General features: G+C 41.9%; 15 protein-coding genes across 33 annotated transcripts in view; 7 read left to right on the top strand and 8 right to left on the bottom strand.

The window, feature by feature from the left end:
• Window positions 1–27,430: 27,430 nt before the first annotated feature.
• Window positions 27,431–28,917, top strand: LOC124412124 (protein sprouty homolog 2-like). Its single transcript, XM_046891751.1, has one exon. It carries the CDS (start codon window positions 27,431–27,433, stop codon window positions 28,889–28,891), a length of 1,461 nt encoding a protein of 486 aa, XP_046747707.1. The 3' UTR covers window positions 28,892–28,917.
• Window positions 28,918–41,049: 12,132 nt separating this feature from the next.
• LOC124412358 (hyaluronan mediated motility receptor-like) lies at window positions 41,050–46,084 on the bottom strand. Its single transcript, XM_046892163.1, has 13 exons — window positions 45,835–46,084; window positions 45,263–45,441; window positions 44,901–45,173; window positions 44,350–44,826; window positions 44,045–44,227; window positions 43,737–43,952; window positions 43,506–43,639; window positions 43,046–43,418; window positions 42,687–42,896; window positions 42,527–42,592; window positions 42,333–42,436; window positions 42,054–42,228; window positions 41,050–41,849 (listed from the first exon to the last, which is right to left on the bottom strand). The coding sequence occupies exons 1-13, from the start codon at window positions 45,878–45,880 to the stop codon at window positions 41,682–41,684; spliced, it is 2,604 nt and encodes an 867-aa protein (XP_046748119.1). The 5' UTR covers window positions 45,881–46,084; the 3' UTR covers window positions 41,050–41,681.
• Window positions 46,085–46,613: 529 nt separating this feature from the next.
• Window positions 46,614–49,309, top strand: LOC124412274 (tumor suppressor candidate 3). Its single transcript, XM_046892018.1, has 8 exons — window positions 46,614–46,779; window positions 47,143–47,321; window positions 47,408–47,525; window positions 47,604–47,744; window positions 47,841–47,981; window positions 48,076–48,226; window positions 48,317–48,482; window positions 48,564–49,309. The coding sequence occupies exons 1-8, from the start codon at window positions 46,696–46,698 to the stop codon at window positions 48,577–48,579; spliced, it is 996 nt and encodes a 331-aa protein (XP_046747974.1). The 5' UTR covers window positions 46,614–46,695; the 3' UTR covers window positions 48,580–49,309.
• On the bottom strand, window positions 48,497–50,665 carry LOC124412275 (polyprenol reductase). The gene is made up of 5 exons (XM_046892019.1): window positions 50,260–50,665; window positions 49,974–50,122; window positions 49,707–49,895; window positions 49,332–49,627; window positions 48,497–49,247 (listed from the first exon to the last, which is right to left on the bottom strand). The coding sequence occupies exons 1-5, from the start codon at window positions 50,439–50,441 to the stop codon at window positions 49,155–49,157; spliced, it is 909 nt and encodes a 302-aa protein (XP_046747975.1). The 5' UTR covers window positions 50,442–50,665; the 3' UTR covers window positions 48,497–49,154.
• Window positions 50,666–80,285: 29,620 nt separating this feature from the next.
• Window positions 80,286–86,117, top strand: LOC124412246 (putative WEB family protein At1g65010, chloroplastic). 3 transcript variants are annotated; one of them, XM_046891972.1, is made up of 6 exons: window positions 80,286–80,975; window positions 81,582–81,836; window positions 82,012–82,164; window positions 82,242–83,366; window positions 83,520–84,745; window positions 85,401–86,117. In XM_046891972.1, the coding sequence occupies exons 1-6, from the start codon at window positions 80,844–80,846 to the stop codon at window positions 85,420–85,422; spliced, it is 2,913 nt and encodes a 970-aa protein (XP_046747928.1). In that variant the 5' UTR covers window positions 80,286–80,843; the 3' UTR covers window positions 85,423–86,117. The 3 variants fall into 3 exon arrangements, with proteins under 3 accessions (XP_046747928.1, XP_046747927.1, XP_046747929.1); XM_046891973.1 differs by having other exon boundaries at window positions 80,287–80,975; window positions 82,242–83,147; XM_046891971.1 differs by having other exon boundaries at window positions 82,242–84,745.
• Window positions 86,118–86,481: 364 nt separating this feature from the next.
• Window positions 86,482–88,954, bottom strand: LOC124412169. Its single transcript, XM_046891835.1, has 8 exons — window positions 88,695–88,954; window positions 88,132–88,355; window positions 87,846–88,037; window positions 87,520–87,750; window positions 87,286–87,461; window positions 87,063–87,188; window positions 86,885–86,996; window positions 86,482–86,759 (listed from the first exon to the last, which is right to left on the bottom strand). The coding sequence occupies exons 1-8, from the start codon at window positions 88,952–88,954 to the stop codon at window positions 86,578–86,580; spliced, it is 1,503 nt and encodes a 500-aa protein (XP_046747791.1). The 3' UTR covers window positions 86,482–86,577.
• Window positions 88,955–89,054: 100 nt separating this feature from the next.
• LOC124412168 (cytochrome P450 4g15) lies at window positions 89,055–91,779 on the bottom strand. The gene is made up of 8 exons (XM_046891834.1): window positions 91,672–91,779; window positions 91,344–91,591; window positions 91,065–91,262; window positions 90,579–90,831; window positions 90,275–90,488; window positions 90,019–90,210; window positions 89,701–89,938; window positions 89,055–89,603 (listed from the first exon to the last, which is right to left on the bottom strand). Exons 2-8 carry the CDS (start codon window positions 91,570–91,572, stop codon window positions 89,242–89,244), a joined length of 1,686 nt encoding a protein of 561 aa, XP_046747790.1. The 5' UTR covers window positions 91,573–91,591; window positions 91,672–91,779; the 3' UTR covers window positions 89,055–89,241.
• Window positions 91,780–94,243: 2,464 nt separating this feature from the next.
• Window positions 94,244–108,288, top strand: LOC124412673 (glutamine-dependent NAD(+) synthetase). 6 transcript variants are annotated; one of them, XM_046892740.1, is made up of 14 exons: window positions 95,640–95,822; window positions 96,001–96,089; window positions 103,987–104,175; window positions 104,249–104,504; window positions 104,589–104,781; window positions 104,847–105,087; window positions 105,181–105,417; window positions 105,488–105,603; window positions 105,699–106,003; window positions 106,112–106,320; window positions 106,438–106,663; window positions 106,752–106,928; window positions 107,604–107,706; window positions 107,903–108,288. In XM_046892740.1, exons 2-14 carry the CDS (start codon window positions 96,001–96,003, stop codon window positions 107,929–107,931), a joined length of 2,370 nt encoding a protein of 789 aa, XP_046748696.1. In that variant the 5' UTR covers window positions 95,640–95,822; the 3' UTR covers window positions 107,932–108,288. The 6 variants fall into 6 exon arrangements, with proteins under 6 accessions (XP_046748702.1, XP_046748696.1, XP_046748697.1 ...); XM_046892746.1 differs by lacking the exons at window positions 95,640–95,822; window positions 96,001–96,089 and adding an exon at window positions 94,244–94,408; XM_046892741.1 differs by lacking the exon at window positions 95,640–95,822 and having other exon boundaries at window positions 95,860–96,089.
• Window positions 96,438–102,447, bottom strand: LOC124412670 (cytosolic carboxypeptidase 2). Its single transcript, XM_046892735.1, has 16 exons — window positions 102,087–102,447; window positions 100,888–101,078; window positions 100,671–100,823; window positions 100,288–100,571; window positions 100,045–100,191; window positions 99,864–99,972; window positions 99,468–99,713; window positions 99,218–99,387; window positions 98,938–99,100; window positions 98,646–98,873; window positions 98,310–98,401; window positions 98,011–98,224; window positions 97,808–97,928; window positions 97,551–97,743; window positions 97,254–97,460; window positions 96,438–97,191 (listed from the first exon to the last, which is right to left on the bottom strand). Exons 1-16 carry the CDS (start codon window positions 102,154–102,156, stop codon window positions 96,657–96,659), a joined length of 3,123 nt encoding a protein of 1,040 aa, XP_046748691.1. The 5' UTR covers window positions 102,157–102,447; the 3' UTR covers window positions 96,438–96,656.
• A 1,261-nt stretch (window positions 108,289–109,549) lies between the features above and the next one.
• On the bottom strand, window positions 109,550–172,169 carry LOC124412671 (transcriptional regulator ovo). 4 transcript variants are annotated; one of them, XM_046892738.1, is made up of 8 exons: window positions 171,962–172,169; window positions 113,455–114,378; window positions 112,826–113,372; window positions 112,464–112,747; window positions 112,139–112,386; window positions 111,276–111,413; window positions 110,886–111,185; window positions 109,550–110,662 (listed from the first exon to the last, which is right to left on the bottom strand). In XM_046892738.1, exons 1-8 carry the CDS (start codon window positions 172,041–172,043, stop codon window positions 110,492–110,494), a joined length of 2,694 nt encoding a protein of 897 aa, XP_046748694.1. In that variant the 5' UTR covers window positions 172,044–172,169; the 3' UTR covers window positions 109,550–110,491. The 4 variants fall into 4 exon arrangements, with proteins under 4 accessions (XP_046748694.1, XP_046748692.1, XP_046748695.1 ...); XM_046892736.1 differs by lacking the exon at window positions 171,962–172,169 and adding an exon at window positions 123,303–123,579; XM_046892739.1 differs by lacking the exon at window positions 171,962–172,169 and adding an exon at window positions 123,303–123,579 and having other exon boundaries at window positions 112,232–112,386.
• Window positions 172,170–172,186: 17 nt separating this feature from the next.
• LOC124412674 lies at window positions 172,187–173,922 on the top strand. The gene is made up of 3 exons (XM_046892747.1): window positions 172,187–172,377; window positions 172,822–172,972; window positions 173,084–173,922. Exons 1-3 carry the CDS (start codon window positions 172,331–172,333, stop codon window positions 173,690–173,692), a joined length of 807 nt encoding a protein of 268 aa, XP_046748703.1. The 5' UTR covers window positions 172,187–172,330; the 3' UTR covers window positions 173,693–173,922.
• A 5,980-nt stretch (window positions 173,923–179,902) lies between these two features.
• Window positions 179,903–224,837, top strand: LOC124412126 (tyrosine-protein phosphatase 10D-like). 7 transcript variants are annotated; one of them, XM_046891753.1, is made up of 20 exons: window positions 179,903–180,532; window positions 191,029–191,275; window positions 191,420–191,695; window positions 192,042–192,248; window positions 192,331–192,681; window positions 192,769–192,938; window positions 193,062–193,425; window positions 193,519–193,788; window positions 193,879–194,190; window positions 194,630–194,908; window positions 195,189–195,610; window positions 195,766–196,143; window positions 196,750–196,942; window positions 197,030–197,044; window positions 197,143–197,311; window positions 197,384–197,636; window positions 197,719–197,976; window positions 198,051–198,435; window positions 198,909–199,001; window positions 199,345–199,482. In XM_046891753.1, exons 1-19 carry the CDS (start codon window positions 180,473–180,475, stop codon window positions 198,968–198,970), a joined length of 4,671 nt encoding a protein of 1,556 aa, XP_046747709.1. In that variant the 5' UTR covers window positions 179,903–180,472; the 3' UTR covers window positions 198,971–199,001; window positions 199,345–199,482. The 7 variants fall into 7 exon arrangements, with proteins under 7 accessions (XP_046747709.1, XP_046747708.1, XP_046747714.1 ...); XM_046891752.1 differs by having other exon boundaries at window positions 192,769–192,944; XM_046891758.1 differs by lacking the exons at window positions 198,909–199,001; window positions 199,345–199,482 and adding an exon at window positions 224,695–224,837 and having other exon boundaries at window positions 192,769–192,944.
• Window positions 224,838–224,973: 136 nt separating this feature from the next.
• On the top strand, window positions 224,974–255,985 carry LOC124412128 (cholecystokinin receptor type A-like). 3 transcript variants are annotated; one of them, XM_046891761.1, is made up of 10 exons: window positions 224,974–225,331; window positions 243,186–243,300; window positions 249,401–249,598; window positions 250,474–250,650; window positions 251,719–251,972; window positions 252,267–252,497; window positions 252,581–252,819; window positions 253,074–253,216; window positions 254,231–254,779; window positions 255,533–255,985. In XM_046891761.1, exons 1-9 carry the CDS (start codon window positions 225,023–225,025, stop codon window positions 254,260–254,262), a joined length of 1,698 nt encoding a protein of 565 aa, XP_046747717.1. In that variant the 5' UTR covers window positions 224,974–225,022; the 3' UTR covers window positions 254,263–254,779; window positions 255,533–255,985. The 3 variants fall into 3 exon arrangements, with proteins under 3 accessions (XP_046747717.1, XP_046747716.1, XP_046747718.1); XM_046891760.1 differs by having other exon boundaries at window positions 254,228–254,779; XM_046891762.1 differs by lacking the exon at window positions 249,401–249,598 and having other exon boundaries at window positions 254,228–254,779.
• A 2,958-nt stretch (window positions 255,986–258,943) lies between these two features.
• On the bottom strand, window positions 258,944–281,173 carry LOC124412207 (cholecystokinin receptor-like). The gene is made up of 4 exons (XM_046891897.1): window positions 280,801–281,173; window positions 264,681–264,878; window positions 261,021–261,194; window positions 258,944–259,590 (listed from the first exon to the last, which is right to left on the bottom strand). The coding sequence occupies exons 1-4, from the start codon at window positions 281,099–281,101 to the stop codon at window positions 259,070–259,072; spliced, it is 1,194 nt and encodes a 397-aa protein (XP_046747853.1). The 5' UTR covers window positions 281,102–281,173; the 3' UTR covers window positions 258,944–259,069.
• A 3,686-nt stretch (window positions 281,174–284,859) lies between these two features.
• LOC124412740 (protein yellow-like) overlaps window positions 284,860–288,358 on the bottom strand; it is a 21,012-nt gene continuing 17,513 nt past the window's right edge. The window contains exon 8 of the mRNA XM_046892862.1: window positions 284,860–284,870. The gene's annotated coding sequence lies outside the window, so the exon portion shown is untranslated. The remainder of the gene's footprint in view (window positions 284,871–288,358) is intronic.

Genomic DNA, 288,358 nt, shown 5'->3' with positions numbered 1-288,358 from the left:
GTGTATACGTGTGCGTGACGTAGGACTTAAGTATGTCACTTATGCATTTGTACATACATATTATATACACGTACATGTGCGTATGCGAGTGTATGTTTTATATAAATATATAAGCCTCTTTATACATGTATAAAATTGCCCATACGGAATGGTAGAATCAAAAGTTGGAGGAAAGTGGAAAATTAGGGAAAAAGTAAAGCGCTACAAAAATAAAAATAAAAAGAAAAAGAAAAAAAAAACCACGTACGAGAAAACAAAAACTTAGAAACGAAGTAAGGCGGCGATAAGAATAGAAAGAAAGAAAAAAATTTGCCAAGATAATAATCGAACCTTAAATCTTTTTAATCTTTGACGTAATATATAATATACATATAAGTATAAAATAAATCCGAAGAAATAAGAAGAAAAAATACACTAAATATTAACGTACGCTGTTTAATCAGGAATTATAGAAAATTTTCGCGTACCTACGCATCGAGCGGGAAGTGCGTTTATTTTTTGCTCGATATTTTTGAAAATTTATACCATTTTTCTTACACCTCCAATTAATTTTTCTATAGTAATAAGTTATACAGATAGAAAAAAAAAAAATTAACGACTCTCGCGGTCTTACTCGATATTGTAAAATACATCGTAATTCGAAAATTCATATACCTGTCATTTTTTAACATTTCTTTTTCCAGTATCTATGCGATCTTTAGGTTACGACGACTACTTTTACTTTGATCTCACCTGTCTATAATGATAATAGCGCAACTGTGAGACGGAAAGATTACCGAATTCCAAACTCTTGACTTAAAATTATACGTTTTAAACAAAAAAAAAAAAAAAAGAAAAAAAAAATAGGTTACAAAAAATTCACAGCATTTTGACAACTAAACTGATTCGATGAATGTAAAAATTTTACTTATATCTAATTATTTACATTATTGTACATATTCCATCGATTTTAGTTATATCCGGAGTCTCCATCCCTTCATCAACAACAACAACACTTTGTATAACATAAGCGACGGCGCGGCACGGTTCAATCACCTGAACATAAAAATTTGGAATATATCCGCAGAACTGAATCAGTGAGCTTCAATGCAATTGCAGCCTTTATTTCCTCCATTTTATCGATGGAAGCATCGAACCTCTATATCTACACAGCATCCTGCATAACTACATCCTGTATGTATATACTCACATTGTTATATGGGTACGTGCGAGAATCGGCTATATACATACATACATACATACGTATGTCCCGACGACATTATCTGCGTGTAATATCGGACTCTTTTATTGTAGGTGGGGAGGGGAAGGGGATGCTCAAATCCTAGACTAACTTGTAGTTATATTCATGAATATATATATATATATATATATATATATATATATATATCCTGAACAATATTTTCAGTATATTTAAAAAAAAAAAAATAGTCAGTTTTTTTGATACAGTCTAATATATATATATTAGATTCTTTCAAAAGTTATTTGAGGTCAAACATCAACAAAGGACCTCAAATAACTTTTGAAGGAGTAGACTTATCGTAAAATGACAAGGGACCTTTTTTGTAGAACGTTCAATTTCCTACAAAAACATGTTTATGAATTTTCTGTACGACGCGTCGTTATCTAGTTATAAAAATCACAAGGAGCAAGAACCATTTTTGCCATGTTATTCTTATGGAAAGTAGAAAATTGCGATGAGGCACTTCTTAGTATTAAAATTAAGAGCTCCCATTTTAACAGGCACCTTTTTTCGGTATCCTGAACAATATTTTCAGTATATTTTTCAGAAAAAAATAGTCCATTTTTTTTGATACAGTCTAATATATATATATTGTAGGTACACTTATGACCGGGGATTATCATATTGCGCGAGTTAAACATCTTAACGCGTATCGCGTGACTTTGGCAAACGAGTGTGCGGTGTGTGTGTGTGTGTGTGTGTGTATACGTACGAGTATATATATATATGGGATCGTGGAAGTCGCGACGTTTCTGAAGGGGGCACGATTCTTTCTTATGTACATGGACACAGAAATACATAGATAGGTTCCGTGATGTATACATGACGATAGTTTGGCATGAATGAAATTTGCAAGGCATCGATCTCGCCTTGGTGCTATACACGCCAGGCTCTCCTTATGGTTCTCTGTTCAATGGACAATAAAACTCCGCTTGACGCCGCGTGTCTTGACCGATTCCAGCAGCAGCTCGACACTTACGTAATAACCAACAGCGCGTAATCTGTTTACCAATACCACTCGTACATAACGAACTTGTCCTTGTATAACGGTAATAACGAACGAGAAGGCCTCGCTTTGTAGCGGAAGATTAGAACGAACATCGAACACAACCAATGACCAATATCCGGATGAAATTTAGGCCGCTTCTCCCGCGAGAACCTGGAAAACGGGAACTTACGCAGCTGCTCCTTCCATTTACCGGTAAAATTTTGACGGCACGAGACCGCTTGAGGAATTTCTTTATAGGGTGCATGGTCTTTGGAATCCCGGAACCCCTCTACCATTCTACGATTCGCATATTCATTCGCGTGCGATTCGCGAGTTTCTCTCCACTCACACGGTCTTACATACGTACGTGTTGGAAACGCCCGTCGCGATTCTTTCGTATATCTTCGTTCACGTGGTGTGTGCAGTGCTTCGGGTCTGGTTAGAAACCGGACGCTCACTTATCATTTATACCTTATACCTTATACCTTATATCTCGTACCTCGCAGCCCACCTTTGCGGCAGCTTAACAGCGTTACGTGCCGCATGACATACGCTGATTACCTCTGCTGCCTCACTTTACACATTCATGCCTCTCTTTAATTCAGAGACACTTCCTCCTCCTCCTCCTCTTCCTTCATTCCCCTCTTTACGTGTGTCGCTATTAATTCGCTCTCCTACCTTCTGTCTATCTCCCTCTCTATGGACGTGTAACACCCGTATACATATATACACATATGCACGATGCATGCACAAGTGTTCCACAGTCCCACTGGCCGAGACTACGGTCTCGATTCAACGAGATCTTTTGACCGATATATGCATTTACACATATTCCTATAACGTGTATGCATACATCTTTGCTGACCAGTGATACCAGCGTGCGTACGTAATGCGGACAGTCTTGTATACGTGTAATACCCACTCTCTGACTTACTTCCGGTGAAATGATACATATCGGCTTATACCTATGTGTAAAGGTTGATATTATATACCGCGGGTCGTATCGCCGTCGTCGAAGGTGATATTTATAATACCGACAAGCATACCTATACTGTGCGTAATCGGTGTACGAAAAATACAATTTCACCAATTCATTAGGCAATTGGTATCCTGGAATGGAGAAAACACCCGCAGACTGTTATTTGTCAAACGATGACAGCTTATGGTCTGCAAATCGATTCTCGAGAACTCACGATTACTGTAAGGTTATATAATTATATTATACGGGTATGACGGCACCGTTCGAATCATCCGATTTTTGTCCTACCCTATCGCGTCGCCATAGGTATCTATACAGTGTCGTGTATTGCTACTTACGTAGACCCGTAATACTGGAATTGTGAATGGTACGGATGTGTACAGGTATAATACGCATGCCTCACTGCCAGGTGCCTAATTAGTCTGTACATCTCCGTCGCATGTCGTTCGGGTCCGGTTTTACTGATATATAGGTATAAATGTCATCGTGTGTATAATGCATACGTGTATATGTGGACCCACCATTATACCTACCGCAGTGTTTTGGAAAATATTTAATACCCTGTTGCATGACTGAGTACGACTTGAGTACGTAGTGTTAGACACATCGGTGTTAGGCACAATATCGTTCCGTGGAACACCAATCGTTTGCACAAAGTCCAACGACAATGCGATATTGTAGGTATGCATCTATGTATGTGTGTGTACAATGTACGTATGTATAGGTACGTGTTTGCTTGGCGTAGATAATTTATACCGAGAAATAATCACGGATATCCGGACTGTGATGTGTGGTTCGTTGATACTCTCTTATGGAACATCTGAATCCCGGCATAGATTTCGGAGTATGTCGAGTAACCAAATACTACAGCTCCGATTCACTGGTAATGGATGTACCTACAGATATAAGATGTAATACGTATAACCTGTGTTCGAGTGAACGACGGAAGTTGTGCTATCGTTGCGCAAATATTTACCTACCGCAGATATTGTATTACGTAGGTATACGAGTCGCGCTGCTGCCTTCTCGATACAATCCTTTTCGTCGTAATATTTAAATTCGAAATTGTTGCTCGCGATAAAATTCTTACTCGGCCTTGAATCGTCATTCACGAGCATCAAGCCGAGATTTTATATAAAAAATGATACTCCGATTTAAAATACAATTAAGGTAACGAAGAACGATCACAGGAACATTCTATCGTGTAATATGTAGTTTCAACATCATGAATGAATCTGGGCCTTAACAATGAGAGAGAAAAGTAGGTGTAGGTAATCGAGTTTCGTCTAGCGCTCGATGATGTCTCAAGGCTGCGTTAAAAACTATACGATCCGGCGATATAGGAAAGGACTGCGAGTTGAATTATACATTCATCGGTATAATAAGGATATATATAGTATGTAGGTACATATGTGTACGAGAGCAAGAGGCCACGCTGATACCGTTCAGCATGTGTCTGTACCGTACGTTTATCCCATATAACAGTCTTACCTACAGGGGTTCCTACGTATTATACGTATCGCCGGCAAACTTCCCTCCGTTGGTCAGAGGTGAGATTTTTACGCCTAGATTTTACGTTTGCAATTTGTACACCGCACACGTGCGAACCAATAATCGCGCTTGCCTGGGGAGAATATCCGGAACGGAAACACTTCCCGTCGGGCGGCAGCCCGTTGAGACAACCAACCCTCCGAACCTCCCTGCACATAGCAAACCCAAATCATTTCAGCTGACAATGCCGACCAAGCGTTTTCGGCACTTCCGTTTCACGATTAGTGACTCGTCTATTCCAAGATTCAGTGGAACTCCGGTACCTACCTACCTACCTACCTACCTACCTACCTACCTACGAATTCCTTACATACATTATACCTATGCCTATACGGTTGGACCTTTTGGTACAGCATCAACGTAAAGATATGGGAAGGAGCGACGGCGTGACCTTGAGAAGGTTGACGAAAATCCGGGATAATTTATGGGCAGATACATCGAATACTTAGCCGCTGCAAGCTGCTGGTCATCGGCCGTTCGAACTCGCGTGCGTGATCCAGGGTCGTTACCGAGGTTGTGATTAATAAATAGGCACTTTTACCTGCAGGATATACAAATCTTTCCTCGTACGTGAATGCGTGAGTGCTGTGTGCTGTTGAGATGGTGTATTCTTGAGTTTATGTATCATATACGGTTGATATATATTTAGTTTTACTGTACAGGCCTGTAGTATGTGGAATGCCGTTGATAGCCATGCGGCTTCCTTGGACCTAGATCGTCAGAGTTCTCGGCGCACTTCTTCCCTCTTATAGTCATTACAGGGTTAATTGATTAATTAACTTACATTTACAAGAATATATATATAACACGCCATCGCGCCCGAACGGTGCTGGGAGTTTATTACTTGCAGGCTGTTGTCCGTTTCTTGGATGCACGATGTAACGAATTGGACCGCACGATCTGGCATATAATGTATAATTCACGTCCTATGCCTATAATTTTATTCGTTCTTTGATTTGTAAGGGTAAACGCGGTGGGTGCAAGTTTTTCATTCACAAACAATGAGGAATCAAAGTATAACATCGGTCGATTTTCTTTCTGAAATATCTACATTTCATGTGTAACATAAATCCGCGAATTCTTACTTAACTGCACACGTGCGGAGGAAGTTGAATTGTTAACGAAGAAGGGAAGGGAAATGAAAGACTCGAGCCTTGAACTACTTCCCACGCGGAAGCTGTCGTTTTATGCTAAGTATAGTCCTAAGTGTCGCCTCAGTCAACCTTATTAGTTCATTCTTTAAATAGATGCATTATACATATATCCCGTTACGCGCAAGCGCGCCACATATTTAAACTAGAATCAACGCGCGCTGTAATCATGCACGGAGCTTCGTCAAAGAAACAATGACAAAAATAACTCCGTAGTTTATCTTCTACTTCCTTAATTCCATGTTGGTTGGTTAGTTGGTCGTTGTTGTTGTTTTTTTTCTTTTCTCTCTCTCTTTTTATGTGACCCTGTAATTTCTCACGCTGTGCAGTGCTGTACTTAAACGCCCTCGCTGCAAGTATACGTAACAACAACATCTAATCATTGGCTTCACAGGATCTTGGCATTGCAGCCGTAATAAAACATTGACCTGGGAAGTCTCCGGCCTCGTAATGTTGCAAGAGCGGAAAGCAACTCTCAATGAATTTCAGAGCGAGGTGAAAGGGGGAGAGAGGTGTGCGAAATAATGGAAGAAAGTATTTTATTTGCATACTGTGGATTGTCTTTTTATTGTTATTATCACAAGCAGTACCATCATTATCGAATAGATCTCCTTTTCTTTTTTTCCTTCTTCTTTGGCAGAGTCTCAGAGCGCAGCGACGACGGTTCGCCTCTTCCTGACTTGCCTCGCCTCGCTGTGCTTCGTTTCGTGTTCTCTCTCTCTCTCTCTCTCTCCAAGCAAGTGAGTGAGTGAGTAAAACAGAAAAAGAGATCGAGAAGCACTGACGATCAGGCGACTCCGCGTAAGTCCCTTATTGCGTGTGACGATGTAGAGGACCTATCCACACGCTCGTAGGGCCCACAGGTATATATAGCTCCACAAACGTGACCGAGGCGGTGGATACTACGAACGAGCCCCAACACAAGGTAGACCTATAGAGAAGCTACGGGCAGGCGAGGGAAAAGGACGGGCGAATGTACGCCGATGCCCATTTCCGACGATCGTGTAAATGTAAAAGAAGGAAAGAGAGAGAAAGCCGTGTCTTTCGCCTCCCAGGGGAGAAGGGACACCCACGGACTTTTACGGAGGTTGCCGAACGCCTCCGAAGCCCCGAGACGCCCCGTAAACGCGCAACACGAGCATGAATGAAGTATCACGGTACCCAACCATCGCAAACGCGCCTCGTCGTCGCCGCGTTCCCCGTTCGAGGTGAGGGGCGTCGGGGCGCATGCGCGCTGCGTGCCTCTTCACCTTCCCCTCACCGCCCTCGCCGGTCCGTTGGCGCAACTTCTCCCCCCACTCTCCGCTTCCCCTCGCCCTGACACGCAGCCACCGAGAGAGAGAAACAAGCGAGCGAGCGACGGGGTCGCGGCGACTCGAAGAACCCGGCTTCAGAAACGAGCAGGGAACCGAGTCGCGAGTGTGTGACGTTGGCGCGCCGCCGAGTGTGATGTTAGGAGAAAAGAGGGAAAAAAGGAAGTCCTGCCGCAGTTTTTAGAGCGATAATTAATATACCGCCCTGTGCGAGCCCGGTGTGAACGGTCCTTGCGAATCGTGTTACTAGATATTGTAATATATCTAAGACGAGTGTTCGTTCAGCCGTCCGGAGTGGAGTAGCCGAGAGAGTCTTGTATTTTTCTTCACTCCCTCTCGCTACTACACTGCTCCGCGGTTATCCGATAATAACAATAGTGCGTCAATCACGTGTCCGGAAACCAGTGGCCCCTCCAACCTCCCCCTCCGATCACCGAGAACGTTTGCTGAATAAACGGGGAATAAGCTGTGCGCGTATGCGGCGTAAGAAGAATTGAGAGAGGGAGAGAAGAGGAGGAAAGAAGAGAGCGATAGACAGAGAGAGAGGTATACGCTCTGTGGATGCGGAGAGAGACGGAGAACGAGAGAAAGAGCTGGGGCAAAGCAGAGCAGAGTGTGCACTACCAACTAGCAGTGAAGTGAGTGTCCCGAAGCAGCAGCAGCAGCAGCATCGAGCTGCCGCCACGAGATCCACGCCTCGGTTACACCGACATGGCCGCCGAGGCCAGCTGAAATTATCAAGCGATACGTACCGTCGTCGTTCCCGTTCGTTGGCTCGCCGCAACGTCCTCTCCTCTCCTTGTTGTTATGCTTCTTCTTCTACTCACGGGCGAACTTATTGTTGGTCGCTTATTTCCAGATACGCCACTGATTCACGGACGTGAACGGGACACGTGCCCTTTGTAGAAAACTCGCCAGAGAAAACTGTTTCCACCTTTGACAATCCTACGTTGTCTTGTTTTTTTTTTTTTTTTATTTTGGTTTATCTCTGATTCCCACTTCAAGTCCACCTCCTCGTTCTATCATATTCGTTATTATTGTTATCATTATTGGTATTACGAAGGAGAGTTGCGCAGCGCTCTTTTTTTTATCGGCTCTCGATCGACCCACCATACTTACGAACGAGTGTTGTTCGCGTTTTCTTATTGTCAACTGTTTATCGTACACCGTGTTCGAAGGGAAGAAACAACGGACAACGGTTACGTTTATTAATACAGAAGATTAAACGTATGTGTTGTAACGATACGACGAACGAAAGGGGTCGTCGAGTGTGTTACAACGAATTTCTCTATCTCGTACAAATGCGCGAGTGTTGGATCCGGCGTGAGGATCGTGTGTGCAGTACCCGTGTGTGTTTAATATTGCTCGGTTGATTATTTAAACTATTTCAACATAATACCACGGTTCAGCCGGACACATGTAGACGTCAAAAACTACGTCGTCTAACATCTCTCTCGCTCTCCTGTACATCTGAACAATGCAAGAGAGTTGAAACAAGGTGGTTCAATCGTATACCCGGTTACAAACGTTATACACGGTGTGTAATAACAACACGGGTCAATCAAGAGAGAGAGAGAGAAAGAGAGAGGAGTAATAAAACAGGGACTAGGAGAAGAAGAAGAAGAAGAAGAAGTAGCAGTAAAAGATAGTAGTTGTAGTAGTAGTAAATGTAGGAGAAGAATTTATTCTCGCATTCGCTACGGGAAAGAAAAAGGTCACTGCCATCCAGACGTCTCTCAGCCAACGGTGCGTGAAAAGTTTCGAGATACGAAACGAGTACCTAGTATATATACATATAGCTGCTCTCCGGTCTTTGAGAGGAGGGAAAACAGAAAGAACAGAAAAAGGAAAAATTCAATGAAAAAAACTAAAAAACAAACAAGAACGAGAAAGGAAAGGAAATAACCAAAAATATGGTAAATATCGGAAAAAACGCGACGGAAAACGCGTCGAGTATCGAAGAATAATAAAAAGGTTCGCGGAACCTTCGTGTGGACCCCTGTGAGTCCCCTCCGCTCCTCCTTCGACCGACTGGGTCCTTCCCCCCCTCCCCCCTTCCCCAAACCATCGTTGCCCCCCCCCCTCCCGCCCTCCCTCGATATCGTGAAGGTAGTGGCAGTGGATGTGTGGTTGTGGTGTGACGGTGGCGGTGGCGGTGGCAGTTGGCAGTGTGCTGGTGGTGGTGTCGGTCGGTTCGGTTCTCTCTCTACGCACTTGGGGGAACGAGCCCAGAGTCGAGTCGAGTCGAGCCGAGCTGCTGCCGAGTCTTCGATGCCGCGAGAGTTTTTGGCGTGTGTAAATGTGCGCGCGTGACACGAATGTAATATACGGTGGTGTGGGAAAGAGAAGGAAGCTACGAGGAGACAGACGAAGACCGACGTATGTACGCCCGGTTATTTCTGTTACTTGTGGGGCCGGCGTCGTGTTAAAATAAGCAGTGAATGAAGCGGCCTGTTGACTGTCGGCGGCGCGGCTTACGCGACGAATCGAGCGACGAAACTACGTCGACGAGGGCGCGGAAACGGACGCGGAAACACCATCGCGGGATCGTGAACGAGAGTAGCCTGATGCCGACGGAACGATTCCACTAACTTGACGAGGGGATCGAGGAGACTTTTTATAGTCTGCTCTGATACGTACGTCGGACTATCATCGATATACGCTTTGTGTTACTTTTGGCATTCGAGCGATTATCGCGACGATCTTGAAATAACGGCATAAAACTGACACGGACCAATTATTCTTTGTATATAATTTTTCACGGATAAGAGCGTGCTTTTATGTTATATGGTATTCGAGCAGAGTTTTTTTTTTCTTTCTTCCATTTATATGTGACGCGGTGAGGCGGGACAAGTGAAGTTGATTCAAGTGTTATCGATCTATCGATCCTCGTTGGGGGATTGAAAATTGATGTTATTACGCGAGTGAACGAAGCCGATCTCGTTTTCGTTACGGAATACGGAATTAACGGAAGGTGCGGTACAAGAAGCTACCCCAAGTGCGTTGAAAAGAAATATAATCATTATTTGATTTCGTTCGACGTTACGGAACAAATCCGCGGCTGAGTATATAACAGCGGCGTACGCGTGTAAAACAAGAGTGTGTTTTGCTTTTTTTTTTTTTTTTTTGTTTTTTACTTTGTATATGATACAAGGGGCTCGTACAGCCTGTATTGTTGTACACGTCGTACAAGGAAAAGTTGAGAGAAAAAAAGGAGAAGCGAAAGCGAAGTAAAAAAGGCGACAAAGTGCGGGGTAAAAAGTGGAAGGGAAGAAGGAAGGTAATTCGGTGCGGTCGGTGGATTAAAAGTGTAGAAGTGTGGATACCTTGGACTGCCCCCCGCCCCCGGCGCTGCCCCCGCGGCGCCCCCCCTGGCCCCCCAACAACCTAAGTGCCGCGACCCTAAGGAGCCTCAGTTTGGCGGGAAACAGTCTAGCCACCGGGAACACGCGCTGCTCCAGCTCCAGTTCAACATCCAGTTCCGGTTCCTGCAGTTCGAGTCATTCCTCGAGCGAGCAGCCCTTGCTCATTCAACAACACCGGAACACCTCATCGGCCCCTAACCAACTTCTGCACCAGCTGACACCGCCCAAGTATCCAGCGCCGCCGCGACCCCCCAGTCGAAACGGTTGGTAATCGTTTAATCTTCCTCATTTTACTTGGTCGGTATTTTAATGACGCACCCACACCCACACCCCCACACACACACGAAAGTGGAAATTTTTAAATAGGATCGCATTGTTCGTGGTATTGTTGGCAAACACCTGCCGGAAAGTGGAGGAAAAGATTTTACCAGTATTGATTATGAAATTTATTCATTAGCTCGCTATCGTTCATAGGTATTGTATAGTCTAAGAGTATCTTGAATACTGCGAATTATTCAATCTTGCGGTATGGCGATAGGATGTATAGTTCGATTTATCCGATAATTCGATTGTGCGTTGCAATTAGGAGCCAATCCAATTGCCGTTTACCTATTTTCGATTAATTCTATGCTTCTAGGAATTTTTATTACCTAATTTGACGAATGACGATTAAAACTGGTCCGATAAACGCTATATTGCGTAATATTTAATGTCTTATAATTTGTGTGTGTGTGTGTATGTGTATATATATATATATATATATATATTGTATGTACACGAAAAGTCCTGCGTGTACACAACTGTTGCTTATTGGCAGCGTGACCGTTATTCACATTCGCGTTTTCATTCATTCTTTATACACGTTGGAAGGCTGGCTTATTCCTTGTACCTACGTTGCTTTTATATTTCTCTTTTATCGCTACCAACACGCGGGCGGGCGGGCGAAACTCTTGTTGTTCGCCTATCCGTATACTATGATAATATCGCGCATTTAACAGTGTGTTGGTACGTTTACGTTACTAGGCTCGCCATGAAGGTTGATACCGACCCCGTTACCGCAACACCAGTGGTATGCAGTACAGGCAATTCTCTACGAGCTGGCTCTATCTATGTACGTTCGAGGTTACGGTGCCCATTCGTTTGCCCATACGTGTGTATAACACGCGTGTAGTTTATACGGTGAAGGTAACGACCCCCCCCCCCCCCCCCCCCCCCTTTCAGCCACTCTCGAGGTGAATAACTAATTGTAAGTCGTCGTCCGAGATGGAACCTCAGAAGGAACGGTGAATGAACGAATCGTCGCGGCTAGAAAGTTTCGCGAGAAAGTCTTCTTCTACACAACAAGTATAATGATAATGATAATATTACACGGTGGTATTATACGTGACATGCCTCAGTGAGTATGCGGGAACGCGAACGGGGCCTGGAATGAATGTAATCGTTTCATCGAACACTGAGCGCGCGCAGATGTTTGTAACGTGTGTGTGTGTGTGTGTGTGTGTGTGTGTGTGTGTGTGTGTGTGTGTGTGTGTGTGTGTGTGTGTGTGTGTGTGTGTGTGTGTGTGTGTGTGCAAGTATGCAAAACCTCATCGGCGGTAAGACTGTCTCTTTTCAATTGATATATATATATATACATATATATATACACACAGCGTGTGGCCGATTGCACGCATGTTATACGATTCTACAACTGGTGATATGCGGCACGGGTGTATAATATAATGTGTAGACAGGTGGAAAGAAGTAAGGAAGTAGGGAAGGAAGGAAGGAAGGAAGGAAGGCGGCATCGTCGCATCTCGTCGCGTAACGCGCGGCGAGCTCTGCAGCAGTATAAACCGAGGTGCAGAGGAGCCATTCATGAAATAAACTCGCAAGTTTGCCGACGGCACATGCGCGGATATGCCAGGTACACACGTGTCCTCGCTTAACTTGTATCTCACGGGTTACCGTACGTGTGCGTGCGTGTGTGTGTAAAACTGCTCTCTACCTTGGAGTGAATGGTGGTTGGTGGCCTAGCTGACTTTACCTCGACTCTTCTCTGCGCGTTGCATGCCGTTCGCAAAGATAGATGCCCGCGATTTTAGTCGATTTATATACGACTTACCGGATCACTGTGAACGAACGAACGAACGAACGAACAAACGAATGAATGAAGGAAGGAAGAAACGAATGAATGAACGAACGAATGAATGAGGTTTATTGTGTTAATAAAAAGAAGAAGAAATCATCGTGTGTAATTATTTTTGTAGACTACAAACGCCACGCGATCAGATTAACGATATAATATTATATTATATTATATGTATACGTGATAAAGACTGCGGAATTTTTACTATACATGATCGATTTTATCGACGAATTTTCACGTTTTTAATTTCATGTATCATAGCTAAGTCTGTCCGTGGTGTTTATTGTTGTACTCTTTAGGTTCGTGTCACAGATTTATTTCTCACCGTGGCAATGTTTTTTGATTTCAATACGCTTGTACTCTCCGCATAATGCTCAAGGAAAAAGAGCCTCTTTATCAAGACCGTGAATAAAAACAATCTTGTATCAAGGCGAATTCTGAATTCGTTTTATAAATACAAATCGATAACTACCGAATGACGTGAAGCCCTTTTATTTTCCTTGCTGTTGCTGTTGCTGCAGAATCGAGTGTTGTCTACGTAATATCGACTGCTCGATCAACTCTCTCGCGGTTTATTATCTTCGCTTCTTTAATTCTCTATTCGTAAGTATTTTGCTGCTCAGCTCGATGGCTGGCTGGTTGGCTGGTGGCTTGCTGGCTTGTCGGCCTTGCTGTGTGTGTGTGTGTGTTTGTGTGTGTGTAGCTAGCTCATCGTCAGCTCCTCTCCTCCTCGTTCGATCGTCCGCCGTGTATATCGGAGCCTCCGTCGCCGGGCGCCGCGTTACACGCCTGCACGTCACATCCGGTCAGCAATAGCTAGCCTACGTCCTCGTCGTCTAGTTTATCTCACGAAAAGAAGATATTACTCTGTTCGTGTGGGTTTGTGTGTGTGTGCGTGTGTGCGTGGAAGTACGCGTTTCGTGCTCTTTCGATCATCGAGCCACCAGCAGCAGCATGCAACAGAGTCAGGCTGTACACGCTTGCGTCTTTCTTTCCGTCGTCGTCGTCGTCGTTGAATACTCAAAAAGCATGCATGCGTCACACCTGCACAGGTGTGTAGTGTGTAAGTTAACCCGTCGGCGAAATCGTGTTCGTATAAATATAGACCGTATATATCTAGTAACTACAGTAACTATCGTCATCGACGTTTTACAAACGTACATACGAAAATTGTGTGTAACACCAGGTTTAAAGTATAAAGGGGTAGAGAAGTAATTAAACCCATACGGGATCGTTAAATTCTTCCTATTATAATACACCATCAAGGCGCGTCGTCGGGTGCGCCGGATGCTGCGCTTCGATCTTTTAGAGTAGTGAATGCGGTGCATGGATTCCTGCATACTTTCTTAGTATGGTATACGTGTTGAAGTATCGGCGGTGTGTGCTGGACGCGTTGCGTTTGGCGAGGTTGTGTTCGTGCAGCGGACGACGACGACGGCCACGACGACGGCTCTCTACTGCAGCATCATGTGGGTGGGCAAAGGCTTCGCGCCATATGGTGTCCACATTCCATCTCCTCCCGTCAGCCAACGATCTTGTCGACTTGCCTGTGTATATATACATGTATATAGATACCTAATACATACATATATTGACTGCAGCATGCATGCGGCGTGTACGAGGATACGATGAGGACTCTAGGGCGGCGACCCGAGCTTATAATGTCTTGTAACATCACGCGTCGTCATTTTTCTACACCTATATATATATATATATATGTATCTATATATATATATATATATACGGTCAGGAAATAGTAGATTTGAATTTGTATGTACAATAAAGATCGATATTGATTATTATATACGTAACCTGCGGTAGAATGAGAAAAATTGTGAGTAATTGAAAAGGAACTTTATGTAAAAAAGAAAAAGAAAAAACGAAAAACAACGACAAGGGTTAGAAATTTTTTGTTATTTCTTTTTTCTTTCTCGTTTTTCGACACTATTTTATTCATACAATTATCCGTCTTGGTTGAAGTAATTTTTGTTTTCCGTCCGCTAGCTCGGACGATTTATGAAGCAGGATAAGTGTAGGTATAGTTCAATTTGTTACACGGATGTCGTTTTTCTCTGCAGGTCATTTATTATATGTATATTACGTATAACGTCTAATATTATCACGTTGGATACACACGTATAATTATTATACAACGGTTTTCCGGTTCTGTGTTGACGATCAGGAAACCTAAGACCTTCGTCGCTTTATAACGTATTCTCTGATTTGTTGTTACTCTTTTATTTCGTTCAATTAAGAACGTCCGTATATAACACATATCCCGGATGTCTGTTCGACGACGTCAAGATGCTTCAACAGCTATATGTATGTACATACACGATCGCGATGTCGTTCGAATTGCTGCTCATGCAGCTAGCTCTCGTCTTATATTATACTGTTTCATCATTTTCGTTTTATTTATAACGGACGATGAGAGGCGGAATTATTCATGGCGCTGAGAAGTTTTTACATCATTTATCGGGATGTCATATCACTGTGCACGCACAATGTTAGATTTTTTGTTTATTATTATTTAATCATGTGTGTATATATATATATATATATATATATATATATATATATATATATATATATATATATATATATAATACACAAGAAAATCTATTTCTCCCCTTGAAACTTAATTTGATTATCTGTCTGATATAATCGTCTAGAAGACATTGAAAAAAAAAATATACATATACATAAATTATATATTTAGAGAAAATAACAGTCCTACTTTTAAATTTTCGACAACAAAAAACAACGAAATCGAAAAAAAAGAAAAACAGTTCAGACATTAAGACACACATTTTGCACATATTATTTGTGATGTAACAATTTTTCATGAAGTTGCATCGTCAACACCAACTTGGCGAAGCCCAATCTCACATAATATGACTCTTTTCGTTTTCGCGTATCCCTGTACAAATAATAATTTATCTAACGACGCGAGCAAGCGAATTAATTCGCTGGATTTGCTTGTGTGGGTTCAGTTCATACCGTGTGTAAATAAATATTATTCCTATGTACCCTAAGAGACATGTGTATGGCATACGGGTGTAATACACATGTATTCACTACACGCGATACCCGGTAGTAGTAGGTGAATATGCACGTACGTACATACGTACATACGTACATACGTATAAAAGTTGCCAGTGTAGCTCCGTTCGTTCGTTCGTTCGTTCGTTCGTTCGTTCGTTCGTTCGCTCGCGTCGGACGTACGCACGTGATGTCATACGTGGCGTTCATTGATAAACCGGCTAAACGCGCGAGTCCCGAGCTCTGTAGTACGGACCTATATAGATGTGTATGTATGGCGCCGTTTCGCTGCCGTGCTGCTTGAAACCCGGTAATTTCAATAACGGGAACAGATAAAATCACTTTATCCTTGTATAATATATGCATACCTATAACCCACATCATACGTTATATTCCTGTATAATAACGCGTCATTTGTTGGTTTTTATTTTGCTGTTTTCTTATTTGTTTGCATTATTTATTTATTTTTTATTTTTTATTTTTTTTCTTGCCGCATGCGTCGCTATTGCGGATATATGTGTGCGTTTTTGCATGCGTGTAAACGGATAAATTGCAAAATTCCGGTGTACCTACATGAATCTACTGAGAAATTGTATTTTTTCTCTTATGTGTGTATATTATAGACACACGTTAGACAACATCTGTATATTATGTGGTGTAGGTATGCACCTGTGTGTAGAGAATTTTAGATCCCGGATATCATAATTTAACATCATATTATACAAGCAGAAAATAGCGAAGCGATGGTCTGTATAGTAACTATACTTGACGTAGTGTGTTTTGCTGCGAAAATATACAGTAGGACGAAATATTATACCTTTATAAAAAATGATAAACTTGCGTTTGCAAATTGTTTTCATAATTTTCACAATCGGTTAAATCCTTTATATTATACCTACCTACTATATTTATTGATTTTCAGTATTATTCGATATGACTTTTTGCTTTTTCTTTTTTCAACTACCAGCTACTCGATCACGATGATATTTAGCGAAAAATAAAATTCCTTAGCCGGTTTATTAATATCCGGATTTTAAACTCAATAATCCATCTCCTCGATTATATATCCTGCATTGAACATCGCGTGCAGCAGGGATATATATATATATATATATATGCTCTGTATGTATATTACATATCTACAGTATGTATCTCTATGACAATGCGGCATGGATCGGAAGAACAAGGACGGTTAAAATACGCGTGCGTGGGTGATGATGTGGGCAGCGTGGGCAACGTCTGGAGGATATCCGGTGCCTCCAGGTTTTTGTCCCGTTCTCACATAGCTCTCTTCAAAATTTCTCTCCGCGTCCCTGTTATATATATATATATATACATACACACACACACACACACACACACGAACTCGCTTTCTTCTCCCCAAATGTCAAACTTCTTTCCTTCTCTCTCTGTTTCCTAGCCGTAGAAACCGAAGATTTCATATCATGGTATAACATTTATTTATTTATTCGTTATTTTACTTTCTTATTACATTGACAACGATTCAAATCACGTCTTATTTACTGCGTATAACGTATACAACCGTTTTATCAGAACCCTCTAATTCAATTTGATTTCTTGCATATTATTACCTACGTATACGTATACATATATATATACATATATAAAATAATTATATGGCAGTGATCATGAAGGGGATATAGTATAGGTCTTCTTAATAATGGAACGTCAATTTTCGTGGTATAATTCTAATCGTGCAGTAGTATAAGTATTTTTTAATACTTGCAGTGAGTATCGATATACAAGAGCGAAAGCAGAAAAGAGAGGGCCGTGGATATTGCTGTGAGTGAAGAGCGCGCATATGCATCTGAGAGGATATATCTTCGAGGGGAATGAGATCTGAAGTGAGAGAGAGCGATCGAGTAAGAGGGGAATAGGGCGGATGTTATTTTAGAGGCTTGAGAGAAGGACGGAGAGTTTAGTAGAGTTGCGAAGTTTTTGCGCCCGGAGTGAAGGCCGCCCCACGCGGCGAATCCCTACCAGATGTTTTAAAGATAGCACTTCGATGTGTGTAATATGCTCGCAATTCTCCTCCTCCTCCTCCTTCTCCTCCTCCTCCTTCACCACTTCCTCGCTAGCTGGCTAGTTTGCCGTAACGTTATAGTAGATCCGAAACGCATGCGTTTCAATACCTAGATCCATACCTACGCAATATCAGGTATTGAACGATCGAGAAACTCGCGAAACTTTTGCACGTATATGCATATGCAGGCGGCAAAATGTCTCGGTTAATTAAAAAGTAGGTAACGTAGAATGGAAAAATGGTGGAGTTTTTTTTATTTTTTTTATTTAGAAAGTCGCGATACACGACATTAGAAAAAACGTGTAGAAGTATGAAGAAAAATACATATATGTATATTGTATATGAATTCTGATTACCCGATGATTTGTATTTTGATGTATATTTTTACCATTTTTTTTTTTTTTTTTTTTTTTCTTCTTGCGAAAAGTTTTTTTTTTTTTTTCTCAATTCCATAAAACGAATTTATAGATTTTTACCTCTTAAAATTCGATGGTGTAAAAACCGTATGTATTGTTATATATTGCTTGACCGTTTTCAAATAATCGTACGTTTTATACTCGGTGAAAATTTCTCCCCCGAAACAACGAAGCACCGGGTTTAAAAATATATACCGCGCGAATCGTGTATCCGTAAATTTCTCGCTGTCGAAATTCTGTGTAAATAGTATCGTTGATAGGAAAAAAAGATTACGATGAAAAAGAAAATTGTGGAAAATTTGCGGTGAATATCGACGAAACGGATTGCAGGCTTTGACAAACGGCGTTGTTGTTACGTTATACTTACTTGCAGCTACCAGTTTAACGCATTCCCAAATCTCCTTCACCTCCACCTCCCACTTCTCCATCGGCTTCATCTCGTCACGTCATACGCATACGGTTATCTCTCGTAGGTATTTATATTAAACTTGCATACGACGACGACGACGACGACGACGACGATTTGGGGGAGGAGAGGATATCAAGCTCGGTCAGAAGCGGCGTTCGCTTTTACACAGAGAGGTCCGAAAATAGAAGCACGTCGACGACGCGACGGTCCGGGTCCCGTTCGTCGAACGGGGCGCATTTTGGCACGATTTTCGTCGAGGCATTGCCGAGTTGTTTACATCGTAACGAATTAAGACTGGTTAACGTTTTTGCAACGGACCGTATCCGGGGTATGTATATAATGATATTATGGGTGCAGGGGATCTCCGGTATTAGAGAGAAATTTTTCTTATGACTTCCTCCTCTTTCGCTTCTTCTTTTTTTAATTCCTTTTATTCTCGCCCCCTCCCCCTCCCCTCCCTTTCCCACCAAAACAGCGCTACCGATTTTACGATGAAATAGCTGGTGAGTCATTTTGTTTACTCTCAAATCTAGACTTTGAGGAAGTTTTTATTCCTGCGGCCAAATCACCTGCAACGATGATCGCGATTATCTAATACTGCGCTGTCTACGATCAACTGACGTAGATTGAAATTCATAAATGTACTTTACACCAGGCGGGTATACTCTCTGCAATCAGACTTATTGTGGTTTAAGATTTTTATTGTAAAATATGATAGTCGGGAAGCAGAAGTTGATTACAATTGTTGGACTGTTTATAAATTTTCATAAGATATCGAAGAATCTATAAAAGCAGGATATAATTAGTCGAACGAGGCGCACTTTTTACACTACGATGTAGCTGAGAATATATATATATATATATTTTTTTTTCATGTTGTTTTTTTTTCGGGTCTAATAACGCGTTTGTTTTAAACAAGTATATTATTATCCGTATAATGTTATAATTCTTATAAAACTTTTCGAATCATTTGATTAATCAATGTTACAGTCGTAAGTGCCCCGTATACTTTTCTGCCTATCTGTACACAGTAATTTCGTAAGTATATTGCAAGTTTCGTTTCGTTTCGTTTCGTTTTTTTTTCTTCTTCTTTTTTCCTTATATTATACGAATAATCAAATCCTGGAGAGGAGGAAATAATCTTCGGGATGCGGTTTAAACACGGCGTGTACCGTGGAAATCGAGACTGATCGTGAGGTGTGCGAGTGCACGAGCCGAACAGCCGGCGATTAAACACTGGGTGCTGCGCATGGCTGCCGGATGCACATCGTGGCTTTAGTGCAACACGTACAACGTGTTTGTATGCATATATATATATATATATATATATATATATATATATATATATATATGTATAATGCACACACTGTGCATGCATGCGTGCGTGAGTTTGTTCATTTGTTCGGTTTTCGGTTCGATCAACGATGTCCATATGTAGAGCCTGCCTACTTATGGCAACAGCAGCAGCAGAAACAGCAGAAGCAGAAGAAGCAAACAACGCTGTGTGCGAAAGAGATGGGATGAATGAACGTGCGTATACGGTAGAGCGCGAGCGCAGTGACGTGAACGAACAGAGAGAGAGAGAGAGAGAGAGAGAGATATTTTTTAATAGAATTTTTTAATAGAGAGAGAGAGAGGTGGGGGGCAGATAGATAATGGTGAATGAACGATGTACTCCTGTGAAAGAAAGAGAGATGGCGAGAGGGTGGGAGCTCATGGAAAGATAAAGAGCGAGGATATTATATGCGGAGTCACAGTCGGTTCTGAGACTCCTGCCTGCTTGCCTGCGTCGATACGTTTCTATGTATGTACTTAGGTATGAATACATAGCTTTAGAATGAATATGGAATAGACGAACGAACGAACGAACGAACGACGGAACAAAATGGAGAAGGTAACAGAGACAGAGAGAGAGACGACGGAAATCGTTCGTATAATGTAACGTTACACGTAACGCTCACGAGATGTTTATTATTCCGCGATGTTCACAAATATTTTTCACACGTGAAGAATGTTTTTTTACTGCACGTTCAGTTTTAGCCGTGTTGTTGTCGTTTCGTTTTTTTTTTTTTTTTTGTTTTTTTGGGGGGGGGGGGGTTAAATAAAAAAAATATTTTTCACAATATTGTTTACGTTGATATCCTCGTTTTTAGAAGATCCCTGTTGTTGTACGGAGGATATCGTTATTAACTTTGCACTAACGTAGGTATACGGTTAAATACAGGATTCCGAATAAAAATGAATAACTAATAAAACGTTCTTATTTAATCTTTATTATAGAAACAATTTTAATTTCCTGCAAGTGTAATGGATTGTAAGGAAATTGTCGAATAATTCCGGGGAGCAGTTTTAAGTTTGACGAAGTTACTATCATTTTAAATTTATACGTACATCTCAAAGAATGCATTTTAGATGTATATATACTAAATTTCTTTGTACATAATGTAACGTATAAGGGTTCTTGGATATCGATTCGGTACCACTACTTATATATATATAGGCTATATCCGGTGTTGCTTTTTATGTACAATCGCGTGTCGAAATCTACCAGCAAACTCTGTAGGGCGTCCTTAAACCAGTGGCTGTATAAGCCGAGTACAGGATACAGGTTGACTCGATCTCCGTTCAAGTTTCGGGTTTCGATTTCCGTCACTCTTTTTTGTTTTCGCTTATATTCTACCATACAGATATCCGTCTTCAGCTTTTATAGCTATGTATATTACACATCAGCCTTACCTGCACTCGTTCCAATCGTATTTGAGAAACCACGAGATTTTTTTAATTCTAATTTCGTTGAAGCTTTTTTTCTTCCCCCCCCCCCCCCCCCCCCCCCTCTCTATTCGATATTCCGAAACCATCTAGCATTGCCGGAAACCACAGTGATCTTACGCACGTACATGCGCACATACACATACGTTGATGCATCGGTATGTTACATATATATATATATATAGAAAACAAGAAGGAAGAATGAAATTATATGGAATAAAAATCTGGTATTACAGTATTTTATAGTTTGCCTTGACTTTCTTTGGATGTGTTACAATAATAGTATTTTATACATATATGTAGTGTACGATGTAGACGTGAAACTCCACCGTTATTCATGAATGAAACTTTGCGGGCGCTAAACCGAAACTGGTGTATGTAGAAAAAAATAACGTGTGTATGTATATATATATATATATATATACATATATATATATATATATGTACATGTATACAACAACGTAAACCGACAGCCTTGTAACGCAGCTGAATAATCAGGTCGGCTCGTGCGATTCGCTATTCATAATTATAATTGCAAGTAGCTACACAAACACACGGTATATTATTCAGAAAATTTTACTCACTTGACATTTATTATTATATCCATGATATATGTTTAAATAATGCAATATTGGGTAATACACGTGTATATATATCTTATATTATCCATATACCACGCATCGTTTATTACAAATATATATATATATATATACTTATAACAAATCCGCGGTTTGAAAAAATTTCCCGACTATTCGTTTCATGTATGTATATTGGTATATGTATAATGAAAAAAAAATTATATACATACATACATATACATAGACAATATATCGTAAAAACATGCTAACCTTTACCAAGAAGTATACCTACTAACAGCGTGTACAAACCAAGCTGGTCCTCGGAATGGCGGTGAGGATGACGGGAGTCGCGGCGAAAGGAGGGTGGGAGGGGGGGGGGGGTCGACGTCGTCGTCGTGAGGCCCGCTGGGTGACCTTCCTTGGGGCCTTGCTACACGATGCGGACCTGAAAACATTGACCCAGGCGCGCCGAGGGCTCGTCGTCGCCGGCAGACGACGCACGCTGCATGGATATCGGGCCCAACGAAAAGTCGAAATATATACATACTCTATAGTCTATACGGTACGTTTGGTGCATATGTCACAGAGAGTTATCGAACCTCGAGGCCCTCGTTGAACGGGGCCCTTCCTCCGACGGCACAACCCCCGGGGACCCGCGAAGAAGAGGTCTTCACCCTCGGAGGAACGTATATAAAGACCTCATCACAATGGGGCAACGTGACGAGTCACATTTATTCGGTGCCGTGCGAGAAGCACTTCTTGGAATACAAATGCTCTCTCTCTCTCTCTCTCTACTTCTTTCTCTTTCTCCTTCTCCTTATCCTTCTCCTTCTCCAAAGATGGTTCTATGCACAGGTATATAGGTAGGCTCTTGCACGTATAACTGCTGCTGCCGTTGCTGTTACTGATAATGTTTGCTCTGACGACGATAGAAAAGTTTGTGCGGTTTTATATACCGCGATCGGCTTTAGTATCGAAGTATTTCTTAGTATTTTTCTTTGTATTGTCTACGATCGCGAGAGTTCAAGGTGGTTGTCAAAAATGGTAAAGAATATTATCGACAATCGATTCGAGATGATGATTCACACTTTTAAAACACCCTGTATATCGTACGCGTGGTCAGGCAGGTTCCTCACTTGTAATCTGATGCAGAGGCCCGTGCACACTTGCAGTAAACCGCACGTGTCAGTATTTTTCGTTACATATCATCTCGAATCTCCCTGGTAAACCGTCGATGATCTCGAATTTACGCTTATATTAATATCTTTTTATATATGTATGTATAATACGATATAATACGTGCAGTATGGCATATACATATATATATACGCTTTATTATTTATTATATACGTTGGAAAATATTGTTTGTATTGTACAGCAATTTTTCTATATTCACTATATTTATAGCAATTATTTGCACGTCGAATTTTTTCATACCTTTATAATATATAATTATTCTTAAAAAATATTTCGCATTCGCGTTCGGATCGGAGTGGGGAGAAAATGGTAAAATTCTTCCAGCGTTATAGTTTTTCAAGCGCAAAGCGGCTTCGGGCATGCCTCGAGATACCGAGGAGAAAATATTTCTAAAGTGACCCATGGCTTATGGGGGGAGGGGGGAGGGGGGAGGACATCGCCTCCTGCCCTCTTCGCCGCCCTTGTCCCTCCGGGACTTTGCTGGCGGTATTATAGCCGTATTGTCGTTGCTCGTTGTACCGCACGCGGTAACCGGATCCAGCAGGAATATACTTCATTCCTTTAGGACGGGTACCTGGTGCCAGGTATATATACATATATACATATATACATGCATGCATACATACAGATCTGTAATATACGTCGTAAGCAGGATCGTCGATTTGACGTTCAGGCTATATCATACATATTTGGAATTTCGATATTTCACTTGACGCGTACTTTTAACGGTTCTATATGTAATAACCCTAAAAAGCCAGACGAAGGGGAAACTTGAAAACTTAGATTTTCGTGGATTTTAATAATTTGGTTTGTCTTCGAATGAATTTTTCACCAATTAAACTAAAAAAATTAAAAGATTCGTCTACTTATATACGAGTACCATTATTGTTCTGGGAACGATTTTACGAACAAGAAACGCGTGGGGTGAATATTCATCCCAGTCTCTAGTTTATAGGTGAAAAAAAAAAAAAAAATAAGTCTTGCGTTTAAGGGATAATTACAACAAAGATAAAGATAAACGTGGAAAGTTTTTAAAGTTTTACTCATTCATTCGCCACACCATCGTTTTTTCTCTTCGTCTTATCTGCACTCGATGATGATCGAAACTCTCCTCCCTTGCTAGATGTAGGTATATATATATATATACACCCTGCGACTAGAAGGGGAGAAACTTTCTCTCGAAAGTTATAAGCTGCAGTCCGCGATGCCCATCGTCGTCATCGCCACGCTACGATGATGATGACAATGACGACGATGATTACGATAATGATAATGATGATGATGATGAAGATGGTGATTGTAGCGGTAGCGGAAGCACTAGCACTAATACCAGCAGCAGTAGCAGCAGTAGCAGCAGCAGCAGCAGTGCTGGGACAGTGGTAATGTTTTCATTCAACTCGAAACTTCAATGATAGCTTCCATCCATTCATAAAAAGCTTCCAGGCACAGGCATAGTACCGACAACGACCGTCAGATGGTGGGAGGTTGCAGCTCCGCCCCTCCACCCCGCCGATCCCCGCCGCTGCTCAGCCACTCAGTCAGCGGCCGGCGCTCGGTTTGCGCGTATCGCAGGAATCGTTGTCGCAACACCGACGACCGACGACTAGGGCTTACAAATAGATCCGCCTTCGTAGAAGTGGTCAATTCGCGCCTATCCTTGTCTTCTATACACGTTGCGTTGCGACAGAGCGTGAAACCGGCCCCCGTTCATTCATTATTTAACCCTCTAGACGCGAGGACACGCTTATATCTCTACTACACTGTCGGCATCCCCTCGTCACGAGGTAATTTATCGTATACGTACTTGATTTTTTATTACTATATATATATGTGTGTGTGTGTGTGTGTATTTGCATAGAGGGTAATTAATTTTGTTTCGTACCTTTGTATAATCGAAGTCGTAAGAATTTGATGTGAGAGGTGGAAAATCGCAGGATTTGCTCTGATTTCAATGTCATTTCGTTTATCGATATTTGAGACGAATTTTGAGACGAAAGACGAGGGAATTTATTATGTTGAAATATTTAGGAAGACGTAGCTATTACTGTTACTGTTTTATTAAGGCTTTTGAGGACATTTGATGTACCGTATTTTGAACCGATTTAAATCGTGGAAACCGCAGGTGAATTCCTTCAAGTTCGTTTCGTTTCGCTTCGCTTCGATTAGTTTAGTTTGTTTTTGTATTTCTTCTTGTCTTTCTTTTTTTTTTTTTTTCCAATTATTTCATAGTCATTCTTAGTTAGTCACCGGAAGTACGCGCTCGTCAAGGTTGAACGATCGTAGAATTTTGTTACCGTTGGTGTAGAATTAAAAAGAAGTCGAATGGAGAGGAAAGGAAGTGAGTTAGTTAGTGAGTGAGTGAGTGAGTGAGAGAAAAATGGTGAATTCAATGAAGCGATAATTAAAACAATTATGTATCGTAACTACTATATAAAAACTATAGGTATATATACATGTGTTAATATACTACGACGTGTCAAACCCACGTTTTACGCTTTAAGGCTTGAGCTTAATGTCCGTTCACCGAGTTAGTCGATAGTTATTTCCTCGATTATCACCCTGGCAACGATTTCGTGTTATCTGATGATCGGTCTATACGATGCACGGACACGTGTGGAGAAAGGTTACGGTGTGTTCATCATCGTCGCATCTACCTACCACCACGCTAATATACCCAGGTGGTAATAAAATTTCCGATGGAAAATTCTGTAACCGAATAATAATTATTTGTACGAATTAAGTGAATATTCGACCTATACCCATAACGTTAATAGATCACACACCCACACACACACACCATACGGTTTGTAGTGCGAAAGACTTTTAATTCATCTAAAATATGATGTCAACTCTTTCTTTCGCAGTTTTCGAAAATTTATTTTTCACACCACCGCTCTTTGTTTTCCATAAGGTTTTTTTTTTTCTTCTTTTTTTTTCTCTCTTCTGTTCTACGACTTTACAGAGAACAGTGGTGTCGCGGTTGAAAGCTTTGACCCGTGGCAATCACCCGTTGATATAGCCAACATTCCTTCGAACTTCTATTCCGCCCCCCTGGTATATTCTTGTATACTATATATCCCTTCATACCGTTGGTCTGGAGCCAAACGCTTTACCGCGTATACATATATGTATAATGTATAATGTACACACGCACACTCACATACACACGCGCACAAACCCTATAGGTATATATACTCAAGCGAAGAAGAAAAAAAAAGATTGTATACAGGAGCATGATATACATGGCGTATCGTTAGAGGTGTTTGCCAATCGTATGACTAACGGACTTGTACTATAACTATCGTTTTGCGTATAAATATTTCTCTATCGAAACTGGATTTTCAGCTGGCTTCTTAGAGGCGCGCGCCCGGGGAATTAGATTGGAATTCTGCGAAACTTGAAAGACGGTGTTTAGGTTTGTTGAAGAAGAGAAAAGAAAAAAATGGTTTTCTTTCTTTCTTTTTAATCATATTTTTTTTTTTTTCCCACGAGTTCTGCGACACTGATGAAAATTCTCAGATTTCTATTGAATTGTTTGTTTTTGCAAACAAAAATTAAAAAAAAAAAATCGCAGTGAATGAAGTTCAAACTGGAACGGATCGTTGTTAGATTTGTAACAATCACCCACCCGCGTACACGTAAGAATCAGACGGCGGTGTATAATCGCACGTCATCGCCTGGAAATAAAGATATATATATATATATATATATGTATGTGTGTGTGTGTGTGTGTGTGTGTGTGTGTGTATACACATGCCGCCGACAGAGATCCCCAGAAAGTCCCGTGTCTGACAGGAAGTCTATTGTGATGTTTCAGGTGGGGATGAAGGGCGCGTCGCGAGGACGGGAAGCGGCCGCTTCGGAGCCTCGCCGAGGGGGGGGCCGCAGCAACGAGTCGGTTCTGGGGCAGGACGAGCAGTGCGAACGAGCTGCAGCGGTGACAAGACGACGAGCATCGCCGGAAACCCGGTCCCGCAGCATTACAATCCAGGATCACCCCCGGCATCGGTGTTTGAAAATCGCAGCGCGTCGAGCGATTTGCAATGGAGTAGAAACGGCGGGGCGTCTGGATCACCGGGAAGGAGTCCAAGAACGATCGGACGGCAATCCGCAGCATCATCATCATCATCATCTTCGTCGCCGGTACCAGCAGCGACGCGAAACAGTTACAGGCACCACCCGCCGACGTCGGATATCGTCGTACAACCGGATATCTGCAGGTGGTCAGATCGCCTCGAACTGAGAGGCGGCGTCGTCCCGATGTCACGGCCGCCCTCCTCATCCTCCTCGTCGTCGTCATTCTCCTCCATCGCCCCCGCACCCTCCCCAGCGGTATCCGCTTCCGCCCTGGCCAGGGTACACGGCCACGACCACAACCGGCCCCTCCCGCCCCCCAGACTGCCCGAACCGGCGACGGGCCCCGCGGGTCATCCGTCCCTCCACCAGGCGCCCCTAACCGCGCCTCTCACTCCGCTCTCTTCCTCCTCGCCGCCCTCCTCGCTCACCGCGATCGGGACGTTGAGGACGAGTTCACGGGCACCCGCGCCTGCGCCCGCGCCGATTCACGACACGGTCAGGATACTCCCGGCATCCGATCAGGATCTGAACCTGCAGAACAGGAACGCGACGCCGACGCCGACGTCGAGGAGTCCGACGGTGCAGCAGGCTGTGAGCGAGGTTACGCTGACGGTGCCGAGACCGGACGGGGAAAGGGCGGTGAACGAGTACGTCGAGACGCCGTTCAGGCCTACGAGCAACATCGTAAGCAATCAAAAGTCATGCCTGAAATCGGAGGGGAGGACGAAGCGTCACCTCCATCATCACCTGCATCATCATCATCATCATCATCTCCACCATCATCATCAGCATCAAGGACTGCACGGTCGGAACGCGGCGACGATACCGGTTACCCCGCCGACGTCGTCGTCGCCTGTCAAGAAGAATTCATCATCCGCGGCCGTAACGAAGCAACCGGTATCGTTTACCAAGGAACCGACGAACCCACCCGGCGCCTTGGCACAACAGATACAACTTCAGCAGCAACAGCAAACGCAACAACAAAGGTCGACGTTGTTCCCGGGTGGCATAGGCTTCGGGGCTGGAGGTGGAGGTGGAGGTGGCCTAGGAGGCGGAGGCGGAGGCGGTGGAAGCGGGGGTGGAAACGGAGGCGTTATTATACCCCTGGACGAGGGACTCTCGATAATGTGCGAATACTGCGGCAGGTGTCGTTGCGAATCGTGCAGGGAACCACCGCCGTTGCCGAGCCGTTGGCTCTGCGACAACGCGTGTTTTTGCTCGGCCGAAACGGCGCTGGACTACGCCTCGTGTCTGTGCTGCGTTAAGGGTTTGTTTTATCACTGCGGGGACGCCGGTAGCGGTGTCGAAAACGAGGGCGAGGGCGCCGGAAGCTGCGCCGACGAACCCTGCTCGTGCAACGGATCGAGCCGTTTGGCGCGATGGACTTGCCTCGGTGCCTTGGCCCTCGCTTTACCTTGTCTATTGTGCTACTGGCCGTTGAAGGGTTGCGTCGCACTATGCGAGGCTTGTTACGCCCGTCACGCCTCACACGGATGCAGATGCGATCCCTCCGCCGCTGCTGTCGCTGCCGCTACCGCAGCCGCGAACGCGGCCGCTGCCGCGAGGCATTTGGCACCTTCGAATTTAAGGGACTCGAGGGATCCCGAAAAGAGATTACTCGATCCCGTCACACCCGAGCTATGAAACACCGCGACGAGTGGATTTTCATACATTCTCTTGTAGAGTACAGGTGGAACCACCAAACCATCGACACTCGAAGCTGTGCAACCCCCGCCCCCCTCTCCCGCACCACGAACGATTCGTCATGTACATATTATATTATATTATATATTATATATATATATTATATATTATGCATTACAGGTATACTATATTATTATTATCATTATTATTATTATTATTATTATTATTATTATTGTATTAATTGTAAATCGTTGCGTGTTACACAAAACTTATCGTTGCATATAATTTACTGCACGGACGGACGGACGGACATAGCACCGGTTATCCTCATTTTGTGTATATAATACACCCCCCCCCCCCCCCCCCTATCCCCCGTACGCACAATCATAGATGGTGAGGGGGGCGGGAGCGGGGGAGAATTGGTCGCACGGGGGTTTGGAGAAATGACATGTTAAACACGTTCTCTATGTTCAATGAAGGGCGTGAGAGAGAGAGACTAATATGATATATATTCACAATTATTATACAATAAAGAAATAAGCGATCTGTGCGAGGTGGTCTTTTTTGGTATACGTGTAAAGAGATTCGTGATTCGTGGTTGAGATAACGGACATGTAAAATCGAACGGGAGAAAAGCAAACAACTGAGAAAGTAAATGCGAGAGAGAAGAATGTGAAACGAGAAAAATAAAACGAAAAACAAACAAACAAACAAACAAACAAACAAACAACAAAGAATGAGAACTGACTGAAATCAGTAAGAGTGTAATAAACAAGTGTATTGGTTGCGTTTAGTACAACAGTTGCATTTAAGGTGAAAATTTGATGAAAAAGTAAAAAAAATCTAAAATTAAGAATGATGATAATATAATAATAATAATAATAATAATAGTAATAGTCACAACAATAACAATAATAACAATAATAATAATAATTAGAGACGAGAGTGGCTTGCATCCAGGGCACAGAACGAGTCGATCCTATGTATAAACTTGTAATTTCAGATAGCTTCGTGTTTATTTATTATTCTCCTTTAATATACCATACATGCATATATATAGATATATATATATATAGAGTCATATTAATATAAAAATATGTTTATTGTCTATGTATATATATGTATGCGTGTGTGTGTGCGTGCGTGCGTGTATGTATGTATGTATGTATGTATGTATGTATGTGTACGTATGCATATGCATATACTTGTACGTATATAAAATTCATAGTATAGTATACGCAAAAATGCATACAGACTTTTACGTACACGCATATGTGTATCTATATGTTATAATAATACAAGTATAAACGTATAAGCGGGCGCCGAACTACGATGCGTTATACGCATCATGCCTGCAATTTGTAACACATGTTATCGGTGTGAATAATAGAAAGAAAAAAATTCAATTTCATTAGCTGTACGTATATACTATAGGTATTTAGTTATACCTATAATTATGTGCGATGAATAATCTTCTATAACGATTTCCTGTGCAAAGTTCAATGAGCTATATTATTATTATACGATTGAACTTGGAGTTTGAAATTTTCTTTTGGACATTTTATTTTATTTTATTATGCATATTATGCAAAAGGTCGAAATTTTTTTTTTTTTTTTTTTTTTTCTTTCATCATTTTGACGCTCACCTTCATTCTCGCGCGTACAAATAATCCTTCCTATTTACGTTCTTCACACATCGTACGTAGTACACAAACGTTGGGCTGAACATTATAATTATCATTGCGGCGCACGGTTATGCGTAGGTGTACGTGTCACAAATATATAAATATTATTATTACTATTACTGTTATTACTATTATTATTACTATTGTCATTATTATTACTTTTACAACTACTACTACGATTATTATTATTATTATTATTATTATCACTATTATTATTATTATTATATAGCAAAGGAAAACTAAAATATATTGTATATTACATGTGTATAAAGCAAAAAAACAACTTTTTCTACGTTTAATTTATTTGTCCGCGTATATATATCGAGCAAGCGTAAAAGTATAGTAGTATGTATAATAGGAAGGCTGACAATGAGAGGTAGGGAGAGCGCAGGAGAGAGATTAGAAAGGAAACGAGATGAAAACACGAAAACGTTGGCAGAAAAAAAAAAACTTGTAATGATAATAATTTACAAAACGAAGCGGAGAGATGGAGGCAGAAAAAGAACCAAGTAAATAGACGAGTTGAGAGTAGCGTGAAAATGAAAAAAAAAAAAAAAAATTTGAAATTCTATGACAAACAAATTGATGAATTGAATGGAAAGATAAAAAAAGAAAAGTATATTCGATTCAGCAGACGACGAAACCGATTAAAAATGGCTGGCGATCTGGGACGTGTCGCGATTTCCTCATTTCATTTCTGCGTTTTGAAAATGTGAAGGAAATACCGCGAAAGAAAAAACCCTACAGGCGTTATGCGACGGTAAAATCTTGAATCACGTCTTGAGGGAAGTTTGAAAAATCAGCCATCAATTATTCAAATTCAAATCTGGTTATCATCAGGATGGTATCTTTTTTTTTTTTTAATTTTTTTTTTTTCTTTTGTATTTTGCCTATCTTTTCTCGTCTTTCTCTAATTTATTCTCGTTGCAATAGCGTATCTCTGCAACGCTGGTAAATATACGTATGGCTGGAAGGTTTGGCCGATTATCTAACTCCATCCTCAACGGCGTTGTCCTCGGTTTTTCGTATACCGTGCAGTCCCCCGTGAAATTCATGACTATGATCAGATTCCAAATGCCGGATAAAGGTCGTTTGTATTCATACTCATTGTTGATTGATAAAGATTATTATAACAATGTCAATCATAATAATATTAATAATGATGATGATGATACGACCGTACCGAAAGAACGACTCATATAAAATTTATGGTTGTTATATAATATACATGTAATATATCATAGTCTGTTGAGATTCATACATACAAGCAACGACATACACGAGTGTTGTTCTCATATAAATATTCGATATTCCAGTGCATTTATAAAAGTTTTATTTCTTTTGTTTAATTTGACTCGCTCGCATCATCATTCTGTCATCGTCAAATGAATTTTGAATTGGTTTTTTTTTTTTTTTTTTTTTTTTCTGTTCCGGGGATTGCAAGTGCGAGAACCCAATCGGACGAATGAATGGGAAAAACTGTACGTAAAGAGAAAAAAAACGACAAAGATAAAACGAAAGAAAGAAAAATAGAGGGAGAGAGGGATGTGGCGTTTTTGATTTTAATCATTTTTTTTCCAGTATTATCTAGTCTCGCGAAAGTTTCGGAAACGCGAAAGGAACGAATACAGTTGGTGTTCTTTTTTCCTGTATATAGATATATGTATATGTATATATACCTATATATACATATATGTATACAGACATCATATATAAGTGTATATACAACGAACATTAGACACGGTAAAACGTTTCGCGAATATACATAAATAAATATTATAGTAGTAGTAGACGTAAGTGCAAGTGTCGAGAAAATATTTTAATTATCTGACGTGTATTATGTACTGTCTATATCTACATCAGCGATAGATGAGAGACGAAGAGGATGATGCGTGGCTATGTGTTGTATGCGCGTTACATCGGTAAGCAGAAGTCATAATTCAAATTTAAGAAAATTTTGCCAAAGTTAAAAAAAAAAAAAAAAAAATTAAAAAACAGAAAGAAAGAAAAATATTCCTTCACCGTGTATAATTGTCATTGATCATATATACAGATATTGTATGAATATTGTTGAGAATTATAATTTAGATCTACAATATGTTGTTTATAAGAAACAAAAGTATATATACATATATACATGTATGTATGTATATACTTTATTAGTGAACAGTCACTAATTGATATCGTCAATTGTTCTATATCTATTTGAAAATCAGAGAATTGATGGGAATTTTTCGTCAAATCTCTGTAAAGCACGTTCAACTTTAATTACACAAAGTCACGCGGCACCCTTTTCACGATGCCTGTTTAGAGTCTAATCGATGTACGTAACACGTACTCAAATTCGAAATTATTAATTGTAAAATGAGTGAATAATTTAATATATGTTATACAATAATAGTAATAATTATAATAATACGAAAGGAACAACGATAATCGTATATACTGAAATGAACTGAAAGTAAAATCATGCTTCACCTGCAGGTCAAGTTGATCGACTTGTACACCTAAAAGTTGATAATAATACTTGAAATACGTAGGTGTAGTCACATAGAGGTAGGTAGGTAGTGTCCAATAAATGAATCAAATTTATTATACGGAGGTTCCACTTTTCTCGGTCAAATTTCTTTTCTTACATTGAGAATACATTCTTACCGCCTTTGCTTGGCTTTCATTAAATTTTTCTTTCCCCCTTTAGTCATGAGATTCATTTCTCTAATCGTCTTCGTCTCTCGCTCGCCTTGGCCCCCTTGTATAGATGACAACAGCCGATCCGTTTTCGAACGGTGGTCGATAGATGGATACAATTATACATACATATATAGTTATGATATGACATACATAATCGCGGAAAATTAACGAAACTAGAAGAGAGGCTCGCCTGTGCCGAACAGCCTGCACGCGATTCGCTCTTCTCTTTCACTTCACTTATTGTTATTATTAATATTATTATTATTATTATTATTATTATTGTTGTTGTTGTTGTTATATTTGTCGACACGTCTCATACACTCGTCAGTGTGACATTTTTACTGCACATATGTATATGTATACGTATATATCTTTCTCAATATCGCTTCGCGAAAAAGCGTTCGCGTATTTACTATTTTTTAATAGACACAATACAGAAAAAGAAAAAAGAACACCTTCATACTTCGCGTAAAGACTTACCTATACACACGCTCTGTACATGTCTCTTGTAAATACACCTAGGTAGGCATTACGTATTTGAAAAATCGAAAATTGTAATTATTATTATTGATATCTATTATTATCGCTGTACTGCTACTACCACTACTACTATTACCACTCTACTACTTCTACTACCACTACTGCTACTATTATTATTATTATTATTATTATTATTATTATTAAAATTATTATCGCTATTGTCATTACTATAACTATTATTATTGTAATCGTTATTATTATAATTATAATTGTAACTATTATTAATTATTACTATTAATTATTATTATTATTATTATTATTATTATTATTACTAATATGAATAACATGAGACCAACATAAACTATAAAACATTAAACTGTTTTTGATACTTCTTTTTAAAGATATTCCATCATCCTTTAACCCCCGTATATCCTGTTCTGTCAAAGGAGACGCAGCCTACACACGCACCTTGAGTGATAAAGAAAGGCGCTTCTGAGGCGTCTATGTAGAGCTATCCAAGATAAAAATGGAAAGATTCAGGTATCTATATTTATGTACGCAATGCGTAAATTATTATTATTATTATTCGTGATACGATTATAATAACGGAGATTTTCTACAAGAATATACATATACCTATACGGATCGTGCAGCAAGTTCATCGAGAGTCTTGTATCGCTGCAGTTTCAAGATATCGGAGGAATCGTCATATGTGTAACGGTAAGTTATCAGAAACGAAATAGTTTACCCGCATGGTGTATAAGGCGTAATATATTGCAAGTAGAGACAAAAAATTGATTGAAAAATAAATAGGACTAGCTTAACGACAGGCAACTGACAATTATATAATATTATCGCAAGTTATAGACTGGTTTGCATATTATGCACAGTTATTAAGTTATTTTATTACCAGTATATATACATATATAACAGTACGTATATCATACGCGTATATACTACGTATAATAATATCAGCCCAACGAAAAGTCCTGCAACAAGTCCCGGCGTATAACGTGCGCGACGGGCTGCAGGAAGAGGCATGGATGCAGAAGAAGGGAACACGCCGCACGACCTGGACCCTCCTCCCCGTGTATATCGTCGCTCGCCGCATGAGAGCGGATGTGACGTAGAAAGCGACACGGACGGAGGGCTTAGGGCCGAGATAGCGCTATGCATGAGAGGGCTGGAGCCGGAGAAGAAGAAGGTGCGGGGAGGGGAGAAGAGGAGAAGGAGGAGGAGGGGGAGGAGGGGGAAGAGGAGTGTATGGTACAGGACCACCGGAAACGCCAGTTAGGCGAGCAAGCGGGCCGCATCCGGCTGTAAGGCCACAGCTTCCCTTTTATAGAACGAGCTGCAAACCTATAGAGCCAACCAGTAGGCACTATAATTCACGCACGCAACGCGCACACACATGCACGCATATCCGTGATCTTGCAGAGGCTGCGCGTTATATTGATGTGTGTGTGTGTGTGTATCTGGATGTGGATGGAAGTGTGGGTAAACGACTTCCCACTGGCACGAGGTGGGTAGGTGGGTTTCATGATATACCTGATGAAAACGAACTGCCCCAATAGTCGTCGCAACTCCTGCAGATCAACGAATCTTGCAATCTGGTTTATCGTGTGTCATATACCCGCCTGACTTTACGCGAAATTATTGCAAAGTCCGACAATTTAATCTGATGCAGAGATGGTTATATATATATATATATATATATATATATATATATATATATATATATGTAAATTTGTTACACCTTTGAGATGCCTCTGCGTCTGGATGCTGGTATTTTACATGTCTCCCCAGGATCATCTCCCGCGTTCTTTCATGCTCGCCAGACCTCGTTGAATTACGTTCGTAAGTAATGTACGTACGTCCCAGGTTCCACCACCTCCCTCCAGTATCTCTCTCTCTCTCTCTCTCTATCTCCCCCCTCTCTCATCCGTTCCGGGAGGCCAGGAACAGCCGGGTTATTAAGTAGCGGATGCTACGGACGGGCTAAGAATAAGAAGAAAGAAAAATAAGCGCGGCCGTGCGGCGTCACGTGACCGGAAGTAGTCTCCCCCGGGCGGCGCTCCCCCTCTTATCCCCTACCCAGTGCTCCTCCTATCCGCCCGACGAGGCTCTCCACCTCGGGACGGAGGACGGATGGCCTTGCCGTGCCGGCTATCGTACCGTTATCGAGACTTGTATCAAAACCACTATAAAACTGGCGTTTGACCGCGCCAACGCGCCAGAGCCGGCTATACGAAGATGTCGCATGTCGGTGTGATGTCATACGGCGAGTCGCGGCCCTCCTTCAGTCCTACCTGCTTGCCTACGCCCGCAGGACCTATAACCCGGGCTGACGCATCTACCTGAGAGCCAAAAAATTCCCGCTTCTTCCACTTCCCGACGACGCGCGACGGTCCTAAGTCTCGCCGAGACGACAGCGTGGCGTTGAGATTCGGACGAAGAAGGAAAATAAAAGTAGAGAAAGAAAGAGAGTGTAAAAAGGTGGGCATATGTATAATCCAATGGACATGAAATTCGATGAAATTCGTTGTATACCTATCAACGTATTATGTGACTATTGAACAACAATTCTGGGAAATACAAGTCTACGAAGTACACGACGAAGAAGACGATGAAGAATGATTATCTCGGTTATTGGGATTCGCTATCTCCTCTCCGAGCTTTGGCGCTCGCCGATGATCGTTCCGGGTTACTTGACGCGTTGAAAAACTCTCTTGGCTTTCATGATTATTGCGTGTCCGCTGTACAAGCTGCGGCCGGCAAAGGTCGTCGCTCACCATCAGTTGGTGCATCACGCCGTTGTCTTTACTCGCATGGCTCGGCTGGGCCTCCTCGAGACTCTTGGCACGTTTCGAAAGCGACGAGACCGGTAGACACGAGGTACGAGGATCGCGCAGCACGTACGGCACAGCCATCGGACAAGGACTTGCCGATGTAAGGCGGGGGCGTTTCCGGTCTTTGCCGGTCGAACCAACCGGAAGCAGTTACTCGTTGTCAACGGCACGAAAACATCAGCGCGGAACCGGGAAAACGCATTTTGCTTGTCTGATAATGGGAACCCGGGGAAAACAGGCTGACGGACAACCGAATCTTGGATCCGGATCGGCTCTCTTCTACTGTACTATACTCTCTTCGACTTGTTGGAATGTCAGAAATAATGTAGAAACGAAGTAGAGAAAAGACCCTCCAAGAATCAACGACAGCTTCGCGTAGATCATATAAGTATATAGACAAGAAACTGAGAAAACGAGACACCTATAATAAAGTTGTCATATCAAAGTAAGTTTACTACTTTCTTTTCACGCTTTAACTATCTGAAAGTTTTTAAATGTCTGGGATAAACTCTTCGTTAGCCAAACTTTTCTGCATAAGTTTTTACGAGGTAAGAAGCATATTGTCGCGTTATAGGATACAGGTATACCTATATATGTATACATATCTACGTATATACGTTTATTGCCGTTGTATACAAAGTTACGAGTGTAATAACAATACAATTAAAGTTCTGCCTTTCCGCGCTCGTTAAGGGCGGGGGGCAGGGAATTATCATCTCCGACTGGCTAAAGTCGCAGCCGTTTTTGCGCACCGATGTGTCTTGCGTGGGTCCGAAATTGACTGCCAGGGCTATCGTAACGAGAGGATAGCTACACAGAGGAGGCGTCGATAGTCAGGTTTATCCCAGGAGTACGGGCGATTGCGAGAAGAGTTTCGTTAGCTTCCAGGGATCGGGGAGGGCTGTGGGCTGTGCACGCGGTGTACGGTACGCCGTCGGGTTTGTGAAGAGGACGGGGACGGAGCGGACGCGGGAGGGCATTGCACCTACGTACGTAGTATGCCGCGAGTCCCCGAGGGCGAGCGTCCTTCCCTTCCTTCCTTCGACTTCCTTCCCCTCCCCTCCGCGCCTCGCCGTTCTCCTCCTCCTGCTCCGCAGGCTCCGGTTCCTTCGTGTAGTCGTTTATCGGTCGCCTTCGCCTCGCGACTCGGTATTATTACACGGCTATAGTGCACATAGCGCACCTCTGCGACTGCGACACGTTTGTATATAAACCCACCCAAAGTACTGGATGTGGAGGATGTGGAGGATGTGGAGGATGTCGTCGAGAAATGCACCTCCTCTCACGGACGAGATGATACGTCCGCAGGTAGGTATGTAACACGCGGCACCTACCGCAGCCCGCACCTTATATATCACCTTCGTGAAATACGCGAACCGAGCAGCGAGGGGGAGCGTAAACGAAGGAAAGGGACGGCGTCGCGACGCGAGGCTGCAATGGGCGTTGGACGCGGGGCACCGTTTGTGTGGGACGGGTCACCGCGCTGGGTCGCGTGGGCGCGTGGCTCCCCACGTGCACACCTGGTCGGCTTAACGCAATCTCCTCTTCACTGCTCGCCGTGCCGTTGCGTTGGGCCCTACGGGAGTAAACTGTGAAGGAAAGAAATAGAAATTAATACAAGCTGTAAATAAAATAAGCCGTAGGTACTGCGGAATACCTGCAGCGAGGTGGGGGAAAATAAAGAATTGAATAGAAATTCTCAATTGTTGAAGGCGTTATATTGAGGTCGTTGGATTTTCGCTCGCGCTTCTCACTCTCTCTCTCTCTCTCTCTCTCTCTCTCTCTCTCTCTCTCTCTCGTAGGTATAACGTAAACCCGAGGAACGCGTGGGCGAGACTCTGCACCAGTGACGGGGGATGACGGGGGGAGGGAGAGGAAGGGATGGAGGTGGTAGGTATTCAACGAGCGTACGAAGGAAAGAAGCAACGACGAACGCCACCGCGATACTCGCGACTGGCGTCACGGCACGGCAGCGCGATGCGTGTACGCGACGCGTGACCTTGCCAAGGACACGCGCTGTAGAGAACAATGCTCAGGTGCAACAAACTCCGCAGAGGTTGGTGGTTGGTAGGTTGGTAGGTACGCCGGCGTGCGACGAGGGCAGGAAGGAATCTCTCTCTCTCTATCTCTATAGCATATCTACCTTTCTATCTTTCTTCTCTCTTTCACCTCGGTGGGCCGTGCCGCTTGTGCGGAACCGAGAGGACTGACGACTCTTTTCTCTCTGCATTTAAAACACACCTTCACCGCGTACGTGTACGATATACCCCCAATGTAATCGGTGTACGTAATGTAATTTATATTACGGATACAAGCGACAGGCTTCGCACTGCCAGCTGCGCTTTCGTATGTCCCTGCGTAACTAGCGTATAATATATTGCCGTGTTAACTTATAACACTAACGTGCAGAGGTGCGCGTGACGATCGATGCGGGATGTAATGCGGTATCGAAGATGTAGCATACATCCCAATAAACGGAGACTCTAGTTAATCTCTTATAAATTGTAACACTTTTTCAATCGTTTCGAATTCGAAACGTCCAAGAAATGTAATGTATAATATCATGCATACGAGGTACGTAACAATAAATAAACCCTTTCGTTTATCGTTATACGTTTCAAGTGAACTTTTAATTTATTCGTAAGTTCGTATCAGTAAATCGTAAAAATTAAAACCGGATAATCTCGGTTGTATTCGAAGAAAAAAATTAAAAATAAATAAATCGTGAAGTACCAGCAGCAACTTAACAAAATACGTCATACGTTCTATCGATACTGCATATTTTGTATTTAAGCGTAGACGAGTATTGCGTTCTTTATACCTACCGTAAAATTTTTCAGGACGCGATGCAGTTAAGTAGATATTTCTACGCACGGTAGATGCATCACAATATAGAGCATTACGTCCTGCTCTTGCCTCTCAATGATGCATACATGCTGCATGCATACGCATACGAGATACGTACACGCACACGTGTACGCCCGATACACCAGCGCAGGCGACGCTGCGAGTTACGTAATGTATTTTGACGACCCTAGCGCGATAGCCCAGGCCGGAAGTACTCCCCTCCCTCCTCCCAAACCCCGTCACCCTTTTCTATCTCTCTCTCCCCCTATCTTTCTCTCTCTGAGAAAGACGCACACAAGAATAGACGCGTACGAATGAAAGAAAACTTCGCCGACTCCTCGTTGTAACTCTTTCATACGCGCGTCCACCGCCTTTAAGGACCGTTCACATCGTCCGCGTTCCGCCACTCCGAGCTATGAATACTCGAGAGTAATTAACCACGCGATTCGTCATACGCGAGCCTATGACCCGGGCGTGACCTTGGGCTGGGTATAATCTACATGCAGGCATCGCGATGTACGTGTGTACATAGTATGTATGTTACTCGTGAAACGAACGGTCCCCATTCTCGCGAACACCCGCAGGGCATTCGACTCTCGCGTCTCTCGAATGGGCGGCGGGGTGACCTAGCCGCGTGGGCGCACCTTCATCTTCGCTACGTCTATATGCGAACGAACATACGCGCGGGCATATACCTGATGTGTGGATGTACGTACATACATAGGCGTATATAAGGCCGCCGAGGAGGTCGTCTCCCTCCGCCTATCCCCCTCGCCGCACGGCGTAACGTTACACAAAGCGCGCCATTGACGCGCCTCTCGCCAGCTACCAATCTACCCGCCTATAGTATCGACGAAGATGTATGCGTGCAGCGCGCGTGTATACACGCGTATAACACGCCGTTGCACGACGGGAACGGAGATTGGAGGAGTTTATGAAGCGGGCTGCTGCTGCTGCGAGCGTTCCCCCTTATGTCTCGACGACGTTGCAGCGATCAACGCGCGCGGGTGAAAGCAATTCCCTCTGTACACACAACATTATAATATATGAGTGGATACGTTGTGTATCGGCGGAGAGCAAGTGCGTGCGTATGGCGTATATGCATCGACGCAATCGCCAATTCGCGCCGAGGAAAATTCTCTCCGGAGTCCAAATTGGCACGCTGGGCAAAGTTGAGCGCAGTTTTGAACGATCGATTATAATCTAACGGTGATGTATCGATGTTTGGACGAGAAACCCGGTTCTGTACTCGCGCTACCGAAAATAGATTGGACCGTCTGCTAATTCCGAATCATCCTACAGCCGGAGTATAGATATAAGCTGTTTTGATACACGCCGGATGTTACCATTTCGGGGTGGCTTCCGCCCGGCTAGAATTACTTCCGGTCCATGCGGCTATCAAACCTCGAAGGTATACAAACTTTGACGCGAAACGCGAGGGATGCTAATTAGGTTTTCATCGTTCCTGAAATTAATATCAGAGACAATTCTTTTTTAACAACGGATATCCGAATCGCCGAATACTCAATGGTTAGATTTATTCTTGGGCATTGATAAACTTTCAAGGACTAGGGGCGCTTTAAATCAGAGTTTTAAACAATTTTAATAAAATACGTTTACACTTTATTAAAGTACATCAGTTGACAGTAAAACAATATCTATGTACGCAAGGGTAGTCACGAACATGCGCTTACAACAGGCCATACAGAAGCATAATATGTCGGTTTGGCATAAACCGATAAATAAAAAAGATACATATAGGATTTATAAAAACACAGTTAAAAGTAAGTACTGCGTAAGATGTACACTTTGGTTGTGAGGAAAAAAAACATCTGCATTTACAACTAAACTTGACGAAGAAATCAAACAAAAAAACGAATTTCAGGAGTGGTCAGAAAAAGAAAACTGCAATCAAAACTATCAGTTGTCTTTTCGTTGCAATTCGTACGATTTTTTAGGCCACTGGATTCAAGATCATATAGAAAGAAGACGGTTCTCTCATCTTTACTGCACAGTTACCTGCCGAGCACCATCAATAAAAAGTAAAACAAGAGGAATTTTCATTCGTTCCTTTGCTTTAATGATGCAAGTGACTGATAACGAATTTTGTGCATGAATAAATAATATAATGGTAATAACGATAACGATAATGATCGGAATGGTGGGATAATAATGGAATAAATATTGAACTCCACAAATTGAGGGAGATCCACCGTTTTGAGATGCAGACAATTAAATTCAAATATTTCTGTCCTTTAACGGTGTCGTCGGCTTGTGTGGTGATGCCACGACGGAGGATGGCAGATTTTCTTTCTCTTTTAAAAGCTGCCGGTTACGCTCCTCAGAGCGCAGCTTCTCGATTGTGCGCTGTTGCTGCGCTATTATTCTTCTCGCTGCATCTACGTCCTAAGACAAAATTTAGCGTCGAATTAGTTTAGCCTGAATAACACGGCCGAGACCTTGCCATCAAATCTCTTTTACTTTTCCTTGAACGATTAAACATGCCAAATATGACCTAGTAATGATGGTCAGTATTAATTACGATAGATCCAGATGACAGAATAAAACGTACGATACAACGAAAAGTAACACTGCGAAAAGTATACTAACCTCCTTTAATTGCAGTTTTTCTTTCTTCATTTGTATCATATGTTGAATTTTTTGCTTATGATTATTATGGCCAATAACTGCGGCATATTTGTCTGCAAGGTCCTTGTACTCGGCCTCGGTTTTTCGCAAGTTAGATTCGAGGAGCTCCCGATCTTCAAGGAACTTTGAAAGGTCGCTGTAAAACATTTGAAACGTCAACGAATGCAAATCAAAATTTCCAATTTGCAACATTATTAATAGATGTATTCAACTGTTGCGGATATAGTATTGTCAACTTACACCGCCGATTTGAACCCTGTTCCAAGCTCCGATTTTGGTTCAGCTTCAACCTTATCTACCTTATCGACCTTGCCCTTTTCCTTTTCTGTTTTCACGGAGTTTTCCTAGAACATGTAGTTAATTAATAAGTATGTTAATTAATAATTTCACGAAATACCTTCAATAATTGATTGGCGAAAATGATGATTATGTACCTTGCAACTTCTCCTTTCTTGCATCATGTCGAGCTTGTCAGTAAATTCGGCGATGTAGCTCTTTGCCTGAAATATCGGTAATTCATGTGTTAAATATAGACGATAGATAACGCGAAAAGCAGATTAAATCTGCCTAGTAATGAATAAATCAGGCTCTTACCTTGTCAATAGCAACTTGCTGCTCCATCAACTGTGTTGTGCTTTCTTCATACTTTTTATTTGTCTCCTTATACAATTTCTCCAGCTTGTGACAGGTCAGTTCCAGTTGCGCCAACTCAATGCTTTGGCTATCGTACTGCTCTTCAACTCTAAGTAACATGTCTCGAGCTTCGCCCAGTTTTCCAGTCATTTCGGTCAGCTGCTGCTTCAGCTGCAGAAATGCGAGATGATGCATTCAAATCAAACATTTTTCGATACCAAATACCAAGCTAAGCTATTTTGAATTAGTTATTTCAGCCATTTTCAATATGAATTTCATACATCTGATTTCTCTTTAAGTAAATATTTTTGTAGACATACCTCTCTGTTATAGCCATTCGTCTTATCACACTCTGCTTGGAGTCTTGTAATTTCGGCAGCCGCAATGTCATTCAATTCTTTTATCTTAGCATCAAATAAGGACTTCATTGTGTCAAACTTTACTACATTGTCGACGACCAACTGATCTATGTCCTCTTTCTTTCCATCCAACTGCTGGAGTAAGTTCCGCAATTGATCGTGAGCATGGGTAGAATTAGTTCGCATAGTATTTAATAAATCTTTATGTTCCCGTAGTCGGATTCTCTCCCATTCTAATTCACTCTGCAGTCGCTCAACCTCAGTATCACTTTTTGCCAATCTTTCGCTGATAGCAGAAACAGTCAATTGATTTTCCGCCATGACGAGATCCAGTCTGGCAAGTATAAAATTTATTATATTATAATATTTTTCCCACTTTTACTTGGTACACAGTGTTTATTCTCATCTGACTAAATCTAACCTTCGTCGTCGCATAACCATCTCAGCTGCTTCGTTACGAAGTTGGTCTTTTAAAGCTTTTACTTCTTCTCTCTTTTCAGCTAATTCAGCTTCTGCCCGATCAAGTTCGGACTGTAAACTTTGATTAGAACTCTCCTGAACAATGGGAACCAAATAGCGTATTATTATGTTTTTAATGTGAAACAGAAAAAATTCAGATTTATCAAAGAAAAATTCACAACTAAAATTTCACCTTTGTGGCAGAAGAATTTTTCAGTTCCTCAACTTGAATCGATAGCTCCATGGCTTCTGTTTCCTTTTGCGCTAAATTTTCTTGTGCAGTTTCGAGTTTGGATTCCATCAATAACACAGATGCAGCATACTTTTCAACAGCTTTGCGCACCTCCTCATCAACTGAGTTTTTCGCCTCCTGTATTTTGCTCTTTGCCTTTTCCTCAATTACTCTACCCTTAAAGAAAATTAAAAATCATGGGTATTAATGATTTGGGTTAAGTCAAGTATTGTTATTCATGCCTCAAGTTACAAGAAATGTGCAATTACCTTTTCACGTGCCGTTGCGCATTCCTGCTGAAATTCCTCCGATCTCTGTACAAGCCGAGCAATTTCTTCTGCATGACGGTTCATCAAAGCTTCAATTTCCTGTGAATGATTCTTTAAAACTTGCGTGTGATGATCTTTGATCTCTTGAAGTTCATCTTCGGCTTCTTTTAAACGACTTTGAACCTGTGAATTGTTACTTTTAATGGAATGAGAATTTACGTGAATCACTGTAGTAATACTTCAACATTCGTGGTAGATATCAATTATGAATATGGAAACAGTCTGATAAGCTTCACAATACTCACATCTGAATACAAGCACTGAAGTTTTGCCAATTTTTCTTGTGAACATTTCTTAGATGTAGCTTCAAAAAGAAGGCTATCCTGCAATTGTGCTATTTCATGTCTTCCATTCTGACATTGACTCAGTAAGTCATCCTTCTGTTGTTGAAAGTCTTCTCTCAAATTTTTTACTTCAGTCTCATGGTTAATGATAAGGGTGGTCTCCCGTTTTTCAGACTCTGCAGCTAGATTTTCATTTTCAGCCTTACATTCATCTAGTTCACATTCAAGCATTGATAATTGCGATTGTAATTGAATAACCAAGTGTTGACGTTGCTGCAATTTAGATTCAAGATCATTTCGAATCTCTGCTAGATTTGCCAATTCGGTTTTAAGCTTGCACTCTTCATCTTTCATCTTGCCTATCTCTATCTGAAAATCTTCATGCATTTTTTGCATCTTTGTTTTCATCTCTATGTCTGCCAGATGGCGGTCTTGTGTCTAAAAAGAAATTATCAATGAACTAAATGTTGTACTACTACAAATCAACTTGCAAATTCCTAATTGATTAATACCGTTTCATCTAGATCCTTTTTATACCGCGTCTCGATTTCTATTTGTTTATCTTTGAGTTCCATCAATTGCTTTTCGAGCCTTTGAATGTCGTCCTTCATTTCTTCCATCTGTTTCTCGTACTCCTCTATAGTTCTGTCTTTGTTGATGCATTCGACCTTCAAGTCGGCCAATTCCTTGTTTGGATCGTATTTCGAGTCCCATTTTTTATTAGTTTTTACAGATGGTGAACTGTGTGCAGACTTTGCGGTGGTTTTCTTCTTTGGTAATTGCGGCTAAGAAATTCATTGAAAGATAATTTATTACAATTAGAATACCACCATATTCTTGGTAATTCAATGATTATCTATCATACCGAACTTACTACTTTGAACGCAGGAGCGCTTGTGAGACTGGCAGACTTGCTTGATGTCGATGTGTTACAATCGGCGCAGCTGCTTGATATACTTTTGCTGTCCAGGAATCTATCTGTTTTCTCAATTACTAACCCCTTCACTTTATTTTTAATCTTCGGGTCGTAAGAACCTGGAGGTGGTGCGTCATCTATTATGAATAACAAGAGAGCAATTTGGCCATTAGCTTAAGATTAATTAAATGAAATAAAGACAATAGAAATCTTTGACAGGTTAGCATAAAAAAATGAGAAAAAATCAAAAAGACGCTCAATGAAACGCGAGTTTAGCCACTTCAACTGCGATTGCGTACTATGCACATCATCAACTCAACGAAACAATGTACCTGATTGGTAGATACGACCGTCGAAAATTGTTAATGAAAACCTGCGCTGATTGTGTACTGAAATACGCAACTATATGAATGAATATGTATCCGCAAACGGCCTTCAGGCGCGAAACGATCTTTTATGAACTCATGAAAATTGTCACAGGTCGGTATGCTGAAAAATAAATTTGTATTTAGGTTTAAAATACTACTTACTGGAAAATTCGTTGAAACGTTGTATTCTTGCTCTTGGAAAGGACATGTCTGAGCTTTTACGATTAACAAAGTCTCGAAAAAGCGATGTTGTTGCAGATTACGTGCCCCCGAGATCACCGTGACGCAACCGTTGCATGTAGAATACAACGAACTTTTGCGAGGGAAAATTACGGCCGCCGTTTATACCGATTTTCTGGCTCCGCGGTGTGCTACAACGGTGGAGGGTGGAAACTATTCAAATGCTTGAAAGGAACGGTTACGTGACACAATAGATGACCAATTGTAGGATGGCTTTCGTTGCAGCGGCACTGGATCGTCCAATCACGAAGAAAGTATTTAACAGACAGCAGGGACGTACTTAGTACTGTTCAAAGAATAATTCTACACCCTCCAACTTTATTATGGTAGAAAACAAATGCCACGTAATTTCGTATTTTTTAATGAACCATTCCTACACCTTGAACCATCATTTTTCATTAAATTGAACGTTTGCCTGGAGTGTGAGGTGCAGGTTAATCTTGTCCAGATTTATGAATTTTGTCCAGTTGTATTTGACACATCGGAAGATAGCAAAATATTCCATGACAATACGACTTATTTCTTCCCAGTTGGATGTAATTGACAACATTTTTTTACTCAATATTTTCTTTCAATTCCTTTCTTTGCCATTATCTATTAACGAATATTTAATCCTCGACCTTTTTGGATCTCCCATTGGGGGTTGACACGTTTTTAGTCATTGGGCCAATCCTGTGTCGGGTTGCTTCGTTTCGTCTGCTTATAGCTGATTGTAGAGTGTCGACCGTAGACGTGTCATGAAAGGTTGAAGCTGTTGGGTATTTTCGTTAAAAACGTTTCAATATGCGGTGTGGATTTTATTTAACCCTTTTGAGTGTCGCCATTTTATATTTAAATCATGCCAGTGGTCAGTACAGGGCTAAAGGCGTAAGTATTATTCTAGTAGACGCAATACAAACGTTAATCTTAAGTATATTATCCGGCTGACGTATCAGCGCAGTTCGCCTTCTGCGGTTGTTGCATTAAAGTATAAAATATTTGTAACTTTTTTCAGTTTTCTTCAATTTGATAATCGGCTTTCTATATTTACACATAATTTTTTTTCTTCTTAGCAATGTTCAGTATATTGCAACAACATAACCTCAATTCTGCCACTATATTGTCCGTCCGGAAAACAAGAAATTTCTACATGTTTTTGTAACTATTCAATTGCAGTGGTTTACTAACTAAATTTAGTCATTGTTCTTTTTGGTTCATTGATCACTTTTAATAGAGTTTGCTTTATTCTAGAACCAGGGTCCTTCTCTCGGAGAACGGGTTCAACAGCTGAGTGAAATGGCTATGAAGAGACCAGTGCTTAGATTCAATGGGGGAAAATTCAAAGAATTTGTCAAGACTACACCACGGAATTATTCAGTTATTGTAATGTTTACAGCCATGGCACCACAGAGGCAATGTCAAATTTGCAGGTAAGTTATTCCAGCAGCAATATATCTGTGCATATGTGCACTTACTACCATCGATTGCAGTAGCAATATTATTATTTTTGTTTCAGGCACGCGAGTGATGAATTCACCATAGTGGCAAACTCGTTCCGATATTCCCAGTCGTATTCAAACAAGTTGTTCTTTGCAGTTGTAGACTTTGACGAGGGTGCCGATGTTTTCCAAATGGTAAATTCTTGCCTTATTTGTTACTATTAACAGATTTAACATAATATTTATAAAAAAAAAAAACTAAACTTGTTACAGTTAAGGTTGAATACAGCACCTGTATACATACACTTCCCACCAAAAGGGAAACCAAAATCTACTGATACTATGGACATTCAAAGAGTTGGATTTGCCGCTGAAGCTATTGCCAAATGGATTTCTGAGCGCACTGATATTCAGGTATTTTAAATATATTGGAAGTTAAATTATATGTACATACACAGCTTTAATATCTCCTTACTACCTTAATTTTATTTACCATCATGTTTTCTACAGATCAGGGTGTTCAGACCGCCAAATTACTCTGGTACGGTGGCTGTAGTGATGCTACTAGTATTGATCGGTGGTTTCTTGTACCTCAGGCGAAATAATTTGGATTTCATATACAACAAGACGATTTGGGGCCTCAATGCTTTGGTGCGGCCCTCAAATTCAATAAAATATTTACCTCAACTTCACATCACTTATCTAGAAATCGTTTCATATTATATTATTATTCGCACGATTTCAGTTCTTCACGTTTGCGATGGTCTCTGGACAGATGTGGAATCATATCAGAGGCCCCCCATTTATCCACAAATCGCAAAACGGTGCTGTTGCCTATATCCATGGGTCGTCCCAGGGTCAATTTGTTCTTGAAACTTACATAGTCATGGTCCTGAGTATCCTTTTAGTGTAAATGCATGTATGATTTTTGTACATTCATGTTAACTAGTTTCCAAATGCATAGTTTTCTTAGCACATTGATATAGATGGTGCTGTGGTACTGGGGATGATTATGATGACCGAAGCTGCGGCTCGGAAAGGAGACGTCAGAAAACGAAGAATTTTTGCTGTTATTGGATTGGGGCTTGTAGCAGTTTTTTTCAGCTTAATTCTCTCTATATTTAGGAACAAGGCTCAAGGATACCCGTATAGGTATATAAATTTTCTAATACAATTTTGAACAATTTGGAGTTTCATTACAAAATAATAACATTTGTTTCTTGCATTTTACAGTCTTCTCTTCAAATAGGAAACTCAGACGTGACACAGAAGAAATACATAACTCCTTCGAGACCAACATCTAGCGACGATTTATTATCTTCAATGGCATAATTTATTTACAATACAATTCTCTGCAAATGTGACAGTTTGATATTTATTGTAGAGATGGAAAGATCTAAGTTGAATGTCAATTTACACTAACATATTATATTCACTATGTCCGAAACAGCATTCCTGTTCTAATTTGTCCACATAATTACCATTTGTGTGGCAGGAGTAAAGATTCTAAATCTTTGCATAGGGTGAATTAATGGAAAGTGTTTCCATTTTTTTTTTTTAACAGTGATAACAATAACATAGTTGGATTATTCACTGTTTTCAGATAGTTAAACGTAGTTAAGATATTTTAAGACTTTTTCTTTTGTACGGATTGAGTGCTCTGCTGCTATATTTACATTATACACGTATATTACAGCTCAAAATAACATCGCACCACATAAACCATCAGGTACTTTTAATAATATTAAAAAATTTTAATATCAAAAATACATTTGATTATTAAATAAAAACCGTAGTATTAATCAACAATCAACGCTGCAACAGTTACAATATCCAAGGTATCACAGCTCTTCTCTGTTTTGGATATTCTTTAAATGACTCGACATACCACCAATGACCAAGCAGACCAGTTGCTACCTATAAATGAAAGTTTTATTTGTAACGTAAGCTTGAAAGAAAGGAAAAGCACTTGGTTCTGACGACAGTTTGATAAATTCTTACCTGGTTTGAAAGCACCCAGAAGAATACATAATAGAATGTTCGGCTATTTCTTAGTATAATTGTCAGCATCAAGTACACGAGAATTTCTGACAATTGGAGCGGAGAAGAGATGTATTCGAAAAGATCACCATTCGGAATTTTGTGTTGCAAAGTGACCATTTCGCCTTTTTTATTTTTGCGTAAATTCGCTAGAATTTTGTTACAGACAAGCTGTTTATAAGTCGCCCACAAGAATATAATAGAGCAACTATAATCTATGTATGTCAACCCATTCCAATTTACAATAGGTCTGGATCCTGGAAAAAAATTTGCATAATTTTAATGAGTAATTCAAATAATTCCTAAGCTTCCGTTTTTGGAGAATTGGTAAAATACCTTCAACAAATCCATCTGACTCTCCTATCAGACACGATATAGTTCCCACGTAATGAAGAAACCCCACAATATAATGTGCTAGATTTATTTTTACATTACTGAAAATATTGACGTAATGTGTTTCATAGAAACGTTTCCAACAGTGAATTGTCACCAGCACTAGAGCCAGTGTAGTGTGCTCCGGGGATACTGAAAATGAGAGCTTAGGTTGGAACTACTATCAAAATGATTTACTAATTATTCGCATACTTATACAACAAAATTTACCGAGTGATTTCCTATTTACTCCGAATAGAATGTCGAGGATTTGAAGTATGTTCACTGGTACATTGCCAACTCCCAGATAAAATCTTAATGTAATTAACAAGGTACAGGTTGATAGGGGAGCAGCAAATTCATAAAAATGTTTGAACCATCTGAAAATTCGATGTAAGATAATTAGTGATTAATTTTTGCCATCTCAAAAACATGGTAGCTCCAAAGACTTAGTATATTTTGCTCCTCAAAGTTTTCCGAGTTATTATACAGTACTGAAAATATTTTTTTTTTTTACCTTTTTGGAACTTGTATCGGTGCAATCAGTGCTGACTTTCCTTCTGCAGCATACCTTCCATACCGATAAGTGTTCGTAATTGCTATTGGAAGGTAAGGTTCTGCGAATGAGACTAACAGTCCCAATATAGTTAGCGTTATTGAATTAAATATGAATATAGTTTGCACTAAATTCAGCTCCATTGTACACTGTGAACGTCTCTACCTTCTCACCAATACTACCTGTCTTCCTGAATTTGCTAGCCTCTTAGAAAGTCGTATCGTTGACCCAAATGGAATCGTTTAAATTAACGGTACTCTGTGCTGGAGAAAATAACTTTGGACGTAGGTTTCATATTACGACAATACTTGATAATGTCGATGGACACGCTGTATCAGGTGCACTCAAATAGTTTTGGAAAGGAGAATCATCTCTATCACCAGTAATACTGACCATGTACTAGAATTTCCGTAAACCTATGGATAATATCCACTAATTGTTAAACTGGAACAAAATTAACAAATTAAAGGTGCCTCATACCCGGCTTTAGGTTAGGTTATTGTGCGGCGCATGCAAGCGCTTTTACTTTGCCACGAAATACATTGGCTGCATTTACTACTGGCATACATTTCGCGGCATTTCAGAGAGATTGTAGCACCATGTGTGCACAAGGGTCCAGTATCGATGGAGCAATATTTTTATATTCAGCTTGCATGCATGCACGGACGAAAGAAATATCCGTGCATGCATGTGATGCACAAAAGTCAGTCGGGATCGCGGTGTAGGAATGTCGGAATGTACCGACCGTAAATCATAAATGCTACACAATTCTACAGAGCTGGGGGCGAACTCACAGTTTTGAAGCTTACCTGTTCGGACCCAATTTTTTCAATTCAGTTGAGCCAATTTTTTTTTTAATTCAATTGACTTTGTATTAGACTTGAATATTTGAATAGGAGTCGATTGCGTTTCGACCTGTGTGCTGCTTGGAATATATATGTATACTTATCAGCTTATGCATGTAATTTGTGTAGACATTATCAGTCACAGAAACATAGGGGGGAAGGTCAGCAAAACTCTGACACGCGGTGATGGAATATACGTTATGCCATAGTAGATATAATTACGACACTGCAAGTCGCGAATGATGTTACACGGTATCTAAGACGACGATTCCATTCCTGTGGTAAAACGGATAGTTAAGGAGATCAATGTAGGATTTGCACAGTGAACAAGTCATTATGTAAAATTAACACATAATCCCATGTACAGTTTGAATGTTAGTATTTTACAAATAATGAAGATATTTTATATCCTAGCGCAAATATTGAAAACAGAGAAATGGATAAGTAAAGGATGTATTTTGAGAAATTGTATATTCATAAATATGCCGTTGACGTGATACATTATCAATTCTGATAGCTGGGACATTGATCATTCGACATGTAGTGATAAAATAAGACTCAGTCCATACTCGCGGCAAAGACCGCAGTAGTAAGACGACCGTAGAGCGATTTCTTCGTTTGTCCATCGTCATTCCTCTGCGGATTTTGCTACGGACTTTTTTGCGTGTTTTCTGAGTTCCTGAGATTCAAAGTAGTCGTAAATGACCCACGCAAATCGATTCTGTAACCAAAAATATTTTACTCAAAAAAAAGGGGAGGCTAGCCCCTTTGCATTTGTACTGTAATTTTCGACCGCTTTGAGAAGTGCTGCAAACTATTCTTTGATGCTATATTCCGACGTAATTTTGCGAGAGAAATCAATTAAGCGCAGTCCCAATGCGCTGCGAGCAACGGATCAAAAGTTACAGCCAAAAAACTGCAGATTTTCATCGTCATTTCTCCGCTGTTGCTTCTACGCTATTTTTAATGTTTTTTTTGAGTTCCTGGGGTTCCAATTAGCCAGGAAACGGTCATACAGATCAATTCGGAGACCAGAAATTTTCGACTCTAAAAATCGCAAAAAAAGTAAGGCTAACCCCTTTGGATTTTTGGCGAAAATTTCGACAACTTTGGAAAGTGCTGCAATTAATTCTTGAGGGCACTATTCCGACGTAATTTTGCGAGAGAAATCGATTGAGCGCAGTCCCAATGCGCTGCGAGCAACGGATCAAAAGTTACAGCCAAAAAACTGAAGAATTTCATCGTCATTTCTCTGCTGTTGCTTCTACGCTATTTTTAATGTGTTTTTTGAGTTCCTGGGGTTCCAATTAGCCAAGAAACGGTCATACAAATCAATTCGGAGACCAGAAATTTTCGACTCTAAAAATCGCAAAAAAAGTAAGGCTAACCCCTTTGGATTTTTGGCGAAAATTTCGACGACTTTGGAAAGTGCTGCGATTAATTCTTTAGGGCACTATTCCGACGTAATTTTGCGAGAGAAATCGATTAAACGCAGTCCCCATACGCTGCGAGCAACACCTGTAAAGATACAGCCGAAAAACTCATGATTTTCGTCGTCATTTCTCCGCTGCTGGTCCTACGCTATTTTTGATGTGTTTTCTGAGTTCCTGGGCGTCGAATTAGTCTAGAAAACGTCATACGAATCGATTCCCAGACAAAAGATTTTTCGGCCAAAAAAAATCCAAGGCTAACCCCTTTGCATTTTTGGCGAAAATTTCGACGACTTTGAAAAGTGCTGCAATTAATTCTTTAGGGTACTATTCCGACGTGATTTTGCGAGAGGAATCGATTAATCGCAGTCCCGATACGCTGCGAGCAACACCTGCAAAGTTACAGCCGAAAAACTGCAGATTTTCATCGTCATTTCTCCGCTGCTGGTCCTAGGCTATTTTTCATGTGTTTTCTGAGTTCCTGGGCGTCGAATTAGTCTAAAAAGCGTCATACGGATCGATTCCCAGACAAAAGATTTTTCGGCCAAAAAAAATCCAAGGCTAACCCCTTTGCATTTTTGGCGAAAATTTCGACGACTTTGAAAAGTGCTGCAATTAATTCTTTAGGGTACTATTCCGACGTGATTTTGCGAGAGGAATCGATTAATCGCAGTCCCGATACGCTGCGAGCAACACCTGCAAAGTTACAGCCGAAAAACTGCAGATTTTCATCGTCATTTCTCCGCTGCTGGTCCTAGGCTATTTTTCATGTGTTTTCTGAGTTCCTGGGCGTCGAATTAGTCTAAAAAGCATCATACGGATCGATTCCCAGACAAAAGATTTTTCGGCCAAAAAAAATCCAAGGCTAACCCCTTTGCATTTTTGGCGAAAATTTCGACGACTTTGAAAAGTGCTGCAATTAATTCTTTAGGGTACTATTCCGAAGTGATTTTGCGAGAGGAATCGATTAATCGCAGTCCCGATACACTGCGAGCAACACCTGCAAAGTTACAGCCGAAAAACTGCAGATTTTCATCGTCATTTCTCCGCTGCTGGTCCTAGGCTATTTTTCATGTGTTTTCTGAGTTCCTGGGCGTCGAATTAGTCTAAAAAGCATCATACGGATCGATTCCCAGACAAAAGATTTTTCGGCCAAAAAAAATCCAAGGCTAACCCATTTGCATTTTTGGCGAAAATTTCGACGACTTTCAAAAGTGCTGCAATTAATTCTTTAGGGTACTATTCCGACGTGATTTTGCGAGAGGAATCGATTAATCGCAGTCCCGATACGCTGCGAGCAACACCTGCAAAGTTACAGCCGAAAAACTGCAGATTTTCATCGTCATTTCTCCGCTGCTGGTCCTAGGCTATTTTTCATGTGTTTTCTGAGTTCCTGGGCGTCGAATTAGTCTAAAAAGCGTCATACGGATCGATTCCCAGACAAAAGATTTTTCGGCCAAAAAAAATCCAAGGCTAACCCCTTTGCATTTTTGGCGAAAATTTCGACGACTTTGAAAAGTGCTGCAATTAATTCTTTAGGGTACTATTCCGACGTGATTTTGCGAGAGGAATCGATTAATCGCAGTCCCGATACGCTGCGAGCAACACCTGCAAAGTTACAGCCGAAAAACTGCAGATTTTCATCGTCATTTCTCCGCTGCTGGTCCTAGGCTATTTTTCATGTGTTTTCTGAGTTCCTGGGCGTCGAATTAGTCTAAAAAGCATCATACGGATCGATTCCCAGACAAAAGATTTTTCGGCCAAAAAAAATCCAAGGCTAACCCCTTTGCATTTTTGGCGAAAATTTCGACGACTTTCAAAAGTGCTGCAATTAATTCTTTAGGGTACTATTCCGACGTGATTTTGCGAGAGGAATCGATTAATCGCAGTCCCGATACGCTGCGAGCAACACCTGCAAAGTTACAGCCGAAAAACTGCAGATTTTCATCGTCATTTCTCCGCTGCTGGTCCTAGGCTATTTTTCATGTGTTTTCTGAGTTCCTGGGCGTCGAATTAGTCTAAAAAGCGTCATACGGATCGATTCCCAGACAAAAGATTTTTCGGCCAAAAAAAATCCAAGGCTAACCCCTTTGCATTTTTGGCGAAAATTTCGACGACTTTGAAAAGTGCTGCAATTAATTCTTTAGGGTACTATTCCGACGTGATTTTGCGAGAGGAATCGATTAATCGCAGTCCCGATACGCTGCGAGCAACACCTGCAAAGTTACAGCCGAAAAACTGCAGATTTTCATCGTCATTTCTCCGCTGCTGGTCCTAGGCTATTTTTCATGTGTTTTCTGAGTTCCTGGGCGTCGAATTAGTCTAAAAAGCATCATACGGATCGATTCCCAGACAAAAGATTTTTCGGCCAAAAAAAATCCAAGGCTAACCCCTTTGCATTTTTGGCGAAAATTTCGACGACTTTGAAAAGTGCTGCAATTAATTCTTTAGGGTACTATTCCGACGTGATTTTGCGAGAGGAATCGATTAATCGCAGTCCCGATACGCTGCGAGCAACACCTGCAAAGTTACAGCCGAAAAACTGCAGATTTTCATCGTCATTTCTCCGCTGCTGGTCCTAGGCTATTTTTCATGTGTTTTCTGAGTTCCTGGGCGTCGAATTAGTCTAAAAAGCGTCATACGGATCGATTCCCAGACAAAAGATTTTTCGGCCAAAAAAAATCCAAGGCTAACCCCTTTGCATTTTTGGCGAAAATTTCGACGACTTTGAAAAGTGCTGCAATTAATTCTTTAGGGTACTATTCCGACGTGATTTTGCGAGAGGAATCGATTAATCGCAGTCCCGATACGCTGCGAGCAACACCTGCAAAGTTACAGCCGAAAAACTGCAGATTTTAATCGTCATTTCTCCGCTGCTGGTCCTAGGCTATTTTTCATGTGTTTTCTGAGTTCCTGGGCGTCGAATTAGTCTAAAAAGCGTCATACGGATCGATTCCCAGACAAAAGATTTTTCGGCCAAAAAAAATCCAAGGCTAACCCCTTTGCATTTTTGGCGAAAATTTCGACGACTTTGAAAAGTGCTGCAATTAATTCTTTGGGGTACTATTCCGACGTGATTTTGCGAGAGGAATCGATTAATCGCAGTCCCGATACGCTGCGAGCAACACCTGCAAAGTTACAGCCGAAAAACTGCAGATTTTCATCGTCATTTCTCCGCTGCTGGTCCTAGGCTATTTTTCATGTGTTTTCTGAGTTCCTGGGCGTCGAATTAGTCTAACAAGCGTCATACGGATCGATTCCCAGACAAAAGATTTTTCGGCCAAAAAAAATCCAAGGCTAACCCCTTTGCATTTTTGGCGAAAATTTCGACGACTTTGAAAAGTGCTGCAATTAATTCTTTAGGGTACTATTCCGACGTGATTTTGCGAGAGGAATCGATTAATCGCAGTCCCGATACACTGCGAGCAACACCTGCAAAGTTACAGCCGGAAAACTGCAGATTTTCATCGTCATGTCTCCGCTGCTGGTCCTAGGCTATTTTTCATGTGTTTTCTGAGTTCCTGGGCGTCGAATTAGTCTAAAAAGCATCATACGGATCGATTCCCAGACAAAAAATTTTTCGGCCAAAAAAAATCCAAGGCTAACCCCTTTGCATTTTTGGCGAAAATTTCGACGACTTTGAAAAGTGCTGCAATTAATTCTTTAGGGTACTATTCCGACGTGATTTTGCGAGAGGAATCGATTAATCGCAGTCCCGATACGCTGCGAGCAACACCTGCAAAGTTACAGCCGAAAAACTGCAGATTTTCATCGTCATTTCTCCGCTGCTGGTCCTAGGCTATTTTTCATGTGTTTTCTGAGTTCCTGGGCGTCGAATTAGTCTAAAAAGCGTCATACGGATCGATTCCCAGACAAAAGATTTTTCGGCCAAAAAAAATCCAAGGCTAACCCCTTTGCATTTTTGGCGAAAATTTCGACGACTTTGAAAAGTGCTGCAATTAATTCTTTGGGGTACTATTCCGACGTGATTTTGCGAGAGGAATCGATTAATCGCAGTCCCGATACGCTGCGAGCAACACCTGCAAAGTTACAGCCGAAAAACTGCAGATTTTCATCGTCATTTCTCCGCTGCTGGTCCTAGGCTATTTTTCATGTGTTTTCTGAGTTCCTGGGCGTCGAATTAGTCTAAAAAGCGTCATACGGATCGATTCCCAGACAAAAGATTTTTCGGCCAAAAAAAATCCAAGGCTAACCCCTTTGCATTTTTGGCGAAAATTTCGACGACTTTGAAAAGTGCTGCAATTAATTCTTTAGGGTACTATTCCGACGTGATTTTGCGAGAGGAATCGATTAATCGCAGTCCCGATACGCTGCGAGCAACACCTGCAAAGTTACAGCCGAAAAACTGCAGATTTTCATCGTCATTTCTCCGCTGCTGGTCCTAGGCTATTTTTCATGTGTTTTCTGAGTTCCTGGGCGTCGAATTAGTCTAAAAAGCGTCATACGGATCGATTCCCAGACAAAAGATTTTTCGGCCAAAAAAAATCCAAGGCTAACCCCTTTGCATTTTTGGCGAAAATTTCGACGACTTTGAAAAGTGCTGCAATTAATTCTTAAGGGTACTATTCCGACGTGATTTTGCGAGAGGAATCGATTAATCGCAGTCCCGATACGCTGCGAGCAACACCTGCAAAGTTACAGCCGAAAAACTGCAGATTTTCATCGTCATTTCTCCGCTGCTGGTCCTAGGCTATTTTTCATGTGTTTTCTGAGTTCCTAGGCGTCGAATTAGTCTAAAAAGCGTCATACGGATCGATTCCCAGACAAAAGATTTTTCGGCCAAAAAAAATCCAAGGCTAACTCCTTTGCATTTTTGGCGAAAATTTCGACGACTTTGAAAAGTGCTGCAATTAATTCTTTAGGGTACTATTCCGACGTGATTTTGCGAGAGGAATCGATTAATCGCAGTCCCGATACGCTGCGAGCAACACCTGCAAAGTTACAGCCGAAAAACTGCAGATTTTCATCGTCATTTCTCCGCTGCTGGTCCTAGGCTATTTTTCATGTGTTTTCTGAGTTCCTGGGCGTCGAATTAGTCTAAAAAGCATCATACGGATCGATTCCCAGACAAAAGATTTTTCGGCCAAAAAAAATCCAAGGCTAACCCCTTTGCATTTTTGGCGAAAATTTCGACGACTTTGAAAAGTGCTGCAATTAATTCTTTAGGGTACTATTCCGACGTGATTTTGCGAGAGGAATCGATTAATCGCAGTCCCGATACGCTGCGAGCAACACCTGCAAAGTTACAGCCGAAAAACTGCAGATTTTCATCGTCATTTCTCCGCTGCTGGTCCTAGGCTATTTTTCATGTGTTTTCTGAGTTCCTGGGCGTCGAATTAGTCTAAAAAGCGTCATACGGATCGATTCCCAGACAAAAGATTTTTCGGCCAAAAAAAATCCAAGGCTAACCCCTTTGCATTTTTGGCGAAAATTTCGACGACTTTGAAAAGTGCTGCAATTAATTCTTTGGGGTACTATTCCGACGTGATTTTGCGAGAGGAATCGATTAATCGCAGTCCCGATACGCTGCGAGCAACACCTGCAAAGTTACAGCCGAAAAACTGCAGATTTTCATCGTCATTTCTCCGCTGCTGGTCCTAGGCTATTTTTCATGTGTTTTCTGAGTTCCTGGGCGTCGAATTAGTCTAAAAAGCGTCATACGGATCGATTCCCAGACAAAAGATTTTTCGGCCAAAAAAAATCCAAGGCTAACCCCTTTGCATTTTTGGCGAAAATTTCGACGACTTTGAAAAGTGCTGCAATTAATTCTTTAGGGTACTATTCCGACGTGATTTTGCGAGAGGAATCGATTAATCGCAGTCCCGATACGCTGCGAGCAACACCTGCAAAGTTACAGCCGAAAAACTGCAGATTTTCATCGTCATTTCTCCGCTGCTGGTCCTAGGCTATTTTTCATGTGTTTTCTGAGTTCCTGGGCGTCGAATTAGTCTAAAAAGCGTCATACGGATCGATTCCCAGACAAAAGATTTTTCGGCCAAAAAAAATCCAAGGCTAACCCCTTTGCATTTTTGGCGAAAATTTCGACGACTTTGAAAAGTGCTGCAATTAATTCTTAAGGGTACTATTCCGACGTGATTTTGCGAGAGGAATCGATTAATCGCAGTCCCGATACGCTGCGAGCAACACCTGCAAAGTTACAGCCGAAAAACTGCAGATTTTCATCGTCATTTCTCCGCTGCTGGTCCTAGGCTATTTTTCATGTGTTTTCTGAGTTCCTAGGCGTCGAATTAGTCTAAAAAGCGTCATACGGATCGATTCCCAGACAAAAGATTTTTCGGCCAAAAAAAATCCAAGGCTAACCCCTTTGCATTTTTGGCGAAAATTTCGACGACTTTGAAAAGTGCTGCAATTAATTCTTTAGGGTACTATTCCGACGTGATTTTGCGAGAGGAATCGATTAATCGCAGTCCCGATACGCTGCGAGCAACACCTGCAAAGTTACAGCCGAAAAACTGCAGATTTTCATCGTCATTTCTCCGCTGCTGGTCCTAGGCTATTTTTCATGTGTTTTCTGAGTTCCTGGGCGTCGAATTAGTCTAAAAAGCGTCATACGGATCGATTCCCAGACAAAAGATTTTTCGGCCAAAAAAAATCCAAGGCTAACCCCTTTGCATTTTTGGCGAAAATTTCGACGACTTTGAAAAGTGCTGCAATTAATTCTTTGGGGTACTATTCCGACGTGATTTTGCGAGAGGAATCGATTAATCGCAGTCCCGATACGCTGCGAGCAACACCTGCAAAGTTACAGCCGAAAAACTGCAGATTTTCATCGTCATTTCTCCGCTGCTGGTCCTAGGCTATTTTTCATGTGTTTTCTGAGTTCCTGGGCGTCGAATTAGTCTAAAAAGCGTCATACGGATCGATTCCCAGACAAAAGATTTTTCGGCCAAAAAAAATCCAAGGCTAACCCCTTTGCATTTTTGGCGAAAATTTCGACGACTTTGAAAAGTGCTGCAATTAATTCTTTAGGGTACTATTCCGACGTGATTTTGCGAGAGGAATCGATTAATCGCAGTCCCGATACGCTGCGAGCAACACCTGCAAAGTTACAGCCGAAAAACTGCAGATTTTCATCGTCATTTCTCCGCTGCTGGTCCTAGGCTATTTTTCATGTGTTTTCTGAGTTCCTGGGCGTCGAATTAGTCTAAAAAGCGTCATACGGATCGATTCCCAGACAAAAGATTTTTCGGCCAAAAAAAATCCAAGGCTAACCCCTTTGCATTTTTGGCGAAAATTTCGACGACTTTGAAAAGTGCTGCAATTAATTCTTAAGGGTACCATTCCGACGTGATTTTGCGAGAGGAATCGATTAATCGCAGTCCCGATACGCTGCGAGCAACACCTGCAAAGTTACAGCCGAAAAACTGCAGATTTTCATCGTCATTTCTCCGCTGCTGGTCCTAGGCTATTTTTCATGTGTTTTCTGAGTTCCTAGGCGTCGAATTAGTCTAAAAAGCGTCATACGGATCGATTCCCAGACAAAAGATTTTTCGGCCAAAAAAAATCCAAGGCTAACTCCTTTGCATTTTTGGCGAAAATTTCGACGACTTTGAAAAGTGCTGCAATTAATTCTTTAGGGTACTATTCCGACGTGATTTTGCGAGAGGAATCGATTAATCGCAGTCCCGATACGCTGCGAGCAACACCTGCAAAGTTACAGCCGAAAAACTGCAGATTTTCATCGTCATTTCTCCGCTGCTGGTCCTAGGCTATTTTTCATGTGTTTTCTGAGTTCCTGGGCGTCGAATTAGTCTAAAAAGCGTCATACGGATCGATTCCCAGACAAAAGATTTTTCGGCCAAAAAAAATCCAAGGCTAACCCCTTTGCATTTTTGGCGAAAATTTCGACGACTTTGAAAAGTGCTGCAATTAATTCTTTGGGGTACTATTCCGACGTGATTTTGCGAGAGGAATCGATTAATCGCAGTCCCGATACGCTGCGAGCAACACCTGCAAAGTTACAGCCGAAAAACTGCAGATTTTCATCGTCATTTCTCCGCTGCTGGTCCTAGGCTATTTTTCATGTGTTTTCTGAGTTCCTGGGCGTCGAATTAGTCTAAAAAGCGTCATACGGATCGATTCCCAGACAAAAGATTTTTCGGCCAAAAAAAATCCAAGGCTAACCCCTTTGCATTTTTGGCGAAAATTTCGACGACTTTGAAAAGTGCTGCAAATAATTCTTTAGGGTACTATTCCGACGTGATTTTGCGAGAGGAATCGATTAATCGCAGTCCCGATACACTGCGAGCAACACCTGCAAAGTTACAGCCGGAAAACTGCAGATTTTCATCGTCATTTCTCCGCTGCTGGTCCTAGGCTATTTTTCATGTGTTTTCTGAGTTCCTGGGCGTCGAATTAGTCTAAAAAGCATCATACGGATCGATCTTCAGACAAAAGATTTTTCGGCCAAAAAAAATCCAAGGCTAACCCCTTTGCATTTTTGGCGAAAATTTCGACGACTTTGAAAAGTGCTGCAATTAATTCTTTAGGGTACTATTCCGACGTGATTTTGCGAGAGGAATCGATTAATCGCAGTCCCGATACGCTGCGAGCAACACCTGCAAAGTTACAGCCGAAAAACTGCAGATTTTCATCGTCATTTCTCCGCTGCTGGTCCTAGGCTATTTTTCATGTGTTTTCTGAGTTCCTGGGCGTCGAATTAGTCTAAAAAGCGTCATACGGATCGATTCCCAGACAAAAGATTTTTCGGCCAAAAAAAATCCAAGGCTAACCCCTTTGCATTTTTGGCGAAAATTTCGACGCCTTTGAAAAGTGCTGCAATTAATTCTTTGGGGTACTATTCCGACGTGATTTTGCGAGAGGAATCGATTAATCGCAGTCCCGATACGCTGCGAGCAACACCTGCAAAGTTACAGCCGAAAAACTGCAGATTTTCATCGTCATTTCTCCGCTGCTGGTCCTAGGCTATTTTTCATGTGTTTTCTGAGTTCCTGGGCGTCGAATTAGTCTAAAAAGCATCATACGGATCGATTCCCAGACAAAAGATTTTTCGGCCAAAAAAAATCCAAGGCTAACCCCTTTGCATTTTTGGCGAAAATTTCGACGACTTTGAAAAGTGCTGCAATTAATTCTTTAGGGTACTATTCCGACGTGATTTTGCGAGAGGAATCGATTAATCGCAGTCCCGATACGCTGCGAGCAACACCTGCAAAGTTACAGCCGAAAAACTGCAGATTTTCATCGTCATTTCTCCGCTGCTGGTCCTAGGCTATTTTTCATGTGTTTTCTGAGTTCCTGGGCGTCGAATTAGTCTAAAAAGCGTCATACGGATCGATTCCCAGACAAAAGATTTTTCGGCCAAAAAAAATCCAAGGCTAACCCCTTTGCATTTTTGGCGAAAATTTCGACGACTTTGAAAAGTGCTGCAATTAATTCTTTAGGGTACTATTCCGACGTGATTTTGCGAGAGGAATCGATTAATCGCAGTCCCGATACGCTGCGAGCAACACCTGCAAAGTTACAGCCGAAAAACTGCAGATTTTCATCGTCATTTCTCCGCTGCTGGTCCTAGGCTATTTTTCATGTGTTTTCTGAGTTCCTGGGCGTCGAATTAGTCTAAAAAGCGTCATACGGATCGATTCCCAGACAAAAGATTTTTCGGCCAAAAAAAATCCAAGGCTAACCCCTTTGCATTTTTGGCGAAAATTTCGACGACTTTGAAAAGTGCTGCAATTAATTCTTAAGGGTACTATTCCGACGTGATTTTGCGAGAGGAATCGATTAATCGCAGTCCCGATACGCTGCGAGCAACACCTGCAAAGTTACAGCCGAAAAACTGCAGATTTTCATCGTCATTTCTCCGCTGCTGGTCCTAGGCTATTTTTCATGTGTTTTCTGAGTTCCTGGGCGTCGAATTAGTCTAAAAAGCGTCATACGGATCGATTCCCAGACAAAAGATTTTTCGGCCAAAAAAAATCCAAGGCTAACCCCTTTGCATTTTTGGCGAAAATTTCGACGACTTTGAAAAGTGCTGCAATTAATTCTTTAGGGTACTATTCCGACGTGATTTTGCGAGAGGAATCGATTAATCGCAGTCCCGATACGCTGCGAGCAACACCTGCAAAGTTACAGCCGAAAAACTGCAGATTTTCATCGTCATTTCTCCGCTGCTGGTCCTAGGCTATTTTTCATGTGTTTTCTGAGTTCCTGGGCGTCAAATTAGTCTAAAAAGCGTCATACGGATCGATTCCCAGACAAAAGATTTTTCGGCCAAAAAAAATCCAAGGCTAACCCCTTTGCATTTTTGGCGAAAATTTCGACGACTTTGAAAAGTGCTGCAATTAATTCTTTAGGGTACTATTCCGACGTGATTTTGCGAGAGGAATCGATTAATCGCAGTCCCGATACGCTGCGAGCAACACCTGCAAAGTTACAGCCGAAAAACTGCAGATTTTCATCGTCATTTCTCCGCTGCTGGTCCTAGGCTATTTTTCATGTGTTTTCTGAGTTCCTGGGCGTCGAATTAGTCTAAAAAGCGTCATACGGATCGATTCCCAGACAAAAGATTTTTCGGCCAAAAAAAATCCAAGGCTAACCCCTTTGCATTTTTGGCGAAAATTTCGACGACTTTGAAAAGTGCTGCAATTAATTCTTTAGGGTACTATTCCGACGTGATTTTGCGAGAGGAATCGATTAATCGCAGTCCCGATACGCTGCGAGCAACACCTGCAAAGTTACAGCCGAAAAACTGCAGATTTTCATCGTCATTTCTCCGCTGCTGGTCCTAGGCTATTTTTCATGTGTTTTCTGAGTTCCTGGGCGTCGAATTAGTCTAAAAAGCATCATACGGATCGATTCCCAGACAAAAGATTTTTCGGCCAAAAAAAATCCAAGGCTAACCCCTTTGCATTTTTGGCGAAAATTTCGACGACTTTGAAAAGTGCTGCAATTAATTCTTTAGGGTACTATTCCGACGTGATTTTGCGAGAGGAATCGATTAATCGCAGTCCCGATACACTGCGAGCAACACCTGCAAAGTTACAGCCGAAAAACTGCAGATTTTCATCGTCATTTCTCCGCTGCTGGTCCCAGGCTATTTTTCATGTGTTTTCTGAGTTCCTGGGCGTCAAATTAGTCTAAAAAGCGTCATACGGATCGATTCCCAGACAAAAGATTTTTCAGCCAAAAAAAATCCAAGGCTAACCCCTTTGCATTTTTGGCGAAAATTTCGACGACTTTGAAAAGTGCTGCAATTAATTCTTTAGGGTACTATTCCGACGTGATTTTGCGAGAGGAATCGATTAATCGCAGTCCCGATACACTGCGAGCAACACCTGCAAAGTTACAGCCGAAAAACTGCAGATTTTCATCGTCATTTCTCCGCTGCTGGTCCCAGGCTATTTTTCATGTGTTTTCTGAGTTCCTGGGCGTCAAATTAGTCTAAAAAGCGTCATACGGATCGATTCCCAGACAAAAGATTTTTCGGCCAAAAAAAATCCAAGGCTAACCCCTTTGGATTTTTGGCGAAAATTTCGACGACTTTGAAAAGTGCTGCAATTAATTCTTTAGGGTACTATTCCGACGTGATTTTGCGAGAGGAATCGATTAATCGCAGTCCCGATACGCTGCGAGCAACACCTGCAAAGTTACAGCCGAAAAACTGCAGATTTTCATCGTCATTTCTCCGCTGCTGGTCCTAGGCTATTTTTCATGTGTTTTCTGAGTTCCTGGGCGTCGAATTAGTCTAAAAAGCGTCATACGGATCGATTCCCAGACAAAAGATTTTTCGGCCAAAAAAAATCCAAGGCTAACCCCTTTGCATTTTTGGCGAAAATTTCGACGACTTTGAAAAGTGCTGCAATTAATTCTTTAGGGTACTATTCCGACGTGATTTTGCGAGAGGAATCGATTAATCGCAGTCCCGATACGCTGCGAGCAACACCTGCAAAGTTACAGCCGAAAAACTGCAGATTTTCATCGTCATTTCTCCGCTGCTGGTCCTAGGCTATTTTTCATGTGTTTTCTGAGTTCCTGGGCGTCGAATTAGTCTAAAAAGCGTCATACGGATCGATTCCCAGACAAAAGATTTTTCGGCCAAAAAAAATCCAAGGCTAACCCCTTTGCATTTTTGGCGAAAATTTCGACGACTTTGAAAAGTGCTGCAATTAATTCTTTAGGGTACTATTCCGACGTGATTTTGCGAGAGAAATCGATTAATCGCAGTCCCGATACGCTGCGAGCAACACCTGCAAAGTTACAGCCGAAAAACTGCAGATTTTCATCGTCATTTCTCCGCTGCTGGTCCTAGGCTATTTTTCATGTGTTTTCTGAGTTCCTGGGCGTCGAATTAGTCTAAAAAGCGTCATACGGATCGATTCCCAGACAAAAGATTTTTTGGCCAAAAAAAATCCAAGGCTAACCCCTTTGGATTTTTGGCGAAAATTTCGACGACTTTGAAAAGTGCTGCAATTAATTCTTTAGGGTACTATTCCGACGTGATTTTGCGAGAGGAATCGATTAATCGCAGTCCCGATACGCTGCGAGCAACACCTGCAAAGTTACAGCCGAAAAACTGCAGATTTTCATCGTCATTTCTCCGCTGCTGGTCCTAGGCTATTTTTCATGTGTTTTCTGAGTTCCTAGGCGTCGAATTAGTCTAAAAAGCGTCATACGGATCGATTCCCAGACAAAAGATTTTTCGGCCAAAAAAAATCCAAGGCTAACTCCTTTGCATTTTTGGCGAAAATTTCGACGACTTTGAAAAGTGCTGCAATTAATTCTTTAGGGTACTATTCCGACGTGATTTTGCGAGAGGAATCGATTAATCGCAGTCCCGATACGCTGCGAGCAACACCTGCAAAGTTACAGCCGAAAAACTGCAGATTTTCATCGTCATTTCTCCGCTGCTGGTCCTAGGCTATTTTTCATGTGTTTTCTGAGTTCCTGGGCGTCGAATTAGTCTAAAAAGCATCATACGGATCGATTCCCAGACAAAAGATTTTTCGGCCAAAAAAAATCCAAGGCTAACCCCTTTGCATTTTTGGCGAAAATTTCGACGACTTTGAAAAGTGCTGCAATTAATTCTTTAGGGTACTATTCCGACGTGATTTTGCGAGAGGAATCGATTAATCGCAGTCCCGATACGCTGCGAGCAACACCTGCAAAGTTACAGCCGAAAAACTGCAGATTTTCATCGTCATTTCTCCGCTGCTGGTCCTAGGCTATTTTTCATGTGTTTTCTGAGTTCCTGGGCGTCGAATTAGTCTAAAAAGCGTCATACGGATCGATTCCCAGACAAAAGATTTTTCGGCCAAAAAAAATCCAAGGCTAACCCCTTTGCATTTTTGGCGAAAATTTCGACGACTTTGAAAAGTGCTGCAATTAATTCTTTGGGGTACTATTCCGACGTGATTTTGCGAGAGGAATCGATTAATCGCAGTCCCGATACGCTGCGAGCAACACCTGCAAAGTTACAGCCGAAAAACTGCAGATTTTCATCGTCATTTCTCCGCTGCTGGTCCTAGGCTATTTTTCATGTGTTTTCTGAGTTCCTGGGCGTCGAATTAGTCTAAAAAGCGTCATACGGATCGATTCCCAGACAAAAGATTTTTCGGCCAAAAAAAATCCAAGGCTAACCCCTTTGCATTTTTGGCGAAAATTTCGACGACTTTGAAAAGTGCTGCAATTAATTCTTTAGGGTACTATTCCGACGTGATTTTGCGAGAGGAATCGATTAATCGCAGTCCCGATACGCTGCGAGCAACACCTGCAAAGTTACAGCCGAAAAACTGCAGATTTTCATCGTCATTTCTCCGCTGCTGGTCCTAGGCTATTTTTCATGTGTTTTCTGAGTTCCTGGGCGTCGAATTAGTCTAAAAAGCGTCATACGGATCGATTCCCAGACAAAAGATTTTTCGGCCAAAAAAAATCCAAGGCTAACCCCTTTGCATTTTTGGCGAAAATTTCGACGACTTTGAAAAGTGCTGCAATTAATTCTTAAGGGTACTATTCCGACGTGATTTTGCGAGAGGAATCGATTAATCGCAGTCCCGATACGCTGCGAGCAACACCTGCAAAGTTACAGCCGAAAAACTGCAGATTTTCATCGTCATTTCTCCGCTGCTGGTCCTAGGCTATTTTTCATGTGTTTTCTGAGTTCCTAGGCGTCGAATTAGTCTAAAAAGCGTCATACGGATCGATTCCCAGACAAAAGATTTTTCGGCCAAAAAAAATCCAAGGCTAACTCCTTTGCATTTTTGGCGAAAATTTCGACGACTTTGAAAAGTGCTGCAATTAATTCTTTAGGGTACTATTCCGACGTGATTTTGCGAGAGGAATCGATTAATCGCAGTCCCGATACGCTGCGAGCAACACCTGCAAAGTTACAGCCGAAAAACTGCAGATTTTCATCGTCATTTCTCCGCTGCTGGTCCTAGGCTATTTTTCATGTGTTTTCTGAGTTCCTGGGCGTCGAATTAGTCTAAAAAGCGTCATACGGATCGATTCCCAGACAAAAGATTTTTCGGCCAAAAAAAATCCAAGGCTAACCCCTTTGCATTTTTGGCGAAAATTTCGACGCCTTTGAAAAGTGCTGCAATTAATTCTTTGGGGTACTATTCCGACGTGATTTTGCGAGAGGAATCGATTAATCGCAGTCCCGATACGCTGCGAGCAACACCTGCAAAGTTACAGCCGAAAAACTGCAGATTTTCATCGTCATTTCTCCGCTGCTGGTCCTAGGCTATTTTTCATGTGTTTTCTGAGTTCCTGGGCGTCGAATTAGTCTTAAAAGCATCATACGGATCGATTCCCAGACAAAAGATTTTTCGGCCAAAAAAAATCCAAGGCTAACCCCTTTGCATTTTTGGCGAAAATTTCGACGACTTTGAAAAGTGCTGCAATTAATTCTTTAGGGTACTATTCCGACGTGATTTTGCGAGAGGAATCGATTAATCGCAGTCCCGATACGCTGCGAGCAACACCTGCAAAGTTACAGCCGAAAAACTGCAGATTTTCATCGTCATTTCTCCGCTGCTGGTCCTAGGCTATTTTTCATGTGTTTTCTGAGTTCCTGGGCGTCGAATTAGTCTAAAAAGCGTCATACGGATCGATTCCCAGACAAAAGATTTTTCGGCCAAAAAAAATCCAAGGCTAACCCCTTTGCATTTTTGGCGAAAATTTCGACGACTTTGAAAAGTGCTGCAATTAATTCTTTAGGGTACTATTCCGACGTGATTTTGCGAGAGGAATCGATTAATCGCAGTCCCGATACGCTGCGAGCAACACCTGCAAAGTTACAGCCGAAAAACTGCAGATTTTCATCGTCATTTCTCCGCTGCTGGTCCTAGGCTATTTTTCATGTGTTTTCTGAGTTCCTGGGCGTCGAATTAGTCTAAAAAGCGTCATACGGATCGATTCCCAGACAAAAGATTTTTCGGCCAAAAAAAATCCAAGGCTAACCCCTTTGCATTTTTGGCGAAAATTTCGACGACTTTGAAAAGTGCTGCAATTAATTCTTAAGGGTACTATTCCGACGTGATTTTGCGAGAGGAATCGATTAATCGCAGTCCCGATACGCTGCGAGCAACACCTGCAAAGTTACAGCCGAAAAACTGCAGATTTTCATCGTCATTTCTCCGCTGCTGGTCCTAGGCTATTTTTCATGTGTTTTCTGAGTTCCTGGGCGTCGAATTAGTCTAAAAAGCGTCATACGGATCGATTCCCAGACAAAAGATTTTTCGGCCAAAAAAAATCCAAGGCTAACCCCTTTGCATTTTTGGCGAAAATTTCGACGACTTTGAAAAGTGCTGCAATTAATTCTTTAGGGTACTATTCCGACGTGATTTTGCGAGAGGAATCGATTAATCGCAGTCCCGATACGCTGCGAGCAACACCTGCAAAGTTACAGCCGAAAAACTGCAGATTTTCATCGTCATTTCTCCGCTGCTGGTCCTAGGCTATTTTTCATGTGTTTTCTGAGTTCCTGGGCGTCAAATTAGTCTAAAAAGCGTCATACGGATCGATTCCCAGACAAAAGATTTTTCGGCCAAAAAAAATCCAAGGCTAACCCCTTTGCATTTTTGGCGAAAATTTCGACGACTTTGAAAAGTGCTGCAATTAATTCTTTAGGGTACTATTCCGACGTGATTTTGCGAGAGGAATCGATTAATCGCAGTCCCGATACGCTGCGAGCAACACCTGCAAAGTTACAGCCGAAAAACTGCAGATTTTCATCGTCATTTCTCCGCTGCTGGTCCTAGGCTATTTTTCATGTGTTTTCTGAGTTCCTGGGCGTCGAATTAGTCTAAAAAGCGTCATACGGATCGATTCCCAGACAAAAGATTTTTCGGCCAAAAAAAATCCAAGGCTAACCCCTTTGCATTTTTGGCGAAAATTTCGACGACTTTGAAAAGTGCTGCAATTAATTCTTTAGGGTACTATTCCGACGTGATTTTGCGAGAGGAATCGATTAATCGCAGTCCCGATACGCTGCGAGCAACACCTGCAAAGTTACAGCCGAAAAACTGCAGATTTTCATCGTCATTTCTCCGCTGCTGGTCCTAGGCTATTTTTCATGTGTTTTCTGAGTTCCTGGGCGTCGAATTAGTCTAAAAAGCATCATACGGATCGATTCCCAGACAAAAGATTTTTCGGCCAAAAAAAATCCAAGGCTAACCCCTTTGCATTTTTGGCGAAAATTTCGACGACTTTGAAAAGTGCTGCAATTAATTCTTTAGGGTACTATTCCGACGTGATTTTGCGAGAGGAATCGATTAATCGCAGTCCCGATACACTGCGAGCAACACCTGCAAAGTTACAGCCGAAAAACTGCAGATTTTCATCGTCATTTCTCCGCTGCTGGTCCCAGGCTATTTTTCATGTGTTTTCTGAGTTCCTGGGCGTCAAATTAGTCTAAAAAGCGTCATACGGATCGATTCCCAGACAAAAGATTTTTCGGCCAAAAAAAATCCAAGGCTAACCCCTTTGCATTTTTGGCGAAAATTTCGACGACTTTGAAAAGTGCTGCAATTAATTCTTTAGGGTACTATTCCGACGTGATTTTGCGAGAGGAATCGATTAATCGCAGTCCCGATACACTGCGAGCAACACCTGCAAAGTTACAGCCGAAAAACTGCAGATTTTCATCGTCATTTCTCCGCTGCTGGTCCCAGGCTATTTTTCATGTGTTTTCTGAGTTCCTGGGCGTCAAATTAGTCTAAAAAGCGTCATACGGATCGATTCCCAGACAAAAGATTTTTCGGCCAAAAAAAATCCAAGGCTAACCCCTTTGGATTTTTGGCGAAAATTTCGACGACTTTGAAAAGTGCTGCAATTAATTCTTTAGGGTACTATTCCGACGTGATTTTGCGAGAGGAATCGATTAATCGCAGTCCCGATACGCTGCGAGCAACACCTGCAAAGTTACAGCCGAAAAACTGCAGATTTTCATCGTCATTTCTCCGCTGCTGGTCCTAGGCTATTTTTCATGTGTTTTCTGAGTTCCTGGGCGTCGAATTAGTCTAAAAAGCGTCATACGGATCGATTCCCAGACAAAAGATTTTTCGGCCAAAAAAAATCCAAGGCTAACCCCTTTGCATTTTTGGCGAAAATTTCGACGACTTTGAAAAGTGCTGCAATTAATTCTTTAGGGTACTATTCCGACGTGATTTTGCGAGAGGAATCGATTAATCGCAGTCCCGATACGCTGCGAGCAACACCTGCAAAGTTACAGCCGAAAAACTGCAGATTTTCATCGTCATTTCTCCGCTGCTGGTCCTAGGCTATTTTTCATGTGTTTTCTGAGTTCCTGGGCGTCGAATTAGTCTAAAAAGCGTCATACGGATCGATTCCCAGACAAAAGATTTTTCGGCCAAAAAAAATCCAAGGCTAACCCCTTTGCATTTTTGGCGAAAATTTCGACGACTTTGAAAAGTGCTGCAATTAATTCTTTAGGGTACTATTCCGACGTGATTTTGCGAGAGAAATCGATTAATCGCAGTCCCGATACGCTGCGAGCAACACCTGCAAAGTTACAGCCGAAAAACTGCAGATTTTCATCGTCATTTCTCCGCTGCTGGTCCTAGGCTATTTTTCATGTGTTTTCTGAGTTCCTGGGCGTCGAATTAGTCTAAAAAGCGTCATACGGATCGATTCCCAGACAAAAGATTTTTTGGCCAAAAAAAATCCAAGGCTAACCCCTTTGGATTTTTGGCGAAAATTTCGACGACTTTGAAAAGTGCTGCAATTAATTCTTTAGGGTACTATTCCGACGTGATTTTGCGAGAGGAATCGATTAATCGCAGTCCCGATACGCTGCGAGCAACACCTGCAAAGTTACAGCCGAAAAACTGCAGATTTTCATCGTCATTTCTCCGCTGCTGGTCCTAGGCTATTTTTCATGTGTTTTCTGAGTTCCTGGGCGTCGAATTAGTCTAAAAAGCGTCATACGGATCGATTCCCAGACAAAAGATTTTTCGGCCAAAAAAAATCCAAGGCTAACCCCTTTGCATTTTTGGCGAAAATTTCGACGACTTTGAAAAGTGCTGCGATTAATTCTTTAGGGTACTATTCCGACGTGATTTTGCGAGAGGAATCGATTAATCGCAGTCCCGATACGCTGCGAGCAACACCTGCAAAGTTACAGCCGAAAAACTGCAGATTTTCATCGTCATTTCTCCGCTGCTGGTCCTAGGCTATTTTTCATGTGTTTTCTGAGTTCCTGGGCGTCGAATTAGTCTAAAAAGCGTCATACGGATCGATTCCCAGACAAAAGATTTTTCGGCCAAAAAAAATCCAAGGCTAACCCCTTTGGATTTTTGGCGAAAATTTCGACGACTTTGAAAAGTGCTGCAATTAATTCTTTAGGGTACTATTCCGACGTGATTTTGCGAGAGGAATCGATTAATCGCAGTCCCGATACGCTGCGAGCAACACCTGCAAAGTTACAGCCGAAAAACTGCAGATTTTCATCGTCATTTCTCCGCTGCTGGTCCTAGGCTATTTTTCATGTGTTTTCTGAGTTCCTGGGCGTCGAATTAGTCTAAAAAGCGTCATACGGATCGATTCCCAGACAAAAGATTTTTCGGCCAAAAAAAATCCAAGGCTAACCCCTTTGCATTTTTGGCGAAAATTTCGACGACTTTGAAAAGTGCTGCAATTAATTCTTTAGGGTACTATTCCGACGTGATTTTGCGAGAGGAATCGATTAATCGCAGTCCCGATACGCTGCGAGCAACACCTGCAAAGTTACAGCCGAAAAACTGCAGATTTTCATCGTCATTTCTCCGCTGCTGGTCCTAGGCTATTTTTCATGTGTTTTCTGAGTTCCTGGGCGTCGAATTAGTCTAAAAAGCGTCATACGGATCGATTCCCAGACAAAAGATTTTCCGGCCAAAAAAAATCCAAGGCTAACCCCTTTGCATTTTTGGCGAAAATTTCGACGACTCTGAAAAGTGCTGCAATTAATTCTTTAGGGTACTATTCCGACCTGATTTTGCGAGAGGAATCGATTAATCGCAGTCCCGATACGCTGCGAGCAACACCTGCAAAGTTACAGCCGAAAAACTGCAGATTTTCATCGTCATTTCTCCGCTGCTGGTCCTAGGCTATTTTTCATGTGTTTTCTGAGTTCCTGGGCGTCGAATTAGTCTAAAAAGCGTCATACGGATCGATTCCCAGACAAAAGATTTTTCGGCCAAAAAAAATCCAAGGCTAACCCCTTTGCATTTTTGGCGAAAATTTCGACGACTTTGAAAAGTGCTGCAATTAATTCTTTAGGGTACTATTCCGACGTGATTTTGCGAGAGGAATCGATTAATCGCAGTCCCGATACGCTGCGAGCAACACCTGCAAAGTTACAGCCGAAAAACTGCAGATTTTCATCGTCATTTCTCCGCTGCTGGTCCTAGGCTATTTTTCATGTGTTTTCTGAGTTCCTGGGCGTCGAATTAGTCTAAAAAGCGTCATACGGATCGATTCCCAGACAAAAGATTTTTCGGCCAAAAAAAATCCAAGGCTAACCCCTTTGCATTTTTGGCGAAAATTTCGACGACTTTGAAAAGTGCTGCAATTAATTCTTTAGGGTACTATTCCGACGTGATTTTGCGAGAGGAATCGATTAATCGCAGTCCCGATACGCTGCGAGCAACACCTGCAAAGTTACAGCCGAAAAACTGCAGATTTTCATCGTCATTTCTCCGCTGCTGGTCCTAGGCTATTTTTCATGTGTTTTCTGAGTTCCTGGGCGTCGAATTAGTCTAAAAAGCATCATACGGATCGATTCCCAGACAAAAGATTTTTCGGCCAAAAAAAATCCAAGGCTAACCCCTTTGCATTTTTGGCGAAAATTTCGACGACTTTGAAAAGTGCTGCAATTAATTCTTTAGGGTACTATTCCGACGTGATTTTGCGAGAGGAATCGATTAATCGCAGTCCCGATACGCTGCGAGCAACACCTGCAAAGTTACAGCCGAAAAACTGCAGATTTTCATCGTCATTTCTCCGCTGCTGGTCCTAGGCTATTTTTCATGTGTTTTCTGAGTTCCTGGGCGTCGAATTAGTCTAAAAAGCGTCATACGGATCGATTCCCAGACAAAAGATTTTTCGGCCAAAAAAAATCCAAGGCTAACCCCTTTGCATTTTTGGCGAAAATTTCGACGACTCTGAAAAGTGCTGCAATTAATTCTTTAGGGTACTATTCCGACCTGATTTTGCGAGAGGAATCGATTAATCGCAGTCCCGATACGCTGCGAGCAACACCTGCAAAGTTACAGCCGAAAAACTGCAGATTTTCATCGTCATTTCTCCGCTGCTGGTCCTAGGCTATTTTTCATGTGTTTTCTGAGTTCCTGGGCGTCGAATTAGTCTAAAAAGCGTCATACGGATCGATTCCCAGACAAAAGATTTTTCGGCCAAAAAAAATCCAAGGCTAACCCCTTTGCATTTTTGGCGAAAATTTCGACGACTTTGAAAAGTGCTGCAATTAATTCTTTAGGGTACTATTCCGACGTGATTTTGCGAGAGGAATCGATTAATCGCAGTCCCGATACGCTGCGAGCAACACCTGCAAAGTTACAGCCGAAAAACTGCAGATTTTCATCGTCATTTCTCCGCTGCTGGTCCTAGGCTATTTTTCATGTGTTTTCTGAGTTCCTGGGCGTCGAATTAGTCTAAAAAGCGTCATACGGATCGATTCCCAGACAAAAGATTTTTCGGCCAAAAAAAATCCAAGGCTAACCCCTTTGCATTTTTGGCGAAAATTTCGACGACTTTGAAAAGTGCTGCAATTAATTCTTTAGCGTACTATTCCGATGTGATTTTGCGAGAGGAATCGATTAATCGCAGTCCCGATACGCTGCGAGCAACACCTGCAAAGTTACAGCCGAAAAACTGCAGATTTTCATCGTCATTTCTCCGCTGCTGGTCCTAGGCTATTTTTCATGTGTTTTCTGAGTTCCTGGGCGTCGAATTAGTCTAAAAAGCGTCATACGGATCGATTCCCAGACAAAAGATTTTTCGGCCAAAAAAAATCCAAGGCTAACCCCTTTGCATTTTTGGCGAAAATTTCGACGACTTTGAAAAGTGCTGCAATTAATTCTTTAGGGTACTATTCCGACGTGATTTTGCGAGAGGAATCGATTAATCGCAGTCCCGATACGCTGCGAGCAACACCTGCAAAGTTACAGCCGAAAAACTGCAGATTTTTATCGTCATTTCTCCGCTGCTGGTCCTAGGCTATTTTTCATGTGTTTTCTGAGTTCCTGGGCGTCGAATTAGTCTAAAAAGCGTCATACGGATCGATTCCCAGACAAAAGATTTTTCGGCCAAAAAAAATCCAAGGCTAACCCCTTTGCATTTTTGGCGAAAATTTCGACGACTTTGAAAAGTGCTGCGATTAATTCTTTAGGGTACTATTCCGACGTGATTTTGCGAGAGGAATCGATTAATCGCAGTCCCGATACGCTGCGAGCAACACCTGCAAAGTTACAGCCGAAAAACTGCAGATTTTCATCGTCATTTCTCCGCTGCTGGTCCTAGGCTATTTTTCATGTGTTTTCTGAGTTCCTGGGCGTCGAATTAGTCTAAAAAGCGTCATACGGATCGATTCCCAGACAAAAGATTTTTCGGCCAAAAAAAATCCAAGGCTAACCCCTTTGCATTTTTGGCGAAAATTTCGACGACTTTGAAAAGTGCTGCAATTAATTCTTTAGGGTACTATTCCGACGTGATTTTGCGAGAGGAATCGATTAATCGCAGTCCCGATACGCTGCGAGCAACACCTGCAAAATTACAGCCAAAAAACTGCAGATTTTCATCGTCATTTCTCCGCTGCTGGTCCTAGGCTATTTTTCATGTGTTTTCTGAGTTCCTGGGCGTCGAATTAGTCTAAAAAGCGTCTTACGGATCGATTCCCAGACAAAAAATTTTTCGGCCAAAAAAAATCCAAGGCTAACCCCTTTCATTTTTGGCGAAAATTTTGACGACTTTGAAAAGTGCTGCGATTAATTCGTGAGGGTACTATTCCGACGTGATTTTGCGAAAGGAATCGATTAATCGCAGTCCCGAGACGCTGCGAGCAACACCTGCAAAGTTACAGCCAAAAAACTGCAGATTTTCATCGTCATTTCTCCGCTGCTGGTCCTAGGCTATTTTTCATGTGTTTTCTGAGTTCCTGGGCGTCGAATTAGTCTAAAAAGCGTCATACGGATCGATTCCCAGACAAAAGATTTTTCGGCCAAAAAAAATCCAAGGCTAACCCCTTTGCATTTTTGACGAAAATTTCGACGACTCTGAAAAGTGCTGCAATTAATTCTCTAGGGTACTATTCGGACCTGATTTTGCGAGAGGAATCGATTAATCGCAGTCCCGATACGCTGCGAGCAACACCTGCAAAGTTACAGCCGAAAAACTGCAGATTTTCATCGTCATTTCTCCGCTGCTGGTCCTAGGCTATTTTTCATGTGTTTTCTGAGTTCCTGGGCGTCGAATTAGTCTAAAAAGCGTCATACGGATCGATTCCCAGACAAAAGATTTTTCGGCCAAAAAAAATCCAAGGCTAACCCCTTTGCATTTTTGGCGAAAATTTCGACGACTTTGAAAAGTGCTGCAATTAATTCTTTAGGGTACTATTCCGACCTGATTTTGCGAGAGGAATCGATTAATCGCAGTCCCGATACGCTGCGAGCAACACCTGCAAAGTTACAGCCGAAAAACTGCAGATTTTCATCGTCATTACTCCGCTGCTGGTCCTAGGCTATTTTTCATGTGTTTTCTGATTTCCTGGGCGTCGAATTAGTCTAAAAAGCGTCATACGGATCGATTCCCAGACAAAAGATTTTTCGGCCAAAAAAAATCCAAGGCTAACCCCTTTGCATTTTTGGCGAAAATTTCGACGACTTTGAAAAGTGCTGCAATTAATTCTTTAGGGTACTATTCCGACGTGATTTTGCGAGAGGAATCGATTGATCGCAGTCCCGATACGCTGCGAGCAACACCTGCAAAGTTACAGCCGAAAAACTGCAGATTTTCATCGTCATTTCTCCGCTGCTGGTCCTAGGCTATTTTTCATGTGTTTTCTGAGTTCCTGGGCGTCGAATTAGTCTAAAAAGCGTCATACGGATCGATTCCCAGACAAAAGATTTTTCGGCCAAAAAAAATCCAAGGCTAACCCCTTTGCATTTTTGGCGAAAATTTCGACGACTTTGAAAAGTGCTGCAATTAATTCTCTAGGGTACTATTCCGACGTGATTTTGCGAGAGGAATCGATTAATCGCAGTCCCGATACGCCGCGAGCAACACCTGCAAAGTTGCAGCCGAAAAACTGCAGATTTTCATCGTCATTTCTCCGCTGCTGGTCCTAGGCTATTTTTCATGTGTTTTCTGAGTTCCTGGGCGTCGAATTAGTCTAAAAAGCGTCATACGGATCGATTCCCAGACAAAAGATTTTTCGGCCAACAAAAATCCAAGGCTAACCCCTTTGCATTTTTGGCGAAAATTTCGACGACTTTGAAAAGTGCTGCGATTAATTCTTTAGGGTACTATTCCGACGTGATTTTGCGAGAGGAATCGATTAATCGCAGTCCCGATACGCCGCGAGCAACACCTGCAAAGTTACAGCCGAAAAACTGCAGATTTTCATCGTCATTTCTCCGCTGCTGGTCCTAGGCTATTTTTCATGTGTTTTCTGAGTTCCTGGGCGTCGAATTAGTCTAAAAAGCGTCATACGGATCGATTCCCAGACAAAAGATTTTTCGGCCAAAAAAAATCCAAGGCTAACCCCTTTGCATTTTTGGCGAAAATTTCGACGACTTTGAAAAGTGCTGCAATTAATTCTTTAGGGTACTATTCCGACGTGATTTTGCGAGAGGAATCGATTAATCGCAGTCCCGATACGCTGCGAGCAACACCTGCAAAGTTACAGCCGAAAAACTGCAGATTTTCATCGTCATTTCTCCGCTGCTGGTCCTAGGCTATTTTTCATGTGTTTTCTGAGTTCCTGGGCGTCGAATTAGTCTAAAAAGCGTCATACGTATCGATTCCCAGACAAAAGATTTTTCGGCCAAAAAAAATCCAAGGCTAACCCCTTTGCATTTTTGGCGAAAATTTCGACGACTTTGAAAAGTGCTGCAATTAATTCTTTAGGGTACTATTCCGACGTGATTTTGCGAGAGGAATCGATTAATCGCAGTCCCGATACGCTGCGAGCAACACCTGCAAAGTTACAGCCGAAAAACTGCAGATTTTCATCGTCATTTCTCCGCTGCTGGTCCTAGGCTATTTTTCATGTGTTTTCTGAGTTCCTGGGCGTCGAATTAGTCTAAAAAGCGTCATACGGATCGATTCCCAGACAAAAGATTTTTCGGCCAAAAAAAATCCAAGGCTAACCCCTTTGCATTTTTGGCGAAAATTTCGACGACTTTGAAAAGTGCTGCAATTCATTCTTTAGGGCACTATTCCGACGTAATTCTGCGAGAGAAATCGATTGAGCGCAGTTCCAATGCGCTGCGAGCAACGGATCAAAAGTTACAGCCAAAAAACTGCAGATTTTCATCGTCATTTCTCCGCTGTTGCTTCTACGCTATTTTTAATGTTTTTTTTGAGTTCCTGGGGTTCCAATTAGCCAAGAAACGGTCATACAAATCAATTCGGAGACCAGAAATTTTCGACTCTAAAAATCGGAAAAAAAGTAAGGCTAACCCCTTTGGATTTTTGGCGAATATTTCGACGACTTTGGAAAGTGCTGCAATTAATTCTTTAGGGCACTATTCCGACGTAATTTTGCGAGAGAAATCGATTGAGCGCAGTCCCAATGCGCTGCGAGCAACGGATTAAAAGTTACAGCCAAAAAAACTGCAGATTTTCATCGTCATTTCTCCGCTGTTGCTTCTACGCTATTTTTAATGTTCTTTCTGAGTTCCTGGGGTTCCAATTAGCCAAGAAACGATCATACAAATCACTTTGGAGACCAGAAATTTTCGACTTCAAAAATCGCAAAAAAAGTAAGGCTAACCCCTTTGGATTTTCGGCGAAAATTTCGACGACTTTGAAAAGTGCTGCAATTAATCCTTTAGGGCACTATTCTGACGTAATTTTGCGAGAGAAATCGACTAAGCGCAGTTCCAACCCGTCGCAAGCAACGCAGGAAGCGTTTCAGCCGAAAAACGAGATGACTTTAGTGCATCTTACAAGCTGTTTCGCGGTCGCTGTTCCAGATGTCTGTTATCCATCTCTCAGGGCCCAATCAGGCCATTTGGGGTTCGTTCAAATTGATTTCACACCCAGAAATATCCGGGTGCAAAAATTGCCGAACAAAAATAACGCATACCTTTTCGAACATCAGATCAGAAGTTACGTCTAAAACATAAAATTTAGAGAGTCCTGCTAAAAGTGGAGATGAAAAACAATAAATTTATAGCTATCAAATTTAGCTGTTTATTCAATATGCCCTCATACGCATACAAGTGTTCAGGTGTCAGTGTTTAGTAATTTAACAAGTTACTTCATAGTACGTACTGTAACTGTTGTTAAACAGTAAAGTAAAATAAAACAATAAATTACCTAACAAAAGTGTTTGATTAATCATCAAAAAATATTAAAGTGATCCTTATTTATTTTAGTTTCTAGAAGATGTACATAAACATAGCATAAAATTAGATTTTCTGCTTTGCGCAGGCCAAAAATCAGACCTGATAATCTAAATTAAAATAATAAATAATACAATGTCACAAAGATCAATATACAATTCAAATCAAAATTCCTAATCCAGAATAAGGACGAATTGAACGGGCAATATCAAACCGCGATCCTGAAAGTAAAAGTTAAAATTTCATGCGGTTCCTTGAATGAAACCTCTGTTCAGTGTGTTTTATTTTATATAACCCCTTGATTTCATATTTGTTATTTGGATTTTCGTCGGGTGTTGGTATTTTGGTTTTATTACCTGATCAGGATTTCTTTCATCCGCACTACACCGAGTTCTAGTCACACCCTACTAAAATCCAACGTATTCCTTCGAGTATTGTAGGCCTACTGACCGCTTCGACCGTCTGTCCTCACCAATCCACATAGATACATCGTCACAGTACAAAATCAAAGACAACAAGATATTCAAAAGTATTAATGAACTTACACAATAATTCTGATCAGTATAACAGGAACAGAAACTACAATATACACTACCTTAACTAGAATGAGAAAAATACCATAATAGATAGTCATAGTCGTAGTTAGTAAGTATATCTCAAGTTCCGGCTTGTGTACAAGGGCAACGCACCTTTGCAGGATACGATATATCATCTATGATATTGTATTATTATTAATTTTATCTGACACAGACTGAAGAAAATATATATATGACAAATGACCCGTTTCTTCACGAGATGGACCGCTATAAAAAATTTTGTTCGAAAATTATGGCAGTTACAGTATCTTAGCTTCTATAGGATGCCATTTTTAATTTTTTTTCTTTGCCCGGATACGCAGAAGAAAATTTTAATGTTCAAAAATGATTGTAAACATAGGTTCATTCTCGACAAAACGATATCTTTCAATGTTCCTCGAAATTTGAAGCCGATCGATTAGTTATCATTAGTTTTGCAAAAACACGTCTAAAGGGGTTAGAAAAAATTGCTCGCTGTAACTTACATTCAATTTGCGATTCCAGGGCCATAGGACCACTCATAGCAGGTGTTGATGGACTTTGTACTTTACATTATAAATGGTCGGTATAATCAGATTAGCAATACCAATATCTCACGAGACTTGCAGCCACCTTGGTATAACTTTTAGTATTGTAGGAATAGTAAAATTTGTAATATTTGCAATTATAATAATTAAAATATATAAATAATTTATATTCTTCAGTCAACGTACGGGCATTGAAATCGCGGCAACTATCCCGTTTGTATTGCCGGATCTCCTACTGCAGACATATCTGGGTTCTACCGATGCTCAGTAGAGACATCTACGAACAGAATTGAGACTCTACTCAATTCTAGGTAAGTCCGTGATTCTAGGCGTAGGTTTTGGAACGCACCCTGGTACGCAGTGAGTGCATTCAGTAATTATCACCGTGGTAATTATGCATCGCCATTCCTATTGGCCAAGAACTAGGCAGCAAAAGCTGTCACGCCTGATTTTAAGAATGTATACTCGCTCAATTCTATGCAACGAGTAGGCTGCTGCCATCTGTAAAATATTGGCGCGAAACACCGTACGCGACATTGATGGCATGCCGGTGAAAACGAGTTTTCGGAGTACTGGACGCGTCCATCTTGGTTCTGGTGTATAATTTTATGGGATTAGCGGATAGCGTAACCTGGGTAACTTATGAATTCCGGTATGTTCGTTGCCGTTCTGAAGTATTGACGAGTTTTTATCGTGCAACGAAATAAGTTCAGTGATAACGTGATTACTACAGTTTCGATGCGCGTTGGTAAAATATCATCAATAAAAAATAATTCGGTATGACCTAATCGTCCGCGTTCATTCAATGTTGAGAACGTTAATCGTTATACGGTGCATTTTGCCGCGTTCTTTGCCGACCGTAAAGAGTATCAATTATAAAAAAAACACTGAATAAAATTGAAAGAAAGATTAAGGTAAGGGCTCATGTATGAATACAATGTGGGATCGTGACAAATAGAAGAAATGATTGTTGTATTTTTTTAATCAATCGACTCGAAATAACAGCGTCGGAGAACGCTAATACTTTTCAAAAATTGTGCCATAATCGCGAACGATAGCGAACACTTTTTATTTACATCGCAATATGACAGACTTCAATTACTGTTGTCTCTGCGCAAGCGACGAGGGAATATTCCTGGACATATTTAAGGCCACCCATCGCCAGCTAGGGAACAGATCCCTCCTCAAGGAACTTGAAACGTGCTTGTCCGTCAAGGTATACATCATCACACCCCGTTTCTATCCAAAACGCTCGAAAACCGTCGATACGGAATTGGGCTTCTGGGAAACATTCCCTCCTGAGCGACACGGGCCCTACAAGAATCAAGAATCAACTGATTCAAGTTCGCTTAAACTATACAACCCAGTACAAGGCACTGAAATTCCGCCGTAACCGACCGGCGTCTGATCGCATTTCTAATTCACGACCCTGGACGGTATTCCGTATTCCGCACTCCCCTTTTTTCCTGTCGTTTAATCAGTAATCAGTAATCCGGAGCATTGTAAAAACAAGATATCCTGAAAACACGTTTCGCGAATTTCAACCCTTCACTTGGTTTTTTTTGGCTGGTATTGGTCAGAGTCGGTTTTGACGTAACCTCTTTTCTATTTACGTTTTGGTTGATATACGCGATACAACACTGCATTTATTTATTTCACTGACCTTTACTTTCACGTTTTATTTGTTAATTTTTCTCGCTTTGGCAATTTATACTGTGTTGTTTTCTTAATTTATTCATCGTCATATTTTGAAAAAGTATTTCCAACGATCACACTAATTCTATTATTTAATTTTGTATTATATTGAAAATATTACTTTCAGGTTGACAGAAAAGGGACTCTATCGTCGAAAATTTGTCACAAGTGTGCAATTGAGTTGGGTGAATGTCACCAGTTTGTTGAAACTTATAACCAAGCATCCAAAGCTGCATCGACAAAGCTAAAGAAGACTGTGACAAAGAAATCCTGCTGCCTGTGCTTCACCAGTGTCAAAAACAAGTATTTATTTCAACTTGCCGAAGATTTCCAGTCCAAAATCGACCCTATTCAGAAGATATATGAATGCTTTCATAAATCGGTAAGCTGCTAATTTAACCTTGACTTGTCACGCTTCCTCTGTTTAGAACAAGTGAAATGTACTCTGTAACCTAAGACTGGTGTTGTTCTTGGATTTCACTTATTCATAGTTCAGATAAATTTCCACTCTTAGTTCTTAACCCTTGACTTCAAACACGTTTTACAATTCCTTACAGATAACTCGGGAAGAATCTGAAGGTTTATTGATATGCCTCTTCTGCCGCTACAACTTGGACATCTTATACGACTTGAAGAAATTGGCTCGAGAAGTGAGGTCTAAACTAGAGAAAATAACTGAGTGTAAAGGTGTTGTAGCAAGTTTACCAAAGGTGTGCATATGAGTGTTTGAATAAATTTTTGTACAGCTTGCAAAGATCTAGGCCTAATGGTCCTAACTCTATTTCAGACAGAGACGTTTGTGGTGAGTCGTAAGACTACCGTCCATTCTGCGGCCAAACTTCAGTATACCTCTGACTCAGATAGTGAGTACAACAAAATGGCTCCCAAACAGTTGCGCTCAAAAAGGCTTAAGAACCTCAAGCACCCTCAGCAATTACATTTCCGTACCTGCGGTCAATGTGAAACTTTAATAGAAGACGGTATCGATATGTACAGATTACACAGAACGGGCCTCACAGTGTGTAAAGCGTGCTGGATAACAATGGATCCAATAAGTACCAGGACAGGTAATAAACGTAGGCCAAACACTCAGATTGAATCTAAAACCACCAGACTTTGTGCAGTGTTTGTCAAGGATGTGCTGAGTGCAGCATCGTCAAAAGATAACGGATCATGTAATGTTGAAAAAGCTGAAAAAGATGCCCAAATTTATGTTATATCTGATCACAGTGACACCGAGATACCAAATACTAAAGCAACTAGAAAAACTCGTCAAAAACGAGGTGTTGATGATAATAAGTCGGAACTAGAATCTTTATCAGCTTCGTGGTCACGAACGAAGCGAAGCGCTAAGCAGGAGGAAGCTGACAGCGACAGTAGACCTAATAAGAGATTAAAATCTGTACAAAATGCAATAGTGACGATTCCGTTGGAGAAGGAGCAGTTAAGAAGAAGTACCCGGCTCCAAAGTTCTGATTCTGAGGGTGTGATTCTGCAAGACAACTGGAGCGATGTCTCTGAAGTGAAAAAAATTAAAACTGAAGAAAAATTGAATACTCTTCATATTAAAAATAAGTCCGGTAAGATTAAATTGCATGGCAATAGTAAGAAACTGAAGACTCATGAAGCGGGATCTAAAAGTACAGATCTACCTCCTGAGGCTGACACAGAAGCTGGGAAAGAATTGAGAAAGGTACGCAAAAAAGTTCCGTTGATTTCAGAACCCACATTACCAGCCAGTCCGAAAACGAGAAACCTTGCCATACGCACGAAACAAAGATCAGCCAGCCCTGGTTCGAAACGAGATTTAAAAAACATTGAAAAAAATAAATCGAGTGATGAATCAATCGCCAATCAACGTTTGCCTTTGAAAATCAAAGCTTCTCCTAAGCGATCTAAAAAATTGATGATGGTTAGCTTTCCCTTCAAACTCAAAAATGCATATGTATGCAAAGTTTGCAAAACAGAATATAAAAATAAAGTGATTGGAATGAAGCACGAATTGACCCATTTCAAGCAGGTAGAAATTAAAGTAGAGAAGTTGAATGTCGATAATCATTTTCAGACGCTCAATGAAAATTTGGAAATGAAAGAAATTACCCAAGAGTCCGCCGACGCTAGCTCTTTGCCAGATCCGCCTCAGGTGAACGAGAAACTTCTCGATCCGGAAATATCTACTCCAGCTGGTGATGCTGAACAGGCCAAAGGATCTGAGTCTAACACGGATAATACAGAAATTGTTTGTAGTGATTTATCATCAGAGTTGTTACAAGGAGATAACAAATCGCTGGAATTCGAGAGTGCTAGAGAGACTGATACTGTCAACACATTGAATAGGCCACTTTCAGAAGAGTCGACTTCAGTTATTAATAATTCTCTAAATGTTATCACAGAGGATATCGCGCAGGATTCAGATCTGGTTAATGACAATGGATCCAAAAATAATCAAACGTCAGAAACCAAGGTAGATGAAATTCATCCCGGACCGAATTTGCTCACAGAATCCAAAAATGACGACGATAACAATTCTACTGAAGAAGTATCAAGTGAAAAATTGGACAAAAGTTTACCTGAAGAAGTACCGACGGCACTTGAGCAAACTCTCACAAATACCGAAGAAACAAATGTTGTAGAGCACACGAATGATGAGGATGTTATAGTGGCTGCTGCACCATCGAATGAAAGCGGCGAAGTTGCGGAGAAAGTTCCAGATTTAGCTAAGGATGAGGAAACCGATATGCGTAGTCTTGTGGTAGACACGGAAAACTTGCTGGAAGACTTGGATGAACACACAGAGAAGTTAGAAGATGAAACAATGAACACAAACGATGTTCCGACGTTAAACGATGTTCCGGCGTTAAACGATACGAATCACGTTGATGGGGAGCAAACAGAAACGAACGAAAATAAAGAAATTATCGACGACGAACTGGATTCGGTGAAATCCATCACGGAAATTGATACTGTAGATAAGGACCCTGGTACAAAAAACGAATCGATAAACCCGAGCCTGGAAGATAATGAACAAAGCATGACAGAAGACATCACTGAAGATCCGATAAACGAGTCTCCTCAAGATATTGAAGAACCCAACAACGTAACCAATAACCATGCGTTATCTACAGTTACTGAAATCCTGCAGGAAGTTATCGATCTTGCAACCGCAGAAGTTCAAAAGCGAGGTGAAAACGACCTCGTATCGGAACCTGAAACATTGGAAAGCATTTCGAAAGAGATAGAGAAGAGCACAGATAAAATGTCAACAAGCCTTTTAGTCAAGGCACAAGAAAAGTTAGTCTTGGAGTGACTTGAAAATGATATACTACCATTGATATATATTTAACTGTGAATCCAGTAACGAATTATATCTACTGTCACTTCCAGTGTTTGAACTATCATAGTTTAAGTTCTCAGTGTACAGGTATATTTATACTAAAATTCAACGACTTCATTCGAAATTACTCGAGCATGATACTGCGTTATCTCTGAATAGGTTTCAGTAATTGCTGCAGTTAGGGGTAAAATTGTGAAATAAATTGAGTAAATAGTAATTATACTATTATTGATGTAGTAGAATTGGAAGAATTTTGGGGTCGAGGAAAATGTAAGATCTACTACAATGAAGATTTATTTTTATCAACTTCGAATGAGAATTAGTGACGCTAAAATTAAATATAGGTGATAGCAATTGAAATGCTAGCATAAAACTGTGTTGTCCAAATGGGCAGTGCTACGTAAACATTGGTAATTCACGTGGTCCAGAAACCTTTAGCAAGTAACCGTCAAGTATTGGCTACTGTATTTTATTATACGAAAATACGTGCGATGAAAAAATAAGAAATACACCAAATTTAAATATTGACGGGAGATGAATAAAAGGAAACCTGTAAACAGTTTGTCATTTCCTTGAAAAATTATACAGTTCTTTGTATTACGTATGTTTCAGATTGTTTCCCAGCGCGCGGTAGCACGGATAATAATATCGCTATTGCGAAGGAAAACGATATTTTCAAGTTTTAAACAGCCTCATATCCCGCCATGGCTGTAATAGGACAAACAACCAATGCAAACATGTATTGCTTTTATTCACGTCACTCTTCGTTCAGTACCGTCAAATTTCACGATTTTAAATTCATTTTTTGTCATGGTAGACGGAAAGCGGGATTCTACGCCTACGTAGGACGAAAAATATTCTTCGCATCACGGGCGTAACACTTCACACCCTTGATGCGAAAATAGCTATTATATGCCCATATACATTACATCTAGCCAAGGCTACAGCTGATTTGTAAGCGATATTCCGCCGATCAGAAGCGTTTCTTATTTCAATCGACTCACCTATGAAGCGGTAGATGGATTATCATCTACTAGCATAGAGATGTAGATAGTCGTTGATTTGTTTTTACATGTATGTACATTTCTATTTTATTACATTTTCTCAAATTTGTTCTGCAGTCAAAATTCACATGATACTCATCTATGATAAATAACAACTATTCGTCTAGTTACGTGTTAAAGGTGTGCACAATGTTGTACATACACACATGTATATTTATTATGCGTACACAAAATGTGTATACATATGAAGATAGATTATACCTACATAATATGTCATAAGGATTAATGTATGAACAGCTCTATCTCATGTTTATATATAGAGAAGCAAAAAAATAAAGTCATGATTTTCAAATATGCTTTACCTAATATGCTTTATCTGCGATTGATCTACCACGAAATTAATAGACTTATACTAACGTGATGGTGGAATCATTGATCGACTTTAATGAGTATCAAAGCTCAAAAAAGAAGTAAATAATAGAATTAACCAGGCTTTTTCAATTTAAGAGCACCAACATAAAAAAAAAAAACTTGGGTATCCATCCATGTGTTTTTCTAATCGTTCAGATCAGAAGCTTCATGTGGTACGGAATCTACGGAGAGGACACTATTCACCGATTGTAGACTCTCAACTTTTACGGATTCAGTCTGTGAGAGATTCTCGTAATCAGACGCAGACCAGTGAGGCTGGTGAAATTCCTGACCTAAAACGTCATATTTTCTCGTAGATTCAAGCGAATCATCTGTTTTATCTGGCTTATTTATTCGAATAATTATTCCTCAGATTACCGCGTCTTGTATGTGTATTTACCATCATCGTTTTCACCGTAGGCTTCGCAAGTGTATTTTTTTTCCCTCCAAAATGGTACTCTCTTATTTTTCCAATCACAAAGCCTTACGGTAGCCGCTTGATCGTACTCTCCGGATTGGAGTATCAATTCTATGTATTGGTCGATGAATTCTTGCCCTGTAATAATAAAACTGATATTTTACGACGAACCAGAAACGAAACAGTCGATCCAATAAAGTTGATAATATGTGTTTTGGCGATTGTTAACCAGTAATGTTCATCGTGATAACACTAAGAATCACCTTTCGAAACTGCCGCTATACAGCGAGCGTGATTAGCTTCCAGCGTCTGGCCCATTCCGTTGTAGAGGGTGAAAGCAAATTCCAGGTGCGAAGTGGCCGCGGGTAGTACACCCTATCTCGGAGGAAGCATAATTTCAATAAATACCACGGTACCATTAATTTGCTATCTGGACCTTACGTGAGTCAGAAGATGCTCGCCGATGTGGTAATGGGCTTGCGCGAGTTTGTAGGGCAGTTCGAACTTAGAAGCTGTTTCCCGGAGGCATTCAAGGTGTTCCATGGTGCTCGTTGGATCGCCCAGTTCCTGATCTCAGAAAGAAGCATAGATTAGACACATAGCTAAAATCTGTTCTTTCCAACTAGGCTGAATGTTACAAAGGTATTGGAGATTCTGGAATTACTTTGTAGGTGAAGGCCAGCTCCATGTGGGCGTTGCAAATACCATCGTGGTCAAAAATCTGCCTGGAGAGGTTCAGGTACTTGATGAAATTCTGCAGGGCCAACTGCAGCTGGTTTGCAGCCAAGTAGCTTCTTCCCAATACACACAACACGTCGGTTATGTACTCCTCGTGGTCAGCTGAAATCGTCATCTATTTTTAAGCTCATAATGAATTGGACAAGCTGCACCGTCTTACAGTCTGTGGCATACTTCAGCGCCTTCTGGCAAGCCGCGATCGCGAGATCGGTATCGTTGTTTTTTTGCGCCCTTATGGCCATTTCCAGTATGGCGCGGTAGAGAAGGGTGCTACACTCCCTGAAGATGCTGTCCTGTTTAATACCAAGTATCTTGGATGCGTTCCACCATTTTTCCTCCGACGCCTGTCTGGCTTCGTCCAAAAATTTCAAGGACACTTTAGTCTCCTTCACTGTTACGTACCAAGAAAAAATATTCCATATACGATAACTGTAAACGGTATTTGCGGATGCCGGCATTTAGTGATGATATTCAGTCAGGTCATACTTTCGTTAAATAGGAAACGTCCGTAGAGATATTTTATCGTGGTTAAGGTTTGCTGGTCATCATTTTCAACAGCTTCACCAGCGGCCATGGCGCTTTTGAAGAGTTTTTCTGCAACCCACCACCATTCCCAAGTAGTTCCTTGAAAATGTAATGCGGTCTCTAAAAGAGCAGCTGCTTGCGCGATCGGCTGCTCTATGGGAACACGTAAATATTTTCATTTCGACAATATGCAAGGATTTCATTATCGCATAAGAATCAATCAAATGAAACTATGTGGCGAGTCAACCATTCAGCATCGCTTTGTTCGCTTCAGCCAAGCCGATCTTCAGACGATCAACCGAAGGATCGTCATCTTTGAGCCGTGGGTTAGTCCAAATTATCGTCCCGGGTCCAGCTTTGACCCTCATCTCCTCCTCCAGGTCAAATAGCATCCTCAAATATTGAGCAGCGTTCTTGTAGCCAGCCTCTTCGAGTTCAAGACAAGCTACCGTGTGATGAGCAAAGTGGTACCTGCGATCCGATTATCGTTCAGCGAAAAATTGATCATGTGAATTCGTTGTAGCGAGATCATGAGACTTGTCGGTTTAACTTATACCTATACTCACTAAGATACTCATCTAACACAATAAATTGGATAAATATCAGGCTTTGCGTTACAACCTTCTAGTAACATACGAGCTTTATAGTTCTGAACGGACAACGATGATAAATTTCCTTGTTCTCAGGATGATCTGATTGTAATGGCAATCAGCATTTACCTTTTAACCGCAATTGGAAGTGATGAACAAAATAGCGCGTTGCTGTAGTATTCGATGATCCGCAACGCATATGCATAATGATAATGCTCACCTCCTGAGGTCTTCGGCTGACAGATCAGGCAGAAAAGATTTCCAGGTCGCCATGACTTCTGGGAGTTCTTTCCTGAGTGCCTTAGCTATAGTTTTCACTCTGGGAGGAAGAGGCGGAGGAGGAGGAGGAGGTGGAGGAGGAGGAGCTTCCACTTGGTTTTCGGGAATTTCGGAAGTTTCAGCATAATTTTCTGCTTCTTGTGGAACTTGATTTTTGAAGGCTTTACAGAAATCCCAAGACGGTTGATACGCTCGTGACATAATTTTTTTCCGCGATTTTTCGCTGCAAATTGACAACGACTTGACAGACTGTAGCGAAACAAGCGATCGTCACCGAGCGAAGATAGGCTCGTAGGTTTAATTATTTTACAGCAACACTGCTGTGTGTTTTATTGTTGGTTAAATATCAACAAATATAGTGTACATAAGGTACAATGTTATAATTTTACGATTAAACAGATCAATATAAAGCATGTACAAGGCATATGTTATCATATGCGTATAGCTCACTTGAGCTTTTGACCAGATGATTGTAACGATTGTCTAGTTTAGGCCTTGATACCAGGCTTCCTGGGTTCCAACCGGATCTTGAATCCCTCGGCACGTTTCAGGATAATGTCAGCCTGCAGCCTGAAGTCCTCTTCTTTCAGGTCGGACTTGACTCTGAAGTTCCTCAAGATTGTCGAGAGGATTATCTTCAGTTTAAGCATGGCGTATTTCCGGCCTACGCAGGAACGGGGTCCTGCTGAGAAGGGCACGAACGCGTAATAATGACGGTTCGCTGTCTTCTCGGGAAGGAAGTTATCGGGGTTGAAGACATCAGGGTTCGGGTAGATGTTGGCCTGACGGTGCATCTTGAAGGTACCGATAACCACGGTGGCTCCAGCGGGCAAGATGTAATCCCCGGACGCTGTCAAGATAAATTAAGATTTCATGATGGATTACGCATGCATATGGATTAGAAAAAATCAACGCAATTACGACGACGGTACCAGCTAAGTACTGACCTAACTTAAGATCCGTTTTGATTTCGCGGGCAATAATGGGCACGGGTGGGTACATTCGGAGAGTCTCCATAAGACATCGTTCGAGGTATTTCATCTCCAAAGTGTCTTGGAATGTGACTGGCCTATCACTGTCTCCGAAGATTTCGTCAAGCTCTTCGATTACCTTGTCTTGGATGTCTTGATGTATGCCCATCATCGATAGGAAGAAGCTTGAACCGGCAGCGGTGGTGTCGTGTCCCTAAAATCAATACATTCGTTGAGCTGTATGTTGAAAGGATGTGGTCTCACGATCAGCGCGGAGTGGATGTTATGGCAGACCTCGAACATGATCGTGTCGACTTGTTCCTTGATCTCAGTATCGGTCAGGACGACCCCGTTTTGTCCGGACTCGATCAGCAGGTCGAGGAAGGCGAGCCTCTTCTTCTCGCCAACGTCGTTGTCATCGACGTCCAAGTCATCCTTGAGTCCAGCGGATTGTCCGAAGGACAGACCCTCGACGACGGTTGTGCTCTGCACAGCAATCAATCATTGTAAAACCAGTACATCACACGTGAATAGTCTTACCGAATCATACCTTGGTCTTTCCGTCAGCCTGGTTTGCGGCAGCGTCGATCAGGTTGCGCTTTCCACCCTTGTACTCCTCCTTCTTGCGCTTGATGACCTTCTTGGTCAGCCCGTGGATGATGTCGAGTAGTTGAACCTGGTCCTTTCCGTATTTAGTAAGGTTGAATAACCAGTCTGGCCTGAGCCATACCCGGGTATGACGAAGGTGAAGAATGTCGCACATCCTGAGAAACCGGGCATATTAGTTGAGATGCTGCAGAGGATGCAGAAGCGCGCCAGAGGGGCTGAAATAACGGTTTTTCGGGGATACTCACTTCATCACCGCCATCGCGTATTCGAATCCACTGCGATCCTGGGTAGACTTGGACACCCCCATAGCAGTCTCCAGAAGAATCTCAACGGTACACTCGGACATGTAATCGTGACAGTCGAATTCCTTGCCCTGTTCGCGACGCATCTTCTCGACAACGGCGCGGGAGTTAGCGTTGAATAGGTCAATAAAGCTCTTCAATACATTCAAGTGGAAAGTGGGAGCAATCAGCTTGCGGTGAGCGCGCCACTTCTGTCCTGTAGGGTGAAAGCAAAAATTACGGAGACATAAATTCCCCCATGAAACTCTCACCTCTGCTGTTACGCACAGGTAGCCTATCCCATATCTGAGTCTTGACTTCGCAGAAGCCAGAATTCTCTTTCTGCAGGAAGTAAGCAAAAGGCAAAGTCACAAGCCGATATAGAGAAAGCAGACTGGCAGCTTCACGATGCTGGGTTGTAATGAGATAGGATAATGCTTTGTAACGCACCAGTGGAGATGAGAAGACCGTTTCCCAACCAAGGTCTGAAGAATCGGTACTCGCTGGATTTGTCAATGTAAACGTGACTTGACAGAATGACTTCCACATCACGGGGGTCGACCAAGAAGATGAGGAGTTTGGGTCCAATCCATAGCCTGATAACCTGGTCAAACTCGAAGGACTTCTGGTAGACATTCCGAAAGATGGCTTAAGAAATGAAAAAAATTATTGTACGTTCATGTAAGTGAATACATCATGAAGAGACTCGCGTTTAATAAGATCACGTACTGTCTGAGCTTCCCAGAAATTCGAGAGCATTTCCGATGAATGGTACTCCTTGAGGGCCAGGAAGTTTTTCAGCTAGCTCAATCATGTGTCGTCGAGAAACTCGGAAGTAAATATAGTACAAAACTATTGCTGGGACGAGGAGTGAGAAGAAGATGGTGGTCGCCGATAGTCCGCTGGCGGTAGCTGTTGCCACCGTCCCGGCTACCACATCGGGTCCAGCTGCAGACATCTTTGTCACGAGTGTAATACTGGTAGGAAATAATGGAGACGAGCGTTAATCCAGGAAGAGGTAAAACCGATCTATCGATTCACTATTGGTGACACTTACCTCTTTTTTTTTATATGGAGGTCCGGTTGAACGAGCTTTAACAGTTGATGCAACACCACCGAACTGACTCCCGATTGAAGGTGGGTGAGCTTTTATATCTTTCCTCGATGACCGCCTCCCCACCTTTGCATCAGCGCACTAGTTGACGCCAATTATTATCAGATATAGGTATAATGCTTTGATTAGAATGGCTAATTAATCGCATGCAAACTGTTTCTTCGGATCATTCTTGCGTAGTTTCCGTTGTACCCCCCTCTCGTATTTGGAATAGACGTGCAATATGTTATATACGCGTAAAATTGGATCAGCCTGTCGTATTTTCCACTAATTTTTTTTATTCTGTCGATCACTTTGCTGTCAGAGGTTAATAACTTTTAGCCGGTTTTCGTAATTGCTCGACTGCTTTTATCTGCGTTGTGTTTATCCTTGCCTTGATATTTTGTTCCTTGATATATTATTCATTTTCATATGTTTACAACAATCAACTGACTTGGGTGTAAGTAATTTTTAATGATAAGAATATATACGAAATAATTGTAAATCAATTAAGAAGAATAAACTTGAAAAATCATTCTCATTTCAGAAATCGTGGAACGGAATTCACAATTCCGCAAGTCACGACCACGTGTGATCGATGTGACATCGCTATTCTTGCTTTTGATCTTATTAACAAACAATACGTCCTCAGTTTGTGCGTACACCACGTGTTCTACTCTACTCATGCGTAGATATTTTTATATTCCCAGTGTAGTAAATATTCTTTCCAACAAAATATTTCTTTTTCGACACGGTATAATATTGAGAACGAGTTACGATTTAAGATTCTTACGATTCTCAATCGACGTGACTTTGTCTAAGCCAGAACTGATTAGATTTTGACTCCGATCAGTTTAGTGTTTTTCGAAATATTTAAATAACAAAATTATAACAAGTAAACAAAAATGATGATATCTTGAGAATGGTTGAACGGAGTCTTAAAAAAATTGGTACTACAAGGTTCTTATGGTCATAGGTCATGAATCCAAGGTCAGCTGAAAAAAAACTGTACCTCATGGCTGCAGGTCAAATATATTAGTCCAAAGCCTAGAAATCATCTAATATTCGTGTACTATGGTACCTGAGTGTTTTTTAATGCTGATCTCAATTTTGACATTTTGTTTTTAATGTGCGAACAAGAAAATTACGTATTATTATTATTATTATTATTATTATTACTACTACTACCATTTTTGTGGTTGTTGTTGTTATTTCACCTTGAAACGAGCTTGGAAACGGAAAGTTAGAAGGCTGCTGGATGGTCAGCCAGAATCCACTTGTTAATGTGTGAATCAAGGTTTTATTCTGATGCAGTGTCATTAAAGTATGTTCACTGTGGTCGTTGTTTTAAAAATACTTTACGTGTATTGGTGGCATATTTTGCCAAACTTGAATTTTGCATAGCTGCAGGTTTTTGACTTGACTTAATATACCTGCAGATTATTTACGCGCCAATAGTCCATCGCTTATTAATATTTGGCCTGCATATATTTATTAGAGAGGTCATAGTATTCGGGGCAAAAAATGGTTATCCTTATTATGACGCGATACGTGCAAAGCATGGCCTGCTTGTGCCTATACTATATTTGCACATCATGTAACGCGACATGTAGTCGCAACTGTATCGCAATACCCAAAGTCCGTAGTCTGAAAAAAAAAGTAGGTATGCAACTTAAACTGCGATGCGTGCTGAAAGAGTTCTGGCTGCATTTTACGTCAGTATAATCATCTTCCGTTTATATAGGTGCATACCACTGATGGAAAAGTTGGTGATCAAGTTTGAATGGAATAAATTTTTCTTTTATTTTAAAAGTGAATCATTTGTTTGCTTCAGGTTCAGTCTGATCGTGCGGCTCGTTTCTCACGCAGTTTACTTGCGGCTTGTTTCGTGAGATCTAAGAAAATGAGATCTCATGAGAAAACTAAGAATTGTAACGAGAATATGACACGCAATTCTACGGCGATCAACTCCACGACAAATGACTTTCTGTCTTTAAAGCAGGGAAGTTTATAGCATTTTAAATCAATCTGTATAAATAGATAACTGCACGAAGGGTGCACTAATCCCATGCTCATCGAATGCGTCTCTTGGGTTGAAAAAACTCTGTAATTTATGAAAATTACATCAACCGATCACTGCGATGGTACAGATTATTATATTATCTTGTAAATCTAGTAAACGAATGATTTAAATGCACGTAACCAGCCTTGTACCGATTGTCCTCGTGTCTGTATTGCCATTTTAGTTGATGGTATAATTGTGAATTATTTATAACAGGTAGCGTTCCGTGTGAATATTTAAATTATTTTCACAATCGGCGGATATCCAGGTCATTGTGTTGACCCATGCATCAAACCATTTCTACGGCGATGAAAAGGATGGGTAAAATGTTCGATTCTGTTAAATTTGTGACGTTCAAGCATCGAATAATGAATATTCAAAGATTCGTCTATTTTCAAGGAAACAATATGCGGGTGTAGCACTTGTCGAAATACGACTTCGCATTACGGTGCGGTAATATTTCTTTGCAATATTTCATCACTTCGGGAATGACGTTCCGTGAAATGATTAACCATCGCAGTATCATTATATGTATTATATATTCACAGATATTATCCCGTCCTCGTCATTATAACGTCAAGAATGAAGATCACGCAGCTTCTGACTAATTGTAAGCGCAAGTCTGCTTTATGCACACAAGTGAAAAAATGCTAACTTGCATTTCAATGTCAAGACACTCAAATGTTACAGATATAAATTAAAAGCTTCTTCTTTTCAATTAATTAAGTCTTTCGTTAGCCTGACAAAATTGGGCCGATTTTTTTATGCCAACTTCAACAGCAAGCTTTTCTCTTATATTAGAATATTTTTCTTCTTTCATTTTTTCTCATAACAATAAGCTCGGCGTATATGGAATATGGAAAAGCAACCTATGTAACATTTTGTCGCAAGTTCGCGTAATGGCCATGGCCATGTCCATATGGAAATCTAGTACTGACAGTACTGTCAGTCAATTTTCGAATACAACTATGGTCTGGCGCAGAAAAAAAAAATATTTCTCCGATAACCGAGGCAATTTATACTAGAGTTCTTATTATAGGGCATCTAATTTACATCACACACGTTACGATCTTAGATTAGCAATCTTATCCCTAAATTCATGAACGTCCATTAAACGTTTCACCGGCGTAATCTTCTGTTTTTATTGTTGTTAATCTTATGAAACACGTGTAAGCAGCGTAAATTTGATAGTCAACAATAATAAAAACAGAAAATTAAGATTTTGAGAAATCGCAATAACAAATTCTTAGAATTTATGCCATTTCTTTATTTTTGCGCCAAATAAAAATGTATTGGAGTCGAGTTTGTAATGAGAATTCTGCATAAAATGAGCCTAGCAAACAGTTCTTCTTTGCGTTTGAGATACATAGACTTCGAATTTGGAGATATAGGTATAATAATGAAACAATGTTGATATCCAATCAAAGATATCGAGTATTTAACGAACGTTCATCAATTCCAGGGTTATTCATGCATCAATCTAGGTTATTTACCAATCACGTTACAGTTTGTGCATTCGCGAGAACGTTAGAAGGAAGAACCGTTTAATCGCCACCTGTACGTGATAAATCGAAGTATATCATTGAAGAGATTCGTTCGTTTCTATCGTTCGAATCGTTCGAATCACGCTGCAACAATCATGCCGAATTCTGTTGTAAATTCTCTTGGAAATATCCTTCGAATAGCTTCATTGTTCCAGCGCAAGGCGGCATTATGCAATGAATCCAAACGACACTTGAGATCTTTATGCATTTAGGAAAAGAGGGTGTATTGCGCATTAAAATGGAGCAAGAAATTCCTGCGGTATTCAAACGGCAAATAGTCCGTGTGTGAATCCACGAACTCGTTTGCATTAGGCTCTAATTTTTTCTAACCGTGTGTCGTTGACTTTCGTATGGTTGTGCAATATCACGTTATTACCCGTGTTATTACCGAACAGCGCAAGGTACTTGCCCGTATTTTTTATTCATGCTTTGTTTCTGTCCTGTGATTGAATTCAGCATATGTATGTACTGTAATCCCGTTGATTAAGGACTGCCGTGAACTTCCACGGGTAAGTATGAGTTTATCTTACTTGCAGCAGTGAATAAAAACTAATTGTCTTCCAAGTTACGAAGAATTCGATAATATTTTGCATATCGTGATAGGATAGCCTTTTGTCTGCATTTTTGTGATTGTTTAGTAATTTTTTTTTTACCGTTAACGTGATTTTTTTCTCATTATTTGTGTAGATGCATAATACTGAATCCAGGAAACGCAAACACTACAGTGGAAATCTTTCTAGACAGAGAGAAGAGCGCGAGCCGCAGAGAAGTGAAAGGTTATATTACACCTGTTTTAAAATTCTCTCCGTTGCTCTTATGACTTATATCCTTTAATAGAAACGAGAGCTATTTTTTTAAATCTAATTCAACAATTCTCGTAAATTCAAAAGCTCACTCTTAATTTTATATTGCTAGTTCTCCTCCGGGTCAGGTTAGGCTTGACCCAGGGCCTGCCAGGGCCAAACTAGGTTAGGTAAGGGCTAGCTAAGTTGAACTATTTAAAAATTTCCATTATTTGAATGGGGATGTGTGAAATTCGTCCTCGCCGATTTCTGCATATTGTATCTATTTTCTTACCGTTTGTTTTAACCTATATTCCTGAGTCTCGGGCAAATTCTCTAAACTAATCGAGATGTATATTTTTATTCAATTCGTTATTCGTATACTACATTTTTCGGGACCGTGGTACAAAATGGATAGACAAGAATACATGGTTAATTATCTTTCGCACTAAATTGATTTTTCAAGTTCAGGTGAAATGGGGATACGTTCCCTGGATCGTATGATGAGCTTCGCTTTTATTGTAAATTTGGAAGCTTCATGGTTCCTTATTTTTCAATTCACTATTTTACTGCCATAGCCCCGAGCATAACACTGGCGCTAAGTACTCGTTTCTTCTTGACCAGCGCTTTCTTTTTTTTCTTCGCTGTTCTTGGCCGCACGCTATGCTGAACTTCATCTGAACTGGAACTGTCGGTTGTGGGGTCAATCATTAACTTTTGTTTTGTTTTGGGCATGCTGGTAGCGGCGGTAACAACTAGACCTCCTTTACGGAATTTTCGTTTAGATTCAGATTTTTGCTTAGCTTCCGGTTTCGGTAGTTTTGCAATGCCGAACAATCTCAGGGAATCTATTTTATCTGCCCTGGTCGATATTGCGTTACTATCTGATACGATAGTGTTCATATTTACAGTCTTCTGACGTCTTAATCGTGTCCTTTTCTTTTTAATTGGCTTTGGGACTTCTTCTTCATCAACATGGATTGGTAGAATGTTGATTACCTTTGCCTGCTTTTTCAACATTTTTTTCTTCACTTTTCTTGACTCTCCATTCGTTTTCTGACTGTAGTCTAATGCCTCTAATTTTTTTGAGCAAGACCTGAAATTGATTGGATTTTAGCCTTAAAGAGGATCATTATTATTTACAAGCTGTTTTCTTACTTGAGCAGAGTCTCGCTATCAGTTTGGTAAGCCAAGGCCAGGCTGGATGCTCCCCAGCCATTAGAACTTTGAATGAACGGATTTCCTCCATCTTCTTTGTATTGGCTCCTCATTGGAACGCCTGTCCAAAGTTGCTGACGCAAAGAGGCCATTTTTATATGAACATCCTGATGTTTTGAAAATATAGGAGATAGGTGTCTTGATGTTCTGAAACAATAGAGAAACAAGATGTTACCTAATGAATTTATAACCGATTGACCTTTCTTTGCCATATGGTAACTTGAAATGAAAACTTGCTTTGGCTGTGGCAGATAACGTGGCTGCTGTCTCGATTTATGAGTTGCTTTTGCCGGAGGTAATTCTTCTCCTAAAGATAGACTGTGAGGTCTTATTATCGATGGTAATGGTAAATAGTCTTTTCGAGAATCTTTCCGACAATCGTCATCTTTTTCTGATACATCGGACCTTTCCATTAAATTCGAGCGACTCTCTACAATTACAAAGACACGTGAATTATTATACTGTAATTAATTATACTTCAGGTTTTTGTATACCTTGCGGAAGCCTGGAGGTTGCTATTGATGATTCCAAATAATACTCATCTCCTGACTCACTGACATCGTATAAATCACTTCCTGGATCGGTAATCGGCACATCCATGACAGCTCTTTGAGTCTGTAACATAAATATGGCATGGAAAGCGAGAGTAAGCAAATATTCTCCTATGTTTTGGTTTTTTCCCTGTTCAATTTCGTACCAATATTTTCTTTTTGATTTGGGAATTCTTTTCCAAAAATTTTTTCCTTGCTGTGTTTCTTATTTTTCCATTGCCTTTCGCCCTTGGTAGTATTGGCGATGGCGGTGGGACGGAAAGGTATGGGTAACTGTCATCTGTATCTCGGTTTGATTCTCTGTCACCTCTTTCTCGTCTGTCGTCTTGCGAGGAACTATCGGATGTATCGCCCTCATCGCTTTTATTTTTGTAAGTAAAGAAAAGAAATATTAGTGAAATGTCTAATCAGCATTAAAGAAACAAATTTATTTGAATCAGCATACCTAGAGTAATCGGTTAGATTAATATTTGTTGGTTCATCGGCGCTTGATCCTTCTTTCATAAGTCTTGCAACAATTTTATTTCGTAGTCGTTCCTACATTTACGTTCAATTTCATCCTGCAAGTTGAAGCATGCCGAATTTATTTTTAATATTTTTGATGCTGTAAGAGGATGTTACACAAAATATATTTGTGCACAGGTTTATTTATTTTGAGTACTGCAAGTTCAGCTTACCCAAAAATTTCCACGCAGCATCAAACATAATCAGAATTACAATTCTAATAAATGAAGTTATGACTACTGTGAAATACAAGAATTAAGATTGCTTGAAACCTGACCTTCGTAGGATCTTCGTCGGAGAAATCCAGTAGAGTTTCACAAAAAGATTTACCAATTTGTTCGTAATCTTGCGTGGAAAAGTGCGTATCAGCTCTGGAGCCAATTTTAGAACCACTCAAGGAAGCCTCCATGGTGTAACTGTTTTGAACACCCATTAGCCAGACAACTACTCGCCCTGTGCCTTCCTTTCCCTTTTCAATATGGAATTTGCAATTTTCAAATGAAAACTGAAACAGGCGAAACCAACACCTCAGTATTTCACTCACTTGCATGATCCGGCAGGATACTCACTTTATCAGCAGCGTTCTTGTGTAACATTAAAGGAAAAACTTGTTCTGAAAGTTTTCCACCAGATCCACCCCTTTTACTTTCACAACCGTAAATAAATATGTTGTGTCTTCTTGAGTGCGCATGTAAATCGCAGTATATTGCAATACCACATTCCTCCATCAATCTGCCATTGTATGCATAATTATTAGGTATATTACGAAAACGCAAAGCTATATTATCAATGTTGAATCGGCTATATTTCTTGCGCTATGTTTTTCTGTTCTGTACCGTTGTGCCTTACCTGCGAATCATAAGTTTGGTATGCCATACCGAAGGATAACTCTCTCGCATTACGGTTCTGTATTGTCGATTCAAGTCCTTCCCAGACAAAGAGCATCTGTTATTGCCAACTATAACTCCATCCGGATTTAGCATTGGCACCAACTTGAAGATAAATCGTTCCCGCAGTTCCTATAAAATTGTGTCAATAATTAGTACATTACTTTTCTACAGTGAAATTTCTGAAGAAATTTTATCAGAAAGCATTTAACTTTAGCCTGATTCGAATCCCCGGTCAGAAAGTCAATAATTCCTTTCATCATCCAACTCGATGGTGTTTCCCCAGGATGTACACGCGCAGTTATAACAACACCTTTTTTCTTTCGTCCGTCATCATTGAACATGGGCGCAGTTATAGTTAGATAGTAGACATTGTTTCCTGCTAAGCTTCGACACAACAATCTGAGTTTGGTGTACTTGGTCTTAGCAGGGTCGTTGATAATTGATCCCAGATATTCCTAAAACAAATCAGACTTATGTTAGTTCATTGTTAGTTTTCCTCTTTTGATTATTTATTTCTTGAATAAACGTTACGTAAGTTGATGAATTCTGCAATACTGATATTCTAGTGATCACAAACATTTGAATATTGCCAATTCATTCATTACCTGAAGGTCTGTATATGTATATGGGTAACAATGAGCTAAGTACACTGTGTCCTGGTCGTGTGGAAAAGACACATTGAATGTTAATGTATGTTTCTCTTTCTCTTCATCGCTAGAACAAATCCAAATGAATGAAAATGTTAAATTTGAAAAAAATTTAAATGAATATAATTTAATTACTTACGAGGAATCGTTTTTGTAGTAGGTGATGTTGTCGCCGCACCTCCTCCACCCAACAGCGTGCATCGATGCATCTTTTGTAGAGTATAGCAGAGGCTTTAGCCCTTCGTTATATAAACTATCTTCTTTACAAAAATTTACAATTGACAACCTGTTGTTAACAATAGGTTGAAAGTAGCGAATTCATCTGTTTATAAATGTTTTTTTATACACACCTATTCTTGTCTGTAAACAGATTGCAACTGACCTGTATATTGTCCTACTTTTGGTGTTTGATATTCTAAAATAATACCACTGCATGTGTCTTTGAGTATAAAGATCCTTTCTCAAGTGAAGTTGATAGTAAGTATCCGTTATTTTAATGACCTTGCCCAAGTTTCCAGACTCAAATCTTGATTCAAATTTTAGGTCCGAATTACAGGTAGCAAAACTATTTGCTACGGAGTTATCTAGGCAGTTCAAATTTGTGTTTGACGTACTTATTATTGGCTCCTGTATAAAAATGGTCCCGCCGATACATGATCTGCTGAACTGAAACATGCAATTGAGCTTCGTCTAATATTACCAATAGTTTTGAATTTTATCTTCTTCGATAAAGAAGAATCTTCAACAGAATTAATCGATACGTACATAATTTGTGGCACTCATAGGGCAGTATCGAAAAATAACTGTTCCGGATTCCTCTCCAATTGGCTTTGGCTTTGGTTCTTTTCCACTCGGCACATAATATGGTTCTGGTGTAGCCGGAGAATATTCTATATGGCGTATCCTCTCCTGTATTACCTAAAATTACTCTAGGTTGAGTAACTTTTACATAAAGAAAATTAAGGAAGCTAGAGGATCTTACTTGACACTCTGTCGGCCATCTCGCTTCTTGTGTTATACCATCGATGCCAGAATGGGTATCTGGTATAATTGGAAAGGCTTCTTTGGAGTCTCGGTATCTCGCAACACTTGCGGATAAATTCAAAGCAGTTTCTATATCTCTTCTCGTAATCCCGAGACGACCTTGTAGGCATTGGCTTGTGATATAACTGTCTGCGAATAAGACCGTATTGATAAACAAAATTTGATCAATTTGACGGAATAAACTTTCATTGCTAGAACTAGTGTCTAACGTAATTCGTCTGTATGTTTATTCTAACTTTATCTGTGCTAGCATTATTTTGTTCCCACTTGAAGCATCACTGTATTTTACTCGCTTATTTGGGCTTGTATACAAAATGCTTCATTGATCATAGATACAGGTTTAAACACATACATCAGATTTTAAGTGGTCATTGGCTCATAATCACGCTTGCAGAAAGTTGAGGGGCACTATTTAATTGTTGTTGTAATTGCGTTTGATAGATATTAGCATTCTCTGGCTCGTAATAGTTAGAACTGTGCAAATAGTCAAAATATTTACATGTTAATCCCATTTCTTCAACTGCTTATTTTTTTCTACTTTTACGTGCCAGTTTTGAATTGTGAAACTAATTATAAGAATCTATTTCATAATGAAAAGCATGAATTTGACTAACATAACGATCAGTTTTTTGTGCTTTATGTGTTGCTAACAGTAAGGTTGCAGGCACCATGTTTGTGATAAATTAATCTAAGGAAGATGAAATTGCAATACAGTGATTTTAAATCAATTTAACAGCTACCAATGACAAATAATAAATATAAAAGATAACAGATGAGGTCATTCATTGAAACACGTTTCTTCAGTTTTGTTTTTGTAACATATGAATGTGGAGCTGCAAAGGAATTCATTTGGCTTCTAAAAACTATTCCTAATTGAAAATAAGTTTTGCGTTCTCATTCCCATTCAATATTCACCAATTCTTTCTGTACGTTCGGATACCAATTCGTAATAGTCCGGCATTGTGTTTTTAACTTCGAACGATGCGGTGTTATGTAACGATGCTGAAAAATGTACATACTCTCTCTACCTTTTCTGTTCTATAATACTTGGATAAAAATAGCCATGAGTATAAGTTGGTGATACTGATTTAGCCTTATTTTGATGAACAAGCTTTTGCGTTACGCAATTAAACTCACTTGGAATTGGATGAATTGGAAATAGAGCTGCTTGGAGTTCTTTTACTCTGCTGTTTACAGCGAAATCCATTTCTCAGCGCTTCAACGCCAAACAATTTGAACAACTTGACTAACATTATAATTTCTTCATTTATCATTATTGGTCCTTGGCCTTTTCAATTTAATGTGCCATTCACTACACATACATTTTCAACCATCAATGCACCAGTATAAACTTTTAAACTCCGGCCTGTAGTCTTCGTGACAATTCTTTTTTTTTTTTTTTAGTAAGCTTTACAGATTATATCATTTTGTAACTAATATAAAACATTACACCTATTTAGCATACTCCTTTGTTTGCTTTGGTAATTATAGTCAGTCATTTTTGAAACAATTTTTACTGAAGTTTATAGGATAGAAGAATTTATCTATTTCCTAAATCGTTTTTGTTGTTTATTAAGTATATGTTGTAGGGAGTTTATTATTTGCTATTTAATTACGATTGCGTTAGTACTAGTTTTTAGCTTTTAACATTATCGCACTCGGCTTCTTGTTGTACGAATTATTTTACAAAAATAAATAATGATTCCTTTATAAATAATCTCAGCTTTTCTTCCACATAACCGATGGTCTTCCACTTTGCACTTGGGCTTCCAAGCTGCAAGTTAACTCTTGGCTAGTAGATTGACCTGTGTATAACTATTCCCTAACAACCATCAAAGCAGGGGGTGGAGCCAATGGTTGCTTGGAGGGTCGCTTGCATTGGTATCTGTTATACGTACAAGGTGATGGAGAGAATTATTGATATTTGAACGGGCGACTTTGATTAGGTTTTGATTTATTTAGGTCTCGCACTACCTTAGGTGAGTATGATTGCGTGAGGTAACTTGTCTTTGCTTGTGTGAGGTGAAGAAATAAATGTTTTCTAACATGTATACAACTTTATCCAAATCGATCGACCTTCAGATGCATTTCGCTGCTGATGTTAAATTACATGCAAATTTTAGAAGTGTTATTTTCTATCTGTTACACTCGAATACCGATATTATCCTAGTACCAGTCACCGGCAGGTTCTTCTTTTTCACCTATCAAAACTCCCCACTTTCCAGCTTTTTCTTCACAGTACAAGTTGTTCCGATATCTTTCTGACTCAGAAAGGGTTCAATTTACATGTATATGGAATAAAATTATAACAGGTGTTCCGTGCGCACGCACACAGACACACACAGTTTGTTGACTATCTCCTACGTCAGCACGCTAGAATATGAGGCGATCTAGATTTCAAATTTAAAAGAAATTTTAAATATTCCGTGAATGGATCATGATTGATGGCTCCTACTAATAACATTGCTGCGTCAGATAATCTGCTCCACTGACGTCAGTTTCAAGCAAGTCAACAATTTTACCAGAAAATGAATCACAACAAACTAAAATTGATTTTTTCCTATCCTTCATTTTCTGTCACTTTAATTTTCACTTTTTAAGTCACGCAATCGTAATCATCAGTCGATATTTTTTTAAATGTTCTACCCTATTAAATTGAAAACTACAATAGTTGGAGTTGAATGGTGATATTTGAAACAGGTGAAAATATTAATGAAATATCTTTTGTATCTCGCATTCCTGTGCAAGTTCTAAAGTATTGATCAATCAAATTCATTATTACACAAGCTAAAGTCGAGGTAGATTCTTCTGGCATTCTACATTTACGCTATTTTCATGCAGAAAAAGAGTTGGTACTATGATTAAAGTCGAACTGATTATTGGAGATAGCTAGCATTCACTTGAGGGGATTTGTTTAAATTTATTCTTAATGATATTTGAGTTTTTAAGCCTACCCTGGATTTATCGATGAGTGTAATTCATCGTTACTCTGTATCATGTAGTTTCTAGGTTTTAAAACTTTAATTCCACATTCCAGTGCTGAAGGTATAAAACGTATCAAAGGGACTAATTGTTGGAATATGGGGCGAACTGTGACAGTAGCGGCTTGCACGCTGAACCAATGGGCGATGGACTTCGATGGGAACCTAAAAAGGATATTTCAAAGTATACAGCAAGCCAAGGAGATGGGAGCAACTTATAGAAGTGGTCCAGAGCTTGAAATATGGTAAACAATGAATATTTGCCAAAAAATAGAAAATAAGAATGCAATTTGCGTTACCTCAAACTTTTTCTCACAGTGGTTATAGTTGCGAGGATCACTTTTATGAATCAGACACGCTGTTGCATAGCTGGGAAGTATTAGCCGAGCTTCTGAAATCACCAATATGCGAGGATATATTGATCGATGTTGGTATGCCTGTTATGCACAAGAATGTGAATTACAATTGTAGAATAGCTTTCATAAACAAGAAGATCTTACTGATTAGACCAAAGATGAGGATGTGCGGAGATGGGAATTACAGAGAATCACGATGGTTTTCGGCTTGGACTAAGGTAAGCAGAATTATTGCCACATTCAAGAAATGCGACTAATTCGAAAGCAAATGAAAAGCTAATTTTCTCCATAATAATTTGCAGGAGCGTATGGTCGAGGATTATTTTTTGCCTAGAATGATATCAGCTATAACTGACCAATCGACAGTGCCTTTTGGTGACGCTGTCATATCGACCAAGGATACATGCATAGGTTTTGAGATATGCGAAGAGTTGTGGAATCCGAGCAGCAACCATATACCGATGAGTCTGGATGGCGTTGAAATAATTGTTAATGGTAACGAATTGTAGACGGCTGTATCCATTGTAAATCTGTAAAAAAAATTTTTATCATTATTACAGGAAGTGGGTCACATTTTGAACTGCGCAAAGCTTACGTTACCGTTGATCTAGTGAAAGCAGCTACCTTCAAGGCTGGTGGCTGCTACATATTCAGCAACTTGCGTGGATGTGACGGTGCCCGAATTTACTTCAACGGTGGTTCTAGCATTGCTTTAAATGGTAAGATATTGAATCGTGGAAAAGAGTTTGCCCTCCAGGATGTTGAAGTAACAGTAGCGACGGTGGATTTGGAAGATATAAGGCAAGTTGGAGTGAGCTTTTGATGTAGAATGTGTAGAAGACATGAATGAGTTATCTGTAAAAAAAAAGTCTTAAAATCGTTTCTTTACTGCAGGTCTTATCGAAACAATATCAGATCTCGAACGCACTTAGCTGCGAGAGCTCAACCTTACCCCCGGGTCAAGGTTGACTATGCATTAACATCTGAAAGGGTAATTTCAAACCGTCCAAATGTTCCAATTAGTTGTGATTATTATTCAATGGAGGAGAATGAGTCGTCGAGTTGGTGGTACCACACCCCAGAAGAAGAAATCTCTCTGGCTCCGGCATGCTGGTTGTGGGATTATTTGAGGTATAATGTATAAATCGTAACATCATTAACGGTCACAAAATGAATCAATGCATACGTTATTATCTTACAGGCGATCTTGTCAGGGCGGATTTTTCTTGCCCCTCAGTGGAGGTGTAGACTCGACCTCTGTTGCGTGTTTGGTTTATTCGATGTGCGACATGATCGTCAGCTCTGTCAGCAAAGGCGGCAAGTTATTTGTCTGATACAGTATCTGGGAGAGTTGGAGACTCGCGGGACTTTCGCGATCCTAGGTGTATCCTAATTCGTACAATTAATTATAGATTCCCAAGTTCTTTCGGATATAAGAAAAATCGTGGGTGATGGTGAATACGTTCCCACTGATCCGAAGCAATTATGTAACGTTATTCTGTTCACTTGCTACATGGCCACAGAAAACTCTTCAATTGAAACAAAGACACGAGCTGCTGAACTGGCCAGTCAAATCGGCGCGTACCATCACAGTATTGTTATCGATACAGCAGTCTCTGCAGTTCTTGGTATATTTCAACAAGTTACCAAATTGACGCCAAGATTTAAAGTGCACGGTGGCTCGCCAAGGGAAAGCTTGGCACTCCAAAATATTCAGGCAATGTTTAATTAAACACTTACAGTCAATACGTGCATAATTAATAAGCACAAAAACAATTTGACTCATTGTCACTGAGCGTTAACTTGAAGTTGTTGATTTGTTCAGGCTCGCTTACGAATGGTTATTGCATATCTGTTTGCGCAACTGATGTTATGGGTTAGAGGCCGACCCGGTGGGCTCTTGGTATTGGGAAGTGGTAATGTGGACGAGGCTTTGAGGGGCTATTTTACTAAATACGATTGCAGTAGTGCGGATGTCAATCCAATTGGAGGGGTAACAAAGACTGATCTGAAGAAGTTCCTTATTTACTTTAGGTAAGAGAATTGATGAATTCATGAATGAACCATATCTCCCAGAAATATTCGAAAAATTTAACTCTAATGTATAGCAAATGTTTAATTTTGAGTCTACAAGTTGTAGGAATTTTTCAGGAAGAAACATAACATGCATACCCTGGACGCGATATTGGATGCTCCACCCACGGCCGAATTGGAGCCTTTGCAACACGGCCAATTGGCTCAATTGGACGAAATCGATATGGGAATGACCTACAAAGAGCTCGGGGCTTTTGGAAAATTGAGAAAGCAAAATTGTGCAGGACCATTTTCTATGTTTTGCAAATTGTTATATATGTGGGAGGATTGTACTCCTAAAGAGGTGATTAATTGATTGAGTTTTTTCGACCAAACATTTCAAATCGCTGCAAGATTTCTATATTGCTACAATTACATTCTCTTAATTGTAGATTGCCGATAAAGTAAAACATTTTTATCGCTGTTACGCGATAAATCGGCACAAGATGACCGTTCTTACGCCATCATGCCACGCCGAAACGTATAGTCCCGACGATAATCGGTTTGACCACCGACCTTTCCTTTACAATCACACTTGGAAGTGGCAGTTTAAGGCGATCGATGATCAGGTGAGTTTATTACAAGACGGAAAAACGCATCAAAGTTCTTTTTCAGGCGTCGAAGGACTTGCTAAGAGGCAACGGGGAACGGGTGGCATGGAAAATCCGATGCAATCTCATTGTTCGCTCGTCAATAGTAAGAAATATACTTTCGTGGTAAATGATATACGTGTACAGATAGCGTGCAAGTTGGTTTTTAGATCTGAGTAGATATTATTAGGAATTGCTTCCACAACGTTTTTGAAGAGCACTTTTAGTTTTTCGCGACGTTTATCCGAAATGTGTTTGTAACGAACACGTAGAGAAAACTTTTTAGCTGAACACGTAACAGGGACTTATTCTTCTACTTTATTCATTATTCATGTTCTTGTGAATAACGAAAGGATATTAATCTAGGTACTGCGAGAGAATGGGTATGAACCAACTTAAATGAAAGTACGTATGTACTTTATAGTAATTAAATAAAAGCATTTGCTTCTTTTTCATACACTTTGCACATCGTCTTAACTATCGACGATATTTTGCTCGTTTTTTGTTCGTTTGGTATACATTGAAGCTTCGCTAATTACCCGTATGAGTGTTGAGATAATGGAACTGAAATGTTGCATTACTTCTAATGATTCTATTATAATTAATCTATCGGAAACTACGGTAATACATATATCTTTTCCATCTCGATTACAGCTCAGACGAATAGGCTCTGACGACAAGATGCAGTGGGCACAAAATAACGAACCCAGTGTTTCAGCAAAGCCTACTCTTTCTCCGATTCGACTTAATCCAACGAGTAAGTAAAATTGAAAATTCGTCTTCTCGAACATTTTCCATTATTTTTATAAATGAGATAGTCGACAATTTCATTTTCCGCATAGATGCTCTATTCACTTTCAACCCCATAAACGGACGATCAATAAATAAAAATAAATTACTTTGACATACGATTGAAAAATACTCATTGAAGATTAACGAATAATTTTTTTCAGATAAAACCCATCATGGTGTTGTAGTTTAATACTAAGCTTATGCCAACCATACCCTATACCTACTGGTATATAAATATACATATATCAGTAAGTATACCCTTAGAAAATGTAAGAACCGATCGGAATGGTATGAGTTTCCGTCCCATGTGAATTTTTAATGATATTTATATAAACAGTTGATTTTAGAGGAAAAAAAATGAAAATAAAAAAAAGCTTACCGTAAATATTTTCATACCGAAATGTATTGAAAGTACAGGTTGTATGAATAAATTATGTATGTTTCCTTAATTTTAAATGCTAACGCTGTGTGGACCAAAGGTTTCTAATATGCTTAAATTAAGATGTTTTTATTATCTCTTTAACTTCTACATACAGAATGCATAACCACGTTTATTGTTATTGTCCATTATTAATAAAACTAAAATATAATATCCGAATAACATTGTCTTTCTTTCATCTAAAGTATAATACAAACGTTTTATTTCGCCAAGACAGACCTTTCAAGGTGCGCAGATTAATAATCACGACGTTCTGCAGTATATTCATATACATTTCTATGATGTACTCGCGTCTATAGCCCTATCTTCATTCGAATCTTATGCGGAAATGATTCTATTAAAAGTTAACGACGATAAATATAATATTATTATCATATATGAAACAATACTGGATGTAAATTAAATAATAGATTATATTTCAGTAAACACGATTATAACTTGAGTATTTCTAAGACTTAAAAGTAGACTACGAATTTTCATCCTATTGTACAAAAAAATATCTGTCACAAGGTACAATTTTTCTATATTAGTATTTAGACGAAAATTCATGGTTTAAAAGGCGAGAGCTGTTCTTTCCAAACGTTTAATCTAGATTATGTACATACATTTTTCGAACGCGGCCCGCTTAAGCAAAACGGACTAATGCGGACGAGAGACAAGGGTGAGGTTTTCACCTGTCTCTGATTACCAAAATCATGGAAAAGTTTTATTAATTATGTACATTGCAAATATGTACACTAACGTTGTTCGATCGATTCTTCCTATTATTGATTTTATTCATATTCTCTTTTATGAAATTTCTGATCTCTGTGCCCTAAAACCTTGTTTAGATCGCTCTTTTTTGCCGCCTGACGATAATTGTTCACGGCTACAGTTATTCCTATATTTATCAAGTGTATAGGTAATATAATGGATGGATTTTAGCACCTTCGTCGTGAGTAACACTTATTCTTTGTCCGTTGTTTTATATTAAGTTTTCTTTCCTTTGTCATATTTTCAACTACTATCCATATTGCTGTATACAATCAATTGGTAAAGTGCCTTAAAACATTGGCACCTTGTCCGCCTATGTATAGTGTTTAGGTACATTATCTCTATACGGTTTATCTATTTATATCGTAATTTGTGCGCCGCGTGCGTTATGTTCACTGTCTATACGTCTTCTGCATGTGATACGTGTATTTAACTCTAAACCTACCACCAAATTGCACAAATCCCCGTTTCGACTATGTGATCGCGATTATTCTATGCTTGTGATGAATTAAGAAACAAAAGTATTGAATAAATGAAAACATTAAAAAAAAAAACAGATCGTGATAATGATATAAGTGAAGAGACGAGGAATGATCAAGTTTAATGCTCGTGAATGATCGTCAAATCAATGTCAAATTACACGAACATACTAGTGATAAATAATTTCCAATGAGAGTTTTGGATGAGGACGAACGAAACTGTGTTATTGGGCTTATTATTATAGACGATGATAAACTTAAATTAAAAAAATTGTTTACAGCTGCTGCAATTCATGCCTGAACTCTACAATAAAGTCTTCTAAGATGCAATAGCTACGGCGAATTATTATATACGCGGTACTGCAAAAGATCTGCGACGTCGTAATTACTTCACGGAACGAGGAAATCATCGTGATAGTCTCTCCTTTACACCAATTCCTGGAGACGAGAGTCGCGGATCTTTTGCCCCTCGCCCGTCAAGTCGGAAAGCAACGTAACTTTCCAAAATCACATCGAGTCTCGTTCAAAAGTCTCTTTATCAGTTCGTTTGCATATTGTAGAATAATATTAAAAAAATTAAAATAAATGTGAAAAAGCATTCCTGAAACGTTGAATCCGAGTTTACAGGCTCTCCAGCTATGCCGTTGTCGTAATTCCATATACGGTTAACTTACGATAGTCCTGAATAATCATTAATTATAATTAAAGTTAAATACTGCCGCTAAAAGTTACCTTAAAATTAAATAAAAGGCCTACTACCTGCCCATTTCACGCCCCGCATCGAGAGATAGAAAATAAGAAACACGGTGTTTGCATATTACTCACTCCTTTCCCTCAAAACGCGGCCGTGAAATATGCCGGCGTTAGACTCAGGTCATTATATAGTGTCCCAACGATGGCCTTGCGCTTTTTGAAAACCCAGAAACGACCGTGATTCACAGAACTGGTCGATTTTCAGATTTTCAAAATTCTGCCAGCCATCGGGCCGCACCTCCACCTCACTCCCCCCTAATTTTTCTTCATTTCCCCCCCTTCTCTGCCTTCTCTATTCTCACCTCTCTGATTCCTCAGACTTGGATTTACGTGCGAACTTGAAGCAGCATGTTTGCGAAGTTGCTATTTGTGAATTTGAAGTGACGTTTGTCGTAGAACTTCAGAAGAGCCGGACTGTACGGGTGCTTGTCTTTCAGATGAAGGTAGTGGACTTCCGGTTCTTGCGTCGTGTGACCGCACTCCTCGCAGACGTACACCTGTTAGGTTATTGTGGTTTAGCAACGGAAGTGATAGATATTTATTTTTATTTTTGTGGTCATCGCTTGATACGAATCTGCCAGATATTGTTAAAATTAGAGACAGTTCAATTAAATCCTTTCGTTTTCTTTGTCGAGTCATACTACAGGATTGAAGTCTCAACCTTCCTTGCAACGAAATTATTGACCATAACCCCTTAATCGTCGAGGCCACCCAACTTACCTTAGTGCGGCGTTCTTTGTAGGCGTACTGATGCTGAACACCGTGGACCTTGAGACAGTGACTCTCTAAAGAACAACGCTGGGTAAAGCTCTTCTCACAAAGATTGCATTTGTAAGGTCGAACGCCCGTGTGCGTTCTGGTGTGCCTTTTAAGGTCGAAGGTGTCGTTGAATCCCTTTCCGCAAAATGTGCACAGGTAGCGTTTCACATCGCTGTGACATTTCATGTGACGGTTCAGGAGTCTCTGAAGACTGAAGTTTTTGCTGCATACGCGGCAGGTGAATCTGTTCGGGTCGTCGTCCTGAAGTAGATTAAATCAATGATTATCAGTAAAGGCTGTTTCGGGGATCGATTTTCAGGATCACAGTGAGATTCTCGACTATTGACTTACTTTGCCAGGTGCTGGGCGCGCGGTTTTTTCTTCTTCACGAGTCGCCGCAGCTTGCCGTTGACCTTCGACTGCTAATGGATTTTTAATGCCGTGTCCACCGTTTACAAATTCAAGCTGTACATCGCCCGGAAGTCCCAACTGTAATCAAAAATGCAGAGATATTTTTCTTAGTGGGATTTCAAAACCAAAATACGTGGCCCAGCGCGGTCGGATAAAGCACTCAAGATGATTGGCATTGCATATAGGTAATCCATCGTAAAAATGGTTCGCAGCGTGTATGAGCTACCTCTTCACGAAATAAATATCAACCAACGTTTCCTACATTATCGAATTAGGAAATATTTCACCAACTCGTGAGTGTACTAATACCGATAACAGACACCGCTGTAAAAAGTCATTACGCTAGCGTCAAAACGACCCTCATCATTAAAATGTTCAATATTTCCGGAAAACTATTATCGCGGTGTTATCGTATACCGACGCAATAAATCGGTGTCACATTACTATACCGCTTAAGTTAGCATTCATCGATATCGTTTAACCGTCGTTGTCTTTAGCTACCAGGTGTGTGTGTGTATATGATATACTTATACAGTTCATATTGTTTAGTTCTTTGCGACAGATCATGAACACTTCGTCTTATTATTAGCCCAACTGCCGTGCACTGTTATCAGAGATTGATAAAATACAGCTGTTACTCCAGGGTGTTTTGGTGAGACCACTTCCGTGTTTGGAAAACAATCTTCAATATTCTCCTGCCAATAACTCAAAACCTACCAGAATACTAGATGATTTAACGTATCTTTTCGCGAATAGGGAATTTACTACGTATGCGTTTGCCTCTATCGATCCAGGGTGCTTACCCGCTGCTGAAGGACGTTGACGCGCTGTGGTAGCGGGGGATCTCCGACCGGGGAGGTATGTTTGGAATTGGAGATTGCGGAAGTTGCACTCACGCTGGCGGTGACGCTGGCCGGACTGGGTACCTGGCCATGGTCCATCAGGGTGCTGGGCGAGGATGCGCTGGCCGAGGCGGTGTCGAGGGAGCAACTAGCGGCTCCGGGGCTCGGAAGACTGCCACCAGCACTGCTGGCCGAGTCGAGATCAAGACCTGAAAGGATACGTCCGTGCAACAAAACCGTAGGCGAAAACAAAGACCGAAGAGCAAAGAATTTCTTATTCGCTTACCGCTTCCGGTGAAACTGAGACCAGGACTGAGAAGACTCTGATGATGGTGCTGATGGGGCGATGAAGAAGCACCCTGCTGTTGAAGTTGGACCTGGATCTGTAGCTGCTGGAGTTGGGGCTCGTTCGTCTGTTGCTGGTTTATGTGGAGAGCCAGCTCTGGACGTTCTTTGGGAAGAGGTTGATAGCTAGATTCGCCGGGAGGATAAGCGAGGCTGGATTGTATCTTCGAGGTGCTGTTAAAGTGCTGAGGCGTGGTGTAGTTCCTGCAATAAAACAGAGAATCGCTAAGTTTCTTGTCGTACGTTCCAATCCTGGCGTAACCAAATCGAAGTGTCGTCGGTGTCCCGGTATTTTCCTCTTACCTGGATGCGTCGAATCCCCTGGCGAGGGCGATATTGTGCTCCGGAAATGGATCGACGCTGGGTTCGACGGGGGTCGATATCTGGCCATCCTGGCCTATCGTGCTCCCAGCGGAGGGTGGCGAGTGAAGAGAGTCGTCCAGAAGGTCGTTGCCGCCCTCGTCGGCTGGCAACCTCGGCAAAAATAGGTCAGCCGCATCGCTTAGGCTCTCGAGGAGGGCCGTGTGATCCGAGGGCGAAGTGAAGTTGGTCAGGGTCGCCGTGAACTGGAGGGGATCAACCACGGCTCCGGTCACCATGTCCACCACCATCCCCGAATCGGTGACGTCGTAGGCGCCGTACTGCCCGGACAAAAGGTCACCGGGCTGAAGCTTGTACGCCGAGAGGTCCTCCTCCTCCTTTAAGGTCAGTCCGTACGAGGCGCACACATTCTGGAGCAACGAGTACTGCTTTCCCTCTTGTGCGCCATACTGGTTTTGTCCACCGAGGTCCTGCTGTCCGGTATCGCACTCCATTCCTACCGCCGGCGACGGTGTGAGGTAGCCGTTTCCTGAAATAATTACCGAATCATGAAGAGTCTCGATAAGTGGGATGATACTGCACATGTAGCAGACGTAAAGTATTTTACGTACCTTGTGCATTGCCGGCACCGCCGTTGTACTGATTGGCAAAATTGGCCAGGTTGTTGCCGCCCTTGAGGGACTCGTAAAACGGCGGCAAAGATCCGGTCGGCGGTGAGCTGGGTCCGTAATTACCGCGACCCCCGTTTCCTCCAGGGTTCATTCCGCCGCCTCCGGCGCCGCCACCGACTCCGCCACCAGCGCCACCACCACCCCCTAAGGACGAGCCACCGCCTCCACTTCCGCCGCCGCCGCCACCCGAGAAGCTTACGCTACCACCGGATGACCCACCCCCGGATGACCCGGAGTTTTGGCCGCTCGAACCGTTTCCGGTACCGGAAGAATTCCTCCCGTGACCGGCGGCCGCGTGAACAACCTGGACGACCTGACTGGCGTTCGACAAACGCATTGCCAAAAGTGGTCGTGCGATCGAGTTCCCGATCCAGCTGGCTTTCGCTCCGTCTCTGCCACGCTCTTCCTCGACCTCGCCCTTCCGCTTCGGCACCGCGTAGTCTATCGGCTGTTCTTGTTCCGGTTCCCGCGTCCTCGGCACCTCTAGATTCGTCTCCTCACGTCGCGGAGGTTGCGCCTGCGGCGGGACCCTCCGAATGACGGAGACCCTCGTCGGCGGTTCGACACGCGGTGTTTTCGGGGGCGTCTGAGCCCGTGGGAGCGTGATTTTTTCGGCAGTGGGTAGCTGCTCGGCAGGGGCAATCGGAGGGTTGCTGTACTCCTTGCGCTCGGCCCGGGTGAGCACGTGACCTCGACTCCCGTATGGCACATCGCCGCCGAGTATGCTGGATATAAACCGTCGAGGAAGGGTGTTCGTAGGCGTCGACGGTCTTCCTGACGCAGGCGGCGGTGGAGACCCGGCCGGACTTGTGCTGCGCAGCGATTCTGGGGTAGTTGCCCGGTCATCCTCCGACCTGTCACGATCTGAAACATAGATAAGACCCGGTTCAGTATACACCTTCGTTTCAATATTACATCGTTCACTCTCCCTCTCTCCCTCCCTCTCTATCTCTCTATATATATATATATATATATATATATATAATTGAAAATAAATAAACATTATTGTTATTATTATTATCTCTATCTCAGAGCGTCGGTTTGAGTGGGTAAAACTCTGCTTCTCCGTGCAGATAGGCTGACGGATGATTTCAATTTCAATTTCAATTCTAATTTCAATTTCAGAACACTTTGCCAACTTTCCATCGCGGTTTCAGCATGTGTGCACATATACCTGTATTATGTACAACGAACGGTGCGCAACCTTAAACCGGCGAAACAGAAACACCGGAATATATACTACAGGCGTGATACGTAAATCGTTGTATGTCTGCGTTCCCCGCATTTATTCATGAATTCGTTTCTTCCTCGAACCGACACTTCATTTATTTATTTATACATTTCTTTTTTCTATTTTTCTCTTATCTAGCCTCCGTGTCTCGGCTATGACCAGCTCGTAACTGACCCCCGGACTAACTCGAGAAGGTCGCTATCCGACGCCCATCTGACCGTACCTTATACCTGTATTATTTTTTGGCGCGTCAGAAACGGGTCCAGCGTCTTTCTCCTCTTCTGTGTTTTTTTTTTATCTCCCTCTCTCTCTCTCTCTCTTACCTAACATTTCATCGGTCTAGTATACTGCACCGTTGCATCGTGCCGTAATTCCGGGTATAAGACAGCTAAGATTAAGTCGTCGTAGTTGTCCCGGAGAATATGCTAATAAAGTTTTTTTTTCATACAAATACCTATATATACGTAATAACTACGAGTTGCCGCATTGCCGAGATTCTTTAACTGTCAAAACGCTGGACTGGGTTATATATTTCGAAGCTATTAATCGGTTGCCGCACAGTTTATATATACGTTCAAGTAAGGTAATTAATTTTCAACGAACCTGCATAAATTTCTTCACAATTCAAAGAACAAAGAAATTCATATTATTTCAACGTCTCGTTGTTGTCTGAAAAATTATCACCTGTTCTTCAAATGCACATTAGGTATACGCAACTGTATCCCGCAGCTTCGCGCAGCGAATGGCAAACGAGACTGTGCAGTGAGATTGTAATGTGCAGCGGGTATACCAGTCAGACCGGTAGGGAAAAAGTCTCGGATATACGTGTATAGGTATATATATGTGAGGAAAAAACTGGGAACGAGTCGTGTCTCGCCGGCTTAATTCTCTTGACTTTGACAGCGAAATATAAGTATATCGATTTTATCGAATGCGGGACGAGGACGTCAGCGTTCGAGCGTAAATCGGGCGACCGTGAACCATGCCATGCGCACGACTCGGTGTCTGCAGGCCCCGATATGAGGTATAAAGTCCCGATTACTTTTCATTTCGCAATTCGTGTATACATGCATAATAGTTGAAAATTTTCTGCCCGCAACCTCGTTTGTTCCAGTGAAAATCGAGTCTGCGGAGATAATTGTTATGACATATTGGTCGTACGTAGTCTCGAGGATGATGATGATGATGAAGATGAATTGAAAATTTTTTTAAAGATGTATAATTATAGAGGTTTATTTAGTGGTCCGTTCGGTTTGCGTAACAGGGCCTCTTGCGTAATGTGCAGTCTAACACCGAGCGTTACAAGAGGATCGAAAATGGCTGTCCGGCCGGTATACGAAACGTAAAGTGGAAAGCATTGAGCAACCTTCGAAAGCATCATACATAGGTACACACGCGTAATGCGCGTGGGGACGCGTGGTTATAGAAAAGAATACCGTGAGGATATAAAGCCGAGGACGAAGCATCGCACGATGGCACCACCGAATCCTGACCGTTCGCCGAGGTGTATAAGTTATACAGACGGTGCAAAGCAGCGTCGTCCGCGCTATAAACGTAAGGTATTGAACGTAAACGCGTGACTCGTGATCGGGATGCTAATGTCTGCGCCATGGGCAGAAGGATACGAGAGGGGAAAACGTTAGGCGAGAAGAGAACAGTCGGAGACGGGCATGGAAGTTAAAAAACGCGCCCGCCATTGCTTGTTGATTCAAGTCTGTACGTACATACATTGGTACCTATATAAGCAAATATATGGATTGCATACGAATGAGTGTGTGTGTGTGTGTGTCTGTGTGTGTGTGTCTGTGTGTGTACCCTCATCCTCATCTCCGCGTAAGATCTGGTATAATTTTGTAGTTCTGCTCGCGTTGTAAGCAAGTGTCTAATATATATATATATATATATACTTATATACGTGGAGGTGTGGAGATGGTGGAGGAAACCATTGGGTCTGAGTGTCGATCTTGTAACGGGCAAGTGCGAAATCACTCATGAGCAAGAGAGATACGGAATAGGATAAAACGGAACGGCGAAAGAGCCGGAGGCTACGCGTGTGAGCAAAACTCGGCACAATACTTATCCGAGACTTGAATGCCCGGATAGAGAATCGCGTCTCGTTAACCGTTTGCCATTAGCGTATCCGTTTTAATTTTAGCCACCTACTCCGCTTTTATGATTTTAATAGGCATAAAACCCGAACGCGAATCACTGCAGGTACCTATTAGATATATATATATATATATATATATGTATATAGTCATGTAAATTATTGTATATATCAATCCACCAATCGCGATTCTCGGTAGGCACTGTGGGCATGCACAATATGTATGTATATACCTATATAAATGCATACATACATACATATATATATATATATGTATATATTGTATGTACGGTTAAAACACAAGGAAAATTCAGGTCAATGCCAACACCGCTTTACCATTTCGCCTGCGCGCTCCGTTGTGTTATATTATAACGGGTAGAACGAGTCAATTTGGTAACTGCTATCAATCGTTTTTATTCGTTGCGTTGATATAGAATGTTAAAGAAAAAAATGTTTCAAGTAGGTACCGAATGCGATGCTGTTTAAATTCCTCTCCTCTATCTGTTATATAATAAGTAATTACACACAAATGCTCGACTTGTATATATAGGTACGAGTGTTGATCGCATATGCGAAAGGTATGATGTCTTCGGAGCAAATTTATAACAGGTAATACTTGCCTCTATAATAATACGTCTATTATAACACCGGGCCGGTAAAATCTATACGACATAATAATGCGTATAGGTGTAACATGTAGATTATCTCTAAGAATGTATATATATCGTTTTAAATTTCTTCTACCTATCCGCGATCACGGATTCAAGTATAGGTATACTCAGCATGCGTGATTGTATGCGCGTATGTGCGGATTGCAGACCGCAACCATTACCTACATGTGTTCTTCAACTTGCATACGTATGTATATAACACATACGTATAATATACAGTGTGGACTCAGGTATGGGTTATACCCGCGTAAACTCAGAGCGGTGACAGTAGTTGCGCCATTCCGCGTTAGGAACAGGCTCGATGTCAGGTAAACCGCGTTCGCCTAACGGCGACCTCTCCTCTCCTCTCCTCTCCTCTCCTCTCCTCTTGTGGTTCTACGACCACCATCCTCCTCCTCCTCCTCCTCCTCTCTTCTCTTGGGCCCACCTGTCTTCGGCGCTTCAGGTTGTGTGCTTATAATATAATCGACGGCGCTCGGCTGGTACACTCGAATTATACTTACCACAGGTAGACCTATTATGTGAGAATGCTTCGTCACAGGTATGATGCGTATGTATCCTATATAGTATGCATGTGTGTATGACGATTCACGTGCAGTCGTCACTACACGTCTATACCTCGCCCGCCTCTGGGGTGCACCGCGTTTCGTTTTTCGTCGACGGCGATGCGACGATCGTTAGCCAACCGAAAGTGAAATCTGGATGTGCGCCGATAACGCCGCACGATTAATTACGTCAGGTCATCACCTAGGGACGGACTGACTGAATGACTGAATGATTGAATGACCGAATGACTCTCTCTGCGCATGTAGGCCGTATGTAGGTAGGTATGCTGTACTTTACCTAACCCAGAGTTATTCGTAACATACATATGATATCTACATACATTTATTCATTTTATTATATACTTGAATTGATAAGTCGATAAAGAAAACCGAGATATTCCATCACTGCACGTAACGTCTGCTGATATGAAATTATAATCGAATTTTTCATCTTTTTACCTTGTTCCAATTATTGTAATACCGACGATCGACGTTTACTTTATACAGGCAGAGGAGAGAAAAGTACGTCTCGAATTCCGAAAAAAAAAGAAGAAAAAATGCAGCTTGACCACGATGTGCAGCGTTTCCATAACATCTCATTGTCAGCTGCAAACATCACGTCGGTATTGCGGTCCAAAAGTGTCGATTCTATACCGCAACTTATCATATTCCTACTCGGCTATGCAAACCGATTTTTCCGTAAGAATAAAAGAAGCAATATAAATAAGAAAAAAAAGAAATGACGAGATTAAAATAATCGAGCATATACGGTATTAATAACTGTCTCTGTATTTGTAATCAACGCAAGCGATTTTTTAATTGCAACGACTCGACTATGTTTAAATAACTAAATAAACAAATCCGCAATGTAAACGCGCAATTACGTGGGTTTACTGTTCGCCTAGTATTAATCAAATCTAAGTGCAGGTCACCTATGCTACATACACCTATAAATATTATATATATTTATTACAAGCCTGCAGCTGAATTGTATATAAGTATATTATTTTGCAATATAAATATTACACATAGACACGCCCATATAGTTGTATACCAATTTATTCGCGTCCTCGATGACCTTGTGCTACCATATACACGTATATCTATATATTTACATCAGTATATACATGCATACATACACAGACATCGTACAGGAGAGCGCGTAAGAACAGTAGAGCGAGACCCACTTTTATAGCGGTATCGTGAGTGAAGTTTTTCTCTCTCGTTGTGCTGCAGGTGTATACCTGCAGGTACACACATGCCACACATGTAGCACAATACCGTACGTATAATTGATAAAATGACAAAACGAGAAACAGGCAAGAAAAAAAAGAAGTAAAGAAAACATCGAGAAAAATGAATTAAAGTAGAAAAAAAAATAAATAACTAAACAAATAAAATAAAATTGATACTAAAAATACAGATAACGTGAAAGGAATGTATACGTATATGTGTGTGTATATACGTATATACCTATAGTTGATCGCGGTTCTTATTACGCGCTCCCTCGTTCAACGGCTCTCATCGTCAGTCGGTCCCTCGTCTCATGCAGCACAATAAACATCACGTGTATAATGTACCTGCCGTTGCACTGCACTACACAAGGCTCGCGGTGATATTAACCTGCTGTGCATGGCCCTCTGTTATACATACGGTATTTGCGAGTGTGTGCGCGTGTGTGTATACGTCACGTATTATGCTTCTCCGCGGTGAAGTGATTTTGAGACTATCACTCTTACAGGAATATACATATATTGTCTCTCCTACGGTATATCATATCACACATATATACGTTATACTTTGCTGATGTTACAAGTGCGAAAAATTGAAACGTCGCTTTTCTTCAATGTTGAATAATCGCGAGCGTTTTCACGGCGTTCACATGTGTTATACATGTATATACACGTATCCTGCAATTCTGGATGCGTAGCAACAGATTCCTGTGCCTATGTTAGGTACTTATTTCTAAGGCTCTCGACTCGTAACCTGTTATGTGCTTATGATATACCCATATTATAAGCATTCCCTATATGCATGTATGTGTGTGTGTGTATGCATGTACAACAGGTACGGGTTATACACATTATATGTACACATCGTTAACGGCTGTATATGCCAAGCTTTTAACGCGTGCATATTTCTTACGTTATTTATAATCAAGTGATGAATATTTGCTATATAAATCGTTGAAATGGGTAGTCATTATATATACGAGTGGATTTCGTAATCCGTATGTTATATGTGACGTAGGTACCTACAAGGTACATGGGAAATGGGCTTGATGGAATTATGTGTTTTTAAAAATTACTTTCATAAATTTGCATCAAATTCTTTGCCTCAAACTTTTTCGTCATAATTTACCACTTTTCTCGACTTTGTACGAGAAAATTACGAGACGTTATACGTATACATACATGCATGCATGCATATGCGTAAATACTTATAAAGGATGAGAGCTCGTGCATATAGGATAATACATAATGTGTAATATAACGGCATCTGCATTACAGTGATGATTGATTATCGGCTTCCCGACAAGCGTAACGTCATTCGTAGGGTTATTGTAACGATTCGATTGAATTCACGACGACCAGGAGAATGCGAATTTCTATACCTATATTAGAACGGTATCGATAAGTTTAATAGCTGCATGCATTAGTAAAATAGTATTTACATTCTAAATAACAAAAATTCTAGATAATTATTTTAACTGTGATAATACGCATCTATCTAACGTCGAAAAATATCTAATATATGTGTGATACAGTAAATATTACCGGAACAGAAAACTGTCAAACGAAAAACCAAATCAAAAGAATTTATTTTTTACAATTACTGTATATAAATAGGAATAAAAGATAATCTCGATATTGAAATTATATACAACACTGACCATGAAATATTACGAGAATTTAATGTGTATATATGTATATGTAATACCCTTGCAAAAATAAAACCCTAAATTCATTTGTCGAAATAATTTTGTTATACCTATACATATACCTAATATAAACGGAAAAATAATCGAAAGAGAAATTTCTCCGACTTGCGGATGAATCGCGAAACGCTTATCTGCATAATCGTGAAATTTTTCAAATTTCTACGACAACAACGTCGACGACAACGACTTTTCAAACGAAGTCGTACACCTTGCGTGCAGTAGCAGCAGGCTTAGACTTCGCAATCGTCTAGATTCCGCAGAGAATAATCGCGGCCCTGGCCCCGGTGGATGACCGCGATGACGACCTCGCGGAGAATCCGCACGGTTCTCGACTCAAGGTATAAGCGGCCATTTTATCCGTCTTCCCGACGCGACGACGACGATGCAGCGGAGAATAAAACCGTTCATCGCGTTCCAGCCGGTCGCTCGCGTAATTTCTCTCCTCCTGTAAGCTATTACACAGGTGTTGTCTCGACGCGACCTGCGCTGTAACACGCATCCGCATCATTCCTGCAGTGCTTTTGTGGGTGTCTAATCCGTCCAGTAGCCGCCCGACCGCGGCGCGTCCCTTCTATAATCGCTAGCAAGCTTCAGCGTTTATACATATACGTACAGTAGTGCTATACGGGGCCCGTTCTGTCGTGGGCCCTGAGACCGGGCCCGTAAGAACTGGTCCCGAGCCCGAGCCCGAGCCTCCCCCCCTCTCCCACCTTAGCCCAGACCGCCGGTCCACTCGCCACTCTATAATATTATACCTGACCGTGAGGAGGACGGAGAGGTAATTCCACTAGGTGAAAAAGTATTGTCTTCGAACGTCGATACGCGGAGCGGTTGCGGAGCAGGGATTTTACAGCGCGAAAAGATCGCAGATTCTTCGTCTTCGGATTTGTTTTTTTTTTTTTTTTGTTTTTTTTTTTTGACTAGGTATCAACGCGATGACGCGATTTTCAGTATATATTTACTCGAAATCAAGATAACCGGATGATTCGATGCAGTTTTTTACTGTAGGATAACACGACATATGTGTATGTATGTATGTATGTACGTATATGTATGACTTGTAAAGATATTCCGGAATCGAGTCTGACTCACGTTGTATTCCTACGACGAATGGTAGGTATAAATGGAATCAGGTGTTTGGGACAAATTTGGACGGTTCGAGTACGCGTTCGCGAATTCTTGACCGGGGATTCGAGGTGGACGGCGAGTCGAGTCGAGTCGAGTCGACCGAATATGGTCAATAGATTTGCCGGCTGGCTGGTCGTGACTCGACGGTTGTCGTTTCCCAGGCATCGAGGTCTCCGCGCTTGGATCGCATACCTCGGCGACGTGTTGCCCCTGCTGTTGCAGGAGAACTTGCCCTGGCTCTTCTCGATACCCAGGGATCGTCGCCGTTGTTGCAGACGAACGACGAGAGTTGCGAGATTCGGTATAAATGCCTACATATCGGGTAAATGTTAATTGCAAGGATTTTAGCTCGCCGTTAGTTCTTCTCGTCTTACGAATATTGAATATTACACGCCTCGCGATTAGACTTTACTATCATATCACTTGATTATTATGATTATTGATCGAACGGAGTGTTGATGAGACGGTGAGAAATGGGAAAAGCGAGCGATCTGTTCGGAGGAAGGAGGAGAGAAAATCGTGTCAACGACGGTCTAAAGACTTTTCGGGTTTCGAGGCGCGGCTCGGAGCTTCGCGGCGATTCTTCTCCGTTTCGAGAAACCAGTTTTAGGACCGTAACGCGCGTCGAGAGCACAGCAGCGGCTCCTCCGGTAGGTCCATCGGCTGCCGCCTACTCACAATACCGTTGCAGCAGCAGCAGCAACAGCAGCAGTAGCCATCCGGCCGTCATTTTTCTGTCTACCTTTTTTCGACTTTCGCGAAGCGGATCTCTGATTCCGGAAAGCGGTAGTTGAGTGCAGCGGCGGATGCACGTGTCGTTGGGTCATAGGGTGCCAGGTCCTTGTGGCCTTTGGCACTTAACCTTGACTCCCGATACACCTGCGGAGCTCAGGTGGTTGCACCTGCAAACCGGCCTCGCAATTTCTCGAAACTGGTTCGCGGCGGGGCTCAATTATACAGATTTAACTATATATATATATATATACATCTAGACGTATCGGTGAATTTTCCTTGCACTTTCACCGTTGCGTATAGAAGACAAAGTTGACAGTCAAGCTGCCATTAACGAGAGATATAAGCGCATATAAGCGCAGAAGACGTTCGACCTTTGTCGAATTATAGCTATACTTATTGTTAGGCATAGCTATGCGTACGTTATACTCACATTGGTGTTTGTTGACGATCAAGCTGAGGGGTTCGGATCCTCCTAAAGGACTCTCCTTCCCCGATGACGGCGGTGGACTCTTGCTCAGGTGTTGAGTCTCGAGTAGTCTGAGCTGCTGCTGATGCAGCCTATTCTTTATGAGGAATATCTTCGGCATTTTGTACCGAGTTCACGCTTTACTACGCCACTGTTTATAGCAACGAGCAACGAGTTTTGGAGGCAAGAATTCAGATTCTCGACACTTCACTGTACGTTGATGACACCATTTGAACCGAGCTCACTGCGCAGTCTTCCGTGAGGAAAATAAGTCTGGTAGGTGGATGGATGTGTGGCTCGTTAAGAGAGACTCGGTGGAGCCTCGCGGTTGGATCGCTTAGTACACTTAGTACTTGCACTTCACGGGATCTAAACTTCGATATCGGCCGCCCTTCTACGCCGTCTCGATGCGGTATGTGTGGGATTTTTAAAGTTCAAGGACGAGATAGGTTGATACGATTGAACGTAGCTTCGGCTAATTATATACAGCTTTACAACCGGTTATCTAACGACGTTAACAGCTACTACCGGCTCGGACGTTCTTTCACTTTAGTTCTGCAGCACACTGCTTATGTATATACGATTATCTATCGCACTGATTAGGTTATTCCTTCGACCCGCTACCAACGATCGAGTATTCGATGTACGAGGGATTCCATTCGTTCACACAGTGGCCAGTTTCCTGCCTCAATCTTTCCAGTTCCTCCTTCACACGTAAACGATTTATATATTTATCTATACTTAGTTTTTCATCCTCTTCATACACGGCACATCATAAACTTCAACGCGTCATCGATTATCACACGCCAAGTATTAACGATATACCGCCAACCGAAAAAGTACATCACCGAAGCAAGTTTATTTATAGTTCTGCACAGATTATCTAATATATTTCACCCGAAGACGCGATTACGTAACTATAACCACAAGAATTTTACTAAAATCAAAAGTGTAAATAGGTCCTGTGTAGAAAAATTCAACAATTCAATATACGTGCAACAGGTGTTGTTGTATAAATTTCGTCACACTTGTCACATTAGTGCATAAGAAAAATTTAACGTACAACGAATAATGCGAAAAAAGCAAAGTGTATCAGCAGCGTTGCTGTTATTTGCTTATTTATTTTATTATTATTATTATTATTGTTATTATAATAATAACGACGTTTTTTTCTCCAGTTAACCGTTAGAGCCCCGAGAACTCGGACCGACGCTCTCTGCGACTGAAATCTCGCGAGCGACTGAGGCGTCCAAGAGTTCTTGGACGGGACCCCCTGAGAGTCCGCCGGCCGTGAATTCCCCCACCATAGTTACCGCCGCCGACAGCGCTGCATTTGGGTCCTTCTTTTGCCGTTCGGAATGGCCGACGGTGGTGGGGGGAGAGAGAGGAAAATGAGGGAAAGAGAGGAGAGGAAGAAGAGGAAGAGGGAAACGCACGGAGGGAAGACGCATGCGCGTAACGGGCAAGGTTGCGTGCGGCCAACCTCCGCCTCCTCCTCGAATAGAACCTCACGATATGGACTCGGATACCGCACACATTATACGCCTGCATGCATGTATCTACCTGCGTTAACCGGTCTCTCCTTCACCTAATGCACACGTTACCCACATATGCGCGGCTCGATTTAACCATCATTTTTCAATCATTCAATATATATCACACACACATATATATATATATGTATCGGTTGATTGACTTCCGAACGACGACGTTTACACAGAACTGCATGTTTCGAACTTCGTTTATAATTATACGTAGGTATAGTACGTATAGGTACACCGGTCACCCTGAAGTAACGAATTTTTCTAACGTTATCCATGACGTGATTGAGTTACTACGTTAATTTGTTGTGTTAAATTACAGGGTGGCGATAATTTTTCTCAAATAAAATTTCATAACTTTTCCGTTGTAAAGAAAATTCAGAATTCCCTAACTTTTTCCCATACGAAATTTATATAAGATACCTATAATGTTGGCCAGCTTTTATATTTATACCAAAAGCACGGGATGTTCTGTATCTTGAGTATATAAATTTCGATCTAAAAAATACGTGGTATTACTTCGTTTCACACATGTAAAATTAGAAATTGAATAGTATTATTTCCGAAAGTCGGCTTACAACTGAATTCACGAAACATATATATGTGCTGGAGTCTGATAACGATTTATAAAAAAAAACATGCTTTTTCCTATATCATCCGTCACAATTCACTGACTTTTTTCCTACCTTTGTTCCCGATAGACGAAATTCCCTGACTATTCCCAGTGTTCCCGGTCTGTCTTTACCCTGCAAAGATAACCGCGCGTTCAATTTTCTATATGTACACCGAATATACCTGCCTACTGCCGCGATTGCAGCTGCAGCATTCGTGAAATTCCCGAAGCTTTGCATCTCCGCGCATTCAAGTCTCCGCTAGAGAGGACTTTTATCTCGTTTCACATGCAATGGGGATCTGATTTATATCAACGCGACTTTTCGCCACTCTTATTACATCAAGTACGATTTGCATTGTCAAATTTATGCTTTCGGTCAGTTTAACTTTTGTCAAGATTAACTTTTTACTAATTTGGATTCAACGATTAATCAAATTATTTAACAAATCCACGTTCGACGCACCTTAACGAACTGATCGGAAGACCTTCTCCGGTCGATTTTCATGCTCCCGTTGCATCTTTAGAATTGTTTCCTTCTCGTTGTTGGCTAACACATTGGTTGTCTCGTCTATATACCTCACCTGGAGTAACGATCACCTCGTCTTCTTTGCTCATGCTAAGGCCATGGATACCTGGTCAATCCGCAGTGCAGCGTGCATCGAAATTCAAGACTTGAGGGTGTTTGCTTTACAAAGCAACAAGTATTGCCACGTTCAAGTCTTGCAGGATTGGATAAAAAAATAAGGGGGGGAAAATATAGGGAAACCGAGGTGTAAGGGTGACCTGCATACGCACCCCAGAATTCTTTGGCTGATCCTTGGAGGACCCTTTTCTCGTCGAAAGTCGTAAACCCTGACAGGTTCTCTGCGACACGACGAAGTATATCTATCCGGTTTATATTCCCGTGATTTGGCGCCTAGATGCGCCTGGTATACATTCTGGAATATAGTGTTTCCCCCGGGTTCACCAAGCCTCGGAGGCTATAACAAACCAGAGATCGGCACACGGATATAATTCGTGGAGAGTCCAGGGCCCCTAAAATCAGGTCTTCTAGACCGAGGCTGTGTCCACTGGCAACGAAAACGTAAAAATTATATCTCTTTGAATTCTAGTTTTTCTAAAAACTTATGCTCCGGAAGTGAGATTTTGCCTAATCATATCGTTAAATTTCTTTCCGATTCACGGAATATAAATATCGTCGTCGATGAATCCTCGTGATAAATCCTTTTTGCAGTTCATATCTACCTCCACGACATAAGTTTTTAGAACTAATCGAGTTCGAGTTAATTTAAAGGATTTTATTGTCTCAAACGGTCGCTTCATAATTTCTCTGTATATATATTAACTGCATCTGCGTCTGCTGATCTCGACTCCGAAGTATAATTAGAAACATAAAAAAAGTTGTAAAGGATCATTTACAACCGGTACGTCTAATGGCACCGGCTGTCATCTCTTCGGTTACATCGTAAACCCGATGATATATTCCTGTCGGTAAAAGCAGCCAGTGAGAGATATTCTAGATTGCGGGACACATCGGTATAACTATAATCGTTATCCTGACGTGTAAATTATTCGCATAACACGCGCGTTATATACCGTTCGAACAATTAACTTTAATTTCTCACGAGTATTACGTCAGAAGTAACGACTCGCACACATCTATACGTGAATTCGAAAGCCAAGATACACATCCATCCTCGCATCGCGCGATGTCCTCGAACCAAAACGAGTTTCCGCTTGTACCGATCCTGTCCACCGCCCATAAGCGAGTATGAAATAATAGGACTTGACATGTGTTAAAACCTAACCTATTAGCGGCGTTAGCCGGGCTCGAGATGGGCAGATATGATATCATATCTGGCCAGCCAGCTACCGTCTGTGAACAATATTCGTGAGCAAGTACATAAGACGAGTGAAATGGTAACGATCATCAGCCGTACAGATCGCACAAGATCTGATGCACTTAACTCGTGCGTCCATAGACTATGTGATAAACAAGAAGCCGAGGGATATAAATGAGACTTGACTCGTCACGGCATGTGGCGAGCGTGTAGAAAGAAATATTCTTTTTTCTCTCATCTCCTTTTCCTCCTTCCTTCGTCGCCTGGAGGACTTCCGCGTTCGCCAACTCGAATCGCGTACCGTCCAAACTTCCGTTTCACATCTCGTCTTCCGTCACACCGAACGATTCAACCTTCGCGAATGATCGTTACAAACGTTAAGTAAAAAGCAAAATCTTATAATGGCTTAGGAAGAAGAGAGTAGTATTATAATAATAGATATACCGCACGCCCGTCGCGACTCGGTGGCTCAAGTCCAAGGTGAGAGAGATCAGAGGACCGTGCAAGAGACCCGGTATAGATACTTTCTCCAGGAGTCCTCTGCGTGGTCCCTTCTCCTTCTTGTTTTCCTTCTGCTCCTCTCTTGGAAGAGGAGAAAGAGGAGGAGGAGGATGATCGGTTAGACGTTGAAACGACCGCGTAACGATGACCCGGTAAAACAGGATCGTTTATCTCGTCCTTAACACCTTGGCTCCGAGCCTGCAAGGATCAAAACATGGCTGCGGTTTTCCCGGCGATATACAGTGACCAATTCACCGATACATATCGTATTGCAAAGGTCGGTTCGCGTTGCGAAATCCCTGTAGGTGGATAGGTAGCTAGGTACCTACACACAGCAAAGCATAGTTAGAATCGTACAATTCTACCGCGGCGTAACTCGATTCCCGAGTCAAAGTCAAGGGTAAGAGGCAAGTAGTTGCGTAACTCCTAACCCAGCTCGACTTGGAGCTGGATTGTAATCTCGGAATGGCGAGTGTGTTTGTCAGTGTTGCAGGTAGATTGAAATATCTAGCCAGACATCATCGGGGTTACATCTATCATAGTAAAGTGAGTTAGATGGTAATACTGTGTGCACTATTACAGATATACAAAGTGTGTATCTTACACGTATAAGTATGTCTATACCATAGTGCGGATGAGATGACGTGACGCAATTGACTGACGGATATGGTACCACAGCATTCGACGACGATGAGACGAACGTTCGGTTTACGGCATAGCGGTTAAAACGCTCGTTAATATTTACTTACTTTATTCATTTCCAAAACTTGCACGTCGTTTTCTTTTCTCTTGGTTCTTTATCGAAGATCGACCGTAACTTTATTATTTTCATGGTTAATGATCCTTCGCCGCACATCCTCATATATCACATGTATTATATATGTATATCCGTGTAATTACGTTTCGTCTAAAAAGTTCCGTACCTACCTCTACGAGGCAAATTATATCGACCTCTGCACACATGGGTATGTTTTTCGCGACGTGTTTCGCAGTATTTCACCTACACACACACACACACACTCATATCTGACAGGTATCTGTTTGTGTCTGTTTGCAAAATTTACCGCTGCGAATACACAATTATTATACAGCTATAATCTATATATATATATACATATATATGGATGGATGGATGGATGGATGGATGGATATTTATGAGTAAAATATTACAATACGACGAACACTGCATGTCTTCTCCTGGTATCTCGTGTGTTCGCCTAATCTTATGCGCGCTCTTCGCGTCATAACCGCTTACCTATAGTGATGCTGAGGTTGTTATAGCTGTAAAGCGAGTCGGCATAGGCATAGTTAGCTAGATACGGCTAGGTTGGTAAATTATCGCTATTTGCAGGTATTTATCGGAGAATACCTATCTTACGTAAGTGACAGGCAGACAGACAGCGGATACGTTTTAAAAAAGATAGAAATACCGGTGCGGATGTTATATTAATAGCGTATCTTTTATTTCCATTTTCACATCTTGCGATTTGCGTCTTTGATATTTTCTTTTTATTTCTTTCTCTTTTTTCATATTTTCTTATCACGTATCACTCGCGTTTAAGAAACACAACGAGTACCTACTTTGTAGACCATTTTTGCTGCCGAGTTTCAGACTACTTAATTAAAAATTGGGTCGTAAACGGAAACAGAATCTTTAACATGCAAGATACATTGAAATAATCATCGATTACAATCGATGATCAACTCAAGGTACATCAGGTGAGAGTTATTTATAGCTTTCCGGGAATAGAAAGCGAGCGTGTATTATAATGATTACGAAAAAGTTGTTACGAAAGAAATCGTTGCAATTAATTAATCGACCGACTCAAGTGTTTTCCGTGTGAAAAGCGTGGATAACAAGCAACACGCGGCAGCTTATTAGTCGTCGTTGTAGGAAAATATTGCCGAATTATTTGACATTTCTTCTGTAAGTCGCTAGGCGACTGCGTGCCCGTGACAATGGGAAATTAGTTTAAAGCTTGACCATGCAAACAACGGGGATGCGGAGAATAGGGGTTGCAGATTAGTGACAAAAGGGTAATATAATAATTTTAGGTGAACCATCGGCGTTACCTGCGGGCCACAGACATACATCCCAACGACTTTGTTTGACGCCTCGACACACCTTGGTATAATTCTACCCCCGGGGGATTCCCATAAACCATCGCCGAGCGTTTTCCAAAAATTGGGAATCGACATACCTGCACGATTCCTTTCGGCTAAAATTACGAACAGACTGCCTGGCTATCAAAGCATGGTCACGTGTGGACGTGTCTTATTGTTATACCGTTAGAAATCATGATGCGGTTATTATTAACGATCGCCCTGCATGGGTCGCGTGTCTAGTCTACCGCATAGATCAGGGGCGGATGGAACGCGGATGAAATCGATTCCACCCATCGCTTGAAGGTTGGATACACTGAGAGAGAAACGTGATTGAATCAAATAACAATATTTGTCTTAATTCAAGATATATCGGTCTGACAAAATGTTTAGACGATTCACCTAAATTTTGTTGAATTACGTAAGTATATTGTGTTCGCCGTGTTTGTTTAATTGAACGATTCGACATATCACTTGACTCAAATAATCCTTTTCCTCAGTGTAGGGGTTGTGAATCGTATATTTTTCACACTTTTATCAATTTCCTCGACACCCAACCGGAATTATCTCTTTTCGAGACTGATTCGCTTACATCACGATCAGGTGCAAATTGCGATTGGAAAATTAATATAGTACGTGAAATTTGCAACGAATCGTTCAACGCCAGGTGTAATATGTTCAAGGTCACTCAATGACACAGATCACCCGTACAGTCGGGCACGTATTACAGACGGTGAGTGCAGAAATGGTTGCTTAACGGTTACCGGTTATGGTCAACAGACGCGAACCGTTCAGGACCACTCATCGATTTCATTATACCGATCGGTTCCGACGCAGGATTATTCGATGGTTTCGAAAGCAGCCGCCCAATTTTTGGATTTCGGATCTTCGCCTTGTTCCTCCGTATCTCGAATCCCCGGGAAAAATCGATATTGGAAGGAAAAAAAGAAGAAGAAGAAGAAGAAGAAAAAAGAAAATAAAGATGAATAAAGTAACGGCGTGTCACGGTTGGCACAGGTAAGTGCCGTGACGCGTGACGTCGTCGTTTGTGTCTTCGTTCGAGCGAATCATTCCGTGTAGGATGGAGGAGGATGATGGGCAGCGACCGAAAACTGCGCAGCGAGTCACCGCGGTGCCACTGAACTTGAGAAGCTCTTTGAGAATAGTAGGTAGTACCTACATACCTTCATAGAGATCGACTCGGCTGATCTCTGCGGATAATTCACGTGGTTCGTGACGTAGCTGAGCACCGAATTTCCGGTGTACGATAAGCACGGTGATTTGTTTTATTTTATTACAGGGATTTTTTTTTTTTGAGGAGGAGGAGAATTTTTTTTCACAGCTTGGAAACAATAGAGATAACGATAATTATATTGGAATAATATAACGATAAAAAAGTTGCGAAGGATAGTTGCGATCTGTGCAAGGATAGAGATGTATGTTTGTTTTTTCTTCATTGCAGTTTTTATCTCGAATGATATCGTGTCGGTTGGTGAAAACGAAGTAAAATTGGAAAAAATAATAATACAAGAAAAAGTAAATCGAAATTTGCTTAATTAGTTTGATTAATTATAAAAATATGTTGATTTTGTTGAAATTAAATGTACGATGTAGATAATATAAAAGGATTTTTGATCTCGGAATGATTGTTTTTTCTTGCTATAAAATTTGGAAGAAGCATAAGTTAAAATTGAGGAAGAATGACATGTGCGTGGTAATTATTTAGGCGTACTTGAGAATTGAAGTACGAGGCAGTTTAATCGTTTCGCGAAATCGTGCCGAGGGACAACGATGGTCTGCAGGGGAATCCGTTGCAGCGTTGCAGCGACTCTCTTCGCGTCGGAAAGTGTGAGTTTCGCCTTCGACCCAGAATGCATTCCGCTCGCGGTATTTGAGCCGTGGAACATGCGGTAGGCAGGACGCGGGTGAATAACAGTAATTATTGTGCCTTCGAGTCGGAGATGAAGTACCTTGTATACTCGTGGCGGCTTTAAATTCGCCTTTTATTTTTCGCGACCATTTTCACGACGGATCCGCAACTTTCAAATGGATGAAAAATTGCAATATCCTTTTTAAAAATTGAAAATTGGATCCTGGAGATCCATAGATCAGGCTCTTAATCGTAAAGAGTTGCTGCCCTGACAAAAAAAAAAAAAAAAAATTTGCAGGATTATGATAATAATATTTTGATAACCCGAATACTCCTTGGTTTAAACTTTTGTTTCTGAATTCGGTGGTACAATCGCGAAGTGAAAAAATTATGAATACCGATTTCACACCATGGTGTTGTAATTGTTTTTTCTTCAGAATACTTTGTTTGCAATAAAAGTTACAACAATAGCGTTAATTTTACAACCGCGGTGTTAATGTCGAAGGTACTGCACGTTAAACTCTATAACGACTCGAGGATGCTAATTAGTAAATTCAACGTATACGATAGATGTACAAAAGTTGTACTGCAGAAATATTCAGACGAGTCACATTGCACAGTTGAATCATCAGATGTAAATTTATGACTAAATCTTTTTCCCTCGATATATCGCAGCTCAGAAATACGTTCATACGTGTATTTGTAATAATAAGTGTAATTAGTTTCTTCCCGGGCTGTGAGACGTGATTTGCACTTTGGAACATACATGATGCGGTTCTCCTTTCCATTTGCATAACGAATCATGCGCCTACATTCGGATCCATCCCAAGCTGTCAGTAATGGCGTTGAATTGAAAAGGTCTCGAGTTTCTTCCGAGACGTAAAAGCTTTTGTGCGAACAGCTGATTGCGCAAAGTGCCGAGAGCAACGACTCTTTTTCAAGATTGCCCTCGAACTTCGACCCGCGACTTAGTCCTGGTGATCACCTTGACCGCGTGTATAATGAACAGTATTGTTCGAGCGTAATTATCTCTTTAACTGCGTTCTCAGGGTGTACGGATAACGAAAACACAAGAATTATTCATACCCTCGAAAGTACTTGTGAAAAATTGAGCTGAACCACAGCAGCGATTCCTCGTAAAGTCCTCTTGACTCCAAAATGAATTTTACTTGCGTAGAAATTTTCATGGGAAGACACGATTCCCCGCTGAGACCTGGGCCGGTGGTCAGGAGATTAGCAAAGCTAGCCAATCCCTTTTGAATGCTAATACTGACCGATACTGTGTTCGATACTCACTCCGTTTAGCCCTTTCACAAAGTACCCGTACATATAAGAGTATATTGCAAAGAATTTTTCACCGCAATTCTAACTCGCACGCGTATGGCAATACACAGGTGTGTTAATTTTCTTATTCTTATTGGAAAAAGCAATTAGGACTCGAGGTGTACCTAATGACGTAAAATCCACCGCACGAGGACTGAAAGCGAAGGAAAACACCGAGATAAATCATGTGTTGGACTCAGGGAGTGAAGCGTTAGCCTTACAGGTAAGGCTGTTAACTCCTCAGCCAGCTTTTTCATCTTTGACACGACGTCCTGTCCTCGAGGTAGGCACTCGGGGCCATTACCTGGCACTCACCTTGTGCTCCGCGCGTTACCCTCAGCGGCAACCTTACCGTTGTTGCTACACTTTTGAGTCGCGAGCTTCCCATGACTTCTCCGAAGGAGTATAAACCTGCGGAGGTCCCACGAATCGGTGAGAAAAAGACTCGAGCCAGTCTCTCTCGAAGCACTTACACACATGCGCATGTGAGGTATACATTGAAGGCGACCTAAACGCAGAGAATTACATTTAAAAAATTTTGTATGATTATGCTCGCTATTTTAATTGATAAAAGTGAAACGGAATCTTTGGACAAAGTAGACGAGAGATCGATTTTCCAAATGGAGAATCGATTCATTGCTTTGACAATGACGAATATCTGACCTCAGGAATGACACTTTATTGACAATTAGTCAGACGTAGAAGTTAATCGTGTCAGAACGAGAAATGTAGGCGCAATTCGTGATAGGATATATGTGGCGCCCCGTGAATTGCGGGATACGGTATCAAAATGAGTTTGAGAAGCGGGTACCTGCATCGACGATAGGTACCTTGTGGTTCTTTGTTTTACGCATCGTTGCACGGGCAACAATCGCGCACGGTGTTATCGCGTCATGGAGGGAACATGTTAGCTTCACGGGTTCGAATATCACCTGTACGTATTTCATTTTCACTTTTACTACTGCAAATTTTTGCTCTTTTCCGTTCTCTCGCAATCAGCGGACGACGTGGTGTCCTTCCGCCTAATTTCATGGTTTCCTCTGTCACTGCGCAAGGTGTTAAATTGCAGGCTCCGGCGCCAAGAGAGAAGAGAGAAGAGAAAGAAGAGAAAGAAGAGAGAAGAGGCGGTAATTTCACTCTCTGCGCCGTCGTTGCGGCCACGACTGAAATCCGCTAGCGGATGGCAAAACGGTACACAGCTGCTCTCCGTTGAATCTATTACAGCATCGAAAACATAACAGTAGATCGGGGACCTCGTGTATTATACTATAGTTATGTATGTGGCTCGACGTTTTAACAGCGGACTCTCGCGGCCCGTCGAGAGACCGAGTTAATCCCTAACCTGACGTAAGTTGACCCAGACATGTCGCGCTTCCGGTTGACACGTGTACGAATCAGCGATTACGTTGACGATATTCCATCAGAGTCACGGCCAATTGCTTGACGTTTAATTCGTCATCGAGATTCTTTGGAATCGGATGTGTAACGGCGACGAGAACATTAAAATACGTCTCAGAATTTGAAGTTGAATGAAACTCAATCATTTTCACTCGTGTAAATGTACTCCTGCAGACTTGAAACTGTTGAAGCTTTATTGAAGCTACTCAGTTTTGTTCTCGGACTCGGATCTCAAGTTGTTTCCTTATCGTTCTATTCTGAGAGGAACTACCCGAATTAATGGACACCCGTTACACAGCGGAGGTATAATTTCTCTAGTCACCCGGTGCACGTGAGCCGAGACGATGGAGACAACGTAGTTACATCCAAAGACGAGGGTAACGGCAGTTAATTGAAAGTCCCGACTTCCCCTTGACAAATAAAAAACGTCTAGGACCTCGGATTCGCGAGGTGTGACTGCAGACCCGGCGTATCGTAATTGTTCCTTCTTCCTCCTTATTGTTAGCCGTTCATTTAAAAGCGTTACGAGTTTTTCCGTTGCCTATTTCTCCTTGTCACTCTTCACTCTCCCATATCACACGTTTTAAACGTGTAATAAACGATTGAATTGGAACAAAGAACTACACGAGTGAGAACTTGAGACGCAAAAAGGATCGTTGGCAGAATCGCAGGATCAATTTCTGCATAATTCATGAAAACCAAACGACGGATCCTTTGGTCCGTTCTCCAGCATCCATCATCCATCATTTGTGATCTTCATCGCGTTTTCCATCATCGATGGATTTTACAGAGCTTGCACCATTAGCGCACGACGGATTGAACGTCGAAGTTATTTAGCGACCTGATTCTGCATTACGTGGCGATAGAATTTGTTCGCCGGGTGAACGCAACGTGACCAGCGTGAAAATTCGCGCGTGACATACGTACGAAGGTATGTTTTTCGGCCAGAGAATCGATATACGATCGATCCAGATGTCGCTGCTTCCGGTTCTCCGAAAGGATCGAACGATGCGATGATCCGACGAAAGAATTTTCTCGATCCTTCAAAGCTAGTCACGTGTGAAGATGCAAGAGAATCGGCTAATGGCGAAATAGGCCAAAGCGCGATGACGTTCTTCGACTTCCTAGTTCGAGTTGCGGAGGACGCATCGCAGCGCCTCAATTCACGGCTGAGCAGTCACCAGATAGAAAATAATATATATATAAGCTAGATGCTTAGATACAGGGATAAAAATGACAAACGTCGCTACTAATAATCGTGTAAGGAAAAGCGGAAACGTTAGTTACCCGTGATTTTGGCGCACGTTAAAATTCCCGAAAGAATTTCGCTCGAGAGTTCAAGGACAAGGACGGTCCCCTTCTCCCCGCGATATTATTATACTGAAAGAGGGTGACGGCGGGTAAAGAGAAAGAGAAAGAGAAAGAAAAGGATCGGATAGCTGTGCGAGAGAGTATAATCAGAGGAAAAAACCACTCCCCTCCACCCTCCTCCTTTCCCCGGGCGACCAGCGAACGCCGGTTTTGCCAAGAAGCGCCGCGGGTAACGGTAAATCCGCGCGGCCGACGCCGTCCAATGAACCCGCGCACCGGCGCGGCGGCGCACATCGACTTCCTTGCCTCGCCGTTCTTCTTACGACACGAATAGAATTTTAGCGTTACGTCATGCGTGTGTGTGCATATACAATGTGTACCTGTGGGTGTACGCACACATATATATATATATATATATAATATATTATATATGGATATGTGTATACAGGCGTGTGAGGACCAAGTCCTGGCCGCACACCCTCGCCCCGCCGCCGTAAGAGTGCTGAGAAGTGGGTCGACGTCGTCGATCATTGGCGTCGCGACGTCCTCTGCAAGCTTAAGAAGATGATGTTACGATGACGTTTTTGTGACGATTCACGATTATTTCGGAATTTTCAGATGCGGTAAATTGTATACTAAGTAGATATAATAAGGAAAAATATATGCATTAATATTTTGGCAAACATCTTTTGTTATGTTAACCCCACTAACTTCGGCATTCTGCAAGCTCGCGTTGAATTATCTCTCGGTTATTAGGCAACCGAGTCGAAGACTTTCGTTGTCGGATTGAGCCTGGGAAAAGAGATGATGAATAAAGAAGGAGAAGAGAATGGAAAATATAAAAAAGAATAGCAAAAAAAAAAAAGAAAAAAAGAAAACAACGGAAAAATTTCAGGAACATGGTGCTGTTCCTGATCGTCGCGTTTCGACGCTGAATGATTTTGCGAAATTGAAATCGAGCGCCCTTGACCCGCGCGGTCGAAAAGCACCGTTATATCGCATACCACCTTCGATCACGACCAACTGACCTGTAACGATGGGCATACATATAAGCTGTGTGTTGTTACATTATGCGTGCGTGGTGAATACAGCGACGCCCACGATTGGTTATACGGTGTAAAATTTATACCATCATCTGCGCGGTATTTTACGGTGTCAAAATTATAATTTTACCGTGAATGATACAGACTTGGTGTACAATTTGATCCTGATAAATTTCGTTCCAAATTTCTTTTCTTTTCAAATTCTTTTTTTCTTCCCTTCGCCACGACTTTTTGACAGGTAATAATTATTTTTGGGATCGTTTCAGCCCTAATTTCTTACCGAAGCCGCATATACCCCATGGAGGGGGGGGGGATGGACTTGAACTGAAAATTTCATCGAGAAATGGCCGTGAAATTATTTTCCTACTATGAGTTATAGAGATTTTTCTTGATATCTAAGGTGAATGATAAAAAAAAAAAAAAAAAGAAATCCATAGATGTTAATATTTCAGCCCTTTGGTGAGGGTTTGTTTTCCTAATTATATGTATCGTCATTCACGCGTGTCACGGACACACAGAGATATAAGCACACATGCATCCGTGCGTGTATAACCAACCCACCAATATTTTCCATCGATGGCGCAACTCCGTCGTTCCGCCGTACCAACCTTCCACCGCACTCCTCCCGTATCTCGGCTGGCTACCTGCAGAAGAGATAACTGTATATTCTACCTCCATTCCGGCACCGCGAACCCAGCGTTACGTCCTCCAACGGACCCCCGGTCGATTCGAACCGCGGTGCAAACAAGCGGTCGGAGAACCCGGAGAACCTGGAGAACTCGGAGTGGTCCTTACGGGGAAATTCACGCGCAGCTCTGGAGGTAGGGAGAAAAATTTAGAAAGAGATAAAAAGCGAGAGGCTGAAGAATGGAGTCGAGGAAATTGACGAGAAGAGGAGGTGCAGGTTGGAATTGGTTGATCCTGGTCGACAGTGAGTCACAATTACCTGTACGCTGAATAATTTGTACATGATTACTGTGTCGTCGCTAAAGACCCAACGAATGACGTCATGTACTCGGAGTCACCGTACGCCGAATGGAAGTCAAGGTTTCTCTTTATCTTCGAACGAGTTTCCGAATTTTGCGACTCACCAATTCGCCGAATCTTTAATTGTCCACACCAGTCTCGAAATGGGTTGAATAGTTATCCTTTAAGGTCCCGCTGATCCTCAAATTGGAGGTAATAAACGTTACGTCATTCGCGTGGGTATCTGCCGAACTGTAGATTAATGGTTTCCAAGTACCGGAAATGGAAAGTTCTGGTAAAGTGTTGAAATCGAAAAATGTCGCGTGGTTCATTCAAAAATAGGAAAAATAAGAAGAAATTTTTTTTTTTTTTGGGAATGAACGAGTTCTTCTACTTGAAATGCCTCGTGATACGTAATTTTCGAATATCTGCACATAGCGAATAATGTAAAAAGTAAACGCATACGGTTGCTTCCTATCTCCAAGAGTGTCCATATGTGAAGAGACTTTTCGGCAGGAGGAAATGTGAGCCGAATTTTCGTCGTACCCATCATCAGTAACTCGCCCCACGTTTGTTTTTGGCGTACGTGCCGCAGTCGTAGTCGCCGCATAAGTGCGCGAGGGCTGACCAAAGAGCGATAAGGAGTGAGGAAGGAGGAACGTGGAAGGAGGTAAGCGGGAGGGAAGACGAGTTACTGTCCCAAATCCAACCACTCGTCATTCCAGTCCCAAAGCAAAGCGAGTTATTGAAATGAAAAAACTCTTACGCAACTCGTCGCTGCAACGTGTTGCAGAGAAGATATAGGATAAGTGCGAAGGTAAAGTACCTATTCGATACAAAATGGTCGAGTTGTCCTAGGTGGAAATAATAATAAGAATTATAGCCCACGTGATCACTTCCGGAAGTGGCTGGAATAGTGCAAAGAAAGTACGATCCTGACTTGAAATCCGTTCAGGTGTCCGTGAGGCTTGAAAACGGTAATGTAGCGGCAATTCACGAACGAAAGGGGAATCGGTTTGAAAATTGCGTCATTCAAATATCGCGCGGGTATATAGAGTCCGTTCGACTCGATGCCCTGGGAGTCGTAAGAACGTCGACTTCTTGACTTACCTACTGACTCCTCAAAGATTTACCGTTACCGGCAAAAGTGAACTATAATGTGAGTCGTGTCTCTGGAGCTTGCGGTATCGAACACGTGATACGTACGTCAGACCCGCCGACCTCCTCGTCGGGCGCACCTCACCCGCGTCTTCGTCGGCGCCTGCAATCGCGCCTCTCATCTCCTTCGCCTCCTTACTTCGCACTATTCTCGATCGGAACAGTAATAAAGTTCCATCAAGTTCCATGTTGATTGGAAACGTTCTTATGAATGATAAAAACCGGAAATCAAAAGATTCCAACGGTTAATTATTACGTCACGTTCTTCGAAATGGCAACGAATTTCCTGCCGGTCAATTTCAGGTCAAATCAGGTTGAGAACATTCCTGCAAAGCGTTGTTATGCGAGGAACCGTCTTCTTCGTCGATTGCATCATCGCTGCCTCGCTGCCTTTCTTTTATATTCCTCCTCTGGATGTATAATCACGGTCTTCTTGGTCGCGTTTTTCGCTCCGTTACGGTCGCCGGCTAGGCAGGTATGAAACGATCCTCCGACATTCTCACTGGATTTTCAAGGTGTTGAGAAAAAGCACCGACGAAATACGAGCGACGTTTTTTTCGTCTCCTAAACAGTATCTAATCCAATCTAATCGTACGAGGCACCACCCAAGGTGCGCGTTTGAACAGCGGATAATGCTTGGCTAAGATTGAAGTGAATTAGAAGGTAAGAAATAACAATAAAAAGATGTGAAACTTGCAGATCACGTTTCTTCGGATATAATCTAGCTTCACCCGACATTCAGGTACCGATCATTGCGATCAAGCCAACGTCCACAAAGTTTGATCGTCGATATTCAACGGTCGAACAGGCTTCAGAATCACCCAAGACGAAGGGAGCCATGCTGACTTCTACGAGGCACATGTCACTCGCTGATAGATAATGATCGTACGAGGAAGAGAAACAGATCGGCTTAAAGGGGGATGAAAAGGTCCCGTAGCGACCGGAAATATAACAATTATCGCTGCTTTCATTGCCATGGCCAGCCAGCCCTCCGCTCTTATTCTTCGTCTGTAGACAAGGGTGCGGTATGTTGGTATGTCTAACACTGCTCTCTTCTCGAGTGATGCGGTTAGCTTTTAAACGAGGTGGAGGGTGCAGGTAAGAGGGTCTGCCAGAGGAGGACGAGGAGAAGAAGAAGAAGAAGAATAAGAAGAAGAAGAATAAGAAGACGACCCGTCAGTTCATAATTGCTTCTTGCAACCATCCGAGGGTGAGCGAAGGGCGTTTCGTGAGGCGGGTGGATACTCTGCGGGTATAAGAAGACGGGTTATTTCTCTGCTGGCAAACCCCTAAAATGAGTTAAATACCTCCTCGAAACCACCCTCGTTCTCCATATGGCGTCGTTCCTCCGCAACCCTTTTGTGTATACACAAACGAAAATGAAAGTAATGAAGGAAAAGTTGTGGAAGGTGTATAGGAAAGAAATTTCTTCTTCTCCCAAGTAGAAAAACGTTCACCTTTGGATAGTAGAAGAAGCGTGGAGCTAAAGGCTTGCCACACCGAAAAGGGGTTTCTTCTTTCTCTTACGCCTTCCGTGTGTCCCGAAATTATTTTCGGACAGCAGGGGTGGGTCAAAACAATGAACAGAGAAAGAAGGTAAAACGTATCTGGCAGATTTTTTTTTCACTCGCTTTTCACTCACTCTTGCAGCTGCTTCCGTAATATTTTACACTTTGTGTGTTTGACGTGTTCAGGAATATAGGTGTCGGGATTATCGGACCAGGACTTCGGCGGGTGATCGGGCATCCGAGGATCGCGATGTCCGATGAGTTAGCCTAGCAACAAAATTACCATTTGAACAGTGATACGCGATCGGTGAGCTGCAGAAGCTGCCGTTAAGTCTTTTTCGGTGTAACGATGGCCTTGACGGTGGCTCATGCGGATTGAGAATGCCAATGAACTGGCCAGAAATGGTGAAGGACATGCCCGGTTGTCCGTCCGTCGAACTTCCGGGTGTTCTCTAACAGAATTTGAATCCGACACGTGCGAAATCTACGTAAAACTATTTCCAGATAAATCGGTTCGCCGTTTAGGTATCTGGCGAAAGAAAAAATTGACTTTTAAATCCGCTTTTGGTCTGTCTACACAGTTTTTGCTAAATTAGGCTAATAAAGAAGAGGAGCAAAAAAGAGGAGAAAAAAGTTGACTTTCGTGAGTAGTTTTTAGTGGAAGTGATAATAGGATTCCTAGATAGCAAAACACTTTGGCTTCGGGGTAAAGGATTATATTCTAGGGTCAAAAGTCGAATGCGCTGTTTTATATGACAGTGGAAAGGAGCTAAGCTCGAAAGGTTAAGGGAATAAAAATTTATGGAAAGGTCCTGTACAATTGCAGACGCGAAGTAAAAAGGTGACTCTGTTTTACGATCGTTGAAAGGGGTTGTCGCGTCTTAAATATTGGCATTAACTCCTGGTTCGCAGTTCAATAATCCCGTTGGTTAAACACGATGAGATTTCGCTACTCCGAATAATTGCAGATCCATTATTCTTCATCCGGGTGGAAAAGAGTCGTTTAAAGGATTATCCAGGTCCGTGTGTAGCGTGAAAAGGATTTATAAGCACGGCTGTAAGTATGGCACTGAATGCAGCTCAAGCGGCTCCGAATAAACGAGAATTGCAATGTTAAATAAATGCTCGAGGTGAACCGCCAACTATATCCGCTTGACGTGCGTGCTGCATGCGCTGAGCTTTGTAGTCGAACAAACGGCACGGCTCTTGAAAACAATGCGACTATTTTTTTGGCGGACAAATAACAGTCCGTTTTTGTTGTACGTATGTACGTACGTACGTACAACGATACTTCAACTTCTATACACCGGCATTGAAAAGACTGACTAACTTGTTCCTCTTTTATTTTTTCGTTTCGCTATTCATTTCCCGAAAAGTACTCTGTGATTAGCGACGAACTAAAATATGTTATAGAGAAGGCAATCCATTGATCGTGACCGGTGATTAGGCCGTCATTTTTTTTAAGTATAACGAGCAGTAAAACGTGCATAACAAGTCCGTCGACGCAAAAAAACCGACTATTTTTTTTTTTGAGTCTCGTGCGACAAAGTGTTAGTTTTTGATGTTTTAAGAGCCCACTCCAAAGGACAGCTCGAAAAAAAAATTTTAAGAGGTCACTCAAAATTTTTAAAAATATCAAAAATCGTTAAAAAATTAAATTAAAAAAATTATATTTTCAGTGTTTTGTTTGATTTTTAATTCATGTCGTCGTGCATTGTTATCGATTCTTTCTTACTAAATTAAAGAAAAAAAATTTATGAAATTTTAATATGAATATTAAAAGGTCGCTCAAAAAGATCTAAAGAAATGCACCAAAAAATTGAAAAAAAATTATGAGCGACCTTTCGAAATTCAAATTTTGAACTGAAACTTTCGGAAACTTATTTTTTTTTTGTCTATAAAATTATACCGTAACGAGAAAAAAAAAAATAAATAAAAAATCGATTGTTGACGATTTCTGACATTTTAAAAAATGTGGAGTGACCTCTTAAAAAAATTTTTTTCAACTGTCCTTTGGAGGGGGCTCTTAAAACACCAAAAACTAACATTCTGTCACACGAGACTCAAAAAAAAATAAATAGTCGGTTTTTTTGAGCCACCCTAATATATATATATACATACATATATACTATATCGTACGACGAAGTCATGGAGCCGCAGGTTGTCCTTAACCTCGAGCTCACGAATAGAAGATTATTAAAGCGACAAGCCAACTCTCTCTCGAAATGTCAATGGCTGGATGCCGCAGTGACTCCGGGGTCTACGTCCTCAGATGACAACCATACGAATTGTGAAATCGTGTGGGTGTATAACGAATAGATACAAGACTGGTGTGCGCTTCTGCCAGATCCAAACGTTTTTCGTTCTGCTCAAATATCAGCCATCATCTATATATATTTACTCAACGTCTCAATTCATTAGTGGTTTGAGTCCTGCAAGCGAGGCAATTTTTACACTATATAGCACGATTCCAATAACCCGCTAATCGACGGTTGAAAATTGATAATGAATAATGAAGAGCGAAATTATCGCCGCGGGGCGTTACCGCATGAGGTTGCAACAGCTGCCCGGATGCGAAAATCACTCAAAGTTCTGGCGGGCAATTTTTCAAAGAAGATTGAAGCCGAATCTGGCTTGGGTGTGGAAAAAGGAGCAGATATCTCGCCCGGGACGGGCCGCCTGGATGAACCCTTAAACATCAAGGAAGTGGGCAGGACCATTTCATTGGGGAAATTTTTTTTAACGGAAAAAACTTCCTTTTTTGCGAGCATTTCTTCCGCCAAGAAAAAGGACCCGGGTTTATAGATTTTTTTTCACATATTTCCGCCACAAACGCGGTTGAGCAGGAACACGAAATTTGAGAACATTAAATTTGAACTATATACATCAACGTTCCAGAGTTGAGAAAAAAAATCTTACTTTTCACTTATTTATTTACTCTTAAGGAGGCAGAAGGGTTACAAGAGGCTGGTTGCAAAGCGGGAATAAGCCGTAAAAATTGTCAGTACATGGGGTGAAACAGCCTTTTTGGCTATTTTACGAAAAGACCATTCGTTAAAATAGTTCTCATTGAAAGGGGTAGTGGACAGACCGGCAGGCAACACGGTAGGAAACACCTCAATCACTTTTTATGCGATGGCAATTTTTCTTTCGCGCTTAGCTTACGGACTGGGTTTAAAAACGGCACAAAACAGTAATAAAAAAGGGTTTCACCATTATTCGAAAAAAGCCCCACGTTTACTGAAAATTTTGGTTAGAAAAAAAACCGCCGATTCCGTTACGGATAGTAGGCAAGGCTTAAGCCGGTTTCCGAAAATTCTTTAAACCCTTTATTGCCGCGGCGACTCGCAGACCGTCTGTTTTGGGAAAAGTTTTATTTACTGCACCCTTGCGCAGCGTCTGCGGCACCAAGCAAACCGGCATATTTATACAGCAACAACGCCCGCAGCCCGAAAGGATAATCCTTTCTTCAAGCCTCGACCTTTCTTAATTAAATTATAAATTTCGATCACCCTTTATTACCGGTAAAGGCTTAAGACCTGCAGTCCGATCGGTAAGTCAACAATTCGTGTAAAATCAGCAAAACACGAGCAGTAAAAAGTGAATTTTTCAAATTAGTTTATAACGCCAAGGTAGGTACACGAAGGGAATGGACTGCGGCCGAACACGGACAATGTCGAGGCTATAATCCCGAGTCTCCCCACGTTTTCACCTCTAAAAATTAACGGAATGATCCAATGTCGCATATACTTGATCAGCGGAAGTTCAAGTATTTCATGGACTCCTATTCCTCTCGAAGAACGCACCGTTTACGCCACTGAATGGACTGGAGCGGTGTAAGTGCTTTTCCGCAGACTGTTCTGGATCATTCATCCCTCGCAGCATCCACGGATCCATCCCTCGCCTAGGGAGCGTGGGAGAGCCGGACAGGTGGGGACCAACCTGGTCCGGGCAACCCCGATCCACCCAAGGATGCCTCCTGTGTAACACCTTGCTAGGAGAGCAATCCCGCCTTTCAAACACTCTCGGCATCGGCGCACCTTGTGGGAAACTCAAGGGGCATCCCCTGGGGCCGGGATACGCGCGCGCGAAATTCACCCTCTCAACCGATTCATATTATACTGAGTTTAAAATGTATCGAACCGATCGGATCTGGTTATGTGGCCAGGGTCGAGATTTCTCGTCAGGATGCTTCAGGTAGGATACCTTATATATATATATATATACTAGGCGGGGATCCATGAGAATTGTAATTTATCGCTGCCGGAAATCCTCCTATCCCTGTAACATTCATCTTTCCCCTTTACTTTCCTCTTTTTTTTTTTTTTTTTTATTCTTATCCCGGAAGAGAAGAGCAGTGGGAAATCAGGTTGGAGACAGGATTCGTCAATTAATTTTCGATCTTTCTCAACGGGATCAGTCTGGTACGATAGGAAACTTAAAGTCAGTCCTTGTTGGTGTATTATTAAACTCTGATTGAAAATTTCGAGTCTAATTTGCGATGGGAGAAAATTCGAGTCAGGAATGACAATAAAAAGGGATAAATTCGGCGCCGATCAACGGCCAAAAAGTTACGCGTCACATATGAGAGTTGCATCACGACGTGGTATAATAACGCGAAGTAAAAGATGGTCGTGCAATGAATAATAAGAGAATATCAGAATTTAAATTCGACTTATCGTTAAGTAACGGTATTGAGGATGGAGGGAGATGGAGAGGAGGAAGAGAAGGAGAAGGAGAAAGAGGGACTCGGCCGAGTCACCCGAAATTCCAATCGCGCGAATCGAAAAGCGAGTCACACCGTTGGGCGGCCGAAATGGAAGGGAACAGCCGGCCTTTGGCCATGGTCCATATGTTCGACGGCCACGTACTAGAAGCAATTCGAAGAACGTTGAATTCTCTCGTTCCTGGAGTGACTGACTAACTCTGGAGTCATCATGCGTGGCGAATGAAATTACCGGATATTGCGAAAGGCTTTCTTGCGAACTCTGTCGGAGAGGAATTTAGAAAACAAGGAATAATGCTTGCAGCATGTAATTTCATCCCTTACGATTTTCACTCGTGCAGCAAAATTTCTAAAAGCATTATATTCCAAGATGGCGATCTTGCGACTTGACTGATAATAATCTCTGTCTCGTGTATTGAAATTTTCAATACACGGCGGGTATACTGGCATTGTAACCCTTTTTGCTCGACGCGTTGTAAATTACGCTCCTTCGACTTCTGAATTATCGTGTCAATTCTTGTGTTTGCAGACCTAACAATGATGCCAAATCGCCGCAAAGCTTATGGGTGGTGGAGTGGCTTTCTTACCACAAATCTTACGGGCAGTTATTATAATCTCCTGTCCGCAGTATGAACACTTCGCCTAAAATTTCTGCCAACCCTTTCGTTCCCTCAAGGCCTCGAGGCTGCTTAACCCTTTAAATCCGAGTTAATCCCGTCCCAGTCGTAATTCAATTAACTTCGACCGCAACTCTTCTGATATTCTCATCGTTAAATCCTTATGAAAATTTTTACCGAGGTAAAGCAAAAACCTGATTGAACGGGGTGATTTTTTCTTAGACAAAATTCGGCAAACGCAGTTAAGATGGAGTCTAAATCAGGGTAATATCCTTGCAGCAAATAATGAAAATTATTTTTACCCGTCACGCGTGGTCAGATTTCCGAATATCCAACGTCTTGTTTGAATAATTTGAGCTTTTTTGCGCCGTTGAAGGGTTCGACATACCTGTGGCTCTGGTCATTCAGGTTCGAAACGCATCTAAAACCCTTTCAATATTCGCACGACACAGCGACCCAGAGACCCAGAGAGCGTTTGTGGGATATGTAAAGGCGAAAACGATCCCTCGACGTAGCGTTTGAATGGCAAAATCGTTTTCGATTTCTAGAAGTGGCCCACATGCGACAGCCGCCCCCGCGGTTCCTGGTAGTTCCCATGACCCAGATCACGCGGTTCGTCCTCTGGCATCCACCCCGAAAGGATCCTGGAGGATATTCAAATAGAGCGCGTCGTGGGAATGAAAATATTGGAAATCGGAGAAAGGGCCCGTGGAGTTGTTTGAGCGGAAACACCCTAAGCGGCGCCCGCCGTTGGCTCCGGGACGCAAGGACGTCGCGACGGTTCCCGAGGGCCTTAGATCCGACGGTTCCCGTTCCTCGGAAACGGCAGTCGGCGAGGGAATCGCGAGTGGACGGGATATTCGACGTGAGAATGCTGGGTCATTGACTGGCTGTGGCCGCCGATCCGCGAGCGTTCAAGGACACCCGCTCGCCGATCCAACCGAAACGCGCAACCGCGCTGCGAGGAAGCTGCCATGGCTGCTCTGCTGCTCCACACTTTGCCTCCTTTACCTTCGCTTATTATAGGTATATATACCTTGTTGTAGCGAGGTAACGACGAAGAACGAGGAGAACCAGAACCGAGGATATAATGCTCGCTGCGGATAATATTCCACGCCGGTGAATTCCTTTCCCCTCGATGAACGTCGTCGTCGTTGTCGGGAGGAAGGAGGAAGGAAAGGAAAAATCTTCGTCCAGTCCTGTTGCCGAATTATCGGACGGAGTGATTAATATTAGGAATGGAGTATATATGTATATCGGAATTTCAAACATGCGAGAATAAAATGACGAAAGATGAATTGTTCGAAATCTTGATTTTTGAAAGACTCACCGATTAGAACATCCTATTACTAGACTACTAATCGGTGCCACTTTCATTCCAAATATTGATCATTCCAAGTCTTGACCCCCGCCCGAATTATCGTCTAATTCTACGGGTTCCGGGACAAGCACTTATCGGTTTTCAAAGTCTTGTTTTCACGATAAAATTCAAGTCAATTGATTATAGATAATTTAAAGTGACGGTAATCGTTCATTTGCAATCAAACACTATATATAACTTTACGCACCGTCAATCGGCGATGAACGAAAAATCTTCACAATTTAACGATGTATTTTGACTAGCGGCATACGGTGAGTACTTTACCCCTGAGCAACGTGCCGACTTTAGTTGGAAGTTTCATGGCCGAGGCTGAACCGATCGTAAAACGGTTTTCCTTGGACGGACTCGGGTCTCGCCGTTCGTGCGTTGCGGCTTGTAAAGTGCCTTTGAATATGAACAGGGGCGGGCAGGTATTGACGCAAAACGAGTTCGAAGACTGTCACTTATAATCTCTTTACCCGAGAAGCGTGTGGTGCATAAATTCGGGCCGGTAATTCGACCCAGGAACAAAACGCCTGTTTTGCATTGTGTTCTACGTGCAGTTTACACACAGCTCTATATACCTGCGAACAACGATAGTAGATAGGCGACGGGAGTTTTGACAGGGGAACAAATCTATTGGTGCAATTACGAATATATGCGGAATTGGAAAATTTTGCCCTTAGGATGGGCGACGTGTCGGTGGTGTTCTTGCAACCGGGCCAATTGGTCAAGGTTAACCGTAATAAAGGGATTCAACTCTTCCAAGAACGGTGTTTCGAGCCCTTAAGTCTCACCTCAGCGCAGTTGACACGACGATTCTACGACTGACGTGAGACCGTTGAGAAAATATTATTATCCTCGTCCGATTGGATATTTAGAAATCATTATACCGCTCCGGTCAGTTGTTTCATCATCGAATTTTACGACACATCCAACGATCAGGGTATAATAATATTGTTATAGCTTGGTATGGTTGTGTCAGTATACCTACACGCAGAAGAGGGAGACGAGACCCGAGTGTCCGAGTCACGTCAGGACGGGTTTTACGGTTAGAACCACATGCCCTGGCGTCGAATGATTCCGCATTATTACAACTTCTCGTTGGCGAAAAGCCGCAGAACTTTCTTCGCAAAATTTGTCAGGAAAACATGGCCAAGGAGGTGAAACCGGTTCACTCGTACATGTGTGAACGGGCGTTTGAAAAAGAGAAAAAAAAATATGTCGGGTAACCTGTGAATTACTTAGCAGATTTACAAAGAGAATGTGCGTAAAGCGTTAGCGTTACCCGCAACTCTGATTTACATTAATTTCGTACTGTAGGTGGTACGTAGTTGAAGTGTAGAAATGCCGAGTAAGTATAGGTACGTAGAAGAAGAGCGCGGCTGAAACAGAGACGAAATAACGCTCGTTTCTCCCCGCCGCCGTGAAACGTGTTCTCCGCGTTCTCCGTGTCCTCAGGTTCTCCGCGGTGAGCCGCGCGATGGCCTTGACCGCTCTCATTGCGCGTGCGTGCGAGCGACTCGCCGCTCGATGGTTCTCCTTTTCACGACCGACTTGAGAGGCCACGTTCAGCTATCTTTGCGAGCGATTCCTCGCTGCTTTTGCTGGGGCTCCGATTTTTCCTCTCTATCAAAAATCGGAAATGTCCAGCGTCAATGAAACGTCGAATGCCCTGATGTTTCCCGGTTTTCAGTTTCGAAAGTCGACATTTTTTAGCACTCGATTTACCCTAACTTTACTAACAAATTACATTCTGAATTAGAATAGTCCAATTTTTCTTTCGGTTCAATTTCGCTTAAATCCAATCACCAAATAGGTTAATAAACATTCCAATTGTAAGAATGTTTTATGTTTTTCATAAGTTTTACACAGGGCTCAACATGAACTAATCAATTCTTAAAATTTCCCTAAAAACGATGTTTTCCGAACTTATAACTTATGATCCGTTTATTTTCATGCAACTTTGATCGATAATTTCTCGAAGTTTTCCTAACCTCCGTCATTAAAGCTAGTGATTTTCTTTTTACAGTATCCGTAAGGACTGAGTTAATTGTTCTCCTTTTATCAACGCTGTGAATTGAAACACGTGCTACTGTACGCAGGAGCAAAGTGAGATATCTTTGACAATAGAGAAACGGAGAACTTGATCTCAAGATCAAGGTCTTCCAACACATTGCAATTAAAAACCTGCATCGCGTTGTAGTAGTACCCGAGTTACTGTGGAACAGAAACGGCTTGTTGTCCGATGAAATAGGCGATATGTGTTATTACGTGTAATAATGTAGACTCGGGCACGTGGATTAGCATATCCACTGGAAGCAAACCGAGTCGGTCGTCGAAGGAGACCATGAACGTGAGTCAGAGTTACACAGACTCGTATCCGCGGTGTAAAAGCTCTGGGGCTGCGCTCGAGGGTCTCGAGTTTTGCTTTCGGTGTTGATCGGCACGTTGCAAGCGACTTCGTTCCGTCGGTGAAAAATTGCATGCGTTTTCCTCGTGCACATGCAAATTAATGAATACACATGCGCGTGTCTGTGAGACTTGTATAACGTAGAAGTCTCTCAGGGTGCGGGATCGGCTTTTAGCCACACCTCGGATTGCGCGTGGAATTCCTTTCTGCAACGCGTCACGTCACGAGGTCAGGATCGCACCGAACTCTCGACGGTCATGCAAGCGCGAAAATTTATGCGCACACTTCAATGAACATGAATTAAAAATGCCAAGCAGATCCAAGCTTCGGAGAATAGATTAATTATGCACCGTAGCAGGTGCCTGTAATTTTGTTGCGCACAATGTTTCCATAGTTAGGATCAGAGGATCGATTGATCCAGAATCCCGTCAGCAAGGATCATCACGCGTTTGCTTTCACCTTGTCGAATCGTGACAGTGTAACAAATGTTTTACAGGTTCTGACGCGAGTCATTTCGATGGAATCGGTTCACCAGAAAATTGAGTGAGAAAGGTAGGAGCAAGCAGGCATCCAAAACCAGATGGGTTGTTGCCGTTTGATGATCGTCGCATGGACGACGGTCGCACCGTCGAGCTCTGTCTTTGGAATGGTGGTAAAAAATAAGAAAGAAAAATTTTCTAATGGGTTTCTGGATATCCGGCGCTGCTTGCTCACCGATGCGATGCGACGTTGGCATGTACGTGGGGTCTCTGTACGATGGTAAGTACATAGTAGGATGGCGTGTAACGAATAGAAGTGTATACCTGCACACTTGGAGGAACGCGAGAGAGAGAGAGAGAGAGAGAGAGAGAGAGAGACGGTTGGAGAAAGGAAGAGAAGATGATACAGGAAGGTAGAGGGAGAGACGAGCGCAGCGACCGGCTGGACTCACCAAGTCTTGTTTACCAGTTGGATTTGGCCCCGATTTCGGTCATACACCTTCGCTATCCACGGGGCTTACTTCCGCCTCTTGACCCGTCGCTCGTCGCTGGTTCGTTCCTCGGCGCTCGCAGCTCTCGAGGATCGCGTCATCCTCGGCTTACCGCAGCTACTTACGACACCGTCGTCACCAGATAATCCCGAGCCAGGCACTTTCTTCCACGGATCCATGAGATGGACCTCGAAAACTCACGGAGAACCGCGTCGAGTGTCGTTTCCAAACTTGGAACTTACTAGCTTGCAGTCACCAGGGAAGCTGCTGTCTTGCTCGTCTCAAAACAGCACCTAACATCAAATTTCTTTTTTCACACATCCCGAGCTTATGGAAGGAGAGAAAAAGAGGTCAAACCAATCGATTCCATCACTCACCCGTCCTTTGACCTCGGTAGGAGGAGACTTTCCTTAAGGCCAATGGTACACAACCGGCTATTCCGCAAGTCAATTTTCACGATCAGCAATTCAATATACCGTGCAAGAGGTTACATAATCAACGTTCGATCGCGAGAGCTAGAAAGTCAAGAGGCGAGACTTGCAAATGACTCGAAGCGAATTGCACGATTACGAGGACCGTGAGAAATACCATCAGGCTGACATTGTTGTCCAATGCCAGGGGCAGTGGGTCCCTCTGAGGTAGAAAATGGTATCCGGTGTTGATTTTCGCAGTCAAATCATACGAGTACGGATCACGCCAAGTGGCTGGAGGTTAGTCAGTCGTTGGTCGAGCTAAATCCTGAGTGTCTTCGCCGTATGTCCTTGACTCTGGAGTCATACAGGCGTATAACGCCATTATGATTATGGTACGCAAGAGTCACCGCTAGTCGCTCTTTTCCTCTCTCCTCTTCCACGTCCTCCTCTCCTCTCGTTTGTATCCACCATGCTGTGGTGCCCCGTACTCCGCACTCCGTAATCCTTGGGCTATGGGACCGCTAACCGGAGACAAGTCTGTCTTGTTTATTGGCAAACAAAACCCGACAGTTCTCTCAGAGTGGCGAACGAACGAGCTCCACGCTTTTGCAGATTAGCGTGTGTGGCAGCTCGCTGTCGTATGGATGAGCCTTCACACACACGTATGAGCAATCCAAAGATCACATGAGCGTGTCTCTGCAAGAAACGAGTAGGCATACCGGCTTACCGACTCTTTAACGATCTGCGCAGTTCGATACCGTCGCAACACTACAGTATATACATGTGTCTATTTACATATTCATATGCATGTGTGTAGATATATATATATATATATACCTATAATAATAACAGTCGTAGGTTTTTAAAAGCAAAACAAATAAAAGAAAATAGATATAAAACATAGCGAAATGAATCACTTTTGTGCGTACATATTATACGTAGCCACACTCCGTATGGTACTATCCGTTCTACCGTCTCTCTTGTAAATCGTATGTGTCAATCGTGACGTGCATAAATCGCGACCCAGTGTTATTAATTCGATTCAACTTGTATACACTCGCCGGCTTCCTTATGTTCGTACAATTGAGAACGGACTTTTCTATGTAGACTGGTAATTAATTTGAGAAACTGTTTTGCTTTTTTTTTTTTATTTATTTTTTTTTATTTCTTTCTTTCTATGTTCTTAGCACGTTATTCCTGTCGGTATTGCTATTATGTAATGTGAAGTGATTGATGTTATTCATTGAACAGATCAGATGAATACATCGAAGAAAATCAATTTAGCTTCTGATAAGAGCCGTTGTGATTGTTTTTTCTTTTTTTTTTTTTTCTTTTTTATCCTATTGTAAAAGATTCATAGATAGAGGTTGCAACTGATGCATGCGGAATTACGACAATCTTAGACAAGTGTAGGAGTCTGACAGCTATATTATGTCGCCATTACCTCGCAGACTCTATCTGTGCAAAAGTGTTGGTCAGTTTTCTTTTTCTTTTTACTTTTTTTTTTTTTTTTGCAAGTTGTAGCGACACATGAACCGACTTGCGCGAACATTGTGGTTTCATGACTAATTTTTGCCCGTAGTATAAAATATTACGAACTCTGTAACGATTCTTAAAAACGATAATCCGAAGTGAAATCGATCCTCAAAATTGGCTATAGTTAGAATTTGCCCGATCAAAAAGATCGTGAGTGTGCTAATTATTGCGATTTTCTTGGAATACTATTAACAGTAAATTCGAGCCCCCCCCCCTCCCCCCCGTAGTCTATGCACATACACTACTATCCATAAGCTGTGAGGCAACGAAGTGCAACGGCGTCGCGACGCAGCGTCGTCTATATAAAGTAAGTATATCTGTAATAAGCCATCTGACTGAATTACCTATTAACCTGTTGGCCCATTAGTGCAAAATTGTGTGGATCTCTATCTGTACTTGACTCGTAATTACATTAACTATTAGACGCGTATGTATAACACACGTATATATTCACACACACACACACATACCTACATATATATACATATAAAAGTATTAATTAAAAACCATTCACGATTCAATTATTATAGGCTCATCCGCTAACTCATATAGTTAGATGACAGGATTGAATCGTTGAGGAGGATCGGTATACCTTATAACCGGGTATATATCCGGGGGGCCGCGATGTCCGGTCGAAAATCGATCGGCGATCAATCGCGCCATGTGCCGGGAATACGAATGGCTTATATCGAGTCCTTCCGTTTGTCGATTAGATTTTTCAGTCCGCGCTGATCGTTACCGACTCGCTGTACGTTAGACGGTCACTCACGAGTTCATATGATATTTAAATACCGCAACACACATGACTATGTTACAATTTTATTATACTCCAGCTGCTGCGTATGACTCGTCGTGGCGTTAAAATACACACAAATACATATATGACAAAGAATTTCCGTTCCAAATATCTTTCTAGATTCCAATCAAACCCCAATTATATTTATACATTTTTCCTCTATTATAAGTACGCAAATTTATCAACATATTAGCGATTTACGTATAATAACACGAGTGATTATACAGCTGTTGTAATCATCTCTCGATATAATTGTTAATCGCAATTTGTTTATTAGGTAGAGAAATACACAGGATGAGTGTTGCTATTGGCATGCATCCCGTGTGCGTGTACGTACGTACTTACACATGCATATATGTAAATAAGTATCCACAATATATATCCACACACCTAGTTACCCGGAGGCCAGACAATTCCTGCCTTTAGAAATGCACAAGCTCCGGCTTCGGTTCCGCAATTTTAACCATCTTGAAAACGATTTTGAACCGTTCATTTGACTCGTATAATACATCCGTATACAGGATAAGAGGTGCATGCGGCGAAACAGTGAGCGTGATTCAACGATACAATGCGCTTCGGTAAGAATAATGAAACCAATATGGCGACTCGCCGACTGCCTTGTGGCATGGAATCCGATATTACCTCACCGCCGCGGAGCCGTGGCAGTGACAGTGGTACTGAACAACGGGCACACAGCGAGGCTAGCGAGGATTGAGAGCCGCTCGCGAAATAGCAAGAAATCGCTCAAGTTCCCTTAAAAATCGCTAAAATCCCCAAAATCTCCGGGGTGGAATAACCTTCCAAATCTTTCACGAAAGATCTTTTCTGCACTGTAGATCGGGAGCGTTGGCAAGTAGTTTCCGGTTACGTTCGCCAGAGTAAAAGACTTTCGAACAAAGTCGCGGACGCTGGTTTGTTCCAAGACTTCACTGATCGCGTATAAGCTATATATCTATACAGCATATACCTTGCTTGCGAGTATATCTCTCTGCATTTGAAGAGAGACGGCGAGAGAAACAGAGGGAAGAGGTGGAGTCGGAGAGTGAGAAGAAGAGCGAGAACGAACAGCGAAGAAGGGGGAGAGGGAGGGGGGGGGGGGGAGGCAAAGAGGACAAGACTCGCGGGACGTTCACCTTTCCTGTTGCCTGCACGAGCTGCGCGGAGAGCCCGGGTTCGCTGGATCGCACTTCGACGCCATCTTGGTACCAGACTTACCGGAGAACCGATTCCGAAAGGCGTTGCAGCGCAGGCTTATATATATTTATATATATGTATATATTAAAAAAAAAGATGGACCACGTCTGTAGCTTCTCTGGAACTACGCGATTCTTACCCCTAAATCAATGATCGTAGCGATCTATATGCAATTTCGGATTCATCGACGTTCCGAAAATGGTATTCGAAAATTTGATATACCGGGAAAAAAGTCGTCGCAATATACTTTCTCAGCCGTTAAGACCTTGGCCGCTTTCGTATCACGGTTTTAGCTCCTTCGGTGAATAAGAAGAAAGAAAAAAAAAAAGAAAAGGAACATTAAAAAATTGCCTCCATTATACCCAACTTGGGTGATGATTTCCTCGAGTCGAGCGTTCTCTATATTTATCATAACTGTGCACAGGCCTAAACTGCAGCTATATTTTTATTTTACGTTGCCCCCCTCACCAACTACTCTTTTTTTCACCTTCCTTAGCGTGGAATTGGCTAGTTCACGAGCCCAGACTTTCCAGCGCGAGGCCATAAACCCGTGAAAGATTGCTGCTGCTGCATCGTCGGTCTGCAGTGCAGTTCAGGCACGGTCATGGCTAGTTTCGAAACGAAGATTACATGTAATACATATCTCGATCGTAACATCGGACAGGTAGGTTGTACGGTAGTATGGAAATTCGAGGAGTTTGACGAGGAGGTTTTCGCTCCATCAGTTGCGGGTTATGCGCGGTTGGCCCGCAGTCGAAGCACCAAGTACCAAGCACCGGTGCAAAACTGGAATGCGTTGGATTCCTTTGGTTTCCCATATATCATGTCTGCAAACGCTGGCGAAACCTCGAACTTTAGCGATACATATTTATAGTGCGAAAGGTGCAGAGAGAAGGTTGAGAAAAGGTACAGAATTCCAAGTATTTTCACGCTGTGGAATATGGACGCGCTATCAAGTGCTCTCCGTTTTTATTCCTCCGTGTGGCTGATGCAGTCGCACTATGCAAGCAACACCTTCGACACCCTGCGTCGCGTCGCTACCCTAGAGTTGCACGTCTGCATTCAAAGCAGGATAATAATGCCTGTGCACAGCAAGTAGATATATAAGTTGGTAGGTAGACGCGGTAACCCATGACGGGGATACTGGCACGTTGTTACAATATCAGGGGATAATAACACCCGGGAGTTGGAATTGGCGTCGAGTGCAGGTACTCGAGATTGATGCTGTATTGGAGGAGATGCAGGAGGAGGAGGAGGGAGAAGAAGGGTCAATACTTTAATGAAGTCGGAACGGTGATGAGAGCCGGCTGCAGAAGATCATCTTAGATTACTTCCTTATGAATATAAATTGTTCATTAATTCAACAGCAATAATTACTCTTGTGTACCTACTGTACCTAGACTCCAACCTCCACGTATCTAGTATCTACTCTTAATAATCCTAGCCACGTAGCATGGCTGTCGTGGAGTTGCGGGTCCGCGTGAAGGAAGCGTCGGGTTATTGCGCGGTAGAAAATTAATTGGATTATCTCCTCGGATTGATTTTATACCGGTAATCGATCACTCTCCCGGGACCATTGCTAGGTTCGAATATTCTTAGGAAGCGACCCGTTACCGCATGATTTTCTAATGCTAGTCCAGGACAACCGAGGCGAAATGGTGCGATAAATCGAGCGAAGAGTCGTTGAACTCTTTACTTTGTGTCACAGCTTGCTGCGGACATCTTTCACGATCCTGGACCAAATCCATGCAGCGGACGTGCTTGAACGGTTCGAAGCGATTCTTTTACGGGTCCGGAATTCGCTTCTGTGGATAAAAATTCAATCCCAGGGATAAGAGTAACCGGCTCTCGAACTTCTCGATTTCTCCCGAGTGATATACTCGGTGTTGTGGAAAGTCACTTAATTTTCGATGATTCGAGGAGCGAGATCTTGAACGCGTTGCACGGGATTGTACCTAAAACACCGTCACGATTACATGCAGACATATCGAAACGGCAGGTCGCTGCATGCATGAAGAACGTCGAACCATAGAGAATACTAAGTCACGGAGTAATGGCCTCTAAGTGGAAGAGCCATCTTGACCAGTGTCACGCGTGCATGAACCATGAATGTGAAGTATATCTATCTACATCATGCATGTACCCACATACGCGGATGCGAGGTTCCAGTTTCGAGGTGGGTCGCGATTCGAATCAGGTGACGAGAGGAAATTATCGTCTCGATCGGACGACCGGATTTGTGCGAAACGAAATGCTAAAGTCGATGTAAAAATACATTATACACTGCAGAAATGGACGCTTTGAATTTCGTGTTGAAACTTGAATTTCTTTGGTGCTCTATATACTTATCATAGAGATGTAGGTATACGAAAATCGTGATATATTTATTATACCTGTCCGTGTCTTACTCGTTATTTATTTATTTATTTATTTATTTATTTATTTATTTTCTATGTACGTGAGTTATACCCTACAAAATTACACTATCAAATATTGACACACTTAAAAAATGTTCTTCACAAATGCTTTATCACGCGTTCGATCGAATTCCCAGTTTGAAGGTCGATAGGTGTGCCGTGCAATAAAACGTTTTGCCAATTTTTCCCTCTCACGATTTTCTCAATGAATTTATTTACATTTTTTTCCATCTTTTCTACGTCTTTTCTTTTTGCCCTTTCCAAGAAAGTAGATCATGTGACGCAATCGACACAAGCGTTCAAAAATTCAGGTGTTCCAATAGCTTATAGCTCGACTTCCGGCCCCGAAATATATAGAACATATAAGGCGTTCCACGCCAAATTGGACGATTTGAACAATTTTGATATTTTGATTTCCTCAATTTTTATTACATTTTTTAGTACCCCTCGAAAGAGCCTTTCTGGTAAAGAGAGATCTTTTTTACTACGATTTATCAATCAATGGCTAGCATTATACATTCGTATGTGATATTTAATACTTCAAGTTTCCTTTTCCGAACTGCAGCGTTGCATGTATGTATATGCAGAGACCGATTCCATTTCTTTCAAAAATACTTTTCAACCGTATCGCGAAGCGTTCGCAGCACGCATAAAATAAAGCAACAGCCGCGGAAACGGGTTCTCGCCACCTCCCTTCTCTTTCTGTCGTTACGGATGCTGGTAGGTACTGCTGTTGCTGCTGCTGTTGCTGGTACCTGATAGCCACCGAGTGTGTAACGATTACGCCATGTTACGCGAGGCTGCCGCCGCTGCCGTTGCATTTCAGATGAGAATATAATACTAAGTAGACGTAGAAATTATTTATAAAAATAAAACGTATAAAATACTAAATTCAAAGAAAATTAAACAAAATGGGGTTTAGCTGATTCACCTCTTTATTCTAATTAAAAACTTGAAAAAAAACAGACACAAACACTCATACACACAATTTTCTAATTCTTCTTCCATGAAAAGTATTTATTTTCAATTTGTTATTCCGATACTGCATAATAACAATAATAATAACAATAATAATAAGCTAGCTAGCTGAATTCGGAATGAATGTGAAAAATGAATAATATACGATTAGTTATATAATTTCGTTCTCACGTTGGTAAAATCGTTGGAAAGACGAATCGGCGGAAACGGTTCTCGTTGTTTTCAACGGATGACGAGTTCCCGAGGAGGAGGCTTGTCTTGGACCCTGGACGGGGTCCCCACGTGTCCGCGCCGATAACGGGATGGCAACTCTTGCGCGCTCGACCTACTTAGGTGGGCCCCACGGGGACCGCACGTGACAAGCGGAGCCGAAGACGCGCTAGGATCGCGCCTAGGGCGGCGGCCCCGTCGACGAAGACGTCGAGATCGACGACGACGACGACGACGACGACGACGACGACGACGACGACGACGACGACGACGACGACGACGACGACGACGACGACGAAGCGTCGCGCAGAGGGCGAAGAGGGCGAGCGGCATGGCGAGACGCCAACGCGGAAGCGCGATGCGTTGAATACGTAATTATTGTTGAAACAGAGAGACGAGAATAAGGAATCAAAGATTCTCTCGATTCGAATTACGCGTAAAATCTGCATATCCTCGATCGCGACAAGTTATAGTTTGCGAACATGATCGGCCAAGTATAATTGTCGTGTGATTACAAAGTCGTAGGCATCTGATAGAAAACAGGTTTTTTCTTTGCTCTCTTCAACTTTCGCAAGATATTATTACTGTCACAGTAATTAAGGGGATGCTCTGATCGATTTTAACGTTGTCGTACAAAAAGTGTTTCACAGTCCCATTCTAAACACAATTCTGAACAAAAAGACTCCAACACATTTTTATTTTTGCATGAGATGAAAATTTGTTATAATATTTTTGTTCGGAATTGTGTAAAGAATGGGACTGTTAATCCCTTTTTGCGTTTACGTGAGCACAATATGTGCACAATTTATTTTTCAATAACTATCCCATGATATACCTTTTAAATAGTCACATAGTTGCCAGATTGAAATTATGAACAAAGAAACATTAACGATGACGAATCACTATTTTGCACTCGCGTAGTTGAGTTTGCATAATATCAGGATATTTTTATACTGCAATATATCCTTCTCACTTATCATCGTCGCAGAAAGACTTGGAAAATCACATTATTATTGCATAATTCGTCGACGTTACGTCGCGACGCGTGTCTGATGCTGATGAAGGAAGATGACACGTCGCTGCCTGCGTGATGCGGTGAGATGGTAAAGTAACAGTGGGTCGTATATTGGATAAGAAGAAAGCGGCCTTGCACTACTTTCTTCCGTTAGATAATCTCCGGTAATGGATATGCTCAAGCCCGGGTAACGCATTACCGCCTCGACTCGCCGCCATGTGTATAATAGCACATGTATGTGTATGTAAATATATATACACGTCATGCGAACGTATAGATGCGATATGACACGATTAACGGTTTTCGCGAACTTTTACACCGCGTTAAGGTGGTGTACAGACTAATTTCTTGAAATTTGGATAAATTATTTAAAGAGTAATTTTAGGACAAGTAAAGTATATATTACAGGTGTATTGTTAAGATGAATAAATAAATAAATGAAAAAAGTAAGAGCTTTTCGTTTAAAAATTTCCGTTTTCACCGAATTTAAAATCATAGTGAAAATATGTAGTCAACGAGTTTCGATTCTGGAATGACTAAATAATTGTACGTTATATGCACTGCAGTTATGTATATATATATGTATGTATAATAACGAGATACTGCAGGTGTGTATAATTTGAATATTTCGCAATGAATTTGTGCATCTATAATGCTCGAGCTGCTGGTTTAAACTGTCCCGCAGGGTATGTCGCAAACGTTTGTTTTTGTTCTCCGTATGGTTTATAAGATACCGATGTATGTGTGGAAATGTATATATGTATGTAATATAAAATGGGACGAAGAAAGAAGTAACTCGAACGTCGCGAGTTCAGTGGGTCAAGGCTGCATGTAGAGAGAGAGTTTCATTAGAGTAATCTTAAACAGCTTGTAACGTAACGTAACGTAACGTAACATGTAACATGTAACATGTAACACAGTATATATGAATACCGAGGAAAGCCAGCAGATGCGGGGAGAAATTTTGAGAGTGGTTCGTGAGACGTGATTATTAAACGTCACTGATCAAAAAGAAGAGACCAACGGAAGGAAAGAACCTACAAAAAAATTGAAGATAGGATGGTACGCGAATTTTAAAAATCTTTATCGACACTCATAATTATAGACTTTTAGAATCTTGAAAGGGTAGAAAAAAGTTCAAATTTCAATTCAAATTTCTACTGTTTCTAGTATTACACGGTAATTGACAAAAACTCATCTTCTCCAAGTTATCAAGTAAATAGATATAAAAAACGAACAAATCAGCACAGATTTTTTGAGCCAGATAATTTTCTATCGAGCAATTCCAGGTAAATATTAAACCCAAACAGCAGATTAAAAGTGTGTGTTTGTGTGTTAAAACTAGGATCTATTGACGGTACACACACGCAAACTTCCGATACCTAGCAATACGCCTGCTCGCGCAGCGTTCCGTTTTTGCGTTGCGCAATACCTGCCTGTATATTATAGTAGGTAGGCGGTCTCGCAGGTTGCGTCAAAGCGAATGTATGTTATAATCTCGGCCACAGAATCTTTCGGATATTTCGCTTGCGGTCTGGTGTATTACAGATACCCATACGCAAGCGACCAACGGATAAGCATGCGAGTCCGACGGACTTACGGCACCGTTAGATCAATGTTTGTGGGACAAATTTGCATACCGGGTCTTGGCTGGCAGTTCGATCCTCTCTTAATGGCCGCGCGATTTTTAGAAAGGCTGCACCGCGGTTGCAGCGCGAGAAAATTGGCGGTGTTAAAATTTGCTTATGGATAATGGCTAACAATTTTTGTGGTCGATTCGGAAGGTGAACGTCATGCAGTCGTGGTTTTGGATTACGTCTAAAAACGTTATATATACGAGTCGACGCCGCATTTTATTACACCTGACGATACTTCGTCTAATCGAATTCGCGAAGGCCTTCGTCAGCTCATTAAAAAAATTCAAATTTAGTTAGGCTCCGATTTTTACTGATCATCGAGCAACGATCGAGCTAGCGTATTTCGTTGTATCGTCGCAGTTTTACAATTGTCTGAAATTCATGGTAAGCAGTGATTAGATTTTACTTACAATTAGACTTAAAAAACTCGACTATTTCACCGAGGAATAGTGACATTTTTTTGTTTTTTTTGAATCAACGTATCTCGTTACAGACTTCCACCTCGTCTTATAGGTCACGTCGCAAAACAAATATGACAGCTATATACCTTTGGGGTATTTTAAACACGCATATATACTTGTACGTTTACTTAATCAGATTTCTCTTGATAGGCGATTCATAGTCAAATCGGAGAGTTGGGTCAGGCGAATACCGCATGTTGCTCATTTATTTTCGCCAACGATTATTCCGAATCGTCGGAGACACGTCAGCTTGACGTCAATTGCGGATATCTCACTTTAGGAATCGCCAATCCATCACTCAACAGAAACAGACTCAAGTCAGCAATTTCTTTTCCGCACCATCAATCGACTCACCTGTCCGTTAAGCTCTTCCGAACGTCACAACGTGCGTTCTCAACATTTATCATGAATTTTCAACCGCGTACGGTTACCAATACAGACCAAAAGTTGTAAACCACGAATTGTAAAATTCTCGAATTCACTATCCAAGCGTGAATCAGTGATGACCAGTATTTTACCGTGCATGCGGTGAATAATCGATCACTAAAATGTCGCCGAGCTGTAAGATTGAAGCAAGTTGAAACAAAAGTTAGTACCTACTTCGAAGATGTGTAGACGAGAATATTTTCACACAGTGTATAACGCGAAGTACCACCAGCGATACTCGATCTTATCTACCGACGAAAATTTCCTAGACTTGAGCAAAATCGATAGAGAGAGAACAGAAAAAAAAACGAAAAAAAAAAAAAACAGCGATGATAAATTTCAGGCGTCGAAAGACGATTGTGAGTAGTGAACAAAAATGATGCTCGAGACTCGAGAGAGTGGTTATACACAGCTCGTGCAGACGACCGTCGAAAACGGTTCGGAAAGTGAGAATGACGTTCTAAGGCAACGTCGTAGACTTTCTTCGGCGTTAATTCACAAATCGAACCGCAATAGCATATATATTATGTATGCCTACATACATTACATTACATCTAAGCGTCCGACATTCGCGTACATATACATACATATAAAGAAAGTCTTTCTAACTGTCGCGCGAATCACAGGCATATAATCCGAGGCGGATCCTCGGAGGGATGGAAGTCGCGGAATGGAAACGACGGCGGTGCCGAGAGGGCGCCTCGCGATGGAGTCAAGGTCACGCTTAAGGAGGTGGAGGTCGGTCTGCAGACGAGAAGAGGTCGCATGGTGGGCCTGATGGGCATCCTTTGCGGAGGAGAGAAAACCGCGGCGACGCACACTTGCTTCGTAAATCTTTGTACGTACGTAGACAGGCGTTCACGCGTGCCACATGCACGTATGCTTAGCTGGTGGTAATGTACACACATGGAGATGTATGCGCGGTGCCGGAATGAATAAGAGCGAATATCGCCCGTTAGCGGGAACGGGAACGGTACAGTGGTGAACTGTTATCCTCCCGACGGGACCCGCCGGGCTGCGTCAGTCCATTCCTACCGCCTCCGATTCCTCTCAGTTTACATTTAACGTCGACGACCGGGTCTCCGCCGAGGTACTGGAAGAACCTCCCAAGTACTCGATGCCCTCCCGAAGGACGCCCGGAGTCCGCGGCGTCCCGACGACCCGGGGGAGGCTCGAAATATTCGCGAAAGGTGCTCAGTTTTGTTATTCTTGCGAAGGAAAATCGTCTATCGAGACGTCCTGTGCTTAGTTAGTGATTATGTACGCGTTTTGGGTTTTTGGTTAGATCATTTTGTCGGGAGGACCGGAATCCTGGAAAGCAAAAGGACATTGGTTACGGAATTTGCGAAGGGCGACAAAGAGGTTGGTGTCAATTGCAGTTTTTGCTCGTTGTCGACTCGTTGAAACTGACGGTCGTGTAAAATGGCTTCAACGATCATCGAAGTCTGAGCCGAATGTCTTTCTCTATTTTTTATCAATTGCGCTAGATAATTTCTCCGCTTTTTCGTTATACGCGCAAAGTGCCTGAGTACTTTTGCCCGGAAAGTAAAAAATCGCAGAACTCTTGACAAAATGACAGTGGACAAGAGAGAAAAAGAAAATCGTTAAAAGCTATCCTTTTTCATCCTGCAACGTCAATATCACTTTCATTATATTCTCGTATTATCCGATTGTAATTTATTGATCTACATTTTTGCCTCTTATTTTTAAACAAGCCGCAATTTTCCTCAGTTTCAGTGAAACCGACGAGCAATTGGCATACCTGCGCAGTCGAGGTGGGTTCGGTTTTATTGCAAGGACGTGTTATAATCCTTGCAGAAAAGTATGTATACACTGCACGTTATCCTTTATGAACAGAAGGATTCTAGGTACGGGTATACTATGCTTATATATATATATATATATATACATAATATTGCACCAATTTAAAAGTCGAAATTTTTATTGCTCCAAATTTTACCCTCTGCTCCAATTTCTATACGCGTAGCGTTTCAACGACTGTTTCTATATAGGTCCGCAGTGTAAGAAAATGATTTAGAACTTACAGTTAGGGTGGTATTATTATACCTATAAACATAACATCCGTAGAAAGAGATTTTCACTTAATTACGTGTTGAATATTAAATCGAATAAAATAAGAAATAATAAACTATTTCCTCTAGTTGGAATAAAAATTAATCGAGCGTCAAATTGAGTAAACCATGTATCTATCCGCTTTATTATAAATATAATGTAAAACGATGGAATCTATTTTTTTTTTCTAACGGTAAATAAAATTTATTGATCCTAAATAAATTGTTTAATTGGGATAGGCAATTAAAATAAATCAAACCCCTCAAGTTTATGGCTAATGAACATCGAGCAACAGAATGTTTGAATGATCGGATGACTTTTTACGTTCTCGGATCTCCGATTCGGTGGATTCGAGTTGATCTTGAAATGGCTGAAAAGCCGGTTAAGTTTGAACTCGAGGATGGAACGGCGAGAGAAGTTGATTTTTGAGGATTTACTCGATTCCACCTATTTTTATCCATTCTCGGAGCTGAGACGTTGAATCGGCGCTGAATTCATCTCCAGTCGGCCATTGCAGCCGAAGCCTGTGTAGAATTTAAAAAAGCATGCCGCTGAACGAAGAAGTCAAGTAAAGCAAGTGAGACGACCGAGTGCAGGGAATGCGCAAGCGGAAGGGGACTGGAAGCGGGAGGAAGGCGGGAGGAGCCTCGTTTCGTGGGAAGAGAACGGGTCATGGCTAATTAGCGCGTTGCGCAAGCAAATATAGGTGTTCGAGCGAGCACGGTTTTCTCGAAAGGGCAATATCACCGGCTAATGAGACAACTCGGAGAAATAACGAGTGGAGCAAAATTCAAGGTGACACTGCAGTCAAATTTTCCGCCATTTAAAACAGTTGAAACCGTATTCCCGAGCGAAAAAATTACGTCTTAGAATCTCATTATATGTATATACGAAGGAACGGAAATACTGAAACAGGTTTTTTTTTTTATTTGGACAAAATTTAAGTCCTATTCCAACAGTGAGTTCAGATTGAAAGTCTAATTAATATGCTAACGATTTTTTCGATGAAAAACAAAAACAAAAAAACAAAAAACAGTGTGAAAGTGAGTTGGGAGAGAAACGATCGATTATTGCGATATCTGAACCTCATTGACAGTACAGGATGGAATAAAATATGGGTATATAAGATATAATATACAGACGCGATGAGAACTAAGATAAAAATAATCGATGCATCTATTAATCGCGTCTCAAAAAAAATAATGGAACATGATTCGATTGAATCGGTAAAAATGAATTGATCATTTTGTATTATTTTCTTGAAACGGTGCATTTGACATCAACATTTCGTAAATTTCAGTACGCAGTCTTAATGGTGGAAAAGGTTTTTGACAATTTCTAGTTACTGTTAAAAATATTTTTCAATTTCTGGTTAAAATATTCATTTACCTTTCACGACTTATATGAAATGGGTACCTACTTATTAAGTAAGACAATGCTAATAATTTATACTCTGAATCACATAAACTGATATTGCATTGCCTGGTTCATGGGAGTAAAAAAGCAAGAACCGATTACGAAGTAAATTAATCGATTATACCGCTTGATCGTGAAAAAATAATTGAAAAATCGATCATTTTTGGTCATTCTTACAATAGAGATCCAACGAATTCGGATCTATTACACGGTACATCGTCTGAGAAAGTTATAAGAAGTTACTAGACGATGTTCGGTCGATGACCAGTAATTGCCGTGATGTTTCGTGAAACTTGTTTGCGGATGTGCGAATCGCGACAATTGTATATGAATAACGATAAAAGTGCAGATCGGAGTGCGAATGACGTCGAAGATTACTGTAATACCGACGGAGGTATGAATCGCGGCAACATATTCCGCAGCATCGCAAAGATCAGCGGCTTCGTACTTGCAGTAATTAAAGGCCAAGGCGACGGCCAAAGTCAAGGGACTTCTCGGCCTCTCGGGCCCCGGGAATAAGGCCCCTAAACTTGTCGCAGGCGAGGCGGGCAACGTTAAGACCTGTGTAAGAGCGTATAGTTGGCGGCATATTCGCGACGACGACGACGATGACGACGACGAGGAGGAGGAGGAGGGCGAAGGCTCGACGGATGGACAGACGGAGGCGACGGCGATGCCCGGGCAACGCTCCCGCAGAGCCGGGGCCAACTAACGGTCCTCGCCATCTCCACACTCCTCTCTATCTCTCTCTTTTTCTCTCTTCCTTTCTCTCTCCGCTTCCTTTTCGTCGCCATTCGAACACGTATAGATGACGCCTAGACGTGCCGATCGCCGCGGCGCGGAAAAGAAAAAGAAAAATTTGAAAAAGAGAAAAACAAAACAAGCATTAAGAAAAACACGAAAACGGGGAAGAATGAGAAAGCCAGAAAATGGGTTGTGAGAAAAATGTTCGAGCTGGGAGATCATGAGTGGAAAGTTGACGGTATAATAAAAAAAATGACGCTCCGGCATTTTGAGGTCGAAAATTGTTTGCCCGTTGATTTCTCCGGGGGGGAAATAAATACCTAAACGCGGACGTAATTCGGGCAAATTTTTACACAGTCACACTGTGAAATTCAAAGATTACAAAATAATCGTCGTATATTCTTTGCGAAACATTCGTTTCGTGTGTAAACGCAATTGTATAGCATTTTGTTCAGACGATTATTCATCCGTTGAGTAAATTTGCAAAATATTGATAATCGCATCTCGTTTCACGAATTGTTTCCTTCCAGTTCCTCAAGAAATTTTGTATCTGCATTGTAACGCATCGTGATGTTTAACAATTAGCGTAAAATAATGTATAGCGTTAATCACGGAAGTCGGAAAAAAAATTTCCCCTCGGCGTAGGGATTTCGGTAATAATCTTGTATCCAGCTGGCGCGATCGATGGAGATCATCTTGCTTCTGCAGAATAATAAGAGGATCTACCTGACGCGGCGGTGAAGAGAAGGTTTCGAGTTACGAAGGAGCGAAGGAATCGTACGATTTTAATAACAGGTAGCTATCCCGATGCTGCGCATATATAGAGAGTCGCAGCACCGGAGGGCGCAAAAAACATGGAGGCGGTTGCACAAATTGGTGAGGTGCAGGACAATGCGCGGGGCACCGTGAAGCAGGGGCGGATTAGAAAAAGTGTTCCGGGTTCGGGGAACGTCATGTGTTCCTCGTGTGGATTTTCCAATTTTTATACGTATCACAGATTTTTACAGACCGTCCACTATTAGGTGTCTGTGTGATAGCAAAAACCACGTTTCTTGCAGCCTTTTCCGGACAGCTTGTATATCGACGAAGGGCCAGTTGGTCGAATTATCTTCCTCTAGAACGGACGAGGATCATCGGTCATCGGCAGCAAGACCGAGTCCCTAATTCCCTCGGGATCCAGGGATGAGAACTGAGAAGCCCGCGGTAACGAGCGAGAGTAAAATGACGTTTCGAGAAAGCTTCCGCAATAATCGTTTGCGTAATTTACAAGTTCATTTTCGGAGACGGGAGACGGGAGACGGGAGACGCAAACGGACATCGGAACAGGTAGACAGTCAAGTCAACCTGTAGCTCGTAAATCTGCAGCGGTCGCGATGATCGGCCGAATAACCTTGACTTCTTTCACGTCGTCCTCATAAAAATCCTCATCTTTCGAATTTCGGCACCCAGCGGGCGGCGTCTCGGACCCGGAAGAGAGAACCGAGGACAAAAATTGGATTATCACGGCTCACGGAAGAAAATTTATAACATCCCGGTCCCGTCAGCAGTGTGCAGCTCAGCAGCAGGAGCTCTGATTCTTTTCCGGATAGTCGTTCCCCGAGAAAATGATCGATTCCAAAAGATTCATTTTTTGTCTTCTTCTCCTCGCGCGCGATATATTTTTTCAGCAAGCATATGTCCGGCGATTTTTTACTCGCTTCTGCTTTTCACGTATAACATTAGGTATATTACACATAAAAGTATATAATTCGTATGACCACCGTGGGAGAGACGAGGATCGAAGCGTTGAAGATTGTTAACAAGGGACAGCCAGGATATACCTGGATAATTCCTCCCTCCTCCTCCCCGTCCCCCTCCCACGCCTCTTCATCTTCTTGTTCTCTCCACTCTCAAGATGACCCTCGCGTAAAAAACCATTCGAAATTGCCCGTATCAAGTATCCCTTCCAGCAGTGTAAAAGAAAAGCGTTATATGAAAAAAAAGAAGAAGAAGAAGAAAAAAAAAGAGCCCCGACCCACAATGGGTTTTTCAATATCCACGGCGAGTCCTTATGCCCATACGCATTGCACCCGATGCATCCGCTGGTCCATCCTCCTTCTTCCTCACGGGTGCGCCCAGCTCCTCGACCTGCACCCTGCATGCATCCTGCGGAACACCCTCAATGCGCCCTGCGGAGTGCAGAGGTCCGAAAGCCTCCCTCCTCTATAACGTAAGGGATACCATTTGTACAAGCGTTGCTCCGCTGCTGCACGCTGTGAGGAGCTTAGATATCGTCAGACAAGCGTTGCTTTTCTTCAAAAATAGTTTCCCCATTGTTCTCCATGGTAATGCCTTCCACAAATAATACACGCGCAGACTTTCCGTAGAATGGGAAGAATTTTTACCAATCCGATTCGGTTTACAGGGGATGTTTGTTATCGGTATAAAAATTATAGTGTTTCGAAAAATGCGAAAGAGGTAATAATAATGGCTTGTCTGAGAATTTTCCTTAAATTCTCAAGTAGTGGATACATTCTTTATACTCATTACGAACGAAATGTAACGGAGACGGTATTTTTGAATTCAGGGTAAGTTAGAAAGTAGGCGGTCACTTATCGTTTCGGGGTAAAATTTGTGCGTCCGTAATAGCCGAAGAGTTTATTTAAGTTGACGAGGTATACGATTTAATCGTGTCTCTCGAAGGTATTAGACTTGAGCAAGCGTGTTAATTGGTGGTTAAACGAGCTAGACGCGAGGTAGGTAATTTCACCTTCTTTTCCGTCGAATGACTTTTAAAGAGTTGGAAGTCGACGGCGATGGGTAACGCGCAAGGTAAACGATTCGGCCATGCAGCACCGTCTCGATCTAATCGCACAAGATTATCGTCCATTCGGTAATTAGCCGATTAGTATATGTATTCATTAATAAATATATGTAATACACACATATACGCACAAACCCAGTCTGCATTAGAATTGTCCATACGGTGTTACATATATACCTTCCTTAATTACACGACACACAATTAGCATACTCAGTTCACATTTGGTTTGTAAATTTGACTAAATAGTTGCACGTCAGCAGCTCCGGAAGTTCGCGTACCCCTTGCGCTATTGCTGCATGTTCATACTGTATCCACTATGTACCTGCCCACTATGAATTTCCGTTTCTAAACATCCACGTTCCCGTCATGTGTCCATGCACGTGTGTATCGTATCCCCCTCACACAAAGCCCTGTCACCCACACATCAACGTCGTTCAGATTTGTATCACGCGTCGCTGCTTCCTGCTGTAGGTATACCGAAGCTGCAACAGAGCCGACGTTCTCATCACTCTTTGCGCTAAAGCGCAAATCATGTCGCCTGATACCGTGTCATTAGCGCTGTTGATTGCGCCTTGTTTGCTTTTTTACGGACGCCCCCCCCCCCCCTCTAGCCCCCTGTCGTCGTTCTTCGAGAAAATAAACGCGGTGTAAGAATCCTGCACACCGATCTTATAAAGAATAAGAACTTAAATTAGATGGTCCGTTCGTTATACAGTTGCAGATTATCGTTATAAAAGAACGACATGTGAAAGGTGTGTAGATTGACGTAATCGTGTAAATCACTCGGCAGGTTTTGTGAGTAACTAGCTATATGTACAGCACATATGTGTGAGAAGAAGAGAGCGGTTGGGAATATTTTTGTTAATTGGTCCTAACTTTTAACATATATATCACATTCTCAAGCTCGCCGCAGGAAGTAGATTGTAAAATAGTATAAGCATGGTGGTTGAGGAGATGAAGAATCCCTGTACCGTGGCTTTGAATCATCGGTTTGTAATCTGAAAAGTTTTAGTCAGCTAACGAACGAAGAAAGAAAGAAAGAAGTGGGCTAAGAGCAGTGATTAGTTCTCGGTGTTAATCGACTGATTGTGAACTTGTTCACCGAGAACGCAGCGACCGTTTAAATCGTACACAATTTTAAACGCAATAAGGTTACGGTTGTTCAGATTAGATTATGAACGATAATTGCAGCGACGATCTCGATTCTCGTTCCTGTGTACTCGGGTTAACGGGAAACGGGTGTTCGTTGCATCGCACTAACAATAAGGGGGGAATTGTTGTCGGAGGGCACTACTTCCTATGGTATGGTGTGTATATACATACATATATATATACCTCCAGTTAATGTATGTTAATTGACCTACGCCTCTGTCTATGCCATTATATCCGCAAAACCACTCATTCCTCCGCAGTGTATGGGTTATAAGGCGGTGTTTGTGCCTAATGATAATTCGTTTTCCTCAAAGGGTTCACCTTGCTCTCATTACCTTTCACCGCCGCCGCCGCGACTAATTGCACGACATTACTCATGCCCTTCATTCCTGCGACGCGACGAGTCGATTAAGTGTAATACCTTTCGGCGACGATGATTATGATATGGAATGTCCTTATGTTTTTCTCTGTAACGAGGAATACGTACTGCGCAGGAATTACTTTTAACCGAAATCACGATGTTGAAGTATCAATGATATTTAGGGGTGTGTGACGGGCTGACATTGAGCTGAATTCATACAATACGTAGGGCTGTAAAAAAGAGTTTGGAACGGTCGGAAAACCCGAAGTTTTTTAGAAACCCGAAAAGTGGGTAGAAAACCTAACTTGTCTAATATTCATAATATTGGAGGAATACTAAATATTTATGTAGAAAGAGTTGTTGAATATGTACGACAGAAAGGAACACGTCGCGTCGTTAATTGTCAACGTATCTTAAGGATACAATTTATTAATCTGATTAAACAAAAGAATTTGATAATAAAAATCAACACGAAGGGGGGGGGGGGGGAGTCTGTTCTTTATTGTCAAAATTGAAAAATTTAATAAGTCTACGAGATGTTTTGCCTGTTTGAAGTTGAAGTGATTCTTCTGTATTATCTTTAATTTTGGAATTTCATTCAAGGTTAATTTTATTGCTCTTTTAATGTTCACCGATTGTAAACTGAGAATTCTGTTGAAGTTTGTTTATTCCTTTGTTTAATTAGATTAATAAATTGTGCCGTAAGGAGGACTCACGTAACAATCATAATAAACTCTGAAGTCAAGATTCCTCTTTCCACTAAATATGAATAATACATAGTACATTTAAATGACATTGATATTTTCTGTAAGTCTACGTTTTAGATTACACGATCGTTAGTTTTTACTGTCGATACTGTGCCGGATGTACAATAATAAAGTATACGACACTGTTGTGAGTAGCGCGCTTCACTTCGCCCGGGGATTGCCAAAAATCTGGAAAGACCGACCCGAAACATGAGGCTGAAGTTAGTAACTTTAACGTAAGGAAAATCAGGAAAAAAATCATTTTACGCAATTTTAGGATGACTTTCAAAAAATTGGGTTTGCAAAATACGATTATAGATTATTTATCATGGTTTACTAAATTTCAGACATTCCTAAAGGTGTAAATTAGGTAACGATTTTTCCTAAATATGAATCCCTACGGTAAAGTCATTAACTTAATTCTCATCCCGAAACTAGTTAATTTCGTTTGTAGTGGATAATAAACCTCCGCCAGTAGCAAAACGGCGGCAAAGCTTATTCATGGAGCGTACATTTGAATAGCCGTATATACCTATAATAATATATGTAATTCATAGAAACGCTTTCGCTCTCTAGGATTTATCTATACATCTATAGAACTATAAATATAGCGTGGATTCGCATACCGATTCAATGCATTACAGGTACGAAGTGCTTACAAATATGTTTAGGAATTTCAGATTTTTATCCAGGCCAGTGAATTCTCCTCGTAGCTTTTCCCCATAAACAATGCAGAAAATTCGATCAAACGAAAACGAATCGGCGGTTTAGTCTGTTCGAAAATCGATCAAGAACAGGCCGATTCTTTGTTGTTTTCAGTTTTGGCACGGGCAACCTAGCACCGAATAAATTTAAATAGAAATGCAGCTTTTTGCCTGGAACACCGGAGGCACGTGACGTATGTACGTAACACGGAAAATTAGATGGGTGAAAAATGTGCGATATAAAAGCCGGAAGGTGTATGAATTCATGTTGTTACATACCTAATTCCTGTAGAGCTTGTAGGAATGGACCATGACCCCCGTGACGCCACGCATCAAGGCGCCGAATTTCTATGCAAACCATTTCACTCGCGTCCCGCGTACTCTGGCGCCGATGTATCGAAACAATCGAAACAGACTGGACGCGACGTGAAGTTCGTACCGGAAGCCGAAGGTTCGATACGTCGATCCGCGACGATCGCGAGTATCGCAGGATGTTGGAAAACTAACCTCACCGAGATCACGTACTTTACGTTTTCACTTATTTACTACGCGCACTTTACTTTCGACACTAGCAACTACTCGCTGCTGCACTTGATTGTTCACTTATTATTTACACACGGTATAAAAAGGACGGAGATTTTCACTGCGATGTGTGGAGGGACCTGCGATGCTTTCGGATGCGAGTCTTGCGCCAAGTAAGTTCCATCTGATTTCGACGCCTGATCAAAACAAAAGCCGGCCGTTTGTGTTCGAAGTTCGAATCACGGTCGATGCTTGGCTGTTTCTTGTTTTTCTCTTCGTTGAACTGGGATTAATCTGTAACTGTATGTGTGCAATATCGGTTATTATTGCGTCACTATATTTCTAAACACTGTGGGGGTTGTTTATTGACTACTTTTTATTTGAAAAATTTTAATTTCTTTATTAAAGGAGGGAAAAAATTTATTGAAGATCGATGAAATTCTGATCTCGTGTATCTTGTGATATCTTGTCTCACATAGCGTGAAAATTGAAGAATTATTTGACGAGTATACCTTACAATTAGCCGATTTCTGTAGATTATAGAAGATTGAATTTGATTCCCACGAGATAATTTATTTATTGAAACACTCGGGTGGGGGGGAACAATTCTGTTCTAGGTCCTTAGTAGCCGCGAAGCATGGATGGATCGAGTGCATGTCTACCACTTTTCCAGGCAAGGTTTACTACTTTCACATGAGTACGCGATGCTCTACGTGGCAACGACCCGTTCCGCGCAACGTCACGCTTCCGCGTTACAAAAAATTTCGGGTGAGTTTCCTTAAGCATGGCTATAAATATAAGTTCGCTCGTAGAGCGAAATCTCAATTTCAGATGTGTTTTAAACGGTGATAATTTCGCGCGATAATTTTTCCCCTCTAGGAATATAACGCGACCGATTCGCCGAGCAACGATGAGGTCCTTCCGTCAGGATTAGCGATGTCGAGTACCAAGCATTCGATTTTCTCCGGTGCACCTCCGTCGGAGTTCGAAATGCACGCTCGTAGGATGCAGATATATCTTCAGAAAAACACCGATCATTGCAGCGACGGGGCGCTGCGAGAAAAACTGATCGAATGCTACAAGAACGCAAAAGCCGAGCTTGCCAAAAAATTGGACCATAAGCGAAGGACGCAGAAGCCGAGGAGCGTCGCTGAGAAGCCGAAGATGCAGCCGAGGACCCCTCAGGCTCCTGTAAAAACGATCCGCGAATGTAATGGGATAAAAACGATCAGCTACGATCACGTGCCCCGGGAATTACCGGCTGGTGCAAAATGTTGCGATCTGAGCGAGACCACATCCGATTCGAACGCTTTCCTCGCTCCGCGCTGTGAACGATCATCGGTAACCGACAAAAGTCTAATCGCACCCGGTCAAGGTCGAGACGAGGATGGTATATCTGGTCGCGATCGCCGCTTCGTCGGTTTAACTTTCAAGGATTTGAATTTAAGCGATACGGAGAACACCGAGAGCGGATTCGGATCTGCGTAGTAGGCTGCTCGGTTTTCGAACTGTTCACTTGCAAATTCGATCGGAATATTCCTATACCTGCGTACATGCAACATTTTCCCGGTAAAAAAATAGCGGACTCACGTGATACTAGGATGTAAGAATTATCATATTAAAACGATCTGCAGGTATCAGATTGAAGAAACCTTTCGCACTAGGTTCTATACCCTAGAGATACTTACTACACGTACATGCCAGTTGTATGAGATATTTCCATTAAAGTTACAGTTTATAATTCATACGTTCAGCGATTCTTATTTTCCTTCAAACATCAAATGCCCCTGATTTCAGGCGATTGTCGGACAACCCATCTAGATCAACATCTGTGGTAATGCATGACACATAACGTACGGTAAACAGTGACGGAGCCGTAGGATTGGGCAGAATTATTTTGTGCATTAGACTGCGTAAAAAAAACGACGATTTTTTTCTTCAGAATTCAAGTCGAAAATATATCAGTTGGAATGAGGAAAAACGAGGCTGTTCAAGTTGCAGCTCTCAATATTGATACTTAGAGGTGCCTCATCGCGATTTTTTATTTCCCAGTTGAATGACATAAAATCGTAAAGAGACCTTTTTTGTAGAAAGTTCAATTCCCTACAAAAATAAGTAATGGTCTTATCAGTATAGTAATACGTTGACAAGTTATAAAATTCCGAATTACGAGTTATATAAAGTTAGACAAAAAAACATTCTCATGTTATTTTAATGGGAAATAGAAAATCGCGATAAGGCACCTCAATATCAAGAGCGAAAGCTTGGGCAGTATATTTTGTTGGTCATTTTGAACAATATTGTTTACTTGAATTTTGAACAAAAAGGTCGATTATTTTTATACAGTCTGGTATGCATATATATTACAGATATCAAGAAATCACTCGTCGATATTTCTGTGGTCAGATAAATACACATGATTGAATTTGAATAATTCATTCTACTCGTTCCGTTTTCTTTATACATATGAAATCTCGTTTCACATCGATCTGCATGTTTTGTCCCAAATTTTCACATTGTCAGCTGCAGTCAAGCGTCTAGACGTTATGCGCTTTTGGAACGAATATAACCCAATTGACTTTCCGAGCTATTCAGATCCCTTTTTTGAATACCAAACAACCGTTTTGCTCCGAATCCATCCACAATCCGCCCGATAATTATCATCTCGTTATTATTTCGAGAGTTTTTTCGGTCCAAGGGGTTCCTCGTTTACTTTTTTATTTGTTTTTCTCGATGTCGCAACAAGTTTTGACCTACATACCAGACACGGAGATTCCGTGTAGGTACTCGAAGCGTAGATAAAAATCAAATATCCGGAGTCTAGAGGCGGTATGGAAAAAGTCCGAGGCTTGTCTGAACGATAATTCCTAACACATTTAATCTTCGGGGGCCACTCCCAGCTCGCATCGTCCTCTGCTGCAGCAGCTGGCGGAGACCTAATGTTGACTTTTCAACAATCGTAATGTGTTACATAACTAATTTCAGACTCGCAATTATGTCTAGCATGTAAGTAATAGGCAGTGAGGCCTGCCTTTCGCTGTTAATTCGGTCTAACGAGATGCGTTTTCGCAATAATAAGCACTTTTTCACTGCCGTAAACGGGACTGGGTCCACCCTCCAGCCATCTATCCTCGTCCTTTTCTATCCCACCGCTACCTTCTCGCCTATCTCAAGGCTCGTCGACTCACGGCCTAGGCCTCAAACGCGATCATCTGTTTTTGTATCGGTATACATACCGTAAAATGTGTAATACCTAGTTTTATTCGAGAACAAATGGAACCGTTCAAACGTCCATGACCCACCTCTGCTCGTTCAGTATCAAAATTATGGGTACCGTAGGTAGCGGGTGACGCTCATATACGTCCTCGAATCTCGCATATAAATCGATATAGATTTTTATCTGTATTTGTTTTTCTTCCTAAAAATGGAATTTCGTTACCGAGTCTCAGACGAGCTCGCGTGTCTTCTCCAACTCTACAAATCGTCTCATGCAGTGCAGAATGCATAAAATGTAAATGCCTGAGACAATCGGAGCTCGCACATATACGTGGGTACGAAAGGGACTGCGTTCAGGGAGCACACCATGATGCAGAAGACCGGGGTACGGCTACGGTGGAACGGCGTTGTCGGCATGAGCGGGCATGAGATCAGTAAGGTAGGAGTGCCACGGTGAAGAGATACAGGTGCGCGCAACGGTGCGAGGATTCCCGGGACCACTACGTTCCCCGGTACCTGCCCCCCTTCCCCCCCCCCCATTCCTTGACTCTTTCGCTGCTCCCTCCCGCTTCGCCCTTCCCATAGCTTCGTTCGCGCTAACTTCTCTCCCTCGCCTCCTCGCCTCCTCGCCTCCTCGCCTCCTCTCCCTTTGCTTCGCTCGCTCGCCGCGAGCCTCGCGAGAATTTTAAAACGAGTTCGTGGCAGCGCACCGCTGCAGACGACGTCTGTTACAGTAGGTACAGGTAGGTAGGTAGGTAGGTTGGTAGGTATACATGCGCAACCCACGTACAATGAGCCGCCACCCCTTCCCCGGGGTCCCCTTCTTCCAGGCTTCACGTACACGTGCGAACGTGGTACCAGTCTTACTGTTCGTTATCCTGCACCGTACACGGACCTGTGCAGAAGCCTTTCCGCGGTGGGGGTGAAGCGAAGGGCGGTTTGACGGTGTGCGCGAGACTCCGGCGAGGAGGCTTCTGAAGCACGTACCGGCGGGACCGGAGTGATTTCGAGATCGTGCATCGCAGGTTCATGGGAATTAACTTGCCGCCTGACCACTCCTGCTGCAGGGCCCCCAGGTCCCGTCTATACGATATAAATCGCCTTTGCGCAAGCCAGCTTTCGATGTGTGCAGCGGATTCCTTCCTGCATCGAACCTTTCTCCTCGGCAGCATGGGCCTCGCCTTCTTGCAGCAGCCTTCGTCGTCTGCACATATAAATTATAATGAATCGCGTGATTACGCAGCGCAGCAATTCCTCCGGGGTATCCTGGAGCCATGCATTGTCGTTTCCTCGAGAACGCCTTTTTTGCGCACCTCGGTTTTTCCTCCTCCGCTACGTGTAGGTATTGTACGTGTATATACTGGAATTCAACGGCAAAACAATCTGGAAGCTATTTCTCATCTCGATTTCCTGTCGCCTGCTCTCGCGCATGCCAACGGAAGACACAAGGCTCGAACAGCTTCTCCTCCAGCTGGCTTTCTCGACGACGAGGTATATACGAGAGGGAATCAAGCGGCTCTGCCAAGTGAGGAATTACCGCTCGTAAAAAGGCCGGCAAGTACGCGAAATAGCTTCCCGGGGATTCCCCGACGCGACTCGCCTGTCTCGAGCAACTCCGATGCAGCTTCTACACCCTACGGAACTTCTCTCGAGGTAGCGCCTGCCATATGCTATCCCGCGAGCATCTCTCGTTCCGCAATTTCTCGAGATGGACGTCTCTATACCCGGCGGTCAGCCGCGGTCAGCGATGGCTATTACTTGGTTGCATTGCGGACGACTAACGATTTCTCAGGGAAAGACCGTTCGTAATAAAAGTCACCGCGCTCTTCTAGCGATTTTATTATTCCTCGCAACTACGAGACTACCTGGAGAACCGGATGGTGCGGCCGCCATTTTGGTGGCCATTTGAAGACTTACAGCAATGTGAAAAAAAAAAATGAATAAAATAAATACAAAGAAAAACGAGACCGTTTCATTGTGTTTTCATCGCGGGAACTGCCGCGTTTGTTTCTCACTTACCTATAGTATACGGTCGTTGCCGTAGGTATATATGTATTCTATCGCAGTTGAAGCGAAGGAAGCGTGATGCCGGGGCATAATGCCCCTCCGTGAAAGAAAGAATATATACCGTGGAGGACGCTGTGAAACAGTCTCTCCCAAGCCGCAAAGTTCACGGCCGTCAGAGCCGCGGCGAGTCTCGATCTTGATTTGATCTTATCCGCGAGCCTTGCGTCGGAAGCGAGAATTGCCTTTGTCTCTGGTTTGCGTTAAGCCGCTATCAAGTCCGTACGGCCGCCATACGTGTGCATGTACCTGCTCCGTGCTTGGCGCGAAATTACCTCCGAGTATAATTTAATGCCACGGTTTATCCTGAGGACGGTGAGACGTAACAACAATCCTCCTAGTTGTAGGTATACCGCATTCCGCTTCGTCTCCGCCTCGAACCTGGAACCGCTTTCAAGTCTAGCGACTTGTTTTCCGCGGTGAACATCCGCGAGCCGGGAAGACAAAGTCTTTCGTTGTGCGACAGACCGTGGACGTTTCCGCCAGAAAGATAAAGAGCCTGCTGCTGCTACACGGCTGCAGGGCAAAGAAAATAGAGCCTCAGGTAACTTCGGTGGAGGGAAAATTCTCGAATGCGTATTTGGAGTAATAACGAGTGTTCCGAGGAAGCTTCGTCGCTCCAACGACTTACCACGCTCAATTCGCTCCTTCATAGGGCATTCGCTTACTCACCGGCTTGTTCCTCGTTTTCTAAGTGCCATCTAAGTGGTTCGTTCTAGTCGCTCTTCGAGGGAACTCTTGCGTGTCCTTTACCGCCGCGGTTTCAAGTTCGTTGCCCTTGCCCGTCGCTCTGGTGAATGTCGACGCGCGTGGAACAAAGTGTCGCCACCTAGCGGCAGCTTTTCGAACTTCTCTCACGAGTTCAGTTCGCACGATAAGGCCTAAATGCAAAGATTGTACATACACAGATGTAGGTATGTAGATTGAACAGTCCGAAGTACTTATTTTCTGGATTCGATCTTGAATACCGACCCTTGCGATCAATAACTGCAAGATTGTTTGTCAGGAACAGGAATGACAAGATAATTTTTATCGCCATTATGCGTATATCAGTTTCGAACTATGCATAGTCAAAGCAAGCCACCTTTTGGCACTCTCGTTGATTGCCTTGAACATCTGTTCTCATCAATACTTTAAACCGCATTGAAACCTAAATTTGACTTTATATTATTTCGCACCCTAGTTTGCGGCACGAATAACATACGATTTCCAGCAGGGCAGCGTTGCTCCTAATATTAACAGTCTGCGCCATCTTGCGGAATGTTTTGTAACCACAAGAGCACACGGTTGTAGTATCGGTAAGTCAGGTCTCTCGGTCTGTATAGAATGAAGTGGTTGGTCTGCGGGTTGCATATGGCGAGGCGCGTCGTTGCACCGATTTTCAAATACGATCTATAATTACTCTGCTATTTTCAAGTTCTACGTGCAGACACATGGCGGACAGCTTAATGACTAGTTTTCGAGCACGAAAAATGTGGGTTATTCGATGAGTACGTACTTCCCAGGCTCTCCCGCATCGCATACTCTTTTGACCAACGTAACGCCCGCGTACAATTCTGGCGCCGAAATGTGTAATAAACCGCATGTGGCGTCCCAGTGGCTATCCAGCGGTGACGCGTGCGGCCTAGTTTATTAATAAACATTGGATCGTCGGTGAAAAATAGGAGGAAATATTTTATCGGTCACGTTATGGACGCTCGCGACGGGCTTATAATCGGCGCGAAAAACTTGGACAGGCAGCGCGAAACAATATCCCGCTGAGGGTATAATCGCGCCGTTTTCAACAGCTATCGATCACGGCCCAGGGTTTGCCACGGTACCATCTGTTATTCTCTGTACCCTCATCGCGTCTCTAAATAGTATCCCTATCTCGTTGCGTCTGGATTTGCCGACGACGCTGGGTGATCAGGGAACGCGACGGGTTCAATTGCCATATGAATTACAAAAATTATGAGCACTGATTTTGCATCAGCATCGTGTGCGTCCGCAGAAATGAGGAAAAGGCGTCTTCGACGGTCCATAATATCTCATCATCTCCGACGTCCGCTACTTTAATCTGCGTATGATTTCCGACGAAATGACTCTGCCACTGTTGTCCTTTGTCAAACAGCCCCTGTAATTGCGCCGACGTTTTGACCACCGGAAGGGCTTCGCTGGTTCGATCATCGATTGACGGGGTCTCGGCGAAGCTTAAGGCAACAGCGTGACTTCGCCTCGTGTAGCGTTGGCTTTGCGTCTGGTTTTGGGTCGGCGCATGCGCCGAGGCGCGCTATTCGTGGGCGGATGAGGTATACACAACATAGGTGTACTAAAGCGGGAGTGAGAGGAAACCAGGCGGCGGCGGCGGCGGCGGTGAAGGATGAAGAGGAGGAGAAGAAGGAGGAGGAGGAGGAGGAGGAGGCGAATGGAAAGGCAGGCTGGCTGGTCGACGACTGGCGGCGAGTTGAGCCTCGTTGGCACAGAAAACATGAAAGTGTACGCGAGTCGGACGAAATGAAAGCGCGCTAGACGATCGAAGGTAGCCAGAGATTCGACGGTGCAATAACAATTGAATTTGAAAACGCGAGGGATCGAGTGGAGGGCCGGAAATCGAGGAGGGATCGCGACCCTGGGCGAAGGGTGCGACATACAGAACGGGAACCCGGACACGAGGAGGGGCGAGGACGGTCGGGACTTCTCTCTTTCTCGAATTCGAATCAATTGGAAATCAGTCGGAACGGTTCCTGGACTCACGGCCCTGCCGCCCCGGAGATGCAGTCGGAATTAGTGCCGCGGGTTCACAGGTGTTTTGTGTCAACCGTGCAGGTGCCAAGTGCGGTTATCAATTGGTGAGAATCACCTGTCGCCGCTTCCTATCGCGACGCTTTATTCCAAGCGGCCGCGTTTCATCCGGGATAGTGTGAACCAGTGCCCTGCAGTGATAACCGTCCTCTTCCACCTACCGATCGTCCCGTTTCTTCGTCACCGACTATAACAAACGCGGTGACAATGAAACGACCGATTGTTATCTCGCGGTGGTCAGGAATTTTTCTCATTCTATTAGCGGAGGTAAGTTCCACGTTACAGACACCAACAAGTTGGACACGAAATTTTTCCGCTCCTATCCGCTCCCCGATTCACCTGCAGCCTTGTTTTGCTTTTCGAAATACTTTCTACGGTGGCTCTTAAAGATCGATCGTAGCTCCTCGCCGAATCGATCACTAGTCAAAATCGATTCAGATCGAGTCGGACCATCACGCTGCGCGTTTCGAATTATACCATCGTTTCGCACTTGAAATAATTATCCCGGCCCAATAACTGTGGGAAATGAATTCCGAACCTTCACAGAGCCCGAAATATTCCCGAGGCCGTTGTTGACGCGGCCGCATTTTGACAGAATTTGAATACCCGTAGGAAAATTTGGCAAACCCTGACCTGACCGAAGAAACGTACGTCTTTCAGCTCAGCGTTAAACTTCATCCCCGCCTCGGCTACCTGTGGAACGTCTGACCGTAGTATAGGGAGTTAGTATACCTCCGCTCACTCACACTACTTCCAAAGTCTGTCTTGAACCGCATACGTACACTGCTTCAGGGTCTTACAAGCCACGGCAGGTAAAAGCAGACACACGGAACAGGCAGATGGAGGCATATTATCGATACCTAGGACTGCCTGTTTCGCTCCCATGCAAACTGACGTAGGTGCTTAGGTGTGTACGGACCTGGTTGAGTAAGCATTGCATAACTTGAACGACTTAAATGCACGATATCTGAAAAATTATCTTTCGCTCCGCTTCGAGACTGTAATGGAACGCCCAGTGTCCCGAGGAATCATTACAGTGGATGTCGTGGGTGTCAATTTTCTCCCGCAACGTAAATCGGTGCCTCACGATCGTTTGAATCGGTGATTTTAATCCTGTTGTATGGTGGAAAGTACCAGTTTCGATTCGAGGCGACGAGATGGCTATGCGTAGACGGAGAACCGTTTGCTCTGACAATCGCGTGCGAAGGTTACTTTTACAACATCTAGGCTACGCCAGCCTGGGATATGGTCCAGAGATCAGGCCCGCAGCTTCTCGATCCTTTCGATCCCCTACGGGAAGTCAAAACCGAGTATATCGCGTTGGATGCATGGCGTTCGATCAATTGGAGACCAGATGGAACCGTTCCGATTTGGTCGAGCAATGGATGGCGGTGATTTTCAGTTTTGCTTCAAGTCAAATCGAACTTTCCATCATCTCTATTCGACCGTGGGAACATTCTAATGCAGCTTTCGATAAGAGTTGACAGTCGTCAAGCGGTGCTGGATAATTGTACTCACTGTAGCCGCATTGGTTGAAGTATGAAATCCATGGAAGGTTGTTTGTGATTGTTGGAAGAAGGATTGGGGGATAGGCAAGGTGTCCAGGTTGCTCTGGACAAACGGGCTAGTCTTTCGACGGGTGAAAGAACTCCACACTCCTCTCATTGAGTACAGTTCACGCACGTTCAGCTGGGGCAGCCATAAAGGCCTTTCGTAGTAACCCAACTCCTCTGGCACGAAAGACCTGGATGTACGAATGTGCGTCGCTCGATGCTCACGCATATTGAATGAGGTGTAAAGTCCCGTGATCAGCCAGCCAGCAGGCTCAATTCGAATCCCACTTTGGCACTGTCGAATTCAGCTCGTCACGTGTTCATCGTTGGATTAAATCGTTGGGATCTCTGAAATTCCACTTTTATTCATTCCTCTCGTCTTTCTCTGCTTACTGTGACCTTCGCACGTGTATTCCTGGAATCGAGTATAGGAAGTCTACTGATTTATTGTCCGCGGATAGGTCATTTACAAAAACGAAATTCAAAAAGTCGTAAAAATTTATATAAAAATCGTCATTAGCGATCGTTGATTAATTCGTGGAAATTAAGAAATGATGTTGCTTGGGAGAAGCCATATCGAATTCAGCGTTGGTTCGATTTCAACCGAACCAAAAATCACATCATTTTACTGAAGCGTTCGTTCTCTAAAGTTTTCTCAGAAAACTATGACACTATGGTTAAATTTGTACTTTTCTTGTTAGTCAAAGTTACGGATTGTTCCTTGTTCCTCGATACGACGAGGTGCGTTAAACAGGCCTTTATTTGACTGTTTAAACGTAATCTATCGCGTGTTATTTAAGCCCCGAATTGAATGAAGTTCCATCCGACAACGAGGATCTCTTGTCTTCAATAATGTATCAATGAGAAGCGATCACCAACAGCCGGTATTTTCATTCATTCTTTTGCATTCCAATCCACTTGTCTCTGCATTGAAACGTGATAAGTGGATCCGATCCGAAAATCGGTGAGACAATCGCAGCGGCGAATCCGCGCGTTGAAAGATCCATGTAACGTCACAACCGTGGTAAAAAAATATTTTTTTGAATATACCGCCGAGTGTTTGGACATGTACGCGACTCGCTGTTGCGTTGAAAACAGGTTATCCTCTCGCGCGGCAAATCCGGTTTCTTGAATATCCTTTCGTTGTTGGAAAACAGCGGCCTCCGGACTGACTTTGAAGCGTATTTTGCACCTGCTGCTCTTCAACGAATCGTCACGCATATTATTAACGCGTTACAACAGCAGGTTCCTGACCAAAGCCCTCCCGAGCAATACCGCGGTATAATCGAGATCTTGGCAACTTTGCTGCGATTTCGAGGAAGCCTCTCATCTCGAGACTGACCTCGAGAAATATGCCGAGGTAGGATTCGCGCGACACACCGTTGGTATGGTAAAACCCGTCTTGTGGCTTGGCCGTTGAATTATACCTGCGAAAATTACCCGATCGCCAATATTTTCCTGCTTACTTGCGAATAACGACCCTGTGCGCCTTTCTTGTGGCCCTCGAAGGCGGTCGTGGCGACCGAAAAAATAACCGATTTTTAAGAATTTTTTTTCTTCACGGGTATAAGTGATTAATAAAGGCTGTGGATTATTGTTGGCATTTTATCAAGCGTATATTAAACTTATTTTGTGTAAATTTTTATTAAAATAATAATTTATCAACAAAGTTATGCGCCTTGACTTATTTTTAATTGATATTTTGACGAAGGGTTATCTGAAAATAAAAATAAAATCTTTATCAATATCTATACAAATGTAGCTATCGTTATGCGTGGCCGTTTTTTTTTTTTCATCAATATTTACAAAATGGTGAAAAAGGTCATAAAAACGGACCTTACTGATAAAAAAAATTTTAATCCGTAGCTATTTTGCAAATTATATATATGAAAAAAAGACGGTCACGTATAACGTTGACTACATTTGTATAGACATTGATAAAATGTTGTTTTCCCCGATGAAGGGGAAATATTTGTATTAGTCGTTAAGTCAAGGCCCATACCTTTGTTAATTTAAAAAAAATTGTAATAGAAACTTACATGAAACAAGTTCGATATACACTTAATGAAATACCGACCATCGGTTTCCTTTATTAATTAATTTCCCCCGTGAAAAAAATCCTTAAAAATCGGTTAGTGTTTCGGCCATCACAGTGGCCATCCTCCTTAAGAGGATGTGCGTAAGAAGTCAATCGGCGGAATAAGAAAATGCTGCAACGCGATAGACACGTTATAGATATCTGACGAAGATAGCTGAGAGCGAGAGAAAACCTCCGGCTTCTTGGCCCAGAATGCGAGGCGGATGACCGTAGCGTGCTAAAATAAACTCCTTCGACGGTAGTCGGAATTGTTGGATAACAAGTGCAGCGCTTTTCCCTGGGACCTGTTTTCCCGGGTCATGGGGTCAGCGGGTCAGAAACTCTGGGGTCCCCGAGGTGGGAAAAACGTACGTTTGTTCATTCCGCCAATCACGTGGTGGCTCGGTTTCTCATCTCCGCTTTCTGCTGTCACCGCTTAGCAGGAAAGTGTGACGAAATCGCTGCGGAAAGAAGGCACGGCCAGGCGGAAATCCCGAGCGATAACGAGGCTGGGCCATCGCTGCTTTTCTCTCTGCACCTTGCGGCGAACAGATGTTCGAGTGTCAAGATGATATCCGGCCCTTGGAATGGGAGAGGATGCACGTTTTATCTCGTTAGAGTCTTCACGGGGTTTTCGAATAAGCTGTTACTAATCAAACCCTGGATCACGTTTGGATGTTCCCATGATTACTGTTTACTTCTAGGAATATGTGTAATATATTCATCCCACTCCCATCCGCCACAAGGCTTGAATTTTTTTACATAGATTCCACGTATTTTTAATTTTTATACGGATAAAAACCCGTTTCCGTTAATCGCATGCGAATTAAATCTATTTTTATGCTTGCAAAAAGTAATTCAGTAAATTTGAATACAAAGATAATGGATTTATTTCCAGAATACGAAATCGTGCATTCCTAGTTTGTACGACGCGTAAGAAATAAAACGAACCAAAGAAAAGAAAACCGTATCGTTGCTCAAGCTAGACGTCAAGTCCTGTGACACAGTGTTCTATAAATACGATACTTTAATCAAGAAACCGAGCAATCGTGTGTTTGCATTTGGATAACAAACTGAGTAGCTCTGATCGTTAACCGGAAGGCCAAGGAAGTCTTGAACTTCCGTTATAGTTACGTCACGCGAGATACCACGCCCACTTTATCTTTTAACCGTATACACATAGTAAACAGCCACCAGTTAGTTTGTTTATTTCATTTTAACTGTCGAATTAATCGCCTCGGAGATAACTTACGTGAATAAAGGAATTCAAATTAGTATTTGCCATCAATATTCGTCTAGTATTCGTACAGTATTCGTCAATAATGCAACAGACTGAAACATAACACTGCAAAAGTTGGATACGGAAATCGACGTGGCCTTCGCATTGCAAGCAACAGCGTGAAGGTTGTTAAAGTTTTTTTTTTTTTATTTTATTCCTCAATACCAAAGCTCCGCTTTTTGTAGTTCTTTGACACATATTATTTTATACCATGTAATACAAACTTGGCAAATGTGGTTTTGTGTTCACGTGTAGTTTCAAAATCTCTAGTTTTTGCACTCTCCGGTTTATATGGACTGTTAAAAATTTCGAACGGAACTTCGTACGCTATATTGAAAGTTTTATTCCGATACGGAAGATTGAATTTACAAAAAATGCACTATTCAGTCCAATTTACAAAAACAATAAATTTACTACAAAATTATGTAAATTGAAATTACATTTTTACAAATTATATCCTGTAAATTTGAATAAGATGAAAAACTTTTGTTGTAAATTTGATACAATAAATGGTAATAATTTACGTCGCTAAACCGATTTTTCAAATTGACAACATTGTGTTTTGAATGGTGTAGTAAATTGGCAATAATTTTTAACAGTGCAGTCAGGATTGCGTCGCTGACAAGTGTCTGCTGCGTAGAGCAAATAATCTGGGCAATTAGTTAAATGCGTGAATCGTGCGCGGTTAATTATATTATATCCAGCATGCGCAACAGAGCGGCTATACGCAACGCGGTCAGCTTTTGAATTCATTCGGATTGCTTAACAGGGAAAGCGAGCCTCGCCAGTCTCGTGCAATAGGCGCAAAACTCAGCTGCTAAAATTTGCAAGGTTGCATGTTGGTCAAGTCGGTCGCATTGAGTTTCTGCTTGTACATGCGAATCAAAGCGGGTGTATATATCGAGCGCCGATGCGTTATGTAACTGTAAACTGCAGCGTGTAATTGCAGGGCTAACGATTTTATGTAACGCGATTTGCATGTTTCATGATTGCATGAAAAATTTTCTAAACACTGCGTAAATCTCAGCTGTGCTCCCAGTCGGGGAAAAATTAGAAAATCTAAATTCACACGCGCGTTCATTCCGTTCGCAGAGGGGTTTGACCGCAACTCGCAATCTGCACTCGAATACGGAAGCGGGGAAAGCGGCGAAAGCCGCCTGTTAACTGACGCATGCGACGCTGTCGAATGTACCGCGTTAATAGCGATTGTACAATTTTCATTTAGCTATGCTGATTTCAAATAAAACCGCACAGAAAAAGACGGCCGCAAGTTCAAGAGGTGGTCTCACGTCTCAATGAATTTTTTTTTGTCATAGTAAAATTTATATTATAATTTTCAATTTTTTACGCATAAAACGTGACGTTATAAAGTAATACAGAAAATTTTTTTGACCGTCTTTCATGGTTAATTCCGTTAGTAGGACCGCCTGAAGTTATCCCTATTTAATACTGCCTGATACGATATCTCAATTTTTAAGTATTTTTGAACAAATGAAAAAAAAAAAAATACACAAAAGAACAAAGAGATTACTGAAAAGTAGACTTCCCACTATCGCCTGAAGCATAATTATACAAAATTGATAAAAAAAAGCAACTAAGTGGTGGACTTTTGAAATTTTCTACCTCCTTTTTAAAAATTTAAATTGTTGAAACAATGGATTAAATTTTAATAAATAATTCTCATGGTGCTTCAGGCTATATCTATATGTGTGCAGAATAAGTTATAAAAGTTTAAGCTTGATAGAAGCAACAGTTTTTTTGTAGAATGTTAGCCAGAATTGAATCGAAATTTTTTTCTGCATTACTTTATAACTTCCTCTTTTATGTGTAAAAAATTTGAAATTATTGAATAAATTTTACTATGAAACAAAGTTATTAAAGAAACTCGTTGAGATGTGAGACTACCCTCTCTTCCTCTATTTATTTTCCGGCATTTTTCAAAATAAATTCTCCTTATATACGCATAAATTTATAATCACTGGGAGTTTGCAGAATCAGCTGATTGTGAGTTTACGATTCGAGATGAGGATTGTATCTTTACATATATTGAATGGGTTGATTGTTTTACGCTTTGACGAGAGGTTTCACATTTCCTTATGATATGAATCGAGGGTTACATTTCCCAGCGAATCAACCGACGGGGATTTTCACAGAAGGTCAGTTCAACGGCGCTTTAACGATTTCGCCATATTAAGTAAGAAAAATGCCTCCGCCACCGCCTTGCGATAATCGCGTATGTATATCGCGGCGATAGACTAGGCTTAATTACCTTACATTACACCGAATAACAATGAGTAATTTGTATACCATCTAAGTACGCGTGAGAAATACCTAATTACAAGGAATTTGCTCCTTACCAACGTCTACATTTGTATAATAGAGACTTCAGTTCCGTTACGCAAACCGCAAACATCCGTTCTCGTCGCTTCGTTTTACACTTTCAGCTCACAACGAATAAGCACTGCTGTAGTAAGCGATCGATCAGTGGAACCGGAAACGGTAACGACAACTCTGCAGAGAGTAAACTTGTCGTCGTCACAGATCGCGGACAAACATTAGAGAGATAATCACGATGCGTCTAAATATTAGCAGACGCTGTTACGTTCGTCTTGCGTCCTCCTGACAATATTTTATCCCGACAATAATTCTGTTCCAATCTAAAATTCCTTCGGAATAATTTTGCGCTAATTGAAGCGACAAATTGCAGAGGCAGAAATTAAGCCGAATAACACGAGTTATTTCGGTGGAACTGCCGAGTTAGCGATGTTCTCAGACTAGTCTTTTGTCCGTCGTCCAAACAAGGTGTAGAAATCTTATTTTCATGTACGAGTACAAACGCGTCGGCAAATATACCTGCTACTTGAAACCTCGTGAGACACGACGCCGCAGGTTAATTGCGAGAACGACGCAGAGTTCCCTCAGTGACGAGACCTGCAAATATAGACCCAACCTATGCTCCTCTCGATAAACATTAAACACGCACCTGCGTTAACAACATTCTTCTCTACGATAAATTATAAACGCGATTCGTTATTCTAAGTTCTACTCGCTCACGCGATCGGCCGTCTAATTGAATTAATCTAAGTCTAATAATTAATTAAGCCAGACAGTCGCCCTACGAGCTTATACCTTGCACACGCAACGAATCGTTACGTAACTTACTCACTCTCGAAAGAACGTATCATTCGTTCATATACGATCCATCAAGTCACGGTCGTTGCTTATATTCTGTACCGTCGCAAAAGCAATTTTGCATTGACGTTGAGAAAATTTTCATCGCAAGAGTTTCCATCTTTGAGATAGAAAATGAAAATTCTCCACGAGACAAATTGCGGGTGCTTCATCTACGACCCTGACTAGCGGAACGAAAATCTGAGGCGTCTGTTGCTGGCTACATGGCACCTCCGACCCTCTCACGTAGCTCTCAACCCCCCTCGACCGAGGGTGGACTCCTCGCCCCTCGTTCCTGGATCTTGTTCGCCCTCCCGCGTGTCAGGGCTCGGCATTCCCGCAGTCTAGCTCATATCGATCCCTCCAGCCCTCCTTGCCTCCCGTCCTTCCACCACCCACCCCTCGGTGCTGGAGAGGTCCCAGGCTTAATTGCGAGAAGAATCAGAGGCGGACGAGAGACGCCGTCTGCCGTTGCACGCGTGGAAATACTCCGGGAGAAGAGAGAGAAAAGGAAAAAACTGAGTGAGAGACGGAAAGAGAGAAAAAGAGAGAGACCGCAGGAGTTGAAAAAGGAAATCCACAGCCCGGATTTCGAGCCCTCAGCGTATCAGGTCGCGCCTAGAATATAGTGGAATTCATGCAGACACATGTGCATCGCTTGCAGGATATGAATCCGCAGCATCCGACAAAGAGTCGCGCGAGCTATGTTATGCCGGAAGTCGTCGACCGGAAGTTGGAAGACAGTAGTAGAGAAGCGTCACTTTTGCGTAACGTTACCGCGGAACAAGTACTCGTGTATATCCTCTTCACGGTCGATGCGCAGAGTGCAAATCGAGCTCCTGTGCATTTCGTCGTCGGGATTTGGGCGATCCTTATAAGACCAGGTCGAAGCTGATCAGCAAACCATCAACGAGCCGAATGATCGAGATCTGCAGTCTAGGTATACTGATTTCTTCACCGCACGATATTGCGAAACGACCGTGAATAATCGCGAGTGGATAACGTAGCTGATTCGTCATTTATACAGTGTGGATGAATAATAAAAATGATTTGGAAAACCCGTAATGATTCGTCGTAAATCACAGAACACCAAAAAGCCGTTGAACCGATCCCTGTGATTATTAAATGGTGAAATCCTGCGGCTTATTTACCACATTTATCCTATCGCAATTATTCATTCGCAGTAACGACTCGCTTCTGGTTATTCAGCAACGGCCGGCTGGCTGCGGTGCATTAAACAGTCGTCTCATCACTGCGGTCGATTCTTGCCGCCGGGGTTCGTTATCCAATTGAAACCGGGTACCTACACCCTGCAATTGCTCAACAGGCTCGGTTTCGTCACTATATTCATACCTAACCCGTACACCTCATACACATATACATATGTATATATAACACTGTATTTCCATGGAATAATTAATTCTAGTCCCTAATTCGCGACCCTCCTTCTCCCAGAATCACTTCAATTACTTATCTCGGCATCATCAACAATCCTGCATGCATAAAATAGTTATAGCCGTGAACAGGGGAGAGACACGGAAGAAAATTCATGAGCTGCACCCACCTGCGTGCGATATATGCACGCGGATTAAGCCCTGTATTTATTTCTGGATGCGTGCGAAGCATGCATATATATATTTAAAAAGGTGTACAGAATGTTTTACGTGCAACAAACACGTCGTTGTAGGTTCATCGCCTCCCGTCGAGCTTCACCCACACCCGGTACTCCGTGCGGTGATGTTGATTAGCGTCTCGTAACGGGTATTCGTTTATTCTTATCCTTCATCTTTCTTTTTTAAACTCGGAAATTTATTTCTTTCTCTCTTTTTTATTACTTGTTCTTATTCTTACTTGTAATTTTATATTTATTACGCGGAAAGGTCACACAGGTGTGTACGGCAACGCCGAGCCGCGTACGTTATAAACAAGCTAATTTTAAGACCCGTTAGAAAGCCCACCGGCACCTCCATTATACCATACGTCTAGCTTACGTACACACATGCACAGACAGTTGTTAAATACCTATTCTCGCGTCGTAGTCATCGTCGTTGATAAACAGGAACGGCTACAGAGTGTAATATTACAAGGAATGGAGCAGAGTCCAACTCTACGTGGTGGGTAGGTACTGCAGGTGCTATAGTCAGAACCACATTCGATCGTTGTATTATTTCAAATCTCACAGTGCGGACGTCATATAATATTTTCTCGTCTTCCATATACTTAATACATGCGCACGTGCGTATAATAATATATACCATCGACACCCGACGAACGCTTCTTGTGACGTCACACCTACTTAACGCTTTATTGTAATGCTTAATGCGTTCGTTGCCTGCAGCCACCCGTTCTGCTGCTGCATGCCGTTGTAGAGTGGTGATGGAATTTAGCCTACATAGTACGACCGTCCTGACTTAATTGTTTGTACGAGCTGAAACAATATCGCGTGTCGCCTCGTTGTGGGTATGCAATCCAAGCACGGACTTTCAATGTGATCGTCATTCACGATCCGGGTCAAGAATCAAAAGGCAGTCTATATAGTAATGGACCCTTCGGCGCTGCAGGACTCGATTGTCGTTACTTTTCGCTTCGTATTTTAGACCGTTTTAAACAGCAACAGGAAACTCGAAAGATCTTTTCGCCGGTGAGAGACCCTCTAAATGTCGCTTCTTGTCCTCCTTTTCAGGTGACGTACTCGACCGATTTGGCCATCGAGATACCGGGAAATTTGAGTCAAGGGGACTCGTGGTACAGGCTCGATTACAGTCCGGCGATCGGTTATCCGCCGCCGAACACGAGGATATCGTCGGCTGAAATTGGCGACGAGATCAAATTCACGAACGTTCTTCCCGGTACAAAGTACGAGTTCTGGCTCTACTACAGCAACTCGACTCTCAACGACTGGCTCACCTGGACCGCCTCGATAACTACAGGTCATTAATTATAGTGTATAATGGCGTGGTTGATAAACTTTAATCGAAACGTGGAAAAGTACTCTGCTCATCGGCCGTTGCTGGTGACGGATGCTTCTACTCATTGTCACCAAGAGATGAAACCTGATTGATTACCATTTTCAGCACCCGATCCACCCTCGAACCTCACGGTAACCGTTCGCAATGGGAAGTCAGCTACTGTTTCTTGGGCTCAACCGGCGCAAGGAAATTACTCTGGATTTCGACTGCGGGTTCAGAGTTTCAGCGACACGAGTAGCCCCAAGACAAGCCTTGTTCCGGCAGATGTGGCAACTTATACATTTCAGGATCTCATACCAGGAGCGACCTATTCTTTGCAGTTACTCACCGTGCTCGATGCGAACGAGAGCGTGGCCTACACGAGCAGGAACTTCACCAGTAGTAAGTCATTGACGCTGAATTTTTACGTCCTCTACGCCGGCGATGGTAACATGAACGGCAATATTGTAGGATTTATATTTCAACAAGTTGGATGACTGATGATCATCTTCTTATTCTTCTTGGACAGTGTTGTTTCCCATTCGAATCGAAGCCTCGCGATGTTTGTCGCGTGATCTGCAACTGTCACAATATTTATGGATTCATCTGACTACTATCCGTTTATTTATTCAAATGTTCTTGCTTTCTTGCACAATACTCGCCTCTCGATAAAGTCTTTCTTGAGAAGCCATGACGTCTCAAATTTCGGCAGATGACCCCTTAACGGCTTAATGCTCTCAATTCCCAGAGCCAAACACACCGGGAAAGTTCATCGTTTGGTTCCGGAACGAGACGACACTTCTGGTGCTGTGGCAGCCGCCGTATCCAGCTGGCATATACACGCACTACAAGGTGAGCATCGATCCACCGGATGCGATCGAGTCCGTTTTGTACGTTGAGAAGGAGGGCGAACCCCCCGGACCAGCGCAGGCTGCGTTCAAAGGCCTCATTCCAGGTGAGTTTCCACTTCCAAAGACCAGCAATCGGCGGTCATTGCTGGACGTAGCTTCAATTCCTCCGCGACTTTATTCCTTCAGGAAGAGCCTACAATATATCGGTACAAACCGTGTCGGAGGACGAGACTTCGGCGCCAACAACTGCCCAATATCGAACAGTTCCACTGCGTCCGTTGAACGTCACTTTCGACAGAAGGTACCTGACTCCGACGTCTTTCCGGGTCTTCTGGGATCCTCCGAATGGGACGTCCGAGTTCGACAAGTACCAAGTGTCTCTCGCGACGAAGAGGCAGACTCCGGTCACCAGGAACCGGGACGACGAGAGATGGCTCGATTTCAAGGATTTGGAGCCCGGAAAGAGTTATCAGGTGATTGTGAAGACGGTGTCTGGTAAAGTGACCAGCTGGCCAGCGACCGGGGATATAACGATGGGTGAGCATCATCGCAGGAAGGGAATCTCCGTATTTTCATTACGATTGTCTCGCGTAACGAAGTCATGATTGATTGCACTTTCTTCAGAGCCGTTACCTGTCAGAGATCTCCGAGCTGTGAGGGACGAGGAGACTGGAATGGTCGAGGTCTCCTGGACTCCGAATAACGCCAGCACTCAGGACAGCTACAAACTCTCATACGACGAGGTGGAAAGACTTACCGGCGATACGACCTCCCTGACAGTCGATAAAACGAAGGTAAAGGTATTGGCACGCTTCGCGAAATCGAAATTTCTGGCACAAAGCCAATTCAAGCCGTGCGTTTGCGGAATCTTCACGATGAAATGATAGCGTAATCGGTGATTGTTGCAAAAATTTAAGGTCACGTTGGACGCGCTTCTTCCTGGTCGGAATTACTCGATAAGTGTCCAGGCTATGAGCAACAAGGCCGAATCAGTTGAGTCGGTGATATACCAAGTGACCCGACCGGCCAGTCCGATCATCGAGGACCTTAAATCAATCGAAAAGGGACTGAACATATCTTGGAAGAGCGACGTGAACTCGCGTCAGGAGAAGTTTGAGGTCACTCACAACAGAAATGACACTGGGGAGAGCACAACGACCTCGACTATCGAGTCCCACATCGATCTAAAGGACTTGTTTCCGGGCGCAGGGTACGAAATTCGGGTCGTCGCGATCAGTCATGGCCTTAGAAGTGAGCCCCACGTCCACTTTCAGGCTGTCCGTAAGTAAAGTCCAAACTTTCAAAGTCTTCCAAATGTAACATCTCTCCAACGAACGAGTGTTAAATTCACCTGTATACATGTGACTTCTTCAGTCCCTCATCCGCCGAAGAATTTGAGCATTGAAAAAGTGAGGAGGAACGGGGTTGTCGTACGATGGGAGGCACCGACAGATTCCATGTTCACGGAATTTGCCATTCGTTATCAAACCGAGGATGATACCACCTGGCATGATGTGGCGAGCTTGAGCAATACCGAGGCTGAAATAGACGACATGACACCCGGTGAACGGTACATTATCAGGGTAAACACGGTCAGCTTCGGAGTCGAGAGCTTGGATTCGCTGCAAGTAAATCAGACAATTCGTGAGTATGAGATCATTGTTGACATGCTGAAGCAGGTGAAGAAAATTCTTAAATTTTCAGCAAATTTTATGTAACGTTAATCTTCTTCAGAACCAAATCCAGTATTAAACATCACGCTGACGTCGGACTCTACCAATGTTACCTTGGAATGGCCGAGACCAGAGGGCAGGATAGAGACGTATGTGATAAGATGGTGGCTAGTGAGTGATAGCGATTATGTTCGTACGAAGAACGTCACAGAGAGTATGGTTTCCGCTGCTGCCGCTGCTGGTCCGAAGGAAGGTGTGCAATTGAGGAAGGAACTGATTGGCGAGCTGATACCAGGGATGGAGTACTCGTTCTCGGTTTACACTGTGTCCTACAACCTGGTCAGTGACGTGACCAATCTCACTACGAGAACAAGTGAGTAAAACGTCTACCTTGAGACGCCAAGTCATTTTGTATTTGAGATTTGCATGCAGACGTGCGTGTGTTTTTTTCGCTTATGTTAGTCTTGAAATGATTGTTTGGTATGGCGTGAAGTATGGAATTGCAAATGAGTGGAATTCATTCTATTGGAATTAAACTGTTTTTCTCGCTTCGTGCAGTTTTCGATCATTCAGTGTTACCTTAACAAAGTGCCGAGTTTTGCGCACGACTAATCGAACCATTGTTGCGGTATCAATTGTAGCAGCTGCATCGAAGAAGAACTAAAACGAACCGGCGAAGAGATAATAGAGCGGGAAGAACAGGATAAAGAAATTCAAATTCAATACCATTTATGTGTCTTCAAATTCAACTATCAATTCTAAACCTCTTCATGTTTGTTCGTAACTTTACGTCAATTACCTTGTTAACACAGTGCCGTTGATCCAGTCCGAACTCCTGGTTGTCATCGATAAAAATTACCCCGACTCATTGACCCTTCGTTACACACCGACGCCAGTACAGTCATCTCGTTTCGATCTTTATCGGTTCAGTATCAGCGACTCCAACAATACCGTGAAAGAAAAAATGGTTAACGACACCGATAACAAGGTGACGTTCAACGGTTTGATACCGGGAAAATTGTACAACGTAACTGCCTGGACGGTTAGCGACAACGTCGAGAGTCAACCGTTGCTCAGGCAGGACAGATTATGTGAGTAGCAAACTTTTTAGTTGATAAATGATAACTTCGGTAAATACTGTAATCACCCAATTCGCAACTTGGATCGGCTCACTGCAAATATTGTACAGGTGAGTCTGTGCCAGTGGTTTTATGTGCTTCGTGTTCGACTGCTCAAAAGATCATCAGTTTTGCTTTTGCTGTATTTGAAGTGTCAGTTTCTTGAAGTAAAACCGTGTCAAGAATCCAATACAGAACCAGATCCATTTTGGTCTGGCCACTGACTAACTCAACTTTCCTCGACTTTCCATAGTCCCAGAACGAGTGACGAGGATACACGCGGTGAACATAAACGATACGAGGATAACGTTGGAGTGGGATGTGCCTCGAGGCGAATACGATGCGTTTGAAGTGCAGTACATAATCACGGACGAAAGCATGAACGAGAGCCTGATACAAAACGTGACAAATCGCAACTCGATTACCATAACCAATCTGAGGCCTCATCGGAATTACACATTCACGCTGGTCGTGATATCCGGAACTGAGTCGACCTTCCTGAAAACATCAAGTCCAGTAAGCGCCAGCTTCACCACGAGTGAATCTTATCCGGGAAAAGTCGAAGTGTTCCAACCTTCGAACGTATCGCCAAGCGACATCACCTTCGAGTGGTCACTGCCGAGCCAGGAGCAGAATGGAGTCATTCGGAAGTTCAGCATCACGTACGGACTGGAGGTGAGAGAATGAATGAATGAATATTTTATTTTGCCTTAGAACTAAGAGAAAGAGAGAGAGAGATAGAGAGAGAGATCGATATGCAGAGACGTGGTGCATACATTTTATGAATTCCAATTCAATCACGCTCACCGCATTTTTCATCCCAATTTCAGGGCTCGACTCACACGCAAGTCAAGGACTTTAGACCGAGCGAGTTCCAGGGCGTGATTAAATCTCTGATACCAGGAAAGACGTACATATTTCGAATCCAGGCGGAAACGAGGATCGGCTTTGGGCCTGAGGTCGTTTGGAAACAAAAAATGCCAATTCTGGCGCCTCCGAAGCCTCCGACTCAGGTCGTACCCTCGGAGGTATGCAGGAGCAGCACCACCATCCAGATACGTTTCAGGAAGAACTACTTCAGTGAACAGAACGGCGCGGTCATTTCCTATACCATCATCGTTGCCGAGGACGACAGCAAAAATGCTTCCGGCCTGGAAATGCCCAGCTGGAAAGACGTCCAGGGGTACAGCATCTGGCCTCCGTATCAGGTAATATTCTTCATTAGCATGCAGCCTTGAAGATTAGGGTCTTTGACCTAAGGTAATAAAGTGATTGTTATTAGCGAATTAAATTCCGATTGCAAATGGCTGACAATTGAAGGTCACGCGTTTTTCAATAAGGAAAATTAACAATGTGCCCATCGGTAGAGCTGCGGGTAGTTACGATGAAACGTGCATATATAGACGAAGATGCGATTTGTATTCAATGGCTCGTTGTTTGCATTGAATTCAACGAACGGCCGTCGAGACTGCTCATGAATTCGCAATCCCTCGGGGGACTCGTGTGTTGATGCACGTTGCTAGAGCGATGAAGACACTACTGATAATATCATGTGATCCACGCTCGCCAGTGTTACCTCTGGTGTTGAGGTGATCGGAATTGATTAGTCGCGGCAGGTGCATCATGAAAATACTGATTTATCTCGTTTCTCGTACCTCGTTCCAGGTAGCCCTCGAATTTCTACAAGATAGTATTATGCACGACGCGTTTCAGATCGAGTGTTTTTCTCTCTCATTCGCTATTTCGTACTTCGACTGTAACCATGCTTGCGGGAACTAAACCAGTTTGATATTATTCGCGCATTATCTTTGCAGGTAATGGAACCTTATTACCCGTTCAAAAATGGATCCGTCGAGGACTTTACGATCGGTGGAGAAAATTGCGACGGTAAAACCGGCTACTGTAACGGCCCGTTGAAATCTGGCTCGACTTACAAAGTAAAGGTCCGGGCATTCACGGCTCCTGACAAGTTCACGGACACCAGCTACAGTTTTCCTATTCAGACAGGTAAGCCCGATTTATGGTTCAATTTGTCACAACGACTTTTTTTACGAAAATAATTTACGTCAAATTTCTACCCATGTCTTTCGAAAGGATTACTAGTCGCAGGTGAGATGATCGTCTTGCCAAACAGTAGAAATTATATGTATTCCTTCTAGATGATCCTTAGACACGTTACAAAGCTTTCCAAAAATTTTTTTCAACAGACAAGGACAACACAGCCATCATTGTCGGTGTCACGGTCCCAATCGTTTTACTACTGACATTCTTAGGGCTCGGTTTGATAATAAGACGGCGGAGAAGTCAAGGTAGAAAAACTACGGAAACACGAGTGACCGACGACCTATCGTTGCCTGGAAGTGTAATTGAGATAAGGTGAGTTAATGTGATTTCACTTTTGCCGAAATACAGTTTTTCTCAAACTAATACCTCGCATGAATTACCCAGCCGTCCAATTAGGGTAGAAAATTTCGCGGATCACTACCGGATGATGTCCGCGGATTCCGATTTCCGTTTCTCGGAGGAGTTTGAGGAGCTTAAACACGTTGGCAGGGATCAGCCCTGCACGGCAGCCGATCTACCCTGCAATCGGCCGAAGAATCGCTTCACCAACATCCTGCCGTACGATCATAGCAGGTTCAAATTGCAGCCAGTCGACGACGAGGAAGGTTCGGACTACATAAACGCGAACTACGTGCCGGTAAGTAGATCCGGGTAAAAGAACACCCGAATTTAATCTCGAAGAGCCGGGAACTGAAATTCACGATTTCCGACACATGCAGGGTCACAACTCACCGAGGGAGTTCATCGTCACTCAAGGACCGCTGCATTCGACGCGTGGCGACTTCTGGAGAATGGTTTGGGAGAGTAATAGTCAGGCAATAGTTATGCTGACGCGTTGCATAGAGAAGGGAAGAGAGAAATGCGATCGTTACTTTCCCGAGGACACGCTTCCGGCATACTACGACGAGATTTGCGTCACGATGTTAAACGAGTGGCAGTATCCCGACTGGCGAATAAGGAACTTCATGTTGTGCAAGGTGAGCGCTGCGCTATTTCAATTCCAACGTCTTATGAGCCTTGATTTTCATTCTCATTACCCACGTTTGAACAGGGTAAAGTTGAGCGGGAAATTCAGCACTTCCACTTCATGACCTGGCCCGACTTCGGGGTCCCAAGTCCACCTCAAACCTTGGCGAGATTCGTGAGAGCGTTCAGAGAACGCGTTGGGCCCGATCAGAGACCCATCGTGGTTCACTGCAGCGCCGGGGTCGGCAGGAGCGGGACCTTCATCACTTTGGACAGGATACTGCAACAGATTTTGGTCTCGGATTACGTCGATATATTCGGCATTGTCTGCGCCATGAGGAAGGAGAGAGTTTGGATGGTGCAAACCGAGCAGCAGTACATTTGCATACATCAGTGTTTACTCGCTGTTTTGGAAGGGCAGGACAACATTGGACCGATCAGGGAAATTCATGACAATCAAGGATTCGAAGGTGAGTGAGGAGACGTCTTTTAAGGGTCGGCGATATTTTTTAAAAGTCAAGATCAATTTGTCGATCACACTTGTATTCTGATTCGATCTCTCTTGGTGGCGGTATATGTGTATAACGGTCGACTGTCTTTCAAGCCGCCAATGAATATTGCTTCGTGGTAACGGGTTGATTCTTTTTCCTTCGCTTCTTTCACGCGCAATGGTCGATTCGATAGTTTTCAAGTGACGATTAATCGGCTGCGATATTACGAAGTCAGTCTACACGTATAATTTTACATGGTGATGGCGCTTGGTTAATTATAAACGTTACGCGTCGCTTCGACTTTGGGTTGTAAACAGGTGTACGAAACTGCTGCGTGACCGACGTTGAAATATGAACGAAATTCACAAACCGGAGGGTATAGCTGCTCTGTTAACGAACCGCTAAATGGGCGGATACGCTTTCTTCTTTATCTTTATTAATTTTGAATTTAGGGAAGAACCGAAGCTCTGTTGAAAATTCAAAGAACCCAGCCGAGGCTGAGAAGGAAAGGTGACCTTCAGACTCTGGTCATTCCTCCGACGAGGGTAAATTTCATTTGCTGTATTTCATGCACGCTTTTTGTACACTACATAATATCATCTATGATGCATGCGTCTAAGGAGAAGCGAGAAATGAAATGAGAGAAAAAAAATGAGTGGATAAACGAGTAACGCGATGCTTCCGCCATATTGCTTCTCACTAACAAATGTAACTCCCGTCCTTTGCTGTACTGATTGTCGACTACTAGACGTTTATTTGCAATTAGATTAGAATAATCAAATTAGTATAATTGTGTCGTTATTGCACTGGGAATGGTTGTGAAAGGTGTGCCAGGATGATCGTCGCGTGAGATTAAAGAGTGAAACGAAAGATTCGAATGATTTTCAGATGACGAGGGTATAGCCGAATCAGGAATGTAACGAGTTCGCCGAGCGGATTATCATTTCCGTCAGAGAAACCTCTCTTTTACGGTATATCGCGGTTGGATCAGCGAATCGAGAGCATCGAGACGCCTGCTGCTGTATAGGCCAGGGTCATGGTGTAAAATAGTAATTTATTATTATAAGGAAAACTATGCAGATGCCTCATCGGTTGATGGATGAGTTGAAGTGAGAAGAAGGAAGCGTAAGAAAAGTGGAAGGATTCGCAGACGTTGACTATGCTTTAGGTATCGTCCGATATAGGTATATGTGAATTCAGAATTGAACATATCTGTGCTATATGTTGGCTGGTCCAAATCATTATTCAATCATGTACATAAATTATTACTATTTTTGTTGTCTTTGTTTCTTTATTATAATATCAATAATTATCGAATGAGTATGATATGTAATCGATTTTAGTTATGTATATTGATAAGTTTTATAATGTATGACTTTGGACGAGTGCTGGATATTTGAGCGGTAAAATGCAAAGGAAGAAAGAAAAAAAAAAAAAAAAAAAAAATTTACCTTCACACTCGTAGATGCAGTTATTTCGATGGTTATTTGTTTATTGGCAGCTGAATTTTTATCTATCGGCAACAGGTTTCGTTTCTCATAATTATTATTTTTTTTTTTTTTTTCTTCAATTACATAATTAACAGTAATATTTTCATAAACTTTTATTAGTGTCATCTGTGGCTCGGATAAAAATTCGATCTGTGAAATTTTAATGCCGTGATAGTGAAAACCGGTGCGTAACGTATTTTCCTCGCGAATATAGTTGACGAAAAAATTCGGCAAGAAGCTGTTGCAGAAAATTTTTTACCCACACGATATACCAAATATGCAACGTTCAAAAAATGAATTAACATCCGTCCAAGAGCCATATTAGACAAGCTATATAGAACGTAAGTATTTGAAAAGTGTCGAGAAAGGTGATTAAAAAAAAAAAAAAAAATGGGTAAAAAGTAACAATAATAATAATTGAAAATAATTTCTAGTAGAAATTACATTGTTTGATTGATACTCGTTTGAGATAGATAAGTCGGTGGGAACAAGAAACTCGCATCTTCGTAGAAGCCATATCATTTTGTAATGCAAGAAAAAAAAAAAAAAAAGAGAACAAAAATTATGCACAATAAATATCACTGTCTGTTACCATATTGTAATATCTACCAACAGTGCAGCTTTTACATACAATTACGGACGTACGTACTTAATTTTTTACTCCAATCAGACACCGAGTCTCATTTCCGAAGTGGAATGTACTTACGTATTTGATTATTGTAATATCGAGTTACCTTCTTACTACTGCGCAAGATCTCATTGCAAGAAAATAATAAGGCTAATAACGACATGCCTAAATAAAAATAATTCGGCGTTTCAGACTGACGATGTTTAGAACGATTTTATACGAAAGTCACGACAATCGTGTGATTGAATTTTCTCCGCGTTTTTTCAGCCCACGTTTTTACAATTTGTTGTTTTCTGGTTAAATGGACCACTGTATATACATATATATACATACATTATGCATATATAATATAATATAATATACATATTATTTATATAATATCAATCCAAGCTCGTAAAATTATGTAACTTTACCGAGAAATTATTATTACCATTTCGACCTGCCATTTCGAGTGGTATACAGCAATTACATAATGTTAATTATTACTTTAGCTACGTTATAGGTGCATTTAATAATTTTACTTAACCCAAAACTCCGGCTCGCGGTAAATTGCTGACCGTCACACACACGCACGCATATATTAGGGTGGTCCTTGTTTAGGGTGTTGACCAATTTTTGCCGCCTCACCCCCCAAATTAACTTCAAATAATTCGAAAACAATCGCCAAATTTTTTCAGATTTTTACCTCAGCTCTGGGATAGTCCGGTTTGTCATCGAAGTTTCTTATGGAAATGACATGGGAAAAGCTTGTTTCCTCGGTATATATTTTGTTGCAAGAGTAATAATATTCAAAAAAATCTGTCACTGCGAGGTTTTAGTGGGGAATTAGTGCTACTACCTGCAAAAAAATTTACATCACGATACCAGAAAATCTAGACGAATTGCACTTCCTCTAAATAAAAAAAAGTCAGATTTCGAGGGTGTCCAATTTGTCGAGATTGCGTGGTACGATCAGGTGAATTTTTTTCCAGACAGTAGCAATAATGCCAACTTAGACCTCACAGTTACAATTTTGTTTTTAACATTATTGCTTTTACAATAAAATATATACTGAGGAAACAAGTTTTTCCCCTGTCATATCCATAAGAAACTTCGATCACAAAGCTTAAAAAAATTGGTCATTGTTTTTTAATTATTTGAAGTTGATTTGGGGGATGTAGTGGCAAAAATTTGTCAGCACCTTAAATAAAAGGATCACCCTAACATATATGTATAATTGTACTTAAAAATACTACATATGGCGGTAATCAATTTCTCACTGTAATATTAATTTTGTAAATACTGATGTCAAAATTTTTAATGCAACGAAAAACAGCTTTGACCGTGTTTGCAAATTTTAATCGCAGAGATAATGTTGTTAACCAGTATTAAATCGTGGGTTAGGAGGTTATTCCGAAGTTTAGCGTTAGGCATAGGATATACTTTCATTGCATATGCAAATTTAGTCTAATATGTATGTAACTTGTAAGGATTTTTTCGAATTGGAAAAATATTATGAGAAAAGAAGAAGAATAAGAAGAAAAAAAAATTAGATTAATTCGTTGGTAAAATCTTGCTGTTCGTCACAAAAAAATAGATGGAACAACGCAAAGTGTTTAAAAAGAAACATCTAAAAAAAAATTTTTTTAATGTAAATGGATTTTTTGTACGTCAGATAAAGCTGAGGACCGATTTGAAAGATGGATAAACAGTCTACTCGATTCAACTCAATTGCAAGTCACGCTCACGGCGCTTCTGTCACGAGTGTCATGAATCTTTAGCATTTGCGAGAGGCAAATTTTGGCGCGTTGATCGTTAATCATCCCGTACTGTAAAATTCGTTGAGATGGAGAAAATTCAATTGCGAAAGTTGATTCGCTATTCATTCACGCGGAATCTGAACTGCATGTGCCTCTTTTGTTTGAGAAGCGCCCAAAGTGTAACGCATCCATGATATTAAACACGCTGATATGTAATTTCATATTGTAATTTATAACAATATTATTAGATTTTTAGAATTAATAATATGTTTGTTATCGGTTGATTTATGATTTATATATATAATAACTAGGGTATTTTATGTTATTCTGTGATAAAGTTTAGCTCTCGATCAACATAAACATGTGAGATTATATGCAACGTATAAATGTGTTAATTCATTATAATACTTTGGGTTTATAGGAATGTGAACGTGTAAAATTTATACAATTTATTATACAATATATACTTATGTCCTGGAAATAGAATTTCTGTCATCTACGACGAGTGATATTCTCCTTATCGAATGCAAATTCTTTGTTAAATTTTTTAATCTTTATCATTTGAGTTCGATTGTTTCTCTACATGTTGATCATTTCGAGATATAATTATAACAATAATAACGATAATATTAACAAAAGTATAATAATAATAATAGTAATAATAATAATAATAATAATAAGCAACTAGCACGCCAGCTCAAATCATCTCAAAATGTGCTTTTGGCAAAATTGTATGTCGATTTTAAATAACTGTACTTAAAAGGAAAATGAGAGTAGAGAAGCGATGAGAAGGAAAAATAGTGAAATTTCATGCTCCAAAGACTCTTGGAATCTGATAACAGTGCTCAGTTTGTTACAATATTAATTATCATGAGAATATGAATACACCTAAATAACCGCGATGACAAAAAATGTAAAAAATTTGTAACTTTCGGTAGAAATTTTGTTTTATATCTGATATACCTCTTGCACGAACACTCCTACTACATACATATATGTATATTGATACATGTAAGTATAATCACGATGTTCGACAGCGCATCACATGCATCATGCGTATGAGTAATGTCATATATATATATATATTAGTGTGGGTAACGGAAAAAGTAATATTTTTGTTGTTTAAATGAAAACGGAAATTTTTATTTTTTTTTATTTTGGAATTTTAATGCGCAACAACGGAATTGGCGTTTCGTAAAGAGCAGTACATATTTTTGTAGGAAATTGAATCATCTACAAAAAAGATCTCTTGCGATTTTTTCGTAAATCTACTGGTTCAAAAGTTGACAAAAATATTAATTTTGTACAGTAGTTTACGTTAAAAACTTATTTCTTGTGAAGCAATCGAAAATTTTGGAAAAATTTCGATGTGTCAGTAAAGGAGATAACATGAACTTTAAGTAATATTATATTTTTTTCATTTTTCAACCATTATTTCATAGCGGAAATGAAAAGATGTAACTAATTTTTTAACTTAAATAACTTTTGAACCAGTAGATTTACGAAAAAATCACACGAGACCTTTTTTGTAGATTATTCAATTTCCTAGAAAAGTATTTATTGTTCTTTACGATACGCTAATATACGTTGTTGAGCAATAAAATTCCCCAAAAAAAAAATTTTCTCTGTTATTTAAACGGGAAATGGAAAATCGCTAAGAGGAATCTCTTAATATTGATATTAAGAGCTCAAACTGTAGTATTTTTTTTTTCGTCATCTTGAACGATACTTTCATGGTAATTAACGAAAAAAAATTGTCATTTTTTTCACGCACTCTAATATATATATATATATATATATATTCTATATATACATACATAGGTATATAGATACATGTATACATAAGATGTAACTGTTGCTAAATTTTATAAATCTTAAATATCCTTGTATGACTGTAACCATTATTATAAACATATGAAACGATGAAGAATGCAAATGGTGTTTAGTATCGTCAATACGTATACTTGATAAGAATTTTGAAGGTATGAACGTCGAAGACCGAAACAAGCTAACAATAAGCTACACAAGCCACATAAGAACGAGGTTTTAAGTGCCGAAGCGGTTTGGCGATTTTAGGGAATAAAAACAAGGCATAAGAAAGCGATAAGAAGTCGTGATATTTCGAAAGGTGACGTTGACAAGTTGACCTAAGAATTACGATGACGTTGTTGAAACTCATTGAAATTCATTTCCTCGACTAAAATGATAAACAAACGTCTATATATTTCAAAAAAAAAAAAGTTCCGAGAACCTAGTTCATTCAATCCCTTAGAATCATTCCTCATCAAATTGCTTCAAGATGGTTTCCCAACAGGCGTGTGAGTAGCAAGTAGATTTCACCCTTGCCAATTATAAATAATAAAACTCCAACAATTATTATCAATCGTTTCCGTGATAAGTAATAACTATATGATGATGGAAGCTCCAAATAATCATTATTATTATTATTATCATTATTACGTACGATAATTATTGATTAAGAATAATTTAATTCTTTGAGTAGTTTCTTACCGTTTCGGAGATGAGATCGCATTTTTCCTTCTTTCAGTTTTCCAGAATATTTGTCCATTTAACCCAAAGTGATACTCAAGTCTTACCTAGAATTGCTTGTATAAAAAACAAAGACTCTTTAATTACAGGTGATATTATTTTCCGAGACAATGAATACAAGTATTTTTATTCTGAAATTTGACCAAATTTCGACACCACAACGTCGCTCCAGGACTTCGTCGTTCGTCTTTCGCCAGAGAAATCTTCCGCTTCTCTTCCTGCATCTCCCCCCCCCCCCCCCCCCCCCGATCATCCGGTCTTCTAAACAGCGACCTGTTCCACCGACACCTTGGGTCCAGATGCGCCTGCCGTTGCAGCAGCCGGTGGATGACCTCTGGACGACAAGCTCATCATCAGCCGGGTACCCAAGGATGGTTTCGTCGAGTTCGCACTCGCCTGAAGGTTCGGCTCAGCGTTTGAACTGCTGGGATTTCGACCTGTCGACTCACCCGGCGGCGGTGAAGAAAGAATTACACTTGCAAAAACCGACTTATTGACTATCGAGAAAAGCGGCCGCTTGCAGGTAATCGACTTACTTTTTAACTGGCTTATCATCCTGGTGAAAATGTTACGCGATTCGTCCTTGCCGACGGTCGGATTCGGCTTTCTTAGTCTGGTAAGCGAGCCGGTTCTCGAATGGGTGAAGAGCTTCCTCGGGGCCCCATCCTTGTCGACCAGTCGCAGCATCCTCCCCAGGGAATGGGTCTTCTCCTTGCGAGTTGGGTCTCGACCGTATTGTTCTTCCCCTGCGCGGGACACCAGCTCCTGGTGAATGAATATTCAATTGTTGAATCAGAATCGCACTGGCGTAAGATCAAAGGGATTTGTTCTCCTGCCAGCCACTTAGCGTGGGAATAAATTAGCCGACTAATTGATTAATGGAAGGGTTCGACGTCGGAGAAGCAGCCCTTCTATCCTCTCCCATCTTCGCATTGTTTGACGCGACGCAATCCCTCCGAATAATAATTTATTTAACCCTCGATATTTCTTCTAATTTTTAATCACAAATCCTAATCTCTGTTTAAAAATTTTCCTTACAATTTATCGTATCGTTTAGTATTTTCCCTACTGTAACGGTTAAGACGCACTCACGTGACTTTCACGCTCGGAATCGTTGTTTGATTTTTCGCGATCTGTCGGAGTCTGTGGTCGAATTTTAAACATTTTTCCCATCCGACCCAGCGTTGCACTCCTAAAGTTCTTCGCGTCGATTTTTTTCCCATCTATTCTGGACGATCTTGAAACTGATTCGGACGATCGGTTCAATTCGTTGAGCTCCTTCGATGCGCCGATCGCTTCGTAGGCCTCAGCTGCAATTTCGATCACGGGGTTGACATTCGAGGTCAACGATCCTGCGGAAACACACAGATTCAGGTTACTCGCGAAATAGCAATAATTCCAAAGCTCTGGTGCGAGGAAAATCAGGCCCAAATCAGTCGGAGATCGAAACTCTGGTGCTAAGGCTGCAGAGGTGATTAAAAAAATGTGGATCTATCGAATGATTATATCTGTGAAATCCGGGTGGACCAAAAAAAAAAAAAACGACCTCGCAACGAAAAGTTCGCTGTGGTGGGAAAAATACCGTGAAAAATATTTCAGAAAAAAAAGTGAACGGAATGATAACTGCGTTGAATATTAAGCGAAGGTTGGATGAAAAAAAAAAACGAGAAAAAAAACAGAATACCTAGATAAAAAAATTACCTCGACAAATATTGTCGTCGTGTAACGACTGTATACTTGCGATGGAGCTGGCTCAGCAAGCAAAAGGATATTATAATTAAATATGCGGTGTGCGACGAAGCGAGCAAGTGATATGCCGGCTCTGGTATGCGTATATCATAAAAGCAGAAAAAAGTAATCGGGGAAAAAAAGAGGAGTAAAAGGGGAGAAATTTATTTAGCCGTCGAGCTTTCGTCAGCCAATATCAAAGTCTTATTGACCCGTACGAGAGTTATTTGTTGCTGGAGGACGGTGACACGGTGGCTGTTTAAATTTGATTAAAATTTCCGCGAAATCAAGGCTTTGACGGGAGACGTTGATATCCCGGACATGTACACCGGGTGCTCAATTAAATTTCCAATCCAGCGACTCGGTCGTGAGTTAAAAAAATAAATCGAAAAAAAGAAGAGTCAAAAATTAAAAGAATTTCGGTACCTGGAGCCGGGATGCCTCGAGGGGAGGATACGGAGGTCCGGTTGAGGTTGAGGTTGGGGTCATCCTGGACTGGCCCGTCGAAATTTGGCGGATCCGCAGCATCCTGAGGGTAAAAATGAAGAGTCAAATCGCGGAGAGTGGTTCTCCGGACGATCGAACCTTTTGTGGCGAGGAGTAATTTTCGAGACGGACGTCGTCACGGCTCTGCAAAATCCAGGAGGACGAGTCCTCCGACGTTGGTTCGTTGGATCTCCTTGGGGAGTTTTCGTCGCCTTGGAGGCATTCCTCCTCCGAGACGCCAGCGGCCGAGCTGCTGTCGTTACGCTTGAAATGAAAATCGTCCGCCATTTCTGTACGTCTTCAGCGTAACGACGGTGATTACGTTCGTTAATTCATCCGCCGTTGCGGGAGGAGAATTGAGGAGAATTGTGGAAATTGTCGCTCTCTTTGAGGAATTGCCTGCTGGGCGATGCCGGCTCGCCGGGAGGCTTGTTAAGTTTCAACTTTTCACGCGATATTCACCCTCGTCACGAGAATCGGTCAACTTTGTTCTCCCGTCGCGGGCTGCGATAATGAAGTGCCGATTTTCGGCCAACCTTTTGTTTTCCGGATTGAGCTGTGACCCACCAATCGGGGCGAATCATCCTTGGATCGATGTGGTTTCCTTCCACCTTTTCGATACTCGGAGCTGACTTTAAGCCACGTCGTCGATTCTATATGCTCTTATTCCTTTCTTTTTTGCTTCGTTCTTACTCACTTTCCTCTGCTATATTGTTTTGCTACTTCCACGTGCTTATATTGTGCATCGATGAACTGCTAGTATGTATGTACTATTTATATTAAATGAATTTTGAATCTTGTGTACCTAACCTTTACCCCATGGTCAAACTAGATCATATCTGATAATAACGATCAATCAATCAATCAATCAAGGATCTTGGATATGTAAGTTTTTCTAAACAAATCAATTTTTGTAGCAACATTTCGATCCATGGTTTGGGTCCTCCTCAGGACTTGTTCATTATGTTATCTACACAAACGATAAACAGGTCCTGAGGAGGACCCAAACCACAGGTCGAAATGTTCAATATGAAGACCTGCATATCTAATATCCTTCTTACTTTTACAGAATATTATATACTCAAAGTTGCTGCAGGACACAAAGTACAAAATACTCGTATCCAAATCCAGCCGGGATCATGAAAACGTGTCGAGTCGAGACTGAAGAAAACCCGGAGAAGTAGAAGTTTGAATAACTTATGTCAGTTGAAGAGAAAAGTTTATTTCTCTATTACTGCGGAAGGTAGTTTGAAGTCTCATTGCAAAAAGGTGTTAGTTATCACGACTGCGATGCAGTTAACCGAACGACGAGCTCTCTCTCCAGGTGAACAATCAGGTTGCTTGATACGAGGTCACCCAGGTCACGCATCCCCTCCCAATCCATTCCATTCAACTTTATTTCACTTCACTTTATACCAGCTCCTCCTCCTCCTCCTCCTTTTATGTCCTTTCTAATTTACAGACGTCGACCGTGCGGTGAACCGAGATTGGTCACCATTATACGAATCCCTTTTCCCACCATGCAGGCTCGTTGGAAAACGGCCCTGCGGGGATGTTGGTCGTGCGTGAGGGAGGGAGGGAGGGAGGAAGGGCTGATAATTACCTTTCGCAAGAGAAGAGATGTACCAAACATTCAACGCCGCAGGCTGCGCATGTTCGATTCCGGACAGCTCGCCGATACCGCAAAGACTCCGGTTCGGTTCGCATCAAATGTTGAATATCGGACAAAAAGTGAGGGTAAAAGCGGGCGGATACTGCAGGAATTTGATAACCGACTCCAGGCGTAATCCGCCCACGACAAAGATTGATCTTTTCCACACGTGGCATGTGTGCCGGGATCTGAAGCTCGATGAAAAAGCGTAGACGTCCTGTTGAAGACCGCGTTCCGAATTCCCGAATTTTCGAGAAATCACGTCTAATCTCGAAGCAACCGCAAAACCGCAAAACCCTAAAACCGCGCCATTATACTCAGCCCGGATTACGTCTCCGGTTAAAAACAGCTCCGAGGTCGGAGTCTTTGATCATTTATACCCACGTAGTGTGGCAGGCGCCATTGCACGTTCCGCGATTTTTCGCGCTTGGAATTATATTGAACATTGATCGTTGATTCCTCGCCATTTTTACCACCCGTAGACGCCTGTTTCAAACGGCCGGTACGTCTGGAATTTTCGGGAAACAATTTTTCTGCAGATTTATATCTTCGATGAGGCCGAAATGGCGTCTGTACGTGTCTATCGCGGCATGTGCTACCCGCGACTTCGATCAATAATCCCTCCGCGGAGATCTCGGAAGGGTGAAAAAAACAACAACAAAAAAAACAAAAAAAAACAAAAAAAAAAATGGGAGGGAAGGAAGGGAAAAAATCGAAAAATGTATCAATCATTGCTGCTACTATCATTAGACCGGACACCCTGGAGTCGAGCCTTGATGTATAGCCGGGGAGGTTTAGATATGAGGTTTTCCACTTCTGCAAGGGTGAGAATCGGCGAATCGGCAGATTATTTCACACAAATTACACGTAGATTTTCCATTTATTGTACGCGACGGACGGAATTAATCCGTTTTGCACGGCTGCGTTACTTTATATTTGTTTATAGAAGCGAAAAAACGAGACGAACTGGATCGTCGATCTTTCAGGTCTTATAATTATATGTATACCAGTCTATTCGAGTTATCAAACTTTGGAAAACTCGAAGCTAATTGAAACGGAGGGTTTCTCTTCTATCTTCTTTTTCTGTCTTACGGGAGAAGCTCGTCGTTGATCATGTAAACATTCGTAATAAGTATACATGTATACAGAAGATAATGAAAACAAGAAACAATAAAACTTAGTTACGATTTAGATCTCTCATTGGCGAACGAGATTGAGTTTGAAAGTTTGATGATTCTTCTAAACAAAACCTTAATTGTCTTATAACACTACGTTGATGGCGTGATATATATATATATATATATTTATCTCTATATAGGTCTATATATATAAAATGCGATTTAAGGAGTGGGAAATTAAATAAAATTTAGCGAGTACCTAACGCAAGTTGAAGAATCGAAGTAATCAGGAATTAGGGGTGAAACAAACCAGACAATAATTATCATAATGAAAGTGGGTGAAAAAAAAAGAAAGAAAAAAAAAAAAAAACGACTCGGGTGGTGATAAAAGTTAAGTGTAGGCATAGAGACGTGCTACATGTAATACCGTTAGCCGGCACGTGTGCTTTTTCGCCCGTCTGTCTAACTATCAAAAAGCGTGAAGCTGAGCTGAGGTTTTCAGTTTCTCGCTCCCCGGAGAGATTAGGATCTCATTGAATATTCAGTCGAGATTTCAAATTACTTCGCATGTGGTCGAAGGGGCGCGAGACGCGAGTCTTAAATCTGACAGAGTCTGACCTAGATTTTCGGCCCCGGGGGTGGTGGGTCACACGTATGCTATATGCGACCGATACCGAATGAATGAGTGGATAACGATTTCGGAGGTCCCGTCGCGGCTGGCACTCTTGGGATTCGGAAACGATATTGAACACGTCATGTTCGCGCAAGGGGTGCGAGGAGAATCGCGGGGAGCGGTAGACAAAGAAATAAGTTAACATTTCGCGCGGACGTCGCCGGGTTTGAGGGGTGAAAAACACGGGAAGGAATAGCCTGGAATTTCCACCAATATCGGTACATAAAGATATCGGATCCATTCGCGCCGAGGCACGACCTAATTCGACGGACCTTCCCTCCTCCCGGGGGTGAGAGAACGGGGAGAAAGAGGAGGAGGAGGAGGAGGAGGAGGAGAGTAAAGAAATAAAGAAGCGAGAATCCTGGCACTGCCAATCCCTCCGCGAAGGACAGTTCGCCCTTTGGGAAGCGGCGGCGATCCTCGTTTCTTCGTCTCTTTCTCACACACACACATACACGGATACCGAAAGAGGGTTGTACGGGTGCTCGGTTGATCCTTTGACGTGAAAGTACCCGCTATCGCGCGCTGCGCTGGATATTTTTAAGCATGGACTTTTCACCAGAGTTCATCCCTTCGAAGGTATCCCGTATCGCGGCTGATTTGTAAATCGAGACGTATCCTTTTCTTTCTTCTTTTCTTACTTTCTAAAAGCAGCCCATTTCTCCGCCCCTAAATACCGGGCGTATGTAAGATCGCAGCGATGGGGGAGGGAATCTCGAGGTGCTCGTGCGAGAAGTCGGGAATTTTCCGAACATACTTTTCCAATTTCCGCGCTAAGGGTGGAAAGTAAAGCCAGGGAAGTTACCACTTCCCGGGGGGTGAAGACTGACGCCGAGTGATTTTGCAATTGATTTTCACACTCGCGGTACTCACCGCGGTCTTGATTAATAATAATACAGAGAAGTTAACACCGCAGGCTTAAAATCTCCGCAATTGACAATTGGCGGACGGGATTCCGTCCGAACCCCGGTCGGTCGTTTTACGACCGTTTTACCGTTTCGGTGTGTACACAGCGGCAGAAAACCGGGCTGCGAGACGGGTTGCCCTCCTGCTCCGAATCAGTGTCGAGGGTTAAACTGGCGGGCTTTTAGGGATTAACAGAATACATTTAAACTCGATGCGCAGGGCAGTTAGGATCCGCGCCCCCTAACCGCATCCGTATCGCCCAAACCCCCCGTTCTCGAATCATACACGTGCGCTAATGATAAGGTAACGAGTACAAACTGGGGGTTAAGGCAGACGTGGATAACGTGGCGAGGCTCGGGCCGCGGGTCCTAAGGGTAATATATTGGATCGAGCGACGTCTGCATGACCGTTCCCTTCCCCCTTTCCCGTTCCTCCTTCCCGCGCCCTTCGAGCCTTGCCATCCCCATGGTTTTCGCCCGCCATCCGGTCCCGAGTGGCTTAGGGTGGCTTAGAGCCGCTCCGCGATCAACGCCGATGCCGTCTCGTTTCTCTCATTTTTTCCTCCCCTCGACTTTATTTCTCGCCCTTTTCGCAGGCGACGATCCACCGCCTCGTTCGTCTGCACTCGCAGTGTGTCGGTGGATGCACGCGCGGCTTACTTACGGCTTCGAATATAGAACAGAGAATTATTTTTCACCGGGACACCTAGGGGTGGAGGAAAGTTTCGCGGCCAAGGGATTCGAGAGTTCCTTTTACGCGGTATAAAATTTTCACGCTGCGCGTAAACTTCGTTAAAGTTGATTCAGCCTTGTTTTGTATATTTTTTAAACCAGTTAAGCTGATTGCCCTCCGGCAGGTTTCACTTTCCGATTACTTTCCTTGATCAAATTTACCCCCTACTTCAATGAGTATTTAACGTATTCAGTAGTCAAAGGTTGACGATTGTAGATATTTAAAGCAAAACGTGGATCGCAGGGTAGCGAGTTTTTATTAGGGGTAGAAGTGTGTCATGTGAAGAAAAAAAACTGCGTCGCTGTTGCACAGAAGTGCTCGATTGCTGGTATTATTCAACGCAATTATTTACTCATCTGTAGCGAAACTCGATGGGCAGGATTTTCTTATAGCTTGAAATGCGAGTTTCTGGTAACCGAGATAGTCAGGATGAACTTTTCTGATCTCGTTAATACGGGGTTAATTTTTCTTCCTTTTCCGCGCCCCTCGGCTCGGAACACGACGACGCGAGGCGTCGCGGACCTGTTGCGAGCCGACTGTCCCGTCGCAGACTTCGACGAAATGAAATTTGCACGAAATTAGCAAAAGGGTACAAGGGAGGGTCGCGGTTTGGCAAAAAGGAGTCCTGATGTAATAAGCGAAATGCCGCGAATATTTTAAGCGGAATATCTTTGATCTCTGAAAGTGAATTTCGTCTACAATGCTCGGCTGCACCCTACCGCCATAACCCACCCTCGAAAGGATCGCATGCCGGCCTCACGATCAAGTCTAAATAATAAAATGATTACAGAAGCTTAGGTAAAAAGTGATATTGGTTTATTTTCAACAATTTCAATGTTGCTGTTATCTTTATCAGCCTGCCGCGATATCAGGTTCGGGGGTTGAAAAATTCGCCCTAAGGCAACGGAGCTCAGCAATCCTTACGGATTTATTTTCGGATTTGGTACAGCTTGGAAATAGTTGATGGAATTTATCATGCGACTCGATCAAGTTAATGCGACTCCAAGCTGCGGACGCCGAGCCTGTAGGTACATAAGTTTCCGCCGAAGGGCGTAATACCAGCTACTCCTATCCATTTCGCAAGTCGATTCCCTTCACTTTCAATAGTTCGAGATCTAATAACTCGGCGGGAAAGATCGCGGAGACTTGACTTTGCGCAAAAAGTGTACACTTCAAGAGGCTGCAGACGCTTTTACCCTCCCGAGTGGTGATTCCGAATGATTTCTTGGTCTCATGCGAACATCGAGTAGAAATTTTTGATTTTTTACATTAACACGCTGAACTTTCTCATCTTTCTTCTTTCTCTTCGCAGTTGATTTTCAGAGACGCTCCTTTCCCCAGTAGGTAGTTTTCATTTCAAGCTGCAGGAAAAGTCTTACATCTTAACTTATTCCACGAGGAATAAAAACGTCGTCCCATCGAGCGTTAAAATACTCTCATTCTTAAATCGGGCTAATCAATCTCGCGGGTCGCAATCTATGGAAATGTGAGCACAAGTGCCGACTATGGACGCCATCGAATACTTGTCGAAAGATAACGAGTCCCGATGCATATGTCGGGGTGAAAAAGTGGGGCGAACGAGTCAAGCTGTCACGAGTTAACGACCTGAATTTTTATCTGTATCTACGAGGTTTTCTTTTTCTCTTTCTTTCTTATTTTCTTTTCAGGGGGGGGGGTGGAAGTTGGTGGGACGATCGCGGACGCGGTTAACGGCGCGAAGACTCGCCGTTTTCGATACTACGAAATATCCAGCCAACCCAGGCAACCCTTGCAGACCGTCGGCTCTTATTTCCCTTATCTTATCGGGGCGTCGCGACGCCGGCGACGCCGGTGAGGCTGGGACTCGGAAGAAGGGGTGAACAGGGCGCGGGGTAACGGAGCAGCTCTCGGCACGCGGGGATGAATGAGCCGGCTTACGACAGCGTGCTCAGCGGGTCGACGCGAGGCGTCGCGACGCCAGCTCAGTCGCCGCTTCAGAATCGCCGGGCGCGCGTCGCCGAACCTCGGGATCACCTCCCGACATATATAAATAAATGGATTTTATACGGGTTTGAGTTTGTTTTCGAGGATCCGAGAGCATCGAGCGCTTTCATTTCCTTCTCTCCGACTCTGTCTTTGACTCTGTTATTTTCCTATCTTCTTCTCACTCTCTCTCTATATCTCTATCTCTCGCTCTCTCTCTCTCTCTTTCGAGATGCGCAATTTTCGCGGTTCATCGGCAGAATTGCTTCGAGGCCCGCGCCCGTTTTTTCACAGTAAAATTTATCCCCGTGAAAAATTTTTTCTACCTCACTTCTCCGGCGAGAAAAGTTTACCCCCAGTAAAGTTTCGTCGTGTCGCGCTTTATCGGCTAGGAAATATTTTCAAAGTTTAATATACCGTTTCGCGTTCTCACACAGTTTACAAACTTTCAAAATCGTTCGGATTATATATAATCGCGCGCGCGCGCGCGTGCGACTCACTTTTCATTGGCCATGACAATTAATACACGCGCCGTTATCTAATCGGCGAAAAGTTTATTCCAGAAATCGGTACTTTAGACCATTAATCGATTAAAATTATCGTAATATAACAGCGCCGAATACATACCGATCGTACAAACGATCTAAAAATTCATCGAAAGTTTTACGGAAGACGGTAAATTATTCACCCAGTAATCCTGGCTCGATTTTTCATCTTTGAAAAATTTCACCGCCAATATCAGCGACTATGCAAATCTCGGGAAAATTTTGGTGAGTTTTTACACAATTTTCTTCACTCTTTTATTCAATTCCTTCTTTATCTCCCCGCGCAAAATTCCTTTGCGCTGCAGTTTTACGCCGCGACTGATCCTAAGCACAATCGATGGACGCAGAGCTAATTAGACCGCGAAATTAGGGTGTTACTAAAAAATATACGAGGAGTCTTAGTCACGGAGCTAATCTCCTTTCACGGCTCATTGTGAGAGGAGAAAAAAGAAAGAGGCTGAGGCGAGAGGCTACTTGACAGCTTATAATCTCTCGAGAGGAATGTGAAATACGATTTGGAATAAATTTGCGTATATATACAAACGTATATATAAATGTATATATAGGTATATATTATACGTACATAGTTACACATACAATGTATCATATGGATGTTCGTATGCGTGAATGTAGGTATCAATTCTCTCGCAACGGAGAGTTTATATAGCGTGGCACTGAGCCCTCCATTCAAAAATCCATCCCCGATTTACTTCCGTCGCTTAGACTCGTATCGTTCCTTTTCAAGTCGAATTCTCAACTTCCATATCCGGCTTTTCGGTCAACCTTTTCACGATTCTCCTTCGGAGGTAAGGAAAAAAACGAAAGTATTACCTTACAATTTTGGTATTTCCCATACCTAGAGGGTGAACAAAATCCATTTTCATTCATCTGGTTATTTACTTGTATATCGTTTTTCGATCGTCACTGATACGTAGTAGACGTGTAAGTACATATAACTGCGAACTACGAAAATAAGGTATGAAAAATTTGCATTATATAAAATTATTTCAGGAAATCAGGCAGAATTTCGGGGGATGCTCAGAGTGAGGTGAAGATTTTTTTCCATCAAATGTCTTTCATCCCATTTGTCATTGTGTCGCAAATCCGGGGATGAGCGAGCCGGCTAATGAGATGCCCGCTGTTTCGAGGCGGTATTTCGGTATTCGTTGCGTTTTAAGGTGACTTCGGGCCAGTAGTAAGAGTGGCGGTGAGGTCAGCCGGCGCGATTTGAGTAATTGGAGCCCCGCCGGCATAGGAACATCACTCGCAACTGATTGTGAGCGATATCGCGTCTGGGGGGGATATTCGATCTGGTCTTGTCACGCGATTCGCGAGTTTCCGGGGGATAATTTTAAGCGAAGTAAAAATCCTTTATTAAAAATCGCAGCAGCGTCCATCTTTTCGCCAACTTTTCGTCCCGTCGCGAAGAAATAATAACCGAAGAAAATGTAGCCTTCCAATGATCTTACACTCGTCATCTTCACGCTCTTAAAACTTCCCGCTCTCGTCCTTCGTCCCGATTGGCTGCAACTGTTTCGCTGGCGCGATATTTCGAAGGTGTGGCAAAAAGTTGGGCGCGCCCAGCCGAGCGCCGATCTATTAATCACTCGGCCAGATTTCGCAGCCTAGACGGTGCACGTATGCCGCAGCGAATTTATCCGATTGACCTGCGAACCGCGATAGATTCAGCGTTTATTTTCCCGTAGGTCGAAAGCTGGATGGCGAAAAAATTCTTTGGGAAAAAAACGGGAAGTCAATGACGCTTCGGAAATTTTCTTGAGATGAAAAATATCGAGGCTATATAAAATGTAAATTATATTATGTATAAATGAGGCGACGTTTTTTTGACGACTGATTTTTATAAGTGACGTTTAATCTGTTTTTCGCCAAATCTCGAACCGGAGTAAATTTTCTCACCGGTTTTTCCGAATCGCTTTATACTCCGGCGAGGAGAGTTGAGTCTCTGAGAGAAATAATCCAATTAAAGAGAATTATGGCCGAGGGTTCGCTCGCTCTTTCTCCCCTTCTGTGCGCTTCTTTCTCGTTTGAAAGAAGAAAGAGACGAAGAGAAAAAAAAAAAAAAGAGAAACAGAAAAAAAATTGTAGAAAAATGAAAGAAAAACTAATCGAAATAGAAGCGTGGTGTATAAATAATGAAATAAAATGAAATTCTCACCGAGCCCTTACACGTTGTACATCTATATACATATATAATAAAATAGTAGCACCGTAGCGTTCGCCCGGTGTGAGAGAACACGTAACTCCGGATTTACGATTTACCCTAAATTTATTGACGCATTTTTACAATTTATGTCTACCTTTAACCCTCCAATTATTATCTTCACTTATTGCTGTAATAAATTCAACGAATTGTAAGGTCTTATCGTGTGTATTCATTCGTAACTCGAAACATAATAATAGTAATGATGATAAAAGAACAACACCGCGACCCTCGAGTCTTTTGAAATATTTCAAATTGTAGCTCAAACTATTTTACGGAAAGTAACTCTCCCTGTTATTCCAATCTACATTGTTACGTCAGCATGCCGTAGCGAGGAAGTGAAATGAAAGCTGTGATTTTTCATTTCGCTCTTTTTCTTCTCCCGTTTGATTTTCATTCTCGTAATTAACAAAAATATCGTCGTGTATTATACAATTTTACCTGTTTAGTAGCTCTGATAAATGAGCAAGTGAATTACATTCGCCGCACATATCTCTGGAATTACAAATTGGCAACCAGAAATTTATATCAACTATCGGAAATTATTATTCCTAGTCACGTTACGTTTTTATACATTATATATTTTACCTGCAGTGAGAAAAAGCACATAATCAATTCGGGATTAAAATTGACATTGATCAATGATCGAACGCATCTAGTAAATATATCGCATAACACGCCTGTTGCAAACAAGAATTTGCAAACCAGGAAGAGAGATAGGAATTGAGAACAGAATTCAATTTCAAATTTCCTCCAAAATTCAAACTGCAACAAGGGTCGGTGGAGAGGCGAAAAAAACAAGCAAACAAGCTCGTTGGCAGTATTATAATATAGCCACGGTGTAAAAACGGTGCTTTCTGCGCGGGGCTTTTGCCTTAATGATAATTTGATTAACGAGGCATTGAACAGGGCGATAATGTACCTACGTTACGTACAATGAACACTTTGCGGTAAATTAATAGAATATAAACGACCCACATTAATCAAACCCCCAACTTGGTTATATATATATATTCAATAATTCCTGCGGATTTGTCGGAAAAAAAATATAAAATAATTGCTGAAAGTCTCCGGCGAAGGCTTGACTCCGAAGAATTTTCACCCAGACTCATGCGGTCCAGAAGAATCGAAACAACATTTTGAAACAACTCAATTTGACGAAATGAAATATGTAATATTTTTTCATCATATTTTTAAAGCGAATGCCACTGACCAATTCAAATCGTTGAATTAATCATGGAGAATGAATACTTGTTTAGTCGACGCCGAATGTTCGCGTCATGAATTTCTCATGAAGAAATTGTGTCCGCGCTGATCTAGCGGAAGTAACGCAAGAATCGTTATACTGTATCTGTAAGTTAGTAAAGCGGAAAGACAAGGAGAGAAAAAACAATCGAAGTAAACAATTTGCGAAACAGAATAAACGAAGGAAATTGAGAGTTGGAGAATTTGTTTCGTTAGCGGAAAAGTTTCTTTTGTGAAAAATATCCAATATTCGTTGCTGTTTTCCATACTCGATTCTCCATTCACGGTAATGTTTATTCATTATAATTGTATCTATAACATTGTACAGAGAAGAATATTAATTTGTATTCCACGAAGAAATAATTTGAATCCCATATAACTTGATGATAAAAAAGATTTTATCTGAGGCGAAGAAATATCTCGTTACTTCCACAAGTCAGGAAATTTATAATTTCTACCAGAAAACCTGAATTTCATTGATTTAATTAAATTATATTAAAAAATTGTGTCTGTACAATGTAATATTTCCTTCGCACCGTTGCGTGAAATAATTTCATATAGAAACAGAAAAACTCCCTTGAATTTCCTGAGATTGCTCACAATTTTGTCGAGGCAACGAGATATCATTACTTTAAGTGAATCGAGGTGTATCAAGTGTTTTCAATACGAATGAAATTGAATTATTTCGTATAGAATTCAACAAATATATTACAAAAAAAAAAAAAAAAAAAAAAAAAATGAAAAAGAATTAAATTAATTTGAGGAAATTCGTGACGTATCGTCGCATTAACGTACGTAGTGGAATAATAATTAGAGCCGAAAGGTGAAGCGAATATCGTTTGATTCGTTTCCATCGAACTATGTACCTAGAATCATCCACGAATCGTTTCAGTATTGTTCACCGTTATCCGATCCAGCGAGCAATCGATCATGCGTGAATTCGATGTTGGGTTGGGAGGGTGAGCTTTCGATCGGCAAAAATTGGCGAGGTAAAAAATGCGAGGGTTGTGTGCGCGCTGTTTTTTCTTCCCTTCTCCTCTCTTTTTCATTGTATATCGCGTCACAGGACAACGACGTAATTACAGCCATTCACTCGGGTAATTGGACTCGAGATCGTTATGACGGAGATATGCCATTGCAGAGTTTTTCCTTTCCGTTTTTATCCCGTCTCTTCTCATACTTCTGCAAAGCGATGCTGCCGCGCTATTAGCGAAGGTCGGGCGAAGAAAATCATCGCGATAGTGAGCATAATGGTGTAAAAAGCCACCATCATCAGCTGCGTGCTACATCCATAGCTCGCCGATACTAATCGAGTCTCGAATCCTTTTTGCCCAAGTCCCGATCGCCGTTTTGTTACTTCTCGCGCGTTCGGCGTGAAAATTTCGCGAGTAAGGTATACGGAGAAGGGGTTAAAGTTCTGAATTTGAGAAGTTCCGAAAGCGTCTAATTCAGAATTATTTTCTCTGGCGAAACTTGAGTGAAGAATTCAAACTTTGACGAAAATTCAAGTTTCGACGGGGCAAAATTTGGAAAATTAAAATATACTCAAAGAGCGTAGTTTACTCAACGATTAGGTGTGAAAAATCAGAATTACCAGGATTCCTAACGAATCGAAAATATCGTAATAATTAAAAATTTCGATTTTTCACATTCTTGAATTTTCAAATTTCCACGCTTTCAGGGCTTTCAGCGTCAGGTTTCGGACTATTCGAAACTTTGATGTTTCGCCAAAGTTTGATTTCTTCAATTCAAGTTTCGCCGTCAAAAAATTTTGAATCCGGCACTTTCGAAACTTTTCAAATTCAGAATTTCAGCTCTGCCTCGGTATAAGTCAAGCCGTCAAACCCCAGGAATTTAAGAGGCCATTGCTCGTGCCGTTTCGACGGACTGCGTCGCGACACCCGTCCCTCGGAAAGAAAGTAACGAGCTTCTCGATCCGTCGTTTCACCGATTCTCAATATATTTAGATACGCTCCACGCCGCTTCGCTCAAAATAATCCCGGGGTCCTTGCAGCTGGTATTTCACGCTTTTTGCACAGACATTATGCTGGAAATCTGGAAAATATATGCCGAGATCTAATTTTTCCCTCCCCCACTTTACTTCATTTTTCTTGTCATTCATTTCTTTTTTCTTTTCTTTCTTCATTTCGAATAAATTTCTAAATCTCAGGCGCGGCATTTTTATTTACGTCACCCTTCACTGCGCGTATATATGTACATACACATATATATATATATATATATATATATATATATATATTATATACATGTACACGGTAAAAATTTTCAACTATATTATAATTCCACAGGATTCTAAAAAGTGAGTAAGTATATCGCAAAGCAAAAATCGTTAGAGTCACGCCAGACCTTGGCATTGCATGAAAATGGAAAGATAAAAAGACAAAGACAAAGTCTCGTATCGCGCCTTTCTCGTTAATGAATTTAATTGCGGAGTTTCTGCACGCTAGAAAAGATACGGTTGCGGATTGAGTTCCACATGATGCAACAAAGGTGGACATCACGATTTAGTTTAATTATGAAAAAGATCCTTTTAAACAGGCCACACGACATGTTTTTCAGAAGGTCCTTTTCGGCTATGAAACGTCTCACCTAAGCTCGAAGTCAAACGGTTTCCCTTAGATCGAAATTGCGAATATGTGTGCTGCACACCCCCCGAGGGGTGGAGGGGGTGGAATGACGCGGTGACGTAAGCGGTTTCTTTTTACATACCTTCCGGCCATTATACCGATATCAAATTGCCGGATATACATATACACGCGCATCTATCATCCGCATGTGAAGGCTGTTTTTGCATCCCCAACAGGATGCTGAAAAGCTCTCCCTCTCGCGTAGGTATACCCGCCATCCGTTTCGCTATGGATCGCTAACACTTTTTGTAAAACACATTATATATGTATTATTATCCCCCCGGTGTCAACCACCCGGCGGTAAAGCGATAAACAGGATGGGGAGAATAAATCTCTCTCTCTCTTTCTCTCCTTCCCTCTCACCCCGTCTTATGCAGTAATGGAAAGGCACTCGATAAATCAATTCTAGCCCTAAAAATCCCGAAACAAGAAATTATACTCGCGAGCACTTGTGTTACCTCATATTGCAAAACTTGCAATAATGATTTTAAAGAGTTGCTGAATCTCTTCAATATTTCCTGCACCTGTCAGAGACTACTTTAAACAAGATTTCTTTGAATAAACGGACGTGTTCATCGGCTGATGGAGACAATATTTTACTGGCGGTAGCTGAATCTTCGTTAAAATGAACAAAAAAAAATCAACAATAGTTTTCATTTATCATAAAAAAATTTGATAGCAATAAACTTCGTGTATAATTTATTTTATTTTTATATCCGTAATTGTAATGTGACTCAATTTTCATATCGGGGTGGAAAATTTCCGAATCAGTCATGGTCGAAAGGGGGGATTTAGATTGCGCCAGGGCCAGTTTTGAAATAGCGGAAAATTTGTCCGAGCGAAGAATGAGGAAAGTGAAATTATTCCAGCGGTAACTTATTTGCTTAACGTTTGTGCCCGAGAAATTAATCTCGCTTAGAGTGCATGCTTTTGAAGTATAATTGAATCGGTTTTCCACCCTCGCCGGGTATTTTGCACAAAAATTGAGAATAAATTGCATATCCGTAGAAATGATGGCGTGATTAGATTGGGCGATTCTGGTTGAAGGAAACCGTCGGAGACTGCACTGCGGATAAAAATATATCGTAACGATGCTTGCCCACCTGTAGCTCGATCTGCGAGAAACTTTGAAGGAATGTGTGTTTGTTTTTCATACCTTTTACCTTCCGTTCGTATATAGGATAAAAAGAAATTGGCAACTTTCGGAATAATGAAGAGGATAATTTCGTTCTCCTCGCTCCGGGATCGTCTCATTAAATTAGAACGTTTTCAGCCCTTTCTCCCGTAACCACAATTTTTCCTCAACCATCCCTCCAGCCCCAATCTTCACACGTACACAAATGATTCTTGGCACGTGGTTGGCTTTGTACGTATATGTATACCTACGTATCGCTGTACCCGCACAAATTAGCCGTTTGGTAGATAGGCGCTGCTGCGAGATACATCGCGGGTTAACGAAGTGAACCGCGCCACCGAGGGCGGGCAACGAATCGTGATTCCGGGTTGAGGGTTGGGGTGAAAGCTTCGCGGGATCGCCCGGAGGGTCACTCGAGTCGACCCCCGATTGACCGGGGATCTGAATGGAGTGCAAACTGTAGGAAAATCGCGAGATGAGCCGGGAAACTGATTTCCGGATTTTCATTTAGTTCGGGGATATCAGAATCCCACCCCCGCGTCGTCGGCTTCAAGGGGTAGATACGTAACTAAGAGGGTGAGAAATGTCAAGGCCATTTTTCATCGCCGGTGGACTGCTTCCGGTCCGATCGAATTCGCCCGAAAATCGACCCTTCCTTATCCTTTTTTGATTAATGTTCCTGCGAACAGCCGATCTTGATCCTTCCCCGAGACGCCGAGGCTTCGCATATTCGAATTGCGGTAATTAGTCTTCGTCAAAGTGTCGCAAGGGCGACGCTCATCCGCCTTGTGTGCAGACACGCGGCCGTTGATACTCGAGCCTCCCTCCCTTCCCCTTCAATTACACTTGAGAAGTTTGAGCCACGCGTTCGACCCTCGATAATTTTCCACCGATCGCCGTCTTTGCTGGACCGACTCTCGATAACTTTCCGCTTTACTGTAACGCGGGAAACAGCGCTGAAGAAGAAACAGCGATAAATTCAAGCTGCAGGCTTGCAATTAGAAGCACGTACAGCTCTGCGGGATATTCTCCGGTAATTGGATATACAACGGAATTCTCTCGAGTAATTTAACCCCTTACATCGATGGGATCCTAGTTTCCGATGTCTATGTCATTTTAGGAAGCTCTTAGGTTTTTGTTTCTCTGTATTTTTTACGTATTTTTAGATTTTTCATTTTTACTGCTCCCAGAAGCAGGAAAACCCAATTTTTCAATGAATAGCCCGAATCAAAAAGTGAGAAAAATTGAATTGAATATAATTTTGTATTTTTAAAATTCGTACTTGCCGGTTTTTCCTGTAATTTATAAACCAGAAGCTTACCCACGTACATCATGTTCTATAAATTTTTATTTTCCATAAAAGAATTCATTACAAAATTGGGTTCTTGTGTTTTTGAGAGCCATAAAACTTAAACCAGTGACCCAAAAAACCTCCAACTCAGTGAAAAATGATTTTTCGTACACCTCACACCATACTGAAAAATGAATAAAATCAAAATAAAATGGCTGATCTTTTGAATCGTCGACGCAGTTTCTATTAATTTACGTCACAATTGTATCCCTGTTCGCATTTCCCCTTGCCTCGGCATCGCTTCCCCCGTATTATTCAGAAATCAGTGACCGTTTCGGCGAGAGGAGGAAAGAATGCTCGGAGACGAGAGTCCCGTTCATCAGGCTGCACGCTAATCCCAAGCGATCCTGAAAGCCAAGAAGTCGGTCTCGTTAGCTTCGCGAAAAGCTTTCTCGCCCCTTTCCTCTCGCCGCAGGTTCGAGCCAGCGGGGCTTTTCCGGCGTTCCTTTTCAGCCGCGATGCTCGTGGGTTTTTGCTACTTGTTGACTGTTGCCATACCGCACCCTTCGTTAGGGTATACTTACAATTAGCGAAGCGGAGTAAGGGCTGCGGGGGAAAAATTAAGAGCAGAGAAACGCGCCGGAGGCTTGACTTTGCGGAGTCAAAAAGACGTCTGAGGGCGTCTTCCCCTTATCGATTAGAAAAACAACCCCCTCCCAGGGTGGAATTTCCTCGAGGGGTTGTGTACTTTACCCCCTCGATGACAAATGTTTTAAATAAAAACGTAGCTCGTGAAACGCGTGGCGCGCCTTTAGAAACAGCTCGCCGAGCTGATATTGTGTATCGTGTTGTATAATAATATATTATGCAGACCCTGTATTTTTCAAACCAAATGAATTATGGATATTCTTGTACTGAGAAAGAAAAATATACGCCAGCCCAATCCGTTATCAACGCAGATGGAACGTATAACTTGCGAGATTTCAAATCATGGAAGGGGTCGGTACTATCAGGCTACCTATTCATCCCCCTGAACTACGCTAATTAACTTTTTCATCCCCTAAAATCGTTTTACGATGCTCGTTTAATCGGGGATAAAAACGCGAATTGAATAGAATAAATTTTACCAAACAAGCATTCGTTCCCAATATCCCGTTCAGAAATCGAATGTACCTATTTCCATCTCGTAATCAATTTTAAATAACATTCGTTCGAGCTTTTGCGTTATTCATAAAAACATGCCGTACTCTCGCAGTTTTTTTCCTTCAGCCTTCAGAGGGATGAGAGACAAATTTTCGCGAAGAATGTATCCTCAAAAGCAAAAAAAAAACAAAACAACAACAATCACAAAGCAGACGTAAAACGTCGACTGGTTTTTCCCAACCTGCCGTTGTAAAACGGTAAAAAAAAAAAAAAAAAAAAAAAAAAGAAGGAGAACAAACGTAAATAAAACTGGAGAATAATATAACATTATATGTTGTTTTTCTCAGGTTCTTGAAGAGGATTGAATCGCATCGAAGTGCCGAAGAAGAAAACGGAGCCGTGGATCGGCCAAAAAAGACCTTCGATGTCGTATATATAAATAAGTTTTAAATTTCTTTTACCCACGGAGTGGTAAAAGTTCGCTTATTTGATACTTTTCTTTTTTCACATTTTACTTTTCGTCCTCCCTCCCCCCTCCGCCCCCGATTTTTCGCTCCTTCAGCAGTACCGCGTGAGTTTCGCCGGTAGATTTAATCGGTGCTTCGCGCGCGACGAATAAGGTGATTCTCTTCCCACGGTGATTCCCCCGGGTGAAAATCGATTAAACAGACCGCGATGTCGTCGCCAAGGTTTTCCAGTTCCGATCTCGGCCCGTCCATCGTCCGCGGAATAGCGCTGGGTCAACAAAGTCTAGATCAGCCTTCGTCGACGGCTCGCACCCGGTTTTCGACCGTCAACGAAACCGTTTCACCGACGGTACCGAGTTCCGGTGGCACCGACGGAGGCGACTTCCTTGAAGGATTGATCGTTCCTCTCTATGCGACGATATTCGTCCTGGCTGTCATCGGGAACTTGTTGGTCGTCATCACTCTCGCAAAAAACAAGAGGATGCGCACCGTGACCAACGTTTATCTGCTCAATTTGGTGAGTAAACGACGTGCCTCGTATTACGAAATTCGTCGATATTTAATTTTCTGATAAAAAATTTCGAGCGCTTCTTTAAGATCCAGACCTTTTTTTTCATACACGCACACGTACGCATGGCTCGCTTTTTTCGCCGCATGTTCGCAACGGATGAGAAATATTTTTAAAAGCATATCTTAAACCTTTGCGAAAAGAATATTACCCTCAAACAAGGAGCTGCTTTAATTGGTTAGCTTTCAAAGACTTCAAAGGAGAAAGAATCGCATTAAGCTCGTCGATATTGTCTTCAAAAATTTACTAATTGAGCACAATGAGTTGGTAAATTAATCGTGCATTGTCAAAACGTATATATTAATTTTTTTTATTCACATACAATATCATTTTGAAATTTGAGATTTTTTTAATCAAACAAATGAAATTATGCAAAAGTAAATACCGTGTAAGTCTTGTAGTATAATTTGAAGTAACTGTGCAAAAAGTGTTAAGAGTAGATAAATAAATGAAACAAAAGAAGATCGAATAAATAATTAAAGAGCATCTCGTCGGTGGTAGCAAACTGAAACTCAGGTAAGAAGATACCTCGGTAAAAGTTTCAATTAGTCATGACCGATGTTAAACATGGCGATCGAAAGCTGCTGGCAGTTCTTTGAACTTTCATGTAACTAGTATCACCGGGGGTTAATTAAGGGAAGGGGGTCCTCAAAAGAAAGCGCGAAGAGAAAGGGAATGCACGAATTTACGAATACCTGCTGCGATCAGGCCAACTCATCAGAGTCCATTATTATCCCTCTGAAGAGTAAAATTCACGGAATTTTCCAGGAAGCTAGAATTAAGCTCAGGTATACCTACTCTCTCATAGCGGATCATTTGTTCGGCGTAAAACGGGGGCGGAAAGACGCAGCGGAGCGACAAGGGCTGTCGGGAACACGTGTCAAGCGAACCGGAAGTGAGAGGCGTCTCTTTCTGGCGGGTGGATTCGGCCGACTATAGTCTCACTCTCACTCTCGCTTTCTCGCCTCGACGCGGAAGGATTATCAAGAGACGAATGGTGGTTTCCGCACGCTTCATGTAAGATGAATTGGTTGTCGGATGCTGTGAATTCACCGTTGTGCATATAAATTCCGGAGCGACATTATATAAACGGGCATAACAAAACCGGGCTAATCAATTTCGAGGCGATATTTTACTCCTTTTTCATTTTTTCACCCTGTAATTGTCACTGAATTTTGAACCAACCCTCTCCCCCTCAAAGAAGAAGAAAAAAAAAATAGAAATCATGGGAATATTCCGGCCGGAAGTAGCGGGTATTTGGTAGCTTGGTGCTCAGGTTTCAAGTTCGGCATCACGTTCCTCGCCACGCCGGCAACTGCGGTCATTAATTTTACCCAGGAATCCAATTACCGTTATACCAACGCGATTGCTGGTTTCCAATTTGCCTTTTTATTCCGCTTACCGTTTGCGTCGATTACTTGCGTCCATGTATTCCCTTGTCGAGACGCGTGTAGCGATATTAGCTCTGGAGTGATGTGCATTATGGTATGTAACTCAAACCTGAGGTGGAGGTTGAAACTTGGAAGTGCCAATATTGGGAAAGTTCAAACATATGAAAATAAAATCAGAAAAGACGAATTTTTCGTAATCTTGATTTTTTAAAGTGTCGCTGATTAGAATGACCAAGATTTCGGACGATTCATCTTTCCTTATTTTATTTCCCATATTGACCTTTCCAAGTTTTAACCCCCCCACCTCAAACCTGGGAGTCACTACGAGTTTTTCGCAACTGTCGATGCGATTTTATCACTTTTTTCCTCACACCGATAGTGAAAAAGAAAACTCGCGAGCTGTGACCAAAGAGAATAAATTTTCACCGCATTACACGTACAAGTTATATTGTTGCCTTGCGGTTGTGTGACAAGGAATGAATAAAATATTTTCTATTCATACGTAAGGCGACGTGTGATCGATAAACTTGAGATACATATGCAGGGTGTTTTCCTTGCTGGCCAATTGGACCAACTACTCGGTAATATCGCGTGAATTATTGCGGTCTTCAAAAGTTTCCGCTCGGCGAGTATCCCGATAATACAGCGGCCGAGCTGGAAAGTTTCCGGTTGATCCCGAAACGGGATGTGGCGAAACTAGTTGCCAACTGATTTATAATGTCTTAACTCCCTAAAACGTGCGTATGGTATTATCCGAGCGGTTGAACTTCGCCCGATTGTGGTGGTGGTGAAGTTGGATACAGATGTGGGGGTTGGAAAATTCGAAACAATTTACAGATTGCCCGGAAAATTGAAAGCCGGGAGTTACCGGACGATAAATTATGAGAAAGGAGAAAAGGGAATGGCAAAATTGACACGTAAATTCGCTTGCGTTTTCTTAAACGAGACAGAGACAGGTGAAAAGAAAGAGAGAGAGAGAGAGAGAGAGACGTAGAGAGGAAAAATTGGATTACATAATATACACCGGGATGGAGGGTGGCGCTGTATTTTTTCACCCAAGAGTTAAAAAATTGCTCCCAGACTCTCTGTCTTAAGTTTCGCAGTTTTCTCGAGCTCTCCCTGTTATACTTTGGAATATTTATTTTAGCACCGAGAGTTATTTACTCGCCCCTGGAAGACTGTATAATAATTCGCAACATAGTTCTTTTAAACTTTTTCACTTATATATTCTTCTCGCGGTTTATTCGTTGCGCAAATATACTTTGCGCGAATACGTTTGATGCGTTTGCGAGGCGAGGGAAAAATTAATTTGAATATTTTCCATACGCGCGTCTTGTGTATGAGAGAATATTTTTTCCACTTTTTTTTCTTTTTTTTTTTTTTTTTATTTTCCCTTTCATTCTTTATTTCACTTTTGTTTCTTTACTTTTTCTAATCTTCGGAATAATACCGAAAACATCGTCGGCATTGCCGTTTCGTCGCGCATTCAAATCTCACGTAAGACTTTTTCCTGATATATAATCTCGGGTGAATAAAACAACGCCACAATAAAGACCGACGCAGGGAAGAAAAAAAAAACGATACAAAGATTATACTTTGCTCAAAGAAAAATATATCCAAGGAGAAACGAATGAATGACAAAGAGAAGAAAAAAGAGGAGAAGGAGGAGGAGGAGGAAGATGAACCGGAAATAAAATTGCTTCCACGTGTATTAAAATGCTACATTAAATGGTCTGGCTCAGCGATTCCTTGAACCTCTTGAAAATTAAATGTCCATATAACATCCGATTCGTAGGGGGTGAAAGGAAGCTACCGAAGGAAAGTAAATAAAAAAATAAAGAATAGTAAGGAATGACGAATATATTCATAGAAGAGAAATAAGTGATAAGAATCTTTGCAGCGAGAAAAAGCCTGCGAAATAACGATCAACCAAGGCGCCTCATGTACCTTAAGGGTAGTTGAAAATCGCTGAGTCACGGTTAGTCCGGCGTTTAGTGCGTGCGATGGAAATAAACAATAAACGTTTGCGGGCTTTCAATCCAATTGAAAGATTTTCTAATAATCAGAAAAACGCGCCGGGCGAGACCCAAAAACGCCATTTGATTTATACATGCCCAAAGCTTCATCCTCGCGTGACGTTTTCGAAAAAACACAGTAAACTTTAACACAAGTAGAAAAACACCCCCGCCGTCGCGCGTTTAGTGTATTTAGCTTCGCTTGAGTTGACTGATATGTCTAGCTACTGTGCAAAATGACGAGTCGAGAGGAGAGGAGAGGAGAAGGGGGCGGAAAAAAGTAGAAAATCGAAAAATAAATGATGAAGAATATCTGTGATTTTTTTAGTTTTTTTTGCCATGTTGATACACATGTGTAGGTACGTGAAGTGTAGTCTGCGGTGATAAAATTCCTGATAAAAAGGTGTTCGATTAAAAAACACGAAACGTCGAATCGCAAATTCTTGCAAGTTGATACAAATTTAAATTTTGAGTTTATTATTTTTCTTCTTTTATCGTTAAAAAATTTCCACCAGAGGTATCCAACATTGTTTTTACTGTAGACACGTACTAATGACAATAATTCAAAAGAACTTTAGCCCGAGAAATCGATATAACTGTTATAAAAATAAAAAGCTACGGTCAAGGATCAGCCGAACTATATTTCAGGCAGGAAATTAACTCGAATGAAAGTATGCATGCATAACAAAGTGAAGCAGAGGATGGAACTAAGCTGTAAAACAAGGTCTTCGGCGTGTATAAAATCCTCTCGATCCGAGGACAATATCGTCACGGATAAGTCGGTATCAAAAATCGTCGTCAGACGTCGTCAGTTTCCGCTCGGACGGTTTCCTCAATACATGTTTAAGCTTTCCGTTTATCCTCGGCTCGTTTGTCCCGAAACGTAAGTTGAAGGACCCAGGACAGGACATTGAGCCAGACTTACACCCGTTGCAGATCCAGACGCATCTCGTCGGGGCTAAAATGTGAAAGAAACGTCCTGCCATGCCGCATATATTTTACACAACTCACGCGTAATTTATCGCCGCCGAGATACGGCAACGCGAGCGAGACGGGCGGTATTTACGACCGTTTTCCGACGGGCGGCGGCAAATTTCTTCTTTTCTTTTTTCCCTTTTTTTTTTGTTTTTTTTTTTCAAATTGTTTTTTACTTTTTTCGCCCGGAGAAGAAACAAATAAAAAAAATAAAAATTCGAAAAGAAAAGAAAATTCGATCGCTTTTTCCAATTTGAAATCGGCCATTTCACTCTACTCCGGAACAATTTGTCCAGACCGCGGGAAAACTATTGGAAACTGCTTTATATCGTCGGTGCAACGCAGTCTCCGAGCTGTAACTCCTCCGAAGCACATGCCGATAAATTGCGGACGAGGCAGAAAAGCTTTTCGACGTTGGTACGACGCGACGGAGTTCCGTCAGAGTCTAGACTCAAGATACCCAACGAAGCAACAAGTCCCGGACTTTGCGGTTCTGCACGATTGCAGGGGTGGTTTTGGCGAACAGGAAAACCGCGGAAACTCCTCCGAGTTCGAGACGAAAGCCGCCGAAACTTTTCGCTGCAGGTTGAACAAAATTTTACGAGCGAGCTTTGAACTTTACTATTTATTTTTCTTTCGTGTATTGTGCGGAGATGCATTTGCAGCTGCTTGCGGATCCTGATTTTCGATTATTACCTGCAGTTTTAACAATCGAATTCGTACTTGCGACGATTTTATTCTTCTATATTTTTTTCGCACAATATTCAAAGTTCCGATTCGGAATTAAGTGGAAATTTTCTGTACGTGGAGTCGAAAATGTCTGAGAAATATTATATATATATGTTTTTTTTTTGTTCTTGTTTCTTCGTTTCCGTTCGAGAGTTAATATCAACGACGCGAAAAAAGAAAGGGGCAAACGAGAAGCAAACAAACAAACAGACCTGCGGGAAGCAAATAATTGAATACTCAAATTGTGAAATTCGCCTATAAGTAATTGGAGCGGCAGGAGGCACACCCAAGTGGGTACGTACCTTATACCTGAACGCACGAACAACTCCGGAAGAAAGTTCGCCCGCCAGATTTCCCTTGATAAATAATAAAATTTTCCTCAACTGCCCGCAGCCCGGATCCCCTCCCCTTCTTCTTTTCTCCTCCGCCGTTTTTCCCCTCGATGAAAGGGGCGGGTTTCAAGCCGGGGATTTTATCAGACTGAGAAATGATCGAGTCGCCGGGATAAGAACTTGTGCAGGGAGAGAATAAAGCTCCTAAGGGAAGAAAATTCATCCCGCACTTCATTTGGGGGGCAATTTTTTGGTATTTTCTTTTCTTATTTTATTTTTTCTCACCCTTTTTCCTCACTCTTTTATTCAACCGTTTATTGAAAGGGACGTGGTAATAAAAACCCAGAAGGACAGGAGGATTCGGTATAATGTGAGTACCTAATCGGTAATTTCACATCTATCACCGAGATTCCTCCAACAATCGCTGCTTTCTTTTCTCTTCTTCTTTTTCTGTTTTTTTTTTTTGAACAAGATCCCCACCTTCTGGAATCGGACGTTTGTTGCCCGGCTTCCCGCGGGAGTATCGAACGAGGGTCTTGCGCATCCCTCAACCCAGCTGCTAATAAAGTCCGAGCGGAAATAGCCGGAGGTGTCCTACTGCGGTTGCAGGATCCCTACGAGTTGGAACGAGCAACGATCATTCCGAAGCCCCGTTGGGAGGAAGTAAGGTCGGGCTGCTTGCCATGGGATCGATCTTCATCCCATGAAACTTTCACCGAAGTTGTGAAAGAGCCGCGGATATCGAGGACGTGACGAGCGTTGTTTCCAAACTACTATATCGGCGAAACGATTACCGGAAATCATGAGATCAAATTCAGGGCAAACGAAACGGTAATTCGAAGTACCCAGGAAATGATCGGACGTTTTTCGCAGGGGTAGATTTACTCTGGATCACCGCGATCGATGGAAATGACACAATATTTCCCTAAAAAAAAAAAAAAACACAATAAAAGGTAATCCTAGTTTTGAACTCACTTTTTTTTCGATACTCTGAACGATATCCGGAAAGTAAAAATCTAACTAATTTGAGATTTCTAAGCGGTATTTGGAAGATGCTGTGAAGAAGGGGTGACGGTTCAAACTTCACTCTGTTCCGCTTTGATCTTATCGCCAGCTTCTGAAGTTAGTTTTTCATTTTCAAGTAGTCCCGTGACGTAAACTCGAGGCGCAATCTCCGCTGTAACAAACATCCCTGAACCCTGGGGGATGGACTGCAAGAGGGTTTGTTTGACGACGCTTAGGTCCTTGGCGAGGAAATTAGGAAGGATTAAAGGTCACGCCGAAGAATTTTCAACGCATGAGGAAAATGAAAGGAAGAAATCGTTGAGGTAATCGACGCATCACCCGAAGGAACGCGTGACTGCGATATTTCAAAACTTCCAAACACCCTCCGTCCCTGAGGGGATATTTTTTCATGCCTGACTGCCGAGTCAAAGTGGAGAGGCGTGGATAAGAATTTGACACATCGGCGATACACTGATAAAAGTTTGGCAAGTGAGAAGGGGGAAAGAAGATCGAAGATTGTGATAATCGAATAATCTCGGGGCGCAGTGACGTATGATTATTACATACGTATACGTATACATACGTGTATGTATTTGTGTGTATAAATTCGAGGAACGATAAGGCGGAAGATCAAGTCAGTCTGTATAAACTTCCCCAATTTTATTTTCCCTCACTTACACTGCATCGTGTGCAGGGTGAGAATTTCCCCTCTGGGAAATACACTCACTATATCTATATACACATATGCGTGGGTACACGCGTGGAATATATGTACCTACGTACATACGCGGATTCGGCGATAAAGAGAGCTTGCGAAGAAACGGAGAGATGCGAATAGCCGAGTGGCCGTGTAGGCATATCGTTTGCATAATATCCGCCGGTGCATATTTCCTTCCAACATTTTGTCATTTCTGATGAAATTTTTACCCCGGCCATAATGTCGGAGGATGTCGAGGGTGGGCGGGTAAATCTTACGCTTAAAATTTAATAAAACGGGGATACGGTTCTCGTGATTGCGGGGATGTAGTCGCTCTCTCTCTCTCTCTCTCTCCGTCTCTCGTTCACCCCCTAATGTCCCCCTGTTCTGGGGGGGGGGGTCTAGGATAACGACAAGCCCCTCGGCCGCTTAACGATTCCTCCGATTTCGCGTTAAACTGTCGTGGAATTGGCCTTGTATCGCGTCTCGTGCCTCTGCACACGGATACAAAGGGCACGTCGTTTCCCTCCAGGGTCATTTGTTTCGTCAGACATTCCCACCCAAGTATCTTGCACCATATATACCCCACCCGGAGTCTGTAGCACGGCGCAAACGTCACATGGAACAAATTATACCCGGGGATTATCTCCGGCGAGTTTACACCCTCGTCTCCACCCCCGAGCTCCGGATATTACATTTACCTGATTTTTTAAACAGACCTTTGGTCACTTTTCACCTGGTATTCAATGAAATTATTTTATTAACGAATTTTTATGATTGAAAATTATGAGGCGATTTTTCTACAATAATAAAGAAAATAGTTTCCACATTTCAAACGATTAAAGATTGGTTTTACTGATTTTTTTGATTCTATGTTGTTTTAAAATTTGGTCTCAGTCCACATTGAATTACTCAATTTTTTTTTTTCTAAGATTACTGTAAATATTAGATTTTTTTGAAACTTATATTGATATTAATTTTCATCAATAATTAGCACTATTGAAGTGAAACTATTGAGAAAAAACTCAAGAGAATAAGCCACCGTCGACTAAAGTAGAGGGAATATGTTAGATTTTTGAAATGAGAATTTGATATCTAATTTTGCAATATTTTTCCATTTAAAATTTAACCAAAAGTATTGATTTTCAGCTAACCAATTTTATTAAACTGGAAATTTACATCCGATATCAAGTGAATTAAAAGTTCAACGTCTGACAATTCTGTGGAATGCTTTACGTTCTGGAATGTTTGACAAAATACTCTTTGGGCGACATGATGAATTTCGAATGCGCGAAAGCTATTCGATAATTTACTAGATGCAGTGAAGCTAGACGAAACATGCTTGAAATTAATATTCTACTTACTTACGGTATGCGAGGTAATACAATACAGTACAAGTCAGCAGAGGGTAAAATCGATGCCTCGTCTTTCCTCAAGAAATTATGCATTTAAATTGTAAGCTATTCTATTGATCGAGAAGAGTAGACTTTAATAAAATTTCAGCAGCATAATCTCCCTATCCTGTCCGCAATACGTATTTGAATTTCATCGTGGCGCAAATTTTATTTTACAGCTACTCTGTTTCGTTTTATTTTTGCGATAAAAATTTTCAATGCAAATTAATCGAGCCCTTGCGGTGTCAAAATTTTACTCACTCGTTATTTTCTGCCTTCGTTTGCATCTCGCGATAGATTTACAAACGAAACTGGTCCGTGGTTTAGAATTTCAATGCTCGGGGGTCGGACAAACTGGTCCAGCGAACGAGGCGGACAACGGCGAGAAGAAGAGGCGGATTTAGGAATGCTGGAAGCTGTTTTAGCGCAAATTCACAAAGTCTCACGTAGTCGGTATACTCCCAGATATCTCTAGAATCTCACGTGCAACCTATAAATTACGAAGTGGATATCCGATAGGAAATCCAGAGCTTGGACGAAAGTCGAGGAGGTTAGAGAGAGAGAGAGCGGATCGAAAAGCTGCGCCGAGTTTTCTGCTGCAGAAGATCCGATGCCTACGAGAAAATTTCCGATCAGAATTTTGGATTTCGGAAAACTGACGTCGTACACAAGCAGCGCGTGAGTGAAAGTGATCCTTTTTTATTTTATTCTTTATTTAATACCACCTCGGATGAAATTTTTCAATCATTTTTCCGACAGCAGCGTCCAATTTTCGTCTTTTCATAATTTCTTCCAAGGCGATATTTTTTTTTCACGCTTAGAACTTTACGAGGGAAAAACTGAATTAATCAATTAAGTAAGAAGAGAGAGAGAGAGGGAAGAAAAACCACCGAATTTTTTCACCCCAGCTCCTTACTTTCCTTCCTTCGACTTTTATTCCTTGTTAGCAATTGCTTCCCCCTTCGTCTGAGACACGACGCGGAGGGTTGGGCAAATAAACCGTGGCCACGTGGATCGACAGAAAGGATAAACGACGAGAAGCGGATTACAAAGCCGGTGTTAATTAGCGGCGAGTTTTTCAATTACGCTTTTTTTTCTGCCAACTTTTTCGCCCCCTCGCACCGTTAACATCTCCTTTCGCACGTAGTTTGCGAATCGTTTTTTCTTATTTTCTCTCCATCTCGGTCTCGTTTATGAAAACGAATCCACAGGAGAAAAAAATGATCAGAAACGAGACGTAAGAAAGAACTAGACGGAGAGGGAAACAACGTCGCATGCATGTACAGTAGTTACGAATGGCGGACGGTTAGGGGTAATAAATTTGAACCGTGAGACATAAGAAGGGTAGTTAATAATTCTCCCGCTGCACGCTCTAAGAATTGCCTCGTAAATAACGAGGAAAGTTGCATCGCGTCGCAATTACGTCCCATATGCTAAGCGATTTTGCAGAGCGGACCGTCGGACGGACTTTTTCCTGCGAGTAGGTATATATATATCCTGCAAAAATTTCCCCAGCGAGTTCCGAGATAGATGCATGGATTAATCCCCCTTCCCTTTTCGCCGGACAATTTCCGGTTCGGTTCCTTCGCGACGCATCAATCTCTGGATTACAATGCCGAGAAGAAATATACTCGATTTCCGTCGATTTTCACCGCTGAAAATGCTGCGCATGCACGGTTTAATGGAAGGATATAATTTACTCGCTAATTTATTTATAAATTATCTGCACAAAATTCTTGAATTATACCGTGAGATAAGCAGTCTTACGCTTCTAACGATATGAAAGCTCTGCAGACGTGTGCTTGCAGAGTCAAGGGAATATACCATACATGCAGAGGGTATTTGGCGGGCATTTCGCTCTCAGCGCGACTTATCTCGCAGCAAATCCCTTGTGCAGTTCACAGGAAAGTTTGAAAAGGCGCAACTGTATAATACGCGATATAATTTCCATTGACGATGAGCAAGGGATGAAGACTCGACACTGCAGGCTACATCCGCGTGTGAATAATAATATATGAAATTTTTTATTCTTTATCCAAATAAGACGCAAGAATTTGAAATTTAGCGCGTTTTTTTTTTTTTAATTTTTTTTTCACAGACCTTAAAATTTTACTCAACCGCTTGATTTAACCACCGAAAACCTCTTGCGTGTGTGTTTGTGTATAGAAATCCGAGGAAATTTTCGCTGGTGTTACAAGAGTTAGGGGGGGGGGGGGGGCAAGAAACGTCGGAGATAAATTCGGGAGAAAAGAAGATTAAACAAGCGGGTGGAAAAGAAAAGCTGCAGAGATTGGCAAGAGACAAGTGGTATAAATTCGTTGACACGCCTCATTAGGCCAGGTCGTGTCGTGTCAGAAGCACGAAACACGCATACTGTATACCGATAGAGCCAAGGCGCCATCAGGATCAGCTTATACCGAGGATTCTGCGAGGCTGGGGGAAAAAATAAAGAAAAATAGAGGAATATACGTGCCGGTACGCTGCAGGAGATCGCACCAACTTGTGTAACAGATTGCCACCGCAAATACGCGAAAAAGCTCCGGCTGATTCATGTCTTCGGCTTCCTCCAAACGAGGTCAGCACCGAAACGATCCTGTTGCTGACAAGAAGCCTCGCGACCGGGATCTTATCTCATATCGTCAGATGCAGACAATCGCGAGTGTTATTGTTATCATCATCTCCATCGCTATTATCGTTATCATTTTTATTATTACAACTTTCATTATTCGTATTAGTATTATTACTTCAAGACTCGTCTTATACGGAGTTGCGACTCAAAACTCAAAGTCGTCTTACCGCAGCAGCAAGCCAAGCTTGAGAGACGGACGTCGTTTTTTGTCCCCTGTTTTTTGCTCCCCCGGGTTGAAACTGCGCGAGACAAATTTTCATCACACAAATTTCGGCGAATTAACTGTGATTTTTTTTCTTTAACATTCCAGCGTACGTTCAGGGTGCGGTATTTAAAATCTGCGAGTTTCGTTTGTATTCTTCTTTTCTTTTTTCTTCTCTTAAAGAAAATCGCAATATTGGAAAAACTCTATACACCTATGGTTTTATTTCAATAAAATTTCAAAAACGAAAAAAATAAATTAGATATCCCTATAATGTGTCATTTTTTTTCGCATATAGGTATACGCGAATTTCGGTCACATTCGCACGTGCATGATGTCGCTAACAACATTTATTACCTCGATCTTTTCTTTTTCGGTCTATAACAGTAATAACAATAATAATAAGAATAATAAGAACGCGATAGCGGAGGGATATAGGAACGATATCAATGCATTTTCAGAAGCCGGATCGAACCGTGGTCATTGAGGGGATTTTCCCGGGTGGCCGTATAAAGCGCGAGAGAGGTTGTCGCGGGAGGAAAGTAGTCGCGGGAATGGGACATAAAAGGGGTTTCCGACCGGGGGTTCAAGGGAACGGGGGATCTGAAAAGGCGATAAATTTCAGGGATTTTCGGTAAGGAAACGGGGTGATGGGGGGGGGGGGGGGGGGGTTGACGGTGCCCCGTTATTTCGGCAGGTTGTATGTGCTTCTCAGAAGCTCCGAAACGTTCCGAAGAACCGTGCAGTCAAGGGATAAAAGGGTGAAGATAGAGGGGTGGGAGTGCAGGGTGGTGGCTTTGTTGCCCCATTCGCGATAAGGTAAAACAGCCGAGTTTTGCGTATCATTATTGCAGTTATAATTAATCGCGAGATAGGTAGAGAGAAATAGAAGAGCGGCATCGCACCAGCAGAAACGCAAAGGAGATGAGATACGTCGGCTTCTGCGCGATAAGACTTAATTATACGTTGGTTTACGTGTGTGTGTGTGTGTGTACATTCCGCAACGGGGCAGAGAGAGACTCGCATCCCCGGTTTGTCTGGGACTCCGGGCCTCTTTATAGGCTTCGCCAGAAGTGTCGTTTAGTTGAACCGCGGGGCGCCGGCCGAGGCGAAGCTCAGATAGCGAGAGAGGGTCGCCCTGAGAGCAGCCAACTGCTTTTCTGACACGTCTGGATGGCGCGTATACGGCTCAAGATACACCCGACGGATTCGACTCACCTTATATATAATACCTAGGCTACTACTCGGGGCGGAAAAAATATTCCGCGCGTTACCTCCCCCCTCCCACCCCCTCCAACCCCTGCCGTTTTCTTCTTCTTTCCTCTCGTCGTTCCAGCCTACGTTGCGCGATTCGATCACCAACGGATGAAAGTCATTTATCGGATACACCGCTGTTCCCTTATCATAGCCAGGCTACGTATTACTAAGCCTCGGGCTGATTAGATTACCTTCTCTTCTTGTTACAGGTCACAGGTAGGTATCAGGTATTTACATGTTCCTGAGAATTATGGAGAAGGATTTTATACCCGGGAATTTCTTGATACGGAATAGAGATTTTGACGATGAAAAGTCTTGACCCATTTAGAGGATATCGCATCGATCGGAGAAATTCTCTTCTTGAGATCTTCCCAACACTCGCGATGTTTATTTTTATTTTTTTCCCCCAACGCGAATTTCCAGATTTATGGATTATGGTTATGAGATTTCGCACAGTGTCAAAATATTTCACGCTTATATACTTGTTATCGACGAATTTCTCACCTTTCAGGGGTGGTTAAATCGTCGGTGTTTTTTTTTTCCTCTCTCTCTCTCTCTCTCTCTCTCTCTCTCTCTCTCTATCTATCTATCTATCTCTCTCAATATTTTTAGCCCTCTCTTATTTCTCTCCACGGATTTTAAGGCGAGGATAAAATCTGAAGAAATACGGTATACGCGAACTGAAATCGGAAAACGGTGTACTTGATACACGGAGGAAATCGACGATTCTAGACGAAGATTATAAGTGGCTTCGTAACTTTTTATTCAACGAGCTAGCCCGCTTCATCCATCATTCATTTTTTGTTTCATATCTCTTTCAGCGTTTCTGCGATAGGATTACGGAGTATTCCGACGACGGGAATGCGTCGCGAAGCAAATAGTATAGATAGAAATTGAGCAAACGGAGAGAGAGAGAGAGAGAGAGAGAGAGAGAGAGAGAGAGAGAAATATATTAAGGACTAGACGAAACTCGATTAGCGAATCGGACTTATCAATCCGTGCCAAATTTCTGCTATTCAAGGATCATATATACCCTATGTATGACGAATTACTTGTTTCTTTGCACAAGCTTCGAGGTCATACGAGTGCTCGCAACGATAAATGGAATTGGAAGTTAATTCCCGGGAACCCGTAGGGATTTTTTCGCCCTCCCTTCTCTCTTCCCTTCCCTTAGCAGAAATCCGTCCGGCCTGGTGTCACGTCCAAGAAATAACCCACGGTAACTGTATATTGGCTCGAAAGTCAACTTCGCGAGGGAGAGAATGAATTTTCACCCGGTGCTGGGGGGCCATATCTTCTCATATACTTAACAGGGGTTGCCCTAAGGCCAAAAGTGGATATCGAAGGCACCATTGTCGGAATGGAAGGCGGAGGGAGAGACGAGAGGAGAAGAGAAGAGAAGAGAAGAGAAGAGAAAAGAAGCGAACAGAAGGAAAAAATGAAAATCCCACCGACGTCGAGAGTCTGCACGGAATTATGGGTAGCCGCCTTCAGTTTCTGCGTAATTTATGAAAACCTGTTTATAAGGCATGGAAGGTATTCGACGTACTTATACATATAAGAAAAGCATACCGAAGCGAATACGCGCATTTTTCATGCGGATAAAAACATCGTAAAGGAGTTTCGTCGCTCATCATCATATACATAACATATAAATATATATGTTGCGTAATATGCTCAACAAAAAAATTACACCAGCACGCCTGTGATGTTCTTGTACATCGGGTTGAATTTATATATTCAAATATTACACCGAGACAAAAGAAATTTTTTTTTCTCCTAATTGAAAATCCCCTTCACGAGAACTTTTTGGATTCCGACATTAGTGTACGTTTTTTCTGTTTTTTTTTTTTTTTTTTTTTTTCTTCGTCTACATTAGATTCGATTGCCTGAATTTTCATATTTGTTATTTCAAACAATTCGATTTAGGATAATATTTGAATTTCGAATTTGCTTCCGGTGAAAATTTAAAGCTCACGTAATTTTTTCTCGTTTTCTAATCGTCGCTTTATTATTATCATCCAGTTAGAAGTCCCGAGTAAAATCTTACCGAAATTTGCAAGCTATCTGTCGATCTCGATGATAAATTAAACGAAAATTAGTTTCTTTCCATATCTTTTTTCTCTTCAATTTTTTACTAGAGAACAACAGAATCGCTAATTACACAAGAGAATGATTCAGGTTTTTCAACTTCTCTGCGAAGTTAATAAATCTCTTGAAGATAAGGAGAGTGGCGTTCGTAGGAACAGAATCGCAGGGTTTTACAGCTACATTGCGGATTATTGATAGCGAAAAAGAAGCTATACTCGCGGTTAAGAAACGGAGAACAATGGATCTCCGACTACGTCGCAGTCATCGGCGTCACTTTTGTTGCGAAGTTGAACAATCATCTTCATCGCGAAAGTCTGGAACGAGCTGCTTTCTTGCCGTTGCCTTTTGTCCTTTCCTCGCAACCGATGCGTGTGTCTGTAAGCATCGCCCCTCCGGCAAGGTTAAATCGTAGGTTTTAAGGTCTTGCTATGAAATCCTAATAGATTAGAGGATTCCGTTTTTGGGGAATCCGGTTAAGCGTTACGGTCAATCCTTAGAGCCGAGTTTATAGGCTGCCCAGTCCTGTTATGTCGTCATAAAACACCCGTCTCTACGCTCTTCCGGCCACCCGGTGTGGCTGTTTTTCAATTTCCGCGCAATGAATGTTACCTGTGCAGCAGGATGACGGGAAAATATTTTAAAACAAGGAGAGAAGGACGAATCCTCGAAAAAAATATTCGGAAATTCGTTACCGGTATAGAAATCCGTCTCATCTCACAGCGTGATGGATCAAAGGGATTTATACAGGGCTCGATGATAAGAGCCGGAAACTGGGTGCCAGCCGCAGCTTTCATAAATTCGAAGGGAAAATAGAATCCTGAATAAATGTAAAGCACAGCGATTTTTCGCGTCAAAGAAAGTAAAGAAGAGTGAATAAAAGATGTAACATATTTTGTCGTAACGATCGTCTAAACATTGTTTACACAGTGGAAAAACTACTGGTTGCTACGATTCACCATATCGATGTACGAAAAATTTTTACAATCAGTGAATAAAGAAAAAACGAATATGAAAAGCTCAGTAATCGTTGCGACTGTGCATCAGGATTTAGTTTGATCGACTTGGTCTTGGCAGACATCGAATCATTGTTTTCCAAAGTCGTGTTTCTGCCTTGAGGTTTCCCATTTTGACAGTGCAACTGTCGGGTACTCGATCCTGCCATTCGTCGCTTTCGCCAAAATTCTCACAGAGCTCCCGAGTCGAGGGTTCTTAATCGGTTGGGGTTAGATCCGCGGATTGGAGACCCGGGACTCGAGAATCCTTTCGCCCCTCGCCCTTTCCAGGGATTTGAAACCTCGAATCAACGTCTGGCTCAACTGTTCAATTAACTCGTACTTGGGATATTACCCGCATGCGCTGTTCACGCGTACAATCATGAAGCCAAACGAGGATCGGAGGGTGGTGAATATCAAATTTGCAGAAGTAATGAGGGTTTCGGTCTCAAAGGTTTCGCGCTTGCATATTCAATTCCTCCGCCACATCATATCTCGCTTTTTTCTCCACTCAAACCTCCAAACCATCATTCAAAATTGACCAGAGTCGAACGCTTGATTAAATCTTCACAATTAAACTCACGTCACAAATTGAGTGAAATCGCGAAACCGTTTACACTCGTTATATTTGTACACTCAAGTACCAGACATTTTTACGGGGTAGTAAAATCGCCCGCCAGATAATGTCGGACAATCTTGTTTATCCGGTTTATACGATGTTTAATGAAATTTCAACAATTCCCGCAGTCTTGTCTACAGTATTAAGCTCTTGCTGTTTATTCACGACGATCCCTCGACGAGTGCAGTGCGCAATGCGATAAAACGTGAGACTGACTGTGACTATGGCTGTATTTTACAAGTGTCAGGCAGTAAAACTGCAGACTGTCATCATAATAATGCATTAGTAGTCGTTACTCCCGGCTTCTGAGATTGCAGCGAGACTGTCGTCGCTTTTTCGTAATCTTCTCTGCATCGTGCAGGGTTATTACCACGTTTAAATTACCGGCTCTAATTGTGAGATTTTACCAATTTTCCATCGGTACTTTAATTATATTCTACCCGAGTCTGACGCCTGCGGGAAAAGTCAGCTAGTCGTTGAATTAAATCAACATCTTTCGAGCTGAAATCGTTTAAGGCAAAAATTTAGGTAGACTTGAGGGAGGGGGGAGAATAAAATAAAACAAATAGAATGAAAAATACGGAGTGAAAAGAAACGGCGAGATTTCTTCGGGCGAATTTCCATCACCCTAGTGGAAACATGACGACGTTAGGAAATTCGCATTTAAGGCTCCGATTCATTGGGAGCAAAGGGCTGTGACTTGGAGCAAGTTATTACCTCGTAATTAGATTAGTTCGAGTCCCAACTTCCGGGAATGATTACGCCACTGTATTTGAGACCGGGAATCAAGACCGGCAAGAATAATCCCTAGTCGATCCGTATAAAGTGGGGTAAAGTCGTAGGCCCGCCAAAGTTTAAGATCGATATAATTATATCCTGATAATTTGAGGCTCTTCAAGAGTCTTCCTCCCCGCACTAGCCCATCCGGAGAAACAGTTAAGCCGGGTTTGTTTATAACGTGCTTGGAGAAGACGAGGGTCTTTGGAAATTTCGAGCTCGATAAAGTTAAAGCGTTGAGCTTTATCCGTCTGCAAAGCGCGACATGATCGACGTACAGCGATCAGTGCTAAAGCGGGGATCGGTTTATTTATTTTTAATCTCATCCCTCGTAAAAGCGAACGATAGCCGCGGGTGAGACGCCAGACGCGTACTCCCGAAGAATTTTAAAGGGCACGTTCGGTAATTCTCCTTGTCAGGGGTTGTAAAATGAGCCGTGCGATCGGCGCGGCTCATTTCGCATTCCGTTAAACTTAGAAATGCGCGGGGGGGGGGGGGGGGGGGGGGTGAGCAGCCGATGCGTCTCCTCCGTATCCCAGGGGTTTCAAAGCTCGATGGTGAGGAACGAGGGGTGCGACGTCTTTCTGTAAGACACCTACGTCGCACGAGTAAGTACGCATGTGTGTATAATTTAGAGCAGCGTTGTGTGAAAAATTGTACATTTTCAATCACGTGAAAAGTTCATGTTCTGTTCGCAGGCTCTATCAGACCTGCTGCTCGGTGTCTTTTGTATTCCGTTCACTCTCCTGGGACAAATGCTCAAGAATTTCGTATTTGGTACGACGATGTGCAGGCTGATACCCTACTTCCAAGGTAAGAGGACATGTATTATACATACCTAAAGCTAGACCTACAATGCCATCTGCTTACACGCACTGAACGGCTCTGTTTAACTAAACTCTATTCATTCCACGTTCGTTTCGCAATGCGGCCGCGAGCGCCATGCGCTGCCATAGCCCCGTGGCCATAGATTAAATTAGACAACTTTCTTAATTGCCACGGCGACGTCCCAGCTTACGTTCGTTCCCTTCACTCCCTATTCCTACGCGCACTGCGATCCCTTTTCTCTCTTCGGTAATTGTGACCCGTCTCTCTGTTTGTCAGCGTAGAATCCTTTTGTTCAACCGAGACGAGAGATTCGGCTTAACAACCTTTCGCTACCTTATCTACCTCTTCCAGGAATATATCATCATTTTACAACTGTGCAACACCGGCTTCTCTCCTGCTGATCCCTCTACCTTTCCATTATGGATTAGAGCGAAAGCAAATCTTCCGAAACAAAGTGTAATTTTTAGACACAAAATTTATGGATTCGGAGTATAGTTTGAATAACAGACATTCTGTCGGTCGTAATTGAGGTTCGGATAAAAAAAAAAAGCATAGAAGAATTTTATTACTCATCGATACGAAGTTATTCGTTCGTGCTTTCTTTTTCCTCTACTTTTCAGGTCTTCAAATTCATGCGGTGCGATTTACGAAGTAAAAAAATTCTCAGAAACTTAGCGTATCCGAATATCTGCGATAGAATATACTTCTTTTCTCTCTTTCCAGCCATTCCAGGAATAATCTTCAAGGAATTAATATCGATTGATCCTTGTTACTCCAAAAAGTGACCGCAGTACGTACCGATGGTGTTTAAGAAATATTCAACCTGGTAGTAAATTTTCACAGCGGAGTAGTAGTTCGAGCTGTAGCAGAGTGCTAAAAATTGAAGGTAAAATTGAAGACGGACGATTTATGAGACAGCCTAGACCAAGGACGGAGGCCATAGCGTCGTCTGCGTTTTATTTGCAAGAGGATCAAGTAGCACTCAGAAAAGTAGTGGAATCCTCGATCACTCCTCCAGCTTACGTATATATTTATACATACATATATATCTATATGTACGTACATAGAAGTATACACGGGTAGATACTCACACTCGAGGAGTCACATACAACTATCGCTGAGCGGTGGATGCTGGTGAGAAAAACGCTATATAGGTATGAATAAGAGCTGGGAACCGGAATGCTCGAATGAGCTGGGACGTAACGCGTTTCATTGAGACGCCTAGACCGACAAATTGGAGAGAAAGGCTGCGGAGTCGGGGGTCGAAGAGCGGAGACAATTCGAAAGATTTAGGGGCGTCTTTTCCCGGCGGTGTCTTATCGCGGCCGCGTGCGCGGGGGTGTAAAAAGATGCTCGCGGATCGCGGTGGGAGGCTGTGCATAGCCACGCGGTCGTTAATGTAACCGTGATTAATCCCGGCTCGAAGAGACAGACGCGTCAAGCGTTAGACGATGAGCGTTATTCCCCGGTTGGTAATTTGCATGAATTCGGTTGGATCCGTTCGCCGTAGCCTCGTTGAGATTCGAGAAGTTGTACGAAAGTCCCGCGAATTCTCTGCCGGAAGTTGAGTCTTAGACTTGACGGATGAATCGGAGAGGATCTATGGATCTCCTTTCATCGGACGGAGCGACGCTGCACGTTATATATATATATATGCGGTTTGAAATTCTGCAAATTAATTTTCTTCGACGAGGCGCGTCCCTCTTTTCTTCTCTTATATTAAGTTTGCAAAGGGGATGAAGAAATCACCGCTGACCCAGTTTCTTCCTCGGTTCTTCGCCGTTCTTCCGCGTCGCGTTCATGTTACAATCCTCGCAGTGCACGCTCTGCGTTCGAGTCTGTTTGACAATGAGGCGATTACTGGACAATTCCGGCTGATTGCCGTACTCCGGGGATCCCCTTTGAAAGTCCGGTTTTATCGCGGAGCGAACGAACGCCGAACTCGGTCATCCCTCGTCGATTTCCGACCGTTCACCCTTGTGTACCATCACCTGTACGTACACCTCTCGGATTTTCCAACTTTTTCCGAGTTTGCGCAAAAGTCGCGTAATTCGCAATCCTCCGTTTCTGCTGCCGCTAGGCCGTAAACCTGGAGCGTCTCATCATGACGTTTTATCAGAAAGAGAGAGAGAGAAAAAAAAACGAACTTGAAGAACCTCTCTCGACGCTCAAATTTCGAGTCATATCCGAGGGCTTCGAGATGAAGGGGGGAAATAAAGCAAAAGGAAAACGAAAAAAGTCGTTCTCACCGTGAGATAATTCTTGAAAAGAGCCGAGACATCCCTCCACCCCCTCCACCCCCCTTTATTCACGATTTCCCTGCGGGGAGGCGAGTTTCTCTTCAATTATGAAACGGTGTTAGTCCGCGCAGGACGTACGAGGAAAATTGAGACATGATTGTACAGGTGTATACCTATATACATATATATGTGTGTATATAGATATATATATATTCTTCGATTCGTATAAGTATGTTTTCGCGAGAGAGCTGACTTCTTCGTCGTTCCGTCGTGAAAGTTGGAGGAGTTGCCAGCGTCGCGATGGTGAAGGGGAGAGGAGGGGTGGTTGCTTGGACGAAGAGGGTCTCTAATAAAGCCTTGAAAGTTAAGAGACTGAACCCGTCTAAAGAAACTTTTTATTATCTCACAAGTAGGTAGTTTATAGGGCACGTGGAGCCCTTCAAAAAATTATGACTTCTAAATCATCGCCGCAGTTTTCCGCCGCCCTTTCGTAAATTCCAAACTTTTCGCGAGGGGTGTATACCTGTAGCTAATATACGTAGGTGTACTGTAGGTATGTCAAGGTATAGAAGTGCGTTCTGTGTATATAAGGTAATTAATTACACGAGCGTAAAGAAAGTTTAAGTTTCTCAAGGATGGGAACGGGAAAAACTACCCCTCGCCAGCTGTGCAAGGATCCAGATTGCGCGATGAAATCTCGCCGAATCGTGGCGAAAGGATTTCGTCGAGAAGACTAATTTGAAGGACGATGAAACGCCTCTCGCCCCCCAGGAAATGCACCGACCGGATTACGATTTTCTGCACACTTGCCCACCGCCAGCAGGACTTCCGAGATATCCTGAGGGAGGTAACGACGTCTCGGCAACTGGATGCGAGAGTCGTGGGTTGGCGCTATCTTAACGAGACCCCAGCCAACAGTTCGGCCGACGAAGGCGGCGGATGAATTCAGTAGACTCCGCAGAGAGACTTGAATATCTCTTGAAAACTCGGGTGGTTTTGCCCCTGAGAAAAAAGAAATTATGAGGGAAGGAGGGCAGCTCCATGCATGAGAAGTTAGAAAGAGAGAGAGAGGAACTGCACGCTGACGTAGAATCCGCGCTGTTATGCTGGGACTCGAAGCTGCTAGGGGTGGTTTTTGCGGAAAGCCGCGCGGTGGGTTTTTGCCTTCAACTACAACGTCGAGCCGTGAAACGGGATGAAAACGGTGCGGGAAAGTGACAGCGACAAGGTGAAGGGGCTCCGAGAATTACGAGGCGGCAGGCATGACAACGGGTAAAAAAACGAAGCAACAGGGATCGGGGAGGGAAAACTGGGCGGAAAAACACGGGCAAAAAATTATGTGCACTCCTTCCACCCTCCGGTTCCCGCGATTCACCCTCCGATCATGAAACGCCCTGACCACCCAGTGGGTGGCAGAAATTTGCCTCTACAATCAGCTCCCGGAATTAATTGTATAATCATTGTGTTCGACGTCGATTTTCAAGGACCATCGCTGGTTTCTGCTAATCAAAGATCAGCTGACACTCGAGTTGCGCTAGACATCGAATATATTTTGTTATGCACCTACCCATGAAGGTACATAAATTTTCCCTGTCCGTGGTTTCCATGTCCTTGCCAAGTTATCCTTGCAGTGTTACCACCATGGCTCGCGGTAATTTCCTGCGACGTGTTAAATGTCCCGCGGATGTGCCACCGCGTTATTTCGGTGCCTTGAACCGCGGGCCTCACAAATCGGTTGACAAATTTTCACGAAAAACGACCATTCGCTGCTGGGATCACGAGGCGAGCGAATTCTCTGCATTTTAGGATAATTTGGGTACAACAACGCCGTTTATTTAATACTTTTATTTTTTTTCTTTCTTGTATTATCTTCTCGCTCATTTGTAATCGGAGAAAAGAATAATTGCTGTATTATAATCGCGTTTGAAAAATGAGGATCAATAGAATTTTCACTATGTTTTTATAGTCTTGTAAAACTAATTAGAGAGCCGGCATTTTTTCTTTCTGAAATTCGATATTTTTTAGGTTTTTATGGATGTATATTAAGGGTGATCCTTGTTTAGGGTGTTGACGAATTTTTGCCGCCCTACCCCCCAAATCAATTTCAAATAATTCGAAAACAATTGCCTGATTTTTTCAGATTTCTACCTCAACTCTGGGATAGTCCGCTTTGTGATCGAAGTTTCTAATGGAAATGACATGAGAAAAGCTTGTTTCCTCGGTATATATTTTGTTGCAAGAGTAATAATATTTAAAAAAATCTGTCACTGCGAGGTTTTAGTGGGCATTGATGCTACTATTTGCAAAAAAATTTACATCACGATACCAGAAAATCTAGACGAATTGCACTTCCTCTAAATAAAAAAAGGTCAGATTTCGAGGGTGTGCAATTCGTCGAGATTGTGTGCTATGATTATGTGAATTTTTTCCCAGACAGTAGCACTAATACCGACTAAAACCTCACAGTTACAAATTTTTCTTTAACATTATTGCCTATAGAATAAAATATATACTGAGCAAAAAAGGTTTTCCCATGTTATTTCCATAAAAAACTTCAACCACAAAGCGGCCTATCTTAGAGTAGTCAGAGTAAAAATCTGAAAAAATTGGTAATTATTTCTTAACCTTTGAAGTTGATTTAGGGGGTGAGGCGGTAAAAATTCGTCAAGACCCTAAACAAGGAACACTCTAATGTATATAAATAGTTAATAAATCTGGTGGAGTTTCCGAGTTGCCACTCTAACGGTTCTATCAGCCGAGTCCTTGCGAGAGTAAAATCCTCAGTAGCTTCACAGTGGCGGAAATAACGGAAAAGTGGAAAATTCTGCGACTGATCCTGTAGCAGAGAAATCGACGTTTCCGGTTTCTTTTTCGTTCAGTTATACCCAGCCTCGATATCTCGTTTCCAGTTTTTATCCCGCATCAAGGTTTTACGCGAATCATGCAAAACGGAGAATATATTTTCATTTGCCGTGATATCGTACTGCAGCTTTGCTGTGGGATTAAGCTTTTCTCCGCGTATCCGGCATTCACAGGTCGCAGGTTGCGATAAAAAGTTCACCGAGAAAACCTCCGAGATTTCTCATGTCTGACCCGACACGGATCTCGACTACTTTGAAAAATTGGATCGCATTCTACAATTGGAGCACCGAATAAATTGCCTGACAAATTATGGGTTAAAAAATTTACCCCGCGTTCATTAACACAAACCTTTATAGGCACACTACGAATTCATTTTCACTGGCAGTCGGATCATTAGGGTTTAATAAATTTGACAGTTTGAGAATTTTACCCTCAGCTAATCTTTTTCCTCATCTCTGTCGTAGCCTAAAACCCGATCCGATCAATTATTCGGTTTCAGCACGTCCGAAAGTGCTTTCAAGTTATCGGTAAGAACAAAATAAAATAAAATCAAAGCAATCGCAGATAGTATAAGACAGGCCATCGCAAATTTTTTTTTTTCTTTCTTTAGTTTCGAATAGTGACCAAAACCTTTATTCATTCCTTACAAAGTTTGTTTTTATCTTTTTCACGTTAATAAATCAGTTCTGAAGTTTTTAATTGATAGCCAATATGTACGATTTAAATGGAAAATTGAATTTTGTTTGTAATTTTTCTTAAATTCCGAAATATCGTTCTGCTTTCTACAGAAGTAAACTTTATCCGATAAAACTATTTTCCATTTATTAACAGCGGATAAGAAATCAAAATTTGATATCTAGAACCCAGTCTCAAAATTCGTGTTGAACGAGGTGTAATCATTATACTGTCGGAGCGTGCAACTCGAGAATGTTCTCCTCGTTAAGACTTGGTGACCCTAATCTCTAGTTTTGGTCTCGTTGCAGCTGTTTCAGTTTCTGTGAGCGTATGGACGCTGGTCGCGATATCCCTGGAGAGGTACTTCGCAATTTGCAGACCGCTCAAGTCGCGCCGTTGGCAAACGCGGTGTCACGCCTGTAAGATGATCGCGGTTGTCTGGGCGGCTAGTCTCATCTGGAACGCTCCAATCCTGCTAGTTTCAAGCCTGAAGGATATCAGCGGTGGTAAGGATCAGCCCAACTTCTCTGCGTCTCCCCTTCTCACAGTTTCATTCAATTTTCTCACGACCCTATGCGTGTCTTTCTCTCGTACAATATACGCGCGTTTTTAAAGACTGTCGTATAACCGTGTGTATATGACAGTGTAATCCTGGAACGCCTGGCGTCCATTCGAACGGCGATAAATTCCCCCTTTTTTTTACCCCCCTTTCCCTCTTTTTCTCTCTATCTCTCACCGAGTGTATCTCGCGTCGTGTTTTCGTTGCGGCATGACCACCGGCGCAGTGACATTTCGCGATAATTTTTGTGGAATTATTAAATGGGTATTCCGTTCCGCACGCTCCCCGAGGAATCCCGCTGTTTCTCTATCTCTCTTCGAGCGAGTCCCGTAGCTGAGGTGGATTTAGGAACCGCCCCGAGGGAGGCCTCGGGTGCCAGTGAAAATGGAACAGAAAATAAGAAAGGATAGAGATGAGAATACGCGAATAAGAGAGGGAAACGGACATGAGAGCATAATACGATATAACATTTACCCCCTCCTCATTCTTTGCCCGTAATTTTATATCTCTTCGCGAATATGTATTGTCGTTGAAAATTTACGAGGACGGGAAATTTGAAAGGTCGCAAATTTTTTTTTTTTTTTTTTTTTTCTCTCTTTCATGCCAGTTTTATATCCCCGAAAACGCCTCGCCGGATTCATTGCGAATAACGTTACGTTGAGCGTTTATTTTTAGTATGGTTTACACTCGTTCCTCGGTTCAGATGGAATAATGAAAAAATTCTTCACACACAAGGGTCGGGTAATTGTTATTACTTTGAAAATTAATCATGTACTCACAAAAATTTCTACCATAATTTTCCAAACGAATTTCATATTCTAGGTCGACAAAAATGCAGAGAAGACTGGCCGAGCATCGCCGCTGAAAGAGCGTTTAATATATTTCTCGACGTGATACTGCTGATCATACCTCTGATCATGATGACGCTCGCGTATTCACTGATCGTGACGAAATTGCGACGACGAGAAATTCAGCACAGCTCAAGCTGCCAGAGGCAAAGTGAGTATAAAGCGCCTGCACCGCGTGCAAATGTTTTTGCGAAAACGTTTCCACTCCGTTTACTTTTTCGCCCGATCTACACCCTCTCACGAGTAACATTCGAAGAAGTACCTACAAACTAGCTCATTCTTGAAATACGGAACTTCCGATCCTGCGGACGCGACGTCGAGTTCTCTAGAAACTCGCCCTTCTTCCGCAAGCACGCCGGCTATAAAACTTTTCATAACATCGCCATATAAATCCGACTTTTCACTCGCAAATCCGTAACACGTACATGCATATCGTTTCCACTTCCATCCGCATATCCGCGGTTATTTTTCACGCGAGAAGAAGATAACTTTTCTCAGGATATATTCTTTCAGCAGCGTGATTCGCTCGCGCTGATCTGCACGTCGAGAATTCCTCTCGTCCTCTCTGCGAGAAAATTTATACATCTTATATTCGATCGATATTTCATCGACGTGGACAACGTTTCGTCACAATTTCCCGCCAATGCAAATCTCGACAATTTTCGTGAAAACTTTTAGATCCGGCTTAACGATTAATTTGAAACCTAATATCCTCTCGGCCAGCTCATCTTCCACTCGATATAACGACTAATGTTTCATTCACGAGGATAGAGCCCATATTCCTTGATAAGAGTCCCTTTCCCGGATCGAATTTCTTTTTCATCGCGACGACGATTTTTCGCCCCTTCATTTTCGCCACGGGTTCTATCCGCTTTTTTCTTAACCTTACGGGCGTTCATTGGGGTTAACGAGCGACCTCTCAGGGTGGAAAAAGGCTGGCCGAGACGCGCCTTGATCTTGAGACTTTACGACAGGGGCTAGCGGCGACCTTCGAGACCTCGATAATTACCGCAACCCGATCGTCCCGATCAGCGCTTATAAAGCGAGCGGAGAACGATGATGAGATTGACGAAATTTATCGACCTATCGAAGCATTCGGGCTGGAGAGTGAATAATGAAGGGTATTAAGCCGGGTAATGATCGAGGCGATAGTGCAGTTTATTTACGAGCCTTATCGAGAGTCTGTGATTAAAAACGTCGCTCCGTCGATCTTCTCCAGTCCAGCGGACGAGCTCGTCGGCTACGGTGAACGGATCCTGCCGACCCAATTCCTGCAACGAGACCAGCAGCGCCAAGGTGATCGTCACGTCCCTTAGACAGCACAGGCCACTCTCGTCCTCCGAGTACCTGCAAGGAGTTCGAAGGACGAAGTCGCAAGGAGCCCTGGCCCAGGACGGGGTGTCAAGGAAGCCCCGACAAGCGACGTCACGCCGAAGAGCCGAAGCGGTGAAGCTCTGGCTAATGAGAGGCATGGTTCGTGTAGTTTTTCTTTCCTTATCCAGCACCTTTGACGACGTCGTTCAAGGGTGCTTGGGATTCAAAGGAGCCGGGACTCCCCGAGGACTGGAATAAAACTTTTATCACGGCCGAAAGGTCGCCGGTGCGAAAACCCTCTCAAAGTGCCAATTTCTGTATCAATAACTCGAGGCTCGACGTAGCCTCTGACCTTTTGAGTGCAGAAACAGGACGCCTGAAACTGTTAATTCGCGAGTTCTGAATACGTTCAGCCTCTCGAATCCAAGTCAATATTTATTCACGCGTTCTCAGGTGCAGATACCGAGCTCTGGAGCCCCGAGGGTCGTCGCCTGCAGGAGCAGGAGCGGAACAGCTCTGTCCTCGTCGATCCATCATCGCGACAAGGGGGTCCAAATCGAGTCCGAAAACGCCGACGAGTCCGAGAACTCCGTTGGCGAAGAGCATCACGACACCACCTACACCTTCAGCAGACACGCGATACGCAGCAACTACATGGACAAGAGCATCGAGGCTAAGAAGAAGGTGAGTAAGGTGGCAAATGACAGACTTCAGGGCTTCCAGCCACCCTCAGAGACCAAATCAAGTCCTCTTTCCTCCCACCGCAGGTGATCGTGATGCTCTGCGTGGTGATGCTGACCTTCTTCGTCTGCTGGACGCCGCTTTACGTGGTTCATACGTGGTACCTCTTCGCCCCCAATATGGTCTACAAGATCGTTGGGCGAACGGGAATCAGCCTGATCCAACTACTGGCTTACTGGTCGAGCTGCTGCAACCCGTTCATATACTGCTACATGAACCGAAACTTCAGACAGGCGGTGAAGAGCGTGTCCTACGAATGTTGGAGGTAGGAAAACCGAAACCGGAAACTAATGACCCCGGGAATCAAAGGTATAAACTTTTGGTACAAGACGCCCCTTCAGTGCACCCTTTATCGTCCCATCCAGAAGTGATCGAGGGCGAAGGGAGCTCGTCGAATCGAGATTAGAACCTGGTCGGGTTTTAATTAGCTGCTCTCAAGCCCCGTTTAACCCCCACCCCCAACCACCCCCGATTAAACAGACCCACGAATCACGGGAAATGGTAATTTTCTTCGTTTAGCGCTTACTGCGGATGCGGAAACGAAACTATCGGCGGCTCTGGAAGCGCTGTGCGCAATGGACCCCATCATGGTGCCAACAGCGAGGTGAGCGGTAACGACTCTACAATTTACCTGGGGCGGGCGTCCATCATGGCGAGAACCGGTACGTTCCTCCCCCTTTATTTTATGAATATCCGTCTTATGAATTTCCACGCGACACAAACCTGCTCGGGGTTCATCTAGAACGGGAACGAAAGACCGGAAATTCTTGATGGGATTCTGCTCCTACATTATATCTCCGTTTCTCGCTCTCTGCAGTGCGACATGGTGTAATTACGATAAACAGGAATTCGGTTACACAAGCACGGAAGTTGTACTAGGAGTGCTAATTAACGCGAGTTCACCTTCACTTCACGAGGGTGACGAGGGTTGTACACGTTATTACATATCTTTACTCCGAAAATGTTCCAACGAAACTTCTCAGGCGTAAGTGTGAAGACCTACGCTTTCTTAGTAGCGAAATTCCGCGCACAGTTCTGACGACACGCGTTACAAACAGCAATATCAGGAACAACGCGTCTGGATTTCTATCAAGTTGATGGAAAATTTGAAATTCTACTTCTGCTGGGGAATATTTTAGACTCGAACAACGCGAGGGAGGGGTTCTTATGAATTGGTTTACGGGGTTAGTTACGTCGCCATGAGGGGGCTAAAATAGAAGTGGATGTTCGACGATTTTTCTCCACTTTAACAAATACGATTTTTTATTTCTTTTTTTCTTGTTCAGAGTATTTCTTCAATTATTTTATTTTCAATTCACGAACGAAAATCTCTAGAGAAATTTAACTTTGTAAAAGGTATTCGAATTTCACATATACTAAAGTCAAATGTATGATTATTAGATTCTTCCGATGTTACTGCATCGTTAACCATTCGACTTTACAACATTGCCCCGATATTGATTATGATCGACGAACGGTAACGTCGGATGACCTTCTAAAAAAAAGAGAAATCTCTTTTCCAAAAGTAAATTTGCATAGAAAATTTTTGTTTAAGAAATAAAAAATACAGATCAGTCCGGCATGAAAAGAAATCAACGAACACCGACTTCGATTTCATCCCCTCATGGTGTTCCAACCCTTGCTCGCCGATATGCCTGTTATACCTGTTCCAGAAGTAGTCCTCCTCGAAGCGGAGGATCGTGTTTAGCAGCGGCTGCGGGTCGAACGGATTCCAAGAGTCAACAGGAAGCGGAAACGCCTCGATAGTCCTCGTCGGTGGCAGCGGAAACCCGGCTTCATCCTCCGGATCAGCGGCCAATCAGAAAACCGGAAACGCCGGAACTTTCGGCTCGCCTTTGATCTGCGCCAACGGCGACGCGGACGGTTTTCTGGTCCGGATTTCCTGGCGACCACCGCCTACGCCTGGTCCAGGCTTGACCCCCTCGACCATCTCAGGTCAGGGTCAGGGTCAGGGTCAAAATAACCTGAACATGCAGTGTCAGTACCTACCGAACCAGACATCGATCCCGAGCCCGAGAAGTCCGAGCTATTATTTTTCCGCTCTGCATCTCTGCTCGTCGGGTGGTTCCTGCTCCGGGGATGATTCGAGGGTCCTTTACGATTGATTGCGAGGAAGGCGTGGAAACGAGGGATGAGGACGCATCAGGGAGACCGGATACGTCGCATTTGAATGCGCTGCAAGACTGTGGATGCGCAGAGTTCAGGTGAAATTTATAGAATTCGATAAACATGTATAATAATTATATTAGCGTGGCCCTGAAATTGGGAGAAATTTTTTTTTCTCTTACCCCTTAAATTGACTGGATAACTAAAAAATGATTTTTAAACGTGAAATCCGCTCTTAATTTTAATATTAACGCGTCCTCCAAAGGCCCTCTCAAGGAGTTAAAATCGATTGGGAGTGATTATCGAGGTAAAAAATATGAAGAAAATCAGTTTTACACAGTTTTTCCCGCGAAAATTAATGCCGTTATCGGTATTTCGATAGTATTATTTTTTTTCACATGAATTAGATTGGAGAAAGTCGAAAAATAATCGGATCAAAAAACTGCAACGCTAGATTGGCAATAATTATGTTCGGAGATGTTACATTGATTTGTAGATAATTTTTGTAGAAGTTTCACCTTTTTTCACATTAAAAATTTTTTCTCTAAAACATTCTTTATTTCCACTTCTTGAATAATAATCAAAATAGTCTCTCATTTTATCTAATTAAAGCGATTTCAACTCTTTGAAAGAGCCTTTGGGGTACGAGTTAATATTATAATTAAGAGCGGATTTCACGTTGAAAAATCATTTTTTAGTATTTCGAGTCAATTTAAGGGGTGAGAGAATTTTTTTCTTACCAATATTAAGGGCCACTCTAATATATATGCATAATTATAATCGAAAGAGTAATTCTCTTTCGTTCTTATGCCACGTTAATGATTATTTCACATCGTAATAATTAACTTCAGGTGACTCGGAGCGGATTCCTGCACGACGAATTTTTCATCGCCATTTGTTAAGCCGACTTGACGAATCGATGATCGTTTGATGGTTCAAGTCCGACATCAGACAATTATTATAGAATACAGATTGAAAAATCTTTCTCACCTGAGGGAAGCTGATCAATACACATACAAAATTGATGATGAGATTGTATAAAATTGCAAATAATTATCTATAGTTGATGATCGATGTATTGTATAAATCAGATAATTAGTAGTATGTATATGCCTGTATTGTTATACAATTAATTATGTACATATCGCAAAGGTTCTACCTAATTGTACGCCATTATGAATAATATTTCCATGCGCACAATTGTTACACGTGCTTATTATCGACGGATCTGCATTTTCACGTATATATATACATATATACAACGTAATATGTATACGAAATTAATAACAATAACTTTTTACCGACGCGGGCGAGATCAATTGTTATTTTTATTACATTATAATTTGAAGAAAAAGCCTCTGTCGGTTTGTGATATTCGGTTTCATACACACACCACGTTCCGTAAACGGTACGAAAAAATACATATCATTTCATTACATATTGTTACTTTATTATGTATAGCACTAAACAATTGAGGATTGATTATTTTATGCGGCGAGTGGATGATCGATTCGGTGTAATTGTATTCGCATGTTACACTTTATATTATCGTATAACGATCGATCTTCGACTTGCGGAATCACTTAAATAATCACCGCATGCGAGAGGTAATATATTATGAAATAAATATAATTGATGTTGAACGCGAAGCCGTTTGTAATTTTCACGAGCCAAGCGGACTGTATTGAAATTACATTATACAAAATATAATTCGTATAGTCGAATTATTATTCATTCGTCCCGCGTATCAGGGTCTATCCCTTAAGGGCGTTGCCTACTCTCCCGGCGCATCTGGCGCTTGCAGTGGTTCACGCGATGCAAGTTTTCCCCGTCATTTACAGAGATATTGAATTTGTATTAGAAGCATTTTGAAGGCGATGGAGCAATCTGTGTCGTGCATTTTTTCGAATTTCAAAATTCTTTTTTAGAGTCGTAAAAAACGACACCGAAAGTGAGCAAAGTTCCCGTCGTAATAAAACAAGAACGAATTTTTTTTTCAAAATTCTACGAAACACACGACACAGATCCATCCTTTACCTTTAATTCGGGACTAAGAGCAATAAAATCGAACTTGAGAGTTGCGAGAAAACTTGCACGAGCTGAAGCACGAAACAGCGAATTTCCGCGGCGAAAGGCGATCGCTCGCCAGCGCCATCTTTGGCTGAGGCCGGCCGTCGAACGAACTAACGGCCGCGGCGTGAAGTCAGCAACGAACGCGTTCAGACCCGTAATTTAAACCGCGAGCCGAGAGCGTCATTCGGTGCGTCCTTCGCGAATAAATATTAGTAAAGTATCCGTAAGTCCGTGATAAGTGTTCGTTAGTGATTCACTGTGACTGAGATAAGGAAAGTGTTACGGAAAAGTGAGAAGAAGGGCCAGGGTTGGAGAAATTTGGCGGCTTGTCAGCGAGAGAGGTTGAGGTAAATAGAATGGCGTGAAGTTTGTTTACGCGGACTTGATTGTTTTCATTTTCAGACCGACTAGCTAACATGCACGTTTCATTAATTCAGAAAACCCTATTTTCCTAACAATCTCTTCGAATTCTTATTTACCGTCCGTTTCTCGATGTGTATTTAATTGTTAATCTTTTCTTCCGAAAATCGTTTTCCATCTCTCGTTCACTCACAATTACAAACTTATCGATGACTTTTACCGTACACTGATCTACCTAAGTGACTATTTGAGGGTTATATTTGGCATCTACTCGCCAAGGTCAATGCACGATACACTATTGAACTGAAAACATGACGTGCTGTCGAAGACGTTCTCGCAGCGTAAAGTTTCAACGCCAGCTACGTCCGCTACATTTACGTACATTTACGTGTCGAAATGAGCCAATTATTCAGCTCCGTGAAACCTGAGACTTGACTGAGGCACTGATTCGGTTGTATCAGTTGTGTTAATTGGAAAAAAAAAATCTAATGAGCTAGCGCTGTCCTTTTCGAACATGTGTGTTACTGTTTTATTCTCCAATAGCGATATATTTTCGCCTAAAATATCGTAAAGTTGACTCGCAAGTGGCGAATGGAAAAAACTTAATTTTTCTTACGTATACTACAATTGCGTGAAAAAATAAAAGATTTTTGACTGAAAAATATTACTATCATATGCCCCGCGGTTACCCAATAAATAGGTTTTTCGAAGCTAAAATAACGAACATTTTTCGGCCAATAGTGAAGAAAATTTTGTAAATAGAAGTAAAAAATCTATCTGAAACACCAACGACCTGGGGTCAGGATTCGAATCAGACCGGCTCTAATATTTTTTACAGACTGGTCAATCGGTTACATAATATATGGTCAATGTAGAATTACTGCGAGCCAAATGATCGTCGAAGAATTGGTCGCGGAAGACATGCCAACCGAAGACACGATAATAGATAATATAATCCGCGAGTTTGACGAGGTTCTTAAATCTATGATTAAAAAAAGTTTGAAATTTCATTTTGGCGTTCGATATTTTATGGCTAATATAGTTTTGAGAATACAAAAGAATCGACCAATTTCTAGCGCTGAATAAATCTAACATCTCAAACAATAAAATAAGCTTCCCACTTAGTTAGCTAGATTTATGTGATAACTATCGGTGTGATAAACAAATATGACCCAAAGAAAACTATTGTTAATTGTATCAAAACTGTTAAACAAGTACTAAATTTGTGTGACTACCTGTACCCATTAAAACTAAGAAGTAAAAATAACGATCGATCTTCCGAAGATTAATCTTTTGTAACCGATTTTTTGGATGAATCGATTTTTCCAGAATCAATTCGAATCGATTCTGAGAATTAATCTTTTGCTCGAGATCGCCTGGGTAATTTTTTTTGTAATTTTTTTCACCTAACTGCAACGAGTTATGCAATAGATCTCTTGAAAACTCGATATTATTAGCCATGATTATTCAATGATTCGTGTAACTTATTATTCGCATAATTGATATATACTCGAAACAAACTATATCCGTGTCAACCTCTCCTGCAGTAAACGTATCCCAATCTCATCAACCGTGCGAAACTCATACGGGCTTCTAGTGATATTTTTCGCACTGCGCACGTTAGAACTCAGAACGCAAGGGGCATAGATTCAAGTCCCGCCGACTTTTCCGAAGCCAAAAACGAAGCCAAAGTTCCCGCGCGAGCTGGATAGGCAACGTCCTTAATCGATTTTTAACACCGGCACGTGACAATTGGGGCTGAATTACCACGAGGGGATAAAATTTCACCTCTCGACACGACGAGGAAAATCATTCGAGCTTTTCCTCCCTCCCACGTGGGCTTTATCGAGCGATTAATCACGCATCATCGTCTCGCGTTCGCGCGATACGCGGGACGAATTGCTCGCCGATTCCCGGTCATCCAGGCAGAATAAAATCGGCAAAATCTTCAAAATCTACGGAGGCTCTCTGTACCGGCCTTCGGCTCGTTTCCGACAGCCACAAGCGCGGCTGCAGCAGCCGGTAAAAAGTCCGGAAAAACTCTTCCGGAATCCGCTGCTCATGAAGCAATAAGTTATCGGATTGCAGCAGGAACTGCAGAACGCCAAGAGGTGGAAGTAGCTTATCCAGGTTGGGTTTAGGCCGTCGTAAAGCGCGTCGGGGCTGAAGAGAGCGACGGTGTTTATCACGTAGAGCGGCGTCCAGAAGAGGAAGAATTCGAGGACCACGACGCAGAGCATCTCGACTATCCGTCGCTTCCGCTTCCGCTTCAACATCGCCGAACGACCCCGGGTCGAACGCTGGGACGTTTCGCCCTGGTCGTCCCACGGCTTCATTCCACCCACCGACGACTTCGCGACCAGCCGCAAGCTCCGTCGAGACGACGGCGTCCTTTCCAACGTCCTCAACGAACAGCGCGTCAAAGTATCGCCCCGCGATCCCAGGTAAACCTCCGAAACCACCGAGCCGTTTGCCGCTGAAATCACCGTTTGGAAGGAGTTTAGATACTTGGATCGAGAAAAATTTTCAGATTCGAATTTTGGGTAACAAAGTCCTGAAATATTTTCATTTCTTTACCCGTAGTCGTAAAGTATCTTTATCCTTCTTGAACGTTGAGTGAAAGTTAGTTTTATTGCTGCAAGTAGAAAATCTGGATTGTCTTACTATTGCTCGATCATAATCGTTATTGTTTGTTGTACAATATTTTCTAGAAAGTATTGAAACGAATTGATCGCGATGCGACGATAAATCGATGATGAGGTTTTGTTAAACCGAATAAATTCGCGTAGATCAAACGGACTGATGGTGATGTTGCACTAAAGTGTCAGAAAATTTATTATACACGACTAGAGTGACACTAAACAGTTACTTAACTACCAAATTTGCTTGTGATTCCAAAAATATTTAAACCCTTGTTATAAGGATATTGTTATTTAACGAGAATTTACCGCCGTAACTGTAATATAAAAAATAAACTAGTGTAAGATTTGACGAATTTTTACTAATTTTGACCGACACTTCAATCATTGATTCATATTCAACGAGTAAAAAATTATTGTTGCCACTTTATTTAGCAAATGTAAAAAAAGAAAGAAAAGAAAATGAAACAGAAGTTGAGAACTTCGTATATATTTGAAATTAACATCTTGTTTTTTCATTGCAAAAATGTGAATATAGATTCCAGAGATATAAAATAGTGAGAATCTTACATTCAGATGAGGTAAAAAGAGTTTCAATAAACCTAGCATAAGCTTCGTCTTCCATATTCAAATTTATAGCCACGATCAATTCCGCGAGCGAGCGAGTGAATCTCTTGGGAGTAAAAACCAATCGCCTTAGGCGGCAAACTTGATTTACTAATCCGTTAACGCAAGAATAATAAGCGTGGCGATCTTTGATCCTCGTCTGTCGGCGAAATGATTTTCGTGCAAAACCATGCCGTGAATTATGCTGCAGAAAGATATAGGACTAAACTTTGGCCAGATAATAAAAAGATTAAATTAATCAATGACGAAACGACGAACGATGCTTTTAGAAATTCCGCGTTCCTAATGACATTTCCGTAATGTACATTACGAGACTGAACTTGAGCGCTAATTTTCCGACTTACCCAATTATTCCCGGAGTGAATTACGAATTTCCGAGTTCAAGAACGTGGAACGAATATATCTAAGAACGTCGCCACGCGGTATCGCGACGGATTATATACGAGCTATAATATATATCGCGGGCATTAAAATTCACCCAAAACTCGAATGAATTATTGGGGATAAATTTCCGGGCGAGAGAGCAAAGAAGAAAAAAAAAAAAAAAAAAACCCGCCCCGATTTTCATTTTTACATCTCGCTCTGCAGAGGATAAGGAAGCGACGTATAATCTATTGCCAGTATCTATCTGTTGGCCAACCTGAATGCCTGACCACCGTCGGGTCAACGCTGCTCTGAAGAGTGATGGTGATGAGGGTGTAAGTCGTGACCAGAATGATGAGCGGAAAAATTAGCAAGACGGCATCGAGGATCAGGTTGTAGGCCTTTTCGTATTCCCCGTGACCAGGCCAGTTCTCCCTGCATTTTTGGTGCCCTGGGAACAAGAAACGGTGAAAAGAATCGATGATAAGTGCCTGCGGAAAAGCGAATCAAGAATAGATAAGTTTTTGCACGAAAGTCTGAATTTCTTTTCACCCTAGAGAACGAAAAAGCAAAAAATAAAAAATAAAGAAACAAAATGATCGAGGAATCATAACGGGGCGGCTTTCAAATTAGCCAGGGGATGAAATCTCGGCTTTCAATCTCGACAGTTTGACGAACGCGAGTTTAAAAGAAGCGGGGTAGAAAAGTGTGTGGGGGGGGGGGGGGGGGGGGAGGGTGAAGTCTGATTTATACCGAGCAGCGTTTAACGCAAGTTTGGAGTAACTTTTTTTAGTGGACAATTTTTTTCACCCCGAAAAGAATTATAGTCGGTGTTACGAGGCAGACGACGACGAGATAACCCCGATTTCGGTGATCCTTTCTTTCTTTCTTTGGCATAATAGGGGGGGGGGGGGGGACGCCGCCTGCAGGTCGGACCTGAAATGGCAAAACGCCACCAGCAGAAGGTGGCGCTGATTGTCGCAGAAAGCCAGCGGGACGCTCGCGATAACGAAATACACCCGGTCATTCCTTTCTGTTCACTGCAACCCCTCGTCCATTCTGTTCCGAGCTCTTAAATCGCGCGACGAAGGTCGAGTGACAGAGTTTCGTCATAACAATTCCAAGCGTCTTTTCCAACCGGCTGGAGAAGCAGGAAAAAAAAACAAAAAAGTATATATTAGAAAGGGACGAAAAGGAGAAAAAGAGGAGACAAGAGAGAAAAAAAAAAAAAAAAAAAAATTGAATAGAATAAGAAAAGAAAGCAGCTCAGGGGTGAAGATTGCAAGCAGGAATATAAGAGAGGGATCAAATCTGGGCCGATATTCATCCGACGTTTCTTCCCCCTTCCTTCCTAATTCCCTGTAGATGAAACGACGTTCCTTAGACTTATAACCTTGATGGAAACGGAAAAAAAATCATCGCTAACCACGTGATATATACGAGAGGGTGAGATCGAACCAACGAAACCGCGGAGAAGTCAAAACGCCGGGAATTTTTTCAAGGGGTTTACTGGCCAGCCGATCCGACCATCGTGCGTTAATATTTCAGTCAATTTTTGTGAAGCTGAAACGAAACGATGACGTGACATGATATGAAACATGCCGCAAGATACGTCCGTGATTTATACACACGGATTTCCGTAAAACGAACCATACTTTTGTTTTTTATTCTCTCTTTTTTTTTTTCATTATCTCCGTAGAGCAGTAGATAAAAAAAAAAAAAAAAAAATTTCCGCGCCGTTGTTACACCGAGACTGAAAATTGATGTTTTTTAATTATCTGATAAGATTTCCCGACAATTTCTGAAACGGGAGAAACTCGTCCTCTGGGCCATTCGTTTGATTTCAAGGAAAAAAAATTGATCGCTCGAAAGTAGTTACACAAGCAAAGTTTCGTCGTTATAATCTAAACACTGTGCGAAAATACAACGAGCTTGATCAGGAAGATTTTAATTATTTCATTGATTAGAACTGCATCAACCGTGCATCACCTCTAAAAGCAATATTATACGTACGTGAAAAAGAAAGAAAGAAAAAAAAAAAAGCGAGAGTGAAAATTTGATGAGAAAACAATTTCCCAGCATGAAAAGTAAAGCAGGCACTCCGTCAATCCGTCAGAGGTTTTTCGAGGCGAGCGAGCTTTTATCGCCGTTTTGTCAGGACTCGGGCAGCCACCGGATGGGTTCGGTCTGCGGAAGACAATGGTCCATGTACTATATCGTCGGTACACTAAAGTCCTTTGTCCGTCACGCGAACGATCGCCGAGGTAAATCAAGCGAAGTGAAAGCATAATTTCCTCCTCACTAACGCGACGCGACGTGCAAAAGAAGCTTGCACGACCTGTGCAAAGTGATGGAATAATATAAATTTAGCTAAAAATGTCTCGCGAAGTGGAGAAATGAAAGTGAAGAAATGCATGTATATATACGTTTTAAGAGTAAGTGGTCCGTCCGGCCGGATACGACGTCGAGCTTCCGGCAAGTCTGAGTCTGACACCCTCTAACTCTGACGTATGGTACTTTCAACCCGGACGAACGCGTTCCTCCTCGAGCTTTTTTACCACTCGACTAAAATCCCCTGCAAAACCCCTCGAGAGATTTTTCGCATCCCTAATCGTAGGCGAAACGCGTGTTCGGATTAGCAGCGTGTAACGAGTAACATCCCTCGATTCATTTGCGAAATTAGCTCGCTCGCGACTCACGTGTTGGACAATATTCCTCGCTAGTCTTTGCACGCATTCTACGAGAATGCTACGCTGCTGCCTATCCACTTTCCAAGTCCTTTAATTAGGGCTTAATTACGCCCCTCGACGCCTGTTATAATCAGTCGTTTAATTAATTTGATACCTAGATCATTACTCGGCGTCCCCTTAACCTTTCGACCGTTAAGTCGAACGAGCTTTTGCCTCGTACTTTATCGCTGAGAATCTGATATTCGCGTGCGGTAATGCTTTATTAAATAACGTGTTTTTCTACCAATTGTAATAATCGTAAGTTGCGCACCGATCGATGAGGAGTCATGCACCTCCGCGGAGCTTTAGATCGTCTGCAAGAGAGATCGTCTCGGAGGATTAGTTCGTTCGCTATGTTATTTTCAGCTATACTCGGTTAATTGAACAGAAAAAGATTAGCTGGCGGGGAGAAACAAAAAAAAAAAAAAAACCAAAAAAAAAAAAACCTCGGCAGTACAACAAAGCCGAAGAAGAATGAGACGGTTAATCAAGAAGGAAACGAGCGAAGTGATGATCATTCATTGCGCCCGCGCAGAGGCACGCAGCTTTCGCGGGATGGATAGAGGGACGTTGAAAGCTCGCGGATAATTGGCAGAGTTGAAAATAGGAGTCTCTAATGGATTAGAAGCGAGTGCCGCTAGAAACGAGTCATGCGAAGGGGATGAAATGCCGCCGTAGTTGGCTGCGACAGTTTCACGAATTATACACCCATAGATTGTGGGTGTGGGCAGGGCGTAGGTGCAAAACTATAACTTTTGATTCTCGCTTAAGAGAGAAACTAGCGAGGAGTTACCGCGCTGTCATCGTATTAAAATTCGAGTTTCTGGTGCAGGGCTCGCTGACACAGGACTTATTCCGCACCCTTATCCCGGAAAAGTTTCCCCCCCCCCCCCCCCCCCCCTTCAGCGCGGGGAGAAATCCTGCAGCACTCACTCGAGCAGCTTATGCCATTCACTTTCTTTCTCCAGCTATGATTCTCGCCATATGTCGCGCCCTACTTTCCACGGGGTAACTCCCCGAGAATTCGAGATCACTTCGAAAGGAACCGAAACGAACCAAACCGAACGGTGTGATTTCACTCGACCGCAATGCACGGATACAGCCTTAACCCCGGGAGGGAGAAAGCTCGAGGAATGTGACTCGAATAAACAAGTTTGTTGAGATGATCAATCGGCTGGGCGAGGGTGAAATGAAAAACAGCTACTCACCGTTGCTGGTCGGTTTGAGCTCGCTGAGTACGGCTATCGGCGACATGAGAATAAGGCTTCCGGTCCAGATGACGGCGATGAGACGATAGGAGTGGGACAAAGTCTGCCACCGACGTGATCTGAGTGGATGACATATGGCGTAGTAACGCTCGACGGAAATGGCGACGAGGGTCCAGGCGGAGACGGACACTGTGCAGGCTGAAACACACCGCGGATATAACACGTGATGGGATATGCTGATTTCGTCTGAGAGAAGAAAATAAAAGAAAATAGAAGAAAATAGAGAAGAGCTAGAAGAGGAGGAGAATAATATCCCTGAGAGTAGCTGCGTCTGAGGGATGACGTGTGCATTGTACACTTAGGTTATACGAGTATGATATGCTGCGGAGCGATAAAAGCTCGCCGAAGGAATAGAATAAAATTTCCCGGAGTTTGCACTGCAGCCCTTTCCCAAGGGTTTCACTCGACTGCATATGGCGTTCGGAGTGCCGCGGAAATCCGGAGCTAACCGAGTAACGAAGTGTACGAGGTAACTCCCTTGTCAAAGGTCAGGCACGTGTTCCAACTCGTGATTAGGAAACTTTGCTTTCTCCGTAAGAATCTTGCCCGCGAGAGTATTTCCGCATCCATCTCTCTCTCTCTCTCTCTCTCTCTCTCTCTCTCTCTCTCCCCCTGACGAGACTTGGAATCCGATAATCCAGATCCGCGGAAAGGAAAGTGCAGATAATTTTCACTGCACCGAGTCGCTGGGAGTTAATGGACAAAAACGAAGACGAGCTTTTATCCCTGTAACTTGTATCGAAGAGTTTATTCTCGTTCATTTATCTCTTTAGGTATAAACTCGACGAAAATTTATTCAAAAACTTGGCCCATATTATTAGTCGCTAACTGTGTACAGTACCTTTAACTACACACATATATATAATATATATACAAATGGGACAGAAAAGTTTGGGACTCTTTAGTTTCTTTGGAGAAAAAAAATTAACAATCTCCTATTTTTTTTCTTGTCATTAGGTTCGCCTCTGTCGACGGCTGATGAGAAATTTTTTTTTTTTTTCGTCCTGCTTTTGGCGTGTACGGTTATTTATATATATATATATATGTATACCCGAAGGTGTGCGTATTATCTTCACGGGGCCACAATGGGTTCTTGATAAGAGCTGGCAGAACTTTTCTCGATATTTACACGCGAATGCGTAAGCCATAAAATGCGAGGCAGAAAAACCGACGACTGAAAAAGGACCAAGAAATATACACGTAAATGCATTACGTCCTGGTGGATTCCATTTTTTCTAAATCTGTTTTTTTTCTTCTTCTCTCTTTCTTGCTTGGCTTCATCAAAAAAGTCTTGGTTTAGGCTTGCTTCGTCGACGCGACGCGACGGTCCAATTGTTTTGCGAAATTGAGACGTCCTATCAGGAACGTTAATTGCTTATATCGGAATTCTTGACACGTTTTTATGTACCGAAGAATGGGACAGAATATACACCGAGGAATGAAATGGAAGAAAAACGAGAAACTTTCAAAGTAACGGTGAGAAAAATATGTTATTGCAACTTTTATACGTCGCTCGATCAACATGCGATTTGACGAGTATTTACTGCTTTTAAAAATCCTCTCTCGCTGCTCGTAATTGGGGTGACATTTCTCGTATAACGTGACGATCTCTTGCTTTTTTACCCTTTTGGTGACAGGACTGCGTCATATGTCATCCGTGAGAAAAACCGCCTTCACGCGCTGTGATGCTCAACGCGTGCAACTAAAATCGTTGGCAAAAAACGGAAGGGAAAAAAGGAAAAATGAGACACAAAGAAATAGTCGGAAAATTCATTATTTAAGAGTGAAGGACAGATTTTCTGTCATATGGGTGAAAAATACGACTAAAATTTTTTTACAATTCCTCCATTACACGTAAGCTCGTCGTCACGCGTTTTTCACCCAGAGATGAATAATTGCACGTTGCAATCGTATACATAGCGAAAAAAAAGCAGATACAAGGTCTTCGAAGGGCAGCCGTGCATCACGATCGCAAAATTTTCGAAGCCCTGCAGTGTGTGCACATTAAGGGGGTCTTTATTTATGGTGTTGACCAATTTTTGCCGCCCCATACCCCTAAATCAACTTCAAATAATTAAAAAACAATTACTAATTTTTTTAAGCTTTGTGATCGAAGTTTCTTATGGAAATGATATGGGAAAAACGTTTATTCTCAGTATATATTTTATTGTAAAAGTAATAACGTTAAAAAAAAAATTGTAACTATGAGGTTTTAGTCGGTATTAGTGCTACTATCTGTGAAAAAATTCACATAATCATTTCACGCAATCTCGACGAATTGCATACCCTCGAAATCTGACCTTTTTTTTTAGAGGAAGTGCGATTCATCTAGATTTTTTGGTATCGTGATGTAAATTTTTTTACAGATAGTAGCACTAATGCCCACTGAAACCTCGCAGTGACAGATTTTTTTAAATATTATTACTCTTGCAACAAAATATATACCGAGGAAACAAGCTTTTCTCATGTCATTTCCATTAGAAACTTCGATCACAAAGCGGACTATCCCAGAGTTGAGGTAGAAATCTGAAAAAATTAGGCGATTGTTTTCGAATTATTTGAAATTGATTTGGGGGGTGAGGCGGCAAAAATTCGGTGTACATGTGTTATATTCAAAGGATCGATAAAACAATGAAGAATACCAAATCGTTATAACCAACGTTTTTCATTGAAGAAAAATATCCCGCTGGGGTAAGAATGTATTATCACGTGATCAATCGAGTGTCTTGAAGCAAGTAAAAAAAAAAAAGACCCTAAAATTGTTTTCATTTCCATTCCCCGGTCGGTTCTTCTTCCATTTTAATTTGGCGTCACGCCGATCCTCGGATGGGGAAAGAAAAAATTCCACGATAGATCAACGTCCGTATATTTACGGCCTTAGTATTTTTTCGTCGAGTTGTCGCGCCGCACGCGGCTGGTTTCTTCGGTTATACGGGGTCTGCGTTTGTTCGTGATGTGTCGATGCATTATATTCGGTTCGACTGGTAGTTTTGCCCCATTCGATCCACGTGCCTGAGCGTATTTCGCACCGGGTCACGTTTACGCGATCGGCAAACCATTCTACTTGAAAAGTCTCACGAGATCCTAGCATGAGAAGCCGAATTGCTGCCAAAGCTTGTAAGAAGATTTACGGTATGAACCCTTTGCGTCACGTGGGTTTACTCCATACATGCCTAGATCATTGCCACATGTTCGTATGCAAAAACACTGCGTATAGGTATTATTATACGTAGAATAGAAAGTGTTTTATATATATATATTTCGATGAGAAATTCTCTATAATCGTTAGAAGGCATTCCGCCTTGATCTTTTTTTTTCACAGACACGTCTGCCGTTGGATTGAAAATTTGATTGCAGACGAGAGATCAATTAATTATGTGAATTGCGCCTCTTTTTCTGACACATACAGTTTCTGTCTTATTTCTTTTTTTCTATCTCGCTTTTGGGCTAATTGATCTAAGGTTTAAGTGAAACAGCGAGGACGAATCTTCAAAAGGGTTCAACATTTGCTCTCAATTTTCACCAAGAAAAGCGGCAGCGGGTGCCCTTCCCCGTGACGTGAGAATTGAACGCTGTGAAGTTGGAAGCTCCTCGCAACGCGATAGGAAAATTATTCAAATATATGAATTGGATGGAATCTTAAGAAAATTAGGAGACGCGGAGAGAAAAAGACTTTGTGTGTGTTAGTGTGCGTGTGTGTGTGTGTGTTACCTTGAGACGTGACAGGAAAATGGGGCTTCTCTCTCTATATGCATATATATATGTATTCTTGCACTTTGAAAGAAAAGAGGGAGAGAGAGAGAAGAAAAATCACGCCATAAGTAGCTACGCATAGATAAGGGAGACACGATTGGATTTGATCAGACGTAAGGCGCGGGGGCTTCGAATTTATAGGAGAAAATCGGAAAGAGAGGTGGCACAAAAAAGAGATCAAAAAAAAAAATAGATAAAGTAACATTGACTCGGTCGATCTTACGTGTAATCCGTACGTATACACACATATATATATATGTATACATAGCCAGCCCATGTTTGTAAATTATGAGAATCGCGGATGAGAATTAGAGAGCAGATGCGGTTGATGAAATGAAATTTTTCTACACAAGAAACAGTTTGAAATCCAAGAGATCAATTGATGATTTATCGCCAATTTACGATCTGATTCGTGCGCGCACGCACGGATTGTTATTTCAAAGCCTTTTGCGCGTTGTACTCATTTTATTTAGCCGCGCGCGCTGATGTATGCAAATATACGCGAAGGGAAAAATGGTATGAAATAAAAGGAGGAAAAACAAACAAACAAATATTTGAGCAAACCTTGAAAATGCGTGTGTGTATAATAAAGCTGCAGGCATCCAAAAAATATGTAGTGCAAATATACGAGGGGTGGCAAACTGCAGGTTAGTAGCCTCTGCACGATTGTTATTTTATTATTAATAATAAAATTAAGCTTGGATTTTAAACGGCGAAAAGCTCGATCAAACGATTTGTATTTTATTACCTCCGCGATCGGTGTGAAAAGCAAAAACGGGTCGAACGAAATTTATTTATTTTTCTTGGAGAAAATTCTTCCGACGTGCAGCGCATAAAGTGAAATCGGAAAAACTTGGCTCCCCTTTAGATTTTTAATTACCTCGCATTCGTCATCTAATCGCGTAACTTTGCAGTTTTCAAATTCGGGAGATTTAATTTTTCCCGTCAAGATCCAACGGACACGGGTCACACTGCTCGGTTAAATTCATTATCGCTATGGTTGTCACCGCGGTAATTTGAGGGTGGAAAAACGGGGCGCGTAGCGCCGGATTCTGCAGTTTAGCCATATCGAAACGCGGGCTCGAAAAGCCGCCGCCGTACGCCGTCTGAAATTCCCTCAAGAAAGGGAGATGAAACGACGGCATAATGTGCCTGGGGTTGGAATTTAATAAAATAATAAATTAATTTAGTTTCGCAAACTTCGAGTCGAGAAACGCGCAGCTCCAATTGCGAGGGGGGAGGGAAAACGAAGGTAAGAATCAGCCGCTGCACGAGTTGAGTTAGACTGAAACGGTAAGTTATCGTCTGGCTCCACGTCCAGCCGCGCCGGTTTTTTAATGGCGTGAAAATCGATGGATACCTTATATATCACCCTTGCTTATTCGAGAACCAGCCGCCCCCTACAGCCGGTAGAATCGTAAAGCGGAAAGACGGGCGGCCGACGTGTGAATAAAACTTGGAGAATCGGTGCCTCGTGAATTTTTTATCGTCGTCAACGGGGTTGGCATATTTTCCACCCTGAAATCTTCCCGAATTTTGGCTCGATATTATATGGGGGCCCATGTATAGGTGCAAGATTGGCGGCAGGTGGTGGCGAAGAGTCTCGGAGACGCGAGGCGCTTTCGAGGGAAGTTTATACGCCCCGTTCGAAACTTGGAGTTGTATTATATTGAAGTTGCATTAGCGTTAGCATTAGCTTGAGCGATGCGAAAGGACAAAGTTGCCGGAGTGTATAAAAAAAGAAAAAAAAAAAGAAGAAGAAGAAGAAATTACTTAATTAGGAAGTTTGTCAAATTGTATATACATATATATATATATTAGAGTGGCGCAAAAAAAACCGACTATTTTTTTTTTTCGAGTCTCGTGTGACAAAATGTTAGTTTTTGATGTTTTAAGAGCCCACTCCGAAGGACAGCTCGAAAAAAAAAAAAATTTTAAGAGGTCGCTCCAAATTTTTTAAAATGTCAAATATCGTCAAAAAATTAGATTAAAAAAATTATATTTTCAGTATTTTTGGTTGATTTTTAATTCATCTCGTGGTCTATTGTTATCGATTCTTTCTTACTAAGTTGAGGAAAAAAAATTTATAAAATTTTAATATGAATATTAAAAGGTCGTTCGAAAAGATCTGAAGAAATGCACCAAAAAATTGAAAAAAAATTATGAGCGACCTTTAAAAATTCAAATTTTGAACTGAAACTTTCGGAAACTTATTTTTTTCTGTCCATAAAATTATACCGTGACGAGAAAAAATTTAAAAAAAAAAATCGATTTTTGACGATTTCTGACGCTTTAAAAAATGTGGAGCGATCTCTTAAAATTTTTTTTTTGAACTGTCTTTTGGAAGGGGCTCTTAAAACATCAAAAACTAACATTTTGTCACATAAGACTCAAAAAAAAAAAAAACAGTCGGTTTTTTTGCGCCGCCCTAATATATATATATATATGTATACAAGTGTACGTTAACAAGCGAGTTGTACTTGCGATTTTTACCTTCTTACACAGCTTTGACATTAATGCGAGGGAACGTGGAGGAATCCATAATTCCGTCTCGTGGTGAAAGAGAAGAGGAGGAGAAATAAAAAAAAAATAAATAACGCGGCCGAAGAATTACCCCCGCAGGTCAGGGGCGTATAAATATATAATGTACCGTGTAGGGGCGGGCTCGCTCCGGGGGTATCAAGGAAATGACGTTCTCTTGTCAGCGGAAGTTGACAAGCTTTGGAAACGCCGATGGTAAGTGGTTACGGAACATGGAACAGAGATGAGGAAAAAACACGTCTCGCTACTTTTTTTTTTAAGGAGGGTTAACTCAGTGGCTGTTGAGAAAATAATCACAAACACGAGATAATTGAGAATAGAATATAGACTTCCGGTTACTTCCGGCGATGAACCTGTATTTTCAAACAGCCGGTATAATTCTGCCGGAAGTTTGTCGAGAGATAAATCCATTTTAATGTAATACATTTTGAAAGAAAAACATCGTCTTACAGATTACTTACACTTGAAAGATACTGACGTGAGAGAATAATAAGTAGGAAATGAATTATTTCAATTCGAATTTCGACTGCAGATTGGAAAATTAAAACGAGGTGATTTTCTTTTCGGATAATGTTCAAAGGAAAGTTTCACATCGTAAAATGAAAGATTGATTCAACTTCACAAGCTGTGTGAATGTTTCTTTTCCATTCCTTATTTTAATGTCTTTTTTATATATACTTTAAACCGAACGGTTGCCGTTCAAATAATTTATATTTTTTCCCTTTAACGCTGCAGTGCAAAGTCGTTAGACTGCAGCCTCTGCGTAATAAGGGTTCAGTTATTTTTTTACGCTTTCGGGACGACTATAGAGGCGGGTTTTTAGAATAATAGGGTACTTTGACGTTCACCAGTCCGTATCTTTAACGCGTTAGAATTCACTTTGATTTTTCCTTCCTTTACCTCGTTTTCTTTCCATCTCGACAGAATCTTCAGTAGGTACAGTTATTAAACTTTATTTTCTGAGATTCGTATCCAAGGTAATTGAAAGACGAAATAACCAACGCCCTCCAATCTCCTGATAACGCGAGGAGAAAAATTTCGATACCAGGCTCAAACGAAATTTATTGCAATCCTTTTCTCATTTTCCGCCCTCCGCCCTTCTCTCAGGGGGAAAGAAATCTCATTGTCCCACAGAAAAGGGTCGCAACGCGTGTCGATGAGTGGTCGAGCTAATTGCTTGTTTCCTGGCGGAAGGACTTGACCGAAAGGTTCTGAAAAATTCCCGATCCTTAATCGGTTTCCCCAGCAACCAAAGCTTGGAGAGACGAGTCTCGATGGATATTCACCGAAAGTCACTCTCGTATGCATATTTCTTACGAAACCGAAGTCAGCAGCCATAATTACCCGCCAAACGTTCTAACGTGCATTCAAATAAGATGTTAAAAATTTTGTGAAACACGTTGCACCCTTGATGCGTTTATAGAATGTAATTTTCTTATTTCCAAAAAGTTTAGCCCAATTGACTGCTGACTTTGGCTGCCAGCTTGAGCTCAACAGATTCTCTCTACATGGCAGTCAAGTTTTCGGTGCAGAAAACTACAATACAGCGAAGCCTGTAATGGCGTCTTGCTGCAAACGAAAGTGAATAGAATCGAGCGAGCAACTTCTCAATTACGGGTGCAATTAGTCAGGCCGAAGAAAGTCGGTATATATGCGACCTCTATCGTGCAAATGGCAGCACGATTTCTACGGCACAAAGCTGAACAGTCAGAGAGAGTGAGAGAGAGCGAGAAAGAGAGAGAGAGAGAGAGGAGCTTTTGGATTACGCAGAGAAGTTCGCCGAAAGCTTCAAAACTTGGTCGGAATAATTACGAGGCATTCTTACCACGTCAGACGCGGCTTATAGAGCGCGAGAGATTAACTTCCTACCGAGAGCGTATAGCGCCGACTTCGGGGGTTGGTATGTACCCACATACCTTGTACCACTCTGTTATCTCCGCGTTAGGTACACGCCTAGACATACCGAGCACTAAACGCGGCCCTTAATTGCAACGCGGATCAATCTCCCGGTGAAAATAGGTTCACGGGGTTGACGTCATGTACCTACGAGCTTTCCACCAACCCCAAGCAAGCAGACAATTGAATGTTTGTAATTTTTCCTTTTTTTTTTTTTTTCTTCCTCATTTATTTTCATACCATCTTCATCGTCGAGTCGTCGTTCGAAAATACATAGTCTGAAATTCTTAACTTATCAGATGAAGGAAAGAACGAAGAGTCTAGAAGATCTGCACACCGCACCCCCCGAAGTCCTAACGATCGCTAAATTAGCTCGTCCTTGCGTGAGAGTCGATATACGTCCTATAGGTATATATATATATACATACACACACGTGTGTATCTTATACGATATAAGTCGAGACGTACTGCTCGAGGCTGGGAATAAGAGTCGATAGGAGACAAACGTCGGTCTGAGGAAGTGGAGGACGAGCATGAAGGCATAACAGGTGGTCACGGGGGCACCTGAAGGTGGGTGGAAAAATGCGAGGGATGATATCTCCCGGGAAATCAGGCCGCTTGAACGCTGCACACGTTGAGATAAAACCACCTTAACACCGCGACTCAAAGTTTAGGCCAGTATAGAAGCGGCGGGGGAGGGGGGGGGGTGGTTATCTCGCCATTTCCAGCTAATGGGTATAACCGACTCTGTCGAATCGAAGGGGTAGAAAAATGGGGTTCGATTATTATTACAGGCTCGCGGAGAAGACCGAGTGCTGATTTATATATTATGAACGTTAGGATGGGCCTAAAAATGACTATTTTTTATCGTTAGTTACCGTGAATATATCGTTCGAGATGACGAAAAAAAAAAAGTCGGAAATTTCGGAAAAACTTTGATATTTCAGTATAAAAAAGATAGCATGAACTTCAAGAAATGTTATATTTTTGGTTTTCATTTTTCAATCATTATTTCATAATAGAAATGAAAAAAATCGTAAAATTTGACATAACTAGTTTTTAACCTTAAATAACTTTTGCAAAATTGCTAACAGACACCTCTTAATATTAATATTAAGAGCACAAAGTTTGATAGAATTTTTTACGGTAATTAACGAAAGAAAAAAAATAGTCACTTTCTTTGGCCCACTTTAACGTAAGTACATATCACATATATATATATATATATATATATATTGCACGCTATAGGTATAACTCCCTGATCTGATCCGCAATACGGGTCATCTCGTGGTTAAGCCGGATTTGCGACGGGGCAAAGCTCGAGTCGTGCTTCGTCAGACGGATCCGGTACTCAAAGGGCGTATGCTGTTTGCTTGCAGCCTGATCCCCCCAGGGCTAATTTGAACAGCGCAGTTTACCTCCGGGCAACAAACTGCCGGGTAGAGAAATCCCGGTGATAAGGTCGAGTGGAAATTGACCTCGATGAAGTCGAGAAGCTCGACGAAGACCCCCCGATTTCACCTCTCATACTCGCGGCCCTTATTTAAGACCCAGGGAATTGCGGTAGGTCGCTTTCAGCCCCTCAGCTCTGAGTTAATAAACGAGAAGATTAGGCCTGAGGTCCACTGATAACTAATTGGCTGCGTCGTAACATCGCACCGAGGCCGTGTGCGAATAATAATTTCGTTTGACCATCCCGAGGTGCCTACTTCGAATAAGGATAGGGGTGTAAGTATGTCAAATTGGCTCGAAGTTGGCGGAAATTTATTCAAAGTAATTCAATTGTTATCACTTGGGGAGAATAATTGTCGTTGAAGTTTGTGTTTACCGAAAATCTCCCTCTTTATATTATATTAGACATATTTGTGAATTAGAAGCACGCATGAGCGCGTGTATAAAACAACCCCTTTAAACCTGGGTTATATATTAGCCCTTTCCTCGAGGCAAGCGTGAGTCTAATGGACTCAAACGGATTAATTTTCTTGAAATATATATTATCTTGTAGCTAAGTTTTCGGGCAAGAGTTTACGGCCTCGGTGGCTATGAAAACACAGCCTTTGAGAACATTTCAAACTTGTTTAAACAACCCTCTATATTATACCAGTGGGACGAACAGCCAGCTTTATAAAACGTGGTCTGATAAACAAAAAAAAAAAAAAATAAAAATAAAGACCAGGTGGATAGGAGTAAACGGATTTTACATTTTTTATTATCATTACAAGGATTCTCCGCTTCCTCTTCAAATATAACCTCCCCCCCCCCCCCCCCCCCCGTTCCACCCCGTGTTTGAATATTGCAATCATTGCGAAATTCGAGGTATCTCTGCCAGGACACCACCGCCTGCACCTCGGAGTATTTAGAATACTCGGTATGTTTGCGGAATTTCAAATTCTCGTACCGCAAACACGTTGGGGATGAAAAAAAAGAGAAACAAAAAATCCCAAAGAAGAAAAACCTCTTCGTGGAATTGAATTTTAAATACCGCGTCAAATAAGATATTCAAAAAATGAAAATGAAACAACAAAATAAATAAATTATCAGTTTACGGTTTGCGATTTGCAAACATATTTTGTTTCCTCCTCCTCCTCCCCCGCCGCCACGTTATTCTTCTTCTTATTCAAACAGTCAACAATGATATGTAATTTTGTTTATCATACGCGGTCTGTATGAATAAAAAAAAGCAAAAAAAAAAAAAAGCAAAAAGAGAGCGGGAGAGACCGAGGAGAACGAAAATATTTGAATAGGAATTAGCCGAGCCAATTCTTTGAGCAAACGTCTTACTCTCCCAAGGGTATAAATGGCTGCGCTGATGCTGCTGTCTTGAGCAACGCTGGCATTTTGCGTCTGAACTCCGCGGTGGTTTTGCAAATTCCGTCAAGCACGACGACGGGGGACTTTTCCAATATCAATAAAACGGAATAAAAGTAAAAAAAAAAAAAAAAAAAAAGCAAAAACAAACAAACAAAAAAAAACAACAAAAAACAGACTTCCGAAACCGCAAGTAGTTAGGCTGCCGTCGAGGCGTCCCGAAGCTCGAATCTTCTGTTTGCAGAGTCACGCTAAGGAAAGATTCGAGCGCGTTTGTTTTATTCAATAGCTCGGGGGCCCCTTAGTTACGCTGTGGCATCGGCTTTATTCTCCATGTCCCGTTGGATACCAAACCGCACTATGTGCCTCCTGAATTATCCTCTCATACCTAAGCTAGTTGGCTTCGAGCCCGCGGTGAGAACGCTTCCAAGGTTAAATAAAAAACCGAATTTGAAAATCAAACGCGGTCTTGCCACGGCGATGGATGAAAAATAACGGAGAATGGAGGAAAATTCGTGTGAAAGCGATGTTTTCTAATTACATGCAACGAATCACAGACTTGAATTTCACAATCAGTTTGTTGAGTTTCTTTCGATCATCGTACTTGTTGCAATGATTTTCACCGTTTTCTTCGCACCTTCGAGATCTGATCTGATCTGAAGACGACTTCGGAACGAGGTCATCAATCGATTAATCCACTCTCTCTGCACCCTTGATTAGTTATTTAATCCCTCTTCGATTTCTTACCGTCTACGTTTTATTCGCTTCGTTTCGCCGTTGGCTTTCACCTTCGAAACTGCCAAACGTAGGTACTGCACTTACGAGTTCGATGTGCCCTTAATCTCCGGCGTTATGAAGGGATATATAATCAAGGGAAGTGCGGAGGGAGAGAGAGAGAGAGAGAAGAGAGTATGTGTGCTGAGGGCAGACGGTGTTTCGACAAGCTGTCTATAGCTCAGAATCGATGGCCGCGTTTTTTTCTTCGGCTTTACATCGGCGTGAGCCTGAGATTTAGCTGTCTTCTCTCGTTAAGCGGACTCACGCGAGGCCTTAACCCCGGTTATGTGGAGGTCAGACGGGGCGTGGCGAGGGTGGTTCGAGTGGCTTAGAAAGCCTGACATCCAAGGTGTCGCTTTTATTATCACTGCAGATAGCTGTTGGGCATTATTTCGAAGAGCAGATTCAATTCTGTCGTCTTTCACCCTGGTGGTGTCGAAGGCTCGCGTGAAAGCTCGACAACATCCCTACAGCCAACGCGATAATCCCATCGTCCCCGTAGTAGCGCTTTGGAAAAAAATTTAATTCACTTGGAATTTTCGGCCAAAATTTATCGCTCAGCTGTTCAGAGAAGGACGGATAAAAAGGCCGACCGAATTACGGATAACTCGCGAAATCTAAGGTGGTCTGAAAGCTCGTACTGATAAGAGCGCCCAACAACTTTCTATGCATCGAAAATGGTAGGTATGGTCCAAACAACAAGAACCAGAGACGGATGGGTGAGTGGTGGGAAATTTTTATCTCGTTACCTTGAGGTCACTTTTTGCAAAGAAAAAGGTTACATCCTAACCTCTGATAGTAAAATCAGGGTTCAGCCTATCGCGTCAACGCGCGGACATTTTTTTCTGACCTTGTTTCTCGGCCCACGTTTCAGTACCCTGAAATTTCATTTCATTTTTGAACGAAAGTGATTACGAAAGGTTTACACGTGTGATGTAAGATTTCAGTCTCGAATAGTCGAACAACATTAAAAAACCAGTCGATTCAAATAGCTATAGAAATTGATTTGAATTTTATTTTTTTATCTTAAATTAGTTCCCTCGAATTTCGATCTAAGAATGAAATACTTGCGGGAAAAAGAGATTGATTGCAAAATTACCGAATCTATCTATTCCCGGGTAATTTTCGAAGTAACGAGGTGGTCGTTGTCGGATGAAAACTTCGCTAAAGCATCGCTGCCACGACGATTAGCTATATAATTATGCAGACGCCATGATGGTCTATCTGTAATTTCGGGCCCTCAGTATCTCCGCGGACGAGAACGTTGCTGGAGGATGAGGGTTGATGGGGAGGCTAGGCTGGCTCATTGTCAGACATAGTTATGACGTCGTCTGAGGATTCCCAGGTATTTCGGTTACTAGACGAAGCCCAAAAACCTCAGCGTAAGCCCTGGAAGACCGAGAGCGGAATATTCAGACCGCGCATGCACGACGGGGTCGTAAAGTCCATTCTGCTCTTTGAATATCAACCCTTGTATACCGACGGAGTGGAAGCTGCTTACGGAGAACTAGGAGAAGCCACTCGACTCTCGCCAAATATATATATAATATATATAGACGTGTATATATGTATAATGTATGGTTTTGTTTTGCGCTTACGAGCTTTTGCGCTGACCAGCTTGTCTCACCGCTTTTCAAACCACCCCCACCCCTACGCCCACCCTTTCCCGTGATGTTTAAATTTTTTCCTCTCCTTCATCTTATCTGCCACGTTGCGGAGTACAACAATATTCATTCGCTTGTTTACACACGCACATTTTCTTGCTATGATTTTTCTACCATGCATGTGAATGCCTTATACACTTAAGATAGAATGGACGTTTCTTCCTCGGGCTGCGCATAACGACTCGAGCTATTTTAAGTGCAGCTCTCTTTCTTCTCTCGGCGAAGGTAATAAAAGATATCACCAAACGTTGCTTCTCTCTCTCTCTCTCTCTCTCTCTCTCTCCATTACTTTCCGCCGAATACTAACGTACTACACACACACATCCTGCCCATATGGTATATATACCTATGGGGAACGCCCTTTTAGCAGAGATTGCTAAATCGCTGGAAGAGAACGATCAACAGTTATGCGCGTCGTCACGAAACGCTTCCAGGTCCGTATCTATTGAACACCTCTCGTTGTTATTATTGTTTATACGATTATTACTGTTATTCTATATTCCCTTTCGTCATTATTATTTTATACGCTATACAGTTTTAATCCAATTTTTTATTCGAGCGTAGGTAACAATTTACCAGAGAGTGACTACTCTTCTCGTTCTCGTTTTCATCTTTTTCTTCTTCCCTTTCCTGACACTCGTTTCATTTACCTTTTTTATGTTACTATTATTAACCCAACTTAACCCCTTTTTTTGCCCACTGTGTTAATCCTTTTCTTTTTGGCACGACGTTTAATCAGCACCATGCTACTACACACGTGTTGGTCTAGAAACTTCAGAAGTACTCAGCCCAAAGTGGACCCTGTTTTAGCCGTAACTTCCCCCTCCGTTTATTTTCCGCCCCACCGTCTCATCAACGTGACTCCCATCTTGCCCCCCCCCCTTCCCCCTCGCATAAAAAAATTTTGACATTTTTTCCCTCAATTCTTCAATAAATCTTCCTCCGATTGTCTTCGAAAACTTCGGCGCTGGATACTTTTTTTTCTCGAACAAGAAACTCGATTGGCTTTTACCGAAAATATGTGATTCATCCAATATCGTTGAACAGCGCCTACATTATCGTCTAGTTAAGATGAATTCGGACCAATTTCTGAGGGGAATGAAAAGACCAATTTGTGAAAATTACTCGTAATGTTCGCGAATCTGTATATTTTCTTGTTCCTCCAAATCGACGGGTAAAATGGTCTTCGGTCTGATAAGAGAGCGGAATTCGTGATCAATCGGTATAATAATACCGAGAGTGAAAAAAGCTCGGGCAGCTTGATTTATCCCTCCCCCCCCGATTCGTGATCATCTCCAATCTACTTTGCTCATATACACACGCAAGCGCAATGCTGAGATATCGCGTTACGATACCGGACACACCGAATTCCACAGCATAATGTTGTGGAACACACTAGCCGAGGAAAAAGAAGTAGACGTATATAGAGACGAATAAATCGTGAGTGATATCGAAAAGCGTAGGATTCGTGGTGATTAAAAAAGGCTGAAAATAACGTCGTCGATATGATAAATCCACGACAAAGTAGTTGCGGAAAAAGAAAACTACTGTATTATACACATGGAACGAAAAAGAAGAAAGAAAAAAAAATAAGATAAACGAAAAACGGATTAAAAGAAGAAAAAAAAAAGAAAAGAAAATGAAAATGAAAAAAACGAATCGGGGAAAATAGAGAGCTCGTTTTCTAGTCGGGTCGGCAAAAAGTACAGCTACTGTCAGTCTCATGGCTAGATACCCACAATGCAAAGGGTGGAAGAAAGGTCGCGACGGCCGCGTCCTTTCGAAACTTTTCAATATCATTTCCATCCCGTTCTCCCTCGTGGGAATATACATACGTATATACCTACGCAAACGCATCCTCGTCTCTAGATTCAAGCCTTTTCCCAGCCCTTTTTTTGATCCTTATTCTTTCAACCGAAGCCGCGCGCTTCAAAGTCGAAAGAATTTCAATTCGCGAAATCAATTCGAACGGTGTGGTTGGTCCTTACGTAGGTATATACATATACGGATTGACTCGGAAAAGTTGATTTGAAAAATTTTTCCGCAACAATTATTCAATTTCATTGATATACTTACACTCGTAATAAGTCATCGTTATATATCATTATAATAAATATACGATGTTTTATATTAATATTTAGCGCATATTACGCGTTGAGACAATGTTTACCGCCATGCGATTATACGCCGCATATTATTTTCTTCAAGACCGCGACTAAATCCCAAGAGTAAAAGATAACATAAATCCCCTCCCCCTTCCCCTCCTTCTCCTCCTCCTTCTCCTCCTCTCTCGGCGGGCCAGGAGAGAGCGAATAAATTTGACGAAGGAACGGATATAAAAATGAGTAAAAAGGTACGTGAAGACAAAATCCACCCCCTGTGTAATACAATATCTCGAATTTGGGGGTGGATTTACCGTCGGAAAGGCGAAATACCTACGGAGTTGCGGGTGTTTGACGGATGGATCTCGCCTCGTTTTTTACGACCGTTTAGTCAGAAACAGAGAGATTTTTCTACGGTTGAATAACGCCATTTTGTGTGATACGTATGACGTATGCTAACACAAAGGCGTCTATCATAGCGATATTTTTACAAAATGAAAGTGAAAAATTAAGACTCACCCTGGAGGTAGGGCACCAGCTTGCACATCACCTCGCCGAAGACAAAGTCCCTCAGGATCGCGCCTACGAGGGTGAACGGCATGCAGAGAACACCGAGCATGATGTCCGACGCTGCGAGGTTCAGGAGAAAGACGTTCGTCACGGTCCGCATCCGCTGGTGCTGGACGAGGGTCAGGATCACAAGGATGTTCCCGATCACTCCGGCGAGGAAAATTAGCGAGTAAAGCGGTATCTGGACGTAGACCATGTCCCATCGGGCGTTGGCGATTCTCGTCGAAAAGCTCGACTCCGATTTCTCCATTCTCGTTCATGTGTTCTCCTTTATTCCGGACTGTATTGTCACCACTTTGCACAGCAGCAAAAAACACTTCGTCGTTACATCATTTTTGAGTTTACTTTTGTACACACCCGGCTTCTTTGATTTAACGAAAGAAATTGTAGTTTCGTTTTTATTTTTTCGATTCAATCGATGTTCGTTTTGCACTGTCAGTTATTTGTAGTTAAATATTGTTAACCGCGATTTGCAGATAATTTATTTGATAAAAAGTGTGAAATGTGTGCTTTAGCTTCACTGAGTCTCAGTCGAAATCATTCTCAGCTTAGTTGGATTAAATTATGTTGAAATTTTTTTTCAAACGAGATGAATATTTTGTGGGTCAGATGGAGACTAGTAAGAGAAAAGAAATAAAAAATAATTGAAAACGAATCGTTATATTTAGTCTAAAATAATATAACGATTGATAATATTTCAAGTTATGGATCTTCGGGCTATACGATGCTTAAAGAGGGTGACACGTTACTTAATTATAGGCGTGACGTCAAAATTTTGAAATGATGATTACATTGGGGCCAGGGAATCGATGGACCTTTGAAATTTATCTTGATCCCGAAGATTGATGAAGGGATATAAAGGATGAGCTGATCCCTATACTCAAGATGCTTCAAGCACCCTCAATAATTCTCGCAATTAGTATCTTCGCTATAGCCGAGCGTTGGTTCATTCATTCGCTCGTTCGTTCACTCGATAAGTAATCAGGATAATCCAAATTTGGGTCGCATTTTCACCTCGATTTTCATAAAAGATCCAAGGAGAGAGATTAAATTCTACCTTTTGCAAGGGTGCTATAAGAGCGATAAAAAATCTTAAGTGAGAATAAAACCGAAAGAAGAAGAAGAAGAAGAAAAAAAAAAAAAAAACAACAACAACAAGGAGATGAAGGAAAAACACGTAATTGAATTTTTCGCGCCTTCTCCTCCGCTTTGTAAATTTATATATCCAGCAGCCCTTTTCCCAGTCAAAAGAACGGTCTCGTCACCTCATCACGTGGCAGCCAACATAAGTACGAAATTACGTCGTCGAGGAAATCGCGATATAAATTCAAGTACCACCGTGATGTACTAAAAGTCGCGATAAAAATTTCAACCTCATTTCTAGGGGGTTTGAAATTGCGCAATACGATCTACCAATCTTATATTTCATCATCATCTCTCTCAATCCCTATGCCATAATTATTTATCAGCTTATCTGACTTTCATAAAGCTGTGCCAGTATTGAGAGACAAACAGACTCGCATAATAACTGTGATTTCAATGAATGAATAATTACTCGCAGTGAATCGTGGATTACATTATACAGGTACGCACGTTTGATGTCAGTTGAGTTAGCAGAACTCGTGCAATAATTATATATACCAGGCTTTAGATGAAACTACGTGCGTTTGTATGTATAGAGTACATTGGAGCGTATATATATACGCTCATTCATTTATTCTTCGCGAACAAACCAGACGGCAGGAGTTGAGAGCAGTTTAAAGTTGTAAAAAAAATAGTAATAATAATAATAATAATAATAACAGCTGTCAACAGAATTAGAACAGAAGTATGAAATTTTCAAGTCATTTGCAGGACGCGTTGATAATAAATTAATTGACCGGATTGTATGAAAGAATAAAAATTTGTTTAATGTATTCGCAGATTTTGAAATCTTTTCTTATTTTTAAATTGCTGAAAATTAATTTCTAAAGATAATCCCCGGATATTTGAACAAAAAGACTAAACTTTTCAGAAAAATAAATTCTCAGTTATAATGTGTCCTTCGACCAGCTGTTACAAGGATTAGGTACTGCCAAGGCTTACAGAACTCTGTCCCGGTGTGTTACTATCAATATTTCAGACGGCTAGGTTCATTAGGTTAATTAAAACGCCTACATTATACTCGCATTACTGTATAATAATAACACAATCTACAATAATATCGTTAAACAATCACAATCGGGGACGTTCCTAAAGCATGAATCGAATTCAAAATCTCGATGCTTGAAAAAGCGTTAAGCGTTACTTACTTATTCACGTGAAAGTATAAAGAAAAGAAGAAAAAAAGAAAAAACCTTAAAATTTTCTTAAATTATCATTATTTTTCTAATTTTTTAATCCACCGTGTCAAAATTCGAGAGTGTAAAAAACGACAAAAAAAAAAAAAAAAAAAAAAAGGAATATAATTGGACATCCGATACGATTTGAAAAATTTTGGCCAAGAGAGAGAGAGAGAGAGAGAGAGAGAGAGGAAAAAAAAATGAAAATTTCGAACCGCCTGCTGCCTTCGTATATCGCTGAGACGTACGTTTATCACATACTGCGTGTATTTATGGTCGGAGGTGCGTAATTACGACTTGATTACGTGTATCAAGATGAAGCCACAGCCACGTGCGTCGCGGAGAGCCGGTGGCTGACGACTGGGATCGAGTCAGGGATGATTGTGTGGGTCTGTCGGCTGGCCATCGTCGGTTGCGTGAGCCGCGTGCGTCTCGGGGGTGATCCGTGGCTCCGCTCGCGTCGCTCCTCGAACTAGGCTTTTCAACTTGTAAACAATAGGGGAGGGGGTGGGTGGGGGACGCAGCCCCCATAAAAAATTTGGCAAAGAAAACCATTTTTTTTTTTTTTTTTTTTTTTCTTTAGAATTTTGGTAAGATTTTTGTGAATCAGTTCAAAGTAGAACAAAAATAAATTAATTTCACGGTGAAATTCCGAGGGAAGTAATAACGAGTAAACGTTTAAACATTTTCAGAAAAATTTAACTAAACATTATGTCCCAGCAGTTTCACAATATGTTTGAGTTATTTGTTAGATACATTTCTGTTGGTGTAAAATAAATATGACACAAAGTATTGTTATTTTGACAATTAAATTGACATATTAACGTTTCATTTGTACTTTGTACTTTTTTTTTTTTCAATTACTATAATACATTAAAAAATGGTTAAGTCAAACGAAAAATTTTAGTCGACCTGCTGGGACATTTTTTCTTTGATTTGAAGAAAATTTTTTGCCATTTTTTTTCCATAGATTTATACATTATACACATTTTTAAGTTAATCGGAGAGAACAATTTTTGTTTCAGATACACCCTTTTCGGATTAGTAACGCGAAATGTGCAGGCAGGTACGCAGAGGCTTGTTGGAACACAACGTCCGCGGTTCGAATGCCTCAAATTCTGGTAAACACCGGCGTTAATACCCACACGTAAACACCGGAGTTAATACCCTCAGGTAAACACCGAACACAATTCACCTTCATTCCTAAGCGTTGATCCGATCGAGTCGCACGCGAAATTCTACGCAGTCAAAGGAAGCTCTTGGATTTTCCTTGATTGATAATAATCCGCGTGAGGTTCATGTGGCGGTAATTAATTATTAATAATCGTGTCTCAGTGAAGGTGTGCAAATTGAATTTTGCAGTTTAGCGGTGAAATTGTGGGTGAATTGTGCGAGTGACAGTGACTTGTGAGAGACTGAAGAGCCAACGAAACGTTCGTGACATTCGCACAAAACGAGGTGAGTGAAACGCTTTTGGAATATAATTTATCTCATTATTAGTGGAGTATAAATTAACTGTAACGTGTCCCATTTTTATTTTTTTTTTTTTTGTTTGGTTTTCCTTTTTTTTATACACTTCTCTTTGCGCGTTATTTATAAAAAATTTATTTCGGACTTTCTTTTACGAGTGACTGGTAACGATTTTATGCCAACTTTTTGCTTGGATTGGAAAAAGTTATTCTTCCGCAGCTTCTTGATCTTCTTCTTCTTCTTCTTCTTCTTCTTCTTCTTCTTCTTTTTTGAGATTGAATGAAAATGATCGAATATTCCGTTAGTTTGACGACAGCAGTTTTTCTCTCGCGTCATTCTAATCTCGCAGGTTGCGAATTTTTTTTTTTTTTTAACGATATCTGCATCATCATTTTGCCGTTTCTTTGGCATAAACTTTTTCCAATCTTCGGACGGGAATTCGAGATCTAAGTGACCGATCTTTCGCCGCTCTGTGGGCCGAGGAACATTTCGTTGACCCCTTCAACCTCCGGAACGTTGACCAAAGTTCACCGGGTCGCCTGGACGTCGGTTAAGGGTTGGGATATATATAGATATACATATAGACACGTGTATAATATATATATGCGTACAATTCCGGAGTAGGTTTTTTCGCGATAGGCGCAGACGAGCCTTTTACACCGCTGATAAATATTTGACGCATTACCTACATTTTTACCGAACGGTCGAACGGAAAAGGAGAAGTCCGCGCAGCTGCGATCGATTTTCGGGTAAACGTCAAACGTTGATTCGACATTTTCGCGGATAACCCTTCGGCTGGCAAATAGATTAGGGAGGAGGAGAAGGAGGGGGGGGGGAGGGGGGGATTTATTTCTTTCCTTTATTTGTCGTCGTAAAAAGGAGGAGTGAATTAGCCGGTATTCCATTACTCGCGCTGTAATACCGATCGGATTTTCGTTGTTATTGAAAATTTCTGGCTTCTTCTAACGCGCGGCCTCGTTCATCACTCCTCGCTGTCATTGGAGGGCGTGGATCGATGGGTGGGCTCTGAAATTGACAAATATCGAATAATAATATAAATATACCCGATCCAATTTTATTGAGAGGAAAAGTGTCGGCGGAAGGCTTACAGAGATCGAGTCATGTGCCGGAGCAAATCGATCCCGTAACTTTCAAGCACCGATCTTCCATCCTGACACACTTTTGACGAATGTACCACGATTTGAGAATTTTCGGATCACTTGCTCAGCCTCGTTCCTTCCTTTGTTCGAAAATGATGTTCGCCTCTTCTACGACGACGCTTTTTTCCTTATCGCCCCATCTTTTTTATTTCTCTTCGTTATTCGCGTCAATCGCTGGGAAAATAGCCCATCGCGAAATTCATTTTTGCTCTCTTTCTCTCTCTCTCTCTATTTGTCTTCCTCTTTAATGTCAGAATACTCCTATGTTACTACAATCAGACGAAAGCATTGCAGGAATCGCGATGCGATACTGTAAATTTTTCATCCCCGTATCCTGCCGTCAAGTGTAATCTTTGCTTACTTTTTTTTTACCCTTGATTCCAGGGGAAAATACGTTGCTTTCGCTATGTATATGTACATATATATATATATATTTATATACTATACACACATTCTCGACACGATTAGAGTCTACCCCTAATCCTTGTCCCGAAAACCAACAACAAACCCGATCGGTTTCTGCAGTAACATTTGTCGGGAGAACAAATAATTAACTATTTACGAAACGAGGGGTGACGCGGCAAGGTTTGAGGAAGATTTTTTTGGGAAATTTTTTCCCCGGGTTAATCGGTACGAGTCTGTAATAAATTTTCTGAAATGAAAAGGGTTGTTGAATGTGTATTGTTGCGGAATCGGTGTAAAATTGTGCGCGATTATTTCTGCAAGTATGTAACCATTCATATATTATAGAGCACGGATGAAATGGCTGAAATCTTGACGAGACGCAAATTTCTACCCTGCATAATTTTTGAACGCGCAATTTTCCACGCCGCCATGCCATGGCGAAACGGCTACGTTGGTTGTGCATGGCGACACGACGGCTCCGACGTCTTGGCAATTAGGGAGTGGAAATCGAGGACCTCGTTGAATAATTAAACGGACGGGGTAGGCGCAGACTATAGACCGACTAATACGCGGGCATGAAGCGGAATTTCCCCCAAACATCGGCTTGATATTCAGCTGAAATTGGCCGCCGTCGTCTCGACGTCGCAGCGTCGAGTCGGTTCGGTTTCCTCGGCTTCGCGGCGCATCCACAAATCTCTGATAGAGAAGATATATATATATATATATATATATATATAGAGAGAGAGAGAGAGAGAGAGAGAGAGAGATTCCGCTGCGTCAATTTAACGATAAATTAGCATAGTTTCGATTATACACGGAGACAGTTGACCCGGGTTTCGAATTACTCGATGAAAATATGGCGATGCTTCGAAATAATTATGTTAGGGAACAAACCCATGCCTTGTTAATTGCCGAGACTGGACGCGAGTTATTTGTGAATAATTACACCAGCCAATAATCTATTATATATATATATGTAGAGAGTTAGGCGCTTAAGTTGGAAAACGCGAATAACTTGAAAATTGAGTATTTACCAGAAATATGATTTAAACCAAGGTATGAAAATATTTTTTTTTTTGTCAGATTCGTATTTTGTGTCAAAAAATACGGGATTTGTTTTTCTATAATTTTTTTATTTCGTCCAATCGTTAATTGTGTGAGTGATTGAGCATTCTAGAAACTTACGAGTACGTCACAAAAATAAATATCTTTTGCACAAACCACTCGAGACAACATAATAAACAGAACGAATCCACACCACTTTGTCGAAGCAGTAATCAGTGTAACACTTGTTCGAAATGATGTTCTTCGAGAGTGTACTGATTATTATTGATTGAATAGAGTGGTGTGGAATTGTTTTGTTTATTACGTTTTCTCGAGTGGTTTGTGGAGAAGATTTTTATTTTTGACGTATTCGTGAATTTCTAAAATGTTACTTCTCTTAGTAGTAAAACTCTTAAAAATCACTGACAAATGATTGGACCAGGTTAAAAAAAATTATTGAAACAATAATTTCGCATTTTTTCATATAGAATACGAATCTGTGAAAAAAAAAGTTTACCTTTACATGTTTATTTCGCTACTGACGTGAAAAAAAAATTATACCCATTAAATCCTGCTTCAAAGATGACGAAACTTTGGTTTAATTGAAACATTTTTATCGAACATACTTCATTCTCAAGTTATTCGCATTTGCCAATTTAAATGCTTTACCCTGTATACATATATATTTATAACGCAATATTAAACCATATTCATATTATTATAATATTCTGCATCAATGCGAAATTGTGAAGAGAGACGAAGCCTCACTTTGTACACCCGAATCATTCTCAATGGCAAATTATTATTATTATTATACAGGCTCGCGGAAATAATCTATGATATTGTTAAATTTTTCGTGCTCAAATTTACCCTCGTCTAATTCCCATTTCATGTATATTACGCGCCGTTAAACGTGCCGCTGGATTTAACAGGAATTCGTAAATTTTAACTCGACGAAATTTGCGCGTTATGGTTGAAGAAAGGGACCTTTACCAAATTGATAAATTATCTTCTAGTTACGTTATATTCTCTGCTATTCTCTTAAATTGCACTAATAAAAAATATGGGTCACTTTCGTTCCACGTGTAGTTATTATCATTATTATTA

Source organism: Diprion similis, chromosome 11 (genome assembly GCF_021155765.1).
Source record: "Diprion similis isolate iyDipSimi1 chromosome 11, iyDipSimi1.1, whole genome shotgun sequence".
NCBI classification, from domain to species: Eukaryota; Metazoa; Arthropoda; class Insecta; order Hymenoptera; family Diprionidae; genus Diprion; species Diprion similis.
The sequence above is the reverse complement of the archived record's forward strand: the minus strand, read 5'-3'. Positions and strand labels throughout refer to the sequence as shown.

Coding starts and splice junctions, on each gene's coding strand:
- LOC124412124 (XM_046891751.1), top strand. CDS start 27,431: ATGTCACGGCCGCCCTCCTCATCCTCCTCGTCGTCGTCATTCTCCTCC.
- LOC124412358 (XM_046892163.1), bottom strand. CDS start 45,880: ATGTCCTTTCCAAGAGCAAGAATACAACGTTTCAACGAATTTTCCA. Junction 44,228..44,349: donor TTCAGTGCTTGTATTCAGAT/GTGAGTATTGTG, acceptor AACAATTCACAG/GTTCAAAGTCGTTTAAAAGA. Junction 42,229..42,332: donor ACAGGGTTCAAATCGGCGGT/GTAAGTTGACAA, acceptor AATGTTTTACAG/CGACCTTTCAAAGTTCCTTG.
- LOC124412274 (XM_046892018.1), top strand. CDS start 46,696: ATGCGGTGTGGATTTTATTTAACCCTTTTGAGTGTCGCCATTTTATAT. Junction 47,322..47,407: donor AGGCAATGTCAAATTTGCAG/GTAAGTTATTCC, acceptor TTTTTGTTTCAG/GCACGCGAGTGATGAATTCA. Junction 47,745..47,840: donor CTGAGCGCACTGATATTCAG/GTATTTTAAATA, acceptor TGTTTTCTACAG/ATCAGGGTGTTCAGACCGCC.
- LOC124412275 (XM_046892019.1), bottom strand. CDS start 50,441: ATGGAGCTGAATTTAGTGCAAACTATATTCATATTTAATTCAATAACG. Junction 49,896..49,973: donor AGTAAATAGGAAATCACTCG/GTAAATTTTGTT, acceptor TCTCATTTTCAG/TATCCCCGGAGCACACTACA. Junction 49,628..49,706: donor GTCAGATGGATTTGTTGAAG/GTATTTTACCAA, acceptor ATTTTTTTCCAG/GATCCAGACCTATTGTAAAT.
- LOC124412246 (XM_046891971.1), top strand. CDS start 80,844: ATGACAGACTTCAATTACTGTTGTCTCTGCGCAAGCGACGAGGGAATA. Junction 81,837..82,011: donor ATGAATGCTTTCATAAATCG/GTAAGCTGCTAA, acceptor AATTCCTTACAG/ATAACTCGGGAAGAATCTGA. Junction 82,165..82,241: donor TTGTAGCAAGTTTACCAAAG/GTGTGCATATGA, acceptor ACTCTATTTCAG/ACAGAGACGTTTGTGGTGAG.
- LOC124412169 (XM_046891835.1), bottom strand. CDS start 88,954: ATGTCACGAGCGTATCAACCGTCTTGGGATTTCTGTAAAGCCTTCAAA. Junction 88,356..88,694: donor TCAGCCGAAGACCTCAGGAG/GTGAGCATTATC, acceptor ATCGGATCGCAG/GTACCACTTTGCTCATCACA. Junction 86,997..87,062: donor GCGAGCATCTTCTGACTCAC/GTAAGGTCCAGA, acceptor CCTCCGAGATAG/GGTGTACTACCCGCGGCCAC.
- LOC124412168 (XM_046891834.1), bottom strand. CDS start 91,572: ATGTCTGCAGCTGGACCCGATGTGGTAGCCGGGACGGTGGCAACAGCT. Junction 90,211..90,274: donor AGGCTGACGGAAAGACCAAG/GTATGATTCGGT, acceptor ATTGCTGTGCAG/AGCACAACCGTCGTCGAGGG. Junction 89,939..90,018: donor TCGACACGATCATGTTCGAG/GTCTGCCATAAC, acceptor TATTGATTTTAG/GGACACGACACCACCGCTGC.
- LOC124412673 (XM_046892740.1), top strand. CDS start 96,001: ATGCATAATACTGAATCCAGGAAACGCAAACACTACAGTGGAAATCTT. Junction 96,090..103,986: donor GAGCCGCAGAGAAGTGAAAG/GTTATATTACAC, acceptor TCCACATTCCAG/TGCTGAAGGTATAAAACGTA. Junction 105,418..105,487: donor TGGTTGTGGGATTATTTGAG/GTATAATGTATA, acceptor ATTATCTTACAG/GCGATCTTGTCAGGGCGGAT.
- LOC124412670 (XM_046892735.1), bottom strand. CDS start 102,156: ATGGATTTCGCTGTAAACAGCAGAGTAAAAGAACTCCAAGCAGCTCTA. Junction 99,714..99,863: donor ATACATATACAGACCTTCAG/GTAATGAATGAA, acceptor GATTTGTTTTAG/GAATATCTGGGATCAATTAT. Junction 97,744..97,807: donor AACCTCCAGGCTTCCGCAAG/GTATACAAAAAC, acceptor TTGTAATTGTAG/AGAGTCGCTCGAATTTAATG.
- LOC124412671 (XM_046892736.1), bottom strand. CDS start 123,459: ATGCCGAAGATATTCCTCATAAAGAATAGGCTGCATCAGCAGCAGCTC. Junction 112,387..112,463: donor TCTCAGTTTCACCGGAAGCG/GTAAGCGAATAA, acceptor GTATCCTTTCAG/GTCTTGATCTCGACTCGGCC. Junction 111,186..111,275: donor CGCGCCCAGCACCTGGCAAA/GTAAGTCAATAG, acceptor AATCTACTTCAG/GACGACGACCCGAACAGATT.
- LOC124412674 (XM_046892747.1), top strand. CDS start 172,331: ATGTGTGGAGGGACCTGCGATGCTTTCGGATGCGAGTCTTGCGCCAA. Junction 172,378..172,821: donor GGATGCGAGTCTTGCGCCAA/GTAAGTTCCATC, acceptor ATTCTGTTCTAG/GTCCTTAGTAGCCGCGAAGC. Junction 172,973..173,083: donor CGCGTTACAAAAAATTTCGG/GTGAGTTTCCTT, acceptor TTTCCCCTCTAG/GAATATAACGCGACCGATTC.
- LOC124412126 (XM_046891752.1), top strand. CDS start 180,473: ATGAAACGACCGATTGTTATCTCGCGGTGGTCAGGAATTTTTCTCATT. Junction 191,696..192,041: donor GAGCAGGAACTTCACCAGTA/GTAAGTCATTGA, acceptor CTCAATTCCCAG/AGCCAAACACACCGGGAAAG. Junction 197,637..197,718: donor TAAACGCGAACTACGTGCCG/GTAAGTAGATCC, acceptor CGACACATGCAG/GGTCACAACTCACCGAGGGA.
- LOC124412128 (XM_046891760.1), top strand. CDS start 225,023: ATGTCGTCGCCAAGGTTTTCCAGTTCCGATCTCGGCCCGTCCATCGTC. Junction 225,332..243,185: donor ACGTTTATCTGCTCAATTTG/GTGAGTAAACGA, acceptor TTCTGTTCGCAG/GCTCTATCAGACCTGCTGCT. Junction 251,973..252,266: donor TCTGGCTAATGAGAGGCATG/GTTCGTGTAGTT, acceptor ACGCGTTCTCAG/GTGCAGATACCGAGCTCTGG.
- LOC124412207 (XM_046891897.1), bottom strand. CDS start 281,101: ATGGAGAAATCGGAGTCGAGCTTTTCGACGAGAATCGCCAACGCCCGA. Junction 264,879..280,800: donor GCTGGTGCCCTACCTCCAGG/GTGAGTCTTAAT, acceptor GGTGTGTTTCAG/CCTGCACAGTGTCCGTCTCC. Junction 259,591..261,020: donor GACGGTGGTCAGGCATTCAG/GTTGGCCAACAG, acceptor CGGTGATTTCAG/CGGCAAACGGCTCGGTGGTT.